This window comes from Pimephales promelas, chromosome 9 (genome assembly GCF_988280905.1).
Source record: "Pimephales promelas chromosome 9, fPimPro1.hap1.1, whole genome shotgun sequence".
NCBI classification, from domain to species: domain Eukaryota; kingdom Metazoa; phylum Chordata; class Actinopteri; order Cypriniformes; family Leuciscidae; genus Pimephales; species Pimephales promelas.
The window spans coordinates 23,634,163-23,877,955 of NC_142777.1; the positions used below are offsets into that span (position 1 = coordinate 23,634,163).

Genomic DNA, 243,793 nt, shown 5'->3' on the forward strand with positions numbered 1-243,793 from the left:
CAATCTGACCTACTCCTTTCCAGCAAATCAAAAATAAACTTCATCAGTTATATGGAAATAGAGTGTGCTTATTGCTTTGAAATGCTTCTGGTTTTAAAAGAGCGTATCAAAGTTTTAAAAACAGAAGTTGGCAAACACAGAAAATTTTAACACTACTAGAGAGTTTAAGAAATGCACAGCCTAACCAAATTAGATACAAATACAAATACAGCGGCATACAATGGTACCTGAAGAGTCATCTTGTCTTTTCCTAATTATTATGATAAACTCGTGAAGGGAAGGCTCGTCCTCCGTTCCCTCCCTCAGGGAACGGTGGGTTGTATACTGTACGTGCATAGTGTTTATTTCTTTATTTTACGAAAAACACAACATTTTGTTTTTATTATGAGTTTAAACAATCAAAAGAAGACTTGAATGATGTGTAATACTTATAAGATCAAAATCAACAGAGTATTTTGAGTTTTGTTTTGCACTGATAAGAAAAAAAGCGAGCAGATCACGCCGGTGTAATTGCCGACCCCAGAGCGTTTTAAGTGCTTTGCTCAAAGCATGGAAGTGGTCCTTGTGGAATTTGAACAGGTAGGCCCAATATTACTGTTTAAGACACCCTCTCCTACAGTAAATACCACTTATACCCCACAAAGGGGCGATAGAAACATAACAAATTAAAATACATTTCAGTAACCTAAAAGCCAATGGTTTGACCTCCAGCTCTCAAGTGAAGTGAGCAAAATGTCAAAAGTCTTGCTATAAAGGTTAGTGTCATGAGGGATGCATTTAACTTTTGTCTATGACTACTTGACATTATTTAGAAGCCTTTCCATTGCAAAGATTACCTTGCATGTAAGTATAAAATAAAAGTAAAAACAAATCTATCTTGATATATTTTAAAATTCCATTTATTCCTGTGATGACAGCTGAATTTTCCCCATCATCATTACTCCAGTCTTCAATGTCACATAATCCTTCGGAAATCATTATATGCTGATTTGGTGCTTAAGAAACATTTATTATTATCAATGTTGAAATCAGTTGTGCTGCTTAGTATTTTAGTGATCTTTTTTTCATTTGTTGATGAATGGAAAGTTAAAAGAACAGCATTTGTTTAAAAAATGAAAACTTATTTTATTAGGTCTTTAGACTGGGAATATGCGTGAATAATGAGAGTTTTCTTTCTAGTCCAAAATGATTCTTTAAGCAATTACGCTAAAAACACAGCACTTTTTAAACATTTTGATGCTTTGTCTTAAATAAATAAAACAAGTAACACAAGTGAAGCGAGTCAATGTGCGGAAAGTCGTGTCAGCTCCAATTGCTTTCAGCTTAGGTGCTAAATTTATGTAATTTGCTGGCAGAATTAAGGGGGAAATAAGAATGAGAGGAAGAGTTTGCTCCTCCATTAAAAAGAGCAACTGGTGGAGAACTGTGGTCTTATGTGAATTAGCTGGTGGAGAAGGAGAGACTGGCCCCCTAACCTTCATTAGCTACTGTCAGTTGGCTGTGTCAAATTGGACAAAGCTTGTCGCCAGATAGCGGGCGAGTGCCCGCAGGGAAAGCGACGAAGACAAATTGCCACCTCAAAGAGATAAGGCCGTTATTAGAAACCTTCCAATCTCCAACAAATGAGGAGAGAGCACCGCATTAAAAAGCAGCCTGAAGAGTACATGACATCCCCACTCTATACAATGCTGTCATGATGGCACATCTCTGCTTTTCACTGGCTGGACTTAGTTTGGCTGCAGACATGATAACTATTACTGTCCCACGACGAACAGGACGTGTTATAGGAGTCATACTACTGTGTGATGACATATTAAGCCAGTGAAGTTAAATACCGATGTTCGGGTTCCAGCAAACTGAAACGATGCTTGTATTCAAGGACAGTGATAGATGTGAGAGAAGTGGGTGACCATCTGCAGGGCTGCTGGGAAATTAAAGGATTTTTTAGGCTTCTTAGTGCTTTTCCTTCATTATAAGTGCACTGAAATGTTGGGGAGAAAGTCTCAAATTGATTTGTCTGCTCAGCTGCACAGACGAACATCATCCTCTTTGAGATGTGTTATTATAATAGTCCATAATGCTGAGAGGTAATTACTGTTCAGCCAAACATATAGATCTGTTCCGTGATTCTCATTTCCATTTACTATAGAATACTTCAGCTATTCCTGCAGAACAAAATGATAAATCCACCATTGCATACTTTATAGCTGTTTTTCATGTAATTTTAGAGCTTTTAAGTTTCCTGTGTCACCTGAGAGCATAGGACTGAAGGCCCTGATGTACTCTCGTTGTCTCAGAGCTCAATCCACCATCACCAACCATCACCAGTTTGAGGGTGTTTAACAGGCAGCACCATTTCATTTTGACCAGATTTTGTTTTAAATTATGTCACATCTGTTTGTTTTTTGATTTCACTTGAAATATATCAGGATGTTTTAGGAATGATTTCCCCCCTTTTTTTTCTGTATCGAATGAAGACAAAAAATACCATTAAAAAACCCTTTGATACTGTATATTTCAAAGGCAAATGTTCATATTTGAATGGACATGAACTACTATGTTTTTTTTTTTGTTTTTTTTTAAGTTTCCTTGTTTTGTAATTGTAAGCAGCCAAGTCTATTACCAAAAGCAACTGTACAGTGCTTGTTAATGAATGTGCACGCTTGGGTTGTTATTCACTGCAATGTCCACACACAAGTTAATATGCTTATATTGTAGATTTATTTTACTGTAACTTGTCTTCATTTGTTGTAAGCAAGAATCCAACAAACAGTCAATAAATCCACAGTTCTTCACAAGTACAGATTTCATACTGCACAGCATGGCATAGCATAGCGTAACGGTCAAAAGTATTCAGAATATAGGCATTATGTCTTTATTGTGCTCACTATTTGTATTTATGTGTGGCTCTCTATGTGTTGGGAATTAATATGTTTGATTCATCTCAATTAGGGGCCAGTATGTAAGAGCCATTTAGTCTTTATTTAAACCTTATTACGCAAGTGTGTCCAGTAGGGGTTTCTCTTTGGGTACTTGGTTACTGAATATAGGTATTACTATGGTATTACTGCTGTGTTAACAGGAAAGCTGCACCCAGTATTCCTGCTAGTGGTTTCTCTTCAGTGCACTGAAAGTTACAAAAAAAAACTTGGTATTTAACATGATCTTATTTGGGCACAGTTGCACACCCTTACCCACTAGAACCATGCACATACTCGCTCACAGTGCTTAGAGCTACAGTAATGTGGAGGAGTGAGACCGATGAAGGAGAGAAATGGGTGGCGCTGTGAAAGGCGATTAGGGTTCCCAGCGGTCGACATGGTGCAGAAGATGATTGATGTGATTAATAAAGCTGTCGTGATCATTGCTCTCAGTGCCAATCTGAAAGTTAGGAAGAGTGTTTCCGCTCAGACGCAGAAAATATTTCCCACTGGCACCCTGAGCTCTTACATAAACCCTCCCACCCAGTAGAGTCCCTCACAGAAATTTGGGGCCACAAAATATGCAGCTTATCAAAATGATAAAACATTTCCATCTATATAGGTACAGCCTCGCATACATTCTGCATGCTTGTGCACTGCTGTTGAAAAGTTTGGAGTCTGTAAGTTGCTTCATGCTCTTATGATCAGCAAGCTGGATCACATTGATCATTAATATTAATGATTAATTCATTATTATAATTAATAAATGAATTAAGGTTACAACAGTAAAATTGAGCAGATTAAAATACAACTTCAATAACTGCATTCCATTTGAATATATTTTAAAATTATTCCTGTGTTGTCCAAAGCTGAATTTTCTGCAGCCATGTCTTCAGTGTCACATGAATGTTCAGATATCATTTGAATATGCTGATTCGAAACATTTCTTATTAATATCAATGTTGCAAATATTTGTTCTGCTTAATATTTTTTTGGAAACAATGATACATTAAAAAGAACTACTTGAAATGTAAATCTTTTGTAACAATGCAAAACATCTTTACTGTCACTTTTGATCAATTTAACGTGTCCTTGTTGAATAAAAGTAATAATTTCAATAAAAATAAATAAATGGCTTTTACATGAATGCCGCTAATGCAGCTATGCAGTTTACTTAGCAAGAGTTTTGCAACCATAAAGGCCTTACGAGGCAATAAACCATTGTACCCTTGAGTGATACAATTAATTTTAAGTCGCTCCAAGAGGATTGTCTTTGGGGAAACGCTAAATGGTGACTACTAGTATAAGCGAATCGGTTCCTCACTGTATTTTTCTGACAATACACATCATGCCAGACAGAGTTGTTTTTTTTCTTCTTTTATTACCCGTGGACCCTTTGGCCACAGTGGGGTTCAGTCTCAAATAAAATGGAACATGTGACACAAGGGCCTAAACACTGAAAAACAAATAGGAGGCCTCACTTCATTGAGCAGCCTAATGGGTATATGAATTGAAAGCTGGATTCAATTTTGTTTGTGTATTTCCTTGACATTTAAAGGGTAACAAAAAAAAAAAAAGAACCAAATCATCATACACACTTTCTTAGGGTCTCCAGGACGACCACACTAACATTTAGACTAAAGCCAAACATCTTTTATTATTATTATTATTATTATTTTTTTCATTTCTTGCTTAAAAATCAATTTTAATCTCAGAATATGAAAAGGCTTTTTTTTCTCACTTGTTTCTCTCGTATTATGCATTAGGTACTCAGATAAGATATAGTGTCAAATGGAGTAATCACAAAGTTACTGCCTTATTGTCTGTAGCCTGTTCAAACAGAGCATGCAGGAAGGCTTGATCAATGGTGATATGCAATGTAATTAATCAGGACTTGACCTGTAGGTCAGCAGATATCTGCAGGCGACTGAATGGAGTGGCTAAATATGCAATTAGAATCTTTTTTTTTTTTTTTTTTTTTTTTTTTGCTTATGACCTCACAGTTCTTGTTTGGGCAAGTCTAGTTCAGGAGCGCTTGAAAGAAAATAACCAAACGGGCAATAGTTCTAGTTCTACCAAACAGGTTCTAGTCTGTGTACAGATGGATACAAATGTATACAATTTACTTGAATTATAATGTTAATAGCAGAAGTTCTTGAGATGATGGTGCAAGTGCAAAATAGAAAGCTGATTACTCATTCCTCGCCAGCAGAGTGGTTCTGGTCCATTACAAGAAAGAACAATTTAAGTTGTGAAAGATGCTGTTTAGTTACAAATCCAGCCATTATGTTTAGAAAATGAGCACAGCTAGGCTGTTGAGATGAAAATGCTGCAGCTAACGGAATGCTGTCACACCCCAAGGAAGAACATTTCTCTGCCACTTCAGTTCAAATATATGCTGGAGAACTGAATAACAACAAACAAAAAGTATCAAAGAATGATTATTAATATAAAAGTATTAGATTCTATCTGACATGCTGTACTGTCCGTTTTTTCTTTTTCTAGTAAAGAATCCATTCGATTACTTTGCCTTTGTGTCAGGTGCCTTTAGAGATACAGTAGTTGTCAAAAAAAGAAGCTAAAAGCAAAGCTGATATGATTCCGGACAAGATCATGAGTTTTGGTCAAGCTGGTTTTCAAAGCAGGTTGCAGGGCAAGCAAAGTGAGGGAAAGCCCAGAGCAAACAGCTGTAATCTCCCTAGCTACACAATAATACTGTCCTTGCCTGAAACAAGTGATTATTACCACAAAATAATTTCCATTTATCTCTCCTCTTTAAAGAATAAAAAAACCCTGGATTTTAGTGAAGCATTTACAATGGAAGTCAATGGGCCCAATCTGTTAATGTAAACATTTCAATAGATTAACAAGGGAATTGTTTTTCTAACCTTTTCAGTGTAAAGTTATATCCAAATTTACAACTTTGTCACTATGACAATATAATGCTGTAAAAACTAAAACGCCTGTAAAAACGATCATTTAACAGCTTAAATATCATGGACTTAGAGAGAATACACATATGACCCAAAGGAAGCATATGGAGAAACACTGGTGTCCAGATGCAGGTGGGATATTTCAACCCCAGGGGTGGCAAGGTGGCTTGCCAAGGGAAAGACACACGCTCAGAGAGGCTTACAGTGAAAATATACATTTGGGGGTTGCTCAGAGGAGGGACAACGCACACAGGAGGGACCTTGACAACACGCAGGCAATAGACACTGCGTCGGCGTCAGCAGTGCTGGAGGAACTCAGGGCTTATGAGGCTCATCTGAGGAGAATATCGCACGCATCCAGTGCATTGAGTGGAATGGCGAGCAAGCGAAGACACCTGAGCGGGTCCGCAGAGGGACGAGTCATGGGAGGCAAACAGACCTATCTGTGCATCCCCGAACTGATCCCAAATCAGCCGAACTGACTGGGGATGAAGTCGCCATTCTCCAGGCTGAAGCTGAAGCCGTGAGAGCTCGTCAGCTGCACAGTTCAGGACTCCTGGAACATAAATGGCTCGAAAAGACCTCAGACGCTTCTGACTCCATAAGAGGTTGCGGGTGAGTTGTGAAATATGGCAGAAGCGTAGACCACCATGTCAGTTTATGTACACTACTACTGCGGTATTGTCTGATCGGATTAATACGTGCTGATTCTTGAGCACTCGAGGCAATTGACATGCCATAGGCGCTGGGGTCCTGTTCAGGAGCCCATGGCATCATGTCCATTGCACATGGCGCCCCAGCCGTGCCTGGAAACTCATTCTAAGGGCACTCCAGCCCGTAGAAAATGAGGGTCAACCACAAGATGAAGGTCTAACTGCAGGTCGGAGTAACTGGTACTCGGAGAACGGCGTGTTGCCGTGCCCACCTCGGGACTCAGTCGCGAAGCCAAAGCTGAAGCGGCCCCATAGGAAGCAATCTGAGCGGCTGCAGATGCCATATGCCCCAGGAGCCTATGAAATAACTTCAGTGGAACCGCACTTTTGCGCTTGATTACAGGGCAAGTCAGCAGTGGCTGAGTGGAGAAGGCGAGTCAAAACCATGAAAAGAGATCCTCTGCACGGGCCAAAGTTTACTCTTTTCTCAGTTGACCCGAAGGACCAGACGAGCTAGGTGCCAGAGCACTGGGTCCCTGTGTTCGCAGACCTGGTCCCCGAGAGTGAGATAGAAAAGCCTGTCACCAAGATAGTTCAGGAGGAAAACCCCGTGTTCTCATTGAGGAACAAGGGCTGCCTCGACAACCTTTGTGAAGGCGCAAGGAGACAGGGCTAGCCCGAATGGGAGAACAACATAATGATATGCGCAACCCCTGACAGCAAACCTGAAAGCTGAAGCGCCCAGGGAGAAACACACACGATGTTTAGTTCAGCAGACAGGAATATGAAACTCGCTGGAACTCGCCATCACGCCAACAACGACTGGAAGCTGCCCGTCTAGAAGATTCTCGAAGACAGATTAGGCTGCAGGAGTGATGAAAACTCTTGGCTCCGAAGCGAAAACATATCTGCATATTGTCGGCGTTCTCCTTTTATACCCACAAAGTAAGGCGGAGATATGCTATGCATATTCCGCAGACCCATGGCATTTCTTTGCCATTGGCTCATTTTGCAATACTTTTGGAATAATTTCTAAGCGAATTCCCATTCGTCGACATCAGACGGAACTCTGTGACAACGAAAGGGAACAGTTCACCCAAAAATGAAAATTCCATCATCATTTGCATCAAACCTGTATGACTTCTTTATTCTGCAGAACACAAAAGAAGATATTTTGGAAAATGCTGGTGACCACTGACCTCCATTGTATAGACAAAAAGAAAATAGTATCTTTCGAAATATATATATATATATATATATATATATATATATAAGTAAACAATTTCTTACTTATTACTTACTTAAAAAAATTTCATTTTTGGTTGAACTACCCCTTTAAAGCATTCCTTTAAGACCTTGTTATTGCATGTGCAATGGAAAATCCTACCCCCCTTCAATGTGACATGTTAATTTTACAACTGTTAGACATGACAAAATGCATGGTTAGAGTACTGTTTTTTCCATCACTTTCTCCATCTCTCTTCTTTTCCCCTCTATATTATGTTGGATACTTCTGGGACTTTGAATAACTACTGCCCTCATTATCCAAATATGGAAGTGCACAGTGTATCACATAATTAATTTGATTAGAGTGTATTTATCTCAAACCATTTCTGCACAGATACACACAGCGGGGCCGGAGATGTGATGGCACATCTGCCTCCAGTGCAGTTATTTCAGATCTGTTGTGTAATATCACCTTTTCCAAGGTTTGTCATCTCATCCCCCTGGGGCCAAATCTTGCCCTGGAGAGTAAGTTAGATAGGAATAAAAGCGGTAGATATTTATTGGGCTAGACCACAGCATTACGGACCACTGAGTAGTGAGAAATGAAGTGTTTAAAATGATTTAAAATTAATGAAAATATGTTTCTGTGTATTGTATAATGCTCTACAGAATGCCACATACATTATGCATCTCACCAAGAGACGGGTTGGATGGAAAAGAACAAACAATTTATTTTTTTTCATTGACAAAATCCTCTGTGTTTAAATGCAATCACTATCGGATCAGGCTGATCCCAAAGTCTCAGCTTTCGTTTATCTAATCATGCACAATTGCTCAAACTCCCTCTCTGTGAACGAGAGGTTTAGGATAGTTAAGATGATGTGGGTCTCTGCTACTCACCCCCCATAACGCCTGTCAGCTTAGTATCTGTTGCAGGCTCCAGCTTTCCCTCTCTCACTCTCGCATGTCTTCACCACCCAGCAAAAATCCCTCTCTCCCTACTGACTTTCCTCTCAAAGCTTCAAACTCAGAGTTCTGTGTGGTTTTTAAATTTGTACTCACCGGATCATAAAAATGCAATTTATGTATGCACATTCACAGATACACATGAGCTCACATTTACACTTGCTTGCATACACACAGAATGCTTCTGCATCCCTTGAGAAGATATATAACAACAGAGTTCCGTCAGGACACTGTCTACCTTTAATGAAAAATAATATAGCAGGTGCAAAGTTGGGTCGCAGGAATGTTCTGGGGTGCGTTTTTTAAAACCAACTATGGTATAATGGTATTGTATAACACAATTCAACTGAACTCTCAACCATAGTTAGCTAACAATACTTTTGGGAAACCAAAAGTACAGCTGAGTGTGCCTGTGTGCATATAGTCAGACGATCAGGGACAAGCCCATTAGGGTTAAATTTTTGTACAAGAGAAACCGGGACCACAGTTTCTGAGTTGAGATGACAACAGCCGACTGTCTTCAGGGGGATTTTTTTTTTTTATACACATCTATTAAGTGTGTCATAAACAGGTCACTACGGAAACACTTTTTTTCTTTTCTTTTCTCTTTTAAAAAAAGAAAATAATACCATGTAGGCAGAATGGGAAGACAAAGATAAAAGTGAGCAGAGTTTATTGACAGAAAGATAACTACACCAAATTGGACTAAAGCATTAACGAGAACCTAAATATGAGAAGAAAGGCCTAGTCCACTCATAGACTGGTCATTTTACTAACAGTTTTTCCTCCTTCATTTAAAAAAAGAAAATCACGGTTTTAACCCCTTAACGCCTGAATTTATATAGCTGTATATTAAAAAAAATGTTTTATGTGTGTTTTTGCCTTTAAGTAGATGGTAAATAATGTTTAGATTATCAATTTCACTTGTGCACAACAAATAATCTAAATTTTGTTATGTTGCAAATCTGCAACAGCAGGCATATTGGTCAATTTGGGGTCAATTTGGTATGTTGCAAATCTGCAACAGCGGGCATAATGGTCAATTTGGTATGTTGCAAATGTTCCTGACCGTGCGTAAACAGGAAATACGTCCGTCACTTTGCGGTCCCACTAGAAACAAGTGCTTGTCGAAGGTCCTAGGTCCGTAGCGAATATGCACTAACCGGCATTGGGGGAATGCAGACGTTATCTCGGCTGGTTGACTGAGTCAAACGGTTTGTTGCATATTTGCGACAGTGGGTTAAGGGGTTAAAAAAAATCTTGTGTGCATGAAAACGCAAAACCACACTATGAAGTGCTGTAAGAGCATGCCAAACCAACAGGTGGCGATATAACCCTAACCGTAAATCAATGTTGGCCAATCAGAAGCCTGAAAAAAGGTAGGCTAACCACATGTTCCCATTCAGTCCGTCAACTCCGTACAACATATTACTATGGGATATCGCGCTCTAGCGCCATCTGCTGAAGACACATATATTCACGCCTGAAAGGCCAATGACGCATGACAACGTGGGCGGGACTACCTGCCCACAGACTATAAATGCGGTCATATGCGTCATTCGCTTTGTTCTTCAGCTCTTCACCATGCTGTTGGAACACTAACACGCCACATTTTCGCAGGAATAAAAGCCCACAGTGGTGATTCTTGTCGAAACTAAGGCAGAAAAAGAAAACTTTTAGCTCAAGTTCAGCTTTGCTGACAAACGGCTCATAAGTTTTTCTCAAACAAAAATGTGCCACATACACAGGGAACACACGGTGGTTACCGGTCACCTTAAGATATAGATATTGATACATGCATCTTACTACGCTTACAGACACACTATGACGAACGGCTTACATATAGCAGTCCTTAGAAACTAATGAGGTATCTATATATACACATCTATGACTGCAACAATCATCCAACTTCCACAGGCAACAGTAACCATGGCAACTGACATTCTAGAGGCCTGCAGCACACTGTCAGGCCTGAAATGTATAAAATATCAAAACATTACATAGTAATTCTTCAAACTCGGCACAGCACAACCATGACAAATATTTTTGAACAAGGTAATGATGCATGAGCATGGATTTCTAATATCTGACTGAAGGAACACAAGCTTGAATAGTGAACAAGAGAAGTATTGTTTATACAATGGCATACCTGTAACACCTCTGGGAGCACATCGCGTCAATAACATAACAGAGTAATGAAACGAGCCACAGGGCCAGATCTCACAGGAACAGAGAGAAAATCACTTACTGCCTTCAATGATTAGAAAATGTGCATGTGACAAGCCAAGATGCATCTTTGTCAATGCGTTGATTTATAAAGGTGGGAGGGAAGAGACAGCGGGGGGCTATAGAAATGAAACCTTGTGCAAATGAGCACAGATGCTGAAGGGAGGGAAAGAGATTTCGGCTTTCTTTCATTATTAACAGTAGGACTTTTCATATTCACATTCATTCTGTCCCCTTGACATACTAGGACATTTACACTGTACTAGAGATGAATATAAATGGGGTATAAGCAGATATGCAAAACAATCTTATGGTTAGATCCTGTACTATGGGATGCGAACTGAAACGGAGAGATTATCTTTGCAGAGTGTTGACAATGTACCAAAAAAAAAAAAAAACTGTTCAAGTCCCATTAAAAAAATAAAGAGCATTAAGAGAGCTTATTTACGGAAATGATGCACCATGAAATATGCCGGAAGATCACAATTCAAAACACTTTTGTGGTTTCTAATCCACCTTCTCAGTGAAGGAGAAAGAGAACCAAGCGAGATAAAAGATTATTAGAAAAGACCCTCTTTCTTAGCTGTAATCAGGCACAGCCGTTTAAAGCACTCCAAAGACCTTTGAAACTGCATTGATCTGGACCTCAAAATTGCCATTAAAGTCCATTATTCGAAGAAAAATCCAGAAATGTTTTTCTCAAAAAACTTGTTTTCTCTTCCACTGAGGAAAAAAAGACATGGGTATCTTGGATGGCATTGGGGTGAGTAAATTATTAGGACATTTTCATTTTGAGGAAAACTAATCCTTTAAGACTACCAGAACTGAAGCCGTGGATGTCCGGTTTGTCCTTTATGCGAGTTCAGATACAGGAACCTGCCAACAATGGCAGACCTGAACTCCTGCACACCTGCAGCTAATGGCAGGTTTATTGATGTGCCAGAACACATACCGAGCCAGAGACAGAGAAGGAGTGAAGGGGATGGGATGACATAAAAGGGCGAGGAAATCACAGAATATAGAAAAAGAGAAGACAGCATCAAGCACAGGTTAAACCTCCTAAGAGGATGATTAACTGCCTGATTCTTAAAGGAACTGTTCAACCAAAAAAAAATGTACCTTCTTTGCCATTTACTCATTGTTATGTTGTTTCAAACTGTATTTGTTCTATGGAACACAAAAGGTGAATTTTGCCAATTTGAGGACTAGGAATGTTAAGCTTTAAAAACAAAAAAAATGATGCAAAACACCATAAAAAAATATTGAAAAAGTGGTCTATAAAACTAAGCCAAAGACCACCAAGACGGGGAACAGGAGAACAGGAATGTATTTAAACAAACTCAGGAGCAACACATGTCATAATCTGAACAAGAACGGAGAAGGAAAAGAGGTGAAGAAGTCTTAGTAGGACAAGCCCCTGGCTGAGTGGGCTTCTTGGCAGTTTGTGCAGCCTTTACCGGTGGAACTGCCTGGCTGGACATCAGCCCTTGACGGCTATAGACAGACCTGATGGCAGGCTTGTCACCCATCACAGGACACCAGTATCCATTCTACATAATGGGAGAAGCTCCATTGGGGGCCCTCTCTGGACAGCTGCTCTCTGGTGGCAGTGTTGAGGCCGGCATACAGGAAGCTGCAGAGGCAGTTGTCCGAGAAATTTGTAACTGGCACAAGGCTGAGGAATTCCTCTAAATGTTCCTCGAGGGATCGGCCCTTCTGCTCTAAACAAAGCAGTTTGACTGCTGCAAAGTGGTCGATCTCCTGGTTCGTTCTTTCTGTCACATGACGTGGTGGAGGAACAGGAGAACTGGAATTTATTTATTTTATTTTAACTTTTACAATAACACCACTCAAATGTTCTTTGCAAGAAAATATGATTTCTTAAACCATGACAATTAATCTTATTTCTCTATATCTACAAAATTAATTAATTTGGGGCCAAGCCTTAGAGAGCAAAAGTGGGTTTCTTAAGCTGATAATTCGTTATTTCACTGTCCTCTTTTCAATACAGGTCTAAAACAATTAGCAAAACTTCATCTTAAACCTACTATATTCAGCTACATTTAAACTCAGACAATAGCCAATCCACCGTTCAGTGAGGACATTTAATATTTTAATACAGTGAGAAATTAACATGGGCGTTAAGTTGAAATTAAATATTTCTTATTTAAGAATCCATCACAAACCCTTAAGATTTCATATAACCTTTTGTGAGAAAAAAATAAACATATCCATTTGCACAATACTTTGGACATCCCTTCTGCTGCATAAACTCATTCATTAGACTATCTGGTGATAGACCTAGAACTAGATCATGAGAATTTACACAAAATGTAGACAAGTCCACACACAGTTAATGTGTGCTTCAGTGCTTTTTCAAGATAATGAGAAGATAAATATCAATATAAATCCTGTTACTACCTCAAAGTGGTTCTTTACCTTTGATCAAAAAGGAAAATGTTTACTTCCTCAAAGTTTTTATAACATAACATTTGAAGTATTTCCATGATAGTGTCACACAAACCATAACACATTCCTGTAAAATGTCTCTTATATGTCTGGATAAACATTATCATGCCCCGATCTAGTTAAAACTGCTCTCATTCATGTAAACAAATCTCTAATATTAATTACTTTGTATTTGGATTATTCTGGAAAAAAAAAGAACAAAAGATGATTGCCTCAGTAATTGGGTGTGCTAATGGTTATTGTTTCTAGTGCACATTTATAAGCATGTTTAATTGTAAGGTGAGTACATTCAGCATGCTGGGCCCTCAAGAGCCATGGTTTCAGGTCACGATATCAATCAGCTAAATGAGATTGTCCCATTAAATAGCTTTAATTACCTAATCACTGAAGCAGGGAAGAAGCATGGAATCAATTAAAAAGGATAATGTAAAATATGACTTGTTTTCAAAAGCAATATTTCAAAAGGTCTAGGCTACTCCTAAAAATGACTGACAGGAGTCAAGTCAAGTCATTTTATTTGTATAGCACATTTAACCGAACAACAGTTGACCCAAAGTGCTTCACAGGTTAAAACAGGAAAAGCAGAAACAATATGCCTTAACAAATTCATAAAATGAGAACAGGGTTCCTTAAATACACTTAAATAAATACACAAAGAAAAAAAAAAGAAAAAATAAATACACACACAAAAAAAAAAAGAGAATTAAAAGCAAGAGAGTAAAAGTGTGTTTTCAGATTTGTCTTAAAATAACACAGTCTCATCCCAAAAAGTCATATAACTGACGTCTTGGGACGTTTTTTGACCGTACGTCAATATCCGCCTTTTTAGGGCCCCCTTAAACGTCGGTAGATGGCGATCCCGGGCCGTCATACAACTGACGCTTTACCTTTAACGTCAGTTAGGTGACGGGTTAGGTTTAGGGTTAAGTTTAGGTCTGGGGTAGAGTTAGGATCCCATAACCTCATCTACCGACGTTTAAGGGGGCCCTAAAAAGGCGAATATTGACGTATGGTCAAAAGACGTCCCAAAACGTCAGTTATATGTCGTCTTGGGATGAGCCCGGGTTGCTTAAAACTGACAATTGTATTGCAGGACTTAATATGAAGTGTGAGGGAGTTTCAGAGTTTAGGAGTGCAAGTCATGGTGGCTTCTGCTTGGAAGAGCCTGTATTTTAAAATTCACATATACAATATGTGGCAGCTTACGATCAGAAGTTTACTACAATGCCATATGGCACTAAACCGACTACGCCATGCCAGAAATTGACCAGGGACCCACAGATAAATTGCAAAGACACACAGATTCGTAGTGGCTGAGTCAGGTATCAGACAAGGATAATCGCTTCACAGATTTTATTCCTCAAACATTAAAAGGAATGTTACACAGACAAACACACACATTACCACTTCAGAATTGGGGGATTCACAGCAACTACTCATGCTCTCACCACACAACACCAAATCACCCGCTGTGGACACTACAGAGCGATAGCCGAACCACCACCACATATAGGGCCCTATCTTGCATGCAGCGCAATTGACTTTGTACACCGACACATGTATCATTCGTATGTTGCACACGATACATGATTATAAGGAAAATATTAAAACATGAGGGAAATCATTGTTGTGTTTATGATGATGGGAAAAATAGGCATAAAGCTTGCACATTAACCCAAAAATGTAATATGCACATTTAACCGAAGCTAATTTGGGTGGGTTTGTCACTTCTCTTTCTTTTACGGCCCTGATGAGAACATCGATCTTCTCGGCTGTGAACCGATTGAAGCGCACCTGGTAAATGCGCCGTTATAGCGCTGCTCCATGGAATAAGCGCACCTCGTTCATCATGCTCTTAAAGGGAATGTGATATGACACTCTTATTGGACTTATGACACTCTTATTGGACTTATTACTCTTATTTGTTTCCCGTTATGCCCAAACCACACCTATGAATAATGAAGCTACTTCAGACCAACCCCTTTTAGATTTGCGTCGAGCACAAGAGTCATTTATCCCACTGGTTAAATAGCAACAGCGCCGAGATCGTTTTAGATCAAAAAAATAGGGCCCATAGAGGACTCTGGCTAATATAGGAACCCCAATTCTGAGTGGAGGAGAAAGCAGTATGAGATACAAACAGACAATACACATTCCATGTAATGGTCTGTCAATTAAACCCTTATCACATGCTGCCAGAAAGAATCAGTTTGTCACAATCGTTCACTGGCTGACAGTGGTCAGCACAACGCTGTCCTATAAAAATGTAATCTACAACGCAACAGAATACTCGAAACACATTTACAAACAACATCCACAGTGACAAAATTCACAATGAAACACAATAGTAGTGACAAAAACCAGTAGCTTCTTGCCACAGTACTCAAATCTTAATGTCAATTAAGTCCCGTCCAGTATCGTCCTGCTCGGCACAGTAAGCATAATGAATGGCGACTGTAGAACGCAAAAGCCGAATCCCGGACATTTTTTTACGATCTCAAAACACATCAGGCAGATTCATCACGGAGACTCACTAGTAACCTAGACTTGTTTTTTAACTACTGCGCTCTGTTACCGGAAGGCGTGGTCTCCTTGGCCAGGGAAGCAAGTGCAATCTGGTAGTTGTTGTCTTTCAACCACATAAGCCAAAAAAAATTTTTCCGGCTTTTCTCAGTCTAAAAAGCTCCATTTTTTTTTTTTTTTTTAATTTCTTCTACATAAATGACCCATTTTAAATATACATTCATCTTTCCAGAGGCGAAGTATCCCTTTAAAATTGTACTAAACAGAGTACCCTTACCACCCTTAATACATTTTCCGGCTTTTCTCAGTCTAAAAGGCTCCAAAAATAATTTTTTTTTTTCAAATTTCTTCTACATATATGACCCATTTTAAATATACATTCATCTTTCCAGAGGTGAAGTATCCCTTTAAATTTGTACTATTTAAAACAGAGTACCCTTAGCAGAGTTTTGCATAGGGCCCCAAGGAGGTCTGGATCAGCTCTGAGCAATTGTCATGTTCTGCATACGCATATACGCCTCAGCTTCTTCGACCCATCCCTCAATACCTATACCGGACCTACCATTGAATTTTGGACAACACTGTTTTTGGGGACTACACAAGAAACTTTTGACGGTACCAACATTGGATTCAATAAAACTAGGTGTTACTGGTCATGACGCACTACTAGAGCTTGCGCCAGGATTAGGCAGCTCAACCGGCACCCGTTCCTGTCACAGTCGCTTATTATCAGCCTTCAACTGGGCCACAAGTTCATCTCATTGCCTGTAATTAAGCCTCCATTAATAAATACTATAAGGGATACTTACCAGGCAAAACACTACTGTATTGTCACAACTAAACAAGAAAAATACACAAAGAGAAAAGACAATGTCTGAATCTATACAACAGCCACAGCATCCTGCCGACTACGCCAAGTGTGGCAGCTTACGATCAAGTTTACTACAATGACAGGTATGGCACTAAACCGACTACAGAAATAGCTTGTTTTCACGTGACATCACGCCACTGTGTTGCCATGGCGCGAAATGCAGATGGAGGGCAGGAAGTGATTTTCTATATTTAGGAAGCACTATAACACACTCAAAATGCCTATGTTTTGCGTCGTTTATGGTTGCTCAAATCGATCAAACCACGAGGAGTTTTTATCGTGTGCAAAAAGTTGTTGTTCATAAGGGTGGAAAATACAAGAAATTGACAGCAAAAAAACACTGGGAAAAATGCCTTGCAAACCTACGTCTGCGGTTGGGAGGAGCCGAATGGGAAAATGCCTGTGTGTGTGCAGTGATCACTTCGTCAAATGTGAGTTAATACATTATTTATGTGGCTTATAATTACATTATTCAGGTGTTTAAATACACTTATGTGGCTGTTCGTGTAACGTACCAGTTTCCGAACTTTGTAAAGTCAAAGTATGTCTGACGAGTTAGTTGCTGATATCTACAGCCTCGATGGCAGGCAAATCTCTCAATTCAGTTGAAAATCGGTCCTCTTCATAACGTAAGGATCACGTCCAACATATGTTTCGATTTTCTGTTTATATATTTCTCTTGTAATAGCGTCTAAAGTTGTACATTACTGATTTTCCTCCATCTAGTCCATTGCGCTCTTCACTCCCTGCCCTCCATCTGCATTCCGCGCGTCAACACAATCACGTGACTGCAAACCACCTATTACACAAAAATTGCAAAGACACACAAATTCGTAGTGGCTGAGTCAGGTATCAGACAAAGGTAATCGCTTCACAGATTTTATTCTTCAAAACATTCAATAAAATACAAAACTGGTATCTTTTTATAATACAAACATTAAAAGGAATGCATCAATCATGGAGCATGTTACACGAACAAATACAGACTCATTACGATTTTAGCATTGGGGGATTCATCTTGCCTGTCCAATAAAAAATGCCGTGCTATAAAAATTCACACTACAATATAACAAAATACTTAAAACACATTTCCAAACATCCACAGTGACATAATATTCACAATGAAACACAATAGTAGCGACAAAAACGAGGATGGCTTCTCGCCTCTGTATACTAAGTCTTTTCACCCATTTCAACATTTTTGAATTTGGTGCCCTCTTGACAGAAAAAAAGACATAAAATAACCGAGGGGCGCCTTTGTATGTAAGACAACTCCCACAATGCGCGGGTCTCGCATCTCTTTAAGACGCTATTGCGTCTGTTGTAAAGGAAATCGACAGCCCACTAATTTTAAAAGACAAACAGAGAACTGTAATCAAGTCATTTGTCAATCGGAAAGATGTGTTTTCTGTCCTCCCTACGGGATTTGGCAAAAGTTTAATTTATTTTCAGCTGGCTCAGATGGTCGCTAAGAAGATTGGACCAGGGTTTCCGTTGTCCGGCGGACATTGACCGAGAAAAAAAAAAAGAAATGTCCACAATAAGAATTTGAGAATAATCCTCAAATGTATAAAGCAGCCTATGTTCATCAGTGGTTACAGCCTATATCAAGCAGGGGCACGTTTGTGTGCATTTTATTTTGTGACTTCACTGGAATGAATCGAGTCTCCACAATGGCGATAGATTGAAGGGCGCATCCGAGTGAAGATTGCGCTACTCGCGCAGCATATCATCATTGCAACTGCTAGCAGCTAACACAAGTGCTCAGATTTTAACTTTCTCTTATTTAATAGCAAACTAAATTAATGATCTGCTAGTTAAATGGATATGTTTTATTTATTTGCATGTAGCCTACATCCATGCCTCAATTGTTTCAAAAAGAAAATGTGTGAAACCAAGGGCGGTGCCAGATAATTTGGTGAGAGGGTGCTACATCATTGAGAGGGGGAGCTGCGCAAGGCTATATGCCACACACACAGACATTATTATTTAAATGAGCAAAATTTAAAATGAGATGTTGCCAGTTCACGTGCAATGCAATTGCGCCCACACCTCCATATCATGATCATTTTTTCTGCTATATTTGCATCTTATTTATTATATCCAGGCAATTGGTTGATAAAAAAAATGATTAAAACTAAGATACAATTTATACAAAACTTTACTTTAAAGAAAGGCTCTCTACAAAACAAAACTTAGTGGTCAATATCGTGTCTGACCCGTCATAACTTCCGATATATTGCACATCTTGCTGTTCAATTTTCAAAAAATAACATTATAATATTTTTACAAAAATGAAACTAAATTATTTAATGGCATATATAGCGGCCCTATAGACTCTCTAAGTATTGAAATTAACATTAACAATGCTGTAGAAGTGCAGTTTATTAATAGTAAATGTTAAATAATCCAATTAAGTTACCGATTTTGTATAAACCGATTCAGAGGTCTTGTGAATTCAGTGTTGGACAGGTCAGTTGTTTCATTAAAATAAATGGTTAAAATGAGTTGTTTGTTTATCGGACGTGTCAATAGTGTCATTACTTGTGTGGTTATCTCGGAAGTTTAGGACATCGGCATCGCCCAAGATTTGCATCAATACAGAAAACATTTCACCAATTTTTTTCTAGCAGAAACTCTGGATGGGATGCAATGAAAACCCTGTGGTCGTTGTGGTTTCTCCTTTGGTCGCACTCATGGAGGACCAAGTAAAATAATTCCTGATGAACACAATCAAGTCCCACCCAAGATTTTTAGAGGAGAAAAGACGATCGCTATTTACATTTGACTTTAAAAAAGGGAAGAGCTTTTCTACTTCTTCCAGCATTGAGAAAAACTGCACTAATCAAGACATTTCTTAATGTGATTTAAAGCATTACATTTTCCATGATGTTGAACATAAATGACCCCGTCTGACCTTTATATAATTAAGGAAAAGCAGAACCTTGCCTGTGAAGGTGCTGCTAATTGCATTTCGAGGTTACGTCCAGTGCTCTCTTTCAGTCATACTGTGTTCTCATACTGCTACATAATGACCTCACTGTGTGATTAAAACTGTCCTCAACAATTAATGCTTATAATCTCCTTGACAACACTGGGTGAGCCAGGGCGAGGCAAGCATAACGAAAATGAACCGTTGTAATGACAATGATGAGTCTCAATCACCCCATGGTTTAGATTCAGGGGTTAATAAAGGCCAGTGAAGTAATAATAGCTTCTGAATGTTGACCTCCTCACATCAGGTTGAATATGCATCTGAGACGGGGTGTCTGACTGGATTGAGCATGTTTCCACAGCATTATAAAAGCTTTGAGACATGATTTCAACAGAATAATGGCATCAATAGCATTCCATTTTAGCAGGTTTTCACACTGCACAGATTAGAGCTAATCTGGACCTCCAGGCATGAGCAGAAACACACAGACTCACACTATAACACTCACTGCTGCAAGACAGATATGCATGCATCTCGCTTCCTATAGTTTATTATTACCAGCCGACCCTGGTGGGGAAATGTTATGCTTTTACATGGGGAATTATGGATAAAACTCCACTAGCTACCTCAGGCAAGGGAAAATACAAACTTCATTCCAGAGCTTCTATTAGCATGCAGAGAATGTATGCTGAAAAGCTCACCTGGCTATTCCTGGCACTGGGCGGTAAGGTTTAAACCGAGAGTAGGGGGAAAAAAAAAATCAGTGAACAATACAAGGCTCTGAATATTTCATGGACATGGTGTGGATACCCTCATGAATTTTTCAGCTCACAGACGGATTGGAAAGGTGTGAAGGGAATGCTGTTGGTAGTCAGTCACAGACCAAAACCCTAATGCCATCCATTTCACCTACTCTTGTAATGGTGCATCATGGGAATGTTGTTGTGAATGGCTCAATGAGCAATGTCACTTTCAAGTTTGAAGGTGACAGAAGAGTTGTGATTGATCAGTATGTTTCCTTTATTGACTTCATCAAACTTTAAAGCCAAACTACACAAATTGACATTAGTTAATGCAATAGCAAACATGAAATAGCATTTTTAAAGCATTTATAACATATAAATGCATTTATAGCATAACCTAGCAATACAGCTAAATGTTTATTCTTTCGTAGTATCAACAAATACATTTTTAATAGTATAAATTAATATTACTTTGATGTATTATGAAGGAACATGAATTAATAATTAAAAACTGTACATTTATTTAAAAAAAAACTGTAGAATGATACAATTTGTCAAAAACTCTCCATTATAATTTTATGATGCCTAATGCACCAGCTAATGCCTATTTTAAAGGGTTAATGAACCACCTATAGGCTTTTGTGTGTGTGTTTGTGTGTGAGAGAGAGAGTGTGTGTGTGTGTGTGTGTGTGTGTGTGTGTGTGTGTGTGTGTGTGTGTGTGTGTGTGTGTGTGTGTGTGTGTGTGTGTGTGTGTGTGTGTGTGTGTGCAAAACGTCTCAGGTTACGTATGTAACACTGGTTCCCTGAGGCCCCGTCCACACTACTGTGTTTTCGTTTAAAAACGGAGAATTAAAACGAATACGATCTCCGTCCACACCAGCGTTTTATCTGCGTATTAGAAACGATCTCAGTCCACATTAAAACGACTGAAAACGCGGATCATGTGACCATTCACCAACACTGGGCATGCGCGTGCCGGTGTAAACAGTGAATGACGAATCAGGGAAGGAAACGTCATGACTGATAACACCCAATCATAGAGCCAAGCGTCAGCCTCTGCGTCAGCGTTTCTGAAGTTCTCCATTTTGTCTCGTCCACACTAAAACGCAGCTGCAGCTTTTCTAAACTTCTCCGTTTTAGGTCTTCGTTTTTCCCGTTTTAGTGTGGACGGGAGGTGCAAACGTAGCAAAAGGTCTCAGTTTTTAAACGAAAACGCAGTAGTGTGGACGGGGCCTGGGAGGGAACGAGAGCTGCGTTAGAATGCGGTGGGAACGCTCTGCGTGATTACGTCGTGAAGCACATGTAAAATCAGTCCAATGGAAGCCCAAAACGTCAAGGCGGGTGACGTCATAGACCAGGAAACTATAAGCACCCCTGAAGTCAGACCGCGCCAGCTTCTGAAAAAACCTGAAGCAAGTCCATCAGGGCAGGCAGGAAGTATGACAGGCAAACGCAGCTCTCGTTCCTTCTCAGGGAACCAGGGTTACATACGTAACCTGGAACCTCGAGCTGCGTTAGAATGCGGTGGGAACCCCATACCCACTACGCCATGCTGAGAAATGGCCGTTCTGTGTGAAGTCCTTGTGCACACTAAGAAGCAAGCAACCTAGCCCCTGGAGTGGAGAGTTCAAGCTCATAAAATCTAACAAATGTATGCAGAGAGGACCATCCTGCTGCATTACAAATGTCAAGAAGGGAAACACCCGAAATTAAGGCCGTTAGAGGCCGCCATACTCCTAGTAGAATGGGCCCGAACAGCCATAGGTGAAGGCTGTCCGGCCACTTCATAAGCCAATGATATAGCCTCGACTATCCATTTGCTCATAACCTGTTTAGATGCAGGGCACCCTCTCTTGAGTGACCCAAAGTAGACAAATAATTGTTCAGAATTAAGACACAGGGCAGCTCTGTGAACGTAGGCATCTAATGCCCGAACTGGACATAACAGGTTCAGTCGTTTCTGATCAGTGGTATTAAAAGGTGGAGGATAAAATGCCTGCAGCACTATAGGGCCCCCAACCAGTGCAGTTCTAAACCTCAGTGTACCACGGAGAAAACGAGTAATAAGAGGATCTCTCCTAAAAGAACAGCGACGAACCTGCAGGGAACAACCAAACTGACCGCTACACGACCCTCCTCAGAGGATCGTATGGGGACGCTGACACCTCGGTGCCCTGAATGGCGAACCGGCAAGGAACAACTGAACTGGCAGTGCTGCGACCCTCCTCAGAGAGTCACAGCCCAGAGGTCGTCGAGGAAAAACGATTTCTCAAAACCATCCCTACCCCGGAGGAGCCCTCAGAAGCCTAATAGCCTCGTTTTTTGTGACAGGACTTCTTGTCTAAGCTTTATTAGAGATGATGACAGTCCTCAGATCTTGTCTACTTCTAACTAGCTTAGTCCTATGACCCCCCCTCCTCAGAAAGTCGCCCCTCACATTCATCCATGTCCTAATATACTTTACCCACCAGGGATGCCTAATATTCATTATTTATGATGGCTGGTGGGTTACGTCGGGGTTAATAACGATGACACCAACTCGGGAGAGTGAAAGCTCGCAAGCATCTCTTTAACCCGAGGCACTGGCACTGAGGCCCTGTTTACACAAGAACGCTCGTGGGTGAAAACGTAAAAAAATATTTTATCGGATGTGCCTTTCGTTTACACGGTGACGGCGTTTTTGAGGCTTAAAAACGCAAAAAAGTGAAACCACCCTCTAGAGTGGAAATCTTAAAAACGCTCCACTGCCGCGTTCCCGTGTAAACGGTAAAAACGCAAAAGTTTGCTTGACAGTGAAGGTTGTATGCAGGCGCGTGGACTTGGTGTTGTTGTAGTATGCACTCCTAGCCGCCTGAAGTGCATACTACATTGAATTTCACACACTTTTGTGTCACCATTTGCACGCGGATTTCCCACACAAAATGCTCGTCTAAACACAGAATAAAAAGTGATGACGCAACGCCACTTTTGCGTTTTCTCTTCAGAATCGTTTCCGTGTCAGCCTGATACTCAATAACCAAACATTACTATAGTTAGACATCTGGGGATTAAACACAAACCGGTTTATTCCACAATCTCGACACCTCAGTGTGTGGGGATAAGGGAAAAAACTTAGGCCCCGAGGAGGCTGATAATCTTCTTTATTTCCAATCTCTTTATGTTCAGCTGGACAGTAAATATTTAACTGGCAGCAGCACATATAAAACCTCCTTTTTAAAAAGCTCCTCTTTATTCAGCAGATATGAGCTGACTTATTTATTTATTCATTTAGCCTAAAACTCAAACATCTGTCTTTCTCTTAATATATTTATTTGTTTTGTACTCTTTTCTTTTTTTAAACAAAACACTAACGATACCAATTCCTCAGAACTGGAAATCGTTAGATCTGGCATGTGGAAGCTGAGAAAGGGCAGGCTGTCAGATCTCGACCCTCGCTCTCAGATCCGTTTGCGAACCCCGAAATGCGAGTTGTCTCCGCGCCTCGGCAACAGAGAGACCCGCGCGGGGAACCCGAACCGAACCGTCCTCCTCTAAAGAACGCCCGGCGGGAGCGGAGCGTCCCCGCGGACAGCTTCTCGCAATACTCACAGTCAGCTCCCTCGAGAACTGACTGCTGGTGTAACCCCTCACACCCGGGTCCAACTCGACCCGCTCCGAGCGGGCCTCGAACCCGGGTCTCCGGCATGAGAGTCAGGCGCGCTAACAAGGAGGCTAAAGACTGCAGCCTCTAGCGTCTGTCGCTAGAGCGCCTATTGAGATCGGGGAGTGAGGTTTACTCGCACAGCAACTACTAGCTGGCCTCCGTTACACTCACCCCCCTAAACCTCACTCTCATCCGGGTCACGGCACCAATGTAACCCCTCACACCCGGGTCCAACTCGCCCCGCTCCGAGCGGGCCTCGAACCCGGGTCTCCGGCATGAGAGTCAGGCACTCTAACAAGGAGGCTAAAGACTACAGCCTCTAGCATCTGTCGCTAGAGCGCCTATTGAGATCGGGGAGTGAGGTTTACTCGCACAGCAACTACTAGCTGGCCTCCGTTACACTGGCATGCTCCAATCCCAAACAGCAACATAGCTGATGTGTGTCCCCACCCGTGAAGTAACGAGGGCAGGGAACAACACAACGTCTATAAACTTGCTTGCTAGCCATAAAGATAGATAGTGATATATATTGGGCTTTGACAAACAACAATAAATAGACAAGGACAGATTTCACAGAGAGCGCTTGCTGAAGTTACCGAAGCTCGCGCGGTCTGACTTCAGGGGTGCTTTATAGTTTCCTGGTCTATGACGTCACGCGCCTTGACGTTCGGGATTCCATTGGACTGATTTTACATGTGCTTCACGATTTAATCACGCAGAGCGTTCCCACCGCGTTCTAACGCATCTCGAGGTTCCCTTGAAAGGGAACTTCAAAAACATAGGCTACCTATGAATACATTTCATTGCAGTTTCCAACTGAAATAAACACCAGTTGCAGTAAAACACCAACAATTTTTGAAATGATTTCAGGATAGATTATCGATTATTAAAGAGTTCACGTTTCCATTGGTTATGTTTGTCACCCACTGACTAACTTTTGCCTCAATAAACTAATAACTATTAAGGGATGTAAAATATGGTCATAGAATAAGGCACTACACTTTTCCCCTCAAAAGGGGAAAAGAAAAATATGAAGAAGAAGAATGGGAAAAGGAAGACGTGTAAGAGTTATTTAGGGAGGACATATGATGGGTAATACTGAGAGGGAGAGGAACAGTGGAAGAGAAAGAGATGTGGGGAAATCCTGATAGTCCTGAAGAGATGATAGGGTGAAGGAGAGGGTATTTAAGTCACGTGATGTGATTTGCACGTGCGGGTTGTTATGTAATCTGTGTGTGATTTGAACAACAGTAAAGACATGTTTGAAAGCATTTGGTATACATATAACAGAGCCTTTTATACATTTCTGTGTTTCTTTAGAAATAAATAATGGACAAATGGAGTCTTTGGACGCCTCAGATGTAAAGTTAAATGTAACTTTACTCACAGATGTAAAGTTATTTGCTGTCAAAGTGACGCCAAAATGAATGGGAGTCAACAGAATGCTAACAGCAGGTGAAGCTCTGCTACAATGGCGGCTCCCACAAGGCTTCGACTTTCGCCTAATGGATTACCCCCTTGGTTAAAGATGATGAAGTACACAGTATGTCCCAAAGCTTGCCTACTCTTTTGCTACACACTCAAAAGTATGTGCTTTGTTTTTGTTTTGACTGTAAATATATTTGGAACACTTTAAAGTTCAATATTGTTTTCTGCTTGGGGGGTTACTTTCTCTTTTGAAATTGTGTTTTTCCTCCTCTTCACTTTTTACCACTGTTTAAATTGCACTTCATGGCGATTGCTTTAGTGACAGAATTTGAATGTTACTTTGCCTTAATATCCTTAGACATTAAAAAAAATCTTTGATCATAACAGTTATGTTTAGGGTAGCGTTTAGTGTAGCTGATATGTTATTTTTAAACACAATAGAGCAGTAACCTTGTAGCGCCAATGTTGCCAATTTTACTATGGTGGGGGTGATGGTGCAATGGATAAGACACATGCCTTTGGTGTGAGAGACCAGGGTTCGAATCCACTGCGAGTCTCTGAGACACTTAACCCCTAGTTGCTCCAGAGGCGTATAACCTCAGACATATATTGTAAGTCGCTTTGGAGAAAAGCGTCAGCTAAATGAATAAATATTAATGTAAATTCACGCTGATCTGTTTGGGAAAAAAAGTGAACTTGCTTTTAGTGGCACTTACTGGAGATTTCAGTTTAACCGTGTCACATAATTTGCAAAAAATTTTTTTTTGATTTTTATCCCCTAATGAGCCACCTGGGATGGTTATCGATATATAAGATGCTTATGATGTGTAATCTACAAAGAGGTTCTGGTAAAGGTTGTCTAATCAATAGCGGAGAGCTGTGCAAATGTCATTTCCCTTTTTAGCATCTGGCAACTTCCTACAGAAACCCAATGCAAAAAGCAGAACAATACATACAAGGAAACAAACTCAAAATAATGAATGAAACAACCTTTCCTGTAGGGCATGTATGTGTCTAAATGTGCCAGAGAGAACATGAAGGAGAGAGAGAAAGGTATTGTAGCCTATACCCTGCATCTGCCTAGTGAGAGAAAATCAAAGGGCAGCTGTGTGCTTCTCACATGCAGAAAAAAAAAAACTATCTACAGCCCTATAAAAATAGCTCCTACTTCATTATGAAACTGTATCACTCCTTCCATCACGTTTGTTTGTTCATGTCTTTCACATTGCCAAGGGATGACACAAAATAAAGAGCAAACTCAGAGCAACACATCCCATTGTGAAAAAAAAAAAAAATACTGCTTCGTTGTTGCTTTGTGAAGTTGAATATGTCATTGTGCGGGTACATGCGCTGTAAAAATGTTCAGTAAATACTGCAACACAGTGGCCTCAAAATGTTGTAGGAGACTTAAGATTTGACACAAAATAAACATTTTCGCAGAACATCCGTAGTCTTTCCAATTATTCAAACCAACTAATTGTCCCAAATGATTTATACTGAAATTTTAATCTATTAACCTGTTTTTGCATGGAATGCTTTGCTTTAATACTTTGTCAAAATTCTTTTGGGGGCCGTTCTGGATTGATCACGGGTCTAACGGGGCTCTTGGCTGAATTGCCATCTCTTGATGTCGACAGGTGTTAATAAATTTCTTCCTGTGAGAAAGCCCCAGTAATCCCACCAGCAAAATGCCGGCGCTGTAATGGATAAGATCTTAGATAATACTTTTGGGAAGCCTGTTTGGCATCTATCTTTTAAACACTAGAGGGATTTTCACAGTTGAGTGCCTGAGTCCTTTTTATCACATTTATTTCTTTATGGCTTTCAGACGCATGATTGAACTAGGTGATTATATTAGGGGATTTTGCAATGTGACAGTAAGTCTGTTAAATTGACCTCTCTCCATCTCCCTCTCTCTCTCTGACAGGTTAAGTGTACAGCAGGTAATGAGGCTCATTTGTAATCAATGGGGAGACTTTAAGTAAAAGGAAAATAGTACAAAATCTAAATTAAATCTTTAGGGTTTGCTTAAAGAGACACTTGCCATATTAACATCAATCCAGGAAGAGATAGAGAAGAGAATTTGAACTCTATGAAGCAGAACTGTACTTTTAATGGTTAAAGGAGGAAGACGAAAAGGGAGGAAAGTGACTATAGACACCTAAACAATGCAGTCTAAGACATGAGACAATCAATCAGTCCATATTGATGTTTTGCCACGTTTGTTCAATAGTAAACCAATGTCGATTGAACTATACTTTTTAAATGGTTGCTAACACTAGTAGGTCAGAATCGACATGCAGCTTTGATGTGGTGTTTACAAGCCTTATTATTCTGGGGTGAACGCCATACGATTATAGTTGAACACTGTCATTAGAACTCTATAACCAAAACCTATTATTTATTATTAACATTTTTTTTTCACAAACATTTTTTATCATAGAGAATGTTTAAATACTAATATCAGCTTACGAGGTAAACGGAGGCAGAGTTAGTGATGGTTCGGAGGCTGCTGGAGATGATTCGGGAGAGGTCTGCGCAAAGTCAAGACTTGTTTATACTTGACGCTTCCGCATGAGCGCAAAGGTGTGCAGCAAAAATTATGCGTTCAGTGTGCAACACCGGCAAGACGCCATTTCGCTTTATGCACAGCTTTTTTTGTAACAGTGCGCACAGTTGTGTGTGTGTGTGTATATATATATATATATATATATATATATATACTGTATATACATATACAAAGACCTGCTTAATAATGCTATGAAGCTAAAACACAATGTTTCTGGTGCATTTTGTCGCTCTGCTATAAAGTGTAGTCTTCTCCTCTGAAATAAAGGGGTTTAACCGATTAGGAACCAATGTTGTCCTTTGACTTTGTCAGACCATTGGAGCCTGGAGCAGGTTGAGCTTCTGGCATCTCTCTGATATACTGAACCTGGTCACTGGAAGGAGTAAGGCTCTTATCAGGCAGTCCCACCCTTGACAAGAGCAACAGACCTGTATGAAGGGCTTTGCTTAGGGCACTGGAGCAATTGCTGAGCACATACTTCCATCTATTCGTCAGGCCAAGAGCATGTGTGTTTGAAGTAGAGGCAGCATGCGGGTGGGCGTTCTTGAGTGGGCTTTATACATCTGTGTGCTTGTGCTTCAAATTCGTTATACGTTATATTTTTTTCTTATCATTAAGCAGGTATATACTAATGTCTTCTCAAATCTGTATGACTTTCTTCATTATGTTCAGAAAAGAATATATTTTGAAAAAAATTGAGTTCACAGTTTGAAATTGAAAACAAACAAACAAACAAACAAACAAACAAACATTTGTATTTAAATGGAAAAAAGAAAGTCATACAGGTTTAATGTCATGCTGTCACGCATTTATACAGTGAAGCGCATTACTCCAATTATCCAAAACAAGAATACTCAGGAGAACTAAAGCACCAAAATAAAACTCAGATGACACCGACCGAACAATGAACAGAAACGAGAAAGGGCTGAAATACAAGGGTAAGCAGCTGAACAGAAACTAGGTGCATAGAACTAATTAACAACCAAGAAAACTAACTATGGAACACAGGCAGGCAAAACAGGGACAGAACAGTAAAATAAAATTAAACCAAATCTTGGAAAATGGATTGCTTTTATATAGGGCTTTCACAGAAAGCTTTACATATTGCCTCACATTCACTCACTCATTCATACACCAACGGTGGTGTCAGCCATGCAAGGCGCCTTCCAGCTTGTCCAGCTGGGGTTAGGTATAAATTATGTGAAATTTTCATATTTTTTTTATATTTTTTTTTGGTGAATAGTAAAACACTGAACATGTTTTCCTATTATTTACCAACAAGTTCTTACTATTCTTTACCAATTATTTAAAATATTTATGGTAAATAATTTAAACATTAACTTCTAATCTCAGTGTTTAATATCTCAAATATTAGTCAATGAGTTTCAGCTGACAAAAAAAAAAAAGTTTGGAACTCTCTACTTTTTGACAACAGGAAACTAGATAATATCAGGTTTCGCATCTCATTGAAAAACATTCATGATGAGCAATTGAACTCTCTGTCTCCATAGAATTAAGTTTAGATTGCATCAAAATGAAATATTCGTTGCCACTTTGTCTGTTTCTTCAGGCTCAGCTTGCATATGAGCATAAACAGCACCCCTGGGAGCCTGAGAACAGTTCAATCTCAAATCCATTCCCTCTGATCACACTTTGAGGAAAGGGGGAAATTAACATCTCCTCTGTCTTCTAATGACAGCGACGATAGAAACTGCTTTGCTCACAGCAACAGCACATTTAAGTCCTTTAGGCCTATCCACAATCCCCATGGTTTCAAAGGCACATAAACACATAATAATTCAGAAGGAATTCCAGGTCAGGATAAGGACAGACACACAAGGCTGATATGGCTGTGGAGCGGGGTGAACAAACCCCTTCAGGGTCCTCCAGGGAATGAAGCCGTGTGGATTTCCTAAAACATCACCCCTCCGCAGACAACTTTTGCTCTCCATCTCATCCTCTCTTTCTCCTCTTCATGCATTTCATTATTTCCATAGCCTGTCTGAATACCCCAGAGGTGGTTGCTGTAAAAAAAAAAAAAAAAAAAAAAAAAAAAAAACCCTGGAGATGAAAACAAACACTGTGCCTCGGCCATTTCTCAGCAATCATCGGCCAGTTGTCGCGGTCCAGCTCACAAGGTGGAAGCCCGCCCAGCAGCTTCTTCTGCCCGTGAAGAGAACCCGATGTTTGAATTGTCTGGCTCTGAGGAATCAGACAGTTTAAACATCGAGGTAGGAGAATGTGACCCGGACTGTGGAAAAATTAAAGATCGACTAGTCCCCAGAAAAGCAGGAAGCAACAAAAAAGAGCATCTGAACCTTCTGCAATCAAGGGGACGAGATCGTGGAATAAGCCCATCTCTTCTCGTTGGTCCAATCCAAATGTACACATATATTCATCCATCATGGGGGCAAAAGAGAAGAGATATGGGACGATGCCTCGGGTTGAAGGGGCTTTTGCATCACATCTCTCGCCCGATGCTGCATCATCCCTAAGGGCTCTGGCGCTTCCCTCCAAGCCCTGCCGTACCACCTCGGCATTTGTTGGGAAGGCATATATGGCGGCGGGTCGGGCTGGTGCATGGCTGCACACAATGGGGCTTCTGCAGGCACACCAGGCCGACCACATAGTGTGGGATTCAGGCACTATGCGGGCACAGCTGTCTCCCGCTCGTGTACACACCATCTTGACCACAGTAAGGAGTCTCAGTTTAGGCCAGGCCATCACTGTCAAACATTTCCAAAGGGTTATGGGCCTTATGGCAGCAGCGTCCAATGTGATTCCTTTTGCCCTGCTGTACTGTACATGAGAGCCCTGCTGTGGCTCAGGACCAGAGGGTTTTCCAAGAGGGGCAACCCCTTTCACACGATCAAAGTAACGTGCATATGCCTTTGTTCTTTGGTAATGTGGAAGAGACCAAGGTTCCTGTCCCTAGGCCCTGTGTTAGAGAGAAAAGTTCTAACCACTGATGCGTCCCTCACAGTCTGGGGTATGGTTATGGAAGGCCGCTACACCAGGGGTATTTGGAGAGGTCATCATCTCTTATGGCACATCAATTGCTTGATGATGGCAGGATTTCTGGCCCTCAGACATTTCCTTTTGGACCTGTTCTGTTCACATCCTCAGACTCGTATTTTTGTATTTATGTCAACACTATCAATGCTGAAATTAATCTGCTGCTGTCAACTGGTACAACTAGAGGTCTGCAAGTTGTTAACGTTAATTATTGTTGTAATGTTATGTGCTTTGAGACATGAGGACATGGTAGTGTTTCCAAAAAATGCCTGCCCTACCTTTTATATTTGAAAATCTTTGTTTAATCAAATCAGCTGTGTTTCATCAGCCAAAATAGTCAAATAGGAAACAAGAAAAGAAAAGAAAAATGGAAATCACTTTCATACAGAAAACAGACTTTCTGACTTTCATACAGACAACAGCTCAATATAGGTGTTAGTGAGACAACAAGAACGTACATCAACCAATCACAGTTTAATAAATAAAAACAAGACTGCCATCCTGTGATGCAAACGTGATCGATTTGGCTGGAGGCATGGTTTTTATCCAGCAATATAAAGTACTCGACCTCTCAGTTTCTCTCATTCCTGCTGCCTCTTTCTCTCACTCTCTCTCTTACTCTGTGAAATCAAGATGAAAGCTTGTGCACTCTTGAAAGTCTTCCCCTCTGCTCGCGGTGCTGCTCAGGCAAGAAAACAAACGCTCTGCCACAAATAACTTCATCATAGCAGCAGGCTGAATCACTGAGTCAGGCGGCTCACAGGCGCTGGCTCCTGTTTCAGCAGCCCATAAGGAGGGTAGAATAAGGATGCAGGATTTGATTGACAGAACTAGGACGCTTAAATTGGTTTTAATTTTGTCACCACAAATAGTCGCCATATATGCATATAATAATAAAGATTTTGAATGCGGGATTGAGTTTTTCTTTAACTGCGGTTTTGTTTCACAAGCCAAATGGAATTGTTAAGTTTGTTTTGCTCCTGAAAAGTGCCAAGCAGTGGTATCACTTTTAATTTGATACAACAATCGGGAGTTCGGGGTTAGAGGTTATATCCTGTACTGAAGAAATGAAGCTGACAGTATCTGTGTACATTTAATCCATCTGTTGTTAGCACTAGAGGTAATGTCGTAAGTACAAAATTCATTGTTATGTTAATAATGTATAATATGTATAAAACTATAATGTATGGCGGAATACCACAACAAGCACTTGAGAGCACTTCAACTCGGTGAAGTAATATCATCACTCGTGAAAAGTCCTCTCCCTCTCCAGAGTGATGATGAAATGCCCAGAGTCGAAGTGCTCCCAAGCACTTGCTGTGGTAATCCGCCATACATTATAGTTATACACTTTACAAGCTTAGAAAAGCGCAACGTTTTATTTTGTGTCACCATTCTTGGTTGAGTTACACTACTCGTGTAACTGTATTTAGAAAATATGGAGGTGTTTGGTCACTTCTCTGCTTGGCATCTATTGAATGAACTGGGCTAAGCTAGATGCGATCAAAGTGTCTCGCGCACCAGAGCGATTGAGTGCACGCACTGAGACAAGAGAGGTATGCATCAACTCCTCTTATTTAAGGGAATAACATAGTTTAATATGGGAAAAAAAAACATATTAGGGAGACTTGCCGCCTCAAAACAAAGCCTGTCTAGATGGATAATAGACGCTATCGCAGCCGCTTACACAGCAAAACATCTGCAATGCCCAATGAAATATGATCAAAATTCAAGGCACCCACTATATTTTCCATGCAAAATATCAAAAGAAAGAACAGAGCCTTTGCTTTTACACTCACACAACCCGTTTTATTCAAGTTTCATGCATTCTTTTTTAACTTACTTGAATGTAAATTTCATAAAAAAAGAGCAATATTCTGAGCACAAAATAGTGTTTAAAATAATACAAATGTTATTTAATATAAAAAACCTATGAGAAATAAAAACTAAATACTTAAATAACATGGAGAGGTTAAATAAGGAGGGGTTAGAATTTAAAGAGTCCACAAAATGTGTTCTTTTGAAACAGGAAGTTGAATTATACTTTCTATCATTCATCTTTGCTCTCATTTTAGCACCTTTCCAAATGCAGAAATATAATGACTGAAACAAAGAATAACATCATTAGCATTGTCCTAATGGCCTCCTCTCATGCTGAGGAACAAACATGAGACTTTCTGCAAATAAACAGCACAAATGAGAACACAGACCTCAAATGCTCTCTTCAAACAGAGTACATAAGGGGAAGTCAATTACACCAGTCTGTCTTTAAAAGGCCATAATGACCCTGATGGTGAAGGATTTGTCCTTAAATGCGGCAAACTTCATGAGGTAATGGAGCATGAGCCACAAGATGCTACAACACCCACATCATTATCATCATCATATTCTTCGGTAGCAACTACCAGCATGGATCATAAACAACTTGCACGACTGTTAGCAAAAATTTCAACTTGTTCTGTAGAAACTAACCCTCTAAAACAAAACAAAAGGAGAATACTAACCGCTGTGTTAGCCTCCAGACCTCTAAAAAGCATTGTGCAACTCATCTCAATGACAGTAATAACCTCAAATTATTTCCAGCATGAAAGTTGGAATATCAATTCACAGAAAATCATCACAAAACCAATTCACAAAGCCTGAGAGTATTATTATTAGAATTATCATTATCACGCTATGAATGCAGATGCTTTTATCTGGATATGAGAAACGAAGATTCATTGGTGCATACAAATGCCAAATAGAGAACACTTACAAGGAAGCTGAAACTCTTTGTTTTTACTAAATGGACCATATAGTGGCAGCATATTCCACTCAGGTTTTTGAGTAAGTTCTGCCATTTTGTTTTGCTTAACTCATGGAAGGGGCTCCAGAAGCATGGAAGCCTCTACTTTAAGCCCCATTTCTGTAATCTGATTGTTAACATAATGCTTAGGTTTGCTTGCATCAAAGCACATTTCAGATACACATTCCTCTTTAAAAGTGTGGGATCAGTCCGGATTTTGCATAAAAGTGTGATTGCATTAATCAAAGGTGACATTTATAGTGTTACAAAAGATATTTTTTTTTTAGAAAATATTGTTAGAAAATATTTCTATTTAAAATAAATGCTATGATTCTGAATGTATTAATTAATCAAAGAACAGAAAAATGAAAAAAGAACTGAAAGCTAACAATTGGATTCAAATTTATTTGTATAGCGATTTTCACAATACATATTGTTTGAAATCAGCTATACAGAAAGTGCATTTCAGAAATGTACATGAAAAATAATCATGTATTAATTTAGGGCATAAAATATCGCCGGCGTCGAGTCGTCTCTTCACAGGAGTAATCCAGTCTCGAGGTCATGAATGCATGAACTAATTTTTCTACATCAGAAACAGATAGCATGTTACGTAGCTTAGCAATGTTTCTATAAGGTTGGAAAAGGCTGTTATTGTAACACATAAAATATGATTTTCGAAAGACAAATTGTGGTCTAGTATAACACCCAGGTCTTACTGTAGTGGATAAAGTAACTGGACATCCTTCTATATTAAAGTTGTATTGTAAGAGGTTTTGTGTAGTTTTTTGGACTGATTAATACCTATGTTTTATTTGAATTTAATTGCAGTAAATTACACGTCATCCAGCATTTTATATCTTTAAGACACTCTGTCAATTTAGATAAGTTAGTGTTTCTGGTCATGATGAAATAAATAATTGATTATCGTCAGCATAACAGTGGAAATTAATTCCATATTTTCTTATAATTTACCAAGTGACATTCAGCAAGGACACATTAAATTGAACAAATGTGACAGTCAAGACATTTAATGTTACAAAACATTTCTATTTGAAATAAATGCGGTGTTTCAGCATTTATTTAAAACTTTCTATTCATCAAAGAATACTGGAGAAATGTTTCCAATTATGGGTTCCAAAAAAATTTAATCAGCAGAACTTTTTTTCAATATTGATAATAATGAGACATGTTTCTTGAGTGCCGGCTGTGACACTGAAGACTGAGTAATGGCTGCTGAAAATTCCGTCCCCTCTACAGGTGTTTATATGAAAGAGCACACTGGGTTTGCATTTGAGTCATGCTAATGCATGATGAAAGGGTAAAAAAAATGACAAAAGTGGTGGGAAATTTGCCTCATCCATGACACTATGAAGAAGCAAAACAATTACTCTGATCCTCTTCTCTTCATGTGCTGCTCCAAGATTTGACTGGTTAAACCCTCCAACTCTCTCCTGACTGCAACAGTTGACGCGTATCAGCGACTCAAGTGGTAAATCATACAACTTGCTTCCACAGTACAGGCCTTCACACATGGTTACGCCGCTCTGGTTTCACACACTCCACTGAGCATGAACAAGAGGAGGATGTTGTATTGCTGGCAGTGAGAGGAAAGAGGCTTTTTAAGAAGAGAAAGGAGCCCAATCCTGTGAGGATATTGAGTGTTTTCTTGTTAGATACTGAGAGGTTGTTAGCAATGCTGTGATTATAGAGAGCTAATTCTCATCTTCCAGGTTTCACATGAACAGACTATTGATGAGGGGGGTGTGATTCACATATACTGGTGTTCTCTTACGAGAGGTTCTCTGGTATTGCGTGAGTTTAGCTTCTGGGAAAGATTCGTCTTCTCGAGATATTGAAGCCAGAAATTATCATTGATTTTGAATTCATTGTCAACACAGTGCAGACCGAGAGCAGACTGTCTAGCGTGCTCATTGGCTGCCCTGCGGCAACTGCAGAAGCCTATCAGTGAGCCAGACGGGATGTCACACTCAATGAAGAGCGCTCGCGGCCTCATAGCATCCTTGCCTGATAGAATGGGCGTGGCTTGACGTACATAAGCAGGACTTGGAGGCTGAATCTCTGATTTTCATCTCTTCAGAGAAGTTCTCTGCATCACTGGATCTGGAAAACCCGCCACTGAAAACGCGACAAGCTGGCTTAGGACAGTGCCTGAGGAAGCCGGCCGTCCTCACCACATTCAGCGTTCCATGCGAGCTTTGCTTTCCGGCGACGTTGTTTTTTTTTTTACAAGCTCCTCCTCGATCCAGGAATCTGGCAGGATACGCGGTGGAGTGGACGCTGAGCTGATGCACCTCCTGTCACGGTGAATTGGATTGTCAACCGCTTTTCTAAGGTACAGAAAGCCACGCAGGTCATGAACCTGCTTCGTCGCACTAGCTCCACTGCTCACGTGACCAGCCACCTGCACGAGCCACTACACAGCCCCCAGCTCAGCCCAGACAGTCCAGCCAGTCTTCGCAGACACATTACAAGGTGCAGCCTCATATATGAACGTAACTCTCGGGCCCACTCACAAGCGCTCATGCTTACTGACATGCACGTCGCTCACGTTTCTCGATCAGAATAATGAGACCATTCAGCCACTAGGTGCACATCTGAAAGCATGGGAAGCGATTCCAGGGGTGTCAGAATAGATGCTATAAAGCAGGGCTATTCGTTACAGTTTGCTCACCATCCCAAACACTTTCGAGCACAGACCGCGACAACATAAATGCGAAGGTAGCACATCTACTCTGATCAGAAATAGCAAAGCTGCTGTGCAAAGGGACCATAGAACCTGGCACTGCCTTCTCTTTTCTTTTTCTTTTTTGTTCTCGTTGGACGGGGGCTCTCAGACCTCTATTGGATCTGAGGCATTTGAACAAAGCTCTCATTTAAAAAAAAAAAATTCTAAAGAATTCTTACAACCAGACAACTCCTCGTGCACGTTTGCCCGAGGGACTGGTTTATCTCTCTCAATCTGAAAGATGCCTATTTTTCAGATAATTCAGATAATACCCCGTCACAGGCCATTCTTGAGATTCGCCTTCGACGGTCAGATTTATCAATACACCGTCCTGCCGTTCAACATGTCTTTAGCACCCCTTACATTCATGAAGAGCATGGACGCGGCTCTCGCCCCCTTGAGAACTCAGGGCATGCGAATTTTTAACTATCTGGACGATTGGCTGATTCTGGTACAGTCAGAGACAGAAATATAATCTCAAAGAGCTATGCTCCTCAGTCATCTGGAAAGCCTGGGTCTCATGGTCATTGGCTCATGGACCAAGAGCTCATTCCTGTCCAGTCAGTCAATTTCCTTTTTAGAAATAGAACTGGACTCAGTGGCCATGACGGTTTGCTTATCAACACAGCGCGTGTGCTGGCCGTGTCTTTCCAGAAGGGCAGCACCGCTTTTCTGAAGACGTTCCAGAGGATGCTGGGCTGCATGGATTCAGCTGCTTCGATACTTCAGCTGGGTTTACTGCGCATGTGCCCTCTGCAACGCTGGTTGGCCACTCGTGTCTCTCACCGAGCTTGGGAGACCGGCTCCGAGCGAATCAGAGTGACACTGAGCTGCATTACAGCTCTGTAGCCCTGGTTAGCAGCCGGCTGGTACCAGCAAGGAGTGATTATGGGAACTGTCTCATACCGAAAGGCCATCTTGACAGACGCGTTCAAAGAAAAGGGGTGGTTGATTTCACTTTTTTCATTTTAAATAGTGTGTAATGTTGCTGTTGGTGCTTGAACAGTATCTGCAAAGTTGCAGCGCTGAACGTTCAATGTAAGCAGAGATATCGTCTTTTAAAAATCAGGAAGTTTAATGCCTACAAAAATGACCAAGTCGATTTCTATATATTTTCCTATAAATATTTTCCTATTCATCCAAATTTATCGGCTTATTTCCTTCATTTTAAAGGCATACTCTGTGAAACTTAAATACAATTTATGTCTCCAAAAGAAGAAAGGATTAGAAAAACATTCACCAAGACAGAAGTCTACCCAAAGCAATCCAGACAGTAATCAAAACTGTTTCTGAGGAATACTGTGTATTCTTTGTGGTGAATAGGATAATTGAAGGTTTCAGCTCCTGGCTACAAACTACAGCCACGATGCCCCCCTTACAAAAGACTCATATGCCATCTGAAGTCTTTATAAATGACACTGCAATCAGAAGCCCAGACTGAGCTTGTCGCTGACTCTAACAAGCCTTCCTCTTTGGTTTGCTCAGAAGTGGCCAGGAGTCTTTCAGGTGTTTTTTTTTTCTTTCTCTCTGACCTTCCATGGTTCTTTACACACACTCATGGGTCCTTTGTAAAGCCAGTGTTTTGTGAGTGTGTGTGTGTGTGTCTACTCTTGATCACGTAGCATGCAGTAACTGAGGTTTATCTTCAAGGGACAGAGATCAAACTGAGGTATATCAGTTAATTTTGCACAACAGTGTTTCCAGATTTACTAGTTTATCACTAGGGTAGTAGTCAAACATGTCACACTGTGTTCAGCACACTGTAATGATCACCTTTAGGTAAGTTACACTTAATTATTATATTGCAGCCCAGCTGCCTTTTACCAGTCAAAATATTTTTTTTTTTTTATAAATATAGAGTGTTATGCGAAATCAGGTAAAGTTTGATCTCAGATAAAGTGTACTTTACACAAAAAAATGTTTACTAAAAAAACTCCACAAATACTAACGTTTTGATCACAACCATACGTTTTGATCACAACCATATATAATGTATTTATGTTGAAAGCCTTATATCTGAGAAAATGTATACAATTATAGAGTTAGTTATGCACTGTCCTCTAATTTAGCCATATTTCTAGAGCTGTTTTTTTCATTAGTGGAGAAAAAAAAAGGTCTGAATGAACAAACCAATATTCCAAAAATAAAAATACCCATAAGAAACATGTATCTAAAACATTAGCTGTATTCTAAAACAGCAGGTTTAGCTCTTCAGGTTATGGGAGGATTTTCTGAATAAAGACGAGTGATGGTGGTCCGGCCCTTCAGCATGGAACAAATTGCTCTACACCCACACTTTGTATCTGTGTGGTTACAATGTCACAACATCACAATCTCTTAGTTGCCTGGCTCACTGACACCACCTAAGGGAACTGCTTCCTTCTGCCTCTTGACATCCCTCAATCTCAGGGGTTAATTCTACTTCTTCGCCATCTATCCCTCTGTTGGTCTCTCTAACTCCCCTCTCGTTGTTTACAGCAGTCAAGGGACTGGGGCTTCACGGTTTGAAAGAACAGAGTTGGGTCTGAGAGTGAGTCATTATCCTCCATTACTGCTCTGCTTTTATCTGACGAAACGCTCCTTGCTGCTGCATAATGAGCAGAGATTGAATCACAAAAGGCATACCTTTCTCCCTCTCTCACCTACTATATTCTCGCCCTGAGAAAAAGTGAGATATTGAGAGAAATATTTTAACTGTAAATGAGCTTAGATTAAGATAGATAGATAGATAGATTGTTGAAATACATTTCTACTCAAAATGTGTCTGTCAGAACTTGATTTCCATTCATCATCTGTGACATTGATTGCACAAGTACGCATCAACACAGCATTCAGCATTTCTCAATCACACCCCTCTTGTCTCTTTGAAACAATACTTGCTTGCATGTCAGACACAATAAACCTGTTAAGCACAGTCATTCTGTCATTTTTTTTTATTTATTGTGCCCATAGGCAGCTCACAAGCATACAGACAGAGAGAGAAAGATCAACAGCTTAACACAAGCACTTCCATCATTATTAGACTGTCACTTTGGAGTGCTTTTTTCATTTGAATACGTTCCATCACTTATCTTTCAGGATTCCACCAGCTTCACTTACTCCTCCCACTCGTTCACAGTCCCTTGAGCTTTACTCACCATCGCCTGCACCTCATCAGTTCACCTCCCTATATATTCAACTCCTCTTAACACACTCATTGTCTGGTCTTGTCTCTACAGACTATCATGCTCCCCACCTGCTCTCCAACCCCTCCTTGCTTCCTTCTCCACCGGCTAATCCACCCAGCTTTCCTGAAGATCTTCTTCATTTAGCACGCCACCATTCACTTCTGCAAACATCCGCTGCTTCGTCAGCAGGATGCGACGTCCTACGGCCTGACCAGTGACATTCGACGGAGAGTCGGAGGATTGCAGCATTTTTTTTGCTTCAGGTATTGCTATATATTTGTAAATGCAGGCACATCAATTTTCCACCGACTCAGCCCGAATGGTGTTTATTATCTCCCTGTTGTCCGGCAAAGCTCTCCAATGGGCCTGATCTCTGTGGAACTCAGATACTCCTGCGGTTAGATCCCTTTCAAGTTTCATTCAGCATTTCAAGGAAGTGTTTGGTCAGACAGTTTCCAATCTCACCGTTCAAGATCAGCTCATCAAACTTTGTGAAGAAAAGTCTTCAGTGAGCACATATGCCCTTCTATTTCGTATGCTACCCTTCTAGTGGCTGGAATGAGACAGCTTTGATGACAGCTTTTTGACATGGTCTCAACCCTGACATCCGTCAGCTGGTGGTGGTATATGAGGATTCCTTGGGAATTAAAAACCTTATTCAGAAAACCATTCAAGTATCTCAACGCTTATCTACCTGTGTTCTAGAAACCGCTGTAAATCATCTGTCCTCGGCCCCATCAGTCGCCCCTTCCAGCATTTGAGCCCACGCAGACTGAATCCACTCATCTTTCTTCTTCAGAGCAGCAGCGTAGAATTCAACAGCATCTTTGTCTATACTGTGGGGGTGATAAACATTTCATCCACTCCTGCCCTATTTGACTTCAACGCCCTGCGGTAAGTCCAGGGAGGTCCTTTGCTGGGGAGCAGACTGCTTGCATCCTGTCTTCGGTTGAGGAGTACCAGAAAGTCCCCTCTTCATATTCGGAGGGAAAGTCCGAGTTTCCTGTGTGTTCCACGTCCATTAATTGTCCAGAGGTCCATCACCAGGTAGATATTCCTGCTGAGTATGGGGCGTTCCAAGGTGTTTTAGCTACCTGGAGCCATCCTATCTAAAGGCTGCATTTATCCTCTGTCCATTCCAGAGCAGAAGGCCATGGAGGGAGTAGACTCTTCAGCAGGAGTTCATTCGACCATCTCCTGCCGCTTCCAGCTTCTTTTTCGTGGCTAAGAAGGACGGAGGCTTGAGGCCGCGCATTGATTATAGTCATCTCAACTCTCAAACTAAAGTTTAGTTATCCCCTTCCTCTGGTCCCAGCAGCATTGGAGCAGCTGCATGGAGCCCGCATCTTTTCTAAGTTCGTTTTACGCAGTGCTTACAACTTGATTCGCATTCGATGAGCTGATGAATGGAAGACGGCATTCCTCGCACCCTCAGGTCACTATGAGTATCGAGTCATGCCCTTCGGACTGTCCAATGCCCCAGCTGTTTTCCAGGGTTACATATCTCAGCAGATTTGTCGTTATCTATATCGACGATATTCTCATCTACTCCTCTATTGCTGAGCATCAGCGCCATGTTACTCTAGTTTTGGAGAAATTGAGAGCTCATAAACTGTACCTGACCCTGGATAAATGTGTTTCACACTACCACTGTGCAATTTCTGGGCTACATCATAGACCAACAGGGAATGCAGATGGACCAGAAGAAGGTGGATACTATCCGGAACTGGATGCTACCCTCTACTGAGAAGCATCTTCAATGGTTTCTCGGATTTGCCAATTTCTATAGAAGATTCATCTAACTACAGTCACATCAGTTCTCCTTTGACCTTGTCTATAAAGGGCCGGCCCAAGTCTCTGTCCTTATCTCCTGAAGCCATGTTAGTCTTTCAACAACTGAAAGAAGCCTTCCTGACTGCCCCCATCCTGGTTCATCCTAAGCCAGATATATGTGATGTGATCTGGGAAAACCCACCACATGGTGAAATTTGACATATTACAGGTTTTGAGACCATATTAAAGCTGGGTTCAAGCCCTTTCCAAATCTGTTTTTATTTATTATATCGTTTGTCTGTACCAAGAGTTGTGGTTATCTGAAGTTGGCTGATTGATGTGATTTTCAGAAATGGAATTTTGAGAAAAACTGATTTAATTAACGGTCACGTCCTGCTATCCACCCCCTTTCAGTGTGTCCTGGGTTATCAACCTCCACTCTTCCCTTGGTCAGGTGAGCCCTCTAGGTTCCAGCTGTCGATTACTGGTTCCATCAGAGCAAGAGGGTATGGGACTCGGCTCACGTGCACCTCCAGCAGGCAGTGCGGAAGCACAAGGACCAAGTGGATCGTCTTCTTGTTAAACCTCAGCAGTACCAGCCTAGACAAAAGTTGTGGCTTTTGACCAGGGACATCCGCCTCCACCTGCCCTGCAGTCCTCTATACATTGGTCCTTTCACTGTGCAGAGGCAGCTGAACGAAGTCACCTACAAGCTTGACTTTCCTTCACAGTACAGGATTTCACCATATTTTCATGTGTCACTGTTGAAGCCCTACATTAAACCTGTCACTTCTCCTCCCACAGAAACCGTCCCAGAGGACGTACCTCCTCCTTCGGTTCCAGTCGAGCAAGAGCCCATCTACCGAGTCTGTACCATCATGGACTCATGGCGACGAGGTCTTCGACTGGAATATCTGGTTGACTGGGAAAATTATGGTCCAGAGGAATGGTCGTGGGTTCCTCGCGATGATATCCTGGATCCAGATTTCTCCAGATTGTCGACCATCCAAAGGTCGTGGTAGACCTCGTCTCAGGTGTTGAGAGCGGAGGAGGGGGGTACTGTCAGGATTCTACCAGCTTCACTCACTCCTCCCACTCGTCCACTCACTCCTCAGACTGATCTCATGAAGTAGCCTGTGTATGACACGCCAATTCGTATTTCCATTTTTGGCGTGCTATCAAGACGCATAATCGCTTTTCAGCGTGTTTATGAACGCCGTTGACTTAACGTTATTACTGTATGTAATAACGTCCAGCAGCCATATCACCCTGTAGCCCAAGACTGGTTGCCCACTGAAGCTAAGCAGGGCTGACCCTGGTTAGTACCTGGATGGGAGACCTTCTGAGAAAGCCAGGTTGCTGCTGCAAGTGAGGCCAGCAGGGGGTGCTCGCCCTGTGGTCTGTGTGGGTCCTAATGCCCCAGTATAGTAATGGGGATACTATCCTGTCAAAGAGCACCATCCTTCGTATGAGATGCTAAACCGAGGTCCTGACTCTCTGTAGTCATTAAAAATCCCAGGATGACTTTCGAAAGAGTAGGGGTGTAACCCCGGCATCCTGGCCAAATTTGCCCAGTGGCCTCTGTCCATCATGGCCTCCTAATCATCCCGATATATACCAATTGGCTTCATCACTGTCTCCTCTCCACCAGTAAGCTGGTGTGTGGTGAGCGTTCTGGCGCACTATGGCAGCCGTCGCATCATCCAGGTGGATGCTGCACACTGGTGGTGGTTGAGGAGATTCCCTTCTCTATGTAAAGTGCTTTGAGTGCAGAGAAAAGCGCTATATAAAAATGTAATGAATAATAATAATAATATATGACTTACCTCAACCCCGTCCCTAAACCTAACCGCCACTGGGGTTAATGGCATTTATGACTGTTTCCTTACCATCCTAGGAAAAAAAAGATCGCTCCCCAGATTTAGATCTACATTTTGCTTCGTTTCGCGTGGACATTTGACAGCGTGTACAGACACGTGGAATCACTCGGACGTTAATGGCATAGACATACTACATGCATACACGTGGATACACGCGGATAGCTCAAAATGCGTAGAGATAACACGCCACTTGACTCGAAAGTGGCGTGTATGTTCACGCAAAAGTCATGATGTCATGTTGCACTCCTCCCTTTCGTTCACAATCCCCTGAGTTTTAATCACCATCACCTGCACCATCAGTTCACCTCCATATATATTCAACTCCTCTTCACACACTCATTGTTCGTCTCGTCTCTACATGACACTACAGACTATCATGCTACTTACCTGCTATCTACCTGAGAAAGTTCACACAGAAATCCAGTCTCCAGTCTCCGATCATCAACCTGTTCCCAGTGACTCTACATCTAAGTTCTATCCTGAATATCGTCTGCTTGCATACTCACCATATCTCTGTCTGGATCTGCAATCTGTAAAAAAAACACTATTTCACTTACCACCTGTCTGACTCCTGTTCCATCAGTAACATTATGCTGGATAAAAAGCTGTAAGGGTCATGACAAATGGCCAGTGACTCTACTTACTTGCCAAGGCCAACAAATATTTGCATTTTATGTTTGTTGATTATGTTTTCTTCTACTCTATCCCACTATCCTTTGCATTTCACTGCTATTTACTCTTTGCTTTCTTTCTTTCTTCCATACTTCTCTCTCTCTCGCCCTCTCTCGCCCCCTCTCTCTCTCTCTCTCTCTCTCTCTCTCTCTCTCTCTCCCGCCTCTCTGAAATTGGTCCCTCGGGCCATTTTTATCTTTCCTGGCCAATTAGTTTGCCGTGATGTGCTTTTCATCCAAAGGTTTATTTTCAGGAGGCCATGGGTTGACTGGACTGAAAGAACAGCCCCTCCAGTGAAGCGCACTACTTCTCTGTCATTCACCCTCTGTTATTCCTCTCTCTCCAACTGAAGCCAAACATGCACACGTGCTATTTAGCCCAAAACACAGTGACAGCGTGTCCCACAGCTAAGAAACACCCGCCCTATTAAGACAGTTATTGTTGTACATGGAGATGTAATGTAATTTCTGCAGTAATTACATCACAGTATGATCTTGCTTCCTATCTATCTATCTATATATGAATTAAATGCATCATGTGACACATAAGGCAAGGAATTTAAAGCAATGGAGTTCAGTTCATAAATATATGCCAGGGTACCTTTAGCATCTTAATTGACCGTTCGCAAAAGCCATACCCCCTAGTTATTGTTACTACACCGTCAAACAAATGGTCAAACACGACCAGCGCGATAGATTGCCATAACGGGAAGAGGTATACTGTACCCGTGCATGTCAGTGACCTTTTTTGGAGCAATACCTCAGCGATATCCTCCAGTATCACAGTATACAGTGGAGGGCATTTTTCAAAATATAAAAAATATGCAATGAAGGAGACACGACTACTATCGAGGCTAATGCTTACCATGAAACATGAAAAACGCTTGACCAATTCATGGGTTGAAGAAAAGTGACAACAACTTTAGCAACAGTGTTTACCTACCTTTGCCTACATTAAGAAGATTGACACAAATTCCTCATCAGCTGGCATCTGAATGCATTTGTTTAATCATGGAGAAGCCATGAAAATGTTCACTTACAGACGTCACCCTGAGAAACAATTACCATCTGTACAGTGAGAACTGAGAGACAGGTGAACAGTCTTTTTGAATTTTGGGTTAACTGCTTTTTTTCAGCACTGTAAATGTTTTTTGTTTTTGTTTTTTTTTACAAATCACAGAGATGCAGAGAGGCATAAAGCAATGATTAGTGTCAATCAGTGGCCTTCCTATCTCAAGCTGGCATGGACAAAAAGCACAATTGCACATTGTGTGTGGATGGGGAAAAAAGGCTGATGTGTTGTGATAGAAAGCCTAGCCGTCAGAGGCGTTTAGGCTTTGATGAGGAGGCATCTGTTCTCCTGATGGTGGTGGGGATGTGCTCCGCTCTGTGTCTCTGTGTTTGTGTGTGTGTGTGTGTGTGTGTGCGTGTGTGTGTGTCAGCATGCCTCAGAGTTCAGCAGTCTAAGCCACACAAATGACCCACGATACGGCAACAGACTCATGAGGGAAATAAAAAAAACAAGACAATCGGATTTCAGCGCTGGGGCACTTGAGCTATAGGGAAATGGAGGGGGAAAAGATCATTTAGGCAGCCTGGTGTTCCTTTTCTCATGTGTCCTGTACAAAACTGATGGCCCCTTGTATTAAAGAAAGTCTCTATGTCATAATTAAATGTAATGGTTTAATAGCGATTCTGAGGATGGGGAATATGGGCCCATGGAGCACTGAAAAAAAAAAAACTAATATGCTTATACACATAGCAACGTCATGCCTCATGAAAAAGACAAAGCAAGGGATTTATACTCTTGCAAATCTCATGTCTCTCTGTATTGACTGCTGTTGCTCAAAGTCTCACTTTCTGACTTCTACATATTATTATTTGGATGAGAGTAGTAGGAATGCCTGATATCCAAAAAAAAAAAAAAAAAAAAAAAAAAAAAAATCAGTTGTAATAAATAGAGCAACTGATTCATTAAAAAGATCCATTAAGTCATTAAAGTATGAATTAAAATGAAGCTTTATTAACTAAGTTCGGGAGGAGCACGTTCAGATAATTAACACGAGTGGACAGCAATCAGCAATCAATGATAAGGGTACAAATAGACTCAGCAGTCTTACTTTGATCCATTGACAGTTTGCAGCATCCCTCCTCCACCCCTTCTCCATACTCCTAGTTCTCCACACTCCTCTTTCTAAAAATCACTTACATACGGGGGGAGTACTCTGGGTTCGGGCTGAATTCCGAGCTCGGAGCCCTCCCTCCGGACAGCACGCCAAATACGCATTAAATCTTATTCCTCAATTATATAAGTGTGAACTCGTGAAAAGGCCCGTATAGATATCAACACATCTGCTGCTCTTCTCATATGCAAAATAAATCTAGATTATACACATACTGTTCAAAAGTTTGGTGTTAGAAAATTCTAATGCTCAAGGCTGCATTTATCTGATCAAAAAAATAAGTAAATATGATGATTTTAAAAAACTGCTTTCTGCAACATGATCCTTCAAAAATCATTCTAATATGCTGATTTTCTGCAAGAAATATTTCTTATCTATATATATATATATATATATGGAAATTGCATGCCTTTTTTAGGATCCTTTGCTTAATAGAATGTTTTTAGAAAGTTGTAACAGTGTAACAGTGTAAACATCTTACTGTCACTTGTGATCAATCTAACACATCCTTGCTGAATACAAGTAGGCCTATTCATTTAGAAACCACTGAAAAAACCTGACCATTAATCTGATTCTCAAATAAATTACTCTTAGGAGTCGGTTATTAGTGGAGTTCAAAATCATAAAACGTGATTCACAAAGAAATACTCCACAAAGATATCCAGGATTTTGCTTATAGCTTACTGTACATAGGTAAAGGGCAACCAAAATATAGCACCATTCTTTCCTTTCTGCTAAAAACTTAAAGGTCCCCTGACATGAATTTTTCACTTTCTGAGGTTTTTTAAAATTGATATGAGTTCCCCTAGGCTGTATATGGTTCCCCTGTGGCTAGAAATTTCAATCGGTGTAAACCGCGCTTTGGCTATCTTTCTCTGCCTTTGAGAAAATGAAAGCTCAGACGCGCTGATCTTGAATCTCCCCTTTATGACGTCATACAGGGGAAAGGTAACCTTTCCTTTCTCTGCTTTGCCCGCCCAGAGAATTTGGCTCGCCCATCAGAAAATGAGCTAGGAAGTACGAATGGCTTGCAAACGAGCAAAGCATGGCAGTTGATAAGTGTTCGGATGTACAAATGAACACAAAAGTATTTTTTTTTAGTTCCTTCATCCGAGCCTCTGAAGAAACAATGGGTTCATTTTATTTTCTCTGGAAAAGTTTGCATGGTCCAAAAATTTCACCGACGACGACTCCTCAACTTGGGCCAGTACAGAGCCTTGATAAAAGTCTGAAAATAAATTGATAGAGCTACCAAGCAACAATTTCTGATGCGTAGCCTAATTGTTCAAGTTCAGACAGGTAATCTTTCTATCAAAATCGTTCAATACTGTTTATGCATCAGTACGTCAAGCCAGTGACTAAAATATCAACTTCACATCGTTTCTTTTAGTAGGATGAAAGTAATCTTATTTAAATTGTAAACAAATTATATACATAAAGCAATCAAAAAACAATCTTTTCACAGCGCAAGGTTATCTGGACATAGTAAAAACGTATAATAACTGTAGTAAAAGAATTAGAGAGAGTTTCACATGTAATACATAGCTATTTAATATGCAAGCATGCATAATGAATCACATCAATGGGCATTTATGCTGAATCCCACAGCAGACACACCCCTTCAAAAAGAGCGTTCAAATCAGAGGCTAAAAGCAGGCTAGGAAAAATGCATTTTATTTATAAATTATGACTATTTTTGCATACTAACATACTGGCATTATAAGGTCAACCCATGAAAAATGATAAAATAATAAAGTAACCCCATGTCAGGGGACCTTTAAGAATGCTGTGTACATTTACTCATTTTCATTATTTTAATTTACATTAAAAAACGCTGTATCTAGAATATTGAATACTTCCACAGCAACGGACTGATGGATTGGAGACAGCATTGATCTAAACATAAAACTATGAGCAGAATATAATGCAGCCTTGAATATGACGTGTGCACGTGTCAGAAAAATCAGTCCACTTCCTAAATATTTCCCCATCAAACTGACATGACTGCAGTACCAAGTTGTTCCAATTCCAAGCAATTTGAACTGAATTTGTGTGGTGCATTGACTGGAAGCAGATAGCCTGACTAGTACACACTTTTTTTTTTTTTTCTAGCATCTTATCTGGTTAGAACCAGTGGTCCATCACCTACTGCTTCTGTGAGATGCCCTCTTGGGAAAAAAAAAATCATAATGCTACATCACTGTCCTAACATTCAAAAGCATGAGTAAAATTCTCATCCTGAATGTTTATGTGTGTGTGACATGTTTGAGAGTTACAGTGAGTGCTGTTACGTTTGAAGGTGGCACTCCTGGCATATGTCTTTTTGATGATAATTCCAAAAAAAAAAAAAAAAGACAATATCAACTCAACAACACTGAATATATTCAATGAGACTATACTTTATAACCTTAAATATGATTAAATTTATTATTATAATTTATATAATATATGTCATAAATATCTGGCACAAACATAAGTTAAGTGAAGACAATAACAGAAATTAACTGGTTAACCCTTAAATGCATGGATGTTTCGTCAATCATTATTACATATTCAGGTCTTTAGTGACCCCACGGATGGATCTTGACCTCTCACGATTATATAAAAAGGTTCTGATACTAGAGTAAAAATTACAGAAGAATAAAATAAAGCGTATTCTGTTACCTTTTGGAGCTTGGAAGGAGCTTTGGAGCTTCAGTTTGAGCAGATGTTTTATCCCATTATCACTGTCCTCGTCAGAGCTCATTTCTTTCACCAGACTTTCCAAGGCTACATGCAAGAGAAAGGACTGAGTTCAATGAACTGATTCACTAGAATGAATCATACTTTCCAATGCTATATAATGTATGTCAAATGGAGAGAAAAGACTGTTCAAGATCTGTTAGAGTGCCAGAAGAGTAAAGAATTAATGTTTCCAGCTCCACAAATGACAGCACCAAATGATGAAACGATTCACTAATGAATCACATATTCTAACGCACACATTGTGAATACAGTAATAAAACAAAATATGTCGTTTTTAGTCGCTATGCACAATCTACTCTCTTGTAAAAACCTGCTTTTCAAAAAACCTACACTGTTCCGAAAAATGTACTTCAGGTAGTAGCATTGTTACTTTTAGTAAGTTACTCCACAACACTGACACTGATTTGCTCACATATGTGGGAGGCAATGGAGGAGCCACAGCAAGGAATCGCTCTCTCAGGCCCCGTCCACACTACTGCGTTTTCGTTTAAAAACTGAGACATTTTGCTACGTTTGCACCTCCTGTCCAGACTAAAATGGGAAAAACGAAGACCTAAAACGGAGAAGTTTAGAAATGCTGCAGGTCTGTTTTGCGTTTTGAATCTCCGGAGGGCGTTTTAGTGTAGACGAGACAAAACGTAGGACTTTAGAAACGCTGAACGCTTGGCTCCATGATTGGGTGTTATCAGTCATGATGTATCCTTTCCTGATTCGTCAATCACTGTTTACACCGGCACGCACATGTGTTGGTGAATGGTCACGTGATCCGCGTTTTCAGTTGTTGGACGGAGATAATTTCTAATACGCAGATAAAACGCTGGTGTGGACAGAGATCGTATTCGTTTTAATTCTCCGTTTTTTTAAAAGAAAACGCAGTAGTGTGGACGGGGCCTCAGTGAGGTGCAGGTGAAAACAAAGACTTTTTAGTGATTCATGCGAAGTCAGTTCTGAGAGTCTCAGCCTCACCTCCCCTCTAGTGGATACACGCTGTCAGTCTCCCATTGCTATGCAGGCTGGGAGCCCTCAAGAAGGCCTGAGGCAGGTGCTAAAGTGATATGTAAGTGAATTTGTGAGGGTGTATGTGTGTGCGTCAGAGACAGAAAGACTGGACTTGTCTGTTCTCATTTGGCTGTCTGTCAAAAAGCAAGATATTTAGTACTTTTTTTTTCTTCTTCAGCGGATGAATATTAAATAGTGTTTACTCGCTGGAAGTGATTTTCCCTATAGAATTCACACCTCCTCTGCCCCTCGCTACAGCGAAACCAAACATCCAGCCTATTCGAATTTTTGGCAAAGAGGAAATCGGTTATGAACAGGTCATTTGGAAACATCTGTGGCCACAATCATTACCTCCCCTCTTCCTCCTCGGCTCTGCTTCACCAACAAACATTAGCACAGCGCTTTCACTCATCTCACTCTTAGAATTACCATGGTAACAGAGCCCTCTGTGAAAACAGACAAACAACAGCAAGCTGGTTGAAGATCTGTCTTGACATTTCATAACGACCACAGACTGAGCCAAGTGTGTGTGAGTCAGAGTTGGACCTGAGGATGAAAGCATCTAACTCTTGTAATCTGTGACGAGAACTGTATGTGCTGGTATTCAAGGGTGTAAAAAGTTTTGAGACATTATACTTAAGTATGGATACTGTGTCGCAAAATTGCAACTCATTTAAAAGTCAAATTAACTTGCCAAAAACATACTTAAAGCAGCAGTAGGGAGTTTTGAGGAAACTGAGGAAATATCACACGCATCCAGTCTGTAGAGTGGAATGGGGAGCAAGCGAAGACACCTGAACGGGTCCTGGTACTGGCTGCTTGAAGCGAGTACATGAGAGGACACTGGTTCCACTCGGATATTGTAGAATCTGGCGAATGTGTTGGGTGTCCCCCAGCCTGCAGCCCTGCAGATGTCTGTTAGCGAGGCGCCATTCACTAGAGCCCAAGAGGACGCCACACTCTGGGTGGAATGGGCAGTTACACCAAGGGGGCACGGGTGACCTTGCTGCTGGTATGCCAAAGCAATGGCATCCACTATCCAGTGAGAAAGCCTTTGCTTGGAGAGAGTCTTTCCCTTCCCACTATAACAGATAAAGAGCTGCTCGGAAGTCCTGAAACAATGTGTTCTGTCTACATTGGTGCGAAGAGCACGTACTGGACAAAGCAATGCCAAGGCTGGGTCTGCCTCCTCCAGGGCGGGCGCTTGCAGGTTCACCACCTGGTCCTGGGAAGGGAGTTAGTGGGAACCTTGGGCACATATTCAGGTCAGGGTCTCAGGATCACGTGAGAATAGGCCAGCCTGAATTCCAGGCACGCTCTGTCTAGATAAAATGCGTGCAGGCCCCCTACTGGAGTCCAATGCACAGGAGTCTGTCTTAATTGACAGGAACTTAAGCTCTACTGATTGCAGAGGCTCAAAGAGAGCACTCTGAAGGGCAGTTAGAACCACTGAGAGGTCCAAAGAGGGAACGAGAGGAGGGCTAGGAGGATTCAGTCTCCTCGCTCCTCTCAGGAACCTGATAATCAGGTTGTGCTTTCCCATGGACTTACCCTCAACTGCTTTGTGATGTGCAGCGATAGAGGCAACATAGACTTTTAGGGTGGAGGGATACAGCCTTCGCTGCAACTCCTCTTGCAGGAAGGAATGTACAACACTGATCGGGCATTTTCTGGGGTCTTCTTGGTGAGAAGAGCACCAGGGGATGGAGAGGTTCCACTTCAACGCGTAGGTATGTCTGGTGGACAATGCTCTAGCGAAAGTGATGGTAGCCACCACCGCTGGTGGTAGGGTACTCAAAGGTACTGTCCTCCCAGGTACTCTCTGAATCTGCTGTAACCATGTACCAAAAAACTATGACTGGATTAGCACTTCGTTGAGTGATCCTTCGTGAACAGGTTTGTTATTTCAAACAAACAGCATCTTGACACAACGAATAAATGAATGTTACAGTATTAATTACTGACTGTGAAAGCATGAACTATTGTAGCAAGTAGTTAAGCCTTCTTTATTCGTTATATTTTCTGAAGTAGCTACGTGCATTAGATATCATCATCAACTTTTAAACTATAAATGTAAATCTGTCTATATAATAAAATACACAACCAAACAATTAACAAAGCTTGTAATTAAGACTGTAACATTGCCTTACCTGTCGAGAAGAAAGCAGGACTTCAGCGTCTCTTTTGAACTCTTTCTCCTGCATTAGCTCTATCCACCTGGAAAAAGCTTATCCCGACATTCACTTGTGTTTTTTGTAATCTCCGGTCACGTTTCCTTTTATGATCTATTTTGGATTTTTCTGGCGATGAGGATTTGCCATGCAGCTTTTGAAACTTGCCGGGACCATGAAGCGCCTGTCACTGCTCTGCTCCTCCGTTTCTGCTGCTTTCAGTCACGTCACGCTGGCTCTGAACGAAAACGTGTTGTGGAAACGCTTTGGCCTAGTACTTTATGTCTCTCTCTGCTATTATAGTTTCAAGATGGCGGAACTACAGTACATGGAAGGTCCGTGGACCTACCTATCCCACGTGTATAAAGATAATAAATTCTTCGCTTACAAGAATAAGTCAGATAATTGGCAGAGGTATTTGTACACCATTGAGGACATTTTAAATAATAAATTACATAAAACGTTACACATGGTGCCTTTAAATATGCAACAAAGGTGAATGGAAACATATCTCCCATTGCAGTAAGAATAAAAGCAGAGGCACCATTGCTGCCTCTCTTTGTCTCCATTTCGGTCTCTACTCATGTTATGCCAAGGCAAGGAATCTGTGTCTTGTGGCAACGAATCATTTCTTCACCCCAAAGTACAGGAAATCTTTGACTTTCTGGCCCCCTGATGCATGAAATCTCCTTGTCAGGCTCGGCTGGTCATGGTAATTGGTCTCAATAGGCCAGGGGACAAGATAAATGGAGAGACACCATTAAGACTTCACTTCCTGTTGGCATGCAGACCAATCTAGATGGCACAGATGCACTTACTAGTTTCTGTCCACTGCCAAGAAATTTGCCTTTTCTTACCTCCACAGCTGTCTGAAAGAGCACTAGGCTTAAAGAAATCAAGGATTATTGAGTGGATGCTTTAGAAAAAGCCAATTATACTAATCCTATGGATTAGTTATGTTTTACTTTTTCTTTTCTTTTTTTCTGCGAAGAGCCAGATTGTGCCAAGTTTAATTTCTCAGGAAAGTGTTCATAATGTAACATTATTGCTGTGTTTCTTCACTGTTCAGCCATGACTTTGGATGCCAGGTGTTCCAAAAACCCATTTATTAATTTTTACTGCTGTTGCTTTGAACTAATCTGAAAAATGTTTTGTTTTGTTTAAATTTTTGTTTCTCAAGTGAACATACTAAAGCAGTCAAGTGGGTCGCGGGAGATTTTGTATGGTCGCCAAGTCGAGCACTATTTTTCAGTGTGCTATAGGCTATTCTCCAGATCAGGGCTATTCAATTGGCGGCCCGCCAATCATCTCCATACGGCCGAGGGCACTCCAGCCTCCCTCCTCCTATTTTCTGGTGGTGCAGCTAAATTTGGTTAGATACGCGCGTGGCCGCAGTGGCGCGTGCAGCTGGACGACTATACGCACTGTGTGTGTACTATGAGCGCTCCGACTGACCTGAGAGAAACGTTTTCAGTCCGAATATTTCAGCAGTTCTTATGTGTGTCCCTGTATTTCTGTCGACTGGAACAGCGATATTAATCATTCGTTGGTTTGATTATTTCCTTCCCATTAATTGGCCAAACGCGCGTGCATAACGGTCTGAAACGATTCGGATTTGTTCATGTGAAGCGGTTTCTTGGTCAGAAACAACAAATAGAGAACAAAATAGCGCTGGTTTCAGTTGTTTCACTATTTTACTTTGAACTAGACAGCACGGCCCAGTGGATAACGAAATGCAAACCTTAAAGGAGTTGCGTTTACTCCCGGTCCCTGGACCCTGGCACCTGGCACTTATTAAACAGCGTTGCGACATCTTAAACGTTTCAATCGGACACTCCTCTCAAACCACAAATCACTCAATGATTTTAACTAGTTTTAAATCGGATGAAAAAGCCTTAACATTCCCAACACTACTGATGAGGTAAATAGCAGAAACATGAACAAAGTTAGAAGACTAAATGCCCTAACCACCACCCTTACAAACATTTACCATGTAATAGCCTATGAATGCAATAATTTACCATGGTTTGGGCATAAATGTGGAATATTTATATTGAATACTATGTTATAGTCATTTATATTGCATTAGATTTATTAGGGGGGTAGAGGAATATATAATTAATTGTGTGTATAGTTTTTTACCTGTTTAGGCATTTTTATACAGTGGTAGTGAGCCATGCATGGTTACAAAGTCTCACTGTCAGGGTATTTTAATTTAAGCCTATAATAATTATTATACTAAATTGTGTACACTGTAATGATAAGAATATAAAAAAAATGAGATGCCCTGTCAACTCTTCCTTTCTCATTTCACCTCTGCATTTCGCTTATTGTCAACAACAGGTTAATAAAAAAAATGTGCTTTTTTCAAATATCTGTATCTGAAGAGTTCAGATGCAAAAGCCTCTAAATGCCATTTGAAATTTTCTTCTTTAATGATGATTTTTATCAAACTTGTATATTTAAGTTCAGTAATTTCACTTAAATAACAATTAATGGGTAATTATCATTGTCATTTAAGTGAAATTACTGAACTTAAATATACAAGTTTGATAAAAATCATCATTAAAGAAGAAAATTTCAAATGGTATTTAGAGGCTTTTGCATCTGAACTCTTCATCTCTTTTAAATAGTTAACTGGAAGCTTAACTGACCTTAAAAATGGTCATACATAATTTGTTAATGCATAAATTCTCTTCGTGATATATGAACTATATGGGCCTAATGTTTATTGGGTCACAAGGATTTATCGACTTTAAAATGTGGGTCCCCAGAAAAAAAGTTTGGGAAACACTGTACTAAAGCAACCAATGTTCTCATCCCAAGGCGCCATATACTGATGCTTTTGACAATGCGTATACATCCAACGCACATGGCACCCTGTAGCGTCAATGTGAGATGCAGATATATATGGGCCAGAAGGCGCCTCCTAGTGGTCTAACCCTAACCCTACCCCAGACCTAAACCTACCCATAACCGAAGCATGTTATATTGAAACTAAAGGGTGCCATGAGCGTTATGACGCCCTAGGATGAGAATGCGTTGAAATACCGACTCATCGTGTTTGGATTGCTACTCTTACATATTTCACTTTAAAAAAAAAGTAGTTTACCCAAAAATAATTCTTTCATTATTTACTCAACCTACTATTTCAACAAATTCTCATCCTAGGGCATCATCTAACTGACGCTTTCGACCATGCGTCTAAATCCGACGCACATGGCAACCTTTAGAGTCAGTTAGATGACGCGGGTAGGTTTAGGTCTGGGGTAGGGTTAGGGTTAGACCACTAGGAGGTGCATCTCATATTGAAGCTAAAGGGTGCCATTTGCGTCAGATGTTGATGCATGGTCAAAAGCGTCAGTTAGATTAGAAGGCGTCATATACTGACACTTTTGCCAATGCATATGGCACCCTTTAGGTGGTCTAACCCTAACCCTATTAGTGGTCTAACCCTAACCCTACCCCAGACCTAAACCTACCATAACCGAAGTGTGTTATATTGACGCTAAATGGCGCCATTTTCACATAAAACATCACATTGCTTCAGAAGGCTTTTTTAAGACAATGTCTTAAAAAAATTAAAGGGGACCGAAGCCTCTGAGCTGGGTTTACAGAGTGGCACTCCTGTAGCACTGACAGCACTTACTGAGAGGAAGAAGAATGTTACTTATCTGCAGAAACCTGTGCACAGGCAAAGCTAACAGGCTTACGAGATAGAGCACAGCCTCAGCTATGTAATTGCCTAATCCATTTCTCCTCAGGAAACTCTGGTCTAAAAAGTTCTGCTGAAGCACCAGGTAACATCATTGTGACCCATTTCTGCCTCCATCAGTTGCTGGTTTAGGTCTGGTGGTGGGATTCTGAATGGTGCTCCACCCAGTGCATCTGTTAGGAAGCATGCTCCACCTACAGCAGGAGGTCCAGACTGTGGAGAAGACAGTTTGAGGTCATACAGTAACAGGGGGGTATGCTAACAAACGACCACCCCGGTGAAAATCCTCTAGTTAAGAGGGCGGCATCACAAAAAAAGAATGCTTCTTTTGCTGTACAACATAGGCAGGTCTCATCAAGAGGTCTTAACCACAAAAATAAGAAAGCATGGGTGTGATTCTATCAAGAAACTCATCAGCTGTATATATCTTTTATTAGCCCCTTTACTCAGGATATATGTATGGTGGCTCATTTTTATCAAAAGAACTGGGCAATATGTAATCCCATTAAAAAAGACCTGGCACGAAATTATCAGGGTAAAACTATCTCAAAGGAGGTGATTTGTCAATGTAGAACTTGTACCTCAGAGGTGACCCTTGTCTCATTCTCATTGTTAATCTAATCAATAGACCTCCTAGTGGTGATACAACTGCTCTGAAATTACAAAAACTTTTTGGAAGGTGAAACTCCACGTGCATAGACTGTAAATGCCGGAGTGATGTTTAACCAGTGAATATTAACCTTCAAATAATAATAAGTAATGCTACTGTAAGAAAAATCTGGGCCAAGAACATGATCTAAAGTGTTCTGTCAGTAAGAGATGTTTTATCCTATGTAATTTATGCTGAAGTAAATTTAATTAGCTTAAGTAGGGTATTCTTTTGTGACTCCTACAGAGGACCTATAAAATGGCACATGACAAGAAGTCACAATCAGAATTAGTTCCTGGCCTCATGTACTGCTTCAACATTAAATGTATTTAACAAGGCGGTATTTCACCAGCCAGCACTGCAAATGACCCAATAATACTCTGTCTATATTAGCAAATGACTGGATAACAGATAAAAAAACACCCTAATAATCAAAACTACCAAAAGCAAAGCAATATGGTTTTTGCTTCAATACAATTACGTTAATTCATCCAGTAGAATATAATTTACTCATGGCAATGAAAATGCTATTACAATGCAGCAACAGCTTTCAAGCTTCAAACACACACACACACACACACACAAGGAATGACCAGAATAGTCTTCAATTTCAACTTTTACGTTCCACAGAAGAAAGTAAGTGAAGTTTGGATTGACAAGGCGAGAAATTACAGATTTTTTTTTATATTCTGGGTGCGCTAAGTCATTGAGGGCAAAGCTCTCTAATCCAAATACATAATTCATCTGTTACTCTAAAAACCTTCCATGAACACAATAATAGCAGAAACACAGTAACATTTCATGACTTGAGTATAAAAGAACCGTGACAGAGATCTGCCAAGCCACTGGCCTTTATTCACTCTCAGTAGGTTCTACTTCCTCATATTTATTCAGATAATGCCCCTGCTCAATGTTATTAATGCTCAATTTCACCCAATTATAAGGCTCCTCAGAACTGGAAGACGGCCAGTGGGGAAAATATGGAGAGAGGAGGTAAGAGTAAGAGACACAGCTCTGTTTGCGGCCACTTAATGTGTGGAGGACGTCATCTGAGAACCTCTGATTATTCCCCAACACTTGCAAACAGATGTGTGTGCAACTCCCTTACACAAATATGCTTTATACTGTTTATCTTCAAGTGATATCTGATTTAGACAAACTCAAGGAGGAGCCAAGTAACTTGTTAATCCCTCTACCGGGTCCTGGTGCTTCAAGCCCTACATCAAAACACACCAATACAAGTACATAATAGCACTTCTCAGGGCCAGTGTCTAAGGCCTGAGTGGCAGCCAATTCCCCTTATAATAATGAGAAAGCCTGCCTTTTTATAATGGACTCGAGACCCCCCATCCCAGTAAGTCATGCATCATAAACGTTGGCACTTCACATTGTGTATGATGCCAGAATTACATTGATTTTCCATGTTAGGGCAGTGTTCAAATATAGACCTTTGTGATCTTTTTTTTTACTGCCAAATGTCTAACTAAACTTTCCAAGTAAGAGGGTAAAAAGGACGAGGAACCTCTAATGATCCCATTCTGCATCCAAGTCCATTTAGATAAATGTCATATGGCAAAAAGCGAGCTAAGAGCCTTTTTAAAAAACACGCATTTTATCATTCCAGAATATTGAAACAATGCTCTGGAAAGGAGAGGACAAATCAATACACTCTCTTGGATGAATGGCCTGTGAGCGGACGAGGAAAGAGTCTGGAGCAGCGATACGGTGAGCTGAGTCTAAGAACCTGAGGCCTTGTAAACTGAACTAATTTGTCACACACACGCACACACAAACACACTGGTTGGCCAGTTCGCTGCTCACCTTCACTGAGCCCACAATCTGCCAGCTGTGCGGAACCCCAGCCCCATTTTAATAAGCAAAATGACTAAACATAAAAACTGAACATGCCAACAAATCCCACCTTTTCCTCCTCTTCTCTACCTCTTTATATGTTTCTCTCTCCACCCCAAAATAAACAAGCAGTATACACTGATGTTCCAGATAGTAGTTTGTGTCTGAACCTGATAAGGTGCTTTGAGAGTGTGTTCTCCATTTAGGCTACAGGTGTATAGTCTTTTCTGTTCTTCTCTTCTCCCACCCCTCCTCTTTATCTCTGTCTCTGCTCACAGGCTGGTTGGGTCAGATAAACTCAATTCTGGGTGGAACATGAAGAATGTGTGTCCAGTTCTGCAGAAAGACCTTACATAAAACTATGCACCATTTGCCATCTGTTCCACTAGTTTCAAAAAGCAAATATTGTGATTTGTATTTACGATTAAATGTATTCTGATATTCAGAAGTTCAATCGATCACATTTATAATGCTGATTGCCACAAATGATTTTCCAAATGTCTCTTATTTTCTTAAAAAAAAAAAACAATCTTAATAAAATGTCCATATAAATGACAGTCAAATGATAAACTTGTTTGAACAAAATAATTGATTGCTTTTATTCAATTTCAGCCTCCACATTTTTGGTTTAAATACTCCAAAAATTGGCCCCATTTACTTTCATTGTAAGTGTCTCAAAGTCACTCTTTTAGCGATTATGTTTATCAACATTTGTGCCACAAATGCCGTTGAATGAGCTTTTTGTATTGAATCTGGAATATTCCTTTTAGATTATTTGTTAATGATTTGTTAACAGCTTGGGTTCTGCTGTGCCTGTCTTGTATCCACAGTCCATGTTAGTGCACACAGCACCATTTGTACCAGATCTTTCTAACCTTGAGCTTGACAACATACCAATAAACGGAAAAATACACCTACGTACTGGACATAACAAGTGTCCAACTTCCACTTACTGTTATGTCACTGTTATTACCATTTTTCAGTTTGCTAATACTCCCTAGGCATAAAGCAACTAGGCTAGGAACGCACAGAAAAATGGATGGCGTTTCTGCTAAAGTATGTTAATTGCGTGAACTCCTTATAACACATAGTACTGCATCCTTCATTTGAAAAGATGTCACAAGATAAAGTCCTTAGATCAACTCTGAGACATTCATTCATCTCCATGCACATTTGTTTACTGCACTTATAGTTTATATCATTGTGACACCATTAATTTACAAGAGATGACGACAGCTTGGTTTTGTGTGTGTGTGTGTGTGAGAGAGAGAAAGAGAGAGAGAGAGATAGAGAGAGAGAGAGAGAGAGAGAGAGAGAGAGAGAGAGAGAGAGAGAGAGAGAGAGAGAGAGAGAGAGAGAGAGAGAGAGAGAGAGAGAGAGGTCGCATGCTGCATTCACTGATGTGGGAAACATTGCTCAGTTCCAAAGCTTCACTCCAGTGATCCCAGCGGTGGTATGTCAACAGCGTCAAAGAGCAGAAAATCGAGGGAAAGAGAGAACGGGAGAGGATTGTCCATTGATGTGTGGGGGATGTCTATAATCTCTTAAACGCTGCCAGGCTTTTATTGTTTCTTAACCTTATGTGTAAATATCAGTGGTCTTTTTATATTTCTACCGTAACCTTGACTGCTGTCAGGTCAGCACATCATAATTCTCTTAGTGGATGCAGCCTCGCATCGGAGTTGAAACCTAGGGCAAAGAGTATGCTTCACCTGTAATTTATCTCAAAAACACTCATGCACATAGTAAACCAGTCATTTTCTTCCATGCTGTTTCCATGTTGTGACAAAATAAAAGTTCACATTACAAAATAAAATGTTGACCTTTTGTGAAACAAGAGTTAGCATCGACATCAAGTCCAGTGCCTCCTTAAAGCATTTTTATTACACAATGTACAGTGTGTCTTCAGCACAAAAACAAAAACAAAACAAAAAAATATATATAAAAACTAATCATATAATCACAACTATTAGCAAAGCACCCCATGAGTAGCCTATTTTTCTAATTCAAGGTTCTTAACAGAGCTCTTCAGCTCTATCTCCGTTTGAATGAGCTCATTGTACAGAGCCGCCCACTGCTCATGAGAATTGATGACATGATGTTACTACCGCAATTACACGTTAGGTGTTTTTGTTTGGTGGCTGTATTAAATTTCATCCAAAATAAGGGTTTAGATTCTATTAAAAAATAACCTTAAAAGGTCAAAGCTAAAGTCATAAGAATATCACATATGCGACCATGAAGTATGTAGTAGCAGTACTGACACCTGCATATCTGGCCACATGGCGCTCAGTTTAGGATAAGCATACTCATACTGCCACCATGTGGTTATATCCCATGTAATCAACCGTGATAGTCTACTTGCCTTACAATTACAAGTGCACTTTGCGAGGAAAACGAGTTAGTGTAAATTGACAAGACACTAAAGATAAAGAAAGTCTGTTGGTTTGTTCTGGCCTTTTCATGAGGTAAATTGGATGTGTGACTGACCTTATCAATGGACTCTGGCCCCAATCCGCCTAACTGTTAGCATTTACTGCTCAAAGGTTAATGGAAGATGCTGGAGCCAGACTGAAGGTTATGGATGGAGCTTTCAGCTCCCTGCCAGCTTAGACTTCAGACAACAAGCGTCCTGATGTCTTCAGCTCAAAGGAATTGCAAATTCACTTAAATTAGATTTAATGAGACTCGTGAGAGGATATTTATCTTCAGATTTGCAACAATAAAGTGAATGCATGGACAAACTATAGCCTAGTGTACGCATGGCGTTTAGCATGTTAAGTAGCTTTTAGAGCAGATGGTAATCTGTCAAAAAAAAAAAAAAGCAACAACAACAAAACAACAAGCTATTTGTGTTTTTCATATATTTTATTTGCATCCTTGATTTACTTTCACATTTTAAAGCTGCAGTCGCTGCAGTCTGGGGTTTTTCCTCTTTGTCGCCATCTCTGTTCGAAATCTGCAATTGCAGTCATTCGCGGAATTATCAACTATACGTGAGTTGTACTTCAACACCCTTGACACGAGACAGCGCGGATGCACACAATGTTTGAGGAGAGTGTGCTGTGAAGCTGTCAGTCACCACGGCGGTGTGGATACTGGCATTCAGAATCAAAGATTCTACTCTGTGGAATTATGACCAACATAAGAATTTTCACCGGAAAATGTCATCTGAACTAGTAAGAAACATCCACTTTTGTTCTGGTTCTGACATTGCACTAAATCTGCTGATTAAATCTAACAATCGCTTATAAGTTATTGTCATATCACGCAAAACCGTGCAAATTATACTTTGTTTTCAATTATGTTAATTTCGAGTTAACAACGTAAGCAAGCATGCGTGACTGTAATGTCCTTCCGTTATCCTTGTTTTCGCATGGGCCCGCTGCAGTCTCTTTTTTTTTCTGTAGCTGATCCTTAGTCCGAACGAAGTCTTTTGCATTTCACAGTGGGTGAATTATCGTTTTAACTTTTCTGGATCCACACTCTTAGAAAAACGGGTTCATTGGGGTTATATATATAAAGCATACTGTAGGATTCTTTACTCAACTCCAAAGAACCTTTTATGCTAAAAAGGTTCTATAATGACAAGACAAGGCTTTTATTCATTCATATATTACATTATTCTGCAACATTTTGTAGTTGTAATTAAATTATTGTTTATTAAACTGGTGTAGTAACTTAATATCACATTTTTTGGAGGAGAAAAACTGAAACGGCACTCTTCATGTGATATTGATTAACTATATAAAATGTGTACAGATGTAACGTAATGACGCAGAGACGTGCTTTAATCTCCCGCGGAAATCCATCAGTACCTCTGAAATTAAATTACAAGCTTACCGCTTTGAATCGAGCTAAGACAAACATATACTGAACACTACTGGCTAGCTATATATTTTCTCAAATATATATTTTGGATCATTTTTAACCCAAAAAAAGCTATGGACTGCCACTTTGAAATAAATTGCACCAGGTGAATTGTTGATGTTAACAAGCTATTTTTTTTTTTATTTTGTATTATTTATTCTAGTTTAATACTGTGGCTTGCCATATGAGGGAGAGAGGAAAACAAACTGAAATAAAATATTTCTCTAAATTTATTTTGAATGCATAAAAGGGCACTAGTATAGTCCCAAAAACATTTATAGTTACAATGTGCTATTTTAAGTCTTGTTTTAATATATTATAATTCTTTTTTTTTTTTATTAATTTCCATCCATTCTCCTAACCGTTTGTCCTAGGCTATGGAGTTGACAGGATCTGGAGCCCCAGCGCAGTCTCATCCCAAGACGCAAGCCCCTGGATGGAAGGCCAGTAAATTAATATCTAACTTATTAATTAATTTAACGCTTCCATCCATAGTGCCTTGCAAATTCTTTCTGCACTGCACTATTCTGTCATAGAGTCACAATGAACAATATGAAATATCGCCATCTGCTGTCTAGTGTCACACCAACATCTGCCCTGAACCTTGATTAAAACATCTAAATACATGTATGCATGCATGTATGACTGCATCGCATTATTTGTTTTAAAAATATATATATTTTTAAACAAATGTACATGCAAATTCTTGTGCATAAGAATGTATTTCTATATACAAGTTTATATATATACATATATATATATATATACATATATATATATATATATATATATATATATATATATATATATATATATATATATATATATAAGTTCAAAATCTGTTAGACTCATAATTCATAATTTTAATTTGTTACCTGAATGACTGCCAGAACAGCATTGTTATGTAAATCCTAGGCTGGTATAAGAGTCTTATTCTCTCTAAACAGACTAACAGATGTTGAACTTGTTCTCATTTGACAAATGTATGAAGGAAAAATATCTGCCTTACAGGGATAAAAAGAAAAATTACCTCATGATTTGCTCACCCTCAAGCCATCCTAGCTGTATCTGACTATTTTCTTTCAGACAAACACAATTGGAGTTAAAAAATATATATATAAAAAAATGTCCTGGCTTTTCATTTCATTTTTAATAGTTGAACTATCCCTTTAACCCTTCCCAGTCACCACAGCAAAAATACTTGCCCACTCCTTTGGATCTGAGTGTTATGAGCCTGTTATGTTTCACCTGACAATACTCACATCGACAATAGTCAAAAACCACAGTTGCAAATCCAAAGTTGAATCTAACTTAATATATATTTTTTTTTAATAATTGAGCCAAAACCAAAATGTGTTAGGTTGTGCCCCCCTCTCCCCTACCGTTTATAACCATTTTTCTTATAGACCATTTCACAAGATGTAAACAACACTGGTCCAGAAGCACTTCCTGTTTCAGTTTGTAACTGTTTTCTTTATTTCACATGTAAAGAAAACATCTTAAAGATGTTTGTTTAACTTTTTGATTCAGTTTTAAATGTTCTGTTGGTTGTATTTTATCCCAGCTTTTATGTAGTGTTAAAAAACTGAAACAGGAAGTGCTTCTGGGCCAGTGTTGTTTACATCTTGTGAAATGGTCTATATTATAGAAAATCGAGGGCTTTTAGTGGTCAAATATATTTACCAGGAAAAAAAAAAAAACATCTGTTTTATAATTAATTACTACAGACAGACTTTAATCATTAAGGTCCCTGTGATCCCAACCAATGAGGAATTGCAAAGGATCTCTACGGGACATAGGTTAAAGAAGTTGAGCAAATCAATCGACAAATAGGAACATACAAGGACAAGAGATTGTTGTAAAGAAAATAGAAAATAAATGAGCAAATAAATGGGCAAATGTGAAAGATTTTTCAGCATCATTATTCAAGTCTTCAGTACATGATCCTTTAGAAACCCTCCTAGCTGATTTGCTGCTCAAGAAACAATTATTTTTATTTTGAATGCATATTTCCACAAAAAAAAAAATATATATATATATATTACGCAGTAAAACGTCTCGGGTTATGACTATAACCCTTGTTCCCTGAGAAGGGAACGAGACACTGCGTCGATAAAATCGACTCTTTGGGGACGCTCCCTAAGCGTGCGCCTCTGAAGTATGAATGAAACTAATCCAATCCTGATTGGTGTTGCGTCGTGACGTAACATGTGACGGCATACCCGGAAGTATAAAAGTGACGCTGTCACAACACACACTAGCCTCGCGATGAAGCAAGACGCTCAAGGGTCTGAAAAGGGGGCGTGGCAACACGACGCAGTGTCTCGTTCCCTTCTCAGGGAACAAGGGTTATAGTCATAACCCGAGACGTTCCCTATCGAGGGAACTCAACACTGCGTCGATAAAATCGACTCTTTGGGGAACGAGTACCCACTAGGCCACGCACCGAACAGACCCGCCCCAGAGTGAAACTGATTAGGCACTCAGCAAGGGCCGAGTACGTGTGCACCGGGCGTACTGGGAAGGCTGAGACTGTAAAACCTGATGAAAGTATGCGGGGTAGCCCAGCCGGCTGCCTCACAAATCTCCTGCAGAGGTACTCCCGAAAGAAGGGCCCTAGAGGAAGCCATGCCTCTAGTCGAGTGAGCCCTTAAGGCCAAAGGTGAAGGAACCCCACGCACCTTGTAAGCCTCAGTAATAGCCTGGACAATCCAGTTACTTATAGTTTGTTTGGTCGCCGGGAGCCCCCTCTTAGGTGACCCAAAGCATACTAACAACTGGTCAGATCTTCTCCAAGAAGCAGACTTTTCCAAGTATACACTCAAAGCTCTGACGGGGCAGAGCAAGTGAAGCCTCTCTTCTCCCGCCGACACATGAGGTGGAGGATGGAATGCCTGAAGGACTACAGAGCGAGCCGTACTCGAAGGAACTTTAGGCACGTAGCCCGGACTCGGGTGCAAAAAGGCCTTTACTTTGCCAGGGGCAAACTCCAAGCAAGCTGGCGTTACCGCCAGGGCCTGGAGATCTCCCACCCTCTTAAGAGAGGTAATCGCTAAGAGAAAGACCATTTTCAACGTTAAGTCCTTAGGCGAAGCCGACTCTAAAGGTTCGAAGGGAGCGAGGGACAACCCTTCCAGAACTATTGCCAGATCCCAGGCAGGCACCCTGGACCTGATCGCCGGCCTCATCCTCCAAGCACCACGGAGAAACCTAATGACCAACTGGTGCCTCCCCAGAGGTCCACCATCTACTGGCGCGTGGAAAGCCGAAACGGCAGCCACGTACACCTTAAGAGTGGACGGGGAGAGACCCGCAGAGAAACGATCCTGAAGGAATTCCAGAACTGAAGCCACTGGGCAGTTTACTGGATCCAACCTTCGTTCTCCACACCAAGTGTGAAACACCTTCCACTTGAGGCCATATAATCTCCTGGTAGATGGGGCCCTAGAGCTAAGTATGGTTTCAACCACCTCAGCTGATAAGCCAGCATTTAGGTACTGAACCCCCTCAGAGGCCAGACCCACAGCTTCCACAACTCTGGGCGAGGGTGGAAGATTGTGCCCTCCGCCTGAGACAATAGATCCCTCCTCAGAGGAATCGGCCATGGCGGAGCTATGAGGAGTGATATTATATCCGAGAACCATACTCGTGTCGGCCATCTCGGGGCAACCAGAAGTAGACTGATGCCCTCTTGACGGACCCTCTCCAGGACCCCTGGGAGCAGAGCGATCGGGGGGAAAGCATACAGGCGAAGCCTCGGCCAAGCCTGTACCATGGCATCCAACCCCAGTGGGGCTGGATGTGAGAGGGAGAACCAAAGTGGACAGTGGGACGTCTCTCGAGACGCAAACAGATCCACTTCCATCGGTCCGAACCTCTCCCATATCGACTTCACCACATCCGGATGAAGTCTCCATTCCCCGGGCCTCAGCCCCTGCCTCGACAGGATGTCTGCTCCCCGATTCTGAACCCCTGGGATATACATTGCCCTTATTGACAATATCTTTCCCTGGGACCAAAGGATAATCTGATGCGCCAGTTTGCACAGAGGGCGCGATCTGAGTCCCCCCTGTCGGTTCAGATAGGCCACCACTGACGTATTGTCTGTCCGTATAAGGACGTGGCGACCCTCGATGTCTGGGAGGAAGCTCCTCAAAGCCTTGAATACCGCCATCATCTCCAGGCAATTTATATGCCAAGTGCGATGATGGTCCTGCCACAGACCCCTGGTAAAGCGGCCGTCCATGACCGCGCCCCAGCCCGTAAGGGAGGCGTCTGTCGAAACGGTTTCCCGGCGACATGACACCCCCAACACTGGCCCTTGGGATAGGAACCAAGGCTTCTTCCATATTTGCAGAGACTGAAGGCACTTGCGCGTTACTCTGATCATACGGAACGGATTTCCTTTGGGTGAGAACCCCTTGGTCTTCAACCACCACTGGAGGGGCCTCATGTGAAGGAGGCCCAGAGGAATAATGTTGGATGCCGCTGCCATGAGGCCCAGCATCCTTTGAAAGTGTTTCACAGTGACGGCCTGACCTAGCCTCACCCTGGACACCATCGCCAGAATTGACTCGATACGTGCGGGAGACATACGTGCCTGCATTGTAATCGAGTTCCACACGACTCCCAAAAAGGTCGTGCCCTGGGACGGTTCTAGCACACTCTTCTTCAAATTGAGTCTTAACCCCAATTTTTGAATATGGCCAAGAACGACATCTCGATGCCGAACTGCCATCTCCCGAGACTGGGCCAAAATAAGCCAGTCGTCGAGATAATTCAATACGCGAATCCCCTGAAGTCTCAGTGGAGCAAGGGCCACGTCCATACACTTGGTAAATGTGCGGGGAGAGAGTGCTAGGCCGAACGGAAGAACCCGATATTGGTATGCTTCGCCCCCGAAAGCGAACCTCAGGTACCTCCTGTGACAAGGAAGGATGGAGATGTGAAAATAGGCGTCTTTCAGATCTATCGTGACAAACCAGTCCTCGGATCTGATTTGACTCACGATTGTTGGAATGGTCAACATTCTGAATTTGAACCTTCTCAGAGACCGGTTCAACACCCTGAGATCCAAAATTGGCCTTAACCCCCCATCCTTCTTTGGAACTATAAAGTACCGGCTGTAAAACCCGGACTCCCTGTCTACCGGAAGAACACGTTCTATGGCTCCTTTCGACAGCAGAGTCTGTACTTCTTGTTCCAACACCTGAGCCTGCTCTGGGACCACCGCAGTGAGCACCACCCCAGAGAACTTGGGGGGGCGGTGCGCGAATTGCAGTCTGTACCCAACTCGTATTATCTGCAGGACCCATGGAGATATGTTGGGAAGATGATACCATCCCTCTACAAAATCTGCTAAGGGTACCAGCCTCTCGAGGATGGCCTCTGGTGTCTTTTCGCTGGAAATTGATGCGGCCCGAAGCGCTGTTAACGGCGGACCTGCATCTTTTCCTAGAGGGCCCCGTTGTGAGAACAACCTCGGTTGTCTCACTGCGGAGGGGGCAGCCCTCTGAAGTCCTGCCTTGGCTAGGACCTCTTTTCCGAAGTCCTCTTAGCCTGAATGACGTCCCTCAGGTCGCCCCTCTGGCTGGAGGACTTCGGTTTTTGGGAGCGTTTCCTCTGTTGCCAAGACCCCGGAGGGGGGGCTCTAGAGGAAACGCTCTCCTTCTGCTCTGCCCTGTGGGAGGAGCTGGCTGATGGCTGGGGCTGATTGCTTTGCCCCCCCCTACTAGATTTGGCCTTCGCTTTCCGGGGGAGGTACTGCTGGAACGCCGCAGATTGTTTTCTCGACTCCTGAAACCTGTCGACAACCGAATTAACGGCGTCGCCGAACAGGCCAGAAGCCGAAAGCGGCGCATCCAGCAGGAAGGACCTATCCTTTTCTTTAATACCGGATAAGTTCAGCCACAGATGCCTCTCCGTGGCCACCATGGCCGCCATAGAGCGGCCAATAGCGCTGGCCGCTTCCCTAGTGGCCCGGAGAGACAAATCTGCGGCCTTCCTCAACTCCGCGACATCTTCAGGAGTAGGCCCCTCCCCCTCATCCAAATCTTTCAGGAGGTCGGCCTGGTATGCCTGCAAAATCGCCATTGAGTGCAGACACGAACCAGCCCGACCCGCCGCCATGTAAGCCCTGCCCACCAATGCAGATGTCTCTCTGCAGGGCTTACTAGGCAACACCGGGGTCTTTAGGGAAGACGCCGATTCGGGAGAGAGATAGCTCGCTAAAGCCTCCTCCACCTTCGGCATCTTCCCATATCCCATATCTCGAGCCCCCATAACATTGCTGTAATCTATTACATTGGGACTCGAAATACGGGACGAATGCGGTCTTTCCCACGTTCTCGAGATCTCTTTATGGAGATCAGGGAAAAACGGCAGACCCCGGCGGTGAGGCTGTGACCTGCGCTGCAGGTAACGCTCGTCCATTTTACTGGTGACTTGCGTTTCCTGCTCATGTTGTGGCCAGCTGATGTTTAGTCTGGCCACAGCGCGTGTCACAACCTCCACCAGCTCCTCATAACCCAGGCCGCGTGATGGCGTGCTGAGATCACGGTCGTCCGCATCGATGCTGAGCACGTCCCCTTCCTCAGAAGTAGACAGCTCAAGCACCGGGACCTGATCGCGGGTAGGAGAAACCGCAGCGCGGGCTCCCACCCCACTCTCAGAGGCTGCGGGACCAGCCGATGGCGAGCGAGAAAATGCCTCAGCATTCTCACTCTCCTCCGCCAGATCCCGCTGCGAACCCCAGGATCTCAGTCGCCGCATCGCCTCGACATATGCGGGACCGGAACCCTGGGGAACGCGAGCCTGACCGTGCTCGTCAAAGCACGCCAGCCGGGAGCGCAGCACTCTAATAGGCAAAGCCTCACACATTTCACAAGCAGCCCCCTCGAGAGCTGCCCGTGCGTGCTGCACTCCCAAACAATACACACAGAGAGAGTGTGCGTCCCCACCCGTGATGAAACGAGGGCAGGGATGCACACACCTCTTGAATTGTTCACTGGCCATACTTTTCTTTCAATAATAAGACAAACAACACCAAATAAGACAGACAGTTTCAACATAAAGCGCTTGCTGAAGAGCGAAAGCTAGTGTGTGTTGTGACAGCGTCACTTTTATACTTCCGGGTATGCCGTCACATGTTACGTCACGACGCAACACCAATCAGGATTGGATTAGTTTCATTCATACTTCAGAGGCGCACGCTTAGGGAGCGTCCCCAAAGAGTCGATTTTATCGACGCAGTGTTGAGTTCCCTCGATAGGGAACTGTAGTGCTCAACATTATGTACTTTGTGCTTTTTGAAGTCTGCTGACTAGTCCAACTGAAATGTGAAATTATGTCATGCTATATGACCTTATGACTAAGTAATTGAAATCACCAAGTAATCAAACCAAGCTAATATCTTAGCTAACCACGCTAATTCATTTTAGCCTCACGGGCATGCATACTACTATGCAATATAAAATATACCCAATAATATTGCAACATTTAACTTGATGTCTTAAATTTCTAGGATTTCACATACAGCTACAGTATATTCAAAACAATAGATATAATTATAGAAGAGTTAAATGGTGCTTCCCCTTGGCTCAGTGGGGGGAACATGTTAAAATGAGACATGACTCAGCGTCTCAGGCAGTATGACATCCCCGCCCCCAACTAGACAGCTGCCACACTGCTGTGACCGAACCCTGCAATCCCAAAACCGCATGCCCTTGTGCCCACTCTGCTCGTCATATTCCATCTTTATTAATTCATCATTTCAACACATGAAGGCATTGCATGTCTGCTCTTTACGAAGCATGAATATTAACTTGATGGGATGGAAGGGGTAGGCTGACTAAACCTCTCCAGAATCGTCCGTCCCTCCTTCTCTCTATCTCTCTCCTCAAAATTCCACGCCCTATCAGATACACAGACACCAGCAGACGCAGTCTGGGTAATCTCAGCAGACACGCCGTCCTCCTCTCTTTCTACCAGCCAGTGGATACAGACATTTTGTGCCCTACGGTAAGTCCTTTATCCATCATAACAATAGCCATCCTCCTCTCTCTGCATGTGCTTGTGGGTTTAAGGCATGATTACTGCGACAACTAGAGATGGCAAATTCACATTGGCTATAGGTGCGGCAGCCAGAGTGAGGAGAGACAGTGGGATATACGAAAATGAATGGCTATTTATCCTGTGAGGTAGACACTGCAGTCTAGCAGGTGAGAAAAAAAAAAGGCTGCCTGCATGCTAAAATGGTGTAGTCATCCATAACGTGAATGAAGCAATGTAGAAAAGAACAAAGACTTAGACTTAATGTGGGACATGTGCTGGTAGAGACATATTAAGATGCATGGCTAGGTGTGCAGTTAGCATCTGAACATTATACACGCATGCTGGGACACACGTGTGCTACATGCTACCACCACATGTCTAGAGAATGGGGACATTTCTTCCCTCAGCATCAGGCTGACTTTGCCTAACAACAGTGAAATGTTGTGATTTAACGCATTTGGAATAAAATAACATAGGCTATCGGTAATATTTATCTGTATTTAATCAAATACATTTAAAGACTCTGTGAAATGGCTGAAATAACGTGTGAATTTTCCTGTATGAAATGACAAAAACAAGGTCAATGCTCTTGAAGTCACATCTGTCATCTCTACTGACAGCAAACATGTCTGACAAGCCAGACCTCACGGAAATCGCCAGGTTTGACAAAACCAAGCTGAAGAAGACTGAGACAAAAGAGAAGAACCCTTTGCCCACCAAAGAGAGTGAGTGTCTGTTACATTACAGCATACAGTGTGTCCAGTCAGTTTGGGTGTGGTGTAGGTCTCTCTTCCCCCCATCTGCAGTGTTCTGTCTATCTTCTCTCTTTATAATTTTGTTTCAGCCATTTGTTTCTGTTCCATCCCTGTATCCCTAGATCCATCTCTATTCACACTGCTCACTACACAGCCTCTTTTTCCAGCTTCTTATGTCAGCAGATGCTGTCAGTTCAAAGTCTTGCATTAGCATTGCAGTGCAGACCTAAGCTTGCTTGCAGAATTTCTCACGTGAATAAGCATCTTATTTGCAATAATGCCACGCTTCCTGACACGACCGTCCTTCACACACATCTCTGTCTCTCTTGTGAAGCTTTACTGACGCAATATCCTGCCAAAGCATTAATAAACATTATTTACATTTAATCTTTCTCTGTTTTCAGCTATCGAACAGGAGAGGAAAGGAGACGCCACCCCATGACCCAAGAGACAACAAGAAGACAAGCACAAAACATGTTCTTCTGACATGGCAGATATTACAATTCATATTTCTGTTTAAAGGGTGCTTTTGCCCCATGTGATGCATGGTTACCATGGCAATTGGAGTCACTGGGGCCTATAAATGTGAGTGGGATGAAGGGGGGTGACGTGAGACAGGGTTTAAAATAGATATTTTAACAATTCTGTTTTTTTTTTTTTTTTTTAAGGGTTTCTTCATGAAATAAAGGCAAAATGAAATCTAAAACAAATAAAAATGCCAAATATGACTCATCTTCTTAAAATTATTTTTAATTTGGTGATTATTCAATGCCAATGATAATTTTGGGTTTGCATGTTTTATAGGGACTTTAGACATAATGATTTTAATACTGTACAAACTGTACAGTAAAATGACTGACTACACACACAGTACACATGCTCACAAATTATCATGACTCACACTCACAGACGCACACACTCAGAGATGCAGAAACTCACAAACTTTTTTTGTCAAATAAGTTATTATCTTTAACAATGTTTGACATTTGACAAGCACATGCACACAAAAGACAAGTCTCGTGCAATCGGATAATAGCAATAATAATAATTATAACAGAAGATAATATCTCTATATCCTAATATTAATTATAAATACAATGTATATAAAATATAATTAAACACAATATAAAATATTATTTAAAAAAAACAAGTACAATGGATTGACCACCTCATATTGAGTGTACGATTTCAGATGATGAATAAGGGTCTTATCAAGCGAAAAGATCGCTCATTAAAAACAAAAGTTTAGGTTTTATAAGCTCAAATGGTCACCTTGCTCTGTTCTGTGATGCACGTTTGTGACTCTCCTATTCGAACTCGTTCATCGAAAAAAAAATATTGTCTGAAATCGTTTAAAGCCCTTTGAACAGTTTGCACTGAAACTGTCTTTTGGACCTTGAACCGTTTGGTTCCCATTGAAGTGCATTATATGAAGAAAAATCCAGGAATGTTTTCATCAAAAACCTTAATTTCTTTTCGACTGAAGAAAGAATGACATGGATATCTTGGATGCCATGGGGGTGAGTAAATTATCAGCAAAAGTTTTTTTAAAAAGTAAACTACTCCTTTAATTGAGGTTATAAAATATAAACACATGTTCAGTTTTCATAGAAGCCAAGGATCTGATTTATCTGGATCTGATCTCATTTCAACCTCTTATTTCAGTCTTCTGATTCAAATATGCTGTGTGGTAAAAGCCAGTATATATATATATATATATATATATATATATATATATATACTATATATGAAAACCTTCTGGACCTGTTTTTCAAAGATTAACCTATGCAAAAAGTGAAAAATAACATAATATGCTACATTTATTAATTTGTGTTTGAACTGTGACAACATTGTATATTGAGCAATACAATTAACAATAAAAACTAGTTAAAATGATTAAATTGGTCAAATTAAGACTATTGAATGTCTGTAGGCCTATAGGCTAGCCTAAAGTATTTCTGCTCTTTGAAAGTTGAAAGTAAAACACATAGCCTTAAATACACATGATTCAGGATAAATAATGTTGTAGTGTTGTGTAGTGTTGTTTTAGGGGTACAATATTTACATTTAGTGCCTTTCATGTCCATTTATAGTCTTTACACATCAGCTTGGATACTTGCATGGCTAAAAAAAATGCTAATTTCAAGACGATGAGGTCACGTCAGGTCGTCACGTGGGTCAACCCGCTCGCTCAAAAGTACAAAATGTTCGGATAGACTTTCAGTCGGTCTGTCAGTCATTCGAAGGTTTGATTTTGGAAAACATCGGAAAACGCGCGCCATAGACACATTTGGTCTCTCTCGCGCACGGTGTCCAGTCAGGCGCCATACTCAAGCATCTCAGCGACTTTTTGATAGTCGCACGAAACGCAACGGATCAATTATGAAATTCGTTGCCAATTTCGTTGCCTAGGGGTGGTTGATTATGATTTCACTTTTCTATGTGTAATGTTGCTGTTTGAGCATAAACAACATCTGCAAAGTTACACAGCCCATTCTCACTCCCAAGGCGTCACTTAACTGACGCCTTGGGAAGCATTTGGACATGCTTCAATATCTGACGCTTTAGGCGCCCTTTAGCGTCAGTTAGATGACGCCCTAGGATCGCGTGTACCCTACCCCCACCCCACACCTAAACCTAACCGCGTCCTCTAACTGACGCTTTCCTTTAGCATCAGTTAGATGACGCCGTAGGATCGCGTCATGTAAGTGACGCTAAAGGGCGCCTAAAACGTCAAATATTGAAGCATGGTCAAAGGTGACGCCTTGGGGTGAGAATGCGTTGAGTTACAACGTTCAAAGTTCGTAGTAAAGGGAGATATTTGCTTTTAATGAAATTTGTTTTTAAGGACTACAACAAAGGCTGGTACGAACTACACAAGCTTACTCCCGGGTTAGTGACATCACTAACCCTAAAATTTACATAAACCCCGCCCCCTTGAAAAGAGGAAGACATGTTGCAGTCAATGCATTTGTGAGTCAGCTCAAACTGTAGCATCCGTCTTTTCACATGCAATAGAAAGTCACTCTGTGTGCATCTCACAATAGTTTCTATATGAGTAAACTATAGATTATCCTGACAGAATATGCTGATTGAAGATAGTTAACTCTACATCAGTAACATTAATTCAACAACTAACCATTCAGAGATGTCCTGTTGCATTCTTGTTGTCACTTATTCTTAGTCTCTCCATCTTTGTCTGACTCTGGTTTAAACATAAAAGGCAGAACAGTTTCTGACATTTTAGCATCTGCATGAGGTAATCAGAGCTGCTAATATGCTCTAGAAGCTGTGTCGGGGCGTGTACCAAGGGCACATCATCGCCATAGAGCATCACAGTCCCGCCCACAGCCGGTGCCAGAAGTAAAAATTCAATAAAATTTCTCTATTGACATTTGAGATATAGGCCATAAAAACGTAACCATACATGGTAGACATGGCAGACAGCTGTACTAAGCATTGTATATGCTCATATAAATGCCAAAGTTCATGGGCCACTAACCTTGTTTTAAGATAAATGCCTTTTATTCGCAATGTATTGGATAAGTACTTCATTACCACAATCCGTCCCTGGTCGAGAGCTGCAGCTCTTTTGCATTTAAAGTGCCAGACACTTTAACATGCTATATAAAAATAGTTGTGGGATATTTTAAACTAAAACTTTACATACACACTCTGGGGACATCAGAGATGTATTTTAATATTTTAATTTTGTGAAAAGGGCATTATACTGCAGCCCATACATTCTGCTCTTTTAATATATTTTTTTTTTATTGATTTAATCGACTCGTTGCTGCCCTATATTTTCTTTATTTTTACAGTCAAATTGCTGTAGAAAGAAATGTTAAACAAATGTATAAATCTGTATAAAACTCTTAAGGTAATCCAATCCATCTACTCCTTGACAAAGTAAAGACTTTTCTACGTAGCCTAAAGCACACACAATTACCTTCAGACCCTATTAAGCCCAATACCAGGTATATTGATTGATTTAAACTTTTATTTTGTCATTATTCAATCTATTTGCAGTAAATTCCTGTTAAATGTTGATTTATCCTTTACAAAAAAAAAAAAAAAAGATCTTGTGATATTAAGTTTCAGAAACATATTTTAAAGTTTGACTTATCGAGACTGTTTTCCAGATGGCTGGTGCCTGTATACACAAAGTGTACTGTCTTTATAAAATACCTTAACTGTCTGTACACTTACAAAGTTCTCAATGCTTCGGTTTGCATGGGACCCTCATTACCGTGTTATGTGGACCCTGCATTACTGTGGGCTATTTTGAGCCTTGTGAGCCAGTGATTTCTTTTTATTTAATATATGCCCCCATAATATCCTATAGCATTATAAATTGAACAGTTTTTAGAGATAAAACTCTTTGCATTCGATTATCATGAAAACAAATCTCAGAGAACGGTTGACTAAGATGTTTTATTAGACCAAAGCTTAATTTTGCGCTGGAGTTCTCCTTTAAAAAAATCGCCTCATTAAAAGACTGATTGAAAAAGAAAACGTTGGTATAAATATTTTGCATAAAAGTTATTGTTTTAAAATTTATTGCAGGAAGCAATTTTGAAAATCGCAGAAAATATTTCCAAGTTTTATTTATTTATTTATATGTTATTTATTTTTTGTGAAAAGGCACATTTTGTTCAGGTCAAATGGGAAAACAGGCTAGGCTACATTTTTTTTTTTCACAAACACCTATACGAATTTGAGGTGTATTAACCTAAAGTTTTATTCTTAATTTTTATAAGCCTATAATCTCAGGCATCCTTATTGTCTTCCTTAATCACAAAACAAGGCGAAACGCCGTAACGGTCAGTGACTGACAGGCTAATGAACTGCACCTGAGCTTCTGTAAGCGACAAGTCAAAATGGATCATCTGTGCAGCAAGGTGAGCCATGTTCCCTCTTATCAGTCTGATATGGGGAGTAAACGCTGTGGTGATGCTCTTAGTCATTTTAATGACTAGGCCTACTTACTGATTATTAGTTAACTTCATTGCCCGTAGTTGTTAGCCGTGTGAATTAAAGCGTGAAAGTAAGCGATGTGTAATTCAGTTTGTTACTCCATATAACCATTCTGAGATGTCTGCGACAGAGCGTTTATGGCACAATGGCTCCGTTTAGGTTAGGTCTGAGTGTATCAGATCATTGTTTAATACGGGTTTTTTTGTAACAAGTAGGTGTGGGAATGTGGGTTTCAGGCACCGTGAAGACATGATAATGCCGATGTCCAATTAGTGGGGATTATCCTCACTTGCGCGTCCCTCCATTGTCTTCCAGCCAGCAGCATTGGTTAAACGATTATACAACCATCAAATAAACGCTGTTTTGAAAAGGGATTTTTGAGTGGCTAACGATTTGATTCGAAGATGTCAATACGTGGTTTCAACAATTAATCTTCCACGAGCAACAGTAGGCTGTGAGAAAAAAAAAATCTCCACATAGCGTATTAATTATCGCAAAAGTCATCGAAAGTAAAATGATGAAATATAATCGTTCTCATGATTATCCTTTTGTGTACATTGCTCAGCTGTTGATCCCCAAGTGACAAATAATAACTTGGTGTGAATTAGCTTATCGGGTTTGAATTTGTCTTGCACGACACATGATTGAATTGTGTAAACTCATCAGTACTGAATATTGTAAATATCTGCTCTATCATTACAATGACTTGTCTCACATAAGGAGAAAAAGTATTTAGCTACGTTAAGCATACTATGGGATACTTTAAGCATACTTTAAGCATAGGACTATATATAAAAAACGTGAATTGACAACTTAATTTAAATATCCCTTTCGACACACAAATCGAATGAATAAATCAATTAATAAACGCATTCATAATTAGGCTATTATTAGTTTTATTTTGCAGGCTTATGCTATGTCATGTTGCACTCTATACATGTATCAATTCGGACTGTTTCCAGACATTTTTCACACCAGAGCTGTTCCCAGGGGATCAGCTGGTCTTCTATTAACACTAGAGTGTCAGAGGCGTAGACGTGTTACATGTTATTTGCATGGCCCTTAGCGAACGGAGCCGAATGATTTTATGACTCTTCCTATACAATGTAGAGCAGCCCCTTACATTTCAGTGTCATTTCCCGGTAAAAAACTTTCCCAAAACGTGACAAGTCAAGTCTCGGATAAAGAAACAAAGTCAAGCGAAATTAATTCAACAAAAAAATAAAATGTTAAATATGTATGGCCTAGGCATATATATATATATATATATATATATATATATATATATATATATATATATATACATATATATATATATATATATATATACATATACATATATATATATACATATACATATATATATATACATATACATATATATATATATATATATATATATATATATATATATATATAGGCCTATAGGATTGTTTATAAACTAATAAACTCTTAATGTAAAAAGGAATATATAAGAGCTATTTTGATGCACACATGCATGTGATATGTCCAACACGGAATCAACACCCAGCGTATTAATGAATAGGCCTACACACAACACCTTCAATAGACAAGTCTAATGAATGGATATTAGCTAAACAGTTTGATGGCTTTGGACAGTTCAATTCAAGGTGTCTGATAAATACACAAATGGCACATTAAAGTTACAAAAATAACTGAGTAGGCTAGCCTAAATAAATAAATGTAGGGTTGGAACAATCTGAAACAACCCGCATCGTGAACTACAGTTTAATAAAAGATAGGCTGAATGGGTTAGTGAAAAGTGTTGATGCTTTGAAGTGCAGTTAAGACCACACAATTCAGTGACGAGCTCGACGTCTTTTCACAGCGAATTGTCAAGAGATCCCTGTCACTCAAAGTTGGCCACAGGTATAAATTCCTTGCTCGTTTAAGCACTGAGTCACTTGTTTTCTGTGTCTTCCTGTGTATCCATCTCAGTGTTTGTGCTTTGCATCTCAACAAGAAGGGAGCATCGACTTCGCTCACGCGGCAATGAACCCTTGCCAGATTTTTGCGTCGTTGGTGATGTCTATGTGCTGTCACGTACTGTCGACAACAGCATGGTAAAGACATTTCAGATATCTTATCATACTTATTTTTTTATTATTATTATTTTTTTTTGTCACTGTTATTTATAAACATGATTTGTTTTCTTTTTCCAGGTCAGTGAATAACTTCCTGATGACAGGACCTAAGGTAATTTAGGTCTTTACGTCTGGCACTTGTATAGCGATATTTCAATTATACTAAAATGTCTTAAACTGTCTGAAAGTACAGTGTTTAATTAATTATCATCTTTTAAATCTACCAGGCTTACCTCACATACACAAGCAGTGTGCAGGCAGGAGCTCAGAGTGGTATTGAAGAGTGCAAACATCAGTTCGCATGGGACAGGTGGAAGTGTCCGGAAAGCGCACTGCAGTTATCTACACATAACGGCCTGCGGAGTGGTAAGAGCCATTTACAAATTTATATTGGATACATTCTGGTTTATTTATTTATTTCACTTAGAAATGTATGTTCCAAATTAACTTTCTTTTAAAATGCATTGAATTTTACCTAACATGTTCTATATAAATATTTTTAAATATTTTATTTATTTATTTATTTATTTATTAATAGCGACCAGAGAGACCGCTTTTGTTCACGCTATAAGTGCTGCTGGAGTTATGTACACTTTGACAAAGAACTGCAGCTTGGGGGACTTCGATAACTGTGGCTGTGACGAATCCAAAATAGGAAAAACTGGTAAGACATTTTCGTTTATTTTATTAACAATGCGTATGTATAATTAAAATCAGACCAATAACATCAGACTTCGCTATTCTCTTTTTTCAAAGGTGGTCGTGGTTGGGTTTGGGGAGGCTGCAGTGATAATGTTGACTTTGGAGAAAGAATCGCCAAACAATTTGTGGACGCGCTTGAAAATGGTCACGACTCTCGCGCTGCAGTCAACCTGCACAACAATGAGGCAGGTCGACTCGTGAGTAGCATTGAATTTATTCTCTTATTATTCGTTCTCTAGTCAAAAGAAAAAAAAAATATTTATTGCACTATGGGGGTTCATATGGCTAACGTGAAACTACCTGTACGTGTATTGCAGGCCGTCAGGTCAACACTCAAAAGGACATGCAAGTGTCATGGTGTGTCTGGAAGCTGCAGTATTCAGACATGTTGGATGCAGCTGGCTGACTTCAGAGATATCGGCACCTATCTGAAAATCAAGCATGGTCAAGCACAGAAGTTGGAGATGGACAAAATTCGGATGAGGGCAGGTAACAGCGCGGATAACCGTGGCGCAATCGCGGACACTTTCAGCATCGTTGCGCGCACAGAGCTCATTTATATGGAAGATTCTCCAGACTACTGCGTGAAAAACCTCAGCCTGGGACTACATGGGACAGAAGGCAGGGAATGCCTACAAAGCGGGAAGAATCTTTCACAGTGGGAGAAGAGAAGCTGCAGGCGGCTCTGCCACGAATGTGGTCTGAAAGTAGAAGAGAGGAGGGTAGAGACTGTGAGCAGCTGTAATTGTAAATTTCACTGGTGTTGCACAGTCAAATGCGAAACATGTACTCAGACTGTGACCAAATATTTTTGCACAAAAAGACACAGAAACCGTCGGCCGCACAACAATTCACGCAAAAGACAACGTAATAGGAGATGAAGTCATCCTCTTTTCAAATATATTAAGTTGTATAGTTCCAATGTAAATATATTTTATATCAGATAAGATATGCTGCTTTTTCACTTATTGCAGCCTGTATGATTCTGCACATTACTATGAGGAAAAATGTCAAACAAGGGCTTCCTCGTTCCCACTGTCAATGGATTGGATAAATAGCTAAATTCTATTTTCACGTAGACCTATGTTCATAATTTGCACTTTTCGTTGTAGACATTAGATCACAGGTTTTGTTATTTATACAAATATGATCATTTTGAATATCTGCACGTCTCTTTTATCTCTCTCTCTCTCTCACTTGACAGTGTAATGTTTCACAAGGGTTGAGTGTTGTTTTTATGGAACTTATTTAAGGCAATTATTATTTTTTTTTTACTATCACTTTATTATTTTTAAACTATTGCATTCTGTTTATATATATTAAATGGACTTATTTTGTCTTGGGCAACAAATTAAATATTTTAAACAAAATTACAGTCTCCGAGGGGTCGATTTCATTGCGCAGTTTTGTTCAGATGTTTATTGGTGAATAAACAGAGTAAAATCTCTCTCAATCACTTGAATTATGCATCAGTCCCAACGACGCGACCCAGAATGATCTGTCCTGTATTGATATCCTTTGAAGTTCATTGGAGGCGTTTCCTTGACCTGGCTGGTGACTGTGGACCAATAGCTTGAGGAACCCATAACAAAAGGCATTTTGCCCAGGCCCCCATTGAGATGAGTAGCCTATAAAATACACGACAGTAGGTTACATCACTTTTTTAAATCAGCACATCGCCTGCTTTATCAGTGTGGATCTAAGATAATGGCTTCCATTTTCCTCTGGGTGTTTTTATTGTTAATTTGCGACAAAACTGTCCCTGGGCACACATGGTGAGGATGCATGAACTATTATCAGTTTATGTAGCCATAAAATAACGGCTCTTTTTAACATGTATTTTGTTTTGCTTTTTCCTTACACAGGGCAATGAACAATTTGCTGATGACTGGACCAAAGGTATAGCCTAATTTGAAGCCTATTCTTAGCTTTGAAAAGCCACTTAAAACGACCACCTTAAAAAAATTTTTTTACGAAAAAAAAAAATGACCACGATATCGTAAACTTCTATATCTTTCCCATATTTTCTTCCTAGGCGTATCTTACCTATGCAAGTAGTGTGCGGGTCGGTGCTCAGAGTGGGATACATGAATGCAAACATCAATTTGCTTGGGACAGGTGGAACTGCCCGGACAGCGCGCTACAACTTTCCACAGTTAAAGGCTTTAGAAGTGGTAAGATGTGCATAGATATGAATTGTTTATCTCCTTTTTTTTTTTAAACAAAATCTGACAAATAAATAACACTTTTATACTCAACTTTTGTAGCAACGAGAGAGACGTCATTTGTCCATGCAATAAGCGCCGCCGGGGTTATGTATACTTTAACCAGAAACTGCAGTCTCGGAGATTTGGACGACTGCGGATGTGACAGTTCGAGGAACGGCAAACTCGGTAAGAACAATCATAAACAATCATATCATAACCCTATACAGCCAATCAAATATCACAAACTTTTTTTGTATTTAAATAAATGGCACGACGTATTTACCTAATGGGATGAACTCTATTTCAGGGGGTCGTGGCTGGCTTTGGGGAGGATGTACTGACAATGTAGATTTTGGAGAGAGAATTTCTAAACAATACTTGGATGCGCTTGAGACTGGACAAGACTCTCGAGCTGCAGTTAATCTTCATAATAACGAAGCTGGACGTTTGGTAAGTTGAGAAATCTTTTTCCAAATGACAAAGTTTTTTTTATATAATTTAGGCCTAGGCAGATTAAAACACCTGATACCTGAACAGGGACGAAAATATTATTAAAAAAAGAAATAAAAATCAATAATGTCAAACACTAGCCTATAGGGGCGCAAAAACAAATAACCTGTGCAAGACGATCCTCAAATGTGTCCATAACATTATAGGCTCAACAAATCGTTAGCGGTTTGTCTTATGCAAATCAATTTTAAATATTTTAAAGACACTTTGCCTTACAAAAACAAAACTACAATTTTTGTGATTCTATATTTGTATTTCATAAATCTATATAAAGGTGATGATCCCTAGGCTATTTAGCGATTGAGCAGCTGTTGCCAGCCTCGTCAAGAAAATACTTTTCTTTTCAAGACTGTAAAAAATAAAGAAGAATCAAAAAACGTTTCTGTAACAAACCAAACATTGCTATTTAGCCTATAAAGAATATGCAACAAACTGTTAAGATTTGTAAAATAACAATAGGCTAATTTGTATTCTAGGCTGTAAAGGCGACCATGAAGAGGATCTGTAGGTGCCATGGCATGTCAGAAAGTTGCTCAATGCAAACGTGTTGGATGCAACTTTCTGATTTCCGTGAGATTGGCAATTACCTAAAAGTGAAACACGACCAAGCCCAGAAGCTTGAAATGGACAAGAGACGAATGCGCGCGGGCAACACCGCGGACAACCGCGTGGCCATGGCAGACGCTTTCGGCTCCATCGCTCGGACAGAGCTCATATATCTGGAGGATTCGCCGGATTATTGCGTCAAGAACCTGAGCCTCGGACTTTCTGGCACAGAGGGTCGGGAGTGCCTGCAGCATGGAGAAAGTCTCAGTCAGTGGGAAAGGCGAAGCTGCCGCAGACTGTGCCATGAGTGCGGTCTGCGGGTGGAGGAGAGGCGCACAGAGATAGTGAGCAGCTGCAACTGCAAGTTCCACTGGTGCTGCACTGTAAAGTGCGAGAACTGTTCTCAGGTCACTGTCAAACACGTTTGCGCCCGGAGACACGGAAGCTACGGTCACCAAAGACGCAGACCCCGAGGACCAAAATAAAACACCTCCTAAACTATTTTCTTAGGAGAACACCTACCTGCACTTTATCGCCCTTAATTTTTATTTCTGTACATACTCAATTATATATTAAGGTATTGTAATAAAACAAAGTAACTGAAATGTCTTGTGGTTTCGTTCTTAATGTCCATGACCACCATTTCTGTGGCTATCTACAAACATGTCCAAATGTGAAAATACAGTTTAAATGAATATAGTTTTTAACCTGTACTGCACCTGACTTATGAAATTGAAAATACGCAACATGATTTAGCGATCAGGTAAGAAATGCAGATAGTTTTGACGATCATATAGGACACAACCGTACGAAAAACAATGCGTGCATTAAAGGTGCGCTTGAAATAAATGCTTAATTACAAAAAAAAAAAGACTAACAATAATGAAGTCGCGGGTTTTATCAATTTAATATCAACTTACAGTGGTCAAAGACAACTTCTATTGACTTAAGGCTTACCTCAGGAAGTGTCTCGTAGTGTCTTATTGGCTAGGTCCATGAATATTAATCGCGTTGTGGTATGCTTTAATCAAAACGCGGCCGGTGAAAGCCCGACAGACGCTTTAAAACAAGGATTTCACCCCTTGCAGTGTCTGTAAAACATTTTTTTTTTCAAATTGTAATTAAATTACATATTTTAGAAAAGTGATGATGGTATAATCAATTATGATGGTTTCGCAGTTATCATATTGCATTAGGTCAGTCGAGAGCTTTATCCCAGACACGCGCTGTCAAAAAAACCTTGAAATCATGAGATACCAATTAGTACCATGACGTTTATTCAATGAATACTCTTGAAGGGATTAACTTCGTCACACTTGGCACATCGCCCTAGGCGCCTCCCTTGCCTAGACTTTGGCGCACTTTGATATGCGGACAGTTGGCCACTGACAGTATGCTGTCCTGGTGACAAAAATGTAGACAAAGCCCGTAGGAACCATGCCACTGTTGGAAGGTGTTTGGCATGTTAATCCTGCCGCTGTGTTGGTGTAGGCTACATCACACCTCGGTAAGTTCACTGCGATACATGTAAATAAATGAAAAGAAGGGTCTAAATTCCATTATTAGTCACGTTAAGATGTTGAGAATTTAAATTGTAAAACCAGCCTTACTTCGTGTGTCAACAAAGTGATTTGTGATTATGTTTTACACCATTTGATGTTGTGGCATAATCACGACATTTGTTTTCATATACTTTATCAGCAGATTTCTCACTTATTCCTCGGTTTACTCAGTGGGGCATGCCATAAATCTGCCAAACTGTCTGGCCTGATGAATGATGGGATATTGGCTCAAGTGGGGGTCTTGACTCAGAGGACAGGGGGTGGGAATCTCAGAATATAGTATGTCACAGTGAGTTAATTTGCCTCCCTTAGCTACTTCAATGTTGAAAGACAAAATGATTTGACTTCAATTATTTTATATATAAAAAGTATACTTAAAAGGTGTACTTAAATTAAATGGCTCACTTTGCTTCAAATAAATGAATAAATACTTTAAGTAACATTTTTTTCTGTGTTCCCCCCCCCCCCCCCCCACTAATTAACAGAAACAGCCCATTCACCCACCACATACTGGCTATTTTCCTTTCAGGATGCTATGTTCTTTCCCAGGCCACCCTGCTGAGCTCTGATGAATAAGGAACAAAATGGCCATCCCCTCAAATACAGTACCATGTTGTTGTCATCTCAGCCATGACCCCCATTCCCATCCCCTCCTTATCTCTTATTTTACTGACCTTTCATATGGATAGAATCAGGTTGTAATCTCAGTGTATCCCTTTGGTTTACCCACTTCAAAACCCCAGCACTAACAGTGATCCCAGTCTGTTCCACGCCACAAAAGATCAATTTCCTTCCACTTCCGCATGACAAAAGGCAGGAATGCAGAGTTACACCAGAAGAACTGCCACAGTCTCCATCATTCTAAAAACTGACTCCCTGACTTTTTTGTCATTCATCAAAGGTCTCTCACTGGCACTTTATTGGTTTTCTTTTCCATGACAGGTCAATATCACTGATACCATTATTTGGTTAAATCCTAGTGCCTCCCACTGAGATCTTTTGGGTCTCAAGTATTTTTAAAATATCCACCACTTCCTTAAGTTTAATGTTATGTAAGTGTGGGAAAATAGTAACGTGCATTGCATTGTTAAACCAAGCAAGTACCTAGAATTATATATATATATATATATATATATATATATATATAAAGATCCTATTAATAAAAGACCATTTAATTCCTACAGCATACTGCAATGAAAGTTCCTTCTGTTTTTTTTTTTTTTATTTGTTAAAAAAAATAAATAAAAATAGCCATGGCTTGTCAGTAAGGACAGGTGGAGCAGTAATCAGTAATAAATTGTAATTGTGTTCACCATTCTGCAACAAAGATTTTCTAAACTATATTAAGGCCACATTCACACGAAGCCTGAGCTTTCCCTATCCAATCTTTTTTTCCTTCATTCTAAAAAAAACAAAAAAAAAAACACGCAAGCACAGCATATGGAATATGAAACATATTAAATGTAAATCAGACAACAGTAAAATAAAGAAACAAAATAAAAATACTTTGAAAGTAAATAAGAAATAAAGAAATAAAAGAGGCACATTAGCTTCGGCAGCACGAACTCAAGCAAGTAATCCACAGTAGTTGCTGTTACGTGACGTAGCAGTGTCTGAGTAGGGTCAACAAATGGGGTGATGATGATGACATCATCATTTCACAAAATATACGGTTTGGGTGGCTTTGGCTGTACACGCGAAAACGCAAGGATGTCATTTTCAGATATATCCATTCTGGGACCCAGTTTAAAAAAAAAATAGCAGGGAATTTAAGGCTGCTAAAACACCAGATTTGTCTGGACGAAACACTTTAACAAAGTTTTTCATGCATAACTTGCATCTGAACACGTCTCCGTGTGGACAAGACCTAAGTCATAAATTCAGTAGGATACATAAAAATTTAGCGTATGGTTTCGGCAGGCATGTAGGTCACAATGATAGCGGGGCAGAGCATATCAATTAAAGTATAAATCGTTTAGTTTAAATGCGCTCATTTGAACTGACTATATAATTGTTTGTTTTTATTTTTGTTCTGCGAATAGACATGAGATTATTTTCCTCACCTCACCTCTACAAACAACATGCTGAGGCATTAAATACAACAATAAAGTAAGTAAGTAAGTAAGTAAGTAAGTAAAAGTTTATTTATATTGCACCTTTCACAGGTATAGGGCCACAAAGTGCTTTACAACAAAAACAATTAATATCATAAAACACACACAATAAAAACATACAGTACATGATCAGATCAACCCACAGGTAGCTAATTGAAAGCCTGAACAAATAAATGTGTCTTAAGTCTGCATATGAAGACATCAACAGAATCAGAGGAGCGCATAGACGGTGGAAGGTCATTCCACAACCTAGGGGCAACTGCCTGAAAAGATCGGTCACCTCTAGTACGGTAGCGAGTGCGTGGAACCATCAGCAGGTTCTGATCCACAGACCTCAGAGCACACACAGGGGCATAACGCTGAATTAGGTCACTAATATAAGGGGGAGCCTGGCCATGTAAAGCTCTGAAAACTAAAACCAAAATTTTAAAATTTATTCTATAGGACACTGGTAACCAATGAAGTTCTTTTAGGATTGGGGATCTGCGAGACCTCCTATTTGTACGTGTTAAAATTCTGGCTGCAGAGTTTTGTACTAATTGCAGTCGAGAGAGCTCCTTCTGGTTTAGGCATAAAAATAAACTATTACAATAGTCTAAACGCGAAGACACAAAGGCATGAATGATAAGCTCCAAATCATTTCTTGAAACCATATTTCTAAGTTTCGAGATTTTCCTTAATTGAAAGAAGCAGTTTCTCGTCAGCTGCTTGCAGTGCTGCACTAACGACATGTCTTTGTCGAGGATAACACCCAAATTTCAATTCTAAAGCAATTCTAAATAGCATTCTATGCAAGTGTCATGTGTTGTAAATCAAAATTAGAGCACCATCCTCTAGGGAAATAACACAGACAAGCTTGACCTCTGCCAAATTTGTGACTGTGTTCAGCGATTCGAATATAAAGCTTACAAAATGTTTAACACAAACTAGCGGCAAGACCCAGAATCTGCCCTACAGCTAAATTTACAGTCAGGAGCCGCTGGTTAAAACACAAGCTAGCAGCCCTTTGCAAAGAACCCTTCATTCTTGGAGTCCTGCGGTTGACTGATGAGTGCCTTCACATCTCACCTTGGTGTTAGATTGCATGCTGTTCTGTTCCCAAAAGGGATGTTTCCTGTTTCTGATTGGAAAATTCGATGCTTAACAGGTGAATAGGCACTGGGGATGTGCTGATCTACAATGATCAAATGCATTGCTCTTTCTGTATCTTTTGTTGTCTGCATATTTATTTGCGGTCATGGCCTAGTTATTTGCTGTGCTAAGAGCATGTGAGAACTTGATGTGACTGATCTACAATTAGTGGACTATTGTGATGCAACCACTTTGCCCATAATTAAACATGCACACTATTAATACAGTACGTTTTTGATGCATTTTAAATTAGAGGGAATCAAACGTGCAATGTACAAATATATACAGTCATGCTCTGTAAACCTGTAAGCTTTGAATTTCACATCTTTGGTGATGAGGCACTTCCTCTATACAAAGTTACAGGAAACAGAGAGAGCTCAGAGCCAGCTATTCTGCGTCAACATTATTATCACACTCAGACCAACTAGCCACAAGCAAAACGGGCGCCTTGCACTCTTCATCAAAGCTGTATACTTTACTAGCTATCATCAAAGCTAACTGTAGAACAGTCAGTTTATACTGACTAAACAACCGTATAAACTTTTTTAAACTGGAAAAACAACCATTCCAATCATAATGAGTTTTGAAAGTCTACCGACCAAATCTGAAGTGATGTGCTGGAACTCTGGAAACTTGGCTGACTATCTCAAAAAAGTGAGTTCATCCAATTGTTCTTCTGACTTAAGAGCTAGATGCATTCAATTAAAGGGAAATATATTGAAAGCAGTTCTTAACATTAATAAAGTTTAGCATCTAACATGTAATGACAATGCTCTTTGAAAGGGTAATCTTTGTAGATCTTTTTTGAGTCGCACTGTTGTTCTTCAGTTGCTGTGCTCAAGTGTGGCTGATAGATTGCCACGCAATGTGGTTTTCCAAACATGTCTATTTGATGGTGTCATGTTTCTGATAAGCTCAGTTATAGCCTTGTCTTGCAATCTTTGTCAAATGCACCATTATGTCAAAAAGTATATTGTAAATTAGAAATGTATATTAAAGAAAAACCGATACAGTTTGTGTTTTTTCAAAATGATATATGATATAAATGAGTTTAAGTGTGAAGCATGACTACAGAGCAGTTTTCAGTTATCACACATATTTTGTGTTTTCAGATGAAACTGCTGGGGTGTGACAGGGTGGTGAAGAAAAGTAATATGAATGGTGCAAGATTCTTGGTAAGTCTTTTTGTCTCTCTTTAACACATATACTACAACTCAGAGTCAGACCTTACTTACAACTGAAATCTATACTGCATATAATCATCATTAAACAATGTACAGTACTGCACATAGGTTATAGATTCTTCTTCTTCAAAAAAAGTTTAAAGGCAGTTATTCATCTTTAATTTTATTGTGCCATTAGGAAATACATTAACGGTTTCAATGTATTTTCAAAATGCATTTCCAAACATTCAATTTGCCTTTAATAATCCAGTGATTTTTGAATGCACAAGTAGTACAGAAGGCATGGTCCACACAGACCATGAAATGGTGAGAGAACGGATCTCACCATCGCATCCATCTGGGATTACATGAAGAGAATAAATGACTCAGAATAAGTCATTGACTCAGAATAAGTCAAATGAATCTTCTCTAAGCAGCTTGAAAAACCTACCTGCAAAGTTATCTTAAAAACTGTGGGCAGGTGTACAATTAAGTGATAAATAAAATCTATTTATGACATTATTTTTCAAACATCCCCATAATGTATTTTTCACAAGTGCCTAAAACCTTTCACAGTATTAAAGTTTTGCATATATTTAACACAGATGTTACAAAGTGTTCTTATGAATTTAGTCTCACTCTTTTTTTATGTCTCTTCATATAATCCCAGATGAACTTGATGAGATCAGGTTTCTGTGTGGACCAAACCATCTATTGATTCACTCCTTGTGCATACAAAATCCTGTTCAGTTATTGCAATTAATGGCACAAGTACAGTAATGTTGGGAAACATAAATAGATTCCCTAGGAGCACACTTAAGAAAAAGCACAATCTTCTTAAAAATATTTTGGTGGAAAATCGAACATGCCAAAGACTTTTGCACAGTACTTTATGCCCCGAAATGCTTAGACATGTCAAATCAATATAGAAATAATAATTCCTGTTTTAATCTTGTTCTAGAACATGAATGATAAGGACATGAAGAGGTTCCCCACAGCACATATCCCGTAAGTTTAAGATCAACAACATGAACAAAATCTCACAGAGATGGCAAACTGTATAAATGAAACATATTGGCTAATGATAAAAGGCATGCGCCTACTGGCTCTGCTCTTAGCAGACACTTTTAACCAAAGTATAGCAAATCTTATTTAATCAGTTCATGCTTTCCATTGAAAATCGAACACATGATCGTGGCTTTCGTAGCACTATACTCCACTGTTTGAGCTACAGAAATGCTAATTATAACCACTGTCAAATACAAGACACCAAAAAGCCTGCAGGTAGAGTTCTAAAAAATCACCTAAATTTACAAAGTGACTAACCATCAATTAGACAGTTTGCACTTTACATAATAAATCTCTAATTTAAACTTGCTTCCAAATATAGATGGAAAAATAAAATATATATTTTGTTAAGCTGGTAATAATCATTGCTATTTCTTTACTTTTGTTTTACTATTTGGAAGATTTATCACAAAGATCTGCAAAGATATTAACCAGAATAACAAACAAAAGAAGAGTCTGTTTCATAGGTAAGCAACATGAGTACTTCATAATTACGTTTTTCTTTTTTGTAAAAAAAAAAAAAAAAAAAACTTTTCTTCATGTTTGAGAGTTTGTAATTTTAAAATGTTGTCTTGACTAGATCAGATCATCGTATGCCTCCAAACCAAGGTAACTAACTCTTGTGTGGCTACATAAACAACGGTGGTTATACTTAACCCATTACACACACAAACTAAAATTTTTCAATTTCTTTGGGGGGGAAATGCAGAACATAGTCCAGCAGGTTGGGATTCTGATGAATTTGTAAGTTGCTATGTTATACTTTTTAAAAGCCTTCTCGACCCCATTTATGGACATCATTATTAAATGCAAAAAGTGCATTTATTTTTTTTCAGGACCAAGAAGAAAGTGACAATGACTACGAGGAGCCAGATAATAATGCTTGTGAAGACGATTACATATGCGCAGAATCATGTGATATTGGGGAAGTTGACAATTATGATGATGATGACTATGAACCACCGCCTAGTGAAATACCCTCTGAAGTACCGACTCACTTTCGTGTTCCAAAGCCTCTGGGTGATGGTGATTATTTAGGTAACTCATAATGCAAAAAAAATAAAAAAATATATATATATATATATATATATCACTATGCACACGAAGAAAAGAAACCATGTATCAGAGGATTCACTCTATATATTCTGTGGCTCTGTGTAGACAGTGGCCCACGTGGTTCTGCAAGACCACCCCAGAACAACAAGTCAACATCTCTTTCCAAAGGGCTTATTAATGTAAGTAAAAATCTTTAGACATTCTCAAACTCATCTTATGCTGTAATGTCCTGCACTAGTAAAGCTTTTCTTTACGTTCAGATATCTAAGCCTCCATCACGACCGGATCCCTCTCCACACAGGCCTTTCGTTCCCCCTAATCAATGTGAGTGGGTTAAATTTCATATTCCTTTAATATGAAATCATGTCTGAATGTTCTGTAAATCATATCCACAGCCAAACCTGGTCCAGCTGTGCCAAGGGTAGACCGTAGTAAGAAACCTGGCTCATCTAATGAGTCAAAAAAAGATACTGGCAAACCAGGTACCATTCAGAATTTTTTTTCAAAACCTTCTTTATTGTATGCTAATCACATTTGCCTTAACTTAAACATTTTAATGTAAATCCTTACAGCAAGAAACACCTTACCAATGCCACCTAAATCAGCAACATTTCCCACACAAAGGTAAGTATCTTTATCAACAACTTGCATTCGTTAAGTCGGAAATCAGTAACACATCCTTTTTTTTTTTCAATCTTCAACACAGGTTTGACATACAACGAAGGGAAGAGATTCCTCCTCCACCTTTACAAGTAAATGTGATGATGGGGCAGGTTAGTGCAATCATTTACTACCTGTAATCATGACAGGAGGCATCTTAACACAGAAACAATCTGTAAACCTCAGACATGCAGTTAGGCTTGACAGCCACAAGATGGCACTGTTGTGGTTTGTTTGACAATGAAGCTAAAAGGAAATTCAACAGTCCAGTCTTGAGCATCACAGAAACTACAAAAAAATCCTACTGTAATAATGAGGGCGACGACATACTAGACCACGCTGTAAAGGCTATTTTTTTGTTATGCACTCAGGACATGGATCCAGAGTGGTATGTGGGGCAAATGACACGAGCAGAGGCAGAAGTCTCACTCAGACACGTGAATAAAGTGAGTTCCACCACTCCCTTCCTTCATCAAAATTGTATAAAATGTGGAATAAATAAGCTTTTGTGAGATAATTATGTGGAATTATTATATGGAATTATAATATATATATAACAAAAGATATTTGCCGTGTATAACAAAAAGGGGGAAAAAAATAGAGAAAATAAGTGTATGATGAAATGAAGACACAATGAAGCTACTGAGTGATGGACAAGCTCTCTTTTTTTAGGATGGCACTTTCTTGGTGAGAGACAGCTCAAAGGGCTGCACAGAGCAGCCATACACACTCATGGTGCTGCACCAGCAAAAAGTGTACAACATCCAGATCCGCTTCCTTGGAAGCAGTGATGGCTATTCCCTAGGCACAGGCCTAAATGGCATTGAGGTAAAGTATCTGTTGATTATGACAGAAATAAAATAGTCATCCGATTTTTGAATATATATTTTTTTGTTTTGTTTTGTTTTTTGTATTTTTTGTATTTGATACATAAGGCTTTTATGGCTCATTTAATACAATATACAGGCGAATGTGGAGCTCATGATCAACACAAATTTATTCAAAGGGCTAAAGTAAGTAAAACATGCAATTTGGTGCAATTGTTGATGTTTATATGGACAAAGCTTAAAGGGTTAGTTCACCCACAAATTATGTCATCAATGACTCGTGTCATTACATGCCCGTAAGACCTCTGTTCATCTTCGGAACACAGTTTAAGATATTTTAGATTTAGTCCAAGAGTTTTCTGTCCCTCCATTTAAAATGTATGTACGGTTATACTGTCCTTGTCCTGAAAGGAAATAAAGACATCATCAAAGTAGTCCTTGTGACATCAGTGGGTTAGGCCCCGTCCACACTACTGCGTTTTCGTTTAAAAACGGAGACCTTTTGCTACGTTTGCACCTCCCGTCCACACTAAAACGGGAAAAACGAAGACCTAAAACGGATAAGTTTAGAAACGCTGCAGCTGCGTTTTGAAACTCCGGAGGGCGTTTTAGTGTGGACGAGACAAAACGGAGGAGTTTACAAACGATGACCCAGAGGCTCACGCTCGGCTCTATGATTGGGTGTCATTAGTCATGACGTGTCCTTCCCTGATTCGCCAACCACTGTTTACACCGGCGCGCGCATGCCCAGTGGTGGTGAATGGTCACGTGATCTGCGTTTTCAGTCGTTTTAATGTGGACGGAGATCAATTCTAATACGCAGACAAAACGCTGGTGTGGACGGAGATCGTATTCGTTTTAATTCTCCGTTTTTAAACGAAAACGCAGTAGTGTGAACGGGGCCTTAGTTAGAGTTTTTGGAAGCATCCAAAATACATTTTGGTCCAAAATAACAAAAACTACAACTTTATTCAGTATTGTATCCCTGCTGACATGTGACATGTATTGACTGGTGTGTCCGTGTATTCGGGTTCAAATAAATATCGCTAATAAATATTAAACTAAATATTTTTAGTTTTCAACTAAAAACTTTTTATTTATAATAAAATGCTTTTAGTTGAAAACGGTGTTGTGTAAAAGCCTTCTTAGTTTTATACTAAGGGTAAATTTACACTATAATGATGTACAAAAAATGTATGTTTTTTTCTTTTTACAGATTACAATGTTATCAAAACGATCACTGTTATCACAAATCCAAGAAACGACTAAAACTGCTGTATTATGAATGCCAGGCCAGTAGTTGGCGATGTCACTTTGTAAAGAAAGACCACACGCTTATACACATTCGCATTCAAACGTGCATGCCTATAGACTAAACACTACAAACGCGTGTGCATGCCCTCACCGTTTTCAGATTCACATTTTTATAGTTTACATTAAGGTACAGTACCGATAACGGTATAATTTTTTAAAACTTGCACATTGAAACCTGCTTTCAAAAGTTTGCGTTTTCAGGCCACCAAAACGCCGTAGTGGTGTAAATGAACAGCCAAAACCACTTTTAGTTGAAAACAGTATTGCGTAAATGGGCCCTTTAAGGCCTAAAAAGTAAGATACGATAGGTATAGAATATCAATCAGACGATTGAAGGCATGATGATTGTGAGGCCTTTTAGAGGCCTTTGTGTATCTAATAGTAGGCTTCATAGGGTTAAATAAAAACCCAAAGCAACTGTAAAGAGTGAAGTGTGTGTTAGATTATCCACTGTGGTGATTGTTATTGGTTCAGTAATCAATTGACTAACACGTGTGTCACAGAATTTCTCCAGTGTCATGGACATGGTCTCGCACCACTCAAAGACCCCACTGGTTCTGATAGACGGAATGGAGCGTGGAGCTGGACCTCAGCGGCAGTGCTGTCTTATGCACCCAGCAGGTTACTGACCCACAGAACAATCTTAATAATAATACCCAGTTAGCATCATAATTCTGACTGGGTTCCAGTGTCAAAAAGACTTTAATGGAATTTAGACACTTTGTCTAAATAAAGAGCATGCAGCAGGATATGCAGCAGGATATGCAAGAAGCACTCATCTCTCCTTCAGAAAAATTAACAGTCTTCACAAAGTATATGATTCAATTAATAAATCATATTTAGTTTGATTCCATCAGACAGGACTGTCTTAACTTTTTAAACTTTTTAAAATTTTTAAACACTTTCAAATGTTAAAATCAAGAGGCATTTTTACATTCAATGTTAGCTAGTGGCAACTTTACTTATAAACTCATTGTACATTTGTCTGTTTTAACTTAAATATGTCTAATGCTTTTAGCGTTTGATCTTAATATTGCCTGATTAAATTGTGCTGTTTAAGTATATTATAATAAACTCCACCTTACAAGTGTACTTCTTTGAGTAACATATTCAGTCTTCCATCATCTGTGCACCGCTTAACCATGTTGGGGTTTCCACATCAGTCTGGAGGCACGCCATTTTTTCAGGGTGTGTGAAGCACACGGTCAGGTTACACTGCAGCAGCTGGGTCTTCACTGAAAACAAAGGGTGTATTGGTTTAACATACAGCAAGAACACCACAAGAAGAGACCCTCTTATTCCATTATGACTTACTGAAACATAACCAGCACAAACAGGTTATGTTTACTGTAATCAAAGCATATAAATAGAAGCATTCTGTTATGTATTATGCAAAGGTTACTGTTAACGTTCATCCAAAAGAAAACAATATTTTACACAGTAATCAATCTAAATTGATTTACTGGATTTTTCAGGGCTTGATAATGCACAAAAAGAGCCATCAACCCAAATGCAGGTAACAAAAGATGCTCAAATACGTATACAAAGATGCTAATGCTTGACTGGATATACTGGGCTCAGCAATCGATGCAGCCAATATGTTTTCATGCCAAACTTCATGGCTCTATGATATAATCAAATTAATTATTATTGGCAGCCCTAGAGGATTCGGGGGATGTTCTGGGTGTCGATGTGTTTGTGTTAGCACTGACGGCGGGCACAGATTAATGTCTTAGCTCTGGCTCCTCGCTAACTGTCACTCCTGGCAAGGATGGCACATTTTCTTATTTTTTATTTTTTCAAGTAATATCCATTTGAAAGCTACCAGAAGAATTTCTGCCAGCACTCTAGAAAGAGGAACTTTAAAACAAAGTACATTTCAGAATTGTCAAAACATGGGTGTATAATTACATTTCACAAGGTTAAATATTAAAGAAAGTAAGGCTGGGACTATTGAGGTCCAACTGTCACCAAGTCACTGAATTATGCTGACAATAATAAAAAAAAAAAATTCAAACTTATTTACCTTCCAATCGGTCCATAAATTCTGACATTAAATCCAACTGCTTCAAGATATAATCTAGGCCAGCTGAGGCTCCGTGTTCACTGTTCTTGGTGGCATTTCCCTCAGACTCCATCTGTAAGTCCATTACATACAGAAGTAAGATAATGATATCATATAATCATTTATACGGTCACTATCTGTGTTAAAGGGATGACACACACACACACACAAAAAAAAAAAAAAAAAAAAAAATCTAAAAATTTAACTCACATCCCTTCTTAGAAAAAACAGCATTTTGGAACAAATTTTACAAACCTTGTGATTGTGAAGCTCGGAACGGGGGTTGTAAAATGGTTTAGCAAATAGCAAACAAAATAAATCATTAAACTCATTTGGAAGAACACTGAAATCTGCATACAAACATAATATAATGACCTGAACATTCAGACGTATATGACATTAGATGAATCAGATTCACAATTATAATGTTTGCTTTGTTGATACGTTTATTAAATTTGTGCAAGGTATAATAACCATGTAAAATCACAAATATATATGGCAACATTAATAACTGGCTAATCTAGATTCTAAGCATTTAACAATATTAACAACATCAGGTCTTTTTCTAAACTAAAACTTGAATCTATTCTTGGGGGATATTATGTTCTTGAGCATCAGGATGACATTTTTTATCTTGCCCATCTGTGGGACCACAGATGACATCTTTGCACTTGAGAAACTCATTCTCCAGACTCTTGAGGGATTCAGCCAGATCTTGACTGGTGCGGAGTACAACCATATCATAAGCCATCCAAGACAAATTTACTGAGGACGAAGAAAATGATTGTTGACAAAGTACAGCATTATCATTATACAGAATGCACTATATTAGTTTGTTAGGCTAACGTTACCTGAAATATTTTCCATTTGTTCAGTCATCTTCTCCAAATGTTTGTTCAGTTGTAAATTCTCACGACCGAAATCCTCACATAACTGCACACTCGAAATATCTTCAGACATCTAAAAACCATCAAACTCCGTAACTCCAGCTGAATTGTTGTTAGGCTACTTAACCTCTCATATTAAACTAGTTTGATTTGGATCAATTATGGATTAAATATGAACAAGTTGTAAATGTAGGCCTGCATAAGTTAATCAGTTCGTCTTTCGACACCAGTTTTCGCCCGTCACTCAAATATAGACATGGTTTCATCAGGCCAAAGTAAGAGTGCTTTAAATTACGTTAATAAATTAATATATGTAAGTAGATTACAGAATTCACAGCGTAAGCGGGTTACCTTGGTAATGTAGCGAACTACAGACAACATTTGATGCTCCTTGTTTTATTGCGACAGCTTACAGTTCAGCGTCGAGCTCGATCAATGCACGCGACACGCAGATTTAACGGCTCTCTCTTGCGTCAGTCGCGTGCACGCACACACATACCTAGTGTAATCAGAACATGTCTGGTGTAATCAACTCGAATATATTTATATATATATTTTTTTAATCTCCTGCCTTAGCTTAAAAACAACGATTCATCGATTAATTTATGACGTCCCGGCGTGGATAAACAAACAAGTAAATAAGACTTATTTACTTGTTCAAAGCAATAAGGTAACGTTAACTTACGAGAGGCTGTGCTGTATCTTAAGTGCCTGCCTGCAACCTTTTGAAACTTTTTCATGAATAAATTAATTATAAAATTAAAATAATAAAAGAGCTTACTCAACAAATAAATAAATAAATACATTTTTTAAAAGTTTTTATATATATATTTCCACTGGAATTGAGCTGTATGTTGTAGGTTTTTGGTTGTAACAGAAAATTCCATTGTATCAGGCAAAAGTCTGAATGCCTTCAGGTGAAGAGGAGTGCAAGGGTGGGTGAGCTGTGTCAGGAAGAGCCTAAACACGTGGAAGCTTTCAGCAAGGTGGGGCTGAGGAGGTGCTATATATGCATAAAACAGGTGCAACAAGTGACAATGTTGATACAGCAGAAGAAAGCACAATAGCTTTGAGAGAGGACACAAGCAGAACAGTGCTAGAGCTCCTGAAAATATTGCTAGACCATACGGTAAAAAAAGAAGAACAGTCATCAGAGAGAGAGAGAGAGAAGAAAAAACACCTTAAAGACTTTTTTTTTAATCCCAAGTGGAGCACCATCAGGATCACTGAGCAATGACATCCTATGAATCTCAAGGTCAGTCTCCAGCTAGATGTGGGCCTCAGTTCCCTAGCTTGGGACAGGAACCTCCAGAATTGAGTATGTACAGCGACAGCTACTATCCCCCTCCATCACTGCCGAGTCCACAGCGAGCGAACCCTACCTCATATGAACTCGGAGACTATGCTGCCTCATCGCCTAACCCCTACCTGTGGTTCAACAGCCCAGGGATGAACAGCGCTCCTTATCTGGGAGGAACGCCTGGCCCTGCAGGACCTTCTTTTGTTCCCCAGCACTACGGCATGCAAAGGCCCTATTTGGGACCTGGGGGACCAGGTGTTCCTGCTGGTGATCTGAGCTGGTTCTCCATGCCCTCTCAAGAGGATCTTATGAAGCTGGTCAGGCCACCTTATTCATACTCTGCTCTTATTGCGATGGCCATTCATGGTGCACCGGAACGCCGCCTCACTCTAAGTCAGATTTATCAGTATGTTGCAGATAACTTCCCTTTTTACAACAAGAGCAAAGCGGGATGGCAGAACTCTATTCGTCACAACCTCTCTCTGAACGACTGTTTCAAAAAGGTTCCGCGAGATGAGGATGATCCAGGTGAGTTTTTGCAGCTCTTTGATTCCTTAAAAACATTACAAATGACTGAATTATTGTTTGTTACATAAATAAAGTAGTTTATATATATATATATATATATATATATATATATATATATATATATAGTTGTGAAATTTTTCTTCTAAAGTGTAGGAAACTCAGAAGCATGTGTGTGTGTGTGTGTGTGTATATATATATATATACAGTATATACATACACATACACAATATTAGTAACTATATAAACATTACAAATTATATTTTATCATTTAGAATATTATTTATAGAAATATTAAATATATATTTAAATACAAATAATTAATAATAATAATAAAAAATACGTATATATATATATATATATATATATATATATATATATATATATATTAAACTGTATTTAATGTGAAATTTCCCTCTCATTTTAAAGGTAAGGGCAATTACTGGACCCTAGATCCAAACTGTGAAAAAATGTTTGACAATGGCAACTTCAGACGCAAGAGGAAGAGAAAGTCTGACTGTCTCCCAGAGAAGAGCAGTTCTGGAGGAAATCTGAGCTCTGAGTCAGGAGACAGTAATGGAAGGGGCAGCCCGAAAAATCAAGCTGTTGACATTTCCACTTCGCCTGAAAAGGGCCCTTCACCAACATCCACGGGTCCATCGCCATGCTTGAGCAACTTCCTGACTGAGATGTCTGGGGTCACGGCTGGCTCTCTCGATATGGAAGGAGATCCCCTGAACCGTCCCTTTATGCTCAGTCTGCCAGTGGACGGAGTACAAAGAGCCTCACAACCCACAGGCTTTAGCACCTACTCCCCCAGCTCAACAGTGTCTGAGTGGGCATCACCTCTGCCCCCACCGCCATCCATTTCCCCATCACCTTCCCACTCCACCTTAAGTTTCAACGGGCCCAGTCTTAGTCAGTTTAATGGGCATTTCTACCCTGGTTTGAGCTCGACGGGTATTCTTTACCCCCGGGAGGGCACAGAGGTATAGGAGGGGAAGCGAGTGACACCGAGAAGAGACAAACTGAATGATCAATTCATTCTATAGACTCTGGGGGCAAAAAAAAAAGAACACTCTTGTTTTCCTGAAACAATACACTGCTATATGGCCTAACCGAACTCCTCTGAGTTCTGTGGGCGCAAGATACGAATGAATTCCCACAGGAATGGCCTAGTCAGCATGAGATATGACAGGCTGACTCTAGCAAAGGCCCCTGTTATCAGCAGCTCCGACCTGAGGTCAGCTGCTGACATCAAGCGATTCTACGCACCTAATTCTTTAACTCATATTACTGAAACCGAATTCATGCGCCTGTAATGAAAGCCAACTGATGAATCACGTATTTTGTGGGCAGAGAAAGTCCAGCTAAAATACATATGGTGAAGCAGATTTTCTCTGCTGCATGCTGGTATTGTAATATGATACTGTCGGTCTTTGTATTTTAACCTGACAATGTGTTGTTTATTGTAAAGTTGGGTATGTGTGAATGTTTGAGTATAGTTTATTTTATTTTATTTTATTTTATTTTATTTTACTATGAGGTCGCTAAAAGGGTGTAAATTGATTCTTTTTAATAAAAAAAAATATGTGAAATAAAATTGACTTGGATATTATTCAGTTGAATAATGTTATTTATTAAACAAAAACAACAAAAAAAACTTTTAATTTTATCAAAAGGAAACTTTGACTCGGATTTAGTGTCCATGGAAAAGAAGATGACCTTGAAAAAACTAGAACTTGTTTCACCAGGTCACTCTTAACTGTCACTCCTTCCAGAGACTTTCACTATGCTGATGGCTACTGCTGATCCCACAGTTTTCGGCAGTGCTTCAATTATACATAAAATTTGTGATGATGACATGGTAGATAATAAGTTGTAAGACAGCACTAGTTGCTCGAGATGAGAACTTGATATTTTTGTTTAGTTAACAAAAAAAATTGATACAGCCAGACAGTGACTGATGGTTAACAGATTTAAGTCCTGCTGATTCCCGTTCCATTAATGTGGAGACAGACACAAATGGAAAGCTCATTATTTTTTTATATATAGTGACTTCAATTTTAATGTTGGTTTTTGTTCCAAACGTCACAGGCTGTTTAAACTTAGGATAAAAATATTAGGACACTTTTTGGTTGTCAGCTTTAACGTAATGGTGATTAATACCCGAGATTACACAGCTAATGTCTGTATTGTAACATGATTATTTTTATGTACAAGTGAGCTTGTGTTTAAATTAAATGAGCGACAGCTTCAGTGATGATCAGGGGAGCGCTTTTCTTTCTGTTTATATCCCTTTTACTGTTTGAATAAACTTTTTTTTCATGCTCCTGAAAAACCCATAACATTCACGTACACTGCAAAGTTTTAGTAGTAAGAACTGCATTGTACACTTCATTCCCACTAACTGCATTAATTAAGTGAGAATGATCCACTAAAATTAACTCATTAAAGTGTGATGATTGACATTGTCACAGTGATAACCACTATAGTAGTAAAATAGCAATGGATGGGAAATAAATCTAACAAGTCAAATAGATTTATGCATTTTATTACAGACTTAAATAATAATAATTTAAATAAATAATGAAATAAAAAAAGTTACATAAACTAAGTATTTGTAAGCAATTTACCCAGCACTGGATGTACACCACGAAAGAAAAGACTATCGCAACTTTCGTTTCATGATGACTTTAAAGGTTGGTATGGTACTGAGAATTATGAAAATGTATTTTGGTATTCACAACTCAATTACAACCCAAATAACCTGTCTCTGTTATTACATTAAACATGTATAGTAAATAAATACGTGTGCCACAGATATATTAATAAAAATACAACAAACAAATGAAATTAAGCAAAGAAAATAAAGTAGGCATAATTTTAATACCTATAAGGTTATGTGTTCAAATACTTTATTTATGAATGTATTTATATAATTAAAACGCATGCTTAAGCCAAAAAAATACAAAGACATGACACTATAATAAAGAAACCATACAAATTAAAACCTTTGGTTCAGACAAAATTATTGGCTTGAGGCTTGATTCTGTTTGTCTGTCTATGGTCAAGAGCAATTTCTAGAACTGTGGTGTGTGTTTTTTGTACTGTCAAGACACAAAAAAAATATAAAATGTCTACATGATGGAGGACTTTGTAGGCAACTTGCACCACGTTGCTAAGGTCACCAACAGACATGTTGTATCAGTAAATCAGCTATCTTGACAGATATGAATTCATTTGGCAGTTTCTGACAGTCTTTACCTGACTGGAGGGTACCTTTAAGCAGGTACAAATTTACCACGAAAGACCTCAGCTCAGATCATATAACAACTGTTTTGCATAACAGCTCACAACACACCCAAGCAGATCTTAAAATTATTTTTTAGGAATTAATCAAATCTGGATTTCAACATTTTTCTTCTTTGAATGCGTGTGAGCAGAAGCTTACACGCATAGAGAATGAGCCCAGAAGCAAATTCATGCCTAAAGGGATTACCTCTTCAGATGGAGAAATTGATATAGTATAAAATCTGAGGATTTATTACTAAGGCCATTCTTTAGTTAATGTAACATGCAAAACACATACCATTATTCAGCACTTCAAAGAATCATTTGCAATATTGGATTTATCTGGCCTGTGAATATGTTTCTAGGAAAAAAGAGAAAAACAAACATTATACACACGAAAGGGAACCACAGATGAAAGTTATTGTGACAGAAAAGTACTTTGCTGATATCATATTTGCATATGACATACATCTTTGCTTATTTTTATGGATCAGTGCAAGTATTTCTCGACATATCGTGTATATTTCATTGCCAGTCGAGTACCAGACTAAAAGCAGCTGTGGCAGGTGAAAGTAGGGAAGAAGAACTTGTTCTACTTTGTACCGTATGCTTCAAATGTGCCAAAAGAAACAGAAGGAACACTAAGTCGAACAAAACCTGACAATAAAGCAAATTTAAGGAAAGTTGGCTTTTGGTTGAAAACTACACCCTCTCACTGAACTGTAATGATGCAAATTACCAACTGCTTATTTTGCCAGTGGAAATGCACTGTGCTTTCTTTTTCTCCTGTCTATAAAGGCATCTTGAGATTTATTTTCCACCTTGAGACTGATTTACAAGCACTGACCTCTCAATGGAAATACACATTAAAATGTAAAAGAATATAATTCCACAGATTAATTTCACTCTGTAAAACTGTATAGCCCTTTCAATGAAAATCTCTTCTGAGTATGCACAACAGATGTCTACAATTACATTCATGAATTTAACAGACGCAAAGTGATTCACAAATCAAAAATGTCTGTCTCACCATAAGCATGTGATATAATTAATATTTATATAAAATATTGTATTTAAAGCTCTTATCATCCGTTATTTTATAGTCAACAGTTTTATTTAATCTGTTTTCAAAAGCTTTATTTTTATTTTATTTTATTATGCATTGCTTGTTTTTATTGCAATCTCCCCAAAAGGGGAGATTGCAGTAAATAGTCGACGACAACATACAAGGAAACGAACAAGGTGAGTAGAAAGCAATAGTAAACAGTCCACAATAACAATAGTTTCTTGCACTTGTGAAGAAGATGATAGCACGCGAAGCATGAGGGCCACTATGCAAATAAAAAAAATGAAACCAAAATGAATGAATTAAAACAAAACAAAACAAAAACGAATTGCTACAGCAGTCTACAAAGACGTCAAACTGGTTCACATAGGTACATTTTGTGAGCTTCTGTAGGGGCGATGTGTTAAAGGTCAGTAATCACTTATTATCACAAATGTATTTTGTACATTTGTTTTAGTCTTATTTCGCTCAATCAATATCCATTCCCCAACCACACTATTTCCTGTAGCCTTGAGGCAGAATTAATTCTCAACAGTATAATGTGATTAAAATCTTCTATAAATCTTCTGTTACACCTGCTGCCTGTTATGTGGCACACACCTGTCTCTCAAACGGAATATACCAAAACAATGTGTTCAAGACCCTGCTGCTGGATTTTATGACATATTACCAGCCAATAACAGTCAGTACTGAAGCCATTACTGACTTCCAGGAAAACAAACAAAACAAAAACCAAAAAAAAAAAAAATCTTGGCTCTGATATTGTTAGTCTTGGCTCTGACATACATATATACAACAATAAACCCTTAGATTAATATTTATGTAAAAAAAAAAGAATGTTTTATACAAGTATGACACTGTCAGTAATGATGGAAGTAATGGCTTTTAATAAATCATAACAGTACCATTCAAAAGTTTATGGTCAGTAAGAATTTAAGAAATTTACGAACTTGTATTCAGCAAGGATGCATTAAATTGATCAAACGTGACAGTAAAGACATTTATAAAGTTACAAAAGATTTCAATTTCACATAAATACTTTTCATGGGGAAAAATAATCTCAGGGGCAGCCCATTCTCACCCCCAAGGCGTCACTTAACTGACGCCTTGGGAAGCATTTGGACATGCTTCAATATCTGACGCGCCTTGGGAAGCATTTGGACATGACGCTTATCTGACGCTTTAGGCGCCCTTTAGCGTCAGTTAGATGACGCCCTAGGATCGCGTGTACCCTACCCCCACCCCACACCTAAACCTAACCGCGTCCTCTAACTGACGCTTTCCTTTAGCGTCAGTTAGATGACGCTGTAGGATCGCATCATGTAAGTGACGCTAAAGGGCGCCTAAAACGTCAAATATTGAAGCATGGTCAAAGGTGACGCCTTGGGGTGAGAATGCGTTGTCAGGGGATGGTGGGTTCAACAAAAATATGCAGATCAGCATATCAGATCAAATCAGCATTTCTGAAGGATCGTTGACTCTGGAGACTAATGATGCTGAAAATGTTGCTTTCCCATCACAGGAATAAACATTATTTTAAATTGTACAATACTGCTGTTTTTACTGTATTTTTGATTAAATAAAAATATGAAATGGGGATCCCTGCTCTTTCTCTCTTTGCATCAAGGGCTTGAAAAGTTTGAAGAGATCCTGTGTTAATTATTCAATGCATTGTATTAACTAAAGTACCACAGTTTTACCATCCGTTATCACCATGGTACAGCCATTGTTCTGTAAGGGTTATCTCTCTTAGCCCGAGTATTTAGCCCAATCATTATTTTTAAATATGCTCATTCATTCTTAATGCCACAATAGAAAAGCTGAAGAATCCTTAGAACAACCCAAAATAGTCTGTTTTGGAGTCAAATTCATAGGATTTCAGTTCAGTATTAGTGTGGGAGAGGGTTACGTCAAGGATGACAGTAAGTCGGGTGCATTCCAGCTGGTTCTGTGTAGTGTTGATAGGGTAAACTCTAAACAGACATGAACAAATCCATCAGGACTTTGACATGTTTCGAGGAAGGGGCCGGTGAACTGAAATTGAACCGTTAAAAGGTGATGAAAGAACTGATAAGCTTCAAGCTTTAAGGCTGTTTGTTTTTCAGAGTCAATTCATTATATTTTAAACGAGGAACACGGTACATCGGTGATAACAACCTCCCTAAAGGGCAATGCACCCTCCTGTCAACTACTACAACCTCAAAACCAAAACAGCAAGCACGTGCTGCACTGTTATTGGCTAAACATTATTGACTGATTAGTGATGTTTAGTAAACCAACCCCTGGCAGAGAGATGATGCTCTGATTCACTGAATCAGGCAGGAGAAAGACCATCCAGGTCCAGGTCATTGTTGTGTGTAAATACTCGAACACACTTTAGACGCATGCTAAGGAGACACAGGATAAAAAGCCTGTCCTTGAATTATTGGCGCGCATACACATAGCTAACCTTCTACAAAGTCATGTTAACGTTTTTCTGACATGATTAAGTTTGAATGACAATGACTTACTCATTCCTTTTGATTGCGCTTCCTCTCTATCTCTCTCACACACAACACATTTAAAATTGTACAGCATCTAAAGGATGGAACATACATAAGCTTTTTTTTAAAAAAAGACAAGAAATATTGTATTAATTAATTTAATGAAAAAAACTAATAATTTGGAAACATTTAATATTACGAAGAGAAAACATATAATTTAATTGATAACTTTTATACTATAATTGGTATAATTTCAAAATTAATTTGATAAATATTTTATATATTACATATTTGATTCAGTTATTTAAATTGAATCAGTTGTTCCGTGAATTTAGACAATAATTTTAAGAGAGACAAGCAATCCATATCATCTGAACACTCAGACTAAATCAGGAAATAAGAAAAAAAAATGCCAAGAAAAGGTTCAATTTCTCTTTCTCCTTTGTCCTTAAGGAAAATCCAATTAATGACAGAAGAAACCATGATCCATTGAGTGAATCCAACAAGACGTTCATCAAGAGGAAAACAGAACAGAAGACAACAATAATTCCATATCTACTGTCCAAAGTCATATTCCATCTCCACATGAAAGCATTCATCCTTCTGTATATCTGGGAAGCACAGAGCTCTAACTGAACTGACATGTACCAGGGCTTATATAGAATATTTAGTGAAAATAGTGTTGGGAGACAACAAACACTTTAGTATAATGAACTGTTCTGTGTTATTTTCCCCCCTAAAATATTTGACATGTCAACATGACAAAAACAAAACTCCATGAGTGTTAAGAGGTATTTGGCCCCGACTCTGCAGGCTCCCTGCTGATTTCAAACATCATGGCTGTTTATTAGTTTCAACAGCTAACAGTTGGGATGTTTCATAAGCAAATATAATGTCCCACAGATCCCTCACCATATCCTTGAGAATCAGGCTTATGGTTGATGTGATCTACAAACCCTGATATTCATCTAATCCTTTGTTCTGATCATTGCATGGTTTGTAATCCGGTTTAAATGACAGCACAGCAAGCCGTTGTGACATTCTTGGTGTGTGTCATTTGCTCCCTCTAGTGCTTGAAAGAGTACAGTGCCTGTGTAATTCAGTAACTCCTCAGAAGAGGGTGGGTCAATCAAAATAATGTTTAGCATCATGGTAAAACAGGTTTGCCTTATCTCGGATTATAAGTGTTTCCTGACATCATCTTGTCACAATATTCAATTAAATGTTGCATCAACAAGATGGGTCAGCTAAATTCTCATTCGCTTTGTCATGTGGATACCTGAAAGGAAACTATACTTCAACAAAAAGGGAAATGATACCTAGTGTTCATACTAATCGGGTATATAGTACTTGGAGAAAGCAATCTGTTGTGTTAGCATTCTTGTTAGCATAGCAAATGTGTGAGTCTCAGGAAGGAAGTATGCAACCTGCTTTTTGCTGTCTTTACTCATGGTAGCTCATTCCAAATAGAGGATACTATCAAATATATGTCAAAGGAAATAAATGCTATTTGCTCCCAAAATGGTGTAGTCATTTTATTTACCAACATGGTCTACTCTAACTGAACCAAACCTTGGCTGAATTTGAAATCGCCCCCATACCCTCATTCACTATTCCCACCTATTCCAGTAATATAGTCTATAGTAAATGGAAACAAGTAGCAAATTTGCACACTGAGTGCAGTGGCATTTTCTTGTAAGACGCTGGAATATATTCGATGTGACACTCACACTTACAGTGTATGGCTAGAGTGTACACTATTGAGGTGCATTATAGGATTGAAGTACACACAATAATGTCTGCTATGGTTTCAGACACCACTACAAATGCCTGTTCCTTCAAATAGTGCACTATGTAAGTGTATTGGAGCCATTTCGGAGTGCTCGGTTCTGAAAAAAACTCAAAATGCTTAAGAAAGCATAGAATGCAGATTATTTAGTTGTTTTCTCAATATTCTCTGGGGAAAAAAGTATATGATTATCATTTATTCAATCTTAAAATGGATTTGTAGCTCTGGGATTTAACTCACTTTGCGTGAAACTCAATTAAATGAACCTATCAAGCCACCAGGAGAAAGTCTAACTTAGATAAAATTAATAGGTCAGCCACGTTTTAAAAACAGATCTGTTATCAATACTGATTTACTATTTAACAAAGTATTTTGTGCAAATCCAAATGGGAAAATACAAAGCATTTTTTTTTTTTTTTTTTTTTTTTTAAATGTAGACATCATATTTGATGGAAATATAATTTTACACCTATTCTAAGAAACCTTCTTACATGTTAGGTCTTCACCCATAAATGTGACCTTTAAATGATCTAACAATGTCATGAGTCCAGAAGCATGTATGCACTGATGCATGCTCATCAGGCTGGTTTCCTCACTCTAATGCACTGACTTGGCCTAAGGTAAGATGTGGGCACCACATGCAGCATTCATCAACATACACCAACATGGCGCCACAGTGATGGGGCTAGAAAAGACTTTCCTATGGAAATAAATGATGTGCTTTTCCTAGACACTGAGATGTCAAATAGATTCATGCTGTTGGGCTGTCTCTGAGCCCTTTTCCCTCATTTACACTCACTGATTTACATTAGGCATGCAATGTGCCTGTAAATAAAGATAAATTAGCTTCCTGGGGGGAAATGTGATTTTCATGCATGTCACTTAATTGTGTATTATATATATGACTACTTTATTTAATCACAAATCCCTAATGTATCATACAGTAGCTAAGCAAACAGATAAATTGTTAATAAACAACAAAAAAATCATCATAGGTTGAAAATGATTAATGAGAACAAAAGAGATATTAAAAATGTAACTGTCATTGGCTTTTTACAAGAGAAATTTGCAAATTCCAAGAGTTATATGCTGCGTTCATGTGCTATGGTAATTATGGTAAATACCAAAAGCCGACGTGGAAAATTCACATGAACACCCCCTCATGTGGTATTTTCCACTGGGCAACTCGTAGAATATTTTGATGGACGAGTTGCCGAGATGAGATAACCTTTGAACTTTTCAAAATGGCAAAGATCACCGCAAGAGTCGTGAATGGTAAAAATATATACTATTCATGATCTAGAAAATATATAGCATATTATTTACCTTTTGAGTTTTGATAAATAATTTTCTTGCTGTTGCAGATGACTTAAGCAATGTAAAATAGTTTTAGCTAAATAACAGGTCTGGATCTCCATCTTTTTACCACATTGCGACAACAAAAGCACTTGAACGCAACACACTGGTAAATACCAGTTCACAAGTGGAAAATATCCTACTTTCCATAGCATGTGAACGCAGCATAATACATTTTACCAAAAACGGAGGTCCAAACAAGACCATGCTACAATCACTATATAGGGGGGCTATACTGTCTCATTATAGGGCTATGGAGTTTTCCTAAAGCAATAGTCATGGTTAATGCAACATATGCCACTAGAACTAGAAATGATTTAAAGGAGAGAAATACAGCAGGATAGAGACCCAGAGAACTGCAGTATTTCACTAGAGTAAAAATAGTGTTTTAAACTGTCAACAAAATGGACCAGTTTATGTTCTTTTAACCTTGACTTGTGGTTGCCAGGTTACTGTCTCGTACTCCAGTGACCTGGCCTGTAGCGTGCTGTTTAAGGGATAGGAAACAGCTATGTGGAGAAAGCAGATGTGTACAGGGCAGAAACATGTAAATGAATGGTGTGCTTGACAGTGAGGGGAAAAGCAAGGGGGAGAAAGAGTGTATTTGTCTGAAGGTGGTTGCATTGTAATATATATATATAAGTCATTTATTAAACCATTTAGAAGAAAATCAAAGAAAGCTAAATATGTTTAGAAATATGAGCTATTACAATAGGCTATTAACAATATGTATATATATATATATATATATATATATATATATATATATATATATATATATATATATATTGTAAACAGTAAATTGAGATTGCTAATATCAGAGAGCAAATCCAGTTCATTTGCATGTTCGAAAATTAAAGCTTTGTATTATGTCGGCCAATTACATCGTTCACCATAGAGAGAAATAATGCAGCACTAATGAATGTGTCAAGTGTGCCCAAGTTCTGCTGCACCTTTCCAGCTCTTTTAACACCACACACTACACACTGGTCCCGAAATCCCACAGCCCTTCTCTATTTACTGATGTTTTATTCATTTCATTCTCTCTGTAGGTAAATTCATTTTCTTCGGCCATTAAAAATGAACTCTCACACTGATACTTTCAACACGTCCTTAAGCTATCTGTTTGCTCCATGTTTGGAGATGTTTTAAAGATTTAGAGTTTCTTGTGTGGTGTGATTGCATATTCTGCCTATTGATTTTGTTTTTACTATATACTGTAGCATTAGGCACATGAAAGCAGAAAGAAAGAGTAAAGAGAAGGAAAGGGTAATTGAGAAAAACCTCTGAGGGGTTTCAGTGCACTTAATAAATAAGTGGAGGGGTTGTTTGTTTACACTGATGCAAAATTCCACTTACCTGTCCTCATTGAATGTGAATATGGGGACGTCACATCAGCTTCTCTGAGGAATCCTGATTGGCCAGTTCAGCTCTTCTTTCACCATGTGGTTGAGTGAGGTTGATGATGTGTCAACTGCAAAAAGAAAAGAAAAGAGTCAGGTCCACACTCCACAACTGAAATGGACATCTACATATACATTTTTTACTAATAGCTCACCTTCCCATAGCCATGTCTGTTCTTACACAATTCCAGTGGATGTAAGAGGATTATCCTAACCTCAAGGATATCGTATTTTTTGTTTTTTTCCTTCGAAATACTACATATCAAAAGATATAATAGAAATTTCATTTAATGAGGTCAGAAAATGATCTCATCCGGCTGATGATCTGATGTTAATTTTAGATATATCCTAAAAATCCCTTAGGGACGAGTCTGGCTTATACCAAATCGTGCTAATGCCATGTACTCAACTGCATCATCCCTAAGGTTGGCATGCAAACAAGGAACACTCTTTCCTTGATGAAAACCGAACACGAGAGTATGTCCTGCCCATGAGAGCGTAAATCAGAGTGACAGAGTGAGAGACTAGAAAAATAGAGGGGGAGAGAGAGAGAGAGAGAGAGAGAGATACAGAATCTGCACATCCTCACAACTCGCACACCTTTACCGTTCACAATCGGACTCAAGACTGAACTGAGAAAGCAAAAAAAGGTGAGTACAGCATAATGTGTTTGCATGAGTGAGTGAGAATCTAATGTCTTTTTAATTAAAAAAGTATACTAAAGAAAGCTATACATGGTTAAGATTCTTTTGCAGGATTCTTAAGAATAAAGTATTATGGACAGTAGTCTGCTGAGCAAGCTACTTCTCAAAAAGGTTTTTGGTCTTAGATTATAAAGATCAGAAAGAATATTGGTTTCCAGGTTCTTTAAAAAGCATGATACCATGCTGTAGATGATTTCCCAAAGAACTAGTAAATAAAAAGCTATTTTTGAAACTGTCAACTATGTTGTCATTTACTCATCCTCATGTCATTCCAACCCAACTTACTTTCTATCTTTATTTAGATATATTTGTTGTTTGTCCATACAGTGGAAGTCAATGGCTTCAAAGTTGTTTGGTTCCCAATGTTCTTCAAAATATCAGAAGTATACAGATTTGGAAAGACATGAAGGTGAATAAATAATGACAGATTTTTCAAGGGCGAACTACCCCTTTAAAAAGATTCTTCTCGGACATCAGGCTGTAAAAACAATATTTTGGGTCTTATTGGAGTCTTTATTTTAACAGCATAGGACAGGATTTGAAAATAAAAAGAACTGAGCAAAGAAAAAAAAAATCAGGCAGACTGACCTTATTATAGTAACCGTCATGTAAATGGCGGGCTGGTGGATTTATCTGAATGAATGTAAGTCATGTGATGACAAATGAGGTCATTTCAATCTTCACTCTTGTGTATGAGCTGTACTGTCATGCGGCTCTGTAATTATAAAACTGTCTGAGTGATCTACGAAAGTGCATGAAGAGGAGACCATTAGACCTAGCATGTGAAGGTCTTGACAAAAAATGGAAAGAGGACAGATTAAGGTAACATGAATTAAAGAGAGCCTGAAAAGAGTGGTGGAGGAGGAGAGAAGGAACTACATGTTGGTAATCTGTCAACTGGATTGTGACGGGAACCAAGATGAGAGGAAATAGCTATTCATGTGGTGAGGTGATTGGTGGCGGTCTTCTGATTTTCAACCATAAACCTCTCAGGCTCTAGGGTCGATCCAAAGTCACTAGCTCAGACAACACGCTGGTCTTAAGTTCCTATGCTGGCACTCAATAGTCCACCAGACCTAGCTTGATGTCTGCAAGTCTAATGGGGAGGATGACACAGGCAGTTCCTTCATCTAGGACACACCTGGCGCCTCTCACTCACAGCTGAACGCAATTATCCTTGCAAATAAGCTAGCAAAGGCTGGGATACAGGTCTCACATAAACAGCATCACAGGCAGTGTCGGTCCCGGAGCTGTGGAGGCGTCATTTGAGAAAGTTTGCTTTTACAGAAAACCTTGGATTAGCACCAGAAGATAAACATTAATCTAAGAAGGAACAGGCTTTCCTGGAGGTAGAGAGCAGAGGTTATATAGTTGGGCTTACTGATACATATCCTGTGTGTCTCTGTGCTGTCAAACATCATTTAGCCGTCGGTTTGAATCCTGCACCTCTGTTGACAATGTTGTTTGGGCTTAGAGCCTGAGGATGCCGAGAGGAGTCCGCTTTAATCATGGCGAGCCGATCAATCCGCAGGGAGATGATTAAAGCAGATCCACTGTCCCTCTCCAGCAGCTTTCCATCTGACAAAAAATATAAAATGGAAGAATGCCTAACTAAAAGGGATATCACTTTGATGGACACATGCAAAAAAAAAAAAAAAAAAAAGACTGCTGTCAAACTGATATGTTGCTTGTCAAGTAACTCAAGGTTTGTTATTTACAAAGGTTCACAGTGGCTCATAGTGCTAAATAATGAAGCCATTCCCAGGCCCAAATGTACGGAAGAGGATTAGGGCCAAGCAATAATAAAAAAAAAATGAAACCATCTTGAGATTAAAGTCATTATAATGAGATTAAACTTGTTAAATTTCGAGAAAAAAAGTCTAATCTTGAGAATAAACTTATTAAATTTCAAGAATAAAGTCAAAATGAAATTTAGAGAATAATGCATTCGATCAGTGTTCATTGCATGGCCTACTGATAGAGGCCATGGCAGAGTTGGATCACTAGTCAAGCTATATTTTAGACTTTATTTCAGTAACAAAGAAATACTATTAACTTTAGCAGTAATGTATTGCATTAAAATTGTCACTGAATTTGCCCGTGCAGAACTTTACTGGTAAAAGATGGTTGAGCCGTCACTTGAACCACTGCTGCAAATGCATGGCATGTGGACAGATGATCAATTAAAACCGTATGTACAGCATTGCCATTAATGGCTGTATAGATGGTTACAGTCGTTACATTCTGTGGATGGAGGCATACACAACCAATAACAACCCTAAGTAATAGCCTGTTAGCTACTTCTAAAAATAGTTACTGGCATAGGAGGGTGTCCCTAAAGATCTGCGCGGACATGGGGACCGAAAATGGTAGTGTGGCACTGCAGCAATGCAAAGGGTTTTACAAAGTAACCATGGAGACAGTTTCTCGAAACACGACTTTATTCTCGAAATGTAATGAGTTTATTCTCAAAATTGTATTTCGATTTTTTGTTTCTTGAAATGTAACGAGTTTTTTTTTCTTAAAACAACAACTTTGTTCTCGATATTTAATGAGTTTAATCTCTCATTATAATGATTTTGATCTCAAGATGGTTTCATTTTTTTTATTATTATTATTATTATAGCTTGGCCCTAATCCTCTTCCATAAAAATCAGTTTCATTGTTATTGTTATTATTATTTGCACTCTTTTTGTGGCAAAAAAAAAAAAAAAAAGATTTCTATTGAATTGAATGAAGGCCCATGGCTGCATCTGAATATGCCTACTTCCCTATAGTAGGTGTTAAAAGAGTTGTGTGTCCAAATTCATAAAATTCATTACTCTATTTAAAATTCACTAATTAAACTTAAATGATTGTAATTCAAGAATGCTTTGGAATATAGACCTAATTTAAATATGAACCCTATACCACTTAAAAAGTTAGTAGTAGGAAGGAAGGAAGTTTAAAACTTACATTAAATCAAATATACTGTACTTTATATTTATTCTTTTTTATACAATATTTAAAAAAAAAATGTTGTAAAATAAATTACTATAGAATCAAAGCCATATATCTAACCAAATTTGAAGTTGATATCACAGAAATTGAAGTTCCCATGAGATTTTGTTTAGGCATAATACCAAAAATAGCTGCCAGGTGACTTACATTTCTATTGAATTTAATTGTATGCATGATTCTGCCATAACAAATGAATAAACTTCTGTCCAAATATCACTTCTGTCACAAAATATGGAACCTTGAGACTCAGACCTTTCTGACAATATTTTGTCAAGATTAAAAAAAGGAGAACTCCGGCACAAAATTAACCTTATAATAAAACACTGAGACCTAGTCAACCGTTCTCTGAGATTTTTTTTCATGATAATCGAACGTAAAGGGTTTTATCTCTAAAAACTGTTTAGATTATAATGCTAGTATATGGGTGCATATAATAAGTAAAAAATAAATCACTAATTAATACCACTAATAAGGCTCAAAATAGCCACACACTTACACAGTAACATAATGAGCGTCCATACATGCAAAACGAAGCATTGGGAACTTTGTGTACAGACAGTTTAATAAGAAGATATTGTATAAAGACAGTCCACTTCGCGTATAGGCAGGAGCCATCTTTGGAAAACAGTGTCGATAAGTCGAACCAAAATGATTTGTAATGATCTAAATTAAGTTAATTGAGGAATACCTGAAATACTGAATGACAAAATTAATTTCTAAGATGTAGAAAACAAAAACTCAGGGTCTAAGACCCATGTTGTGCATCAAAGGGTTAAGTGCATCCTCTGGGTATTTAAAGCCTATTTTTTTCTTTTTGGAAATTTCAGTATGAACACACTATTTGCACTATTAATAGTACAAAACAAATATCGCATAAGTCCACAGGAAACAAAAGAGATAAAAGACAGATGTGAGATGTGAATTTGCAAAAAGGAACGAGGAGAAAACAGCATTGTGATTGAAACTGTAAGGGAGGCAGTTGAGGGTGAGGAAGAGAAGAGCGATTGGAAGAATGCAGCATGTCACAAGCCACATGCCATTGTTATTGACATTGATTTATAGGGAGCCAAGCAATGAGACAATCTAAACTACAGGTGCTATCACAGGCATCTGACACAGCTGTGCACATGTATATGAGAGAGAGAGAGAGAGAGAGAGAGAGAGAGAGAGAGAGAGAGAGAGAGAGAGAGAGAGAGAGAGAGAGAGAGAGAGAGAGAGAGAGAGAGAGAGAGAGAGAGAGAGAGAGAGAGAGAGAGAGAGAGAGAGAGAGAGAGAGAGAGAGAGAGAGAGAGAGAGAGCGATACTGGGGGTAGGTTGGGGAAATGGGGGAGGCAGAGAGAGAATATTCTCAGAGCAAATGACGAGTGTGAGGGAAGCCATGCTTGGACGGAGACACACTGCGTGCTGAGAGACCAAGAAACAATTACAGATTTAGAAGAAGACATAGAAGACCCAAGATTCATTTAAGGACTGAAAACATCTTTATCCACCTGAATCAATTTTACAGGTACACCAACAGAGAAAGGGACCAAGAAGAGTGAAGGGTAATGTCACTATACTTTGTATCTCAGATCTCCACAGGAAACTGCTGTCATTGTGATGTTCATGCAGCATGACAGAGCATGGGGACAGCTGATGGATGGAGGGATGAGGTGGAAGTGGAGAAGAATAATTTAAGATGGAAAAAAAAAATGTGTAGTGGGAGTGATGAGATGAGTGGCATGCAAAACAAGACTCAGTATTGGGAATTCTGAAGAATATATTTGATCGTTTTTGCATCTGCAGATCATGTGATTTTAATTAATGCAATATTCAGAGCTAGTGGAAAAGCTGGAGAAAAAAATATGCGAAATTGTTAGAACATGGTAATCTTGAGATTTGTACTATGACACTCTTTGTACTCTGGGCGCAAAAGGTGTATTTTATGTGACTCATTTTGTAATAGACATTGACATTTTGAAAGATTGCTCTAATCTAAGAATCCAAGAGAAAGAGGGAGAGAGACTTAGAATGAAAGAAACGGAGAGAAAGAGAGCGAGAAAAAGGGTTGGTGGGGGCTGATCTGAGGTAAAATGGACCAGCGCCTTTTATTATGGACTGCTTCTTGTCCCATGACAATAACTGCAGTGGTTATTGCTGTGTTTTGAGGCAAGACAATCAGCTTCATAAGATTAAAGTAAAGAGAAATAGTGACTGGGAGGTTGAGCATTACATAAAATAGAACATTAATAAAAGGTTGTTGGTGGAGCAATTGTGTGCAGACAGAGGACAGCTGCCATCTTGTGCTGAGGTTACGGGAAATTAAAGTTTACATGGTTGATGGGTACTTATGAGGACATACTTACAGTTTCCTGGGACCTCGAGCTGGGAGACACCTGAAAACAATGCAATGCAAATTGAAAATTAATATTGGTTGACAAACAGTGCTTTGATATGTGTTCAGTTAACTAATTTAAATTGCATTCAACAATTTATTAATATACCATTAATAGTTAATAGACTATTGTATTAATTTATACTGCAGAAATATATTGCAGACAGTGAAATCATAATGAAAGGCCTCTTTAATAAATACCAATGAAGACTTGCATCAATCTGAGTTTTATGATCCACTTGGTAAACTGGATGACAGGCTAAAGCTGCACTTCTCCGGGCATTATTTTAATATAAACTCTCATGTAGCAAATGTGTAGCAAAGAAGCAAATGTGGAATGCAATGACGCAATTAAAATATCTTATTCTCTAATTTGAATAATCCCTGGAGAAAACAGTGTGTGGGATGACAAGAGAGGTCCTTAGTGACTGGTCATCCGTTCTTGATAGAGATGATTTTAACAAAACTTTTTTTCTTAAATCCTCTTCACAGCCACTGCTCATCTGTATCACATTATCACAGAATGCTGCTCTATCTTCTGTTCTGGGCGAGTCTATTTCTGTTGATTACAAACGGGTGAGTAAAGAGATAAACATCTGACACATTGAGACTAAGAATCATCAGCCTTCCACATTGTTAACATTTCTCCCTGCATCCCAGTGAAAGAGGATTCTATGGGAATCAGTATGGTGAATGGAATGATTCGCAACTGCAGCCCACCATACAGAAGCTGATGAAAGGCTACAATCGATACCTAAGGCCAAACTTTAACCGTAAGGGCCTGCTGCAGTTGATTAAATATAGATTGTGAATTAAAACATGGATAACACATTTATTTGTTCCCACAGAGGGGCCTGTTAAAATTGGAATGAGTTTGGATATTGCCAGCATTGATGCCATCTCTGAGATTAACATGGTACGGATACTATTCATGTTTATAACCTCACCTGTAAACTTTCTTGAAAACTAATGGGATTCTGTTCTATTCACGAACTGATAGGACTACACGGCCACTATTTTCCTAAGACAGCGATGGCAAGATTCCCGACTGATATTTCCTGGAAATGAAAGTCTGAGTCTGGATGGACGGCTGGTTTCTTTGCTGTGGATCCCCGATACGTTCATCCCTGATTCTAAGCGTTCCTTCCTCCACGATGTCACTGTGGAAAACCGCCTGATCCGCATCTTCAGCAATGGCACCGTGCTCTACGCTCTCCGGTTAACACTGAATCTGAATTTACAACTTCTTACCCAAGGCTGAACAGCTGCACCAGGCAGCTGTATGTGCGTCTGGGGAACCTTCCTATACTGAAACGGTTCAATCAATATTCCTCCTTATCTCCACAGCATTACAGCAACCATCGCCTGCAACATGGACCTCACCAAGTATCCTATGGATAGACAAGAGTGTACTTTGCAATTAGAAAGCTGTAAGTGTTTTCATTCTAAACAATCAGATGTAAATGACTTCTACTCATGTTATTTTATTGATTATTCAAGAGCAGGCTGTGCATACCCTTAAACCTGAATGTGTGCGCGTGCATGTTCAGGGGGATATAATTTACAGGATGTGGTGTTTTACTGGACCCGAGGGAATGACTCAGTGAAGGGGTTAGACACACTGCGTCTGGCCCAGTACAGCGTAGAGAGCTACTACACAACCGTATCTGAAGCTGTGTATGAAACAGGTATAAACATCTAATTTCATTATGAATATCTTGGCCACTTTTTATATTTTATTTAACTGAAAAGAACCAGTCAGCCAGTCATCTGACATGTCTTTTTCTTAAGCGGCTTACAGCGCAATCATGGTTTACAGTGTCCCCAAAAAGAATTTGGATACTAAAGCCTGACTTAAAGATGCATGAATGCCACTGCAATAGATAACAAACGATCATCTAAATTTGTTTATTTATTTATTTATTAAGAAAAAAGCACAAGCACATATTTCATAATGTACATTATGGATTACAAAAATAAGCCGAAACAAAACTCTTGTGTCATACAATGATTATTAGGAATGGCCTTTTCCTGTTTTTCACTGAAAACTATATGGTAATTAATTCTTAATTTTTTTTTTCAGCATTTTACATATAATACAATTATAAACCATGTACAGTTTTCACTATATACGGGAAGGTAATTTGCAGTTAGCTAATTAACCAACGTACTATTTTATAGTATTTTTCTGTAAATATATATATATATATTAAAAAATGTACACTGTTTGAATCACCTGCAGTATTCTGGATCTGTTGCAGGTTTTTACCCGAAGCTAGTGCTCCACTTCGCTTTGCGCAGAAACGTGCTGTTCTTCATTCTGGAGACGTATGTGCCCTCAACATTGCTGGTGGTTCTGTCATGGGTGTCTTTCTGGATCAGCCAGTCCTCCGTACCAGCTCGCACCTGCATCGGCCAGTGAATCCAAGAGTTTATTACTCGAGCAAACATGTGCTAGAAAACATTTCTAGATCAAATAAACTAAATATTCTTTATCAAATCTGTTTATTTGACAGGGGTGACCACGGTTCTTACCATGACCACACTAATGATGGGTGCCAGGACCTCACTTCCTAATGCCAACTGCTTCATTAAGGCTATTGACGTCTATCTTGGCATCTGTTTCACCTTCATCTTTGGTGCTCTGCTGGAATATGCCTGCGCTCATTTCTGCACCATGCAGCACCAGACCATTGTAGATGTGCAAAGGGTGAGAAACCGTCTCAGGTTACGACTGTAACCTATGTTCCCTGAGAACAGCGAACGAGACAATACGTCGAATGACGCAATGGGGAACGCCTCATTGCGTCATTCGACGTATTGTTGAGTTCCCTTCGAAAGGGAACTGTGGATAGTGCTTAAATATGACTACTTGTTTGTTTGTTTTTTGCTACTAATTAATTATCCTTTTTAAACTAACTTTTCATAGGAACTACTCAGAGAATTCGATGAGTCAAATGGTGCGGCTCACTTGGTCAATTCAATGTCACCAAAAAAGATGCAGAAGGTAGACTCTACTCAGCAGGAGACGCCAGAGCAATCTGTGGCATGTGAAGGGGATGAGGCAGTGGACAAGACACAAGAGAAGGGGTGCGGTTTATCCTCTGTAAAGCAAATGTCTCATCGAGCAGCATCCATGATGAGTGTCGAGAATCCTCACAACATCGACAGACACTCAAGGACACTGTTCCCTATGGCATTTCTCCTCGTCAATATCTTCTACTGGCTCTATTACCTTTTGTTCTAACGGACTAAAACCTCGACCTCCTATCTCCTTAAACAAAGTATTACACAAATGACTGAAAAAGTGAAAAGACTGTTGACTACCCATCAACTCCAGGTTGAATAGTGCCCTATAACACTGAGCTGGACTTTTACATGGTTCACTGTTGCATTGAAGCAAGTGTTTCTACGCAACAGTGAAAATTAAGATTACATGAACACACATAAATCACAATAAGGACACATCTGCGATAGGACACAAAGATGGACACTGTTGTAGTATCCAGTCTTATTTCTTAAAGGGGTCATGTTATGCTTTTTTACCACTTTTACAACTTTATTTGTGTGTAATGCTGCTGTTTGAGCATTAAAAAGATCTGCAAGGTTACAAAACTCAAAGTCCACCCCAAAGGGAGATATTTTATTTAACAGAATCCCATTTACAAGAACTACAACGAATGGCTCGTTTGGACTACAGCGCGATTTTTCCGGATCTTATAAAGACATAATGTTCTCTTGTTATAGTTTATGGAAAACAGCTTTTTTTTTTTTTTTTTTTTCTAAGACGCTTCACCACTCCTTGGGTACATTTTGATTTTGATTAGTTACTGTCTGTTTTATCTTAGTTTTCCGACAAATATCTCAATTAAATGGTGGATAGTATTGTATATATTATGTATAAGAAAAAACAAATCTCATCATAGAAAAAATATACCGCTCTGAAATGCCTGTGAAACCTCTGCTTGCAAAGTATGTGCATGAAATCTGTTCTGCATGTTCGTTAACATTGTCAGGGTCTGAATCGGGCTCGAATTTGACGCCATCCTTAAAGCTACACTGTGTAACTCTTTTAGTTTATTCTTAGCTAAAAACACTTAGTTCTTTAAAAAAATATATGTGCAAATTAATGTATATTTAGGGCCAATCCCAATTCTACCCCTTACCCCTTCACTTTCCCTTAGCCCTACCCCTTCGCCTTCACCTTGACCCTTGAAACAGAGTGGCAATGCGTAGGGGTGAAAATATTCCCCTAAGAAATGGGACACCACTACGCCTCCGTTAAACGTCATTAGAAGTCGTCGCTAGCGCCTATGTCACAGGAGATGCGCCGATGTTTATCACAACTTCCAAGATGCCGTCGACGTTCATAGCAGATGTAAGGTAAAAATAAAGCCAAGTCCCTTTAGCATTCACCAGTTGTCAGACATGAAAATATGTTGCGGGACTATCGTTAGCAAACTACAGTAATTTTAGCGATTTTTTTTTTTTTTTTTTACAAACGTTTCTGTGAAGAAACTGACCGTAAATATGAACACAATATTGAATTAACATAAAGCAAATCATTATTTGTCGTTACAATACTTATAAGCCACAAAAACTTACATTTATGGGTCTCCTTTTTCGCTTGGGCAGCCATTTTGCGTCTGTAGCCTGGGTTAGCAGTGACACTTCTCATACCCCTTCATTTAAAGTGTGCTCCCGAAAAATCTTCGTTTGAAGGGCTATCTGGCCCTTCCCCCTAGCCCTCCCCCTCCAACCAAAAGAGAATTGGGACAGCCCTACCCCTTCACGTGGATGCGCAAAACGGAGGGGAAGGGGAAAGTGAAGGGGTAAGGGGTAGAATTGGGATTGGCCCTTACTTCGTTCAAGTAAAGTATTCTAGTGAGTGTATAATATGCCATTGAAAATACATACGGGTAGGGGGTTCAAATGTCGGTCGCCATGTTGCACCTCCATCTTGAAAGTACATTAGCCGAAAGAGGGACATACCCGTTAATTCAAGCTTCGCCTTTTGCGTTTACATTTGAGTTAACACTCATGGACGAAGTCGAACTGGAAGCCATGTTAGTCTTGGACTACATTGGCCACCGTAGGAGTTAAAACAAAATCGGAATTGAGATGAACAGAAACTAATATTCACTGGATGGTCATATACCTTTTCACCGCAAGATGGGGGTAAAAATCACACAGTGTAGCTTTATTTACACTAGAGAAGAACTTGCAGTTATGGAGGAGCGGGACATTTCCCGAACACACACTAAGCGCTGTCAATCAAAACACACTTGGCCAGCTAACCAATCATAGCATATTTCGTATTTTGGAAGAAAGGGGTTCATCGAAATCGGCGTGTTGGAGCCAGATTGGAGAGAGGTGTTGTAATAATGTAAAATAGCCTATGTGAAAAATAACGCGTTTTTTGAACATTCAAGCATAAAAGTATATTCTAGTACACAGCACCCCAAAAACAAAATCAAAACTTCATAAAAGGGCATAATAAGACCCCTTTAAGCAATTGATTTTACATTGCTGGTTTATAAGGTTTCAATGCTTCACCTGGTTTTTTTTTTTTCTTTTTTTTTTCTTCTTGCTTTGAAAATGTAATGCGCTGTAGGGATGTTGTAAACTTCATGCAATGAATGAGAATATTAAATGCCATAAGTAAAACCAATACTGGTCAATGTATGCATGTATGTACAATGGGGTCTATAAGTTTGCAATATTCCATATTGTAAAACTGAAATTCAAATCTGGAAAAAAAGTTAATTAAAAAAGTAAAAAATAAACTTTTTAAGGTGAAATATATCAAAAATATGTAAGATTCTGGAATATTTCTAGGGCACAATTCAAACTTATAATTCAAACAAACAATTTAACATGTTTCATATAGTATAGCTAACCAAAGCTAATATTAAAATTAAACATTTCTCATTCTTAGTGTTTTTCAAGATAGCTTAAATAGTAGCATAGCATAGGCTACAGCTATCTGAAATGATTAGAGATATGTTTCGATAAAAACTTTGATTACAAATAGGATACAAGAATATATATATATATATATATATATATATATATATATATATATATTTTTTAAGAATTAATTATAACATCATGGCATGCTTGTAATTAAAACTATATGCCTTATTGCTTAATAACAATTAACTTGTTGCAAAACATAACTTGAAATGCAATGTCACAAACTATATAAATAATCAGGATAAAAATAAAATATTATTACATGAATTAAAGTTTGATTGACTGTCCATATGACTCCATTGCTTTACTCAGTCAAGCCAACAGGTGGCAATGTCGTGCTAAAGCATTAATCTAACAGCATCCTTTGGTCAGAGAGGAAAATCTATCGGCCAATGAGGAAGCTGGTTGCCTTTTAAAACTCAGCCGGGAAACTCGGAACCAAAACAAACGACTTTTTTTTGCTCGTGTACGGATAAATACAGAGAAAAGGTAGGTACTCAACACCGTCTCGTTAGAGGCTGTATTTAATTTCGACTGGTATGATTTAGATTTTAGAAAGACTAAAGGTTAGTTTATCTGGCGATAATATTGATAAAACCCGCGTGTCACTTTTAAAACGTAAAACGAAATTGCCCAGGCTTAACGTTAACGTTAACTGTTTTGTTACAAATCACAAACGTCATTACTTCAACCGAACAAGTTGCCTTTGATTGTCTTGCTATTAAGTGAGTGTAGTTTGTATCTTGAAGCTGTCGTGTTTCTTTAACTAACTTAGTCTCTGTCAACGCTGTGCTAAGCTAACTTGCAGATATGGACACCATGATGATTTACCTGGATCAGGAGAACGGCAGATTGACCACTCCATCCATCAAATCTCGCTCGAACAGACTGCATTCAGCTCCAGGTCAGGAACGTTACCAATGCTCAGACACCAACAATTCGTTTTGTACCAGAACCATAAATGCCGGGTGTCAATTTTTTGCTAACTTTTTCAGATCAGTGCTTGAGAACACCTCTGGTAGGAAAAACTCGTCTCGGAGCTCCTCTGCAATCCAACCGAAAAGCTTTGGGAGTCATAAATAAGGTTGTTGCCACCCCAGCAGCCTCTCTTAAGGCAGAGGAGAAAACCAAACCTGCAGAGTCCAAGGTTGTTTTCTTGAGATTGATGGCTTCTTTCCTACATCGACAACTATTGAAATCATTTGTCGGTTGATTAACGTTAAATGCGTGTTTCATCAGTGTAAGGTGCTTGCACAGCCTGTTGGTGAGGAGTTGCCAGAGATTGAGAAGTGTTTCCCGTACAATCCAAGTGGTAAGCCTGTCTGCTGCTTTATGGCATTGGAACTGAATCCTCTTGGTGCCAGGCAGCTGTTGATTCTGTCCTGTTAAATGTGTAGAGTTTGAGACCTACAGTGTTCCAGATGAAGTCTACCTCAGTGGGTTCTCTCTGGCTGGTTTGGCTAAACCGGCGTGGCCGCCTGCTTCACCTGCTATGGAAGAGCTTATTGTGGATCCGTGTTTGCCACTCTCACCTTTAAAGATACCCAGTGGTAATGACTATAGTTTGATGCAGTTTAAACTTTAAATGCAAAATATTTGTATGCCCAATTAAGCTTAATTCTTTGTTCTCTAATGCAGCACTGGAATATGCTGATGAAATGGAGGCCTTCCTACAGACGATAAATGAGCTGACTGTTGACTTGCCACCTGAGTGTGAATTTTAAACCTTTTTTGTGTGAATGTTGTATAGTTTGTTTTTTTAACTGTTATTAAACTTTTTCTAAAATTCCTGTTCAAAGGGATCTGTTACTCTGACTAAAGGTTGTTTTTTTTTTTTTTTTTTTTTTTTAAATTGTCTAAATTGAGAGCTTTTTCTCTTGATCACCAATGTTCAGATCTCAGTAAAGAAGTAATTTTGTTCATTAAATATTATATATCATTTGACAGTCCTCTTGTGATATTTTTGTGAATCTTCTAAGGAAATGTCAGGATCTGCAATGGCTTTTATTGGCTTCCTGGATTTTTCTATATTCAAGTGAAACAGGTGGTCTATCAGGATATGGATAGTATATATTATACACCATAATGTTAATGCGGCTATACAATGAGGTCTCAGTTAACATGATTGTGTAAATGTTATCTAATGTTTGTGTTTATATTAACAATTTTTTTTTTTTTTAAATGTAAATGTGGAAGGTAAATGTGTCAGAACCTGACTCCACCCACCGGCAATATTTGAAAAGTGGGCGGAGCACCACATATGCATATTTTTATATTTATGAGTGACTGTTCAATGCCCTGTTCTTGGAAACCGGGACATTTTTGGCTGGCTTGTATAAAGTCTAGCAGTAAAACACATATTTTTTTGTTTCCAATTGATAATTATTTTGGCAAAGATACATTTTCTCTTTATTAAAAGAATATTCCCATGTCCAAAGACATTTAAAGTGCAAATGTTACTCACATTAAAAGATGAATAAGAAATGGGGGAGGGATACAAACAAGAGTATCAGTTAGATACTATGAAGCTAGATTTAAAAAGAATGTTAATATATATATATACAATTTTCAAATATACATTGTTATTAGCAACGCTTGGTTAAGAGCTGAATTTACCGCAGAAGTAATTGCAATGGAGTGAAGAAAAAAAACAAAAACAACGCTGTACAAATCAGTTGTCATGCCTCTTTTAAATTTAAGAGTTTTCAAAGTGGATTGTCTAACATGCATTTCCATCCTTGTTTCTTTTATAACTTAACCACAACTCTTTCTTGCACTTTCAGCCCACAAACTTATTTCATCATACCCTTTCAATCCCTCAACACTGATGCCATTTTGTGCTTGTCACATGGAACTTCACAAGACACATGAAGAAGACATCACTTGGCTGTAAAGTATTAGAATAAAGCTGGTGCTTTGTGATTCTAACTCCACTGTAAAGTTCAAAAAGTGGCAGTCACCATAGAGTTGCATATACAGTAGTCTGTGTTGGTGTAAGTCCTCATATTAATCATAAATCTTCCTGGTCAACGGTTTCTCTAAGTCCCCTTCTTAGATTCCCATTCCTGGTTAAAAACAAAGCATTATTGTTCAAGTTACACATACGGGCCTATTTGTGACATAACATAATATGATCTTTATAGCAGGGCCCTAAAGTGATCGATGAAATTCATTAGAGACTGACTATTTAGAAATGTGATCCCTATTGATGCAGCAAGCTGTTGTGTTTGTATTATCTGTTTTTTGATGCATTGCACTAGATAATGTTGTGACCACTGATGGGTTTACCTTGGCTTTCTGCATAACATTTCCTTTTGTGGATGCATAGATGGAGGGAGGGCGCTTACGCATTTCAGAGGCGCAGTTGACAGGGAGAAACGACTCAATATACTGAGTCTCTGTCCTTTGAGTCTTTGAGGAAAGAAGGAAGCATATTTAACATCAGACAATCCTTTTGATTAAACTATTCGTTCTAATTTTTGCCCAGTACCTTGTTTGTAGGTTTAGACTCTGTAGGCGTACTAGGCCCCTCCATTTCTCCACCAGCCAGAGATTTCTTCAGGTTCTCCTTCACCTGCGTGAGCCTGAGCTCTAGATCCACACGCTCACCCTCTTTCACCCGGCAGCGGTCCTCCAACTGGACGACACACTCCTCTAAAGCTAACCTCTGCTTATCTGCACAATAATAGATCATTACATTTACATACGTGTTTCTGGCTGATCCATTTTGACCACATATACATAAGGACACTAGTTGAGTAAGAGGAAACAAATCACTACAACTGTAGTGGTAGGGCAGCACAAAATGGGAATATATTATTTATTAGAATCAAGTGTGCAAATGCAATTTAAAATGTGAGATTTTTATTTTTAAAGAGCACCGATTGTGCTGTGCTTGTAGGTGCTGCACAATTTGGTAAAAAAAAAGAAAAAAAATGTGATTACAAATCAACACGACTATAAAAATAATAATAATTATTATTATTACTAATAATATTAAACAAAATAATAAATATTAGTATTGTAACAATAATACTTTTCACAGTAAAAGAATATAAAAAAATCTTTATTTTATTTTAAAATCTACAATTCTAATATTTATAGTTTATTTAAATATTACAATTACAATTTATAATTACAATTTATTTGCGATTTTATAGTCGCACAAAGCCATATCACAAATTTAGTTTTATTTTGATTAATCATATAGCTTTATCATTAGAATAAATCAAATGTTTTGTGTTATGGTAATGGGGCTGGTACCCTCTCAGATAATAGTTCATTACACTATGAATCATCTAAATATGTATACATTGTAAAAAAAAAGACAAAAGGACATGTTAAACTGAAGCAGCAAGCATTAAAAACCTATTTTGCTAGTAAAAGTGGCCCTAAATTCACTTATTTTGAAAAGAAACCAACTACTGTGGGATAATACCTCTCTATTATCGCATAAAATAGAGAGGAAAGATTTCTTTCTCACCCGTTGCACCTTTCATTTTCTCCTTTGCGTCTCGTTTCTTCTTCCGCAGTAAGACTAGTGCACTTCTGATACTGTCTATTTCTGTCTCCAGGTCTTCTTTTTCTTTCAAGAAGCGGCGTGCATCCTCCTGTGCCCGCGTTTTCCCATACCTCCCGTATTGATTTGCATCTGAAATGTCAAGTAAAGTTCAAAGATCAGACCCTAGAAGTCTGCGGGAAGGTGGCAAAGCTCTTAGCATTTCTTTGGTGAGAGAATGAGTGTGAAAATGCAGAGCCGTAGATCAAACCAAAAAGAAAGCTCAGGTTACATTATACTGACTGCTTTTGATGTGACAGCGCGAGAACTTTTTCAAAATGGCCAAAATAAGGTTAAGCAGTCAGCAGACTGCTAATAAAAACTTAAAACCATTTATTCTTTATGTTATTGAGAACGCTGGATCTAACAGCTGTGTTTGTTAGAAGCACAGTGCAGAGTGTGACGGTACTCACTGGAGCCGTGGCGCTTTAGGGTGACTTGTGGACTGGGCTTTCCTGTGTCACTGCTGGAGAAAGAAGAACGACGCTTTGTTTGTGCTCCTCCCCTCAACCTCTCATGTCCCTGCTGAAGAAAAGAAGTGTACCAAGTCAGATATTGTCTATATAAACTACTGCATGCTGTTTCATATGGGTCAATCCACAAAACGAATGCAATTTCTGTTCCTCATATTCCCAATGTGTAACAAATGATTGACAATGAATAGCTTATGCTAATTGTGTTTTTATAAACACGCCAATAAAATCCACAAACTGATGAAAAAATTGAAATAAACGGTAGCATTTAGTCTTTATGCACATCCATCCATAAAAATAATCCATATGACTCCAGTGGGTTAATAAATACATGGCTAATTCTGGTACATTTACATGGATGTTTTATTAATGACAATATCCCTGTCAAACTAAAAAAAAAAGAAAAGAAAAAGAAACAAACATTCTGTAGCGAAGCAATGGGTTTTTGGCCGTACTTGAGAGAGTCCAGTCCTGGCGGAAGGATGAGCTCTGACCCGATGTATGGTGTAGGACTTAAGACTTATGACATAGAATGTATGTTGTAGAATGTATAACATTGGTCTTATAGCGTAGGATGTATGACGCAGGACTTATGACGTAGGAGTTATGATGTAGGATGTATGTCGTAGGACCTTTGACATAGTAGTTATGACGTGGAGTTTTGACATAGAATGTATCCGTAGGATGTATGACGTAGGTATAGCATAAGCTGAGAACTGCTGAACCCTGAAGCGAAAAGGATAGAGCAAAACAAAATGGCGATTACGCATAAGTAATTCGGAAAAATGTAGGAGGATTTCGATGTAAGAAAAGAGCTACGTCCTACGTTGGATCAGAGGTCCCCCTTCTGCCGGAACTCCAATCTCTCGTGAGTGATCACGCGTACGGACGTTGCCAGAAGTCAGTATAGTTTCTTTAAAATATGGATATTTTTCTTACAAAAACCCATGCTTCACTTAAGAAGGCATCTATTAACCCACTAGAGTCGTTTAGATTACTTTTTATGATGGATGAATATGCTTTTTAAGCTTCAAAAACTAGGGCACTACACAATGCAATTACAAAGCTTGGAAGATTTTTTAATATAATTCCAATTGTGTTCAGCTTGGAAAAAAAAAGAGTCATAAAACCTAGGATGGCTTAAGGTTTGAGTAAATTATGGGATAATTTCTTTCTTTTTTTCTCATAATTTTACTGATTGACTTGAGATGCAGTATTACAATATTGCATAATGCAATATGACATTTTAAACAGAATGATACAAAAACAACTGAAGGAGTTTTTTTGTTTTGTTTTTTATTAGATTTTTTTTTTTTTTTAATGCAATTTAAAAAATCTCCTGAATTAAGGAGATTTTAGAAAAATGTACTATTTTAGTATAGTGTATGCCCTGATCACACAAGTTGAGGCACGCACAGATGGAGGGAACTAATGTTTCTGTGCGGGTGTCCGAAGGTTCAGCACAGGTTTAACAAGCCACTCGGAGGCCAGAGGCCATGACGACTAAACCTGCTCTAACCCCTGACTTCTCACCTTTTTATTAAAGACCAGTCAGGACACATGGATATAAAGAAGACTTTTCTTCAAAGAAAATAACATTTTTAAATCAGATAATGTCTCCACTCGTGTTGTTTACACTTAATGTTTGTGTATGATGCAGGCACACGAGTGTTGGGAATTTTCTTGTGTGCGACCACAAACCTCTATGGCTTCAAAAGGGACCTCATCATATGTTCGTGAATCAGTGGAGGTTGCCCATCTAAATAAACAGGAAAAGAAATAAGAACAGTTAAGGTAGTCAAAACAACATGATGACCTGGTCTATAACTCCACCCCTCACCACATTAACCCTTAACTCACAGGAAAGAATGACGGGCAGCCGTGCGGATGTTGGCGATAGTTTCCACATCTACATAGTCATAATGTAGGGACTCGGGGTCGGCAGAGGAACCGGTTTCTGCCAACAGGACTCCCAGCCAGCGGCCCATGTCTTCCGAACAACTCGCCTAACACAACAAACACAAGCAAGAACAAACATGAGCTGCAATCACAAAAAGAGCCACATACTGGAAGTTTATAAAATAGACTGTATGGACAGCATTTAATCATCAGACCTGATAAAAGAATACAAAGATAGTAGTGTTGTTATTGTTGACTAAAAGTTAGACCATTACATTTTTTTTCTTTTTTTTTTAATTAAGATATTATATTAAAAACTAAAACTTAAAGGGATAGTTCACCCAAAAATGAAAGTTCTGTCAGTAATTACGCACCCTCATGTTGTTCCAACCCTGTAAGACTTTCGGGAGAGAATACTTTTTGTGATGCGTGTGTCACTACGTGAACTACATGAGGCCATCGGAGAAGGAAATTAATCATTGAATAAAGTCGTTATTTTTGTTTGTTTTTTGCGCACAAAAAGTATTCTCGTCACTTGATAAACTTAAGATTGAGCCACTGTAGTCACTCGGACTATTTTAAAGATGTCTTTAATAACTTTTGGGCCAGCCAGTTTCGATCCCTTATAAAGCATATGGAGCAGTAAGACAACTCTGAGATTTAATCAAAAATATCTTAATTTGTGTTCCGAAGATGAACGGTCTTACAGGGTTGGAACAACATGAGGGTGAGTAAATACTGACAGAATTTTCATTTTTGGGTGAACTAACCCTTCAAATGAATATTAAAGTTGAATCACTAAAACCAAAAATTCAAAAACAAAAAAAAAAAATCAAGTCAAACAGAAATATAAAAAAAAAAATAATAAAAATGATAAAAGACAATAAAAAATAAGAAAAATGTGGTCAAAATACAAAGATAAAAATAAAAGCTAATCAAAATATAAATAAATACTGTAATAGCATTTAAATAATACTACGAATCCAATATTAAATTAAGCTATTGTATTAAATATTATGATTTTTTTTTTAATTATTTTGTATCAGTTGATTATACATAATTGTGCATGGTAATTTCCCCTATTTAGATTACATTTGTTGTCATAGGGCATTTACTTAAAGTTAATCTTTAAAAATATCTAATAACACTGTATGCAATCTTTTTCAAATCTCAGGATAAATCAACATTTTTCATAGTGTAAATTATAATAGTATGATGCCTTTATTCACCTATAGCATTTCAAGTTATTCGTTTTGGTTTTTAGTGTTTTATTTTTATTTATTTATTTAGACAAAATGGTATAGTATTTTAATATCAGCAATAAAAAAAATAATATCTGTTCATTCGTATAGTATAGATTGAGAGATGTCAATGAATGATGAGAGAAGTGGAAGGAACACAGATCAAACCCACACAAACACCAAGACTAAATTTTCATGTAGTTAACCACTCGAATACAACTCTATAGAGGATTGCTGTGAAAACTTCACACAAAACACTCACTACCTCTAAAGCTGCCAGCTCTGCACCTCCTTTCAGTATCCTCAGGGCGAAGGGGTGTTTAGGCCCAAGGCCTGGGACAACCTCACAGCCCTTCAGAGCCACAGCAGTGTGGGGGACTCGCTGTTCTGCTTTCTCGTGGTAAAGGTAAAGAGATCCGGCCCGCACACGACACCAGTGTTCCCTCCAGCACTGATTCAACAGCACTCCCACATAACCTAACACACACACAGAAAGAATTACAGCAATTATTACAGTACACCCACTTCTGTTTCATGGTATAATTTATTCCACTTCACTGTCTGAGATCAAACGCTAAGAGAGAAAAGTTGAAAATAACAGGTGGAGAGAGTCATGGGTATTGTAATATGAGAGGAGAAAGGAGAGAGAGAAAAATGTGTCTCGTACCACACCGGGGATCCTGGTCAAGAGACATGCGGGTGTCTCCCGGCAGTGGAGGCTTTCTTTTGGAGAAACTGATCATTCTTGTGATCTTTCTTCCTGCAGCTCGGCTTACGGTGCCCGTTAGCTCTGACAGTCCACCTCGCTTGGGTTTACCTGTAAACACACAAACACAGTTTTGATGGTAGAATGAAATTACATGTAAAGATATGTGTGGTCTACAGACACAAAATCTGCAGGAATTAGTCCAAAGCTATTAAAGACTTTCACTGGTCCAAACAATTATAAATCACAAACAATCCACATCCTGCATAAAGACTTCCTGCTTGTTAAGAGTACCAGACAAAGCTCTCAGACATTGAAAGGAAAAAAGGATGAATAAAGTGTCTGTGTGTGCATGTATGTGTGTGGGGGTGTGTGTGTGTTAGTGTGTGTGTGTGTGTGAGAGAGAGAGATAAACAAAATTTTGAAATTCAGAATACATTGTGAGTGTTTCTTCCCAATGAAAACCTTGCTGGCACAATGATATTGGTGTTTTGAGTAGTTGCCAGGGTGTTGTTATGCAGTTTCTAAGGTGTTAGCCTATGGGTTTTTCAAACATTGCTATGAAGGGTGTTTTGACCTTGGGTGGTTCCCAGGATGTTCAATTGTTAAAGTGTTTTAACTGTATGATTTTCAACATGTTTCATGTTTCAAGGATCGTATGGGTTGTTGCCAGAGTGTTTCTATGTGGTTTATTAGACATTCTGATCGGCTTAATGCATTGCTATGTGGTTATTATGGGGTTTCTTTTGGGTGATTGCCAGGGTGTTAACCCTCTCAGGCTCAAATTAAATTTTAGTAACAGGAAAAATCTGATATTTGGGGAAAATTATCATATGGGGTAGTACAATTATAGAATCCAGACTTTTTTTAGAGAGACCTTCACATGCAAGGCAACGCCTGCCTTGAGAGGGTTACAGTTTCTATGGCATTCTGAGTAGTTTTAGGTTTTGGGTGGTTGCCAGGGTGTTGCTATGTGATAGCTAAGGCATCCTGAGTGTTTTTTTGACATGTTGTTCTGGGGTTCCTAGGGTGCTTGGGGCAGATACCAGGGTGTTGATAGCCCAACCCTTAATCTACAAGACATTCTGGTCTATAGAAATGATTGTTCTTTCCTTGTACAGTGTGAGTGTAAAAAAAACTGCAAGATTAATTACTTTTATTATTTTTCTTAAGTGGTTTGTTTAAAAAATAATATTAATAATAATACTGATTGCCTTAAAGGAGAACTCAAGCGCAAAATGAACCTTTGGTCTAATTACACATTGGTCCCTAGTCGACCGTTCTCTGAGATTTGTTTTCATGATAATCGAATGTAAAGAGTTTAATCTTTAAAAACTGTTTAGCGTATGAGCTTGTATATGGGAGCATATAACGAGTAAAGAGAAATCTCTAGTTAAAGGGATACTCCACTTTTTTTGGAAATAGGCTCATTTTATAGGCTCACCTAAATATCAGAAAATCGGCTGAATGGATTTGAAAACGGTAAAACTCAACTGTTTAACTCTAAGGGGGTGGTAAAATGAGCCTAGTTCCAAAAGTGGAGTATCCCTTTAATACCACTAACAAGGCTCAAAATAACACAGATAACATGTGCAAAACGAAGCATTGACAACTTTGTAAGAGAAGAACAGACCGTTTAATAAGAAGATATTTTATAAAGACAGTGCACTTCATGTATACAGGCAGCAGCCATCTTTGGAAAACAGTCTCAACAAGTCGAACAACGAACGACGTGCCAAGTGAGCTGAACTGTAAGTTCAGCGAACTTCTAAACTGCATGAACGCCATTCGTGGTTCGACTTGTCGAAACTGTTTTCCAAAGATGGCTGCTGCCTATATAGACAAAGTGCATTGTCTTTATTAAATATCTTCTTATTAAATGGTCCGTACACTTACAAAGTTCTCAATGCTTCGTTTTGCATGTAGTGACCCTCATTATGTTACTGTGTTAGTGTGGGGCTATTTTGAGCCTTGTTAGCGGTATTAACTAGCGATTTCTTTTTACTTATTAAATGCCCCCATATACTAACGTATATGCTAAACAGTTTTTAGAGATAAAACTCTTTACATTCGATTATCATGAAAACAAATCTCAGAGAACGGTCGACTAGGTACCAATGTGTAATTAAACCAATGGTTCATTTTGCGCCGAGTTCTCCTTTAAACACTACTAATAAAGTTAAAAGATAGAAGAATTGAAGAGTTGGATAAGAAAGAAAAAAAAACAGGCAGAAAATCTTTGGATTCTAAGGTGTAATCAGAGAAGAACAGCGGGGCAGAACTGAGGATCTCACCATTTTCCCGGCTGTCACGAGCACTTTCTCCACTTGGCACACTTTCAGAATCTGAGGTTTGCTTCTCTGCCGAACACCACTAAAGGGACAACAGTACAGCCAGATCAACTAAATACGCCAAATTTGTAAATCTACACATCCATAACTATAAGTAGACTAATGCTGTACAATAGGATATGGAGATTATTGAAAATAATCCTGAATAAACCCTGAATTGGTCTTGATTCGGGGTGTTGTTGTGGCCAGACAGCTACAGCAGCAGAGTTCATACAGGAAACACACTCCCAGTGCAGTCTACCTCTCATGACAAACTGCTAAATTCACATAAAATGTGTTTCCTGACATACAATCACACATCACTACATTCACATTGATTCTTCCTCTCACAACAGGACTCTTAAACTCAGCACATTATTTACAGCTGCTCTGACAGAATTGACCAACCTCAGCTTGACGCCTTTTAATTAAAGCAGATGGGGAGCGAGCCAAGAACATTTAAACACTGTTAGTCTGTTTACACGCACAGACAGCACAGCACTCACAGCAGCACTGGGGATGTAATTACACACAATGATAGAGGACAGAGACAAATCCATTTGGAGTTATATGCACTACTGTTCAAAAGTTGGAGGTCAGTACGATTTTTTTATGTTGGCTGCATTTTTTAATAATGCTGCATTAATTTGATCAAACATACAGTACAAATTAGTAATTTTGTAAATCATTATTATAATTTCAAATACGTTTTCTAAAATATATTTAAAATGTAATTCATTCCTGTGATGGCAAAGCTGAAATTTTAATACTGATTTTAGATTTTTTTAAGCTGAAAATTTGCCCTTGCTCCAGTCTTCAGTGTCAAATGATACTTAGAAAAAGTACTTAAAACCATTAATAAAATGTACCATGGCAATATATGTTTTTAAAATACTTTTTGTAAAGAAATGTCAGACGTATTCATCTTACGTGTTGTGTGTGGGATTATTTTCCTATAAAAGTCACAGAAAGACCACTTTATATAGAATGCGCATATTCCCAAAAGTTCGTCCAATTCATCAGTAATGAAGATAAGATGCACAGGAGTCATGAATAAGACAAATGTGTGCTGGGATCTCACCTTATCCACTTCAATCTTCCTAGGAATCATGGGAGAAGATGGGCTTTCCAACCCATTCCCCTGGCCTGTAACGTCACGCACCACCTGCAACCACACAAAGATACACACACATAAGCATTTGCTAGGTGTGCAAACATAGTCCATCACACAGGGGGTCCCTTTTACAAAAGCCATTTTCCTCTTGTGCAATATTGATTCTGGCAGCCGATGCATCCATTGTGTGTATGCATAATGGATGGATACCCAATCGTGCAAGAAAATGAGGGACTGTGTTTACTTGGAGCCATTTCTCGGCCTGCTCCTTGCTCTGCACGGCCAACACCAGCGCCTCTCCACCGGGAAGGGAGAATCGGAGCTCGTGTTTCTTCCTCCGGCCGTCTTTGGGCACATAGATGACAGTGCACAGGCTGAGTGGTATATCCGTGTAGGGCGACTGGTCTTTAGAGCTTTTATAACACTATAAAACAAGAATCAGGGGTTTGCATGATAGCATCAGGAAAAATAAAGGCTCATTTTTATCTCTCAGGGCTTTTTCCAGCTCACCTGGAGTCTGTTTTCACGAATGACAGTGAGCTGTTTGGCCCACTGGCCGAAGCGTTTTTTCCTTAGTAGAAAGGCACAGATATGGCAGTCTCTCACCGGGGCCATGGAGTTCTCCTCTGACGGCCACTGGTGTGTCAAACGCTGGCCTTTCTCTTCCTCTTCCTCGTCATATGACTCATAAGAACTGCTTAAGGCATCCGAGTCATTATCTGTGGGAGGAGTAATGTCATACTAATACTACTAATAAGAAATGACATCACTATTTATGGCATCAGGGTTCACCCTCTTACAGGAGTTCTTGCGTCGTCCGTTCACTTGTGTTGTTGGGTAATTGTTCTCAGCATCTTCATAATATCCATCTTCAATGGAATTAGGAGGGCTGGAGCTGCCTGTACATATAAGAGAAATGTTTCCAGTGCCATACAGTATATTTAAAATATGATGTGTGGAAAAACATGCTCTCCCTAATCTTTGCATTGTTTTTTATGCAAAGCACTCATAAAAGTATTGTAAGACAAAGTAGAATCCCAAATTTGCATGGCAACGCGCTAATTAGCAATCATCTGCAAATGAAATGTAGATAAGCGAGTCAACTCCCATCTCTTAGCATCTTCTTGCTGAATTGCTTGAATGCACAGCAGTCTCTCTGCAGTTTCTGCAGAAAACACTCAGAGAGAGTGTTTTCTTTTTAAAAATATCCAAAACATGGATATTTCTATTAATTTAAATTGAAATACAGGGGAAACTATCTTGTAATGGATTGTCACCACCGATGTCACTTGTAACGATGTAATGTTAACCAATAGCTATTTAAACACTGTTTTTGTAACTTTAAATTGAGCATAGCTCCTTTCTGGAACGCAATACCCACTTTTTACAATCAAATAATTTCATAATGGATAAAATAAATACTTTTCCTTGTTGAATATACTGCAATGTTTCATAAAAAAGTGTCCTATTATGGAAGTATATGGGTTGAAAACTACAGTACAATTAACTTTGACATCAAGCGGTTCCCAAAGTGACAAGATCTATCGTCAACACTCAGACTCTGGAAATAACAAAAAGTTGTAACTCAATCACTCTCCAAGTTATTTTGTCTAGAGGAGTTTTTATAGACCATGTCATGTTTTCATACAACGGACATACAGCAAGCATACTCACTGCGGCTGGTAATATATTCTGGCATCTTTCCAGGGCTGAGTGGCACGGCCTCTTCATAGTAATCCTCTGGAGGTGGTGTGTTGGGCAGGGGGGGAGGCAAGCCCGTTGAGCTCTGGTCAAAAAAATTTGGCACACACAATGAATTTCTCCATCTGTCTGCCCCATCACATTAATTCACACTTAACATCTGCTTTTCAGTGAGTCCTCACAATATCACAAAGCTATGTGGCTCTGTTCCACCACTTTGGAATTTACTCCAATAACAAATGATATGTGACCGCTGCATCCAATCAAAAGCCAAACCCACATGCCACATGGATGACGGTTGAGAAAAAAAGTCAGATACTGGCCATGCAGGACTATTGTGCTATGATGGCATACAAACACACTGACACACATAATGAAAAATCTGACTGCTGGAAGAGTGTGCTCTCTTAATAATAGGCTCTATGGGGACCTCGGCGAAGGGCTGACGGTGACGTAACTCAAACATAACGGCCTGGCCCTGAAAGCACAATGCAGCTGGAAAGAGAAGAGCAGGTTTCACTGCAGAACGATTAATCTTCCTGCCGTGTCGCATCGAGGCAGAGCACAGCTCTCATTACACACTGACATCAGGGTTTATAGTGTACTATATTAGTGTTAGGTCTATAGAGAGGAGTATTGTGGGTAATCCTCTGAGGGAAGATTTCTTACTGGCTTGGAGACACAGTGGTCGGTCTGGTTTGTCTCTGGCTCTTTCTTTTGATCATCTATTTCAACTTTCAGGTCCCCAAGATCACAATCTGTAGAAATGTCCAACACATTTATAATAACACAATGGAGTGAACAGTGTTGAGAGATGTAAATCTCATTTATACTCCCCACTTACCGAATGTATCAAAAAGAGATTCGACAAAGCTGGTTCCGTTTCTGTACACGGAGGTGTTCATGTACATGTAGTCTTTTCCAGTGACTGCATAGAACGAGTATGAGAAAAGAGAAAACATATGCAAGTAGGACAACTGCCAAAAGCTTTTCAGTCTCATTATGAGAGAAACAAGGTTGATGTTTATCCCTCTGGTCTTGTCACTATCTAAATCTCCTCAAGCATATTTGTATTGGTTCTCTGTAAGACTGATGTTTTCTGAGTTATTTTGCAATATATGCTCAGTTCCCTCTAGCACAAAAAAAAAAAAAAAAAAACAGGTCAAAGCTTAATGTAGTCAATCTGACTAAAAGGCTTATCCAAGGTGGTCTACCAGATCTAACTAAGCTAGTCAAAAAGGTCTGCACTAGGGATGACTTTTCCTGCATAAATCCTAAATTTAGCAAAAAAGGTGTCTCCCTAACAACATGATTGGACATCAATGGCTTTCAAGGTCAACCGGCTGGTGGTCCAACCATTAAATCCAGCTTGGATCAGATAATAGCCATTATAAAACTGATTTTAGATATACCTGAGGGCTGAAGTTGTCTGAGAAGGTTTTTCACAGCCGTTTTCTTCTCTTCTGTAGCACAGCTCAGGGTCTCATGGTCCAACAGCTTCAAAAGGACATTCAACTCCGTCACCAAAAGCTCCATTGCTAAAGGTCAAAACTCAGGGTTAGAGGTCGATAAAGAGCAGACAAAACAATTGTCAGAGTTTGTCATAATAACATATTAATTAGATCAACACCATCAACACCTCAGCATGAGCAAGCAAATAAAAACAAGTGTCAGTTGCAGCGGCTTTTGGTCAATGATGTGACACTCATTTTTTACATTAAAAAATACAATATACACATATAGTGGCTTGATTCCAACGCTAGATCCAATATATTTTTCTTAAATATTGTCTAAAACTTTTTAAACCATAGGCAAACCTAAGAATTTTACAAACCTAATCTGAGACAACAACAAAAATTCACTTAAAAAAAAAAAATCACATAACATACATATGGACACTTTGTCAATGACCCTTTTCAGAAGAGGGGATGGCAGGCTTGAGATCAACTCTGGTCTTCATCATCAATCATCCATCTCTACCTCTCAAAAGCTGGGATGACTGAATCAAAAAGGCTAGATGCACAGCTTTTTGTAACTTTATATTCCACAGAGTGTCTTCAGTATGGACACACATGTCAGCGGACAATATGAGTTATGGGCAGGAGGGATGATGGCAGGTCAGCAGGATTATAGATTGGAACAGGTTTGGAGCACAAAACTTCATGCTGGGACTCTCAAGCTCTCATCCAGGTCTCTGTGGGATGAAAACCTCCCTGCTGGTGAAACCAAAAACCCCTTTGTAGAATCAAATACGTACCCTCTGATCTGTGGTGAGCTTCCCATCCTGCCTAGCAATCTCACGGAGAGCATCAGAGGAGGGTCCAAACCCAATAAATACATTCATAGCTTGACACCTAAACTCCCCTAAGACAAGTTAAGACAGTGGGTTAACCTCTGGTCTCTTACGTCTAGATTATGCAGAGGAAAGGGCTCAATGACATTGGCGCTAGTCTGCGTGCGGAGCTTTAATCTGAAGGAGGTGGGCTGACATCCCAAGGATATCTTACCAGATATTGCCTCCCACAAACTGCAAAGTTCAAACAGTGTTACACACCAGCTAAACCACATTTTCTCTCCCAAAACCATTACTAATGAGCCGCAACTAATGCTGAGTCTATGAGTTTGAGCTAACGCACAGTCAGCAAATTAGTAAAAACATGCAACCAAAAATCTGGACTGCAGGTACGTTTTGAAGAATAAAAAAGCAAAGCATGAAACAATATAAAACAGATTGTCAGTGACACTAGGCAGTCTGTGCCCATGCAGGAGGTTTGCTGATGTGGAAGAATTATGACTGTTTTGTTCAAGGAAAGTAATCAAGCCATGCGAACATCTCCTGCCCCAGAGGACATGAGCTCATGAGCAACACTGCGACCACTGTGGTCACGAGCAGAAGGCTGGAGAGAGAGGGAGTATGAACAGGGCTGATCATCCATGTCCATCACACAGCTGGACAATTTGGCTTGGACAGAGGGTCAGCTGAGCCAAAGTATCCACCTCAGGGCCTGTGGGCTTAGTACTGATATTAGCAGGTGTGGTGGGTCAAGACTCTACTTCGTATGTCAGATACTCTATGAGTAATACATACTAAAATATGGAAGTCTTTCAAAAGCACAGAGAGAAAATGCTGAAGTGACATAAAAGATAGACATGATTCATACTGCAGACCAGCTAACTTGAATCACTGATAATATTCGATATGCTCTATGGTATACTATGGTCTCCAGTCTCACGTGATACTTCAGAAGTCATTCTAATATGCTGATTTGGTGCTCATGAATAATTTCTTATTATTATCAGTTGAAAACGGTTGTGCTGCTTAAAGTGTTTGAAGAAACCAATTTTCTACAGGATTTTTGAAGATGAGAAATTTCATAAAAACAACATTTATTTAAAAGGTCAGTTCACCCCAAAATTAAAATTCTGTCAGTAAATACTAACCCTCATGTTCCAACCCCGTAAGACTCTCGCTCATCCTCGGAACACAAATTACGATATTTTTGATTAAATCTGAGAGCTGGATCACTCCTCCATAGGCTTCTCAAGGGATTGAAACTGGCCAGCCAAAAAGTAATGAAAGACATCGTTAAAATAGTCAAGAGTGACTAATATTTATTTCCTTCTCTGTTGGCCTCGAGATTTCACGTAGTGAAACTACATAAAGCTTCTGTGTCGTACGCCAATAGTGAGCCTACGTGTGACGTACAAAACAGAAGCTTTGCGTAATTTCACTACGTGAAATCTCGAGGCCAACAGAGAAGGGAATTATTAGTTGAATAAAGTCGTTATTTTTGTTTGTTTTTTGCGCACAAAAAGTGTTCTCGTCACTTGATAAACTTAAGATTGAGCCACTGTAGTCACTCGGACAATTTTAACGACGTCTTTCATAACTTTCGGGCTGGCCAGTTTCGATCCCTTTTGGAGGAGTGATCCAGCTCTCAGATTTAATCAAAAGAATCTTAATTTGTGTCCCGAAGATGAACGAAAGTCTTACAGGGTTGGAACAACATGAGGGTGAATTTTCATTTTTGGGTGAACTAACCCTTTAAAATAGAAATGTAAATGTAAAAGTCTCGTTTATTGTCATTTTTGTTCAATTTAATGCATTCTTGCCGAATGAAAGTATTCATTTCTTAAGACCATTGGTTTTCCAGTTTTATATCTATTTTCAGCACATTCATGGCTACACTCCAGTTCAGAATTGAAGTTGGTCCAAACTGTATGAAATATCCTGACATAAAGCTTAGGAGTTCTCAAGTATAGAAAAAATTTGTGATGGTATAGTTAGAGAAGATACCAGCGTATTTCAGCCTCAGAGCTATAGTCCCTCTTTTTTCCCCGTGCTTCGCTCATAAACGGCCACCACCCTCTTCCACATCCCCCTGAGAAATGTTAATGAATGATGTGCTTCTAGTCAGATTGTGCTGTGGTCCAGAAAATGTCAAAACGCTTCAGGATCACATCTCTCCATGGGGAAGGTGAGGAGTTTAAAAGCCACAAAGAAACACAAATACTCTAATTCACACAAACACATTGTTACACCCACAAGCACAGAAATTAGTCATCTGAAATTTGGGTCAGAGTACTGCTGCTTTGACAAGAATGTTTTTTCTTCTTCTTTGATTCACCACAGTTGCAAAACCTTTATTATTGACTGATGTACAGCAAAACATCTCACTTCCTTTCATCGTGTCCCCAGCTGCCTTACAGGCACTCCCACCGGTGTGTAAGTCTGAGTGTTTCGCTATTCAGACTTGTTGACACAAGGCCCCTTCGATCACAAAAAGCCCGAGTTTAACTTTACGTGTTGGCCTCAACATGACCTTCACCAGGAAACACGGGTAGCAACTAAAGTGGCACAATGCTTGCAAGTGTCCCAGATAAGCTACACTTGTGCCCACTTGGCAAATTATTTGAAGAATGCAGTGTTAAAGCCAGCTGTGTTAAACATAAGCAGTTCAGTTTGAAGACCAGGGCAAGAATAAGCATCAAGATAGTAAGGGCCAGACTCACCAACAGCTTGCACCAGCACAAACCCTCTTTTGACGTTGTCAGGATTTACTAAAGACACGTAGTGAAAATAGCTCTTAAAAGGTGAGGACAGGGTTATTTTTGCAGCTGACCTTACTGCATATGTAGGAGTTTACCTTTTAGATACAAAATTTATGGTAGGAGACTATTCACGCAAGGTGATTAACAAAAGTTTGCGCTTGTCAATTTACTGGTATTGAATTATTTAAAGGCCAAAAAAGCTGGTCTTAAACCAGACACTATGCTGCGTTCCAGGCAGGTTTTTGAGGACGTAAATCACGACTTCCAACCACGACTCACGACTTTGTAGCATTCCAGGTCAGTCACGCCAAACTACCTGAGCACAAGGAATTGTGGTAGCTAGATGTAAACAAACCAGCATGGTGGACCTTACGGGGCTTATGCGAATTTGTAATAATTTCTGTCGCCAAAAGGTGCTTACTCCTTGTTTATTTGAGGGTAACGGAGGAAAAACGGCGCATAAGGCAAGATAAGCTGTTGTACCTTTTATTTTACTTTATTTGAATATTTGGAAATCTATTTGGTATTAATTTATCCTTGCACTCAACGGACTGAAAACGTTGTTGTTAACGTTGTATTGCCCTAAAGTGTAATCCACGGGTTACAGGTTGCCTGGAAAGCACTCCTCTTGGTAGATTACGTTGGTCATTATAGAAATTATCCGGCTGGGTCTGTGTTCTTTAATTTGTACGTTGTCAGTAGATCAAACGCAGAACTTTCCACTCCCACCTGCGATTTTTGGGAAGTACGCTTTCCCGCTAATTTGCCCTGTTTAGTAAATATGGTCCTAAATATGTTAGCTTTATAGCTCTTTTGTTAAGTAAAGCAACAGGAAATGTAATCAGGCTGGTGATCAAAGTTTTTAATAGTAACAACAAATGAAGTAACACAACTAATTACAGAATAAGGTTCATTAAACCATAGAAACACTTAACAGGTGCAATCAGATGTTCTACAGTAACCTGGATGCGTAAAAACATTCACCGACCAATTGTCAAAAATATGCTGTATCTAAAACCAGCCTCACATGTGCAGCACTTATTGTGTTTGATGTATTTTCTTTAAAGAACACATGAGTCAGGTGAAACTACAAATAAGATTTGGACATCTTAGTGAGGGCAGTTAGGACCATCTTAAACCAACATGAGCACAGCGGAGCATGCATGATTCCTACACTCTGAGATCAAACATATTTGCGATTCTCTTTATCTAGAGCTGCACCTGTGGAGGGTCATTTCTAAAGCCAAGCACAACACGGGGCTACGTTCCCACTCGCCCTCCAGAGAGCAGCACATGTGGTCCTCTCTGATAATACCACATCAAAACAGCGCAGTGAGAACACAGAAATCCACACCGGCACTCAAGTCCTCCAGGTTCTCCTGATGGGTGTGCTTTCTTTTGGATCGACCCCTTGCGATATGTTTTCATCCATGTCTTCGAGATCTCGCAGGCAAATCAGTGTCGATACTCTATTATTCTTTCTCGCTCACTTGAACGCACTTTACTGACAGTCGTATTGTTTCAACATATTCTAAAAGCCATGTTGAGGAATGTGAAGTTGGCGTTGAAAGCTGTGTTTTTAGAGGAGAACGGGGCGGTTTCCCAGAACTGCACCAGTGCTTTAGCACTCAGCACCTCACACATTGCCGCAAAGTGAAGAAACATTCCTCACCTCATTAAAAGTGCAGCCAAAGCACTTTAAGATGCCTACCAGAGATAGTAATGTATTCTGTTGTGAAAACCACAGCACTCCTCGACAAAGCTCTAAACACCTTGGTGAAATCTTATTTTACAAGCTTATAAAACAAATACAACACCTGTTACAAACTTGTATGGATCATTTTATGAGTGTGATGCCACTAGATTTACTCATAAAGCATATATAAAAGCTCTACAACTAAAATGCCTAAAGCTACAACTGCTGATGGATTTGTTATGCTAAATTCTAGTTGACTCAAACCAATCAATATGTTTCACTTTAGTTTGTCCGGCGGAAATCGTGAAAGCTATTCAATAATGCAATTATCTAGTTCCCAAGGAAATAAAAGACAAACAGCCGAGTGATAAAACACCTACGTACCAGAAACAGCTGCTGAGGAGGAGACAGCCAGGCCCACCATCTCCTTTCTAAAACCAGCTAGATGTAGAGTCATACACTGAACAAGTCATAGCAATCCATCAGCTGATAAACAGACTAATTCAAGGTGCATTTCCTTCTTATTTGTCACGTTCTTTCCTGTGTCCAGATTAAAAGTGAGAAGGGATAGCAGGGGAATTTATCCTCCCTTTCTGGTCTGTTTGTGTGTGTGTGTGTGTCTGGGGGTGGGGTGCTTGATGATTGTGTGTGTCTGAAGTAAGGGGAGGCACCAAGTCCTGATCTAATCTGGTGGGGTTCTATAGCACCTGGGACAGGCCTTGAGTAAATACACACATCCATCCCCCACAGGGGAGAGTATGGAGATCAACAGTTTTTATTGCCATATGAGCATCTATGGCTATTTTCATAGCAAGATTGATGTATTTTTAAAAGAAACAAATAGTGGGAACATATATTAGTCTTAAAGAATAACAACTGACAAACAACTTACAGTATAACAGATATTATATAGTATTTTTCAATTCAATATTTAATAAAAAAAATATTTTAGGATTATTCTTGGTGAAATATTTTTTAAAAACCTCCATTAGAGGGACTTTATTGTATTTGCAAAAAAAAAAAAAAAAAAAAAAATGCCTAGTGGCATTTAAAACAAAATATGTTTTAGAGCAGTCTAACAAAAATGTTGGTGGTACATCTCTTTTCAATTATACTAAATAAGTCTTGGATGGGCCAATTTGGATTGATTTTCAAGGACGGAGAGATTATTTCTTTGTCTCTTCAGACAAGCCTAAAAATGTATCTTTTAATAGATTTTTTTAATAAACTTTTGTCATTCTAATAAAATAGTGGTGTGTAATGGAGCGCAGCAGAGCAACATCAAAAATATTACATTTATTCTAGGTATTTAGACGTTTCTGAGGTCCCCCTGAGTGTCCTTAGTGATTACGGGCCTGCTTCATTCAGCTTATTATTTACCATTTTTTATATGTATATATAGACAATACGTTTCAGTTTTGCAGAGTAAAGTTCATGTCAAAATATGAGCAGTTGTAAACATGTGAATTCAGTTTTTCCTCAAGATAGAAATCTGAAAAGCATTTGCCTTATTTGCCTTCTCATAGCTCTCTAAACAAAATGAAAGGGTTTTTATTTATTTATTTATTTTTAACATCACTAAATAGCACTTCCCAGTCTGCCACTGGTCAAAAATATATTGGTTTAGTCCTGGCAATCTATTTTCCATTAAAAAAAGCTTATGGGTCAGTTATGAAGATGAGAGTTTTGGGGAGAACCTAGTTGTCTCATAGGAATAACATATTGTTTTTTATTAATATTATATATTATTCAAATTAACAATTAAACATACATATAAAAACGTTGTCAAATGTAACAAAAGGTGATTACTTTATATACCATTTTAAATTATTTTTTTCTTTTCCTATTTACCTATTAACCTTTTTACACTTAAAAAAAATGATTTTAAAGATGAGCTGACATGTTAATTTCAAATTATTTGATTATTTTATTTTTCAGTCCATTAAACTGGGATAGACAAAAGTATAATCGCATCTAAAACCTGCATTTAGATCCTTAAGAGACGCTCACTGTTTTGAATCTGTTGATCTGCTTTGTCTACCTGCGGTCTTTTCTAAGTGAACAGGGTGTATCTACCCCCTATAGTGACTAGTCCCTACCCTATGTTACAGTGCCCCTAGAGACTGTGTAGTTACACACAAAGGAGGCATTCTGCCGGTGTGCTCAAGAGAAGAGATGGGAGTCTAGTTCTCTTCATTGTGTTCACCCATCCAGAGAGGAGTCGGGTGCTGACATGCACAGACACACATCAGCACATGTTCACAGTGACGATATTCAAAGCCACAGGCAAAACCTAAGACCACTCGGCAGGATCTGACATGCTGAATAGCTTAAAACCCACTCATGCACACGTGTGCGCCTTTTTCAAAAAACACACACACAGATAAGCAGGTCGTATCAGCAGTTCTATCTCCTCGCCGCTGAAAGCGGACACTTCTCTGTCCATTTCTGAGTTGACGATTCCTGGGGGCATGTTACGTCTTGCGAGACAGATGAGATGCTGAAGGTTTCTGTAGTTAAACTTTACAGGCCTGTTGCTAGACAGCCTCGAGACAAGAGAAGCATTCATCCGTGCTTTAAAGTTATCAGACGATACATTCAAACCACAAGTATAAGTGTGTTCATTATAATAGCTCTGTTGATTCAGCTGTCTATACTGATGATCCTTCTCAGCATTTAGATATTTGCAAAGGCAAGTATCACTATGACCTCCTTTACATGTGGTATTAAGTAATCAGTGCTAAATAATGGTATATACTGTACGTGGATCACAATGTGTCAATCTGATGACTAAAACCACATAAATTTCATAAACGCATCACATTTTATATCTATGAATAAAACTATTGTTTACTGCTCTGAAACTCCAATTTGGAGACGTACATTTATACACATAAAGCAGCAAAGCAGATCACACATGAAAAAAAAAAAAAATCACACTTTTTGCTTTGATTACAATTCATGTACACTACCATTCAAAAGTTTGGGGTCCGTTTTTTTTAATTATTACTTCTACCTTAGCAAATATGGATTAAGTATTTAAATTTAAATAAAATGTATATGATTGCAACCGGCAAATCTGCATATTACAATGATTTCTGAAGGATCATGTGACACTGAAGACTGAAAATTATGCTGAAAATGGAGCTTTACCATCACAGGAATAAATTTGATTTTAAATATATATTAAGATATAAAACAGTTATTTCACAATATTACCATATTACTGCATTTATCAAAATAAGCCTTTGTGAGGAAAAAATACTTCTTTTAAAAACATAAAAAAAAAACTTAGAATGGCCTCATACATGTCATTATTTAACTATTTTTAAACAACTTTTAAATGTTGATGCTGATTACTCGCTTTTTGAGAGTGAAACACCTTAGCAACTACATAGCAACACCCTGGCAACCAGAGGTGTAAAGTTCATGTTCAGAAAGTAAAAGTCCTCCTCAGTATTTTGTTTCAATCACCTGGATTTGCTAATTAGCACAGTTTTCAGCCAGGAGATAGAACTAATTAGTGAAATCAGCTGCCAGTTTATGGGTGGAATAAACATATGCAGGACTTTTACTTTCTGACCCCTGGACTTTACACCCCTGCTGGCAACCACCCAAGACACCTTAGCATCAGTGTGGCAACTTTTTTCACAGGTAGGCATAGGCAACCCTGCCATTGAATGCAAAGTCTTATATGGGTTCATTATTTAGCCTTATCACAAAGACCTCTAGTTTCTCAGATAAGTCAACATGTCCTTGAATGAATGACAGAAAAGATCATAGCATTGCTAACACCGAGTGACAAGGTCTGACTGAAATCTGCAGACGGTTGTCTGGCTGAGAAACAAGAGACAAGAAAAAAGTGACGAAGCACTCTGACCTCTGACCTTTTCAAAGACACACAGATGGAGCCCTTACTGTCACACTGAAAACACAAATCTGGTTGTAAATACATCAGCCAACACATACAGTACATGCAATACAAAAAAATGAAACAGCTACAATTCTTCCATAACAAACAACATACGTTGGAGGCCATTACGAGAAGGCCTCTCATTCCCTCTCGAATATAGCTTGTAAGATGACACAAAGGCAAAACACTCCCAAAGTCAATAGCAGGGGAGGCCCTTCTAAAACAAACCACCCAGCTGTTCTTAAATATGAATATCCTGTGGTGTAACAGATGTTTGCACAGTTTCAGGATATTTTATTTCCCCCACCTATCTGATGTTCCACCTTGCATGATCGAAAATGGACTCAGTGGAGAGATGTACTGTGATGTCTCAAATCTAAATCATCAAAGCTATATCAATTCTTGTTCATAACTTAAGAATTTATAACAGTAGACAGATTGTCACTGGAATGTGAAGTAGGCCCTACATCATGAAAATTGTTGTGACTCATAAAGGTGAAGGAATAAACAATCTTATCTCGATCTAACTGAATTGATGCTAACATCGGGGTGCCTGGATAGAGTGGCAGATCAGCGATCCTCTCCTATCCACATTCAGCAATGAAAATCTCCCTCAGAATTCCAGGCATTCTCGGATCATAAGTGTCCAAAACTCCACAGGGGAAGGGAGCAAGTTCGTGCACACATATACTGATGATGTCACACTAGAATTCCCACAATGAGAGATAACAAACACAAAACCTCATTTGTTTGGACACCTTGGAATATTGATGTTAGCATGAGACGCCTCTGGTCTGATGGGATGCCGTGGTTGGAAGTACATATTTGGGTGCATGCCACAAATGACAGAGCCTGTTAACAACAGTTACAGTGCTTGTCAAAAGTTACACTCGGGCACACACACGAACCCATCCATCTGTTAACACATACTAAACTGTTTCTCTCAAATTCAGACAAAAGAAAACAAATCATGAAACCAAAATAATAAGAATCAGAAGAGTGTGGCGGGGCTTACTAATAAAAGGCATTATGGATTTTTTTTTTATTCCAATAAGACCACAGACTGACATGTAATATTAAATGCATTGTACAACTTCCTATCCAGGTTGGCTTGTTATTTTCCCCTAACATATTTCTGTGGAACTCAAAAGATAAATGTGCAAGTCGCTCTTTTCCATGCAATTACAATAAATTGGGACTGAAGCATCAGAGCTTCAAAAAGGATACAAAGGTTTTCTGAAGCTTAACTTTGTGTGGCAAACAGACTGAAATCAAAGGCAAAATTAGTGGGCTGCAAAACGCTGTGACGGGGTCATTGAACCTGCGATGAAACAAAAGCAGCACATTTTTTCTTCCATAATGTGACAAGCATTCTGAATGGACTCGGTTCTAACCATTGGTTGTTAACTGAATGGAGGCAGGTCCGAATAAAAGCTTGCAGTCGGGGGGATTTAAGTGGACTAAATGATTGGAGAAGTCTTCCATACTTTAAGTTTGTTGTTTCGAAACAGTTTCGAACATAGTTCACCTGAAAATGTAATTTCTGTCATCATTTACTTGCCCTCATGTCATTCCAAACCTGCAACTATAGTTCTTCTGCAGAACACAAACAAAGAAAATATTTTGAAGAATGTTGGTAACCAAACAATTTTGTGACTTGTGTAGGGAAAAAGAAAATCTTTCTTTCTTTCTTTCTTTCAGAAGAAAAAAAGTCAAACAGGTTTGGAATGATTTGAGAGTGAGGAAATGATGACATAATTTCCATTTGTGGGTGAACTATCCCTTTAACTTTCCATATCTGAAACTATATCCACAATATAGAAGTAAATAACAAATCCTGCCCACTTATCACTGCACCTTAAACCACACACACACACACACATACACACAGAAGTAGCAGGTGAACATGTGGAACAGTTTAGCCTATAATTCGCTCTGAGATCTGACTCATATACTGTCTTAAAGCCTGTGCACATTGTGTGGAAAAAGGGAAATTACATGTCACTCCTGCTGCTTTATGATAGATGAGAACATGCTTTAGGTTATCATAAAATGAAGCAGCGCACACACAGTCATAAAGTTGACATCCAATTGAAGGCAAATCGGCATCCTATACTCACAATCTCTTGTTTCCAAAGCTTTCAGCATTCCCTTAATGTATTTTTCTAGCTAGAAATTTCAAAAATGTACTCTTCTGTTTTGTTTATAGACCAGCTGTCAAAATGGAATTATTGTATATCATATACAGAAAAGAGAATCAGAAAAGATTAACACCAACCCCCCCTGGCCAGTTCACACTAAAGCATGTATATGGATAAATTACTTCAAGAAAAACAATCTTGCACAATTCAGAGCCTTCAAAACACTTATTGAGGACACGAAGTAAAATAAATACTGAGAGGCAAAACATGAGAACCCATCAGGGGGGCTCTGTGGTTAATGACCCCTGCTCTAGTGATGGGGTTTGGCTGCTGCTTGAAGGAAGGAGGGGGAGTCGGCCATTAGGCCGGGGCCTCCCTCAGGTCACAGTGCTTCTTCTATCTACACACAGCAGCAGAGTTATGGAGTCTGAAACTCCTACTCACCTGTTTAAGCATTAACTAGCTTTGAAAGCAAGATTTTGGCTCGGTGGGGAGCAGGAAGCTTTTATGTTAACACTCCCCTTCGCTCCTCTTTGTAAACCCTTTTGCCTGGGGTGCCTTAGTGCCAGGCCTCTGTTTACTGTGTGTATGTTTTGTACTCTGTAAGCATGAGAGGTACACATAACGCCATATTTCATGGAAAATAGGATGTGTAGGGCCTACCTACAACCCTTGTTACATACAACTCCTTTAAAATTAATTAAAATTCTATATTACTCGAGAAGTAATGTGTATTAGAATTTTACTTTATAGTATAACAACAGTATGCTAGGGTAGCAAAGGAGATGAAAAGCTGATTTTTTATGACATGTTGATGCAAAAATCATTGACTAACATGACTACTGGACTTCAGGGTTCAACAAAACTTAGCCCCTTTAGTGCTCTCTGATTCTGCACTGCAGGAGTGAATGCAGTAGAGACTGATCTCAAATCACTCACCACTATTTACTCTTTGGTTTGAAAGTAAGCAGGGCCGAAACAGGAGCAAATGAGGTGTCTGTAGAATCAAAAAGGGGAGCCAAGATAATAATACTGATGTCTCAGCATCTATTTCCACATGAAGACCAATAGACACTTTTACACTTTCGCCAACAAAGTAGCAGCGACTCCTGAGGTTTGAAATCTGGTCACAATTGAGGTCAGTGTCACTAATCTCTTTTTATTATGGTCTGTGCCTCAGTTTAATGTCAGCTAGAGAAAAGGAGCAGAGGGAAATCCCCCAACAGCCCATCTGAGGTCATCTGAGCCATGGAGACCTGGCACAAACAGTGAGTGGAAGCAGCAAGTAAATGAGTTAGGCAGGTGGTGGAACTCTCACCAGTACAGTAAAGCACACTGTCCCTAGAGCCACAGGGTGAGCTGAAGGAGTCAGGAGTGGAATTCAATAATTTTAATACAGCCGGGTAGTGCACCCCAGAAAAAGCTGGGACACCAAACCCTCACCATATGGCACGAAGAGGGTGAGTCAGCCCATCTCCAATACAAAGAATGCCTTCAGTCCTGCCAGCCTAATTCATATAGCTTATCACCCAAAAGCCCCCATGATTTCACTCTGCAGCTATGCCTTATTTCAGCCCTCATTTTTTTTCCACAGTAAAAAGATGTAGTGTTTCGCTGACACTATTAGACTGTGCAGGCCTCTGCGCTATTGTGGCCACTGAAAGACTGGCTGCTTTGTCTAGGAATCTTCATGGAGGAGATATTGATTGGAGCGTGTGTATGTGAGTGGGGGGTGGGGAGTTTGGGGTCTGCACAAAATATCAGAAAAACAGAGAAGACTTCCAAGAGTTAGGGCAAAACTCTGACCTCTCACTTCTCTCAACAGGGAGACAGAGCTGAGAAGCTTGGGTGGGGCACTGATACCATTGCTCTGCTACAAAACCTGGTAAGCAGTAGAGGCAGCATTTTAATATATATATATATATATATATATATATATATATATATATATATATATATAATTTATATTTTAAATGCCCATTCCTGTTGTAACTCCTGTTGAAATGGTATATGATGGTAATCTAAAATGTAAGAGTAAGAAATAAGTACAACTAATTAAATCAAATTTGTAATTTACTGTACTATTCAAAAGTTTGGGGTCCGTAAAATTTCTTTTTGTTTAAATAAATTATTTTTTTCATTCAGAAAGGACATACTGTATTACATTTACATTTATAAAACTATTTCAAATAAATCTTGTGAAATTTATATATATATATATATATATATATACATTTATTTATCAGTTTCCACAAAATATTAATCAGCACAAACAAATCTATTAAATCAAATTACGAGGCAACTCTCGATAAGCTTAACATAAGGGGTGCTATTTTTGTAGGTTGTTGCCTATGTAGACCGCTCATAAGTCACTTATGAAAAAAAGCAATCACATTAGACAGGAAGGCAGCTCACTTAGCTTGAGCATCTCGACAGCATTCATTAGTACCAATGCATATTCCTAATCAAGCGAAAATCAAATCCAGAAAAAAGCAATAGATTTACAATAACACAGTCAGCAAGATGTAGCTTCAGATCCAAGCTACAAATCAGGTTTTGTAGGTTGCTACTGTGTTACTCTGCTTTGATTAACAGTCATTTTCTCTGAACCATGTAGATAAATCAAGCTTGTCACGCCAACACCACCTGCACCTGTATGAAGATGTGCATGGTTAACAAATACAGTCTGGGCAGATAACTTAAAGTGCACAGTATATTGAGTACATGTACATTGCCAGATGAGACCATTACATGTGGTGTGCAGAAAGTTTCCTAGCACTGTCAAAAGGTGTCACTGTGTTCGCCATGGAAATCAGTGAGCGCAACCTGCACTGTGATTACCAGGGGGCTAGTTAAAGACCTTAAATACGGACACAGAACTTGTTGAACGCTTCCTTTATGATGCATGAGAGTCTGGTGGGTGTGCATTGTCTAGTCCATTTCAGTCCATTCCAGGGTTGAGATGACATTGGCAAGAAGGCAGATGATGCTCATAGAGATTGAATGGGTGGTCCGAGACGTAAAACGGTCAAAGCAAACAAAGATGTTTCTTAGCCAAGTCAACTCTGTAATCACAAAAGCATGCATGCAGTGCATTTCCCCTAGTCAGGGCTCAGGTTGAAGTCGACGGCTGACAGACGATCACAGTATCACACTAAATCCTGCTTGCCTATATCCATGTATACATAAGTGGAATTCCCGTAAGCTGGAGGGAACAGGTTGCTTTGTACCAACTTGCAACCATGACATACAACAATCAAGGCCAGACCAGGCTTGCAGATTCCGCACGAACAAGAAAACACTGTTACTATTCATTTTGCTGTTGATCTCAAGAACTCGGTACTGCAAATTCATGTTTCATTATAAGTTTTACAAGACAAATGATCTTTGTTCTTGACACTCCTAAGCTCTTCCACATGCTCACATTCTGAAGGAAACAATAATCATGATTCAGTGCAGCGTCTTACATGAAGAGACAATCCCATATACTCAATGAGTCAATGGGGAGAGGTAGAGTCCCCTTCACGCCTACCTGATTCTCTGGCTTAAAGCATCTTATTCTCTTTTTATGCACAGTCTACTCTCAGAAACATCCAATGTCTAATGATTAACATTAGAGCAAATGACTTAACCAGGTAAAAATGCCCACAATCTAATAATTGAACTAAACTGACCACACCAATAAAAAGTGAAAAAGTCACAAAAACATCTTTTCAAACTCAAAACTTGACAATGAAAGTGGCCTAAAAGGAATAGTTCACCCTCAAGTCATTCCAGACCTGGATAACTTTCTTTATTCTGCTATATTCTTCTGCGGATATTTTGAAGACTGTTTTTTTTTTCTTTCATTGAAAGTCAGTAGGGTCCAAAACAATATCGGACCCCCATTGTATAAAAACAATCTTCTTTTGTGTTCCACAGCAGAAAGCAAGTCAATACAGATTCGAATCGACATGAGAGTGAATAAAAGAGGACTGAATCAGAATTATAATTTTATTGGGTGAACCATCAATTTAAAACCAAATTAATGTGTCCAAATGAACCTTATAACCGACTGAAACGACAACATGAAAATCTTCACATTCCTGCACACCGAGGAGACATTGGTTAAAAATAGTGACCGAAACAACATTTTTGCTCTGAAGGGGATGTCTGCTGGATGCACTTTTTTCCTTTCCTCCATCCCTTGGGTTTGTGTAAACAACACTCACATTCTGATAGATCAGAAATAAAGCAGTGAATGAGGAAGAACTTCTCTAAACAAAAACAGTAATTGATGGCACGGCCTTCGCCTTCTGCAAACAGATGAGGCGGGTGGTTCAGAAATACACCTGTGGATACCTAACCTAACAAGATGGCAAAAAGCAATACTGCTGGTTTAAGAGACAGACTCAATGTCTCAGGAGAAAGTGGAAGAGAAGAGAGTTGCCATACATTGTTTAAATGCAAACTGAGGTGTTGCTCTGTAATTAGCATGTGTTTACCTGGTAGTTTCCTGTTTTCAAGTGCGTAAAGTTGTGCGTTTTATGATCCTATACAAAATCCCAGATGGCTAAGGAATTGTGTCATGAGTTAAGAGAGTTTTTCCCTTTATAGGGAGGTGAATGTGCATGTTGAGAATGTAAATCAAAGACAGTGGCATACTCAGATAAATGCGTTTGCTCTTAGCGTCACATTCAATTCTTCTACTTCTCAAAAAATAACTAATGATATCTTTCGCAATTGTGTTTTACCTTTTTTGGATTCATTAACTTTGGGTTTAGACAAGATTTGAACATGAGACCAACTAATCTTTCCTTTTATCTTAATGTTGTGTAAACTCAATCTTAGGTGGATGACTGGGGTTCAACTTTGGGAGCAGCATTGGGGGGTGGAACTGTACAAAAACGTACAGCAATCTGTCTCTCTGGACCACTGCCTGACCAGACACAGCCGGTTTGTTCTGAGAGAGCCAGCAGGATTCATCTCATTGTATCAGTGAAGGGGAAATATATATATATATATATATATATATATATATATATATATACACACACACACACACACACACACACACTCAAAAAATAATTGATTGGATGAACATGATTTCATCATGCCACCTAATTCCATAATTCCATACAAACAAACCAAGTTCAATCAGCCAACTCTTATCATATTATTTGAACACAAAATAGATGGATTGGTTAAACATGATATTAACATTTCCATTAAACTCATTTGCATCTTTTTTGCAGATGTTCATTCTTAGTTAATTTAGTGAGATTTTATTTGTTTGCAGCAGCGCATATTACCATCTTAAATGCTAAAATTTACATGCTCCTTCAATCAAAGCAGCAGATATTAAATGAAATAATTTCACAGCCAAACAAAATGCTCCACTCTTCTCCACCATGATAACCGACTGTAATTTAAAGGGTTCTAATAATTCCAATGTAATTGGACATTAAACACAATTACCCACTCTCAAGTCTTCCCCTTTTCTAATTTTCTCAAAAAACAAAAAATATTAAGATTAATATATATAAAATAACACTTAAATTTAACATTCATTCTGTCTTAATTCAACTATTTGCAAAGCATGTTGGGAACTAACAAGCACCGGCCAGTTTAAGTTATTGCAACACAAATCAATCATGTAATCACATGTAATACATATAGTTAAACAGATTGAACACAATCAAGTTCAGTTAGGGCAAAATGGCAGTTGTCCTCGCACTATTCTGTCACCATCTGGATGTAAGAATTTTTTACTTAACATAAATGGTTTGTGTTTAGACAACGCATTATGATTTTATACTGTTAAGTTTAGACATAATTATGTTGACCTTACTAGAAAAAAACATCTAAAAAAACACATAATTATTATAAGTAAACTAAATATAAATATATTATGCAAAGTGTACAACCTTCCTCGTTCATTTTTTTTTTTTTTTTGAGTGAATACACACACAAGAGCCTACAACACAAGCAAAAAGCAGTGCTCTTATTCTTGCACCATGCCAAAACAGCAACTTTTAAAACAGTAGGGCCTTCAGGAGATCAAGAGAAGTACTACCACTTCTCTCACCATAGGGGTCCTGTTTTGAACACTGCTCCTTATAAAGAGACTTCACTTATTATAAACAAAGAAGCACAAGAGTAAAGATCTGAGAGCCCTGGTCCAAGAGAAATTGAAAACTAAACCTTGCTACAAGCCTCTGAATCACTATGCCACCCACTGAAGGCTTATGTTCCAGGTGTATAGTTTCTCCTGAACCTTTGAAGTTGAGGGTCTGTATGATATAGATCAACATTAAGTTGAAAACAGTAGATTCTTGTGGAACATAAATGATGAGAAACATTACACGAGAGATACAGCAGCTGCTCAAAGCCAGATTTTGATGATGTAGGCCAGGGGTTTTCAATCTTAGATGCCATGGACCCCCAAATATTATTATCTTGGTGTGATTTGTTTTTTGTTTTACTCACTACAGCCTATTACTGTGCTGTAAGCATACTGTGGATGTATTAGCCTCTTTATTTAATTTGTTTTAATTCATTAATTTTAATTTAATTAATTAATCAATGTTTTACTTTATTCAAATGTATTTAAATTTGTACAGTTTTTCTTTAGACTTTTCACGGACCCCCATCACTCAATTGCACCCTGGACCCCAATTTGAAAATCCCTGATGTAGGCTACAGCCATACAGCAGATCTCGACTTTAAGTAAAAGATAAGGCACTGCAGGGGAGCTGATGGGAATAGTGACAGGAATTTAACAAATCGTTTATTTTGTCAAATTAGTTTCAATGAATCGGTTCAACAGATTCACCCATTACCATTCCTTTACCAAGACGAAGGCTAATCATATCAATGTCATTGCATATTCCATATCACATAATATTTGCTGCTTATTAAAAACATAGCCTATATTCAACCCAACTATAAAATTATCATACAATCAAGTACTATGCTAGTCATTTTTGTTTTTTTCTTCTATCGACTCGTTTTAGCCGCACTTATTAGCCTCACTCGTTATCCTCGCTTTCGCATAATAAGTAACATTCTCGTTTCACTAAAAATACTTAGTGAACTTTTAGATTCACTATCATGAATTGTATATCAGAACGAAGGGTAGCCTATATATATTCATCAAGTGAGTACTAACTCGACAACTGCTCTGGGCGATTCAATTCGATTAATAAACAAATCGCCCTGCAATTCTCTTTAGTGAACGGGTTCAATTGATTCATAAAAGATCCGACTCAAAAGAATGATTCATTCACGAGTCAAACATCGCTAACATGGAAACATGGACGCAGTTTATGCAGTGCACCTTCAATAACAAATTTTAAACAATGTTAAATGTTATATTTACGCTCTAAAAACATTGGTAAATGCTATGTGTGCAACAACAGGGGCAGTCACGTCAATGCATTATTATGACAAAGTAGAAAGTAAACCGTTTTCTGTAAAACAAACAGTTTAAACTATCTAGCGTCAATGGGTAAACAAACTAGCTATATATATATGTTTTTTTTAACAGTCATTTTACTCACATTTGCTGTTTATTTCCATATCAGAAGAATCAAACAGAACCCCTTGAAGTTTTGGAAACGCACATTTCTGCCCGTGCACCCTTCGATGTTATGAAGGCTACTTTGGTGAAACACACACACACAAACTGCATTGAAAGCTTCTCAATGAAGTTACAGAGACAGACTTCCCTCCATTATCTTGCTGGGTCCTAGTGCTGTCTCAGACCAGGTTTGATGACAGACTGCCCAGCCCACTTTCCTACTGATTCCAGTGCCACTGTCTATGAGTGTCACCCATCAAGCAGTTTTACACAAGAAAACAAACTTTTATTGCAATATAAGATGTACATAGTTTGTTGAAACTGACAGATAAATAAAGTTAGCAAGGTAGCAGTAATTATTTAAAAAAGAATCAAAAATATGGTTATACTCTAGCTCTCTTCCTTTGAAATTAATAAAACACTTCATAACAATCTATTGGGCAAACAGGCTGTAAACACTACACACAAAGGCAGAAAACATGATGGTTTCACCTGCTTGTCAGTGAGGTACAAAACTACCGTCAATATCCCTTGGACCCTTGGCATTAAAGACCCCATTGTTACTGTTAGGTCTTAATCAAGGTTACAGTTTGTTATTTGTCACTTGCTTCAATGGTGCAGTAAAGTGTATTTCCATCAAACAATACATACATGAGTGTGAACATGTTATCCCTGTCATTGGCCATACAATCCATGCTTACTTCCCCTGCATTCATTTTATTACCAAATCAAGTGTCGTATGATTCAAAAAATATAATAAACCCACGTAAAATATCACAGCATATCCTGAATAGGACAGGAGCAATGAAAGTAACTGCCCTAACCTAAACAACAGATCTCTTTTTTAAGAGCAAAAACATTGCACCAAAATCCTTTCCTACTATGTTTTGTCGTTATCAACTGTCTCAAACACAAGCCATATTTATATCTACCATCACAATATGTATGTTTCATCATAATTAGTCAAATTATTCTAAAGTCTTCTTGTGAGAGAGGTGTACATTCAGTATCCGTTACCCCTTGGAAATGACCTGAACAAAGAACAGCACCGTAGTGCTCTATATCATCTGCTAACTTCACAAATAACAGTCAGACTTTGGTATTCATTGTCAAGCAGCTCATCGCTTATTTCAGTCCACCTAAGCTTATGTAGTATTACAGTGAAATAAAAAGAACTGAAAAATATTATTTTATAACCTTTAAAATAAATATTACTTAATTATGTACTTAGTGGATGAAGTCAGATGATTCATCCACTTTCATTATAGCTGTATTAATCATATTTACATTCTGTTCACTCACTTTGCTGGTGCATACATTAATAGAGAACATAAGGCAAAATTCTAATTCCTAATTCCTTATTTTTGTCACTCAGAAACAAAATACCACTTTACACTCAAGTAAAAACCAAAAATGTTCCCACCATTCTGTTTATTTTTTCTAGTCTGTTTTCTGTTTATTTATTCTAGTCTGTCTGATCATTTGTATGCCCCTGTCACAAAGGACAGTTGCACAATTTGTACAGTCCAGGCATGACTGTATGTCTGAGACACAGGATGTGTTTGTTTAGTTAGACTTGAACAGGTATTCTGGTCTCTCTGTCTCTCTCTCTCTCTCTCTCTCTCTCTCTCTCTCTGTGTGTGTGTGTGTGTGTGGCACAAGAACACTAGAACAGCCGGGCTTGTTTCTTCATCTCATTCCTCTTCCACAGTGCCAGACGGTCAAACTCTACCATCGTCATCCCAAACACTTGATAGAATTCCTCAGGGGAAAGATGTCGCTAAAATGAAAAGGAAACTTATCACTCACTATGTATCTAGTCGTCCATGTATTACATTTTTGCAAGCAATCATTAAATATTGTTAAACCTTCACACACACACACACACATCCTTGATTCTTTGATAAACAATTTATTTGAAATAGAAACCTTTTGTAGCATTATAAATACTTTTATAATGACTTTTGATCAATTGAATGCATCCTATAAGTGTAATAATAAAATATGTATATTTATAATTGAATATATTCTAATTATTATATAGCCTGTTGTTATTACAAACAAAATGTATTAGTTTACCTCCAATCTGGCCCGGTCCACATCTTTTGGCACCCTGTTACGCCCCCTAGTGGTCACAATAAGTGCTTCGTATGGGTAGACCTGTAGCGAAAGTTAGCGATGCACTTTTATAATTACCTTTGAAATACAGCATATGCTTTTAAACTCATATGTATTTATATACAAATAAACATCCTAATTTTCTAAGATAATCTATACGATTTCATGATGGAAAGCTAAGGACTGAGCATTGTTCTCAGAGCAGACTGATTGGTGGACCTCCTTTTCCTCTCCTCTCGCTTACATCAGTGAAAGGAAATCACAGAGCCTCTGGCACAGTAGCTGAAACTGAGACAGGAAGCGGCACCAAGCAGAACAATATAGTTCCTGACCAACCAAGAGCAAAGGGGTCAGACAAGCCCCTGCCCTCTCCATGGCCCCTGCAGTCTCCAAGTCACTCAGAGCCGGCTGGGGAATTATACAGTGGCCTTACGACCTGGAAGCACTAATTTCTCCATCCTCCAGTTTCCACATACTTTAACCAGCAGGACGTTGCTTTCACCCATGAGGGTTCATTAGACTGGCTTTCCTCTGGAGTTGACAGTAGGCTAATGTTTCAGAGGTGCCTTTTAGTGTCTCTCCGGGCACTCTTTAACCCTCTGGTAATGTTGAACCATTATTCTTACCTTGTATTCTGTAAAAAACAAACAAACAAACAAAAACTTTTAAAGTCAGACCTAATTTCTGTAAAAAAATAAAATAAAAAATACTCGCAAATATGTCAGCAAAATCATCATTAAAAAAACTCCTTTACTTGCCTCTGATTCCCCAGTCGACTTCACTGCCACTGTCATACTGATAGTAGTCTGCACTCTGTGGCTGGAAAATAAACAAACAAATAGATAAGGATTTAATTGACATCACCAGACCAACTGCTTTTTGCTGCTCTGTCCATTCAGTTACTGAATATTAATATAAATATCATGTTAAAAAATAAACAAGCAACGGACAAAGGATTCAAGTAAAGGCATTTAGTAACAAAAATGGTAACTTACCCTTTGCAATCCATTCCTGCCATATCCTGGCAAAGAGGCTGACTTGGCTATGTAGTCTTCAAATATAATAATAATAATGAATAAAAATAAATCAATAAACGTGAATGTGTAAAACAACCTCGTCCTCAGCATATGAGATAAAATGTAAGCCTGTTAAATTTTGACTGCTTTGTCCAATAGTGCACAGTAGAGGGCGCTAGTAGCCAGGTTAAAATCTGTGTTGCAAATATGTATCAGTTATTTTATGCAGACACTTTTATACCAAGCAAATTAACAATAGAGATATTCTTCCTGGGGTTAAAAGCCGTGGCAGAAAATTATGAGAATTATAAAGCTAGATAGAGATTGAGATATGAGCACCCAGTGTTTTGACTATAGGACCTTTAGGTTCCATAATCTTATGTATATAATAAAACTAAACACCACAACTTTTTGTTAAATTCAAAAGCAGGACATGCTTTAATTTTTAATACAAAACCTTTATATATATTTCAATAGTGATACTGAAAGTCCTCAAGAGTTACTCACCATGCTCCGCTGCAAAGTTTGTTCGAGGAGCTGAGGAGGGAAAAAAAAAAACAATCTCTTCAGTATTTTGATAATCAATTTTCTGTTGATATGAAGTACAAATCACTAATTTTGGCCAAATACAATTGAAGAGTTCAGATGCAAAAGCCTCTAAATGCCATTTGAAAATTTCTTCTAAAATGACCATTTTTATCAAGCTTGTATATTTAAGTTCAGTAATTTCACTTAAATGACAATTAATAGGTAATCTTCATTGCCATTTAAGTGAAATTACTGAACTTAAATATACAAGCTTGATAAAAATGATCATTTTAGAAGAAAATTTCAAATGGCACTTAGAGGCTTTTGCATCTGAACTCTTCAATTACAGTGCACTGTAAGAAACGTCTCCCCTTAAACTATTTAACATGTACATTATAGCGTTGAACAGGTTAAACATGAGGTTATTGATATATTTTGTGTTGTGTTGAGACTGAAACTGAGCTGTCTCTGAGTCCCTTGAGATTTGGGAACACTGAAAGAACCATTGGGAAAATATCAAAACTAAAAACAGAGCAAGCTGCTCAGCAGCCACACAGAAACACGGCACATCGTTGACTCAGGTCAAATGACTGTGAAATAATGATTATGTTAAACCACAACCAACACCATCAGATCCCCTTTTCTATCTGGCTATTATAATTCACGTATAACAACCAAACAACATCTAAAGTTAACAATTTAAGGGTCAAGAGCCCAACTAAAACACACACTGATCTCTATAATGGTGACTTAAAAATCACGGTTTTCTTCTTCAGTGTTTCTGCTTGTTAACATCAGGTGTCTTCAATGATGGCAATAAAAAAAGAGTTCTTAATTCATTTTTGACGTCAGTCTGTTATTCCGATATTTTTGTTTAGAAAAATGTGTAAATTTTACTCATTTTAAATGGTTAACTTTTAATTAATTTGTTTGGTTAATTTGTTTGGTTGGTATTGTTCAATTTAATTAATAATATTGATTGTAATCTGTTGCCTCAATATTATTGATTAGATTTAACAGATTCAGTCGTTTTATTTTTACAGTGTAGGTGTTCGTTACCTTGTCTTAACCTTCCATGACGTCACTAACTGTAATCCAGTCTATTATCTCAAGATGTATAAATTGGATCTACAATGTCACCCCAAAACTTCTCTTTGATTTATTTTTATGTTCTGTACAGTAAATGCCACCCATTTCTATTCATGAATAAAAGACGTGGAACACCAGCACGGGCTGCACCAGGCATTGTGAAGGGTAGCAATGGATATGGGGGAGGGCAGATCCATGTATGGAAAGAGGAGGAAAACAGGGAACTAAAGAGAGGGAGGGGATGAAGGGAAAATTCCAGATGCTTTGTGCACTTCCCCACGAGATACACAGAAATATAATTAAGGAGAGCTGCCTGCTCACATGCACATCAGGAGGGATGGAGAAAGAGGAATAGGCAAGATAGAAAAGAGGTTGGTTGCATTAAGCGAAGATGGAAACAGTTACCAACCCCATTTATCAAATAAACATGGAGAATAGTTCACTATGATGCATGGAAATGTATATATTATTTACTTGCAAGTAAATATTGTGTAAAATCATGTTTGTAAATAATGTCAATTTCATTTTAGCTCGAAATGCACTGACATTAATATTTAGTCTAAATAAATTCACAATAATAAATGAATATTCATTTTGACATTTGCTACAGATTACATTTTCAGTTTCTGTTGATCATTAAGCAGTATTAGATAAATGATTATATAAATGTAAAATCAGCATGTCAAATCAAATCAAATGAAAATGTATTAATAAAGCACAATAAAAACAATTGACCACTGTGCTGTACAAAACCTTGCTAAAAAGACATAGAATTAAATAAAAACAGTTTTGACCGCAATGCAATAAGAAGGAGAAGAGTATCAATTATTTGCACATGCAAATACATATAGAATATTTGCTGATATAAAATTCAATATTGAATAATTACCAATACATTTAAAATCTCTAATATTGGGCAATAACCAATGATAACAGTACATATTGCATCCCTAGTTTCAGCAACTGTGTGTATATACCATTTGCAATTACTATATATATATTAGGGCTGGCAACACATAAAAAATATAAGCACCCCTATCTTATTTAACATGTTATCTTATTTTCATGAGTTCCTTTGCTCATATAATCCTTTAAGCTAATAAGGTTAAGCGTATTTGGCTTGCTGTCCACAGTGGAGGGGCTCGAGAAAGCAAGTTAAACTGGAGTTTAGATATACCCCCCAGTGGGACTACTAATGCTTGGATGATGAGTATGGTAGCAAGATGCCTAAATAATGTCGGTGGAGTTGCGGAGGTAGAGGGATGCCAAAACAGCTGATGCCAGAGTAAGGTGAGAGATCTGATTATATGCTCCGGCAGATAATTGACAGATTAGATGGGTTCACTCCTCCCGAAATTACGTTGTGAACTTCACTAATTTTACCATCAGATTGTAGGGTGCGGTCAGTTTTAATATCATCTGGTTATACAGCGGTATAATGTTTTGAAGAGTCGTTCAGTCTGTATTTTACACAGCGTGATGCGTGAGGGCTCACACTCTTCAGAAACAATCGCAGAATATGACAGAGCTGCCGTTTTTAAATCAAAACACACTGGAATGAATAATTCACTGAAAAAAACAATGGGAGTCTCTTTTCTCTCTGCAATCACTGATATAATCAGTCTGTTTTTTTGGACTGATTGTTTGAATGAATTTGCTTACTGGATGACTGGACTGAAAACTTTCATGGAGTTTAGTGGCTTAAAATGATCTGATTGCAATAATAGAAGCGAAATTGTTAAATCTGATTGCAGACATGCGAATTGCAGGCAAAATATTTAAACTGTTTAAATAGAAAATCTAGATCATCTAACTGCGTTACGTAAATTATGTTTACGTGGGGTGGTGATGGCGCAGTGGATAAGACACATGTACAGTATTTGGTGTGAGAGACCCAGGTTCGAATCCACTGTGAGACACCAATGTGTCCCTGAGCAAGACACTTAACCCCTAGTTGCTCCAGGGGCGTGTGACCTCTGACATATATAACAATTGCAAGTCGCTTTGGATAAAAGTGTCAGCTAAATGAATAAATGTTAAAAATGCAATTTCACACACTTCAGTAATTTATTTGTGCTAAATTAAATCAACGCGTTAAGGATTTTAAATGAATCGCATAATGTTGTCAGCCCTAAAACAGGTTGTGAGGTATAGAAAGGTCACAGTGAGACTAAGAAAGAACAACTGTAGTGTTGTAATAGTTGTTGTTTGCTGCGTCTGCAACTATTCCTGAAAACCCTCAGAATTCCCCTCCCAGCATCGCAGGCCTGTATCAGCATACGCTGGCTGTCACTGTTGACTCAAGCGTACCTTCACTGTAAAGCGTTCCAGAGCTCCACTGCTTTAATTAGATGGCTCAGTGCCACGACTTCATTGACCACTATGCTAAATAATGACAGCCATACTGAAGGCAAGCAAAGCAACTCCCATTCTGCATGCAGTCTAAAGCACACCGCACCTGTTGCTGTCATGCATTTTCCCCAGAGCAGAATGTGGGAAGGGAAAAGGTTATCTTAAACATACACAAACGGTAGGTTTGGCTTTGAAGGATCAAACATAGTGACCAATATGATATGCCACACTTTCTGATGACACTACTGCAACCCCCTCCGAGTCCGAACACACCTCTCTATAATCTGTGATTTGTAAAGCATCTCTAGTGGAGCACTTACAGCCGTTAACTGTGTTGTTGTGGCCCATGCTGTGCAACATCTCCCTGCTCCCACTGCGGGAGTTCCGTGCACTGCCCCAGGGGTCGTTGTCATAGGAACCGGAGCGGGCTTTCATCTCCTCCTTCAGGATCATCCTTCCGATTCCACCCTGAATCTGAGAGAGAGAGAGAGAGAGAGAGAGAGGAAGAAGGAAACAAAAGAAATAATGAGTGAGCATCCTGTGATAGTAAGAGATCAGATGCTTATTGGCTGCACTTCAAAAATGGTTAAAGGTGCAGTAAGCGCTTTCTGAAGAACACTGTTGATATTTGAACTTGACATAAACACGCTATGGGTTCCTCACAGGGAACCACTATCAGCCGGTATGGATGAATAAGCGGTGGATCAGCAAACAACAGCAAACTTCAGTTCTGTGAAGAAAAAACAATGTTACCAATGTATCAAACTGTTTTCAGGCCTTCCCACTCTCTGTAATTTCCAGTGCTGGAAAGCTTCTCCAAAATGAATGTGGGTCCTGGTTCTTGACTGATTGTAACCCTTCTTCTTCCAATTAAATTCCTCTGACCTTTTCCTCTGTGGTAATATCTCAGCCATCTCTTATTCTACAGTCTTTCTACAAATGTCTCGCTTGATCACTCTCTCCTCCCCCCATCATGACCGTAATGTTAAATGTTTTTTTAAATTTTCAACAGCGATTATCAGACATCTCATACTGCACCTTTAAATGAATCTCTGAGTGCTTTGGTGGCTTACTCTTTGAAGGCCATGACTCCAGCCATCCTCTTCTCCACCTGATGAGTACCTTCTACGAGGAGCACGTAACGCTGAGAAAGTGAGAGTGAGAAAGAGAAAATTAAGATGAAGCATAAAACAGAATAGTTTAAACATCTAAAGGGAGTCACACAGCATATTATTGACTGATAGCAAAAATATGCTATATGTAAAAATATATATGTCATCTTTCATGAAATGTTAACCTTGTATCCTTCTAATCTTTTATTTTTCTTTTATTTTTAGTCATTTATTTTTGCCTCAACGTTAGTATGGGATTCCAACACACAAAAAAAGAAAAAGGTGAAAAATTAAGCCACATGTGATCATTTGGTCAAAAACATTGAAAATTCGTATATTCACGATTGGGATTATAACACAGCTAATAATAATACAGCCCTCAAGTGTTTTATATTGTCCCAAATTGATAGCGTAATGCAATTTGTGCAAAAATAAATCTAGAACAAAAATAGAGAACTCACAAAAGCAAAAGACACATTTTGACACATATTTTCCTGGTTAATATCAATCTCTATAAGCATTTTACAATATCTCACACATTTTATGACTGCTTCTGTATTATTTTGTATTTAGTTAACAAACACTAGTATACAGTAGATTTTATTTTTTACTATGTGAGCGGCTAGATTTTAGAAAATGGCAAATGTAAATTCATACATATACAAAAAGAAAAACTATTTAAAGCACAATAAATGGTAACAAATGTTGCTACTTTTAAATTGCTTATTGTATAAAATAACTGGAAAAAAATATTTTGTTTTATTTGTTTAGATATTCTTCACAAAGTCTAGTTTCCTAAACTGTGCAATAAATAATGCATTATTCAGTAAAAAAGGAGTAGAAAAGATCTCCTAAAATACTGTGTTAACTACTATGTACTAAAACTTAAATTAATAATTCGATACAATGCACTTATTGACTACATGCATGTTTTACATTGCACTTATATATTTTTTTAATTAAACACCTGCATTTAATTACAACTGTAATTGCACCTTTGAGCCTTCCTTTATCCATTAATCCACCCTTAAACCTAACCATACCACCAAACCTGTCCTAACCTACCCCATATCCTACCTCAGTGATTTGCAATTCAATATGACCACAAAAAGTACATTGTACCCATTTTTATGTATTTTATGTAAGTACATAGTAGTTCAGGACACCTAATATAGTGTGACAGAAAGATTTTTAACATTCATTTTCTACAATGTGCTTTATGGCTATCAGGGACTATAGGATCTTTACTGACATTCCTGTCTGTGGAATAATGTAGCATGATTGCGGCTACAAACTGGAAAGCGCTGTGATGCCAGTGAACGGAACGCATAGGACATTATGAATATATTTGTCACCTACATTTCGGAGAGCTGGTGTAATGGTAGTAATCAGACTCTGAGTGCTGGTAGTGTTCAGGTGAGTAGGCTGATGAGAACTTGGAGGATTGGAGAATGTCTTCACTGGTCTTGCTCTTAGTTGCTGGATTGCATTGATTGTCTGTGGGAAAGAGTATGTCAGGATCACAACTTTGGAAAAGCCTGTGATGTAACAGCATATAGCAGTACAATCAGGCCCACTTTAAACCTAACATTAGTATGTGTTTTCAATGATCACAAAATCCACATAAAGAAAAAAACAGGTGTAAGAGCATCCAAGATGCTTTGTGATCATGAAAATGACCTACTTTTGTCAGGTCCTGCAATCGATCACTTGATTTAAAGACCAATATTTACTGTAATTAATCACTGAACTGCATTTGGAATCTCATAAAATGCGTATTTTCATGTGGCGATTTAAAACTTTGTTTTAGTTAAATGTATTTTCTTCACTTCTAATCCATCCTTTACTAGTGAATTGTTTCTAATAGGCAAACACACAGTAGACCAGATACCTTATTTTCCATCCAAAAATAGCTAAATTATTACTCTATTGCGTGTTATTTTTGCCAAAAAAACATAAAATTGTATTTTGAATTATCCCTCAATGTTTTAAACATTAAGCAACATTTTCCATTTTGTGCAGGATATTATATTATAGTACATTTACATTTATTCATTTAGCTGACGCTTTTATCCAAAGCGACTTGCAATTGCATTATATGTCTGAGGTCGCACACCTCTGGAGCAACTAGGGGTTAAGTGTCTTTCTCAGTGGATTCGAACCTGGGTCTCTCACACCAAAGACATGTGTCTTATCCACTGCACATCACCAAATATATATATGAAATATATATATGAAACATGTTAATGCTAGGTGTTAAGGTGGGCTCAGAAAGAAAGAAAGAAAGAAAGAAAGAAAGAAAGAAAGAAAGAAAGAAAGAAAGAAAGAAAGAAAGAAAGAAAGAAAGAAAGAAAGAAAGAAAGAAAGAAAGAAAGAAAGAAAGAAAGAAAGAAAGAAAGAAAGAAAGAAAGAAAGAAAGAAAGAAAGAAAGAAAGAAAGAAAGAAAGAAAGAAAGAAAGAAGCTACAACATTCACAGATAACAGCTGATGGAAACACAATCCACAACACTCAAAGTAAAGCATCTGCATTCAGAAACATTTGATGTTAAATAAGCACACACAAAAAACACTTTAAAACTACTCATGTGAGAGTCTTGTATTATCAAAAACTACACATATATTGATATATTGCCTTATACATATAAAGCAAAACCAGTCCGAAACAGCACTGAACTCCCAACTATATAAAACACAAACATAAGAAGATTCAACACAAATACAAAAGCACAGGCCTCGCACAATATTACCAATCCTGAATGGAAAACACAGAATGCAACTAGAGAACGAATAAGCACATAATCAAAAACGCAGACAGACAGATGTGCACAGGGAGATAATACTTACAGAGTGAATGGTGAACGAGGAAAGTAGAGGTGGAGGGAATCGTATTTAAGGTGGTAAAGGGAAGAAAAAGAAAAAAAAACAAGGGAAAAAAGAATAAGGGAGGAAATATTTGCGTCCCAAAGATTCTTCAGTGAGAATTTAAGTTTGGTACCCATATGGCAGAGACTCAAATGATCTGCATGACAACAGTACACCTCTCTTCTGCACAAACACAGCTAGACATCTACAACAATAAAACACTTCCACTTAAAGATGCAGATCCACCATATGGGTAGCAAATCAGTCCTGTGTTCGTTACAGGCTTGTGATACAAGGATAAACACAAATATACACTTAACACACTGAGCCATCAAGCTGTCAGAGATGGTTCTGACCTTTCTTAGAGAAAACTTGATAGACTGTGCAATCTGAGCTGGCCAGTAAATACATCTACAGTATTAGTGCAGCTCTGTGCAAAGCTCTGAAACAAATCCATCTCCCTTACGCACTCTAGATCTCTGTGGTTGTATATTGTGATAATTGGCCTACACAGAAGTATTCGAACGGCATCATTCACAAAGTTCTATACATCCCCTGGCCCTTGTGTGTTTGTCTTTTAAACCGTTTAGCTAATTTGATGCTGTCTGGAACAATGCCTAGTGCGCACCGCTCGATATAATTTCCTAGGCTTAAATTTATTCCAGAAATTTCACTGATTTCACCAAAAAAAAAAAAAAAAACCTAAACTGTTGAGCCCAGATAAAATCCTTAATATTGATCACTGTATTATCCATGATAATTGAATTAGATTAATCATAAAAAAGAATCATAATTTATAATTTGGAATATTGCACAAGCCTGTAATGCACATAAATACTGAATATACACATACAAATACACACACAGAGACATGCAGTAAAGGGAAAGATGTACTATTACTTTTGTTTAGTTAAAGGGGTTTGAGTTCATGACATTTTGAGGAGAAACTAACCAATATGCTTGACAAAAAGGCGTGAGATTGTAAATTTATGAATTAAAAGACAGAGATATGCACATAAACAACCAACTTTTAAAGGATTTGGCACCAGATGTAGTCTATTAGACTGCCAAGTCCCTACAACGTTCAATGTGCTGTCAACTGGAAGAGAAACAATATGGCTGCCACCTGAATTCTGTGAATTAGCAGAGTAGGTAATGTTTAGACATTTATACTTGCTCATTTCATGCTTAAACAGGTTTGCTTTCCTAACAGCGGTTTCTCAACAGGGTTAAGCTCAACTTAGCATTCAGTGGGGCTTCTCTGTGGCATCTAATGCGGCCACTTCCCAGTTGATCTAAAGCAGAGGGGGGACATGGCAAGCTTTAATCATGCCTCAGCAAGCCTCATCCTTTTTTCATCACCCCCCATGTGGAAGGAAGGATGCGCTCGAGTCAGTTTTACGTTCTTCTGGCAAAGCGGATGCACTCTAATAATTGAGCAGAGGAGACAACTTATCTTGTTCCACCTGACATACAGTTCCAGGGGGAAAAAAAGTATGTGAATCCTTAGCCCCTTTCACACATAGATTCCGGAAAATACACGGATAATGTGACCCGGCATTTGTCCCGGGATTGTTTGATTTCGGTTCATTCACACTGCCAGTGATCTGTGAGTGCGTTCACACACAACCCGGAAAGATCCCGGAAAGACACATGACGTCACGGTAAGGGGTGTAATGTACGCGTCGAAAACATGTGCACGCACATACCGTTCCACAAAGCTGGTGAACGATCTCAGCTTCAGCGCGGATAGTCAGAAGCTCCTGGTCTCCTAGTCATTCCAGTTTGCAAACATTTGTTCGTCCTTTCTTTGTTAATGACGAACACAAACTCTCTTCTAAGAGCAACAGAGTCACGCGATGGCACGAGCGTCATCACCATGACACACCCCTTACGGCATTGGTCCTGGCTTTTGTTCACACAGCGCGCGTTCCGGGACTGATTCCGGCAATGTTACAAGGTCCCCAACCAGGCATCGATGCCGGTATCGGGTCGTGTTTGCGTTCACACAGAAGGCGTTCTGGCAATTTCCCGGGATCAACGCGCTGTGTGAAAGGGGCTCTTTTGAGTTACATGGATATCTGTATATTGCTCATAAAATTTTATCTGATCCACAAATAAGTCACAACAGTAGAGAAACACAGTCAGCTTAAACAAAAAGAAGCAGGTCTGATCTGCAATTATAGAAAACGGATATTTTGACAGATATTATTGCTGCAGCTTTTTATATATAAGTGCTCACATACTTTTCCCATTGCTCTGATTCAATGGAGACTGTGTTTGTGGATTATTTGTTTAAGCAGATTGTATTCATATATTGTTATGATTTGGATGCAGATCAGAACAATTTCAAAGACCAATTTATCCACAAACCTAGTTTAATCCAAAATGTTCACATACTGTTTCTTGCAACTGTATTAGGCAGCTTCTAAAACATGTACCATGGTATACACTTAGTTTGTGCCCGCCAAATCCTATATGAGTGCTTTTTCTCCCATGTTTGCAAACTACTTTTATTAAAGGCTTTTTTCTTTGTGAGAGAGTGCTGGAGGAGAGCTATGGAGGACACTAACACTAATCAGACACATCTTTCCCATGAGCCCACACTGCCTCAGGACTATGCATGAGGGAAAACAGGCCGGGGCAGGCCGAGCACACTATACCATGTCTCTTATAGATGGGAGGCTTCCTGTAGATGTTGGGATCCCCTGTGGCTGAGAAGAAAGGAAGATATTAGAAATAAATGGAGGAGAAGTAAGTAACAGGCAGAAGACAACAAAGTAAACTAGGCAGGAAATGTTTTTTTCTACTTCCTCTTCACGCTTCCTGGGACCTTTAGGGTAAGGTGAAGGAGAGTGGAATGGTTGAGGAGAACACAAAAAAGGTACAAAAATGGAGTAGCCATACTATAGATGTATAGTATAGATAGATTCAAAAAGTTACAGAGACTTTGATCCATTAATGAGATTTTAATTTATATTCAAATATACTGCTGGATGAATATGAAAGTGATGAGAGCAGCCAATGAGGTGAATGTTGAGGCCTGGCCTACCTGGCACATGGAAATGCTTGGGAGCTTGTATTGTGGTGGGAGTGCTGGACCGGGCATCTAGCTGACTGTAATAGGGTGAACTTCTGCCACTCTCAGTGCCTGCAGCAAGCCCCAAGCCAATGACAGTAACAGAACCAGAGCATGAGTGCACACTTCCTGTGCGCCCTAACCACACACACATACACACTCAATCATCAGATCAATGATCCAAGATTAGCCAGGCAGGGACAGTATGCATTTCAAAACAGAGAAAAAGACATACTGTGCCAGACAGACGGGTGCATAGGATGTAGGTGGAATGGTGGGACACGCCCCCTAATAACAGTCAAAAATGTCACCCGCAAAAAGCCAATATAGCTTTGAGTTAAAAGTCAAGAGTGTATTTTATGTACTGCTGTGAGCTTGGCAGAAGGAACTCACCGTATCTGTAGTAGTGCTGTGGAGAGCGAGGCATGATGGGAGACATGCCCTGCCTGCTGTAGGTGGGGGAGTCTATGTACCCTGGACTGGAGGATCTTCTCAGCCTCATGTCCATACCATCATACATGTCCTGTTCATATAAGATGTCATTATTTATAACTCTGATTGTGAGAACCACTCAGTTTCATTTGCTCAGTGATCGATATTAAAATCAACTTTCATACTTCCAGTAGGACTGTAAATATAACACACTTAACACACTTATGTGCTAAATCTACATCCAACAGATGAATAATTTGGTTGCAAAACATATTACTGTTGACCGAGGGTCAGTGATCGGCTTATGTTCAATGAAATGGAAATAAACAATACAGTGGCAAGGAAAAATGACCAGTAAATTTGAGTAAAAAACTTCTACCTGAGAATAAGGGGAGAGTGTGCCCAAAGACTGTGAAGACAAAAAAAGAAGGGGGTGAGTAAGAATAACAGTAAATCAGAGATAAACCTTCGGTCTCTTCCTCCATGACATCTGATGCGTGAGGGAAGTGAGAAGAACAAGAGGACGGAGGTGAAGGAGTCACTGTGGTCTGAACAATCTACTTTGTATTTCCTGTAGAACTCAACATTTACTCAGCAAGCAAGAATTGAATAGATAGTTCACCCAGAAATAAAGATCCTGTCATCATTTGCTCATGTCTTAACCATTTTTTTTCTATATACAAGAAACAAATGTATTAGGTAGCTTCTGGTCACTATCCAATTCCATGTAGAGGAAAGAACAGCATTGACAATTTACATTCTGTTTAACATCTCCTTTTGCATCTCCTAAACAGGTTTGAAACAACGTGAGGGTTATTGAATGATAGAACTGTCATTTTTGGATGAACTATCCCTTTAAGCAACCACATAAATCGCTAGAATTTTTCAGAGAGATTTCCAAAAAGCAAACTAAAGCAAGAAGGCTGAACCAAAAGCACTCATATTCACTATTAATAGTGGGAGAACGCACAAACATACTGTAGTTATAGCAAAGAAAAGCATACAGCCAGCCAACGGAAGCGACATAGCTGAAAAACTTAAAGCAAAGCTATGCTAAGCTCAACTAGGACCAGGCCAGTAGACTCGGTGACAGGGGGAGACATGCTAAACGTAGACTCAGAGTGGCTCTAGAGGTCCTGTAGGGCAGTACCTCCCCATAGCTGAGACGCTCTAGCCTGTCATCGGAGCAGTATCTGTGACTGGGCTCATACTCATAGGACCAGAAGTCTGGCCTCTGCACTTCATAAATGGCTTTAACCTTAGGCAGCGCTGCCAAGTCTTTGTAATCAAGGATCTCGTTCTCCATTTTTGCCTAAGGAGAGGGACAAAGGACAGATACACACACTCGCACGTCAAACACAATAAGCAGGCCTGCAAAAAAACAGCAATCATGACAGGCGACGACAACATCAACAACACAATTAAGTGTGGGAATGAGCCTGCAGCACAGTTTGCACATTTACTGTACAAAACCACTTTAAAGCAAGTGCTGTTAGGATACAATTGAGCTCATGACTGAAATTGTAATATAGCACATAAATGCTACAAAAATGTTATGATGCTTATTATATTGTCTCTAAGGTGTTTTTGAGCAAGTAGAAATTTAGACATGAAATTAAAATGTACCTTATCTATTGTCTAAATGCACGTTAACAAACCTTTAACATACTGTATTGTACTTATTTACCCTCATGTTTTATTATTATTATTTTTTTATTCGACATACAATGGATACAATGGAAATCAATGGGGTCCAAAGGTGTTTGGAGAAAATAGTTCAACTTTTAAACATTTTATTCTGTATTAAATAAACAAAGTCATTTAGGTTTGGAACAACATGAGGTTGAGTAAATGGTGACACATTTTCATATTTGGGTGAACTATAAATTTGGAATGAAGCTTACTTTATTTACCTCCAATCCCAGATAGTGTTTTAAGGTAATCTTATGTCATTCTCATGCTTGACCTTAAGCAGAATATGGACCTGCAGGGCTTGACAGCACATATGCTTACACTGCATTACGCATACACCAATCACACACAGAACAAAGGTTTCACACACGGGCCAGCCTTCACTTCCGCATGTGATGTCAATGACCACACCACTGCAGAACCCACACATAAACTTAAGCACAAGAGTCATCCATCATGGGGTGGTCAATAATACTTACATTTGTGTATTTGACAGATGCTTTAGCTTTATCCAAAGCAACCTTTAGTGTTATACAGTTTATAAGTACATGCATTTTCTGTAAATTAAACCTATAACTTTTGTGTTCAAAGTTGATCTACTGGTTGAGCAACCACATTAATCTTCATGGCACTTTACACTACCGTTCAATCATTTGGGTTTGGTAAGAATTTTTAAATGTTATTTATTTGATCAAAAATATAGGACACATACTAATATTGTGAAATATCATTTACAATTTAAAATAAATATTTTCTATGGGAGTATATTTATCATTTTATTATCCATGTATGTGGTTACAGTCAAATCATACAGTATAAAACAGTGAAATCATCCTCGAACTCTTTCTGTCTTGCCTGCATTTGAGACAGTGATGCGTGAGTTCCACTGAAAGCCTTCTTTCCTATTGGTTGTCACTTACGAAAATCGCTTCTCATTTGCATAAAGTTAAAATTTCTCAACTTTTGTCGCTTGTCTCCTGTCGCTTGATTGAAATGAATGGGATCATGTCGCTTTATGTTTGTACTTCACGGTTGTCTATGACAACTATGGACAACAAATCCACCGTACCGTAATCTGTCAAGGACTATCTTTGGTAGCCAAAAAGGGATAAAAAAAAAAAATGCGGCACACGCAAGGACGGGCATTAAACTTTAACATTAAACTTTAATGTCAAGTAGGGGGCCACAAAATATCACCCGTGAGTTTGAGACCACTGGTGTAGAGGGTTCAAGGTTAAAAAAAATAAATAAAATTAAATATGTAATTTTGGTGATCAAAGATGAGTTTTAAGGGATAAAATTATTGACCTCAGGGGAACTTTTAAAAATAGATTTTTTTTTTTTTTTTTTTTTAAACTGTGATATATATTTTTTTTGTCCAGGATTGAATTAAAATTTCAAAAGGACAGTTGAAATAGAAATCATTTGCAAAATTACAAATGTCTTTAATGTCACTTTTGAGTGATTGAATGTTTGATGAATAAAAGTATTAAGTTCCTTAAAAATATACATATATCTTACTGACCCCAAACTTTTGAATGGTAATGTATGGTTGGCAAACATCAGTGTAACATTAAAAGAATAGTTCACTCAAAAACGGATGTTCTGTCATAATTTATATAATCAATTTTGATCCGTTTCTCATATAAAGCTATAGTACAGCTTCAGAAGTTTTGGAATATAGGTCACGGTTTTAATGACTGTGTTTTTGCATTCTATTTGAAGCCTGAAAGAAACCCCATAAAATGACTAACTGCATTTTGCCAAATTTCCACAGAAGAAAATGCACTCATACTGATTTGGGTCAACATAAGGGTGAGTAAATGATGACAGAATTACATTTTTGGGTGAACTGTACCTTTAACTTAACATTAACGTGTACACATTATGCCAAAAAATTGTATTGACAGCACTAGCACCATCATTTAGTTGACATTTAGATAGATGGACAGTGATTGGGTACTTACACATATGACTCTGCTGGGTGAATTAATGCTGGAGCCTGGAGGAGAGATGGAGGTTTCTGATGTGCGTCTGAGCTGTAAAATAAAATAAGGAAGAAATCAGCAGAAATTTGAAATTCAGTCTGTATTTGTTAAAAGAAGGGGGAAAACTCACTCTCAGTTTCCTCTCTGCTCGAGATGACTGTTTACACACAGGATGCCACACTTCTGAACCTGAGACACAGAATCAAACAAATAAGAAAAGAACATTAGCTAGAGTACAGAAAAAAACTCATGCTCATTTAAGACACCTTAAGATGACTTTATTAAAGAAAAAAAAAAGTTTCATAAGATTTAACCATGCGGATTTCAGTTGAATGTACACTACAGTTCAAAAGTTTGGGGTCCATTTTTATATTCAGGAAGGATGCAATTAATTAATCAAAACATGACAGTAAAGACTTTACATTGTAGCAAAACATTTCAACTTCAAATAAATTCTGCTCTTTTGAACATTTTATTAATCAAATAACCCTGAAAAAGGTACCACTGTTTCCACCAAACAACAACTGTGTAGGATTGGAGGGCAAACCAAACACAAATGAATCTTTCATGTGACTCATTCAAACACACAGATCCACACAGAACTCAACACTCTGAACCATAAACGATCCCGGCTCCAGCTAATCTATACTAGCCAACAAACCCCACAGAAAGAACTTTATGGTCTTGCAGGCTCCAAAGAGATGAGCCCAACTGGAAAAAGTCATGTCATATAAGTCATGTAAATGTTATAACTATTAGACGTGTGAATGAAAATGTATCTTGTCTCCAATCATATATATATTTAATTGTGTGCTTAAAAAAAAAAAAACTAGGCACTGAAGAAAAGATCTGTAGTGTATGCAAAACGAGATTTTTAATCTGCCTAAGACCTGCCAGCCAATCACATCACTCCTGACCTCACAGGTGAGATTTGGAAGCATATGGAAAACTCAAGCTAAGGCAAATACATTTAATGTAATTACAGGAGAATAAAGGCCATTCATTCAAATGTGGCATTTCAATTTCAGATTGATGGGTTTTTTAATCCGATGCTCTGTCTCTGTCTAGCTCATTCTCTCCAGTTTTCATTCACTACATATCTCTCTCTCTTTTTGCATGATAAAGTAATGCGTTGATGCCTGGATCTGCTGACTTTTAAATACATTTACCTCGAGGCGTGTTCGCTAGCCTGTAACACTCTTACACATTTCAGCGCTGAATGTGAAACAGAACAGACAAACTGTGTAGAAAGACCTGCGGCCCATTCTAATGCCCACCAGCCACTAGCACAAGAAGTCATATGAGCGATCACACAGGAAAATCTACTGAATGGGGCATTAAGATCAACATGAGCCTCTGTGACTCTTTGAGGAGTAACATCAGTTTCTTTATTAAGGTCTTGCCAATACAGCCATTATCTGCCACATGAATCTTGCATAAGCTCATGATGTTCTGGAAATGCAGATAAATATGACAGATTGTCACGTAATGTTCTAAAAGAGCTCTTTTATTAGACCTTATCTGTTCTGTCACAAGGATGAACTACTAACCTACAGGAAAGACAGATCTCAAATGAGATATTATTAATAAACAAAAACACAATTAAATGAAGGTTTAAAAAGGTTTAAATTTTAAACCTTTTAATACACGTTTCCTGTAGTGTTTTAGATGAAGTCTCTCAAAATGTCAGTCACAACAATTGGCAAGGTCTGCAGTAAAAAGTAAAGAAAAACTTCTAAACTCACATTAATGTCATAGCTGTATTCTCTTACTTTACTGTATAATGCCAGCTTTTCACTTTCTTTGTTGACTTGTCTGGAAGATCTTTCTCACCAATTAAAATCCCACAAGCACATGAGACATTTGAGAGTTCTTATGTCATTGCATAAGAAGTGCCATTATTCGGACACTTTCTACATTGCAATTATACACATAATCACATTCCATCTTGATGTTATCTTATTTCATAAGGTTTTAAATGTTGATTTTGTCTTTACTTAATATGTTTATTAAAAGATCAAGTAAATTTTGTTTCAACATTTTGGCAACTGCATTTTCATTTGAAGTTCATAGAAAATGCTATACAATATTTAGTTTGACCACGTGTGGTTGACAATCAGCATTTTCTGAAAGTTAAGCAACTTTCACTGGCCATTTGTTCAATTAAAATAAGTCCTTATTTAGAAGAGTTTCAAGTTTCAAGCCCCGTTTTGCACCCTATTCATGGAAAGTGCCAGCTGTTGGCTTTTATAACCTCTCCTCACCTGTGAGATACATCTCCTCTCCTTCTGTAAACATCATCTGACACCGGGCACAGCGAGCACAAGTGGGGTGGTAGTGCTTCCCACCAGCCTGGACAGAGAAAGAAAGTGACAAAATGTCAGAGGATAGAGGATTTTAAAACAACACGTACAAGCACATAAAAGCTCCACCTAAGGAACCCATTATCGTGAGCGCTATAAACACATGCTTGTCTCAACAGTGACTCTTAAATGCATTTACTATATAACACATTACGCAACAAAACACTCCTTTATTGCTGTTTTAATACTGTTCAAGACTCATTTAAGCTCCACAGATGTTTAATGACTCTCTTGCTCACCATACACACTTTTAAAGCTTACAGAGATCCTTCAGTGCCAAAAATCAGTAATTGAGAGAACTGTTCCTCTGGGACATTTAAAACAAAGAAGTGTTTGTTGATGGAACTGAAGAGAAAGAACTATTTTTTATATACTTTTACAATGTTTCTTTAGAGTTAGTTAAAGGGAACAAAATAAGATTAAGATAATGCCTCCAAAGTCAAGTCAAGTTACCTTTATTTACAGTATATAGCTTTTTACAATACAGATTGTTTTAAAGCAGCTTCACAGTGAAAACAGGAATATTATGCAACAAAGTTTGTTTCGAATGTACATCAAATCTAAAAGGAATTATTTATGTATAATGATTATAGTTATATAGGCGTAAGTTCCAGTCACTGAATCTGATTGGTCGAGCAGCGTTCAATGTATGTAAAGTTTGCATTTATAAACTTTCGTCTGAAGAAAGGAAGACATGGACATCTTGGATGACATGGGGGTGAGTAAATTATCAGCAAAAGTTTTTTTTTTTTTTTTTTTTTTTTTAAAGTGAACTACTCCTTTAAGTAAAATGATTTGTTCAAAAACATGCACATAATGCATCTAAAATGCAAGTAGTCTTTAGGCTAGTATGACAGTTGCTATTTATATAAAAATATTGCAAATACACCAAATGTTGTCTCACTGGGAAGTCCAGAGAAAAAAAGGGGTGTATTGGAGAGGACGCACAGAGCAGGTGGCAAGAGAAGGCCAGTTTATGAGTTGGAGACATAGTGTATGCTGTCATTTCTCCAGGAATCAGCAAGCTGTCAGTTTCTAAGTTCTCTGAGGCATGTGATATCACTAGGTGTCTCCCAGGGGGAATGAGTGCAAATCAAACAGGCAGATAAAGATAAATCAGCTTGCGTCCAACTGGCTATAAATAACCTGACTTGAGCTCTCGCTGGAGCACGGAGCACTTCACACCAGCCACTCTGACTGGGATCAGAGCAAAGAGAGCGACAGGAATGAGTTAGTTTGTGTGAGTACACAATCTCACACAAATTATTTTCAAAAGTGTGTGTATTAGCATTAAGCTTTGTCAGCTTTGGAACTCTCTGCTGGAAAATTATTTACTTTCTTATTTGTATGTAAACTACCTCATCAAATTTCTCTTCCCCTGTGACTCATTACTCAAAGTCTCTCTCTCCCACGCTCTCTGTCTCCCTTTCCAACTCCATGACTCTACGACCCAGTTCCGAAGTGTCACAGAAAATAGCAAATCAACAAAATATAGGGTCCCAGGTGTACCTGCCAACAGAATCATCCTTGTTTATGAAGCATCAAAGAACAGCAATATTAGTCCATTCCTCTGAAGGACGAGCCACCGGGGAGGTAAACTGGCTCTTCATAAGCTCTATATGATTTATTCTCACAGTAACTAATCTGTCTGTCTGTCTGTCTATCTAATATATCTATCTAATAAGCAGTGCTTGTCCATTAAAAAAAATAAATAAAATTGCTCAGAATTTGCGAATTTGATTTCAACCATGTTGCTAAAGAGTCAATGAGGTTGCTAAGGTGTTGTGAGTGGTTGCTAGGGTGTTGGAATACACCATGTTAGGAGGGAGAAACTGTATGTTTTGATTATAGCATCAAGTCCATAGCTCAAACGATAAGCTACTATATGGTAGTAGGTGTGCATAACTTTTAGAAAGAAGCTATAAATAACAGAAACAATAAGAGTGATGATTGCCTCACTTTTTTATTCTCTCACAGCCTTCTCTACTCGTCCCTCCAAGGTGTATTCTTTGCCTTCTGTTAACCTTAAATGTTGAAAGTGTTTTGAGAGAAAAATATGTATGTCTAAGGTAAGAGTGCTTCAAATGGTGGTTTTATTCCCTGTCTGTCTGGGCTTCTTTATCCATCTCCTCATATTTAGCCATTGATCTTTTTATAACGGAGGCTTCTTGCCAGGCCCACTTGATGGATCACTTCATGTTCAGTTCAGGTATAACAAACGCAATCGCTGTCTATTCAGCAGAGTTAAAAACAAAAACAATCAAAAGACAAGTTGCTCATCACAAAGAACCACTAGATGTGTGTATAATGAGTCAATCGCTCAGGTCCAGTGTTTCTACAGGATTTCCACAAAGGCATTACAGGTGTGTGTGTGGACATGAATGAAACTTTCATGACATTTCTAATACTATTTTTTTTATGTTTTAGAGAGAGGTCTTTTATGCTAATGAAGGCTGCATATATTAAGTACAGTAGAAACAGTAATATTGGTAAATAATATTACAATTTAAAATGACCATTTTCTAATTTAATATACTGCAATATATATAAATCATTCCTGTAATAAAGCAGCAGCCTTTTCTCAGGATACTTTGAAGAAAAGAAAATTCAAAAGAAGAGAATTTATTTGAAATAGAAATCTTTTGTTGCATTATAAATGTCTATATACTGTAATTTTTGATCAATTTAATGTGTCCATGTTGAATAAAATGATTAACCCCAGACTTTTGAATGGCAGTGTAATGTTATGGAGTGTAATGTCACAGAGTCTACGTTGGGGGGTCTGTTGGAAAATGGTCTAATGGGTGGATGTAAGTAGGCAGGATGTAGACTCACCTCCAGCACACGTCCACTGATGTATCTGTTGCATGTTTCACACTTTATCCCAAACTGGGCATGGTAGTCTGACTCACAGTAAGGAATACCGTCTCTGTATGCAAAATAAGACTCACATGAATTAACACATTCTTATACGGTTACCAAAAATAAAACACAGGAGTGTAGGTCATCTTTCTTGAGCACCTCAAAATCAGAGTGACACAAAAGTTCCTAACAGGAGCAGCTGCTTATCAAGAAATCAAGTATGTACAGTATACATCCACATTACTTTTAAAAAGTTTGAGGTTGGTAAGATTTTTGAAAGAAGTCTCTTATGCTCACCAAAGCTGCATTTATTTGATCAAAAACACAGAAATACTTTCACAATTGAAAATAACTGTTTCATATTTCAATATATTTTAAGATGTAATTTATTTCAGGCCTATTTTGAAGGCCTAGTATTGGAACTGAATGTGTGAATATTTAGTGATTAAACATTTGTTAAACGAGCAGAGTTAATGTGGTTATAAAAATTAGAAACAGGCTGCTTTATGCAACACAATGTGTGTAATGTTTCGGTTGAACATAAGCCAACAGAAGTGGTCACTCACTTGCTGATGTACTCCCCGGTCAGGACCAGGCCACAGGTCTGACACCTGAAGCAGCTGACGTGCCACTGTTTCTCTAACGCCAGCAGAGATTGACCCTGTTTGATCTCCTCCTTACAACCTGCACAGTCTAAAAAGAGTCATGACTCATGAGGAGGGATAGTGAGGTTATATAATGGACTTTAGGCTGACACGTCTTTCCTGTGTCCTGTCGGACTTGACAGGTTTATAAAAAGCATATGATTACATATCAACAATTGTTATAAAGATTAGATTTTTTATATATATATATATATATATATATATTTTTAATATACAAACACATACTTCCTTGAGCTGTGTAGGCTGTGTAGGGCAGCATGATGTTTGCCTATAACAGGATTTTGACCACAAAAAGGTCATTGCATCATTTGTTTTTATTTGGAGGATGTTCAGCTATATTTAGATTGTTTGCATCCTAACCCACAGCTTAGATTTCTTCAGTTTACCTGTCTGATCAATCAGATCAATCTTTAGACATAGACAGGTATTACAGAACGCTTTCACGGTTCTATTGCAACCATTTCTTTCCTCCTTTTCCCTGTAGAAGCCGTGATTCAAGTTGAAGTGAAACAGATAACAGATCATTATTATTTTGAACTGAATGACCTTTTATGAAGCACCTTGAAAAATAAATGAATAAGCTTTTGTTGTCATTTAAAGACATCAGTTTCTGATGTTTTCGTTACATGAGGTGACGTGGCAAAAAAGGGACCATTCATTAAAAGATTATTTAAAATTAATGTTACTACACTATTATGTTGACTTAATTGTGATGGAAGAAGTAATATAGTTCCCATCTGTAAACACACAAAGCTCAGACACTCTTCACCTCTGGCCTTGATAAAACATCACAGCGTTCTGCCTTTGTTTACCCAGTCACTACACACACTCTAATCTGTTGAACAGGGGTCTGTCCTCTCCCCTCAGAGACATCCATGCCAATACACTAAATTTCACACAGCCACCATTTTGATTTTGAAAGCGAGGCTCCGGTGGGAAGAACCCCCGGAAGTACAGATTTTACTGTATATAGTCTAAGTATGAAAAGAATGTATTTACGTTTTGTAGAATAACTAATTTCTATATTAAACACAACAATACGCCATCGCATTCGCGACTCCTTTGATTAAAGACGACACTTCCAGTTTTCTTTCCACCTGAGCCATTTCAAAATGGCAGCTGCGTGAAATCAGTGTATACAGCATTTTGGAGGGTTATAGCTCCTGGGCCTTTTGAAAAAAGTCTGCCGAAAACACTCAAGAAATTGAAAATAACGAATGAACACACACACACACACACACACACACACACACACATGCATGTTTTATGGGGATGTACTGTACTGTTCTATGCTCTTACACTAACCCTACTCCTTAACCTACCCATCACAGAAAACTGTCTGTATTTATACATTTTCAAAAAAACAAAAAAACAAAAACACCACTTAGTAAGATTTACAAGCTGATTTCCTCATGAGGACCAAAAAATACTTTGTGGGTATTTTTTGTCCCCATAATGTGTGGTTTCTCTGGCCTAACACATACACACTCACACATTTGGACCACGTTATGCAAATGTTTAAATTGAGGGGAGAGACTCACGACTGGGCCCATGGATTTTGATTGGCTCATTGGAATTAACCAGCTTGAGGGAACATTGCTGACAGACACATTCTTTACCCCTGAACGTCACTCTGTCCCCGATTGGAAATGGTTTCCTAGAGAGGGAAACACAGACAGATAACATGTTATTAAACATAGCACACACACATAGCCTAAAAGTAATCCCGATAAATATATAAATCAATTGTCAAATAAATCTGGAATGCTTACAATGAAGACTAAATTACATAGTGGAGAAAAGTATTGGCAGGTTCACACAATGTAGGCAAAACTTATCTACACACACTCCACCAAATTACTAATACATTGCAAGATTTAGGTTTCAGGGCACTTTTAATTTATCAAAAGTGACAGTAAAGAAAAATACGTTTACAGTGTTAGGAAAAAATACATACTATGGTAGTCAATGAGGAATGAGATCTGTTTGATTAAAACATTCTTCCAAATATCCTTTGTGTATAGCAGAACAAATAAACACATAAGAGGTTTGGAACAACATGAGGGTGAGTAAATACTGACAGAATCTTCATTTTTGGGTGAACTAACCCTTTAAAGAAGGCTTCATTACCCACAAAGCATCAAGCACAGACCAGAGCCGGCCTGTAATGACGCCCCAGCTCTCACTAATGCTGTCTTCCCTTCAGACACACTCAAGATACAAGCATCACTGAAATAAAGAGTCAAAATGACTGGTATCACATACCTTAAAATTGTAATGACTTAAAATTTATGAGTAATGGGGTATATAAGGAAGGACAAAAAACTCATTTTAGTTTTTCTGGTGAGCACCATTGCTTTGCTGATCTACCAGAGAATCCAGTATAATCCAACCTGGACCATCTGGAAATTCATTGTAGATTAAGATGGTCTTTGGGCTCTTCCTCACTATTCTTCCACCATCTTTTACCAAAGGCGAATGCAAACCAAGAACAAGGCCTTGTTCCACTGTATACATAAGCTTAGATCCTGTTTATGGTGAATAGATTATGCTTTATGTTGATAAATGCATGTGTCTCTTTAGAGCACATGACCGCATGTCTCATGACAGCTCGCATAATCCATTGTGTCCACAGCACTACTTTATCTGCTTAGAAATCAGCATGACTGGAAGCTTCTACACTACGAGACAAATCCTATTACAGTAGACTTTTCCTCCACTAATGCAGCAATTATGAAACAATCCATTTACATTAAACCATGACCTTAGAGGAACACCAGCTCTGCCACTTTATAAGATTACAGAACAGGTCCTTTAAAAACAGATTCTGTATTATTTCTGCCACACTATCACCGTCAATGGCATATTGATCTGTTTTAAATTTACTTAGAACACATGGAGTTTTTATTTATTAGTATTAAATTAAGATTAATGCAGATGTCAAGAGGATATACTATTAAGCACTTTTGGTTTTCAGCTGGAAATTTAGCATTTGTGTATCTTAATACTACATGGTGCAGTGTCACATTTGTACATAAACACACAAACCAACACACTGTTCACTGGGCTATGTGAAGTATGGCATGACAGACTCCTCCAGTATTGAGACCACACACAAAGATGTCTTTGAAATCGACAGGGAAGTGGGCAGACAACAAAAGCTTACAAAGCCTGTGTCAGACACATGGGTGGAAAAATTCCTTTAGTTTCTCCAGTGTTTCAGTATGGAGCTAGGGCCATCACGATATCAGATTTTTCACATCACAGTTATCGTGGCCAAAAAAAAAATCACGGTAACGATATATGACGATATCTAAAGAAACCTTGAAAAAATAATGTTATCAGTCAAATTAATCTTGTTTGTTTTTTTGTTTTTGTGTGTGTGTGTTTAAGAAATAACCAGGGGATAACCACTGTCAAGTTCAACAGTATTATAAACTAATACCTTAACCTGTTAAGATGCATCCCCATTACTTTAAAATCGCATTAGAGTCAGTCGAGTGATTGAAATAACGTAATTGATGTGGCTCCTTATCACAGAATGAGGCAGAAATGATATAATTTTATAGCATTCTGTACAGTGGTAATGGCTATGCTAATTAGCATTGCATTTAAATACTGTATAAACTTCCGAAAATAACAAAGATGGCTTTAAAAACACAGACAACCATTACTGTTAAAATAGTGTGTTAATGGGCTCTATGTACGGCGGTATTTCCGGTGAAGACGTAAGGATGCTCGATAACTTCCGCCGATCGTAGAGTCCAATGCAAAACCGAGAATTTATATTGAATTTTATACTCCATGGTTATACTAAAGAAACATTAGTCACGAAAACAGATAAAACAGACACCCCTCGTTGTGTTAATGCTTCTTTTTAAAATTATATTAAATAAACATAACTATATATAAAATTACATCTAAATGTACGTTTCGTTTCAAAGACGGGAGGACAGTTAATGTTGAAGACTCTGCCATAATCCCGTTTTCCTCGGTTTTCCTCCACTTTAATCTCCACAACCGGAAATGGACGAGCATCCTTGCGTCAAATGCGGAACTTATGCATGCATATAGCCCATTTTCTGGATTTCCTGGAACATCAAAAATTTAATAATAATTCTATGGGTCTCGCTTGTAGACTTTCTGCGTGAGGGCGCCCTCTGGTGTCGAGTATGAATGAAACAAATTACATATGAGAGTTTAATTCTCCATAATGCTCACATCGCCCTATTTTGGATAATAATACAACAAAAATATTCCTCTCTAAAGATTTTTGAAGTACACATTCAAACGTTTTTATCCGAATGAGCACACTAAATGCCTCAAGGGGTGTAAATAAGACAAAACACAGAAAGGCATCAGCAGTTGACAGGTTAATGTAACATTTCCAGTTGCAGGACTAGTAAAATATTTGTGACTTACTCTCTCTATAGTGGTGAAATCTACAAGATGATGGTTGTGGAGTGTGGGCATTTGGAGAGTCTTATCAGGCAACATGATTTATGACAGATGGCAGCGTTAAGGTGTAATATGTAGGGATGTGAAACTGGTACTGCCGCTGGATTATTTACTTGTCATATTATCCTATGTGAACTATTCATTTATAATATAACAGTTATCGCGATATATTGTCACACCCTTAAGATATCGATATTTCATGTTTTGAATATAACAGTTATCGTCAATACCGGTATAGCATGTCACCCCTAGCTGGAGCCAATAAGAGCAGGGTCTCAGGATTTACTCTTACTTTTTCATTCTCTCTGTCTCTGTATTTTAGGCCTCCTCTTTCACACAACCTACTTCATTCTATATTTGTATGTGAAAACTGTGTGGGCTTCCTCATGAGGCTCTGTGCATGTCTTTCCGTGCAGTCTTTAAGTGACCTTGGCATTACCGCCACATCACACTCCCTCCAGACACGCACAGCATTGTCAGCTTTTCCTGCTCTTTAAAAATTTACAGTTTTCATGCTTTGCTGCTTTTATTCTGTCCACGAACACAATATTGCGACTCTTTCAGGACAGAACAATTATGCACTAAAGTTTAACACATTTCTTAAATTCTTAAAAAATTCATGAAATTTGTACACACAAAAAATAATTGTATTCATATTTTTGTATTGATAACAAGTAAAATAGCTATGTATAAAAAGGGAAAAATACTAATCAAGATGGATTTCATTATGGAACCAAATTGACTAAGATAATAAGACCTCTGTTTCGAAATTTAGGCCTATAAAGGCCTATAATGCCATACAGAAATAGTTGCACTGGCATCAAAGTATTCAATATTTCTAAGGGGTGTAACATGACTTATGAATGATCACTGACAGCACTACTGGGACGGTAGCCCACTAAATCTAGAGCTTGGTCTCCACTCAGATGGTCTAAATATTAAATGTAATATAATCTAGCTCTCCCGTTGACTGTTTACTTCTTGGTCAGGGCGATAAATGTTTAGGTTACTCCTGCCAAGAGCATCCCATTGGGCCATTTAGTAGCCCAATTGGCAACACAGTCCAACAAAGCAATCCCAGTCCTCCATGAAAATGTTTTTTTTCCAACCCACATAAATTCACCACGCGGTGTGCTCTTTTTTGGTGTACTAATGAACTATAAGAAGAGAGGAAAAGTTATTTAGTGGAACTAATTTCCTGAAGATCAGAACAGATCAAACAGACAGTAATTACAAATGGGACATAACAGCGACACATTAGCAGCTAAACTCACAGCTCTCCAGCAAATTCACTAAGCCCAGCAGTGTGTTCAAAAAAGCTCAAAAAAGAATAAAAAAAGAGAGTAATTTCACCCAATGTGAATACTAAAGCAGTACAGTAAATGTAGAAAATATCATGTTGTAGCAAACCCATTTTTACTACAAAAAAATCAATGGGATTCAAATATCATTGTGTCAGTGTTGGCCAGACAGATAATTGGTCCCCGCAGGGATGTCTTACAGTACCTCTTAATTTCTTGCTCGCCTGTCCGAGAACAGGCCGTACATGAAGGACAAAAGATGGTGCTTTTCCACCGCTGCCTTTAACTTTATTTGCTCCTTTCATTCTGTGATGCAAATATTCACCGCAGCAGCTTCTCCATTTACACTTTTTCTCCCTTCTCTGCTTACTTTCTGGGCACTACTGCATATTTTGAGCCACAAACCTCAAATTTCTTCCGCATGGACTCATGTTACAATATCCTGCTCAGTTCTGCATTGATCACTCCATCTCCACTTGTGGTATTATCCTCTATAGAGCAATTTACACAGGGTCCAAAGTAAACAGCAAATTCAAGTAGCAAATTCGAGTAAAAATTTGCTTTGATGAGTACATTAAAGTAAGTTGAAACATACTGCATGCATTAAATCACAATAACTATAGTCTGACGCTGCTTTTTTAATATCTGACATGAGTCAATCAAATTAAAGACAAACAAATCATCTGCTAAAGATAAATGACCGTCAGAAATGCAGGAAAAAAATATGAGCAAAATCACAATGCAAATTTTCTCTATTAGAAAGGTTACTTAAACGTTTTACTTTTCCTGGACAAAAAGTGAGAGAATGTGGCAAGATAACTCAAGAGTTCACCTTTGCCTTTTCACTTTTTTCATGTGGTCCATCAAACCCTTTAAATGCAGTTAAACCGAAGAGATTCCTTAACTCTAAACTCTTTTTCTTGTCACAGACTTTGAATTTCTTTCAAAGAAAATGATATAAATAGTAATACCAGCTGTCTTGGAACATCGCTTGGCTGATGAAATTAGAAGACCAGAACAAAATGTGGTATAATTGCTTAGTTTATAGATGAGTGGGGGTGCATATAGATGTCAGCGGGTGATTTAATGAGTTTCAGTCTTCAGCACATTAGTAAATGAGCATCATTTACCAGCATCCCACCAGAGCTCCCTCAAGTTTAATCTGTCTGATGGATCCATTTCCACAATGGCATGTTAGTAGTCTATGTAGTAGAGGGGCTCACCTGCACACACTGCAGACGAAACACTGTGGATGATATGTGCGGCCTAGTGCAGAGACCACCTCCCCTGAGATAAAGTCCCCACAGCTGTCACACTTTGTGCCGTACAGGCGCTGGTAGTCTGCTGTGCAGATGTACTCGCCACTCTTCTGGAAGAATCCAGAATGTGCCAAATCACAGCCACACACTGGCAGAAAGAGAGAGAGAGAGAGACAGGAACAGAAATCAACATGAGATCATTGCCATGACATTTATAGTATAGGAAATAACAGGGAGAAAAAGAGGGAACTGAATTAAGGATGTTGCAAGTCAGGATTGAACTTGTCTTGCCAAAATAAGCACCACAGCTCAACACTTGATATACCATATTTTTATAGGGCTTGATTTAACACAGACAAAAAAAAAAACAACAAAAAAAAATTGTTTTTAAGACGAGTGATTTTTTTAATCTAGTTTCAAGTAGAAAGACCTTATTTTTTAGTGCATCAAGCCATGGTACATGGGCAAATAATTTTTGTATTTATCGACACATACTAGAAGTAAGAATACCTTTGTAAGCTTCTTCTTATGCTGACAGATATAAGTAAGTCTTTTACCCCCGGGTGAGATGTGACACTGCTGCAAGTGCATGACCATTTCAGCATGCAAGCCGGTGATCACATGCATGCATGCCTGTGAATATCCCTGATCTCAGCAGGACTCAAATGGCTTACGGTTACCACATGATACACACACGTTCAAACGTACACAAACACGCACACACGTGCACATGCACACAGTCTCCCAGCCCTCAACATCCATCATCCTTGCAATGACAGATGTGATTGGCTCATTGAATTGGCAATGATTGCCTTTGGCAAAATGTGTCACCGTACTGTAAATCATTCATTCAAAGTCAAATGTCCTCGTAAGTCATTTGTATGTCTTCTCAGTCCTGTATTCTGAGACACGAGGATTGAAGGACCTTCTGAGCTCAGAGAATTAACGGTAAATTGTGAGATGAAATCTGATGCTTGATGATTATGATAAGGCCTCCATGATTCTCATTGGTTGGCTTCTGATTGAAAGAACCCATGCAGGAGTGAAAATACTTTCTCAAAGCGCTTATCTGTCCTGATGATATCACTATGTCATTGAACTGCTGCTGTAACACTGAATAGCTGCAAAAGTTGGGCAATTTTATATATACAAAATATATATATATGAATGAATGAATGAATGAATGAATGAATGAATGAATGCCTTTATTGTCATTGCATGTAAGTACAATGAAATTAGAGCCACTATATCTGCAATGACACTATATATATATATATATATATAAACTCTTCTAATAATATACCATTTTTAATAATATACAGCAGATTGTCATGTGTTTAATTATTTTAGATCATAAAAATAATATTTTACTGGTGAGATTTATAAATATTACATAAATCATAATAAAGAAATTGAATAGAGGCAGAATAAAAGAATAAAAATAGCCAAAAGACTGACCAGAATAGTTATATTGCCAGTGGACACTAGGACTGCTGGGAAATCTTCACTGTGGTCCAGCAGATTCAACAGAACTGGGACTTCAACAGTCTTTGGCAGTGTAACCACATGTGCAGGGAAATTATAGCCCTGCTGTGAATGCCTGTGTGTATGCGTGTGTAAGATAGACACTGTGCCAGGCAGCCGCATTTCAGACAACCACAAAACAATGGCATGTTGCTTCAAATGGCACAACTGGATTAAAACCCTGCAATCAAAGAGAAAACTCTGGAGCACATGACATTTGAAGCCTAATGGAAAAGGAAAAAAGGAAAAGGCCTTTTCAACTCAAATAACTTCCAGAGACAGACATAATTAACATTTCTGCAAACTCAATAAAGCAGTGGCAAAAACTTACAGATAAGAAACATTAGGGATACACAGAGGGGACATCTCGTTCTCAAGTTGTTTTGTAACAGCTATTCATAATTTAAAGTAGTAAATGTTAGCTTCATTGCAAGCTCTTTGCAAAACGTAGCTAACGACTGAAGCTAGGCTAATTAAAGGGGCTCGTGTTTCTGGCACAAAAACAATGAGGGTTGATAGCATTAGACTTGAACAGATATATATATATTTTTTTTTAAAATAAAGATTTATTAACAGAAAAATATAGTTAAGTTAGAAGTGCAACAATGGTACTTTTCTCTAATTGCCTCCTTTTCAAGCACAGTATGTGCCACTTCAGACATGAATGTCAGACAATAGCTGTCAGTTACTGAAACGAGGACTTGTTATTCCATGATGCTGTTGGCTCATGGAGTTCCCAAGCCGACAGCTCTTCACCGAGACATAGAAAACACAGACATAAACGCTGGGCCACGAGGTACTGAGAGAGGGTTTAGACTAAGAGGGTGAGACAGCATGAACTCAGACCCAGAGGGCCCGTGCTTTGTTCTGGAGCTGTGCCTGTATCCCTGTCCACAAGACAATAATCCTGAGCTCAACAAGAGGGATGAGGATGATGAAGCTCTTCGAGGTTCAGCGTGAACAATATAACCAGAGGCCTTTTAGAAAGAGATGAACCGGTCACTGCTGGTCCCTGCAGAGACGCTGAAAGGCCAGATAGAGTAATGACGATGTTCTTGTGAATATTCGGATTTCACCATGAGAGCACATTCACAGAGACTTCATTATATTCCTGTAGCAGTGGATTGATTAACTAGTGGTATGTAAGATCAAAGTATTTAACCCAGTTATATAAAATACAGAAATGAAAAATGTGTCCCAAAGAGATGATTCTACCCTCTCAGAAAAAAAGTTCCAAAGCGACTGGGGCAGTAGCCTAAGGTACAAAAGTGAAAAGGTAGATCAGTTTACCTAATTTACCTCTAAATTGTATATATATAAATGCACATACTTTAATTGTACATATGAGTACCTTTTAGCTTTTGAATCTTAGGGTAGTGTCCCAGTGACAGAATTGTCCCTTTTTTTTTCTGACAGTGTTCCATATCAAACTTCCATATCTCCACAGGAGTGTGTTATGACAATGGAAGAATGATTAACACACACACACACAAACGCATGCACCATATATATATATATATATATAATTAAGCTACTGCATTTATGATTGAATGAAATGGATTGATCACTAACTGTTTTTTTTTTGTTTGTTTGTTTGTTTTTTTAATGGACTGGTCAAATAATTAGTAAGGAACATTTCAGGTCTGATAAAAGGCACACAAAATAGCAGTTCATTGGCTGAGAGATTGGTGGGAGGGACGTCCTCTTTCACAGTTGCCATAGGAATCCTAAACCTTCCACGGTTGCCCTAGAGACAGCAGGGTCCCATACAAAATGCCTGAGGTGTGAGACTGCTTATTTGTGTGGCTGTTCAAGTCACTTTTAGATAACAGACCATCTTCATGCCATATGGAAGACATGACTTAATTCTAACAGTAATGTGTACAGCAACATGGTGTAGTTTGGCTTCAGGATCCTGTTCTGAGATAGGGTGTGTCTGCTCGGGCTGGTGTAAGGGGTTTTGATGGCTTGAAGTAACTTCGTTTAAATTAGGAGCAGATGGATAGTCAATGAACCCCGCCTAAATATCATCTTAACCCAAAACTGAATGTTCACTTTTATAATTTATAATAATTTTATTATAATGAAAAAAATATGTATAATACAAATAAATAAAATAGGTAAATTATTTTTTTTTAATTAAGATCTTAAGGTTCTGCACACAATTTGAGAGTGAAAAAATTCTTGCAATACAGATCAATTTGAATTTAATTGAAAATATTTCTCTTCAGGTTTATACATCTAACAGGACATATCATATCACACACATGACGGGCCAAACAGAAAATAATTACTTGCAAGTTTGTTATGAATATATAAATGTAAATACAAATATAGATACAAATTCGAACATTATAATATAAGCCTGAAAATATAAATGTAAATGCAAATAGTTATAAGGAGATACACACTAGTACTGATTCATTCATGCTGTTTGTGAAATTACAGTCTGACAGCAAGATTTTAGATGATTGATTCAGTCTGGATTAATTAGTTTACTCATTCAACTCATTCATATAAATTCAGGCTTATAAATATACATTCGGATTTGTCACTATATATTTGGATTTACATTTATATTTACCAGTCACAACTATGTAATTATTTGCACATCATGGATTTATGAATGCACCGCTCATTTTAAAATCTTGCCGGTCTACTAATATTTGTGACATCACTGCTCAATCGCTCATAACTTTCCTTAACTCTACAATAAGTAAATCCACATCACCAGCTAATTTGACAGCAATGCCACAGAAATATAAGGAGCAACTGAAGTTTAAACACACACACACACACACACACACAAATTCTAAAGATTTCTCTGCTGCATAAGGTCTATAGAAGCAAGTCTCACCCATAGGCAGAATGTATATAATGCTGCTGGGCAAGGCTTAAGGCCCATTCTCACCAAGGATGAGAACTAAAACAATACACATACTAAAAATCATTCTCAATATTAAAGAATATCAGAGTTCACACCTCAGCTACAACGATAATAGCACAGAGAAACAAAATCATTGAAATCATTTTCAGAGCAAATATTATTCAGCCGATGAAAGATAAAATCATTGACAGACGATCTTTGTCCAATACTGAGTTCTCCACTCTCAAACATCGTCTAGTTATAAGCTAACTTATAACAAACAAAGTGTAGACATTATGTAGGTTAAAGAGATTCACTCAGCTTCATTGATTATAGCGGTACTTGATTGCGATAAATTGAAATGTGAGACAGCTTTTTAGTGACTGCACGCTTTTCAAATTGGCATGCCATGACATATGCATACAGCTTGCTTTTCTGTTTGAATTGTGGTTTGTGAATGTAGCCACTTTAATAACAAACAATTTATTGGAAGTGTCTATGGTGGGATGTTTAGGTTGTTGCTATAGATGACAAGTAACTGAAAACTACACTGATGTGTTTTTTTTTTTTTTTTTTGAGGAAGTGCATGTCCATAGCCTTACTCTGGAGTTGGTTCACCCTCCACCTATGGTCTCATCATCTCTCTCTCTCTCTCTCTCTCTCTCTCTCTCTCTCTCTCTGTGTGTGTGTGTGTGTTGAGGCATTTGCTGCTCAGTACTGTGGTCATTAAAACCAAACTGATTAAGGACCAGCGGGGGATTGCTGATTATGTATTTATCAGCAGCCAACAGATGCAATTAAAATTCCCTTCTTCAGTACTATCCAGTACCCCAAAACCCAATACACTTGCATTGCCCCATCTCATCTACTCAACCCTCAATCCACAATCCCCCACCCGCCCCCACCCTTTTAACCCTTCATTTCATTGCATAAAGTGGTGCATACATTTTGTCATCTTCATTTGTCCGGCTTGTCCTCGACCCATTATCAGGTAAGCCAGAGAGAGAAAGACGTCTCATTCTCTGCCTACTCTTTCTGTACTGTAGTCCTTCTCTTTTATAATCTTCGCCCTTTCCAAAACATTTATGCTGAATTTATATAAACAGTGGGGTTCAAAATTCTGAGACTAACAGAAAAATGCAATTTAAACCTTAACTTTATAATAGTTTAATTTTTTCGACTACAAGTAAGTTAACATCGGCAAACAATAATAAATGCAACAGAAGTATAATTGTTTATTGTCATTTCATGTTAATCTCAGCATATAGTAATTCCATTAAAGATCAAAAGTTGCATCAATTAACATTAGTTAATGCACTGTGAACTAACATGAACATGAACATTTTTAACTAACATTAGTAATAACCCTAATACTAACCCTAATAAATGCTGTGACACATATTTTGTTCATTGTTAGTTCATGTTAGTCAATGCAGTAGGTAATCTTAACATACGAGACCTTATTGTAAAGTGTTCATTCTCCATTTCACCTAAATGGCTTTGGAGATGATTGGCTTTCGGGTCTCATTTTCCTAGTTTTAACAATAATAGACCAGCAAAAACAACTTGACTTGACTTATCTAATATACATTTCAAACATTATTTAAGACAAGTAATACAATTAAAATAAAGAAACAACTGATCAATGTCCAAAATAAATAAAACTGAAAAGTTCAGGTACAGAAATTGTAACCAAATGTATAATAACACTGCATAGTTTTCTTTTCATTAATAAAATAGCCCTTATAAAGTCACAAAGGTTAACTCAAGATCAGTGAGTGATTTTCTTTTTCTTTTGTTCTTTGATTAACGTTAATGTTTATTAGACTTTATTAGACTTCAAAATGGTTTGAAATTACATTAAAACATGCACACAAGAATCAATATTCGGAATTGTACTTTTATAACAAGTAGGCTATCTGATTCCTGATCTTAAGTATACAATCCCAAAATTGGAATCAATTTTGGATTCCCAACCCTAGAGATGATGCTCTATGATTTACAGCTCAGCATGTGCCTCCACCCATGACAATGGTCCCCTTGTCTTCCTGCCTATACCTGTCTGTGCCTCTTTCTACCTACTGTGTCTCTTCTCTCCAACCTTGCTGAAGCTAATGGGAAACTCATCAACTGTAATTAATGTGCTGTTTTGACTGAATGAAAGATGGAGTGAGAGTGTAGTGAGAGAAGAGGAAGTGATTAGTCCCCTCAGGGCCCTACACGGCCCTCCACTGAGCAACCAGATGGTCTTTTGTGGAGTGAGTAACCGCACGAAATCAAAGGAGTGACAACAAAGAAATTATGGATATGTTGATAATAGTTAAATAAATCAATAAAGTTTCCTCAAAAGTGAGACTCATTGGCACTCCCACTTAAGTACTTATCTTCTGTAGTCTATTAGGGCATAATTAATTATTCCCAAGCATGAATAAAAATAAATAATGAAAACATCATCAACACAGTCCTACCCATTCACGCTCATCATATCACTAACTAAATGTGAAAGAGTCATAAAAACTACTTTTTATTAATTAACATGTTATTATTAAACACTTTTTATTCTGGCTAATCATCAACGATATGAGTCATTTATATCAAACCGACCATTGCTTTTTTTTTTTTTTCAATCAAATAATTGATAAAAAAGGGGAAAATATTAATATTTGTATTATTTATATTTAATTTTGGCATCTAATCATTTGTAAATATTAGTAAAGTGGCATTTCTACTTTAATTTGAAAAAGTACAACCTGCTGATATATAAGAAATTGAATATAATACCTATGTAAAAATGAACTGTAAAAATGCTTTTGAGGCACCTGTGTTTGTGTTACCAAGTGATAAAATTCCTCCACTTACACTCCATCGCATCTCTGCGATCAGTGTACATTATTTCTACTCTCACATTATGAGTTCAGTTCTTGCTTCCTGTTAAACCTCCAAACTTGATTTAAACAGACAGAAAAAATGTTGTCAGCATGTCTTTGTTTCTATCTCTTTAAGGCTGTGCCTCTCCTTTAGCTGCTTTCATTAACCTACTAACCTCTCTGAAAAATGCCTAATGATGCAGGAGCCCTCCAGGTATAAGCGAGAGAATATTAACTCCTCCAATTCAAGCTTAACCTCTTTGAGATATTTTAATCTACACTGCTTTAGATGTAACTTTTATCTGACATGAGCCAATTTGGAAATTACAAAGTAAAAACCCTGTATTAATCACAGCTTGTAGAATACAGTATTTATTCTAAATCAATATAGATGGTCCATTTTCCAGTCTGGGGTTGTTGACGTGCAGTAGGCTAATTCCTGACACCTTATCTTGATCTTGGAACAACAGTCCCTAATACTGCCACTGTCCTTTCATCTGTAGGAGAATATCTCCCCAGCAACTATCGCATGGGCTTAATGATTGGACGGGCATACGTTGCCATAGTTACGTGAAGCTCCCATCCTGCTCAGTCTTCCTCCTCCAGCGGCTGACGACTGAGAGGGGCTCCACACTGACCCTTTTATCAACCCCATCACAACTGCTTTACAATAAACAACTATATCATTTTGATGTTTAGAGCACCTGACAGTCAGGGTTCTGTCACCTCTGTCTAGTTCTTGGTTTTGTGACAGAGCCCTGACACTCCTGTTTTGTCTTGCCTGTGCCTTGTTCATGTGCTTTCATGTCATGTTTTGTCTTGTGCTGTGTTGCATGCACCTTGTGTTTATTACTGGCAGCAGGCTTTCATGTTGTCATGTGGCTTATTAGTGTTCTCATTAACTGTATGTTCATATCTTGTTTTCTTGGGGCACATGGCTGGTGATTGTGTTTACTGGGGGCTGTTTCATAAAAGCCGCTTAGAAAAGCGGGGATTAAAGTCCAAAACCTGACTTGAATGAGCCGAGTTAAACATCCGCGCTTAAATTGGTTCCATAACAGTAAGTTGAGGATCATATGATCTTACTAATTTGAGTCAGGTTTAAATAGTCTAGATAATTGCGCGTGCACGCCATTCTCTAAAAGTCCTGAAAAGTCGAGCATGGGTCAGTCGATTTACTGTGGGCTACCATGGCAACAAAAGGAAAAGATAGAGCAGCGATGTTCACGGAAACATATAACGTTAATGAAGAATTTAAAGATGTCATCACCAAAAAAGTCAATACAGCGGCAATAAATAAAGAAAGAGAGAAAGTTTGGCAGGAAATTGCTGATCGTCTCAATGCGTAAGTAGCGGTGTAAACTATTTAAAATACTTCAACATTTAATGTGTGTCACAATACATTGCAAAATTTGTGTGTGAATAACAGTAGGCTAACGTTAATTGCTTTCACACAGCAGCAACTTAAGTGAAGGAAAAAGAATGGTAAGTAAATCTTATGGTATATGTAATCAATGCTAGCTTGAAGTTCAGGGTTTTTTTTTTTGTTTTTTGTTTTTTAATTATTTTCTTTATTGAAGCGACCAAAAAGAAGACATTGTAGGCCTAAGTACATCATAGCAGTAATGTCATGTGGTACTTGTGCTATTGTAATGGTGCATTTTGGTAAAAAAAAAAAAAAAAAAAAAAAAATGTTCTATCAAGATTCTGTATGCTTTATGGATCCACCAGACATCATGTTGCCTGTGAGTATAAGACCTTTTAAATCAGTTATGTAAGCTAATGAGTTTAACTGAGTTTGAGAAGGCCCATCAGTTGAGGAGGATGAGGAGACTGTCTGTATGTTCAAGGAGGGGGTACTCCATCCATGCTATACTGTATTGAATATTAAAAAGTGTACTTGTGTGATAAAATGATCATAATGTGTTTTCAGGATGCTGACACTGTTCTAGAGTTCTGTTCTAGAGTATTAAGAAATTAAAACAATGTGACAAGAGTAATGAAAAAACTTAAATGTTGCTACATAACCCAGAAAACATAAAAGGAGAGTATAAACGATACTGCCTTAAATAAATGGAAGCAACTGATATCGACATCGAGTATAAAAAACTAAAGATGAGGAAGTTGGAGCTGGAAATTCAACAGCTACAGAAAAATGCAAGTAGAACTACCTTTTTTTTAAAGAAAAAAAAAAAACATTATCTTTTTGATCATTCACAACATTTATTTGTGTGTTTTCACCCCTAACAGGCAGATTCACTCTGAATAAAGACAAATCACATTAAATACTTTGACTTCTGTGTGTTTGTTCAACTAAGGAGAAAGTTGAGGGGCCAGTGGAAAATTTTAAAGGCTACACAGTCATGGTTTAGACCATATTAAACATAATAATTATTTGTATATGTGTGGGCTTGGTAATCTACAAATATATGCAATCCCATCTCTTGAGAACCTATATTGTTCATACAGGTACTGTAGCTGTCATTTAATGCCAATGGGTCTGACCTGTCTCTGAAAGTTCTCTCTCTTTGAAATGCCCTCCGCAAGAGATCCCTCATCCAACACCTCATCTATGAAAGGACACGCCATGGTTAAGTTTGGAAACGAGTTCAGCTCCCTATTTATATACTTCATTAATTACCAAACTCATTAAACAAACTCACCAATTAAATACACAATTTTTGAACATTTCTTAGTGCATTTATACCATATAATTTCTTACATTTATTAGTAAAGTACATTTCCTTATTTATTTTTTAAAAAAAGTTGCATTAATAGTGGTTAAGTAAAATAAAATGACATCAAAATACCAGCAGGTGAGTATAAATTGTATGCTCGTTAAGCCTGAACTCAGACTTAGCCTGACAGTTAGCCTGCCCCGGACCAGGCTAGTTTCCCAGCATAAGTTTCCAGGGTAACTGAGTTTGAACTATTTTAAGTTTGCGTTATGAAACAGAATTCACTGACAATAAGTTTGACTAAACAAAATAAGCCTGCTTATTTTCTAATCTTGTTTTATGGAACAACCCTCTGGCCATGTGCTCATGTGTTCGTCAAGTTTGGTGGATTGTCATGTGTTTTGTGCCATGTGCTGTCTTGTCATTGTCTAGCCCCTCCCATCTTGTTACCTGATTATTATTTCATTTGCCCCATCTGTCCTCCCTCGTTATCTGCCTTGTTTGCTCCCTATTAATCCTCCCTGTGTTTTCAGTCCTGTGCTGGATTGTTGTTTAATGTTACCTCTTGTGTCATGTTAAGGCTTCTCCTCTAGATTAAAAAAGACCAAAGAGTTATTAAACTGTTGGTTACAACCAATAAATCCTTATTTTTAAGGAATTGGTTTAACAGGGATATTAATTATCTTATATGTTTGATATTTATGAAAATATTTTAACATAATATGAACAATGAATGCAAATCCATTGTTTTCCTGAGGATTTTAAAGAATTTAATTCTGTCATAAAAGATATTTCCCCTACTCTGATTCATCTTATCAAAAGTCATATTCAATTTAACTCCACATGAATGCATCCAAAATTCATTTTAAATGGCATTGAATTGATTAATAAAAAATGCAATAATAAACATATTTGTACAATATTTCAAATACAAAATAAAATAGCACCTAGAGAGCACCTTGGAACTCTGTTATTGATAATATTAATTGGAAAACTGCCAAATAAAGCTAAATATTGCATTAATAAAACCAAAGAAATACATTTTAAAATTTTGCATACCAAAAATATTTAAATTCATCCCCAACTTAAAAGGTGAAACTACTCATTACATGCAAAGTGAGACATTTCAATTTTCATGATTATGGCTTACAGCTATAAAAACCTTTTCACAATATTTAAAATTTGAATTTAGGCTTTTCATAAGCCATAATCATAAAAATTATAACAAAAAAAAAAGGCTTGAAATATCTAACTTTGCATGTAATGAGTCTACAGTATATTATATATTAGTTGGGGATGAATTTAAATATTTTTGCTTATGGATATAACATTTTGCCAACAGTATAAATAAATTAACAATGTATTTAAGACCTTTGTTAACATTGTTTTCATAATATACAATAATATCCTTTAAAGTTACTAAATTAAAGATAAATTCTGCCAATTCCTTCCAGAGAGTTTGGATAATTTTACATTAAAAAAACAAACAAGTTTTTGTGAGACAAATGAGAACACCTCTTTCCCACTTTTACAAATGGAACATAAATCGTCAATATCAGAGTATCTAGCAATTAATGATTTAAGAATAATTGGTATGCAAAATTTTGCCGAGGCAGCTCAGAGAAGGCTCACTTGGGGTTTGCAAATGGATCTCTTGGCGGGGTTGGAGATGGGCTCTGCCTTATCTCGTCCTTTACCCGAGGGATCCATTGCCTTTACCCGAGGGATCCGTAGCTCCACGCTGGCCGAGACGAATTTGGTTTGCGGACCTAATTCATCTCCTTGACGGCCCTTCTTTCAAGATACCTGTCAGGAGAGACCTTCTGTCTCAGGCAGGGGGCACAATATTTGGTAAAGCTTCCGTTTACAGTCCAGTTACCCATGTAAATACTATGTACTTATTTTAGTAACTACAATTACTGGGTAATAACTAGTACTAACCCTGAACCTACCCCTAAACCTACCCCTGTTCCATGTACTTACCTTATATTAGCCAGTACTTTCTAGGTAAGTACACTGTAAGTATACTGTAAGTACTGTACTGTAAAAGGAAGCGTTACCCAATATTTCACCCCCGACCGGAGATTTGGAACCTATGGATTTGGCCTCTGAGGGGGGCCAACTTTTAGAGAGTGGTCTATCGACTGAGGTGGTTAAAACCATTCTTAGCTCCAGAGCTCCAGCCATAAGGAAATTATATACACTTAAGAGGAAAGTTTTCATGTTTTGGTGTCACCAGCATCAGCGAGATCCAGTTAACTCTTCAGTCAACACAGTACTTGAGTTTCTCCAGTATCATTTCACATCAGGTTTATGTCCTTCTACCTTAAAGGTTTACGTGGCGGCCATTGCGGCTTTCCATGTCCCTGTAGGTATTACATCTTTGGGTTGAGACCTCTTGATTATTTGTTTTCTTCATCGCTCCTTGAGACTGAAGCCTGCAGTTCGAACTAGGGTGCCGGCATGGGATCTGGCGATAGTTTTGGAAGGCTTGTCTGGAGCTCGGAGAGTTGGAGACCTTCAGGCTCTTTCGGTGTCTCCCACCTGTTTGGAATTTGCACCGGGTATGGTTAAGGCGTTCTAATACCCTAAGTAGGGTTACGTCCCTAAGGTGCCAACCAATATTCCAAGGCCTATTGTACTGCAGGCATTCTGTCCTCCTTCGTTTACATCTTTGGACTGTATCTCTTGTGTCTACTGCGGGCACTGGACACTAATGTCCACAAAGCTACACTGTGGAGAAGATCTGATCAGTTGTTTGTTTGTTTTGGTTCACCTAAGAAAGGTCTTCCTACTTCTAAAAAAAACAATCAGTAAGTGGATAGTCGAGGCTATTTCTCTTGCATATGAGTCCTCTGGCCAGCCGTGCCCTTTAGTGGTCAGAGCTCACTCTACCCAAACTATGGCGGCCTCTAAAGCCCTCTTATCAGGTGTTTCCCTTCAGGAGGTTTGGGATGCTGCAGGTTGATCCCTTTTATATCTTCCTGGTCATGACGTCACCCACCCGTGGCGCTTCATTCATTCCATTTGACTAGTTGACAGTAGACTCAGTCACGCAAAGGCGTTCCCAAAGCGTCGATGCATCGTCTTGTTCCCTTCTCAGGAACTAGGTGAGACTTTTCTTTTTTATTTATTTATTTTTTTTTGCTTTTTTTCCCCCTCAGGGTAATTTGTGGGTTTGTTTTTTCCTCTCTTCGGAGAGTTCAAGAATTTTTAGTTTTTTCTGACTGGCTTATATAGGAATGCATAGGAAGTAACAGAATCTCCATATGCCTTATTACACAGCCTATTAACTCTCAGCTTAAAAAAGGCATCTGTTTTGACAGACAACTTAATGACCTGCCACTCCTGTTCAGAAGAAGCAGTGCTGAGCAGCATTATTTGATTAGTAAAGTAAACCGATTGTTTGTGAGTTACAGCTCTGACAAGAACTTGTTGACTATGACAAAACTACAGAAGTCAAAGTATATTGCAGTACAATATCATTTATTTAACTGAAAATTTCAACTTGCAGATGGGGGCCATTTGCTAAAGTATTTATTAGGTATGCCCTTTGACTATTTTCATTTTATGGCCATTATTTCATAAATGATTGATATTAAAATTCTATATTCAAACAATTTAAACCAATCATTAAATGCTAAAAGTAAATTTAGTCATCCCAACATTATAATGTACAATATGAAAAATTATTTTTCTTTCAAGATTACATTTAAAAATTATTCAAGTTTTTAAATATTTACTTGCTGAAAATGGGGAAGTGCACTTCTTTCATTAAAACTCTCGGCATGGTAATGGATATGGTAATGCTAATTTATTTGGTCTTGGCGGAATAGATCTGCTATGCTGCTGCTGCACACTCAGAGCAAGTACAGAGATTTACTACTGCCAATACATTCACAGACATGCTGCTGTGAGTATGTAAGACATGCTGCACAACATATATGAAATAACTCCCCATAGCAGATCTTTACAGGTGGAGCTGAGGAGGAGGGTTTCTGAAAGTGCGCTGCAGACTGCTAACAGCAAACAAAGGCAAACATTTAAATGCTGAAGCAGCAAGCTCACTAACAAATTGAGTCTGCGCCATCTAGAGTTTCATGACCGAACTTTGTATATATCCAATAAATAAATATTCAGATATACAGATACAAAATATATATAATAATAAATTACTGATAATATACACTTTAGTCCAAGTCATTAGGTTTCTAAACCTGTTGTCTAGAGGTTGAATTGTCATCAGTAATTTTCTGTTAAAACATTGGCCATTTCAGATGGAATTTCTCCCTCTTGGAATTCTGGGTCCTACTTTGCCATTTTGAGATAATGTGCACACGGGCCTCAGAACAATGTCCTTATCACACACAAGAGCAATAGAGAGGCAAAGAAGCACAAGAGGGGTAGATCACCCAAAACTCAAATGTCTGTCATCATTTTATGTATTATGAAGAATGAGACATTTCTTAAAATATCTTCTATAGTCTCACGACATGAGGGTGAGTACATGAATGAACTTTCATTTTAAGCCTGCCAGTTTATGGATGGTGCTCATAGCTGTGAGTCACCCACTACAGAGGCTCATCTGTAGGTGAGCTGGTCTGGATATTTATTGCTCCGTGACATTGCACTCAGACATCCTGTCAAGCATTCAGCTCAAATAACCCACGCTTCTAGTTAAAAAGCGACTTAAAGAGAGACCAGAAAATTTGATCATATATGCTTGAAGATAAACATTCTCTCTGCGTTTGTCATGCTGTTTTCACAATTAATAATTCACTTTTAAACAGATTAAAATAGTAAGTTGGGACTAATTATTCATTTAAATCCATAGACATACAAATACATTTTAATTCCTTAAATGTATTTAAATCCTTTAGTCTATAGCCCATTAAATTATAAGGTTTATGAATAATATTATTAGGTTTATGAATTAGGTTTATTAATAATAATATAGTACTATACACAAGTAATTTTAATAAAGCAATACATACCAAAAAAGAGATACTCTAACAAATATTTTAACAAACAGTAAAACAAGGAGCATTTAAAAGTGATTGCATCTTTTTTGTGAAATTACCTGCTTACTTGTGCTGCCCTTCTTCATGAATACCACTTGTTTTGATATTTTGTTCTGCAATGCAATGACATTCAAACTTTTCAAAGGACTGTCCAAATACATTTTGGGGCCACTGAATGTCTCTATGATATAAATAGTTGCACAGCTGTGTTCATTATCTGTTTGCATTCATGTAGGAGAGAGAGAAGAGCCAACTAGAAAGCTAGAAAGGAGTCAGGAGGTCAGAACAAGTGTGTGACTTCCATCCCCCGCACAGCCCTGTAAGTTTTCAATCTGACTTTTATTTGAATAGCGGAAATAAATGCACAACCAAATAGAGATTTAATGAGTTTTTAGTGCCTGCATTTCTAGCAATAACCCCAAAATTGGAATGCAGAAACAAACTAAATTTGGCCTTGCATGAACATGTGTGCATGCATGAATGTGCATGTGTGTGTTTGAAAGGATGTGTGTACACAATGAGGAAGGATGAAATAAAGCAAAAGAACAAACCTTTAGAGATCTATACACACACACACACAGACACACACACACACACACACATTATGTTATTGTTGGAAACTGTGTCCGATTGTGGCAAAAAAAAAAAAAGCCTACATATTTTAAAAGATTAGAGACAACCCTTTTAGACCATGTGCCGGGCGTGACCATTTTTCCTGTCATTAAACTAGCAAAAGTGGATTCAGATACGCACTAAGTGCACACCTTGCGCCCTGTGCTTTAGACCATGAGCTAAGATCGTTAAAATATGGCCCTTTATGTCTATGGACATGTGTTTTATACACAGCAAGTGAGTACCAGTAATATGCTTGGCTGCCTCACCTTTACACAAACTGATCATCGGTGTGTCCTTGAAAACAGCTGGTTGAGTCATACAGTACATGTGTGTACACTACAGCATCCGCCTCATCTCATCGCAAAAGCCTGTGTAAACTCCCAATGAAAACGTTTCCACTGCCTCAGCTTCATGACCTTGGCCCACAAGCTTATTCCTGTGTGCTTGCTGTTTCAATGAACTATAATTCCAAATGTATCTCCTTTTCTTAATCTTATCCTGTTTGTCAAGGCATGTCGTCAAGTAAAGCCAACCAATGTAATCTACTTTATTGTAGCTCAAACCAAATGATTCCATTACAAATTATTGATTTTAGACCGATTACCAAGTCTGTCATGGATTCCAACAGCACGCATTTTGAAATTAAACTAAAACTCGGATAAAGCTAACATAAGCTCATTGGAAAAATGTGCCCCTAACTACATTTTTGCAAAACCCCCAAAAATTACCTGTCTACAATATACGGCTGTTTCCAGCTGAAATGAACACTAAAGTGGCAGCAAAACACAGACAACTTGTATTCCCTCCTATTCACACACATTATGATTACAGGGGCAGATTATCAATTAATAAAGAATTATTTTTTTGGGTGGTTCCTTGCACAATAGAATATTATGATATCAAAACACTTTTACCATTTAGAACTACCACATATACAATGCATTTAGAGTATGTGGTACAGTACTTTATTTTCATGTTTGGGCAACATAAAATAAATAAATAAAAATAAAATACCCACCCCACCCTAGGGAGAGAAGACATACCACACAAATGGGCAATCAGTACTAAACACATGATCCAGTTTGTTTGTTAAAGAAAAATAATTTCTTTACAGATGTAATAACCAACACTCTAAAAAATGGTGCTAAATAGCACTAAAAGTGGTTCATTGGCTTGTAATCATAGAGGAACCACTTTCAGTGCCACTTATCTTTGTCATATGGTGCTATGTAGAACCATAAGAGGTGCCATAGAGCACGTTAACCACCACAGAGAACCACTGAAGAATCAAAACTGGGCTTAACAGGTTCTTTAAATGGTGGTGGTGCTATATAGCACCATGACCACCGCAAGAAAAAAAAAAAAAAAAGCTGAAGAACCTTTTTTTAGAGTGTAACCATTTTGTCCAACCACATTTTAACAGTAGGGACTTAGGTGTTCTTCCAAAACTTGAGTATGAGTTTCTTTGCAATAAGAAGTCCATAAGACAACAAATGTTGTTGAGATTTTTGAAAAGTATAATGCTATCTGAGAATCTGAATATCATCACAAGTGGATTAGGTTCTAATTCAACATGTAATATTTCTGATAGAATTTGAGAAACATTAGTCTAGAATGGAGTGAATTTAGAGCAAAGAGCATAACTATGTAAGTTAGTGTTTTATTATTTTTTTTTAATAAAACACAGACTCTGGAGGCAAATAAAACATTATGGACATACTAATCATCCATGTTTGGTTTTTGGCCATAACAAAAGGGATGAAAGCAGATTGTCACCTGTTTATGAACACCGGCAACTGTGACTCCAATGTGACCCTGCTGACCTGTGACAGCACATGCTGAGTGAGCAGAGAGAGTCCTGTGAAATACCCCACAAATGTTGCCCCTTTATCTAATTATCTTGGCCTCAAAGCCCCACGGCTCATCAGCACACTCCGTTCTCCCAACCAAACAAAACACAGCATGCACAGAAGCCGAACCATCAGCCACTGGATTGTAATGTAAACAAGCCATTCTGCAACAATGACAAGCCATTGTTCCATGCTGGAGAGAGATATGAGCTGTTGAAACAGCAGTTGGACTTCCTACACTCATAGTGCACGGCTAACACTCACGCCAACAATAATTTATAATGCAAATCATGAGATAAGGTGTGGTATTGAATTAGAGGTGACATACATTATTGCTCAAGGCAATTTTCATGGAAGATAAGTAGCCCTTGGAGAGCGGGCGAATTTAAGTTGGAGAAAGCAAAATATTGTTGTTATTATTGAGTAACTTCATGTGCTCCAAGGCAAATCGTGATGTCATAATGGAGGGATGGAAGGAGGTTATCATTCTCTTTCAACTCAGTCTCTCCCACCCCGTCTCCTTATATGAGCCCCCCTCTTCCCTACCAACTATGCCCTAGGGTTTGCAATGGGAGGCAGCTATTGGCTAATGGTTTGATAGTGTAGCTGAGAATAACCACCAACCACGGGCAGGGTGCCCCTCCACACCGTTACCACAGCAACCCCATAAATGCAACACAGGGACCATGTGGAAACACCGGTTTGAGTGTAAACAAGGAAACGTACAGTAGCACATACTTTATAAAAGCTCATTAAAACGAAATGAGTCCATCACCCGAGGGTCTTACTTCCATATTTTTGAATCTAACAATTTAAAGGTGAGAGTTCCTGGTCACATCATTCATGTTCATATTATATTTTAATTTCTTGACGTCACTGATAATTGAGGGCAACGCTATGGGGCATCACTGAGTTAAGATCTTGACGACGTGAGGCTAGAGGATCTCATTATCCAACAGGTCCCTACTTCAGACAGCCCCAGGAGCACAGCCAGCATCATTAAATCAGAAATCCACTGCTTCTAACCACTGATGCCAAACTGCTATAGGTCAGAAGCAGAGAGTGCTGCTTTAGTTCTTAATGAAGTGTTATTACCGAATAGAATCTATTGGAAACTGTAGGCGATATCTGGAACAAATCCCAGCCAATATGCAAGCATTTCCTATCATTAAAAGATGGCTCTGAGAGGTAACCAATGCATTATGGCCAAAGACTTGACTCTTACCTTGGCAGGTGAAGCATTTGATGTGGAAGTGGACATGTTGCACTCGTACCACCTCTCCTTTGCACAACTCCCGGCAGCGAAAGCAGTGGATTGGTCCAGAGCTCCGTTCACTGTTGCACGAGCTTTGTTGATAAGGTACTAGTGGGGAAAAGACAAAAAGGCAATAAGTAACGGACATTAGAAGACCATATTGTTATTGGCTGATATTAGACTTTATAATGTTGTGATGCTTAAATTGACTATTGGTTTTAATTTACAATAAAAATGTACAATGCTTTATTTAGTCTCTAAATAAATCATTATAAATGCTAAAACAAAGTAGTATAGTATTTTAACATTTACCATTATACAAAAATAATTATAGCCTTATTCTTCTATATATGGTTCTATATGAAGCATGGGTTCTTTACTCAACTCCAAAGAACCTTTTATGGTAAAAAAAAAAGGTTCTATAATGACAAGAAAGAACCCTTTTGGCACAACGGTTCTTTATAGGCTATAATTCATTCTTATATTACATTATTCTGCAAAATGTTGTACAAAGTTGTAATTAAATTATTGTTTATTATACTGTTGTAGTAACTTAATATCACATTTTAATCATGCTGATTTTTGGAGGAGAAAAACTGAAATGGCACTCTTCGTGTGATATTGATTAACTACATAAAATGATATAAATGTATTCATTTTCTAACCCCCATATCTTGAATTTTGTGATCATTCACATGCATTCAAAAAATACATTTTAGGGTCTTGATGTGTGTCAATAATATAAAATATTAATCCAGAAAGGACAAAACAAATGATAATGAATGAAACCAAAAGTTCTATATAGAACCCTTTAGGGGTTCTAAATACGTATCACCGTAAGATACTAAATACGTAAGAACCTTTTCTTCTAAGAGTGTACCCTCAAATGCTGTATTTGTGATTGTTTTTATAATAGGTCTAAGGGTTACATAAATAAATTCCTTTGCTTTCTCTCTCTCTTTCTCTGTAATGGCTGGATGTTTTGTGCTGATTGTCCTCTTCATAACAGGCATTCAAACACTTAGCCAGTGAATAAATCAATTATTGTGCAATCACTGTAGCAACTGTTGTTCTTGCTTTAGTCTAAAAGGATTTAACTGGGGAAAAATGTCAAAAACAGCAAGGGCACATGCCCTACTACCCTGATCTCCATTGTATCAGCTACAATGCTGGCAACAGGGCAGGCCTGTGATCAGATTTATCTGAGAAAGAGAGCCATGTGACAGCCAGGAACAAGCATTCCAAAACTAACTGGCCTGGTAAAGCACATTAGAATCTATGTGTTAATGAGGGTTTTATGTGCATCTTGGATAAGACAAATGTAATCAGCAAGCATGAAGTGTTAAAGTCAGGAAGTGATACTGATCAGAAAACATATTTTTCAACACTAAATCATGCTTATCAACGTGCCCTCACCTGAACCTGAATTATTAAGGATGCACCAATATTACAATTCTAGCCAACATAAATAAGTCAATAAATATTTTACACGTTATAGCAGATAAACGATAAATAGCTGGCACTGAAGACAACTACAATCAAGTGAAATTAAAAGAAGTGAAAATAGGCACTTAGGAACTTAATAAATTAGACATAGTGAATAGAATACAAAAATTGATATTCAATTTGAAATTGTCACACGCCTGTCCTGTCTTGTGTCACACATGGGTGTTTTGTTATTTTGGGCCATGTCTGTATGAAAAGTACATACATATAGCATATTGATAAACTGGTCAAGCATCTGGGGGCTTTAAAGAGCATTTTCACTGCAACAAACAATGTTTTGTATTAGAACATCCCTTCGCATATTTTCAGTCTATTGGAATAGAGAGTTTCATTGACTTTTCTTCATCCACAGCTGAAGAACAATGATCCATTAATGCTGTTATGCCTCCTCCAGTGGCTCAATCTCACACTGATAATATTGTGAGCACTTATTCCTTTGGCAGAGCAACACGCAGCCTGGCCGACTTCCAGAGCTGTTTTCTGAATTTTGTGTGTGGCCCTCAGCTCTGCGAGCCAGCGGTCTTTTGTCAGTGAAGAGTGCAGTAAAGTCGTGACGCTGTTAAAAGCAGATAACAGCCACAAAAGAGCAAATAAGAGATGTTTTGCAATATCACAAAACCAGAAGCATTTATGGTAATGTGAGAGCTATTTTCCCCAAAGCATTGTTAGACTGTGAGTTCCCCATAAGCTTTCACATACAATAACACTCAAATAAACAGAGGTGACAGCTCAAAAGAGAATAAACTTCATGACGTTAAAAGACAGCATGTCTTTCAGGGATCATTAATCTCTCATTGGGTGTTACTGTGCTGGAACCCCACTTGCAAGAGGGGCCTATGGATGGGTGGGTGTAAACAAAAGGCTGTGTAATCCCTGCTATACCACATGCACAGATCAGGGGAGGACATGCACAAAGGATTAAAGTTTTTAATGGCTCCTACATTAGATACCTTTCATTCATGCTTTAGTACAAAGTATTCCTGTAATAGAGGTTAAAATCTATATCCAAATTAAATTCAGGTTTTAAAGGGACAATGTGTACGTTTTTTATGTATTTTATTATCTAAAATCAATATTTTTATTCATAAGTATGTCCTCAATGGTGTATAAATACCTCTGCTAATTATCCCACTTATCATCGTAAATGAATAATTTATTATCTTTATATAGATGGGACGGGTAGGTCCACGGAGGCTTCCATGTAGTTCCGCCATCTTGCTAAACTATAATAGCAGAGAGGGACAAAAAGTACCAGGCCAACACATTTCCACAACACGTTTTAGTTTAGAGCCAGCGTGACGTAACTGAAAGAAGCAGAAACGGAAGAGCAGAGCAGTGAGAGGCGCTTGTCACTGTCCCGTCAAGTTTCCACAGTCAGTAATTCATACTGTAACATTCGTTTCTTCGTTGTGTCAAGTTGCAGTTTGTTTGAAATAACAAATTTGTTCACCTCGACGAAGTGCTATTAGAAGACATCCTGTCATAGCTTTTTGGTACATAACGGTTACCGTAGATACAGCACGCATTTGATAAAGCAAGGTGCTGGAGAGCACAATTCGTTTGAATACAAAATACTATTTCACCACAAGATGGGAGAAATTCCTACACAATGTCCCTTTAAGAAGGAAACTGTCTATTATTGATCCTGACTTGACAGTCTTCTCAGTTAAAATAAAAACAACAAATCCCAAAACCCCAAAATAGGTCACTCTGTGCTGTCTTACAGTTTCAATGGTTTAAACATGTTGCCACAAACTCCTCTCGGTTTGCACCAAGAAAAAAAAAAAAAAACTCTCTCTCTCAATAAAAAGATACATACTTCATACTTCATACTTCAGATAATCCTGAATGTACAAAAAGGTAGATTCAAAGAAGCCTATTTCTTCAGAGAAACTTTAGAGCACTGATATTGAGCAATATATAGCAAAAGGGGCCGGTTACATCCGGTGCAAGGTGTAAGGTGATAACCACAGGACCTTAGGGGCCACTGCTATTTCTGCCCTCAGCAGAGGAGTCTCCTACGGATTATAGTCACAGAGGATTTTGGGAGAGTGGAGGTGACAAGGCTGCTCTCAATTCCTCCATAGGCAGGCAGAAGAGAGGTGTAAACAAGACCGTGTGGCCAGACAGAGTCCACTTATCCTTCACAGAGTGAAGACCTTTAAATCCAGTGATAGAATTAATGGCTAAGTAACACTCCTGTTTCCATAGTAGAGCCAGAACTCTTACTTGCGACAAGAATAATTCTGACCAGTTCTAATTGTGTTTTTGGTAGTTGTTAACAGCATAGTTTACTTAAAATAACAAATGAATAAATGTACAACAAATAATATATTCATTCCACATATCTAAAACAAATCTGATATTTTTATCATTTACTGTGATAAATTTGGCTGCAAAATCTGATGGGATGAATATATATATATATATATATATATATATATATATATATATGGCTTAACAAATAGGGTATTTATATTATGCAAAAGTTTGGGGTCGGACTCAGTAAGATTTTTTTTTATATTTTTTAAAGTCTTGGTGCTGCATTTATTTGATCACTAATATTAAAAACAATAATATTGAGAAATATTACTGAAATATAATATATATATATTTTTTTTTTTTATTTTAAAGTATTTTACATTTTATTTTATTTTTTTTATTTTATGGCAAAGCTGAATTTTCAACTCCAGTCTTGATTTGCTGCTAAAAAAAACAAAACAAAAAAAAAACATTTCTTATTATTGTCAATGTTTAAACCAGTTATACAGCTTAACAATTTATGAAAACTGTGATCCTGATGTTATATACGTATATATATATATATATATATATATATATATATATATATATATATATATATGTATGTGATTTACTGACCCCTAACTTTTGAAAAATACACTATATCTTTATAAGCCATTATTTAACATTATTTAAGTTTGCATTTTCAGCCCCCCAAACTGGAGTTGTCGTGAATCCTGTAAATGCTTGGCCAAAGCGCATACAAAGTTTTTTTTTTTTTTTTATTAGTTGAAAACAGTGTATTATAAACGGCCCCTTAGAGAATTCAAAAACCTGTTTGCAGTACAGTATGGGCATCTGGAGAACCTGACTAAATTTGATATATGAGTACTGCTACATTCAAGCCAATGCTGCTGTAGCGACAGGAGCTAAACTGACCCTGTCAGAAAAATTATCACTCAAACCAGCCAAACACAAGGTCAGACAGAATGAGGTCTGAGGGCCTCAAGGACTTGCTCCGGCCTTCAATCTGCTCTCAGGGTTACTAACGATTTGAGATTTTAACTAAGTTAAGAGAAATGTTGGGTCAGGGTCACTGGATGAACATACCTAGTGTCACTCTATGAGTTATCTCCTTCATGACTTCTAAAGTAGATGATTCCTTGGATTATTTAATGGAGAGCAGCAAAAGCCTTTAGTCAGCTGCAATTTACCATTGCTCATTGAGTAGAGACAGACAACACTGTACAGAAAACCAAATATTCTGGATTTTAAACTTGGCCCATTAACAGAGCTAGCCAAAATCACTCTGATAGGAACTGGGCTAACTGGACAGTAGAGAACATAAATAACAAAGAAGAGCACAAAATCTATTTAAGAAAATGCCATCCTTAGCAGTTTATAATGTATGCAAATATCTGTTTGTCAAAGCCAAGTTCTCTTACAAGAGGTTCTCTCGTATTACATAAGTTTAGCTTACGCTACGGGAAAGAATAATCTTCACGAGATATTGAAGCCAAAAATTATCCTTTATTTTTGTATTCATTGTCAACGCAGTGCCGCAGCTAGCAAACCCCGAGTAGGCTGTCTAGTGTGCTCTTTGATTTCCCTGTGGCAACTGCAGCAGCCTACCAGTGAGCCCGACATGACGTAACATCCAATAAAAGGGTGCTCGTGCCATCAACACGTCATATCCTACCAGAATGGGCGTGGCTTAGCATCTATAAACAGGGCCCGGAGGCTGAATTTCTGATTTTCCCTCGAGCCTCGCCCTCGCCTTCGACAGCTAGATGGCGCTCAAAGTCTGCCCTACCGTCTAAAGCCTGCAAGACCACGTCTGCTCTTTTCGAGAAAGACCCAGACCCAGCTGCCATTAAGGACCTGAGAAGCACGACATATCTCTCCTTTCGTGCAACCAAGTCTGCACCACGGACTGCCCCCCTTGAGCCCACACAGTGTGGCGATCAGAACCCGGTGACCATTCTGCCTCTTGTTGTACATATAAAAGCAGGGGAAGCTATCCCAGGGTTATCAGAATGGGTGCTACGCACAGTAAGGCAAGGCTATGCATTACAGTTCACTCGCCATCCCCCACACTTTCATGCCTGGCCACGACGACAGTGAATGCGGAGGTAGCTAGCACATGTGACATCTACTCCGATCAGAAATAGCAAAGCTGCTGTGCTAAGAGGCCATAGAACCGGTTCTGCCTTCCCTAGCGAGTCAGGCTTTTACAGCTATTATTTTCTCGTACCCAAGAAGGGCGGAGCTCTCAGACCTATATTGGATCTGAGGCATTTGAACAAAGCTCTCTTAAAAAGACTGTTCAAAATGCTTACGACTAGACAACTCCTCACGCACATTCGCCCGATGGACTCTCGATCTGAAAGAAGCCCTTTTTCAGATTCAGATAATACCCCATCACAGGCCATTCTGGAGATTAGCCTTCGACGGTCAGGCTTATCAAAATACTGTCCTGCCATTCGGCCTGTCCTTTACAGCCCTTTACATTCACGAAGTGCATGGACACGGCTCTCGCCCTCTTGAGAACTCAGAACATGCGGATTTTGAACTATCTGGACGATTGGATGATTTTGGCACAGTCGGAAACAGAGACAATGTCTCATAGAGCTGCGCTCCTCAGTCATCTGGAAAGAAGCCTGGGTCTCACGGTCAACTGGACCAAGAGTCAATTTCCTTTTTAGGAATACAACTAGACTCTGTGGCCATGACGGCTCGCTTATCAACACAGCGCACGCGACTGGCCATCTGGCTGATCTTTCCAGAAGGGTAGCACCGCTCCTCTGAAGACATTCCAGAGGAGACTGGTCTGCATTGCTTCAGCTGCTGTGGTACTTCAGCTGGGTTTGCTGCGCATGCGTCCTTTGCAACGCTGGCTGGCCGCTTGTGTGTCTCACTGAGCTTGGAAGTCCAGCTGCGAGCGGATCAGAGTGACTCAACCCTGGTTAGCGGCCGATTGGTACCAGCAGGGAGTGATTTTGGGGATGACTGTCTGATACCGAAAGGTCATCTCGACAGAAGCATCCAACTCGCGTTGGGGCGCTCTCTTCGAGGGCAGACTGGCCTCTGGCCTGTGGTCAGACCAGGAGAAACTCCTCCATATATACTGTCGAGAACGCGCTGAAACAGGGAATTGCGCCACTCAGTGCTCCTCATAACCCCAAGTTGGGAGAACCAAACTTGGTTACCGGAGCTGACGTGCCTGTGACAGACCCGTGGCCAATTCCGGTGAGGCCAGATCTCCTCTCTCAGACTTGCGGCTCGATCTGGCATCCCCATCCAGAGCAGTGGTCTCTGCATGTATGGTTGATCAATGGATACCTGTTGCCCTGCCAGACGCAGTAATGAACACAATCACACAGTCTAGAGCTCCTTCTACCATGTAACAATCTGATATGAGCAGGTCCCAGGTCTCACATAGTCTCCCTGTCCACTTAAAGCCCCCCTTTTGTTGTCCTCTGAAAAAAAAAAAAAAAAAAAAAACATTCCCCCGACAGCTGACGTGGATTTAATCAGATAACTCTCATCAGCTGCGAACTGACAGTCAGCTGATCTAGCCCGCGACAACATAAGCACAGTCACGACACGTGGTACAAATGACAGATACAATGGAGCACTGCATTCATCATAATGGAGATACAACTTGATTCTCCTATCATGCTAATAGTTACAATATTATACATGAAGAAAAATCTGTGGTGATGCCACAACCAGAAGGCTCTATGCGTCTAAATGGTCTGTATTCTCCAAATGGTGCGCTGACAAAAACCTGGGGTTTCACGGTTGTTCAGTTAACTTCAAGAGCTGCTGGATGAGGGAAGGTCCCCTTCCATGCTCAAAGTATATCTGGCAGCTGTTGCAGCATTCTCAGAATCGATGCACAGCCAAAGACACAAAGACACCTACATCTTGGATGCCCTTGAGGTAAGCTAAAACATACCAAAAATTAATTTCAAAGTGAACTATTTGAGTTTCAGTGATATGTCAGTTGGCATTCGTGCACAGGCTAGGACTTAGCTTTTTCAGTTGAGTTGTACTGTATCAGGTTATGTGCTATGCTTATACATTGACCGGTGACGCCGCTCTGTATTCCCTGTGAGTGCTTATGTACATGCGCTTATTCCCGCTTATCTGGGATCCCCGGGCTTCTCTGGGACACATGAAGTGGATGCTGGTGTTAAGAGAACCTCTCGTAAGAGAATGAATCTTTTACCTAACGTAACCTTGGTTCTCTCTAGATGACAGAACGAGTATTGCGTAACCAAGGTTACGTTAGGTAACCAAATCGTTTCTAATTAAGTAGCAGTTTCTTTTCCATTGCCCAGCAAACACAGAACGTTCCCCTAACGTTCCCCAATGGTCCCATGAGGTTATTTGTTTGGGAACCAAACAAGAACGTTATAGGAACGTTCCATGTAGGTTATTTTTCGGTTCCATTTTTATAATGTACGCAGAATGTTCCGGGAACGTTCCCTTAACCTTAAGGGAAAGTTATAGGAACGTTCTGGGAACCAAAAACTAACGTTCACAGAACCTAAATTTGTTTTCTGGGTATAATAGCAATGCAACAGAATCCAGTCAGCACTTTCAGACACTATAGGTAGTACTCTTTCCCTGTTAAAAATAAAAAATAATTAAACAAACAAAAAAACAACACTTTCAATAACATGCCTTGCAGATGTTGTAATGGACTGACAGTGAAATTACACTCTGTCTGTGTCCATCTACTGGCTTTCATATTTACATAGTCCTATAGAAAGAGCTCCATCAAACATATTGGCCTCTATATGTAAAGGGAAATGCTTAGAGAATGACATCTTTAAAAAGGATCTGCAAGAAAATAACTCCCCCTTGACAAGTGTTAATATGGATGGTGTTTCTCGTTTTTTTCCCCACTAGTGCTGCTAAATCATAACGTTGGGCTACAGGAATGACAAATGGGTGCTGAAGCTGAGCCGGACTGCACTCCAGATGGAATGAGAGTGTGTTTATGGTGCCATAGTGGGTCTATGTCAGAGTAGCATCAGGAGTAGCATCAAGACAGATGCATAGTGCATACAATTTTATCAGGAGAGCCTCCATCATAACAGGGCAATTTTTAAGTTTGTAGCCTCCACTTTACAAAATACTTTTTAAAAGAACCCTTTTTAAAATAAAAACTTTTCCCCATTTTAATAACCTTTTGTGTGAAAAGGTTATTCATGGAACACTATATTCCAATTAAAAACCTTTATATTGAAGAGTGTACTACGGGCTACCAAGCAAGTCGATCCTGTATATAATTTATAAAGCAATTTCTGTGATTAATAGAGGGCTTTGCCATAATGACAGCAATACTTTCTTTTATAAGCATGATAACACATAAACGCATTCTATATGTTAATATCATGACAGTTAAATAAATTGCTTTTGTTTGTTCCTAATATTGATTCATGCTCATTTTATAGTTCATTATTTGTTTTTGTTTTTTAAGATGGCTGTAAAGGCTAAAAAGGACGCTGTAGTTACAGATAACTGTTGGTGTTTATGAGGTCTGAACACTGAAGGGCGAGCCGGGTTCCACTTCATTGCTCTCCACAGGGCAGGCATGACAGGGCAGTGGTGACAGAGGCACTTCTGTAAAAGTGTGCTAGCATGTGATTGATGTGAGGGATGCTGAGTCGCGAATGCTGACACAGGAGGAGCAGGGTAGGACAACTTCAGGAACCTTAGGCTGGACTCACAGTCACATCCATTGGCAGATTGTTACATCACTTAAATAATATTCATGAGCCAGGATTTCATGTACCCCCACTCTCCTTTTCTAATCCTTCCCTACGCCCTTCCTAATAAACAATGTCACTATCTATCACTTGCTAATCTTTAAGGCACAGAAATCTATAATATTCACTATACTGAAGGCAGGAGAATCAAACAGGAGAACAAAGAGAAATAAAGACAGAAAGCACAGGGAATGGAGAACAGATTGAGGGAGCATTCCGCTACTCACTTGTCTGTCTGTTTTCTCAGTGGTGCAGAAAATAGAGGGCAGTTGATAATGGCAGTTGACCATACGAAACATAGGGAGCAGCAAATGAAGAGAGACCAAGTGACCTCGGTGTAATTGCTCGGCATTTTCACTGACTTAAGGCTATCATGCCCAATGTAGTGTTCAGCACGCTATTGTGCATGGTTACTGCTCCATTCAAATGCCATGTGTCTGCATGAGTGGCTAAATCAGGTAAGGTTGAGACTTTGTGTCAGTAGGGACTTTCTACAAAGATGTCTATATGCAAAGTTAATGTTCGATTATGTCATGAGCTTTATATGTTCTACAAAACACTCTAGGTATCTTGGACCAGGCATGTCGGTTCATTTATCGGTAGCTCTCCAGCTAACCCTTTTTTGCCATGGGACACAGCTCGGCCACTGCACTCATTCCCTTGCCATCTGTCTGCATTTTAAAACACTCGCTCCCCATACGAGAACTCGCATGTAGCAGCCTCATCCCCAGCTGACAAGCAAAATGCTTTGAAAGAATGAATAAGGCAAGCTCAATTAGCTGATGTGACATTGTTTTATCAGAGTGAGCTGGTGCTGTGAGCTGTGTGTCCTGAACTAAGGGGTGGATTAGTTCAGAGAGTGGGACACATGTCGAAAAGCTCGTCTGTCCGCTCATCAGCTGAGAATGCAATTTAACAGCTTGCTGCAAGAATGCAAACCATTTCTAATCGGAGAACAGCAAGGCATTTGCCAAGTACGCACAAACAAACAGGAAAACAGCTCAGTTTTTACAGTTCTGTTGAACTTTTCTCATGAAAGGATCATTATTTATGAGACGTAACGGTTATGCTCTTGCAGCATCAGCTGACTCACTGAAGCACAAGCCTCAAAGGAGAGCGGGTCACCAACATAATATTGCACTGGCCACCTCTCTGTTTTTATTCTCTGTTGGTGTGTGTCTTTTTATCTAACAGATTTATACAGCATGTAAGAAATAATGATTTCATTAATGCTTTAATGATTGGATGAGAGAGCTAAATGGATGCAACCAAGCATATCTGAGTGGCACCGAACTGGACAAGTTTTCATAACATCCTTTCACAAGACATTTGATCTCCAAATTGGCATTTTGCGTCAGGATAAGCTTTTTTCAGTTCAGTTTAGCTTGTGCAAAACGGTCAGACATCTAGTTGAAATAACTTCTGGACAAATTATTTGATGACAAAAGTCAGTTTTGAAGGAATAACAGTCCTACTTATCAATCCTGAGCACAAGACTCGTTTTTAACTCTGAATAATAATAAAAATTATTATTATTATTTGTATTGTTATTGATAAAATAGCATTATAAGAAGAAAAAATAAATAATTATTACTAATAGCCTATTATTATCTTTTTATATTAGGCTATTTATTACAATTATTATTATTATTTCAAATACATGATTCATTTAGAATGTCTTTGGGACATGCCAGAGCAAGAGGTCAAACGCTTAAATAAGACAAACTGCTCTAATTTTACAAGGTCAAGATAAAGTTTATTTATTTGACCTTAAATTTAGATTTCTATCTACTTCGGTTATTTTTGCATTAGTATATCATTCATCTTTTCATTTAGACCAAGCTAACAATGGCAAGAATTTACTCACCACTCGTGCTCATGATGCTGAAACAATAATCCAAGAGTAAATTTTAATATCCAGACAACAGCAGTCGCCTATTGTTCAACCGATAAAATCCAGTTATTGAGCCTCAGCTTGTAGTCGAACCGTTAGAGTGGGATAAAAACTCGAGGAATAATTAATACAAATTGTAAAGCTCCCAATGGGGTGCAGTGATCGATTGGTTAATAATTGGAACGGTGGGCTTAAAGTACTGCACCCCGTGAGTACAGGGCGGACGACCGACCTGAAATAAAGCGGAATGTTGCCTAGTCACATTCCATGATCTGCTGCCGTTTCTCGAATATAGCCTGAGATAGTGCTGAGCAGTGTAGCGTACAGTGGACGAGGCGCTGTCACTGTACTCTCGCGCTCGCATCTATGGAAGCGCGCGCCGGGGTGACGTCAGGCAAGCGAGAGCAGAGCAGCGTGTTTCCTCGCACCCATCTAATGCAAGCGCGCGCAGCTCTGTTAAACAGATTTGTTGATTGTAATGGCAGCACTCTGTTTTTGTAGCTTGCAGCGAAATTGAGGTGTGTGAGGTCATGCAGGGGAAAGTTGAAGTGCAGGGTGGGTTTTCAGATTACGGCATACTGTATATTGATGTATAGCGCCCTCTTATGCAGAGTTAGAAAAACACAATGTAAATAGGCTAAAGTAGACAAACTGGATTAATTTAGTAACCTATACCTGCCAACAAAAGCTTCTTACTGTGACAATAATTATCCCGTTTGGAACCTAATTATGTTCCAGAGAAAGACATATGACCACGCTATAAATGTAGTAACTATTGACAATATCTTTTCAATTGGGCTATGTATTTTCTACTGGGCAATAATAATGAAATTATTATTTGAAGAGTTCAGATGCAAAAGCCTCTAAATGCCATTTGAAATTTTCTTCTTTAATGATGATTTTTAACAAACTTGTATATTTAAGTTCAGTAATTTCACTTAAATAACAATTAATAGGTAATTATCATTGCCATTTAAGTGAAATCACTAAACTTAAATATACAAGCTTGATAAAAATTATCATTCTAGAAGAAAATTTCAAATGTCACTTAGAGGGTTTTGCATCTGAACTCTTCATTTATTTTTGTATGTGTATTTATTTATTTTTTAGAGCCAACACAAAAACAGACTCCCTGATAAATATTTACTGGTGACTTACTGTTTTATAAATAAACAAATAAAATAAAGATGTGTTTTTAGTTTATTTGCATTTGTTATTAAAGTCATTTCAAATCAAGGTCAGTCAAAAGGATAGTTCACTTTGAAATTAATTTTTGGTAGCCATGTTTTAGCTTACCTCAAGGGCATCCAAGATGTAAGTGTCTTTGTTTCCGCGGTAGTTTCAATTTTGTGAAGTGCTAATATCGGATCTTTTCAACAAAATTTGAATGGAAGGACAACTACCGTTATCCTGGAAACAAGCTATAGTAATCACAAACCAGAGAAAGATTCTGCAAAGCTGGAAATTATAGGCCAATAGCTCTTGCGTCTCTAACGTCTTTAAAGTAATGGGGAAAGAAAATGATTATTAATCGACTTTATTACGTGTTAGAAAGCAAAGGATTAACAGCTCCTTATCAGTATTCGCCCAGGTAGATCCACCTTAGATGCACTAATAAGATTAGAAACTGATGTTAAAAAGGCTAGCAATGAAAGAGGTGTTAGTGGCAGTACTTTGACATTGAAAAAAGCATATGATGTGTAGATTCCTATTAAAGTTGCAAAGAATTGGAATTGAAGGAAGATTTTATAATTGGGTTTTAAGTTTCTAATTTAGATGTTCGATTCAAGTCAAGGTAGGCAATTCATTATCTCAGATGGTGAATACAGAACACCACAAGGAAGTGCCATAAATCCTGCATTATTTAACATAAGATAAATGATATACTGTATGAAGGAATTCATCCAGGAATTAAAACAGCATTATATGCAGATGATGGAGCAATGTGCAGGGGAAGAAATGTTAAATATATAGTGAAAAAAATAAAAGAAGCAATTGAGAATGTAGAGAATTGGTCTGTGGAATGGGGATTCAGATTCTTGATTTCCAAAACACATTGCCAGTTTTTTACTAAAAAGAGGATTTAAGAAAATATTTAACTTTATTTATATAAACAGCCACTACACATTTTAAATATGTTATGGTTTGACTCCAAATTAACTTGGAAAATTCATGTCAAATATATTGAAGAGAAATGCAGCAAAGTACAAAATCTAATGAGATATGTAGTAGTCAAGAATGTGGGAGTGATATACAATCTATGATCAACATATTGTGTTCTCTTACAATCCGTTTGGATTATTTATGCATTATATATAGATCTGCATCAACTAGTCTGCTAAAAATGTTAGATTTAATTCAAGCACGAGCTTTGAGATGTATCACAGTAGCTCCAATCTCAGCAATGCAAGTGGAAACAGGAGAGTCAGAAATAAGACGTCAAAATGTTGTTCTGTTGTCAAAATGTAAAAAATTCTGTTGCTTATTGGATCAATTTACTAGGGCATAAACACAGGAACATTTTGCAAAAGCAATAATCGAGTGGAGTTAGGAAACAAAAAACTTAACATGAACAGGATTTGCATGGAATGCAAAGGAATGGGCTACAGAAATGTCGCTAAATAATCTATTATTTTCATCAACGACTTCCATTTCTCCAAAACCACCCTGTTTTTTTAGTCAACCGGAAGTTGATTTCCAAATTCATGAGAGTGTTAAAAAAGGACAAATTGCTATTAAAAGGTATAGAATTGAATATATCAGAACAGTTTATTATGCATTTCTTCCAATATACACTGATGGATCAAGAAATCCTGAGGTCGTACTGGATCAGCATTTTATGTTCTAGAATTTAAAATAGGAAAATATGGGAGATTAACAGATGGGGCAGTGTATACAGCAGAATTGGTGGCAATTCAGATGGCTCTTAGTTGGGTGGAAGAAGTGATGCCAAATAAAGTTGTGATATGTTCAGATTTAATTGCATCACTAATAAGCCTAAACATATCAAACAAGTAGATGATACCTTTGAAATATTGAATATTTTGTATAGATTAAGGCAAACTGGAACAATAATAAAATTTGCTTGGGTACCAGGAAATGAAAGATCTGATAAAACTAAACATCCCTACTATTACAGTTGCATTAAGTAGGATGGAAGGAAAAAATATCATTAAAGAATCTTGCAACCAGAAATGGCAAAGAAATTAGAATGAATGTAAAACAGGAAGACATTTTTATAAATTTATACTGTAAGACAAAGTATATTGACACCAAATTTGTATAGAGACGATAAGACTAATGGGAAACATGGTACAGCCTTAATGCGCCTAATGTGTTGTTATGTTGTCCTAGGTATGCAAGGAAGGAGTTAATAAGTGAGCTACAGGAATTGGGATGCAAAAATTTACAATCAATAACATATTAAACACAAAACAAGAGATCCGGGGAAAGGTCAGTTTTAGAATTCATCAAGCATAATGGTCTTAGGATTAGAATACAGACATCTTTTAACATACATCTAGATGGAAATCACTTCACACTCCAGCACAGGTGGTGGCGATATGCACCAAAAAGTTTGTATGCAACCCGCCAAATAATCCATAGAAGAAGAATAAGAAGAAGAATACTGTTTGTTTTCTCACACAAAACGCTCATTTCGTGTCTCAGGCCATCAATGTGTACTTACATTTACAAGGCATTAAATCATGTTTAATTTGGACTTCTCTGTTCAGACTCTGTGAGGTTGTGACCATAAACCTGCATTATTATGACAAGAACAGTTTGACCTAAAAATATTAAAATTTAAACTACTGCGGAAACAAAGACACCTACATCGTGGATGTCCTTGAGGTAAGCTAAAACAAACCAAAACTATGAACTATGCAGAAAACCTTAATCTGGCAATCTGCCATTTATTGTACTCTTGGTGTACACTAGTAGTCACTCTTTCATCACTTTATGTCTCGCTTATTGCACAACCTCACTAATCAACCCAGTATTCATTCCTTTCTGAAAGAAAAATATATACACTCTGAATATACTGTAGCCAACAAAGAGATATAACAAGCATGATTAACTTTACACCAGTGCTATTTAGAAAAGTTATAAATCACATTCACAATTTTTCTGTTTGTTCAACAGAATACTCATAGACCCATAAAACTGCACCTTGCATTATTATTCTGTATTCAAAACAGCCCTGACCTATGTGGGAGCAGACAGGCGTTTGGATCAAACAGGAAGTCTCGTATTTGCAGATCGTTCTTTTGTTCATCCAAACCTGATGTGTGTTACAATTATTTCACTGACATGTGTGTATACAAAAACAAGTGCCAAGAGGAAACTGCACAATAGAGGGATGTGACAGGCGTCAGGCGCTTCGCACACTCAACATTTCTTCCTCTCTCAGTTTGTCTATCTAACTCCAGATGCTCTCTCTGCTTTGCTCCAGGAGTATGGTAGTTATATTTTCAGCGGATGTCGTGGGCTGCTTTTAGTAAGGGTGTACTGGATTTACCATTGTACTGAAATATGACAGAGTCCTCAACAACAGGAAGTAGCTCTTCCTTAGGGCACTGGGACAAAGGGGCACTGGAACGCAGGGCCTCCCTGAACTGCCCCCACTGAGAGCTGGCCTGGGGTAGGCTATATTTACTAGCCAGAGCTTTATTAGCCTTTTATTCGTTTTTGCAACACACAATGATGTTTTATTGACATTCAGGAGGAGCAGGTACAATTAATTAACCCAATCAGCACAAGTGGAGATCAATCAGTAATCCACAAGATAAATAACAGCAGAACCCCTTTATTCCTTGACAGTTTATTAGCATCCCACCTCCACCCCATCTCCTCAGTTTTAGCTCCATCTCTAGTTCTACTCTTACCAACAGGGGGAGTACTCTGGGTTCGGGCAAAAATTCTGAGCTCGGACCCCTCCACCGGACAGCAAGTACCAATAACCTTTACCATAATAATCATATGTAGATGGGAACGCGTAAAATGCAGTTTGTATTAAAGGGTATTTTCAAGTATGAGCTCCCCAAAAATTCAAGTTGTACCCTAATGTCATTCCAAACCCGTATTACTTTTTCACTTGTGAAACAAACTTTTGAATGTACAGAAAAATCTTAAATATGTATCTTTTTAATTGTTCTTAATTTTATTTAATTTCTTTTTTATTTATTTTTTTTCTTTTCTTTTTTTAGCAGGGACAATCAGAGAATATTTCACACAAAAATTAAAATTGTGTCAGTGATTTGAATTCGAGACCAAACATTCTTTTCAATTAACCTGTTGATCCACATATACTAAATCCACTTTATGAATTAGACAAACTGGTTCCTGATTTAGACTCACTGACTCACTGTTTAACTTTACTGGTTTAAATTGGTTATCATTCAAGTTCAGTTTTGAATTTAATTTCTATACCACGGCTGATTCTGTTTACACTAATGCTCATCAATGTGCACTACACTGAATGAAGTATCATGACGTACTGTATACTAATCACAGACTGCCAATATTTAATTCATTATTTAACGATAATGCAAGCCGAAAGTGGGCTGTTCGCCTGAACTGCAATCAAATATCAGTCAGTGAGCTGAACTCTGATCAGCCTAATCAGTGAGAAAATCATTTTTTTGTCCAAATTGTGGCTCAACCTGTTTAATGAAAAAAAAATGACGAATCGTTCATGGCTCCTGAGGTCAAATCACTGACTCATCTTTTGTTCTTTTTTTTTTTTTTTGACTTTTTTTTAAACGTGCCCTAAGATTACTGAAGTATCCTGTATTGTGATATATGATATCCACAAACTGCAAATATTTAAGTTGTTATATATATATACGAGCTAGCCCAATGTAATTTGTTAACCCAAACTATAACCAAATCACTGAGTCAGTGAGTTGAACATGAGAACGAATCCATGCTTTGTTGAAAAGAATAAGATAATGTTGAGTGAATTATAATATTATACAGTATTACAATTTACATATTTACGAAACAAAACAAAAGTATACACATTGATGTATATGCTAACTACAAAATGCAGAAACATTTCAAAAAGCTTTGGAACACACTTGCTGTGGAAAACATCAGCTGCTTGTCTTGCATGCCATGTTAATGCCTTGACTATGGTTTGGGCACATGGCCTTCTGGCTCCACCAGTGTGGGGGGTTTGATTCTCTAACGTTGATGTGGTATTTAATCCATTTACCAAGACCATCTGACTTGTCGCAGGACTTAACCACACCGTAGTGCACATACTGCCTTCTTTCACAGACAGTCAGCCAGTCACATGTCTTCACAATATATTTTCTCAGGGTGACTTTTGTAATGGCTCGACAACAGTCTAGAACCTGCAGTCTGTTCCAGGGTTTATGTTTAACCAGCAGAGAAAAGCAAGAAATGACTAGCTGAGCCAAGGGCCAGTCTGTATGGAATTACTTTTGTGCCATGCAATAAAAATGAACGTAACTTTTCAAGAAACTGATAAATTGAAAAAAAAAAAAAAAAAAAAAAAAAATCTTGCCGCATTTCTTCACTTCGTTCTTAATAAACTGCATGTTTTGCTAAATATTTCTCATATTTCTGATCTGAAATTACAAATGTGCTTCCAGAGTTTTCACTTAAGCTTCTGAAGTTTTGGTTTACGCTCCCTGAGTTTTTGCTGAACGTTTGACTTAACGTTATTACTGGATATATAAATATATGACTTACCTCAACCCCGTCCGTGAACCTAACCGTCACTGGGGTTAATGGCATTTATGAGTCTTCCCTCACCATCCTAGGAAAAAAAAAAAGATCGCTCCCCAGATGTAGATGTACATTTTGCTTCGTTTCGCTCGGACATTTGACGGCGTGTACAGACACTTGGAATCACTCGGACGTTAATGGCGTAGACATACACACATACACGCGGATAGCTCAAAATGCGTAGATATAACACGCCACTTGACTCGAAAGTGGCGTGTATGTTTACGCAAAAGTCATGATGTCATGTTGCGGTGCGGAATAAATAAATAAATAAAAATAAAAGGGAAATTCGGTACTGGGATATCAAGCAAAACTAAGCATGAGACATGGTAGAGAATTTGTTTGCAAATCAATGCAGCATCCTGCTTGTGTCGCGGACCCTGGGCAACTGCGAGAGGAGGTGGTATGCGCTACAATCCTTGTGAATACATTGTCTTAGTGAATTAGGAATCCTCTTGACTTCTTTTAAGCTGTTCCAGACTTAGGTGCTACTTTTAGGGTTAAAATGCTTCGTGAATTACTTTAGTAAAAAAATTAGGAGTCCTAAAGTTAGGAGTGACATACCCATTATTTTTAGGATTTGCTCCTAAATTCGCCAGTTAGGAGCTACTTTTAGCCTTAAAATTCTTTGTGAATACAGCCCCTGACCTACGTACAATATAGAGTCAAAGGAGAAGCATAGCGAATTCTTGGAAAAATAAATAATAACGATTTAAAGGGGAAAACCAATTAAGATATTTGGTAACCGCACTTATGGCATTTATTCATCTTTGTTCATTTTAATTTAATCATTTACTAATACGTTATTAAAATCTTGTTAACATTAGGTAATGCACTGTGAAATAACATGAACACAATGAAATATTTTTAAAATAAATTAATAAATACAGTAACAAATGTAGGCTATTGATCATGGTTAGCTTAATTGTGTTAGTTAATATATTAACTAATGAACCTTAATGTAAAGTATTACCAGATATTTACTTGCTATCTTTACTCAAGGCATGGTGGGAATGCACACATAGGCCTACTGTATATGTGTCTGGACATTTGTCTGGATATGTTGTAGAAAGCACCTTTGGAATGTGAGCAAGAGGGCGTATTTGATTGTAATGAAGTTGATAGGGACTGAGGCATTTTGTTTTGCTCGATAAAAAACAAGTCGGACCAGAAGGGTTACTTTTTTTTTTTCTCAAACATTTGCTTTTCCTTTCCTTTTTGTTGATAATTTTTGGTTGGATTCATGAATCTAATTAGATATAAATGGAAAGATATTCTGTTTTTGCTGAGTCGTTCATTCAAGAGTGTTTGTAGGTTATCTAACACCTTATAAACTGACTGAAGACCTTCTTGACCTGACCAAGAGTCCAACAGAGCAGGGGAATGAGAGGGCTGGGCTCAAAGAGAGAGAAAACAAGAAACTGAGAGAAAGAAAAAAAGCATATGATTTAGGGGAGGAGTTTACATACTTCCTTCAGCAAAAGCTCAAAACTTGTGCCACAAGGACATACACACACACGCTAGCATACACAACACACACACACACACACACAAACCCTATGCCGTACATGAGTTTTACGTACAATAATGGTTAGTGTTAGTCAGTTTAAAAGGAACTTTTTGCCAACTCCATAGAGCACACACTGACAGATCTATGAGGAACGAACACACAGCCGGGAGTCAGCAGGACAGAGGTACGCTCTCTCTCAGAAACTAATCTGTGTATGAGTGACTGTGTACTCAGTTGAAATTGCTGTTTATATATTTCAAGGTTTGAACTGAAGTAGGACAAGTGTTTGAATATTTGGTTATACTTACTTTTTAGCTAACCAAAGACTCTTGGTTGTCTCTACCTATTATTTGTGTTGTATATTTGTAATATGCAAATCTGTCTCTTAAAATGTAGATTTATTTCTCTAACAATATACCAGTTTTTTTCACTAACTAGGTTTTAAAAACTTGTTTTTCGCCCAGTTTAATAGTACCAGCATGCATGTGCTGTGACATTCTAAACTTAGAGTCTAAACCCTTTACTCGGGTTACAAATCTACCCCGTTTTTTTTCACTGACATCCACACATTGAACCAGTAACACAAGGAGACACAACTAACTACACTGTCCAAGGCGCATGGTACCATTCAACGTCTTTGTTGTAGCTTAAAATGCTGATGATAGTAATGCAAAACTTAAGATGGTAATAATGTTAACTGAAAATTTCCATAAAAAGAAATGTCTTTAGAAAATAACCCCCTTAGAACAGCTGAACACGTGATTATGGTTTTGGAAAAGCCTTACATTTTTTTTTGTTAAGGCCACAGAGAGATGCTCTATGAGAGTTGAGGAGGTATGCTGAGAAATTCCTCCGGGCTGTTTACAGCTGACTCACAAGATTCAATTAGAATCTGACTGGGTTCTCTCTTTATAAAACAATAATAACATGATAAAGATTATTTTCTATAGCTAAGTACACTCTTTGTTTAGCCCAGGGACAGAGACAGTAGTGATGACAGGGAGACACATTCAATCCAATTGAGATAGACACATTAACAAAGTCTAACAACGATTTATCATTATGGTTTGAGTAGCCATATGTCAAAACCAGCACTGTTAAATATTTATTTGGTTATCTTTCCTTTAAAAAGGAACAATGTCTTAAAATCTACACTAATGCTAGATATTTGCAATGGAAGAAATGGCAGAAAGTAGGGGAGCGCGGAGCACAACGTAACGCGGGGCTAGTTGTAACATACTTGTTTTAAATACTTCCACACATGCTAGCATGACAAAACTTGATGTATTTACTAGTTGCCATTTCGACAGCAGAGAAAAAAAAATTGCACCAAAATTCCAAAATCTTTGTTAGATATCACTGGACATTTATTTAACCATAGCAATAGTACATTTCTTACCTAAAGCAGCATTAGGTAACTTTTGAAATTTTGCTCTCGGGGTCCCCCTACAGTAGGGAAACAGTATTGTATTCTGTACACCAGGGAATACACACATGCATTTGTTGACAAGCGATACCCCGAACTCTGCAGAAGGCGTGAGTCCAGAGTTGCGTGTGAAATGTCTTCATCCCAGGTACATCATTATTATTTTTTTTTTCAAACGCCAAAAGATTGCGTAGCTCACGTTTACAAGTCAGCGTCTTTATAGTAGCCTACTGGCTACTGCTTTACATAATGGATATGCTAGTTCAATACAATTTTTGTGTGGTAGGTAATGCCACTATCATCAGCCTGTTATGTTGTGACAATAAAAGAAACAAGTTTCTTTTTTAAAATGCATTATCTTATTATTTTAGTTAAAACTCATAAACAACTACAAATAACTAATGTTAGGGAAATCTGTTAATGTTTTGTTGCAAGTTTCTGAAATAAATAAAAAATGTGTAAAAAAAAAATATCGACCGATATATCGGAATATCGGATTTTAAAACCAACAAATATTTGTATCGGTATCGGCCTTCAAAATCCTTTATCAGTCGGGCTCTAGTTAGAATGGTCAACCTGTAACTGTCAGCCCTAACATCTAAGACAAAAGATGAAAGTTTTATTTAGTACTAGTAAATAAAGAAAATGCTGTGAGCAATGCTTATTAATTCACTGGGTCTTTGGCCCTGTGTGCCAGGGCTGTGAGAATATTGCCGCTCTCCCTTTCCAGAATAACCCCTGGCACAGAGAGGCACTGACCAGCCCACACAAACATGCCTGCATTGCTTCAGAGTGCTTCCCTCATTTACGGAGTGGACGCAGAGAGGAAAGGGGAGTGAACAAAATAGATGGAAGTTAGAAATGAGCAGTAGAGAGAGTGAGGTTTATCCACAAGAGGAAAATGGACAGGAAGAGAGAGAGAGAGTGACTCCATCGATAATAACTGGATCTACTGTCAAGCGGGCACTATTGAACCCGTGTTTGAAGCCGGCTGTGTACATCATGGCATGCTGCAGATGCTGTCCAATTCCATGCCTCAAAAACTGCTTTTCGTTTTCAGGTTGGTCCCACCCTGGCTTGATTTTTGCAATGAGAAGAGTAACTTTCACAGGGAGACATCACAGTGTTTCTGTCAATCATGGGTAGATTTACCCATGAAGGTAATGCAGATGGTGTACTTCCCTTAGTTGGCAGTTTCTGTGCCTTGTTTGTGCGCAATGCTGTGATTGCCTATTGCTATTGTTGTTGTGTGTGTTACTGGTATATTGTTTTGCTGCTTGTGTGATTTTAGTTATATATTTTAGATTTACAAGCATCTGTTGACTAATAACTAGCAAATTCTCTCTTTTTTTGACGATTGTACAAATTTGACAACCCATAAGGATTTTTTACATTTCTTCTCATGTCAAGTTTAGGCTGATTCTATATGGGCTAATGATGTTTTGCTATGTTTGTCACTGACTGTTTGCATGTGCACATTCCCCGTCTTAGATTTTGGTCTGTGTTTTGCACGTTTTCATTATTCGAATGCTGTTATTTTGTCTTCAATCGATCGTGTCGGTTTGATTAGGCATATACCCTAAAAGCTTCAGCTTGTCATTTAGCTAATTTAATAACACTCCCCTAAACATCACCCTCCCTTTCAATAGCGATATCGCCCGCTGAGCTCGATGCCTTATGGAATGACCCTCCATACAGTTTAGCTGCTGTCAGTGAGCTCTTTCCACGCAATGACGTCATGACTGCTGGTAAGAGGATTTCTTGAGTCAAGCACAAGTGTGTCAGCAATGTTTGAATTTAATTATAAAAGAACCCATGGCACAGAGATTTTTTGTAATAAATGATGTTAAGCAACTATTTGGAATATTCTCTCTTTTCAATGCACAAATCTGGGAAGGTCATACCCATCTGGAGATGAGGAAGAGGCTGTTATTTAAGTCACCTGGGTCTGGCTGATATTTATAGAGTCATTATGATATGACTTGCACTTCCTGTTTATGTCCACAACTTAATGTGCTTGTAAATAGAAACACAGCTCTGATAGTTTTATATACATGCAAATTAGCACCAACTGGTATCATAGAACGAGGAACTACAGTAGCCGCCAACTTTTGAGTTAAGGGGGGGGGGGGGGGCATAGGTAGATCTAAAGATAAAATCATCTTTCTGGCATTTGACCGACCGGGTTGACACTTACTGCATCTGTTGACACGTGAAACCAATCAAATGTGTGTGTCTCACGGCCAATGCGTGAGAGTTGGCAGCTCTGCTGATAACCATTCATATTCAAACGTGGGAAGTGCATAACTTCAGACAGAGGGAACCTTCTTGTCCTTAATTATTCACCAATAAACAGGGCATCACTCTTATCACTCTTCAGTCATTCAGTGTTACTTTTCTGTAAATTTACTGATTAACCATAAACAGTCATAATTCTGATGTGCTATTAAAGTTCACGGAACTACACACCAACTTCAATTGAATTCTTTAAAGCTGTGTTGACCCCAGTTTCCTTTGTTTTGGAATTGGAGATGAGGAAGTGGAGGATGAGGCCGAGGTGGAGGCAGAAGGCAGAAGCAGAGAGATTTACTGGAAGAGGAAGGAAACATTCAGCGGAAGCAGCACAGTATCTTCAGCAGGAGAACGCTTCTCTCCAGGTATCAGCAGAATGGATCACTGTGTCCTCTGCATTGAAATAATGGCCTCCATTTCCATAATGGCCTTTAATGGCTACACTTCTTAAGAATACTCTCACAACTAATGCCAGACACTTAATGTGTACACTCAACCTATGCCCTAATGGTATGCCTTTAGTGATGTGGTCACTCATAGTGCTGTTCCTGCAAAAAAAAACTGCAATTGGCTTGTTAAGTATACAGTACTCCCGCTGTTATGTTGCATTAATAAATCACACCCAACATCACTACAGCATTCCGGTTGCTGCTAATGTAACTAATCGTAAATCTTGGTTTCTTTGTGGTGGATATTAACTCCATTCCCTTTTTCTTCTTGGAGATGTTGTTTTGTTGTTTAGCGGGAGACGACGATCTAGTGTATCACCTGACAGTGAGCTTCAGGAGGCCTTACGTACAAGACTGCGGGTAGTAGAAAGCAACAGTCAGGATGTCGTCCAGCTCTTTAAGGTCAGACAAGGAACATGATCTGGCACCACTGAGGAACTTATTACAATTGATCACACAAGTTATTTCAATTTTCATTGTTTTAAGTGATTGTTGATACTATACACACAGGATCTCTCTGCACGACTAGTGTCCGTTCATGCAGAGAAAGACAGCTTTATCATCACCTTTAAGACTGTCGAGGAGATCTGGAAGTTCTCCACTTACCTGGCACTTGGTTAGTATCAGTGAAAATAACATGCTAGTACTACTACAGGTTGCCCAATCCTGTTTCTGGAGATCTACCTACCTGCAGAGTACACACACACATCCAACACACCTTGTCCAAGTGCTCCTGAAGATTTTTATTAGCTGCTTCAGTTGTGTTTGATCTGGATTGGAGCTGAACTTTGCTGGTAGGTACAGCGGATCTCCAGACACAGGATTGGGCAACCCTGTTCTGCAGTATATTTATAATTTCTTGAACTATTGTAGCTTAACAAGTAAAACTATTATATTCTAGGATATGTAGCAAGATGTCTTGAAAACTTTCTATGTGACCAGTCATTCTGGCTGGACCCTGCATTGCTGAGCGATGTTGAGATCTGTGTAACAGTGGATGAAGACCACTTAGCTACTCTTTACTTAGGACTTCTGCTACAGGAAGGTAAGGAGCCTCCACTTGCACTCGACAACATCACCTTTAACCAAACAGTAAACAAACCGTAAATTGAGAAACTGATAAAACAATATGGATTTACACATCTATAGTCTGTTCTAAAGTCCACTATTGAAACATTGCTGCTTAAACGATTCGGAGGTCACATAAGTTGATAGCAAGATTGTGTAAAAATGTGACGTGATTACAGTGTTCTCTTGTTTGCAAAGATAGGAGTGTATGCTTTTCATTTTGTAGACTCAACATTTCCTCGAGTTTTGTTACACACAAAATATCTTGCTTCTAAGAATAATTAATACAGATATAATGTTAGCCACCTCATTCGTACCAAAGTCTCCTCTGTTCTTAATTTTAGTATTTGATTATGCCTTCTACTTAAGACAACAATCTAAGGCAGACACAACCATATATATATTAAAAACATTAATTTATGGGACAAACTGTATTCCTTGGAGTTTGTACTTGTTTATGAATCCACTTCGAAAATTGGAAAACTATGTTAGGAACCTAACTAAAGAATATAAATCAGGAATAGTTCATGACTAAGGAACGTCTCATTACTGTTTCAGGTACATTCTTTTCTAAGACTTTATACAACAGTGACTGCAAAGAGGAGGAAGAGGAACTGACCTTGACCTACAGGAGGAATGACCTGGTCATGGTGAAAGACATAGGACAAGAGGCCATGTGGGAGGGCACACTGCTGTCCACGGGTCAACATGGTCTAGTCCCTGTTCATGAAATGCAGCCTCTGCCTTATCCATTTTACCAGTGAGTGACACTGAATTTTGAAGCACATGAAATGTGAGGTTTTGTGGGAACAGCTACTTTTGTTCTACACTTGTTCACATGGAAAAAAAACATACTATTTAAGATTATCCCTTACAAATACAGACTGTTCTTCCTAGGTGGTTCCTTAAGAAATATCCTGGAAATGCAGGAGGGATTCCAGTTACAGAAGGGCTCTTTGATCATCCTGTAGGTGTGTATCTGGAAACTATTCCTGAAGGTTGCCTTCAAAAGGAATATTCCGGGTTCAGAAAGCTCAGTCGACAGAATGTGAGACATAATGCATATCATCACAAAATTATTTTATCACAAAATATTATTTTAACCCCTTTATTGGGTTACAGTGAGGCACTTACAATGGAAGTTAATTCGCAAATGTTAAAATACTCACTGTTTCAAACTTATACTCTCAAGGCGTAAACAGTATGCATGATGATTTTACTGTGAACATTTTTTTTTTAAATGTAAAGATATAATCCAGTGTACAAGTTTGTTGCCGTGATATTGCAACACCAAAATTACTGTAAAAATGTTCTGAACAGTTTTACAGCTCAAATAATACACTGTTTTATCAGTAGAATTAGTTTTTGCATCTGTTTGTGTTGAAATCAACATTATGTCATAAATTCTGTCAGCCAACTTTAGCTTGTAGGGAATCCATAATATTTGTTTAATTATTAGACATATTAAGTTGTGTGTTACTACAAATCTGCCCTTTCTTTTGGCTTCCCTTTTAGTGGTGGGTACCTGTGTGGCAGTAGTGGACCATTACCCAATGGGTAAAGATGAGCTGCACCTATGCCAGGGAGACATAATCAAGATTGAAGGATTTCTTCTCAATACTCTGAACATGTTTATAGGAAAACACCTCACCAGTGGAGAGATAGGATTTGTTCACAAGGCCCATGTAAAACCCGAGAGTATCGAGCCTCTGTAAGTAAATAGTTCAACTGTATTTATTTATATTCATAGATTCAGAATGTGGCCGAACAAATGACCTTCTCTTTATTTTGTAAAACCATTCATCTAATGTGCTTCTCAACAATACTGACATACCAATTGAAAGCAACCAGCTGGCAAATGCTGTTTTATTCTGTTGACCTTTGTTGAATGTGCCTCTCTAGCTGGGGGTGATGAGGGTGTTGGAAGGGGGGCTAGTGGAGTTATGTGATGATGTGATGAAGCGATCCGAATGAGAGTCATGTGGCTGATAATGTTGTCTTTGTTGGCTTTGCACAGCGATGGACAATTGGTCTTTCTGAGTAAGGAGGAAAGGGCAGCCTTATCTAAACTTAACCCTTGCCTTGAGCCCTGTCAGTCTGATGTACTGGCAAATCTATTCTCCACTGACATTAGCACTGTGTACAGATTGGGTAAGAGAGTATGCATTGTCTCCCTGTGAGACCTTTAATATTGTTTACTTCCAATCCATTGAGTACTTCATCCAAAAATGAAATTATGCCAGTTTATTCACCCTCATGTCGAATCACAGAAGAAAGATGTTCATATAGATTGGCAACGACATGAGGGTGAGTATTTGACACAATCTTCATGTTTGGGTGAAATGTCCCTTTTAAGTGGGGACAAATCTGTGCTTTATTTCATCCTGTGTTGATAAAATTACTCTTTCACACTGCAGACAGACTTGATGACTCTGATTTCACTTACATAAGAAACCATCCAATGTCAGGTAAGCCCCTTTTTGAAGTTATGTATAACATGAGGAAATGTTGCTACATACTGTAGATGTTTTTTCACTGCTCTCATACATTACAAGTTCCAGTTGTATAGAATTAACCTATATGAATTAATCATACCTTTAAAATGTTCCTTTTCTTTCCTACTCTACTTCTTTTTCATGACATTATTTTCTATGTACAATCAAAAATTCTGACATTTAAACTTTGTGCAATCAGCAGAGCAGAAAACTACAGTGGATCAACGAAAAAGCACCATTTCTGAAAAGAGTGACGTAACTCCCTACCACTCGTCCCCACGGCAATCATTATATGCCTCCCGGAATCATCTGGACCGGGACTCTGAGATACTCTCTTTCAGCCTGGAAGATACCTTCAGAGAGATGGACGAATATGAGGAAGACCCTCCAAATTTCATGGATGAATGTATCTGGGAGGCTGATGAAGCAGAGAGGTGTGACCCAATCCTGACCCTCCTCAACTTGGAACATTTCCAGGACACTTTACAGACGCTTTACGACCTTTCTTACTCTTTTCTGGACACTTTCTTCAATTGCCTTCCAGAAGACGAGGTGCTTCAACATCTGGAAAACGTACGGGAAGGAGCTAAAAAAGGCAGGATGCTCTGGGCCCACCGGCGAGTCTGCTTTCTCCTTGGTCGGCTATGTGCCAAGAAACTGAAGTTCTCTCAAGCGCGAGTGTACTTTGAGGAAGCTCTAAAAGTCCCTGTAAAGGGTTTTGATGACAAGCCACTTCTAATTGCCCTGTACACTAATCTCACTGCTGTTTACCTCAAACAGAAAATGATGGATAAGCTGCCATCTACGCTGGATAAGGCAAGTGCTCTGATTCTGTGTCTTCCCTGCCACAACTTCTGCTCCGTGGATGAGTTTGAGCTGCTCAAACCAATCATGCGCAAAGCCATAATTGAAAAGGACAAGTACCTAGAGGCTCGGACATGCTACCTCTCTCTCTGTCTCTTTATACGTCTAAGGAAAATAGAGGATGCTTTACCTTTTGTAGAGAGGCTTCAGTTCCTTAGCATGACTTTGTCTGCTGAAGTTGGGAGGCCAACTGCCCCAATTGATCTCAACTGGATGCTGTGCAGGCTTTACCATAAAAAGTATTTGCCCTACCTCACACTAGCTTCTTTAAGTTTAGATTCGGGGCAAGAGCATTCCTTGGATGATGCATTCCAGAAAATTGAACTCTTTATCAGAAACTCAGCCAGGCTTAATCCTCACTGGAAGGAAAGCAATTCTGTGCTTCCCACACAGGTGGTGGTTTACCTTCAGCAGGCCTTGTCCATAGCTAGTCAAGGAGAAGACCCAAGGACTCAAAGGGACCTGTGCCTGTGCCTAGCAAGTGTTTACCAACAGCATGGAGCTCTAGAGAAGGCTGTGCCCTTTGCCCAACAGGCAGCACAAACTGGTAGTCAAATTAATGAGGAGGAGGGCTTCGAGGCATCCATTCTGCTGGCCTGGCTCTTGGTCCTAACGGAAGAACCCGTACAAGCTCAGAACACTCTGCACCCGCTGCTCAAGTCTTTGAATGAAACCGACAGTCCGACACAGCTTGGTGTAGTCTATAATCTCCTAGCCCTATGCCTCCGCAAACAGGGCAGAGTTCAGGAGGCAGCAAGAAACGTTTATTGCGCTCTGCAGATCTCCCGAGAGAATGGAAACAAGCGTAATGAAGCACTAGCTCTGGCTAACTTGGGTTGCTTGTCTCTATCTCTAGGGGCTTCGGGCCTAGCAGAGTGTTTCTTGCTCAGTTCACTGCACTTATTCCAGTTTCTCTCAGAGAGTCCCACAGATCAGGAGCATGTCCAGGCTCTTCTCTGGCTGGGCAGGAGCTACAAGGATAGAGGAGGGAGTCAAGAGGTCAGAATATGCTTCGAGATGGGCCTCCTGATTGCTATTAGTGCCAAAAATCTACACAGTAAGTGTTCAAGACTTTATGTTTTAGAAATAAAGCACCAATTTCCAATCAAAACATTTCACGAAATGAAGATTGCTAGGTTTCAAAATATGAAAAAATATAAACATATTGTTCAAAATCTAGAACACTTTCTTTTTGTCAAACATGTTCATAATATGATGAACTACACTACACGGGTTATTCTACTTGCTCCAGTTATTCTACTAACCACAAAAACGCCCACAAGTCCAATTCGTTAAATTAATTATATAAACAAAGAAAATTCTCACATGTGAAATTAGTATAAACAAAAAAAAAACAGCATAATTTATTTGCAGATGCCATTTGGTTTAAAATTGTATAAGTAATGCAATGATATTCCGATTTTTTTTTTTTTACCCAATTGTCAAAGTGTCTAAATACTTTAACCTAAATTTACACTTAGATTTAAACTCACTTACACTTAATAAAAAGTCACCTACATTTTTTAAACCTTCTGTCACAAACCTAATGTCGAAATGAACAGAGAATTAATGTTATGCCGGTATTTCATTTATAGAATAATAACACAATTCCTTCCAAATGCAGGTCAAATGGTGGTGGCAAAAGTTCTAAGTCGCCATTACGCAGACTTGCTGCTGTATGGACAGTGTATTGTTTACTATGAGCACTGTGTGGGACTGTGCAGAACACTAAAGAATAAACAGCTAGAAGGAGAGTTCCTGGAACTCCTCAGCAACCTCTATCTCTCTCTCAACACTGAGAAGTAAGCGCTACTGTAATCTGCACATACTACATAACATAGTACCATTGTCAATACTTGAAACTTGATCCATTTGAAACAAATTAATTGGTAAAGTCAAAAGTAATTGTTTTATAAAAATCACTGCAGGTCATCGAGGAAGTCACTTGATTACTCAAAGCAAAGCTTAAGGATCTCCATAGACCTGGGGAAAAGACTGGAAGAGTCAGAGACATGGCTGCAAGTGGGCCGTATCTATTATTTGATCCATGAAGATGAACTGGCTGACATGTACCTGCAGGTAAGTCAAAGGATCAAAGTAGGGTATTTCAAAAGGAGTTAGTTATTTTGCATATCCACTTGGAAAAATATCCCGCCATTAAGGCTATTACTTTTTTTAGTCTGGTCGTTTCTAAAAAGAAACTTATTGCCATGTCATATACATGCATGTTTTTATGAGCTGCTGTGATAACTTCTTTTGCCATAAACAAATTTTTACAGGCAGCAGTAAAGACAGCCCTGAGGATGAATGACCCATGCTTTGCTTTGAGCATTTATGAGGAAGCAGGAGATGTGTTTTTCAAAGGACACAGAAACCAACTGGCTGCCCTACCTTTTTACAGGGTAGGTTTCACTATCAGTTCCCAATAGATGTTACCAAAACAATGGTTAGAAGATATACCATGTGACTAAGCATGGATTCCTACATCTTCTAAATCTATCGGCTGTTTTTCTTTTCTTTTTTTTTTTTTAAAAAAAGGATGGAAGTTTGCCATTTGCACGCAGCATTAAAGATGTGGACTCCGAATTCAGGCTTTTGAACAAACTTACAGAGCTCCTGATGAAGCAGAAACACTACGAGGAAGCACTGCAGTATGCTACACTTGCAGTGCAGGTCAGCACCGCAACTGGTAAGACCTTTACATGCATCTATTCCTAAAAAGCCATGGAACCATGGAAATGAAAGTCAATTATTCACTATTCAGAAACTTCTGACTATGGGAAGAAAGAAAGAAAGAAAGAAAGAAAGAAAGAAAGAAAGAAAGAAAGAAAGAAAGAAAGAAAGAAAGAAAGAAAGAAAGAAAGAAAGAAAGAAAGAAAGAAAGAAAGAAAGAAAGAAAGAAAGAAAGAAAGAAAGAAAGAAAGAAAGAAAGAAAGAAAGAAAGAAAGAAAGAAAGAAAGAAAGCTTTTTGTGAAATTCAGTTTGATTAGGTCTTTTGCTTGTCTTTAGTCTTAACCTGTGTTGCCCCCTCCTGGAGACATATGTCCTTTACAGCATAAAACATTTGAAGAATATTCATAATACATTAAAAAGGTTAATTCACCTAAAAATGAATTTTCTGTCATTAATCACTCATTAATCATAATGAAATACGAGATCTGACCCCCCTATAGCCAGCAACTTCATAACCACTTTCAATGCCGTAAAAGAGGTAGTAAAGAGATTGTTAAAATAGTTCATGTGACAGTGGTTGTTCAACCTTAATGTTATATAGAAATATTTTAATTTGTTTTGCGAAGATGAACAAAGGTCTTACGGGTTTGGAACGGCATGAGGGTGAGTGATTAATGACAGAAATTTCATTTTTGGGTGAACTATCCCTTTAAGCCAACATGAAATCTAAACAGAAAGTTTAGTAAATTAAATTATTACAGTAAATTGAAAGAAAGAAAGAAAGAAAGAAAGAAAGAAAGAAAGAAAGAAAGAAAGAAAGAAAGAAAGAAAGAAAGAAAGAAAGAAAATACATCTCTCAATACAACTAAAATCAAATTTCTTTGAAATTAATGCACCCTGCAACTGTCAAATTCTTATTGGTTGATCATTTTGGTTGTTCACTGGTGTTTCTTGTTAATCATTAGTCTTGGTGTATAAATAGCCCTCATGTTTCCATTGTATCTTGTCTAGTTTTGTTTGCATAACTTCTGTTGGTGAGTCTATCAAGTCAAAATCACGTTTTTCGTGTCCCTGCCGGTGTTAGGGCTAGGCAAATGAAGCCTCATGAAGCACTGAGGGTTTCCCCTGAATGTTTCAGGAAAAAATTCAAAGCATTAAGTGAAAACAGCACAATCTTGTGGCAGATCAGATTTATAGCAGCCATGTTTATGAGCAGTTAATTAATTTCTTTTATCAATTAAGCACAAATAAAATTTCGCCACTAACCAAATGTGTTTCATTCTCAAAACGCCAGTGTTTACGGCATTTAAGCCGCAGGCCATCCATAGTGCGCCGTTATTTGTGGCGCTTCTGTCTGACAAAGGCGGTGTAAAAAGCGGCATTTTGTATAATATTATAATCAGCCCCACCCTTTTTTTCAAAGTTCAGCCCATCTAATGAAGTAGATGGAAAGACATGTAGTAGATTGTCGACCTGAATGGCGGTCCATCTTAAGGGTTCTGTTTTTGGACTGTTATCCTGTCATATTTTTATTTCTTTATTGGCCACGTGCATCCCCCTTTTTCCTTTATCATATGTGGGTATATAGTATGATTTTAGCCTGGTTAGCCATTTAGCCATTCATGTCTGTGAAATACATTAGATTACCCAGCAAACTTACTAGCTGTGTTCATGGTCATGGAAAGTCTACTTGTTTATTCTGATGCCATATTATAATATACAATTATATGATGGGTTATTATTTTTTTGTTTTGTTTGTTTTTGTAAAACTAAACTATTGATTTTCTGTAGAATCAGTGTCAGAATTTCTAAGGGGCTATAGATGGAAAATGTAATGGTCATTTTTTTGCCAACATTTTTATAATTTTCTGTTAACCATAAAGCATAACACAATACAATGCCTCTGGAAAAATACACGGGAAGACTGTAAATATATTACCATATTATAATCGTATAGCTAATACATGCCCTATGTTTATGGACTGTAAATAATAAAGAGTTGTGAGGTGCCTGCATTTCCATTATTTCCATAATCTCCCGCTTCGCTTCACGTTGTGCCTAACAACGCCTTTTAGCCGTTACTTATTCACAATACAGCACAGCCTCTTGTACCTTATTGCTTGCTTAAAGTTACAAAAGTTACTCAGAAAATGACGGCGATTTTGATTTGTAAAAGCCGTAATTTGCGTTGTCTTTTCGTCTTAAACGCAGCGTTTTGAGAATGAAACATGTTTAGTTAGTGGCGAAATTTGACCCTTTTGGCGTTCCATATGTTCGACATCGGCTGCGGCTGGATGTAACCGATCGGCGAGAGTTGCTGCGTGTAGCCGGGCAGGAGCTGCAAACGGAGACGTGAAGTCGGACACTTTCTGGTTCCTGTAGTGTCCATGCCGGTGTCCGTGGCGGTGTGCCCATGTTGGTGTTGGTGCCGATGTATCCGTGCCGGTGTTACAAAGCATAAAGCAGTTTTTTGAAATTTGTATATGTTGTGTATGTAATGTGTATATTTGTTCTTATCTTACAAAGACATTAGTTTGGCTGTAATGCTGTAAAAATTTTAAGTGCTCTAATGATTTGGATAGCTTGTGCTTATCCCACTGCAGCTGCTCAGCCATTTATTTAATAATTTAAAACTATCTTTTCATACATAATTATGTGTGTGATGGTAGTTAGCTAAAACTGGGGTTCCATTATTTTCTAACTGAAAGAAAAAAGTAACCTGACATTGTTTTGATGTGTATTTGTTACAGATGTTACTTTGAATGAGAGAGTGTCCTTCCATCGTCTTGCATCAGTGTACTTCTCTCTAGGGAAGTATGAGATGGCTGAGAACTATTACCTGAAGTCTCTTTCACTCTGCCCCACTGCATTTGAACATGATATTGAACTTCGGTACTATGTTAAAGTATACTGCAGACTGGCTGATCTGACCCTATACAGATTAAAGGTGAGACTCTTGTAATGTGTAACATTTTATATGCATTCCAGATGAAATGTTTTGATTGTAAGATAAGCAATGTACATGTTTTCATACATAGAAATTATTAAAAAGATTTAACCAGTCTAGACAAGCATGCTTGTTTAAAATCTGCTTATGAACGTTTTACGCCGAAATAACATTCACCAATTTTTTGGTTGTGTATTATGCAAATTACTAGCTGCATTTACATCTGAGAATAATTGTTATGCATTTAAAAAAAGATTGTTTTATATATTATTTTGTGAAAATGTTTTTGCCTATATAAACTATTAGTGAATAAAGCCAAAAGTATCTATAAAAAGAATTTTAACAGTAACGGTGTATGCATTTTATGAAGAATGTAAATGTTTATTGCTATTTATGCTTTAGGATGCATTTGATGCCATTGGTTACTACCATTTAGCATTGGCAGCTGCTGTTGAGGACAAAGAAAGCCTAAGCACACTGTACATAATCTACATGAAGCTCGCAGAGATCCATGCCAACTACATGCCTGATGCCGAACTGTGTATGAACTACATGGACAGAGCGCAAAGTCTGAGGAGGGAACTGGCAGGGGACACAGAGGAAACACATCAAGACCTGGTTGAGACAGCATCTGACAATCAAACCAACGCTGGTCGGTCAGACTCCAGCAGTGGCACTAGTACTCTCACAGAGTCCAGCATGACTGACACCGGCCACACAATCGATGCCCTGAAAGAGTCTGAGCTCATATTCTCTAACTTAAGTCACAAAGAAGTCACAGGCACTAACATTTCTGAGGAAACAGACTTAGGGCCTGCTGACAATATCAATCCAGAGACTACCTGTCCGGATAAAAATCACATTCATGAAAGGAGAATGAAGGAGGGCTTGACTATTATGTTGTAATTGCTATGTCCATGCTATAACTCTGAAATTTGTTTTTTAAATCAAATGTTAAATGTTTAAGATGAAGATCATATAATATATTTTCTATCAGTAACAAATTTGATTAATTGTAAATATGTATTTGTATATTTGTAAATATTTTTTTTTTTACTTTTAAAACGAAAACGATTAGTCTACTTAATTAAAACTCAATAAATTCTTTCAACGTCCATGGACACAGTAGACTACATGGTTCCATAGCATGCTCACTATAAAGCACTCATTGTACCTAAACTAGAACTGGCTTTATGTTCGATTATCAGGCCTGGTATGTAGCCTACTATAAATTGTGAAGTCGTTCATGGGTAAATTAACTTAATTCAAAGAACATCTTAAACGTCAAATCTAACTATTAAACATCATCTTGATTTTTAACCACAAACGATATAGGATAGGCTACAGTTCATTCATTTGCCACAGCAAAGGCCCATCAATGTTTTCATAGACATGTTACGACATCAAAAACAGTTTACTGTGCTCACTATTCTTTTGCCTTCCATAACGTGGGCTACGTTATCCTCAAAAATGTAAGCTACTACTCAAACATTTTGCGTTATTATCCTCCACTAGAGGGAGATATTGGCTTTGTGAATGGTGATTTAATCACTTTACGACGAGAAAGCTGCATTACCACAGAAAGTCTAAATGGGATTTTACCAACTGAGCCGTTGATGTAAGTAGTATCCTTCGTATATATTTTAATTTGACGCTCTTAAATTTATGTAGGAATAACATGGTTATTAGGCCTCTACAGTTATTTTATAAAATCACCATGTGCCATAAGGTGTTAGGCTATACTATCTTTCACAAAATTACAAATTAGTCTATTTATTTTACAACGATGATTATTCACCTTCCTCATGGACGCGGAAGTTCCCCATACCGGAAGCCTGAATGTGCTGGTGTGTTTTAATTTAGCTTCTAATAATTCGAAACTTTGTTTTCCTAAGTGGCAGTGGGCTATAAGGAAATAGTGTGTGTTATTGATGTAGTGGTGTGTGTGTGTGTGTCATATTAAGATGTGTTATCATTTAAAATGTGACCTGAAACATACTTGATAATGTAAGCGTGGGTCCCAAATTGCACTGAAACATAATTATTTTAGAAGCATATTTATTCAAAGGTCTTTCATGAAGTTACAGGAAACATCCAGTTTGCCTTTTCCCATTTAATTGAAGGCATAATTTGTATCCAAAATGAGCACACGGCTATACTCCCTCTGGTAAATATTGTGTGCTATGTGTAGCTATGTTTTGCTACTATTTTAGCTAACAAATAATGTATTCCAGTCACAAAGAGAGGACTAAAAGCTTTCTGATGGGACTTGGTTAAACAGTGCTTTTCATCAGGTTTTAAATTTCATCAGGTTTTAAATTAATATGAGTATAGTCTCTGGTATTATGTTCTTAATGAATTTCTGTGCTTTCTCTTACTGTAATGCATGTAAGGCCCAACTCTCTCAGCAATTGTTTTAGTGGCTGGGAGTGGGATCATTCTGATCTGGCACATATAACATGCAGAGTGAGTTGGTGCAGTAAAAGGCTGAATTGCGTGCTGTGTGCCAGCATCAACCTTCACAGATGCTGCAGCTCTTTTTTTTTTTTTTTTTTTTTCGGGAATATGTATCTTATGTTCATGGAGGCTGATAAGATAGATAAGACAAGATAAGACACTTATTGTTAAATATTGTAATTAAAATTGTACTTTATTCCTATAATGGCTAATCTGAAATTTCAGCATCAAAAGTCTTCCAGTGTCACATGATCCTTCAGAAATCTTATGCTAATTTGGTGCCAATTATTATTGGTACTCAGTTATTTATAACAGTTTTTGCTACTTTTTTTTTTTGTGGAACTCATGTAAAGAATTATTTGATAAATAAAAAATACAATAAAACAGCATTTTTGGAAATATAAATATTTAATAAAATTATAAATGTATTTACTGTCCCTTTTGATCAGTTTAATGTCTCCTTGTTGAATGAAAGTATTTTTTTCTTCATGTTTTTTTTTTTTAAATTATCCTTTTGAGTGGTAGTGTATCACTGTTTCCACAAACTTATTAAACATGAAAAAACTGTTTTCAACATTGAGGATAATAAGAAATTCTTCTTGAGCACCAAATCAGCATTAGAATGATTTCTAAAGGATCGTGTGACACTGAGGATTGGAGTAATGATGCTGAATAATTAGCTTGGCTTTTACAGGAAAAACTATATTAAAATAGAAAACTTATTAAAATTGAAATTAACAAAATTACAAATGTAAATTATAAATTTAAATTATACATTTAAATTAAAATTTATTTTACATATTTTAATATTACTATTTTAATTTTGATTAAGTAAATTCAGCCTTGGTAAGCATAAGCAACTACCTTTAGCTATAATAAAAATGATTCCAAACTTTTGACTGGTAGTGTATAGGGCTGTTCTTAAATCACACTACACAAACTGTTCTCCCTTATCTTAGCTACTACTACATTCAAGCATCTTGGCAAAGTGATATGGACTGTTGAACTAAGTTAAAGACTTCAAATAGATCTCTGGAGACAGGTTCTCTCCTCTGATGAGCCGTAGTTGGTTTCCAATAAATCTCTCATTCTATATTAGTGCAGCGTGCCTCTTAACAGGACTGTCTCACCCCATAAAGCACAGGCAGAGATACACTAAGCATTACCTTTAGCTGATGATCAATTCATTTCCACTGATTTCAAGAAAAAAGAGAACATGCACAGTGTGATTTTATTTGAATGTTGTTGAAAAAGGCAGCATTACAATTATAGCTTTTCCCATAAATATTTTTAATGTTGGATTTGTCACATTCTGATTCTAATGAATTTTAGGAGGAAAAACATTGTAACACACTCAATTGCTGTTGATTCCTGTGGGAAATCAGCATTGTTTCTTTGCTTGTAATGGCTGCCAGGAGGATGCTAATTACAACTTAATGGTGGCCTCTTGCTTTAAACTACATTGAGGACTCATTACAATTAGCAGTAGTCATTATAGACCTCTGTCTTATCATCTGCAGATGTGGTTTGCAATGCAGCAGATTGGAAAGTGGTGTGTTTAACTTTATATCCCTTATAAGGTGTTACACACTGGTTATGTTCAGGAAGGGCTGACACCTCAAATGTGTCAGCTGTTCTCTGACCTCCTTGCTTGCGGCACTGGGATTTCCTATTGATTGTTCGTTGCTGAATTAAAGGTAGGGTAGGCAATTTGTTTTAAACAATTTGTGTTGTACTGTTTTAAACTCTCTTCACATTCTGATAGCAATCAATAATAGAAGTGGTCTACATATTAAAACATTTCTTCTGTGGAAGTCATGGGACCAAAACATTATTCGTCCAGTCATTGCATTCGGTTCAGCAGCCACTTTTTACAGTTCTTCCTGAACTAAA

General features: G+C 38.5%; 11 protein-coding genes and 1 long non-coding RNA gene across 23 annotated transcripts; 8 read left to right on the forward strand and 4 right to left on the reverse strand.

The window, feature by feature from the left end:
• Positions 1-70,053: 70,053 nt before the first annotated feature.
• On the forward strand, positions 70,054-71,866 carry tmsb2 (thymosin beta 2). Of its 3 annotated transcripts, XM_089134904.1 has the most exons (4): positions 70,063-70,350; positions 70,464-70,550; positions 71,004-71,108; positions 71,543-71,866. In XM_089134904.1, the coding sequence occupies exons 3-4, from the start codon at positions 71,009-71,011 to the stop codon at positions 71,578-71,580; spliced, it is 138 nt and encodes a 45-aa protein (XP_088991030.1). In that variant the 5' UTR covers positions 70,063-70,350; positions 70,464-70,550; positions 71,004-71,008; the 3' UTR covers positions 71,581-71,866. The 3 variants fall into 3 exon arrangements, with proteins under 3 accessions (XP_088991028.1, XP_088991030.1, XP_088991029.1); XM_089134902.1 differs by lacking the exon at positions 70,464-70,550 and having other exon boundaries at positions 70,054-70,350; positions 70,963-71,108; XM_089134903.1 differs by lacking the exon at positions 70,464-70,550 and having other exon boundaries at positions 70,089-70,350.
• Positions 71,867-75,917: 4,051 nt separating this feature from the next.
• wnt8a (wingless-type MMTV integration site family, member 8a) lies at positions 75,918-80,308 on the forward strand. The gene is made up of 7 exons (XM_039664577.2): positions 75,918-76,039; positions 78,075-78,199; positions 78,299-78,332; positions 78,448-78,586; positions 78,759-78,884; positions 78,977-79,119; positions 79,240-80,308. The coding sequence occupies exons 1-7, from the start codon at positions 76,019-76,021 to the stop codon at positions 79,801-79,803; spliced, it is 1,152 nt and encodes a 383-aa protein (XP_039520511.2). The 5' UTR covers positions 75,918-76,018; the 3' UTR covers positions 79,804-80,308.
• A 263-nt stretch (positions 80,309-80,571) lies between these two features.
• Positions 80,572-82,730, forward strand: wnt8-2 (protein Wnt-8a ORF2). The gene is made up of 6 exons (XM_039664578.2): positions 80,572-80,697; positions 80,788-80,821; positions 80,958-81,096; positions 81,190-81,315; positions 81,437-81,579; positions 82,116-82,730. Exons 1-6 carry the CDS (start codon positions 80,630-80,632, stop codon positions 82,668-82,670), a joined length of 1,065 nt encoding a protein of 354 aa, XP_039520512.1. The 5' UTR covers positions 80,572-80,629; the 3' UTR covers positions 82,671-82,730.
• Positions 82,731-87,412: 4,682 nt separating this feature from the next.
• lcp2b (lymphocyte cytosolic protein 2b) lies at positions 87,413-94,161 on the forward strand. Of its 2 annotated transcripts, none has more exons than XM_039664574.2 (15): positions 87,413-87,646; positions 88,105-88,167; positions 89,117-89,163; positions 89,625-89,690; positions 89,804-89,832; positions 89,933-89,967; positions 90,060-90,261; positions 90,385-90,458; positions 90,540-90,603; positions 90,675-90,761; positions 90,852-90,903; positions 90,986-91,052; positions 91,311-91,385; positions 91,612-91,767; positions 93,584-94,161. In XM_039664574.2, the coding sequence occupies exons 1-15, from the start codon at positions 87,569-87,571 to the stop codon at positions 93,707-93,709; spliced, it is 1,221 nt and encodes a 406-aa protein (XP_039520508.1). In that variant the 5' UTR covers positions 87,413-87,568; the 3' UTR covers positions 93,710-94,161. The 2 variants fall into 2 exon arrangements, with proteins under 2 accessions (XP_039520508.1, XP_088991032.1); XM_089134906.1 differs by having other exon boundaries at positions 90,549-90,603.
• A 1,560-nt stretch (positions 94,162-95,721) lies between these two features.
• syce3 (synaptonemal complex central element protein 3) lies at positions 95,722-96,663 on the reverse strand. The gene is made up of 3 exons (XM_039664580.2): positions 96,384-96,663; positions 95,997-96,105; positions 95,722-95,910 (listed from the first exon to the last, which is right to left on the reverse strand). The coding sequence occupies exons 1-3, from the start codon at positions 96,411-96,413 to the stop codon at positions 95,729-95,731; spliced, it is 321 nt and encodes a 106-aa protein (XP_039520514.1). The 5' UTR covers positions 96,414-96,663; the 3' UTR covers positions 95,722-95,728.
• Positions 96,664-96,963: 300 nt separating this feature from the next.
• Positions 96,964-100,182, forward strand: foxi3b (forkhead box I3b). Its single transcript, XM_039664575.2, has 2 exons — positions 96,964-97,860; positions 98,287-100,182. The coding sequence occupies exons 1-2, from the start codon at positions 97,266-97,268 to the stop codon at positions 98,850-98,852; spliced, it is 1,161 nt and encodes a 386-aa protein (XP_039520509.1). The 5' UTR covers positions 96,964-97,265; the 3' UTR covers positions 98,853-100,182.
• Positions 100,183-110,572: 10,390 nt separating this feature from the next.
• On the reverse strand, positions 110,573-117,695 carry LOC120474372 (uncharacterized). Its single transcript, XR_005621770.2, has 4 exons — positions 117,563-117,695; positions 116,578-116,717; positions 115,298-115,327; positions 110,573-111,530 (listed from the first exon to the last, which is right to left on the reverse strand). It is a non-coding gene; the product is annotated as an uncharacterized LOC120474372 (long non-coding RNA).
• On the forward strand, positions 114,189-119,460 carry gabrp (gamma-aminobutyric acid type A receptor subunit pi). 2 transcript variants are annotated; one of them, XM_039664568.2, is made up of 10 exons: positions 114,189-114,496; positions 115,819-115,902; positions 115,987-116,099; positions 116,175-116,242; positions 116,327-116,544; positions 116,674-116,756; positions 116,877-117,014; positions 117,588-117,740; positions 117,843-118,036; positions 118,256-119,460. In XM_039664568.2, exons 2-10 carry the CDS (start codon positions 115,850-115,852, stop codon positions 118,571-118,573), a joined length of 1,338 nt encoding a protein of 445 aa, XP_039520502.1. In that variant the 5' UTR covers positions 114,189-114,496; positions 115,819-115,849; the 3' UTR covers positions 118,574-119,460. The 2 variants fall into 2 exon arrangements, with proteins under 2 accessions (XP_039520502.1, XP_039520503.1); XM_039664569.2 differs by having other exon boundaries at positions 114,190-114,459.
• A 2,221-nt stretch (positions 119,461-121,681) lies between these two features.
• Positions 121,682-123,122, forward strand: pttg1 (PTTG1 regulator of sister chromatid separation, securin). Its single transcript, XM_039664579.2, has 6 exons — positions 121,682-121,791; positions 122,100-122,206; positions 122,298-122,449; positions 122,542-122,614; positions 122,700-122,852; positions 122,941-123,122. The coding sequence occupies exons 2-6, from the start codon at positions 122,113-122,115 to the stop codon at positions 123,024-123,026; spliced, it is 558 nt and encodes a 185-aa protein (XP_039520513.1). The 5' UTR covers positions 121,682-121,791; positions 122,100-122,112; the 3' UTR covers positions 123,027-123,122.
• Positions 123,123-123,124: 2 nt separating this feature from the next.
• On the reverse strand, positions 123,125-155,839 carry afap1l1a (actin filament associated protein 1 like 1a). 2 transcript variants are annotated; one of them, XM_039664559.2, is made up of 19 exons: positions 155,668-155,839; positions 136,737-136,862; positions 136,169-136,252; positions 135,994-136,082; positions 135,298-135,409; positions 134,424-134,522; positions 134,134-134,342; positions 133,868-134,047; positions 133,591-133,674; positions 132,474-132,552; positions 130,141-130,290; positions 129,739-129,950; positions 128,194-128,339; positions 128,035-128,092; positions 126,274-126,385; positions 125,786-125,953; positions 124,793-124,977; positions 124,591-124,713; positions 123,125-124,367 (listed from the first exon to the last, which is right to left on the reverse strand). In XM_039664559.2, the coding sequence occupies exons 1-19, from the start codon at positions 155,684-155,686 to the stop codon at positions 124,341-124,343; spliced, it is 2,262 nt and encodes a 753-aa protein (XP_039520493.2). In that variant the 5' UTR covers positions 155,687-155,839; the 3' UTR covers positions 123,125-124,340. The 2 variants fall into 2 exon arrangements, with proteins under 2 accessions (XP_039520493.2, XP_039520492.2); XM_039664558.2 differs by lacking the exon at positions 155,668-155,839 and adding an exon at positions 142,457-142,669.
• Positions 155,840-155,951: 112 nt separating this feature from the next.
• Positions 155,952-217,507, reverse strand: ablim3 (actin binding LIM protein family, member 3). The gene is made up of 23 exons (XM_039664562.2): positions 216,937-217,507; positions 205,510-205,647; positions 186,828-187,011; positions 181,387-181,502; positions 179,747-179,873; positions 179,154-179,247; positions 176,220-176,307; positions 174,086-174,144; positions 173,935-174,006; positions 171,426-171,587; positions 170,655-170,684; positions 170,237-170,366; positions 169,817-169,915; positions 169,428-169,478; positions 165,262-165,381; positions 163,864-163,934; positions 163,111-163,264; positions 159,329-159,358; positions 158,801-158,856; positions 158,564-158,624; positions 158,432-158,439; positions 157,767-157,847; positions 155,952-157,467 (listed from the first exon to the last, which is right to left on the reverse strand). The coding sequence occupies exons 1-23, from the start codon at positions 216,947-216,949 to the stop codon at positions 157,354-157,356; spliced, it is 2,058 nt and encodes a 685-aa protein (XP_039520496.2). The 5' UTR covers positions 216,950-217,507; the 3' UTR covers positions 155,952-157,353.
• Positions 217,508-225,204: 7,697 nt separating this feature from the next.
• sh3tc2 (SH3 domain and tetratricopeptide repeats 2) lies at positions 225,205-240,564 on the forward strand. 7 transcript variants are annotated; one of them, XM_089134910.1, is made up of 18 exons: positions 225,205-225,413; positions 227,716-228,403; positions 229,187-229,312; positions 229,671-229,798; positions 229,907-230,012; positions 230,298-230,441; positions 231,023-231,224; positions 231,362-231,435; positions 231,980-232,175; positions 232,482-232,615; positions 232,882-232,932; positions 233,159-234,880; positions 235,448-235,625; positions 235,752-235,902; positions 236,103-236,225; positions 236,362-236,512; positions 239,247-239,443; positions 239,846-240,564. In XM_089134910.1, exons 2-18 carry the CDS (start codon positions 228,394-228,396, stop codon positions 240,347-240,349), a joined length of 4,197 nt encoding a protein of 1,398 aa, XP_088991036.1. In that variant the 5' UTR covers positions 225,205-225,413; positions 227,716-228,393; the 3' UTR covers positions 240,350-240,564. The 7 variants fall into 7 exon arrangements, with proteins under 7 accessions (XP_088991036.1, XP_039520489.2, XP_088991035.1 ...); XM_039664555.2 differs by having other exon boundaries at positions 228,305-228,403; XM_089134909.1 differs by having other exon boundaries at positions 228,305-228,403; positions 233,162-234,880.
• The last annotated feature ends 3,229 nt before the right edge of the window (positions 240,565-243,793 follow it).

Bases quoted from the DNA above. Each gene is read 5' to 3' on its own strand.
- sh3tc2 (XM_039664551.2), top strand. From the start codon at position 227,517: ATGAGCAGTAGAGAGAGTGAGGTTTATCCACAAGAGGAAAATGGACAG. The intron at 228,404-229,186 runs GTAAGAGGATTT...TTGGAATTGGAG, and splicing joins CAATGACGTCATGACTGCTG to ATGAGGAAGTGGAGGATGAG. The intron at 236,513-239,246 runs GTAAGACCTTTA...TATTTGTTACAG, and splicing joins GCAGGTCAGCACCGCAACTG to ATGTTACTTTGAATGAGAGA.
- wnt8a (XM_039664577.2), top strand. From the start codon at position 76,019: ATGGATCATCTGTGCAGCAAG. The intron at 76,040-78,074 runs GTGAGCCATGTT...TATCCATCTCAG, and splicing joins TGGATCATCTGTGCAGCAAG to TGTTTGTGCTTTGCATCTCA. The intron at 78,885-78,976 runs GTAAGACATTTT...CTTTTTTCAAAG, and splicing joins ATCCAAAATAGGAAAAACTG to GTGGTCGTGGTTGGGTTTGG.
- ablim3 (XM_039664562.2), bottom strand. The intron at 174,007-174,085 runs GTGAGTTTTCCC...TTTATTTTACAG, and splicing joins GAGCAGAGAGGAAACTGAGA to CTCAGACGCACATCAGAAAC. The intron at 163,935-165,261 runs GTAGGTGACAAA...TCACTTTCTCAG, and splicing joins TTACACCAGCTCTCCGAAAT to CGTTACGTGCTCCTCGTAGA.
- afap1l1a (XM_039664558.2), bottom strand. From the start codon at position 142,529: ATGACTCTACATCTAGCTGGTTTTAGAAAGGAGATGGTGGGCCTGGCT. The intron at 129,951-130,140 runs GTACGAGACACA...TGTGTGTGTTAG, and splicing joins TGACCAGGATCCCCGGTGTG to GTTATGTGGGAGTGCTGTTG. The intron at 125,954-126,273 runs GTGAGTACCGTC...TTGACATTTCAG, and splicing joins CCTAAAGCGCCACGGCTCCA to ATGCAAATCAATACGGGAGG.
- tmsb2 (XM_089134902.1), top strand. From the start codon at position 70,967: ATGCTCTTGAAGTCACATCTGTCATCTCTACTGACAGCAAACATGTCT. The intron at 71,109-71,542 runs GTGAGTGTCTGT...CTCTGTTTTCAG, and splicing joins CCCTTTGCCCACCAAAGAGA to CTATCGAACAGGAGAGGAAA.
- wnt8-2 (XM_039664578.2), top strand. From the start codon at position 80,630: ATGGCTTCCATTTTCCTCTGGGTGTTTTTATTGTTAATTTGCGACAAA. The intron at 80,698-80,787 runs GTGAGGATGCAT...TTCCTTACACAG, and splicing joins ACTGTCCCTGGGCACACATG to GGCAATGAACAATTTGCTGA. The intron at 81,097-81,189 runs GTAAGATGTGCA...CAACTTTTGTAG, and splicing joins AGTTAAAGGCTTTAGAAGTG to CAACGAGAGAGACGTCATTT.
- lcp2b (XM_039664574.2), top strand. From the start codon at position 87,569: ATGAGTTTTGAAAGTCTACCGACCAAATCTGAAGTGATGTGCTGGAAC. The intron at 89,968-90,059 runs GTAAGTTGCTAT...ATTTTTTTTCAG, and splicing joins GTTGGGATTCTGATGAATTT to GACCAAGAAGAAAGTGACAA. The intron at 90,262-90,384 runs GTAACTCATAAT...GGCTCTGTGTAG, and splicing joins GGGTGATGGTGATTATTTAG to ACAGTGGCCCACGTGGTTCT.
- gabrp (XM_039664568.2), top strand. From the start codon at position 115,850: ATGCTGCTCTATCTTCTGTTCTGGGCGAGTCTATTTCTGTTGATTACA. The intron at 115,903-115,986 runs GTGAGTAAAGAG...CCTGCATCCCAG, and splicing joins TTTCTGTTGATTACAAACGG to TGAAAGAGGATTCTATGGGA. The intron at 116,243-116,326 runs GTACGGATACTA...ACGAACTGATAG, and splicing joins CCATCTCTGAGATTAACATG to GACTACACGGCCACTATTTT.
- pttg1 (XM_039664579.2), top strand. From the start codon at position 122,113: ATGGACACCATGATGATTTACCTGGATCAGGAGAACGGCAGATTGACC. The intron at 122,450-122,541 runs GTTGTTTTCTTG...GTGTTTCATCAG, and splicing joins CCAAACCTGCAGAGTCCAAG to TGTAAGGTGCTTGCACAGCC. The intron at 122,853-122,940 runs GTAATGACTATA...TCTCTAATGCAG, and splicing joins ACCTTTAAAGATACCCAGTG to CACTGGAATATGCTGATGAA.
- foxi3b (XM_039664575.2), top strand. From the start codon at position 97,266: ATGACATCCTATGAATCTCAAGGTCAGTCTCCAGCTAGATGTGGGCCT. The intron at 97,861-98,286 runs GTGAGTTTTTGC...CTCATTTTAAAG, and splicing joins GCGAGATGAGGATGATCCAG to GTAAGGGCAATTACTGGACC.
- syce3 (XM_039664580.2), bottom strand. From the start codon at position 96,413: ATGTTGTCTGTAGTTCGCTACATTACCAAG. The intron at 96,106-96,383 runs GTAACCCGCTTA...GATGGTTTTTAG, and splicing joins TAGTTCGCTACATTACCAAG to ATGTCTGAAGATATTTCGAG. The intron at 95,911-95,996 runs GTAACGTTAGCC...CTTCGTCCTCAG, and splicing joins ACAAATGGAAAATATTTCAG to TAAATTTGTCTTGGATGGCT.